At 42.6% G+C, this 222,118-nt stretch overlaps 3 protein-coding genes and 1 long non-coding RNA gene across 19 annotated transcripts; 2 read left to right on the top strand and 2 right to left on the bottom strand.

Moving 5' to 3' along the window:
• The first annotated feature begins 7,070 nt into the window (after positions 1–7,070).
• Positions 7,071–17,687, top strand: LOC109897262 (uncharacterized). Of its 2 annotated transcripts, XR_004211258.1 has the most exons (6): positions 7,071–7,241; positions 12,519–12,608; positions 14,544–14,664; positions 17,217–17,295; positions 17,378–17,412; positions 17,523–17,687. It is a non-coding gene; the product is annotated as an uncharacterized LOC109897262 (long non-coding RNA). The 2 variants fall into 2 exon arrangements; XR_004211259.1 differs by lacking the exon at positions 12,519–12,608.
• A 4,860-nt stretch (positions 17,688–22,547) lies between these two features.
• On the top strand, positions 22,548–66,718 carry LOC109898297 (microtubule-associated protein tau). Of its 10 annotated transcripts, XM_020493224.2 has the most exons (14): positions 22,548–22,829; positions 42,853–43,053; positions 44,327–44,413; positions 48,762–48,791; positions 50,201–51,472; positions 53,224–53,267; positions 53,718–53,897; positions 54,175–54,259; positions 54,670–54,905; positions 55,337–55,429; positions 58,461–58,542; positions 58,732–58,838; positions 63,157–63,324; positions 63,918–66,716. In XM_020493224.2, the coding sequence occupies exons 2-13, from the start codon at positions 42,870–42,872 to the stop codon at positions 63,313–63,315; spliced, it is 2,559 nt and encodes an 852-aa protein (XP_020348813.1). In that variant the 5' UTR covers positions 22,548–22,829; positions 42,853–42,869; the 3' UTR covers positions 63,316–63,324; positions 63,918–66,716. The 10 variants fall into 10 exon arrangements, with proteins under 10 accessions (XP_020348813.1, XP_031689723.1, XP_020348811.1 ...); XM_031833863.1 differs by lacking the exon at positions 55,337–55,429; XM_020493222.2 differs by lacking the exon at positions 63,157–63,324.
• Positions 66,719–66,891: 173 nt separating this feature from the next.
• On the bottom strand, positions 66,892–140,793 carry LOC109898296 (KAT8 regulatory NSL complex subunit 1). 5 transcript variants are annotated; one of them, XM_020493218.2, is made up of 16 exons: positions 140,681–140,793; positions 139,422–139,880; positions 110,600–111,971; positions 80,299–80,440; positions 79,646–79,738; positions 78,930–79,036; positions 77,826–78,024; positions 75,082–75,253; positions 73,572–73,763; positions 72,520–72,702; positions 72,014–72,174; positions 71,728–71,852; positions 71,324–71,381; positions 70,924–71,036; positions 69,911–70,208; positions 66,892–69,672 (listed from the first exon to the last, which is right to left on the bottom strand). In XM_020493218.2, the coding sequence occupies exons 3-16, from the start codon at positions 111,874–111,876 to the stop codon at positions 69,403–69,405; spliced, it is 3,390 nt and encodes a 1,129-aa protein (XP_020348807.1). In that variant the 5' UTR covers positions 111,877–111,971; positions 139,422–139,880; positions 140,681–140,793; the 3' UTR covers positions 66,892–69,402. The 5 variants fall into 5 exon arrangements, with proteins under 5 accessions (XP_020348807.1, XP_020348810.1, XP_020348808.1 ...); XM_020493221.2 differs by lacking the exon at positions 79,646–79,738; XM_020493219.2 differs by lacking the exons at positions 139,422–139,880; positions 140,681–140,793 and adding an exon at positions 137,150–139,081.
• A 1,005-nt stretch (positions 140,794–141,798) lies between these two features.
• Positions 141,799–164,317, bottom strand: LOC109898294 (cell division cycle protein 27 homolog). Of its 2 annotated transcripts, none has more exons than XM_020493214.2 (19): positions 164,071–164,317; positions 162,640–162,715; positions 161,950–162,097; positions 161,548–161,673; positions 160,573–160,670; positions 160,148–160,317; positions 156,609–156,826; positions 155,505–155,616; positions 155,153–155,271; positions 154,768–154,867; positions 154,029–154,233; positions 153,555–153,727; positions 151,493–151,645; positions 151,065–151,273; positions 144,882–144,999; positions 144,577–144,705; positions 144,359–144,433; positions 143,750–143,912; positions 141,799–143,387 (listed from the first exon to the last, which is right to left on the bottom strand). In XM_020493214.2, the coding sequence occupies exons 1-19, from the start codon at positions 164,095–164,097 to the stop codon at positions 143,299–143,301; spliced, it is 2,508 nt and encodes an 835-aa protein (XP_020348803.1). In that variant the 5' UTR covers positions 164,098–164,317; the 3' UTR covers positions 141,799–143,298. The 2 variants fall into 2 exon arrangements, with proteins under 2 accessions (XP_020348803.1, XP_020348804.1); XM_020493215.2 differs by having other exon boundaries at positions 141,799–143,384; positions 164,071–164,315.
• Positions 164,318–222,118: the final 57,801 nt, after the last annotated feature.

Genomic DNA, 222,118 nt, shown 5'->3' with positions numbered 1-222,118 from the left:
GAGAGCAGCTCTGTCCCAAACATCATGCAATGAGAGGAAACCATTTAAGAGTATTGACAGGATGGTAGTCATAGTTTGTAACGATCATGTGAGATATTTAGGAGCCACGAATGGAACAAATTCCATATTGAGTGTAGTATCCCTTACGGAAAAACCACATGAATTTCACGTGATCACGTGACAACATGTAAAAGCACATGTGAAAGTGCAAATTCGATTTTCACGTGATCGTTTTTCACAGAGGAAAATGCAATTCCACAGGAGAGTTAGGTTTTCACGTGAAAGTTCAATATTTAAATTCAATATTCCATGTGAGTCTGCAATTCATGTGAGGTGAAAACATGTTATTCTTCTCACATGAAAATTGTGGTGTTAACATGTGAACTCTAGATTGAATAGATGTGAACACGGTTTAACATGTGTAAAGATATAATGGCGCCAGAGGGGATGGCTGCCGATTTATGGGCTCTTAAACAACCGTGCTATTTTGTTTGTTTTTTCGCATTGTTTGTAACTTATTTTGTAGATAATGTTGCTGCTACCGTTTCTTATGACTGAAAACAGCTTCTGAACATCAGAACAGTGACTACTCACCTTGAATTGGAGGAATTTTGATTTAATGAGTCGGAAGAGAGGGATTTACTCCAGACACCCGACGAGGCCCTCATCCCCGGCATTCGCAGGAGAAAAATACGGAGATATCGCGGAAGGAGATCGGGGTGCCTTGTAAGGATCCGGCAACGAGTGGCTAATCTGCCTTCGATCATCAGTACTATTGCCCAACATACAATCGCTGGTTAATAAAGTGGACGAACTACAAGCACGTATATCCTACCAACGGGACATTAAAACGTTATCTTATGTTTCACCGAGTCGTGGCTAAACGACGACATGAATAACATACAGCTGGCGGGTTACACACTGTATCGGCAGGATATATCTAAGGAAGTCTCAAGGTTTTGCTCGCCTGAGGTAGAGTATCTCATGATAAACAGTACACCACACTAATCTACCAAGAGAGTTTTCATCTGCAGTTGAAGTCGGAAGTTTACATACACTTAGGTTGGAGTCATTAAAACTTGTTTTTCAACAACTCCACAAATGTCTTGTGAACAAACTATAGTTTTGGCAAGTCGGTTAGGACATCTACTTTGTGTATGACACAAGTCATTTTTCCAACATTGTTTACAGACAAAAGTCAGCACAGACCTCAGAAAAATAATTGTCGACCTCCATAGGTCTGGTTCATCCTTGGGAGCAATTTCAAAACACCTGAAGGTACCACGTTCATCTGTACACACAATAGTACGCAAGTATAAATACCATGGGACCACACAGCCGTCAATCAATCCCAGAACAACAGCAAAGGACCTTGTGAAGATGCTGGAGGAAACAGGTACTATATCGACATAACCTGAAAGGCCGCTCAGCAAGGAGGAAGCCACTGCTCCAAAACTGCCATAAAAAAGCCAGACTACGGTTTGCAACTGCACATGGGGACAAAGATCATACTTTTTGGACAAATGTCCTCTGGTCTGATGAAACAAAAATAGAACTGTTTGGCCATAATGACCATCGCTATGTTTGGAGGAAAAAGGGGGATGCTTGCAAGCCGAAGAACACCATCCCAACCGTGAAGCACGGGGTGGCAGCATCATGTTGTGGGGTTGCTTTGCTGCAGGAGGGACTGGTGCACTTCACAAAATAGACGGCATCATGAGGCAGGAAAATTATGTGGATATATTGAAGCAACATCTCAACACATCAGTTGTTAAAGTTAAAAGTGGTCGCAAATAGGTCTTCCAAATGGACAATGACTCCAAGCATACTTCCAAAGTTATGGCAAAATGGCTTAAGGACAACAAAGTCAGGGTATTGAATTGACCATCACAAAGCCCTGACCTCAATCCTATAGAAAATTTGTGGGCGGAACTGGAAAAGTGTGTGTGAGCAAGGAGGCCTACAAACCTGACTCAGTTACACCAGCTCTGTCAGGAGGAATGGGCCAAAATTCACCCAACTTATTGTGTGAAGCTTGTGGAAGGCTACCCAAAACATTTCACCCAAGTTAAACAATTTAAAGGCAATGCTACCAAATACTAATTGAGTGTATATAAAGTTTTGACCCACTGGGAATGTGATGAAAGAAATAAAAGCTGAAATAAATAATTCTCTCTACTATTATTCTGACTTTTCACATTCTTAAATAAAGTGGTGATTCTAACTGACGTAAGACAGGGATTTTTTACTAGGAAAACTACTAAATGTCAGGAATTGTGAAAACTGAGTTTAAATGTATTTGGCTAAGGTATATGTATACGTTATACGCTCAAGGTCCTAAACGATATCTTAACTGCCATCAATAAGAAACATTACTGTGCAGCCGTATTCATTGATCTGGCCAAGGCTTTCGACTCTGTCAATCACCACATCCTCATCGGCAGACTCGACAGCCTTGGTTTCTCAAATGATTGCCTCGCCTGGTTCACCAACTACTTCTCTGATAGAGTTCAGTGTGTCAAATCGGAGGGTCTGCTGTCCGGACCTCTGGCAGTCTCTATGGGGGTGCCACAGGGTTCAATTCTTGGACCGACTCTCTTCTCTGTATACATCAATGAGGTCGCTCTTGCTGCTGGTGAGTCTCTGATCCACCTCTACGCAGACGACACCATTCTGTATACTTCTGGCCCTTCTCTGGACACTGTGTTAACAACCCTCCAGGCAAGCTTCAATGTCATACAACTCTCCTTCCGTGGCCTCCAATTGCTCTTAAATACAAGTAAAACTAAAAGCATGCTCTTCAACCGATCGCTTCCTGCACCTGCCCGCCTGTCCAACATCACTACTCTGGACGGCTCTGACTTAGAATATGTGGACAACTACAAATACTTAGGTGTCTGGTTAGACTGTAAACTCTCCTTCCAGACCCATATCAAACATCTCCAATCCAAAGTTAAATCTAGAATTGGCTTCCTATTTCGCAACAAAGCATCCTTCACTCATGCTGCCAAACATACCCTTGTAAAACTGACCATCCTACCAATCCTCGACTTTGGCGATGTCATTTACAAAATAGCCTTCAATACCCTACTCAACAAATTGGATGCAGTCTATCACAGTGCAATCCGTTTTGTCACCAAAGCCCCATATACTACCCACTATTGCGACCTGTACGCTCTCGTTGGCTGGCTCTCGCTTCATATTCGTCGCCAAACCCACTGGCTCCATGTCATCTACAAGACCCTGCTAGGTAAAGTATCCCCTTATCTCAGCTCGCTGGTCACCATAGCATCTCCCACTTGTAGCACACGCTCCAGCAGGTACAGTGCCTTGCGAAAGTATTCGGCCCCCTTGAACTTTGTGACCTTTTGCCACATTTCAGGCTTCAACCATAAAGATATAAAACTGTATTTTTTTGTGAAGAATCAACAACAAGTGGGACACAATCATGAAGTGGAACAACATTTATTGGATATTTCAAACTTTTTTAACAAATCAAAAACTGAAAAATTGGGCGTGCAAAATTATTCAGCCCCCTTAAGTTAATACTTTGTAGCGCCACCTTTTGCTGCGATTACAGCTGTAAGTCGCTTGGGGTATGTCTATCAGTTTTGCACATCGAGAGACTGACATTTTTTCCCATTCCTCCTTGCAAAACAGCTCGAGCTCAGTGAGGTTGGATGGAGAGCATTTGTGAACAGCAGTTTTCAGTTCTTTCCACAGATTGGATTGGATTCAGGTCTGGACTTTGACTTGGCCATTCTAACACCTGGATATGTTTATTTTTGAACCATTCCATTGTAGATTTTGCTTTATGTTTTGGATCATTGTCTTGTTGGAAGACAAATCTCCGTCCCAGTCTCAGGTCTTTTGCAGACTCCATCAGGTTTTCTTCCAGAATGGTCCTGTATTTGGCTCCATCCATCTTCCCATCAATTTTAACCATCTTCCCTGTCCCTGCTGAAGAAAAGCAGGCCCAAACCATGATGCTGCCACCACCATGTTTGACAGTGGGGATGGTGTGTTCAGAGTGATGAGCTGTGTTGCTTTTACGCCAAACATAACGTTTAGCATTGTTGCCAAAAAGTTCAATTTGGGTTTCATCTGACCAGAGCACCTTCTTCCACATGTTTTGTGTGTCTCCCAGGTGGCAAGTGGCAAACTTTAAACTACACTTTTTATGGATATCTTTAAGAAATGGCTTTCTTCTTGCCACTCTTCCATAAAGGCCAGATTTGTGCAATATACGACTGATTGTTGTCCTATGGACAGAGTCTCCCACCTCAGCTGTAGATCTCTGCAGTTCATCCAGAGTGAGCATGGGCCTCTTGGCTGCATCTCTGATCAGTCTTCTCCTTGTATGAGCTGAAAGTTTAGAGGGACGGCCAGGTCTTGGTAGATTTGCAGTAGTCTGATACTCCTTCCATTTAAATATTATCGCTTGCACAGTGCTCCTTGGGATGTTTAAAGCTTGGGAAATCTTTTTGTATCCAAATCCGGCTTTAAACTTCTTCACAACAGTATCTCGGACCTGCCTGGTTTGTTCCTTGTTCTTCATGATGGTCTCTGCGCTTTTAACGGACCTCTGAGACTATCACAGTGCAGGTGCATTTATACGGAGACTTGATTACACACAGGTGGATTGTATTTATCATCATTAGTCATTTAGGTCAACATTGGATCATTCAGAGATCCTCACTGAACTTCTGGAGAGAGTTTGCTGCACTGAAAGTAAAGGGGCTGAATAATTTTGCACGCCCAATTTTTCAGTTTTTGATTTGTTAAAAAAGTTTGAAATATCCAATAAATGTCGTTCCACTTCATGATTGTGTCCCACTTGTTGTTGATTCTTCACCAAAAAATACAGTTTTATATCTTTATGTTTGAAGCCTGAAATGTGGCAAAAGGTCGCAAAGTTCAAGGGGGCCGAATACTTTCGCAAGGCACTGTAACACTGAAACATGCATGAGAGCATCAGCTGTTCCGGATGACTGTGTGATCACGCTCTCCGTAGCCAGTGTGAGTAAAACCTTTAAACAGGTCAGCATTCACAAGGCCACAAGGCTAGATGGATTACCAGGACGTGTACTCCGAGCATGCGCTGACCAACTGTCAAGTGTCTTCACTGACATTTTCAACCTCTTCCTGTCTGAGTCTGTAATACCAACATGTTTCAAGCAGACCACCATGTTACTTTTATTTATTTTGTTGTTGTATTTTTCTTAAAACTGCATTGTTGGTCAAGGGCTTGTAAGTAAGCATTTCCACTGTAACCTGTTGTATTCGGTGCGTGTGACAAATACAATTTGATTTGTGAATCTGCAAATTTCACATATTTTTATTGCAAGGGAAGTGATGTAATGGTATGTCCGTGTAAGGTAAGTGGTACGCTGTTCAGCTAAAATGTTTTTTTTTTTTAAGTGTGGAAATCTTTCATCAATATGATCCCTTAGTACTGACAATATGGCTGCATCTGGAATTTGAACTCACAACCTCTGGATTTTGATTACAGTGATATTACTGCTGCACCACAAAGTCTGTAGAATTCCCAGAAGTCCCTTGATAAAGATTTTTTTTTTAAAGAGTGACATGTGCACTGCTATTTTAGCCTTCAGTTTAATGAACTATTTTCTCATTATTGGTTAGATTGAGTTATCTCAGCCATTTGAGGGTTTTCTGTATACTTGTCTAATGTTGGTGGGGCATATTATTCTGTTTTAATGTTACTCCTGAATCACTATGATACACATAATAGTTTTTCTTGAGCGTATTTCTACAAAGATAAGATTTACTTTGAAGTCCAAAGTGTAGGAATACAGGTGAAACCAGTAATCGACACAGCCATGGTGGTGTAGCAGGAAGATCAGAATGCCCTGAACCAAGAGGTTATGAGTTCAAATCCCATATGAGAACATATTGAATAATTACTGTATAAATAAATGTGCATAATGTGAAATATGTAAGTGGACAACACTGTGGATGTTTTGTGACATTACGGGGACATCCTAACGACTTCTTGATTGCAGGGAATCATGTGACAATTTGTATCTACATGTGAAATGTTATGTGATTACGTGAAGTGTTCCCAAACCCAATTTTACATGACAGGTTGTGATCACGTGAAAATCCAAATGGTTTTGGAACACTTCACATGTGATGATATTTCATGTGTACAAAACATATGGACATTTCACATGTGAAATCATGTGATTTTCCACATGTGAAATCATGTGTTTTTTTTCTGTACGAGAGGGAATAGTTCCATAGGTGACAGGCCTTGCAAAACGAGCCATTGTTGTATTTCAACAAATACAACTGGTTTCAGTGATGTCCTGATAACAATGCAACAAAACCAGATTCAGTGATATTCAGGTTTATGCATGAATATTTGTTTCACCTGTTTTATTTTGTATTATTAAAATAATTATGTCACTTCAAGGGATCTAGTTAGTAAGCAGTCTAAAGACCAAGGTTACTCCAGATAGCTTTGCTCTATAACTGGGTAACACTGTTCCTCACAGATGCAGTGGTCTCCAAGGTGCTGGAAAATGCTTCTACCAGGCATCACTTTCCTTGAACCTTTACTCCAATTAACATCTCATACAAAATGAATGACAGAATGTTGAGTTTCTTATCGATCCTCACACAGCAGCCTCCCACCTAGAGGGCAGAAACAAAACATGAATCAATGTGAAATATTGGTCTACAGCACCCCCTTGTGATGAAAGATGTTCAGTCCAAAAACGAAAGCGCCAACATAAAGTGTCTTAGTTAGGGTGTTGGGCAACCACGAGCCTCCAGAACAGCTTCAATGTGCCTTGGCATATATTCTACTTAGTGTCTGTAACTATTGGAGGGATGCGACACCATTCTTCTATGAGAAATTCCATAAATGTTCAAATGGATTGAAATCTGGTGACAGACAGACAGACATTTTTATACATGGGCCTAATCATGATGGGATGTTAATTGTTTGTTTAATTAACTCATGAACCACACCTGTGTGGAAGCACCTGCTTGCAATATAATCTTTGTATCCCTCATTTACTCAAGTGTTTCCTTTATTTTGCCAGAACCTGTACGTTGTACTTGAAGATCTTCGAGTTGTACAAATACAGTGAGCTCCAAAAGTATTGGGACAGTGACAATTTGTTTTGTTTGTTTTGGCTCTATACTCCAGCTCTTTGGATGAAATGATAATGACTATGGAGGATAAAGTGCAGACTCAGCTTCATTTGAAGGTATTTTCCTCTATATCGGGTGAACCATTTAGAAATTACAGCACTTTTTGTACATCCTCCCCCCCCATTTTAGGGGACCAAAAGTATTGGACAAATTCACTTATATGTGTATTAAAGTAGTCAAAAGTTTAGTATTTGGTCCCATATTCCTAGCACGCAATTATTACATTAAGCTTGTGAATCGACAAAACCTGTTGGATGCATTTGCTGTTTGTTTTGGTTGTGTTTCAGGTTATTTTGTGCCCAATAGAAATGAATGTTAACTAACTTCATGTCAAATTAGAGTCCGTTTTATTGTAAATAAGAATAAAATATGTTTCTAAACATTCTATGTGAATGTGGATGCTACCATGATTAAGGGTTATGGATAGGGTAAGGGTAAGGGTAGGTGTGAACATTAGGGTTTAGGGTAGTGACTTCCCAAGGACCTGTATAACACTGACCCTAACACATGGGCTGACAGGAGTTTATAGTTACTATGAACACTCTACTGGTAGCATACTTTCTAGTTTCTATGCACTTCGTGAACTTAAGTGACTCAACTTAGAATCAGCTGTGTACAGCAAGACCACAGAACCTTTCTCAATCCTCTAAACATGAGCATACCACAGAGAAAACAGTAGGTATAAAAGTCAACTGTTCTCTCTCACCATAAAGGTTAGAGGTCAGATATCAGAGTGATGCTGTCCCCCTGTCCATCAAAGCTGCCACAAGAACACTGTATTGAGTAATGCCATTCTAGATAACAGACTAGTTATAATCTACAAACCTGATTGCTTGGACAGTGAATGGGGATTCCAAGACCTTCACATTCTCTCCAAAGGGGGAACTCAAAGCCTGTTGGATTTTCCACCAGATGGCAAGAACACAGCCTTTTGGGCAGGGGGCATGGGAGTGGGAGTGGAAACGATTTTTGTCTTTGAATTGTATTGTTTCAATAAAATAATCGTGTTAATAATAGAATCAACGCAGCCCTGAACAATGCATGGGTTTAGAGCTAAGAATCTAGGTGTCACGTCCTGACCTTCTTTTTATGTCTCTATTTTAGTTTGGTCAGGGCGTGAGTTGGGAGCGTTCGTAAATTCACTCTGGCTAACTACACCGATTTCAGGGCACTCTCTTCTGAGTGTGCCAGAGCGCAGAGTAACTGATGAATTTACCAACGCTCAACACGGGTTGAATATGGCCGGTGTCAGTAAATGTGGGCAAAAAAACGTAATTACATTGTTGCCATCAGCACGGTTTACAGTCACCAACGCTCTGGATAACATGATAACAACGTTTGTTTTGATATTTCGACCTGAGTGTCCTGATGGTGTCTGGTTTGGGTGGACAAAATCAACATGAGCGCAAGCGGTCTGGTCAGCATGTGTGAGGATCAACTGTCATAACAGGCTGCCTCTTACTGCCAAGTCTCGATCGCTAACGTTATAGCTAACGTACAACGGTCGTGAGAAGCCACTGGTTGGGGTATAGAGAGACGAGCTAATAGTTCGAATGGTAGGAGAATGCTAAATTTCTATCAACATTTAAAAAATATATATAGTTGAAGTCAGAAGTTTACATACACTAAGTTGACTGTGTCTTTAAACAGCTTGGAAAATTCCAGAAAATAATGTAATGGCTTTAGAAGCTTCTGATAGGTCATTGACATCATTTGAGTCAATTGGAGGTCTACCTGTGGATGTATTTCAAGGCCTACCTTCAAACTCAGTGCCTATTTGCTTGACATTATGGGAAAATCAAAAGAAATCAACCAAGACCTCAGAAGAAAAAAAACATTTTAGACTTCCACAAGTCTGGTTCATCCTTGGGAGCAATTTCCAAACACCTGAAGGCACCACATTCATCTGTACAAACAATAGTACGCAAGTATAAACAGCATGGGACCACGCAGCCGTCATACCGCTCAGGAAGGAGACACGTTCTGTCTCCTAGAGATGAACATACTTTGGTGCGGAAGGTGCAAATCAATCCCAGAGCAACAGCAAAGGACCTTGTGAAGATGCTGTAGGAAACAGGTACAGAAGTATCTATATCCACAGTAAAACAAGTCCTATATCGACATAACCTGAAAGGTCGCTCAGCAAGGAAGAAGCCACTGCTCCAAAACTGCCATAAAAAAGCCAGACTAAGGTTTGCAACTGCACATGGAGACAAATATCATACTTTTGGGGGAAATGTCCTCTTTTCTGATTAAACAAAAATAGAACAGTTTGGCCATAATGACCATTGTTATGTTTGGAGGAAAAAGGGGGAGGCTTGCAAGCCCGAAGAACACCATCCCAACCGTGAAGCACGGGGGTGGCAGCATCATGTTGTGGGGTTGCTTTGCTGCAAGGAGGGACTGGTGCACTTCACAAATAGATGGCATCATTAGGAAGGAAAATTCTGTGGATATATTGAAGCAACATCTCAAGACATCAGCCAGGACGTTAAAAGCTTGGTCGCAAATGGGTCTTCCAAATGGACAATGACCCCAAGCATACTTCCAAAGTTATGGCAAAATGGCTCAAGGACAACAAAGTCAAGGTATTCGATTGGCAATCACAAAGCCCTGACCTCAATCCTACATTTTGGGCGGAAATGAAAAAGCATGTGTGGGCAAGGGGGCCTACAAACCTGACTCGGTTACACCAGTTCTGTCAGGAGGAATGGGCCAAAATTCACTCAACTTATTGTGGGAAGCTTGTGGAAGGCTACCTGAAACGTTTGACCTAAGTTAAACAATTTAAAGGCAATGCTACCAAGTACTAATTGAGTGTATGTAAAGTTCTGACCCACTGGGAATGTGATGAAAGAAATAAAAGCTGAAATAAATCATTCTCTCTACTATTATTCTCATCATTGGTTAGACATTTCACATTATTAAAATGAAGTGGTGATCCTAAATGACCTAAGACAGTGAATTTTTACGAGGATTAAATGTCAGGAATTGTGAAAACTGAGTTTCAATGTATTTGGCTAAACTGTATGTAAACTTCCGACATCAACTGTAAGTAGTGAGTCACTAACAAAAGACGTGCTATGCAAATATAGAATGCAACTTTTAAATAAACTCAGTCTGTAAATATACCCATATAGTTTCACAAACACATGCCATGATCCAAAAGCAAAAGTGTCCTCATTAATAGATGTTACGTCTGGTTCCTTAGCATAAACATTACAATAAATGTGAATAATACTTTTTTAATATACATGCGCAAATACATTTTATAACGTCACTATTACTATTGTACATAGTCCCCCCCCCCCCCCCCCCCATTTTGTGTCATTTAAAGTTATGTAACTCTCTCACCAGTGTAAATAAATGTAAATATATATGACATTTAGTTAAGGATCCCTGATCACCGTAAGGACAGAGAGGAATTTGTTGCTTTGTTACTTTCTCGGACTGAGAGGATCAACTGTCATCAACCGGCTGCCCCTTTCTGCCAAGTCTCAACCGCTAAAGTTATAGCTACAACAGTCGTGAGTAGCTACAGTACTGCTTGTGGTAAAGAGAGAGGAGCTACTAGTTCAAATGGTATGCAGATAGATTTATATCAAAATGTTTAAAATATATAAGCAGTGAGTCAGAAACAAAGGTTTCACAAATACAGAACGCAACTTTTAAATAAAAATCACAGTCTGTAAATATGCCCATATAACAACTTTCACAAACATATGCCATGATCTAAAAGCGAAGGTGTCCTCAATCTCCCTAAGGGGGGGACTTTGAGAGGTTCTGGACCGGTTACACCTGACATTTTGGTGTACAAAACGTCTGTGAACGTCAAAGGGCACCTTATAGTGGCAGAAACCCCCATCTGTCTGCTCTCCGCTCCAACTCTCTCAGCAGAGCTGACTTGAAGTGTCAGGTTTCGGACCCTACATTTGCATGGGAGAGTCGTTTCAAATGTTCTGACCTAACCAGACAAAGGAATGATTTCCCGTGCCTGTAAAATGGAAGAGTCTAGAGGATGCAACAATAGTAGTTTCATCTCGCTGTGATTTTCATAGCCAGAATTTTCACAGCCAGCTAGAGCTCTCAACATAAAAAAAATACTTGATCATTTCGTAGAATTGAAACAAGAACACTTTATCTTGGTCACTGACAGACAGAATCACAATATGCTTAAAGCTCAAGCTGAAGTTGTAACAAGTTTGAATGGCATCTCTGCATCACTCAGCAATGTTAGGGAGAAAATTCTCTGTCATCAATTATATGAAATAGTGCCAATATTTCATGTTTATTTACAATTATAAGACAGGGGATATCTTATAGTAAGTTGTTTGAAGCTGAAGAAATTCAGCTTGGCCCCTAAGACCCTCACGAATGTCTACAGATGCACCATTGAGAGCATCCCATATAAGCCTACAGCGCACCAAGACCCATATAAGCTTACAGCGCATTTTATTATTCAAAGACATGACAAAACACTGTGTAACACAGTACGTTATGAGAGTCAAAATATTTACTGTGTATTTACAGTAACTGTAGAGTTTAAGATCATTCAAATGTTTATGCTTCGGTGCCTACCAGGCCAAGAGCTCAGTCAGTTCATTTCAGTTCACTGAGCACACCAACGGCCAGGCCATTCCTTCCCTCATCATCAGTGTCTCCCTCCTCTGTCCTTAGTCAGCTGTTCAGACTCTGCATCTGCCCTCCCACAATTCTTCCCCCTCTCCAACCCCAAACAGTCCCATCAGGCCTCTCCCCCCATCTCTCTCTCTCTCTCTCTCTCGCTCTCTCTTTCTCTCTATTGGGAGTTGTGGGCAACTAAGTTAAGAGAGGAAGATGGTTTAAACATCTTTAAAAAAGACCACTTCCTCCATACTCCCTTGAGTAATGTCTTGCTTCTCTAATTGTCGCTAAGCCACTGCCCCTCCATACCCGACAAACATACTGAGAGGGAAATAATACTTATTACCCAACAAAGTCCTTAACCAGACATGTCACAACTGATGTGCTAAATAGTTACGCGTTGACTGGGACCCGAGTACTGATAATATTGGCCATAATGAGAGAGGAAACCCTGTTGATGTCTTAGTAGCCATGTAGATGACTGCGAAGATGAATTCCATGCCACAGGTTCTTCAGGGAAGTCTTGTGAAGTTCTATCCTCAAGACTGTCTTTTTACCCTTCCATAAAATGCGACCCTGGCTCATGTGGGCTAAGCCCACCCTTCTGTCTCAGTGGGGACCCCCAAGCTGGGTATATAACTCTTCTAGAGATGGTGCTCTCTCAGCCTCCACCTCGACACACACTCTCGCTTACACACTCCCCCGTCCAGGACAATGGCCCCCAAGAAGCCCGAGCCGAAGAAGGAGGCGGCAAAAATGAACCCACCAGCTCTGGAGCCAGAGGCCCCAAAAGCATTGCGGTGAGTGTCCAACTCGTAGAAATAGAATGCATGTTGTAATTTCATGGTCTAACCTCTCTGTGAGTCTTTGGTGCCATCTCCTCTCATCCACCTGTGTTTGTAGTAGAACTTATGATGGTAACTATGAGAGAAGGGGATGCTATCCTTAGCTGACAAGTTAGTGCTGTGTTAGTTCGACAGGGATGTCTGTCAAAAGTTGAGGAATTTGCCTTGTGAAAAATCCCATTGTTGTATTAGTTGGCAAAGTTCTATTGGCAACATTTCTTGGCGTGGCTATCCTCTGAAAATAATTTCACATTTTCAGTGATGTATTAACATTTCAGGTTAGTTATGTTCAGATCATTAAACCGTCTCTGCTTTGTACAGCATTACATGGGCTTGCTCCTACCTATCGCTCCGATTTGGTCCTGCCGTACATAACTACACGTACGCTACGGTCACAAGACGCATGCCTCCTTACTGTCTCTAGAATTTCTAAGCAAACAGCTGGAGGCAGGGCTTTCTCCTACAGAGCTCCATTATTATGGAATGGTCTGCCTATCCATGTGAGAGACGTAGACTCGGTCTCCACCTTTAAGTCTTTATTGAAGACTCATCTCTTCCGTAGGTCCTATGATTGAATGTAGTCTGGCCCAGGGGTGTGAAGGTGAACAGAAAGGCATTGGATCGACGAACCGCCCTTGCTGTCTCTGCCTGGCCGGATCCCCTCTTTCCACTGGGATTCTCTGCCTCTAACCCTATTACGGGGGATGAGTCACTGGCTTACTGGTGTTCTTCCATCCCATCCCTAGGGATGACTCAACCCACTTGAGTGGGTTGAGTCACTGACGTGATCTTCCTGTCCAGGTTTGACACCCCCCCCCTCGTGTTTGTGCCATGGGGGAGTTACTCGTGGGCTATACTTGGCCTTGTCTCAGGGTAGTAAATTGGTGGTTGAAGATATCCTTCTAGTGGTGTGGGGGCTATGCTTTGGCAAAGTGGATAGGGTTATATCCTGCCTGGCTGGCAGACCTTCTTAAAGAAGGTCTGTGAGAGCCAGAAATCTTGCTTGTTTGTAGGTGACCAAATACTTATTTTCAAACCATAATTTGCAAATAAATTCATTAAAAATCCTACAATGTGATTTTCTGGATTTGTTTTCTCATTTTGTCTGTCATAGTTGAAGTGTACCTATGATGAAAATTACAGGCCTCTCTCATCTTTTTAAGTGGGAGAACTTGCACAATTGGTGGCTGACTAAATACTATTTTTCCGCACTGTATGTCTCCAACTTCAGAGATTTTTGTCATTTGTTCCAGTCATTGGCAGCAGAGAACTGGAAGGAAAGGTGGCCAAAGGAGGTGTTGGCTTTGGGATGTGGGTGTTGTTATGGTCACCAGTGAGCTGAGATAAGGCAGAGCTTTACCTAGCAAAGACTTATAAATGACCTGGAGCCAGTGGGTCTGTCGATGAACATGTAGCGAGGGCCAGCCGACGAGAGCATACAGGTCGCAGTGGTGTGTGGTATATGGGGCTTTGGTGGCAAAACGGATGGCACTGTGATAGACTGCATCCAGTTTGCTGAGTAGAGTGTTGGAGGCTATTTTGTAAATGACACCGCCAAAGTCGAGGATCGGTAGGATAGTCAGTTAACGAGGGTCTGTTTGGCGGGCATGTTTGGCGGCCACTTCTACACTGTATAGTAGAAGTGGTCACTGGTTACAAATCTGCCTTTGGACAATGACTCCAGCCGTTGAACATGTGCATGGCCACACCATTGCTTAAGACGCCATCTTTCCGTTATCTCTTTATTCACCTTGAACTCTGTAGAGGCTTGCATGTTGATGGGTTGGGTTGGTTTCATTGAAAGGAACTCCTTCCCTTGCTCACCGTGCCACTATAGAAATGAACACCAAGCTGATTGGCTTTGAGACATTCCTACCAATGTTCCAGCAGATCTTCAAGTCCAAAAACCGGGGTACCTTTGAGGAATTTGTAGAAGGACTGCTTGTCTTTGACAAGGAGAGCAACAGCACCGTCATGGGCGCCGAGTTGCATCACACACTCGCAACTCTTGGTTAGTACCCATGTTCTATGTAGCTATAATCTCATGTTTATGATGTGATTATAGATGTGTAATGTATGCTCTATGAAGGTAATGTGAAACCCCTAAGGGTTTCTGAAAGGAGGATTGGTTTGGGGTTTGTCTTCCCTTATGGAAAAACCACATGATTTCACATGTAACATTTTATTTCACATGTGAAATTTCACATCATCACATAATCTTTCACATGTGGATTTATATTTTCGCATGTGAATTATCTTAACATGAGATTTCACAAGGGATGCCCTGCAAACAAAAAACAGTCATTAGGATGTCCCGGGAAAGTCACACATTTTGACTTACATGTTTGTCACACTTTTGCATACATTATTATAATATTTATTTATAGAGTAATTATTATTCAACATGTCCTCACCTGGAATTTGAACTCTCAACCTCTTGGTTCACAGCATTCAGATCTTCTTGCTATGCTACCATTTCTGTGTTAATAACTGACTTCACCTGACTTCACCTTCACCTTCACACTTTGGACTTCAAAGTAAATCGTTAAAAATACACGTTAAAAATACACTCAAGAAAAACTATTATATTTATCATAGTGATAGAGGAGTAACATTAAAACAAAATAATATGTTGCACCAACATTACAGAAAACCCTCTAATTGCTGAAGTTCTGAGCAGGTTATAGACTTCGTGGTGAAAAAGATCAGCATAACCTAAATCCAGAGGTTCTGAGTTCAAATCCCAGATGGGGTCATAATGAAAAGTCAGTACAAAGTAATCATGTCAAATGGATTCATGTTGTCATTGGTTAAAAGAGACACATATAAGGTCAGTTATTCACTTGTATTAAATGTAGAGTTTACATGTTAACAACCCACTTTCACATTTGAAAAAGTTTTCATGTGAAAATCTAATTTGCAGTTTTACATGTAGTTTTAGTTTCATGGTATCACACGTTGAAATGTTGCATCCTCGTGTTGTCACATTTATTTTACGTGAGATCATGTTTTCACATGTGCTGAAATGTTTTCATGTGTAGTTTCACGTAATCACATGTTTCTTTTACATATTGTCACATTATCACATAAGTACACGTGATCACATGTCCTTATGTGAAATCACATGTGAAACATTCTCTCAACCAGCTTCATGAGGTAGTCACCTGGAATGCATTTCAATTAACAGGTGTGCCTTCTTAAAAGTTAATTTGTGGAATTGATTTCCTTCTTAATGCGTTTGAGACAATCAGTTGTGTTGTAACAAGGCAAGGGTGGTATACAGAAGATATCCTTATTATTTAAAAGACCAAGTCCATATTATGGCAAGAATAGCTCAAATAAGCAAAGAGAAATGACAGTCCATCATTGCTTTAAGACATGAAGGTCAGTCAATCTGGAAAATTTCAAGAATTTTGAAAGTTTCTTCAAGTGCAGTCGCAAAAACCATCAAGCGCTATGATGAAACTGGCTCTCATGAGGACCGCCACAGGAAACGAAGACCCAGAGTTACCTCTGCTGTAGAGGATAAGTTTATAGAGTTACCAGCCTCAGAAATTGCAGACCAAACAAATGCTTCACATTTTCAAGTAACACATCTCAACATCAACTGTTCAGAGGAGACTGTGTGAATCAGACCTTCGTGGTTGAATTGCTGCAAAGAAACCACTACTAAAGGACACCAAAAATAAGAAGAGACTTTCTTGGGCCAAGAAACATGAGCAATAGACATTAGCCTGGTGGAAATCTGTCTTTTGGCCTGATGAGTCCAAATTGGAGGTTTTTGGTTCCAACTGCTGTGCCTTTGTGAGACGCAGAGTAGATAAATGAATGATCTCCACATGTGTGGTTCCCACCGTGAATCATGGAGGAGGAGGTGTGATGGTGTGAAGATGCTTTGCTGGTGACACTGTCTGTGATTTAATAAGAATTCAAGGCACACTTAACCAGCATGGCTTCTACACCATCCCATGTGGTTTGAGCTTTGTGGGACTATCATTTGTTTTTCAACAGGACAATGACCCAACACACCTCCAGGCTGTGTAAGGGCTATTTGACCAAGAAGGAGAGTGGTGGAGTGCGGCATCAGATGACCTGGCCTCCACAATCACCCGACCTCAACCCAATTGAGATGGTTTGGGATGAGTTGGACAGTAGAGTGAAGGAAAAGCAGCCAACAAGTGCTCAGCATTTGTGGGAACTCCTTTAAGACGGTTTGAAAAGCATTCCAGGTGAAGCTGGTTGAGAGAATGCCAAACGTGTGCAAAGCTGTCAACAAGAAAAGGGTGGCTACTTTGAGGAATCTAAAATCTTTGTTTAACACTTTTTTGGTTACTACATGATTTCATATGTGTTATTTCATAGTGTTGATATCTTCACTATTATTCTACAATGTAGAAAATAGTAAAAATAAAGAAAAAACCTTCAAGGCACAGTAGTTGTGTCCAAACTTTTGACTGGTACCGTATGATCACTTGAAATTAGTGTGTTTTTTCCAAAAGGGATGTGTCTGAGGATTGTTTAACACCATTTGAAATGTCTCACACCCCTCTGTTACACCTACAGATAGAGAGGATGAAAGAGAAGGAGGTCGAGGTAGTGATGGAAGGACAAGAGGACGGCAATGGCTACATTAACTACGAAGGTGCGGAAAATAGACTACTTTATGCAGTGTGCTGTGGGCACCTATTGTTCATACATTTTCTGTTTCTATCGCTCTATTTCAGCCTTTGAAACACATCATGGCTGGGTGAATGATCAAGTGAGTACAGCGTTTTAACCCTAAAGTACATGACCTTTTTGCCTGCACCCTGAGTCCTGCATCAAAATGTTTGAACTGATGTTAATGACAGGCGTCTCTCTCTGTTGCAGAATTCAAGATGTCGCTGACCTGAATCTTTCTTTTGTTCCTCTCCCCTTTTGTTCAAATCTTTGTCCTCAATGTGTGTGACTCATTCTGTCTATGTGTGTGTGAGCGGATGTGTGTGTCACAACATTTTTAACAATGAAAATAAATGTTCAGGGTCAAACATCTAGGTCCAAAGCAATCTTAATCTTTTTTTCCATGGTGTGGTTGAGTGACTGTTGCAAAGTGACAATATTGAGAGATGGTAACTATGTCCTATATGGTGTGCACTTCCTCTGAAATAGGAGTGCGGTGTAATCCCTAAAGTGGGGGAGATCCTCTCCTTCTTTGGTGGTCCCATTGAAATCCATTACGTAATGGGTCTCTAGTGCATTCTTAGGTTTCACATGTCAAAAGCCTGCGTCTGTCACGTACGCATATTTAGACTAACTAATGGAGCGATGACGTGATGACATTCCTAACAGGTGAGTGACAACTGTGCTTCTGTTTGTTAACTCCATATCTGTGAGGGTTGAGGATTTAGAGGGCGGGAGGGTGTCACGGATTTCCTCCTCTTCTTCCGAAGAGGAGAGGCGAAAAGGATCAGAGGACCAATATGCGGCGTGGTAAGTGTCCATGGTTCTTTTAATACGTAAACATGAACAACTGATAACAAGAAACGTGTGAAACCCTAAACAGCCCTATCTGGTGCAAAACACAAAGACAGGAACAATCACCCACAAACACACAGTGAAACCCAGGCTACCTAAGTATGATTCTCAATCAGAGACAACTAATGACACCTGCCTCTGATTGAGAAACATACTAGGCCGAAACATAGAAATACCCAAATTATAGAAAAACAAACATAGACTGCCCACCCAACTCACGCCCTGACCATACTAAATAAATACAAAACAAAGGAAATAAAGGTCAGAACGTGACAGAGGGAGGGAGAACAGCCTATTATGTTGCTAAGTAACTGTTTTCTACTTGGTTGAACATTAAATAGAAACAATTACTTTGTATCTACGTAAATTCAGTCATATTAGTATGATATGTTATGAGACCTAATTTAAACTAAGCACAATTCATAACACTGAAACCATAAATGGTAATGCGAACTGGCACCAGAACAGTTGAAGGGTGTAGCTACTGTAAGTCAAAGTAAATTAACAATAATTGGAAAATCCCTAGCTTTGCTGGTGAAATGGACTTATTTGGAGGATTGAGAGGATCTGACCCTATACACAGAGGATGAGACAACTACTAAGAGCTCTCCCTATTCAGTGAGTGATGCCAGAGCCATTGGGTGCAGCTGCTGTTGACCTAAGCTGGAGCTTAGGGACTGTTGTACCGTCCGACTTAACACTCAAGTATAAGGATGCCCAGCCCTGCAGATGCAGAATCGTAAAAGCTGACACACACACGCACACACACACACACACACAAACACACACACACATTTTCCTTAAACAACAAATATGTTTTCATGATCTAACTTCTCATTAAACGTCCTGTCTGTCTGCCTCCCTCCACCCATCACCTGTTGGTCATGATGAGACACCCTTTTTGTCCTTTTTTCACATGACAGTAGCTAATCCACATCAGCTGTTGTTTTCTCTTTGTTACATGTAAGGTTAGATAATATGTCATAGTGTGTGAGTAAGATGTGCATACCGACATCTCTTGTCTTTACCCATTGCATAGAAGAGGAATCTGGAGAGGGAGGGGGAGGGGGGAGGAGGGGTCTGTGACAACACAAGTCTGGAGGGAGGGTAGGAGGGTAACCTTCCTGTATTCCAGTGTTTTACTTGCTATATTGTATTTACTTCGCCATCATGGCCTTTTTTTTGTTGCCTTTACCTCTCTGGAAAAGCACCTCATTTGCTCACATCGTATATAGACTTGTTTCTACTTTATTATTGACTGTATGTTTGTTTTACTCCATGTGTAACTCTGTGTTGTTGTATGTGTCGACCTGCTTTGCTTTATCTTGGCTAGGTCGCAATTGTAAATGAGAACTTATTCTCAACTTGCCTACCTGGTTAAATAAAGGTGAAATAAAAAAATACATTTAAAAAAAGTCTATCATTGGTTGCCAGATAATCTTCAGGGACAATAGCCTTGGCCGGTAAACAGTCCAACAGCCGCATCATCTGCCCACCCAAAATACACCCTTGACCTCTCCCTGAAGACTGGGCTAGGCTTGGGCCGGGAAAGGAGAAGATAGACATCTTCCAAGCATGGCTAGTCAGTTGGTGTTGCACTCTCCGATTTTTTTGTTTTATAGCAGAAAAGATGATGGGATGATGTGAAGAGTTTAAGTCACTGACCAGTAGGACTTCAACGCAATAATAATGCTAGTGCAAAGTATTGAGTGTCACTAATACACTATGGTTAGTATGCATCAATGCATGTAACTGTGGTAAACCACACAAAATACTATACAAATACTCTACAACTGTATGTTGTTTAGTACATTAATTTATCAATTATCAAAAGTTACAGTAAATGCATGATTATAATAATTAATCATTGATGACATTATCCCTTGATAGTACGCATATCATTTAAACACATTCCTCATCCTTACATAATGGACAGCCCCCCTCTGACACATTGCACAGAAAAATGGTTCAGGATAATGAAGATGTCCATCTCTCTTTTGTACACCACTTTGTACACCACTTGCAACGCCTTCCTTTACTACGACAAGGTTTGAACAGCCTCATAACCATTAGAGTCAGGTGCTGGGCCAAAGACAGGAAAAACCTTATTTAAGTCAGTTAAGAAAAGAGTCTTATTCTATATGACTGCCTAGGAACAGTGGGTTAACTGCCTGTTCAGGGGTAGAACGACAGATTTGTACCTTGTCAGCTCGGGGATTTGAACTTCCAACCTTTCAGTTACTAGTCCAATGCTCTAACCACTAGGCTAGCCTGCCGCCCCAAGATAGTCATGACAAGCATATCCTCCTAACTCCATATAGGCAGTTTGGGTTTCCAAAAGGACAGTGAAGTGGTCCTCCAAGAGCATTGCATGCTATCTGTATATTGTCCAGGAGCCCCAGGCACAGGGTTTACTATCACCGGTGGGTAGTAAAATACCTATCGCCATCTGTTTTACTGCAGTTCGAAGACACCGCAAAAAAAAAGTTTCCCATTGACACCAGTGGACCATTCTTGATAAACTGTTGAGCATGTGTAAACCGATGCGCCTGGCACCTACTACAGTACCCTGTTTCAATGGCACTTAAATCTGTTGTCTTGCCCATTCACCCTCTGAATGGCACACACACAACCCATGTCTCAATTGTCTCAAGGCTTAAACATCCTCCTTGGATTTAACAGGTGACATCAATAAGGGATTATGGCTTTCACCTGGATTAACCTGGTCAGTCGATGTCATTGAAAGAGCATACTGTTTTGTACGCATTGAGTAAGTCTGTACTGGGGGATGTTATCCAGAGAAAGAATGCCACCCTGTGGCAAAGAAAAATCAAGGAGCTTTTTCTCTGTTCCTACTTGACTGCCTTTAGTTGAAATCTAACATAAATCTGTCTCACGTGCCTAAAACCAAACTAGAACAGACTGACATATTCTGTCTTCTTACAGTATATTGACCCTGTGATAGACTAGTGTCTTGTCCAAGCTGCCTCACGCTATAGAAACAGCCAAGGCTAATGCAAGGCTACTTACTTACTTACACTAATATGGCAATTAAATATTGCAATTAAATGAACAGTGCCATAGCCTACACACTATTATGCAAAGCTATATGGCATAGACAGAACTATTTCAAACCACAGAACTGCAGATGGGATTTATCTTATTGTGTTTGGCTTTGAAAGACCTTAACCAGTAGTAAAATATTAAGATTTATTTCAAGGTATGTTAAGACCAATTGTTATATATCGTTTACAGTTTAAAATTAGGAACAATGTCAAATCACCTACAATAAAATGCAGACCAAACACACCATAGTAATTTCAGACGTGTACCATCTGCCTCTTTCTCCCCCTCTCCCTCCTTTGTCCCTAACTGCAGAATAAAATGCATGCTTTTTCTCAAGTGGTCTGGTTGCTAAGCAACTCCAGGGGCTAACCTCAACCCTGCCTCATGGTTAAGACTTTTTCTATAAAATGTATGACACAATGCAATGCTTTCTGGCAGCACTCTGTATGCAACATGTATTACACATGCAAACCCTTGCTTTGCAAAATATCAGTGTGTGTTTCTAGGAGGCTCTATCTCCTAATAAACATACCAGACCTAGGGTGAAATATGCCAAATATGTTCATATAATAAACTTGAGGTGTGCTTGATTTAGCTTGGGTTTTGCACTTTGGGGACTATTCCATTGGTTCCATAAGGAAACAAATTATATTCCATACACTGTACGTGTATGTGTAGTCGAGTTACACGTAATTACACCACTGTAACCAATTACTGCCCTCTATGGTTGGTTTAGTATGGAGGAGTGTTAGATCAGTCAGTCTGCCAGAGCAGTAAAGGCCTATAGATGTTTTAGAGGTCACTAACAGTGGCAAGCACAGTGCTTCCCTTGTTATACTCCAGCCACAGGTTTTATGGCAAGGGGGGTATTGCCACTCCAGATCCCTCTATGCAGATTTTACAGTAATTCTTATATAATCATTGGTAAATTGACACTAAGCCAGGCCTAGAGGAATGGAAATTCAAATATATTAGATTAGACGAGACATTGGTTTAATGTGAGAAAATAACAAAAGGTGGCCTATTGGTAAGAATTGTGTCTGTCACCTATTGCATAGGGCAGAAGGCTATTTAACAAGTTAGGTCTACCATTGTGTCATTCGGTTGGGTAAGCATTGTAGATCATCTCTGAAGACATGCAATTTGTTTATATCAGCTAAACTAGTTTTAATGTCATTATCTTCTAACACCATCTTATCAACAGATCAGACAGAGGGGGCTGGTGGGAGGAGCTATAGGAGGACGGGCTCATTGAAATGACTGGAGTTGAATAAATGGAAAAGGTATAAAACACATCAAACATACGGAAACCACATGTTTGACTCCGTTCCATGAATTCCATTCCAGCCATTACAATGAGCCCGTCCTCCTATAGCTCCTCCCACCAGCCTCCTCTGAGATCAGTGTCGGCCTACCTACACACAAACCTCTTTAATTCCAAGCATCAGTGCAGAACGCTCAGGAAGAATTTCAGAACAATCTCTGTCTGTACTCTGGCGCCCTCCTCCCCTTAAGGCCGCCTAGCGAACTACTCGTCTCTGTCGGGTGTCCACTGAGTGACTGCAGCTGGAGAGACAATAACTGTCTGCCACACAGGTAAGAGAGAAAGACGCTTTATCTATTTATAGCAAACCTAGTACATTCCGCAAGTCATTGCTCCTAGGTGTCTTCGAATGATGAAGAATTCGAGCAGTTGGCTTTTTTTTCCGGGGCAAAACAAAAGGGCTATTCATGCTTGTCATGTAGCCTTTGAGGCACCGAGCGTATCCTTTTTTTTCTTCCGTTGCCTACTGTAGGTCTGGGTGTGAGGAGAGGTCGGGCCTGGGTACTGTCTTGCCTTGGCAAGCAAATTCATCGCACCAGGCAGGAGCCCCAAACAAGCCATGTGGATAATTGGATCAGAAGTGGCTAAATGGATTTGTCCATGAACACGCACTTTGTAGTTTAATGTTCTATATTTTGACTTTTACATTCGTTATTAAAATATGACAGTTGTCATGATGCGTAAACTGAGGCTAAGCTAACTAATTGATGTAGCCAAGGGGTGTAACTTAGCTTGCAAGCTACAAATGATCTAGCTAGCTACCAAACCTATTAGCTGAGCGTTAGCTATCTAAACTCGCCAATTATTATGGCCACGGATTTTTAGCTATGATTTTAAGATAGTGGTGCCCTTCTGTTTTCCTTACTTGGGGCCTGTCTTTACTTTGGGAAAGAAGAAATCACACAGTGTTCCTTACAGGATAGTTTAAAAAAAAGCTTTTATATCGTATATATTTGATCCATGTACAGACGGTAGCAAACTTTCATAGCTACATCGACACTTGTGTGTCAGTTTGATTTTTGTGCTGAATCATAGGCAGTAGCATTGCCTCTGGAACCTATGAAATTGGATTTCCGCAGCTGTGCTTTCCGCTGTCAGTGGTGCTGATGTTGGCTTATCAGCTCACCACTTGCACCTTATCACCAGGCCACTTATTGTCAGTGGCTTGCCTGGCTGTAGTTACTTGCTGTCCCACTATATAAATCCCAAAAGTAGACTGTGAAATGTTATTTCACCTGCGTATTACCTCATTTGCTAACTAGCTAATTATTCATATTTCAGGAATGATTTGTAGCCGCACCTCCCTTTCCAGGCATGCATGCGATGTAAAGTATTGCTATTGCAACTTTGTAATCAAGTAGTAGGCCGGGTATTCTTTTTAAGCCACTTTGTTAGAAAAATGTAGGCCTCTATATCTGGGCTCAAAGTCCAATCAAATTTTTGAGGAGATGCATTCCGCATGCCCTTGTCATGTGGTGCTTTGTCTGAAACAAATCGATTCACTGTATCATCGATACACCTTTTTCCCGTACTATTTCGATATTATTCAGCACACTTGTACATTTCATATTGAGGTCTATTTTTGCCAAACTGAGCCATAACATGATGGCGTTTTTTTGTCGGTGTTTTCTATATTGCAGACACGCCTCATTCTCGCTCTGCTCTCCGCATTATTTCTTAGCTCTTGTCCTTTGAGTTGCAGTGAGAGATGAGCATGCATGATCTCACTCCGATTTCGCTACTTGCCGATAGGTCTGTACATTTGTTAGATGAATCAACACTCTCCATTATCCCTCGACTATTTTTGCTCGAGGCCGAAAATCATAGGCAGAGTCCATTTCAAAGGAATATCGAGGGACAAAGGCTTATCTCCATCTCTCTCCTATCCAATTCCTCCTCCACGCCCATCTTGTTAAATGTGTCCTGGAGAATGCTGTAAGAATTGTTCTTCCCTGATCTCATACGTTGGAAATATGTAGAAATGATTTTGTCCTGTTTGAGTAACACTTCGAGAACTAGACCTAATTTTCATTAACATTGTATTCTATGCTCATTAGTATTGGGATATAGCCTGACTTAAGAAAATAAGGTTTATTCCTAGCCATAATTTTATGTTTTTTTTAATACAAAAAAATGCTGACAAATGGGCCTCTGCTCTCTGACAAACCTTTTAGTTTTCAAATTTACATGTATAATTTGATTGGACCGCCCAATTAGGGAGCTCTGTAAAACATGTCTAAAGCCTAATTGGATGAGCTGGTCTGCAGGCTACATGCTACTGCAGTGTAGTATGATAGTCATACTACATACTATGATTAAATTATGCCCCTAATTTATGGCGGTGATTTGTTGTTCTGTGTTCTTGGCAGGGAATTTACATCTGCACTCATCCATTTTGACCTCACTGAATGGGATCAGCGGCAGGGACCATAATTCAGTTAGCCCTAGTTCTACAACGTATCCCCAGTAACAATGCTTTTAGGGTTCATTTTCAAGTTAAGATTAAAGACTAAACTAAATTGACAATCGCATAACTCTTTATAAACAATATGCACAAAACTAGAGTGCATCATTGTGATTGGATGACGAAAAATAGATCCTAGCCAACACTAATTGGCATTGGTCCAATATTTAGCCAAGGCACTCCTTACTTTCTGCACTTCTACACGTCAGGGTGCACTATGAATCAAAGAGTTGTCTCGGAGACCCATGCTGAGTGCGTTAGCATAGCCTGGCGTAAGCTGCTGCTGGACCCCAGCTGTAGAGAATAGGGTGCCATTTGGGACGCTGTCTGTCTGCCTGCCCTGCCACAAGCAGCTGTACACATGCCTTTGTGCAGTCATCAGCGGACCATGCCAGCAGATGCCTCTCACACTCAACCCCTGGCCAGATGAACAGGACATGACTCGTTAACGTAACGTGATCGCTCGCACCCGTGAAATAAACCTGAAATCTCAGACACGCCAGTCCATTATTCTTAAAAGGACTTTGGCTGTAGAGGAGACCAATGTTACCAAGTATGTCATGATTGACAACTCTTACGAGCTCTGTTGGTTGCCTTTGAAGGCATGATTAAGGGACTTGGTTAATGTCCTTGCTTTCTCTCTTGCACTCTGTTATAAGATGTACCTACGTATAGGATTAGTATCCCACGTTGCTGTTATTTTTCCTCGGGGACATTTGCAGTACAGGATATAGGTAAATGTCAGACATTCTTTGAGGGCGACTCTCACTGATTCCCTGCGCCATGAGCCTCTGACATCTTAGCATGTAAATACAGAATTACTTGCATGTGCTAGCTAGGGCTGGGCGATATGAAAAACGTCTATCGTTTTCACATTATGCTCTATCGTTTATTTCGTTGTGTCGCAAATCACACTCTTTACGGCGATATTTTTCGTCAATTGGACGTTGCTTTGCGTTCTTCCACACATGCCGTGTGGAAGGAAATTTGCAACACAAACAAACATGGAGGAGAGCGAACGTGACACAGAGCATGGAGATCGTACCTAAAAGAGGGGCTACTTCTGTCGCATGGACGTGGTTTGGGTATGAAAAGTCTGACAAGGCCGGTCCTGAACAACAGGCTCAAACCCCACTAACCTCTTTTACCACCTACGCAAGAATCTTGTGAAACAGTACGGAGAGAGTCTACGGATGAGAACCCAAAAAGTATAGTTGAGTGCTCAAAACAAACCCCTGACTCAGACGTTGCACGAGGCTTTTGCCCGCGGCACAGCATATGGCAAAGAATCCCGAAGATGGAAGGAGATAACAGCTGCCATTACAACTTAACATATGCAGAGACAATGCCCCATTTTACACGGTCCAGAAACGGGTGTTTTGTGAGTTGGTGCTAACACTTGACCCAAGGTACCAAATGCAAATTGATATGTGACACATATTATTGCCAAAATAACATGCAAAACAGGCAAGCCCCCCCCTCAAAAAATAAAAAAAAAATAAAAAAAATGTATATATAGATATTTTTCAGACTATATTTATTTTGTTTGCAACTAGAGTTGACATATTTTCTATTTAGCCTTTTTATATTTTGTGCAAATTTTCAACTAAGCATGTAACAAAGGTTCAAAATCAAAGGAGAAATAATAAAATATGAGTAAGTACCTTTTATTTGTTGTGTATAATTCAAAATGTTATAAGAAATAATCATTTAAAAAAATTACGTGGTAATTTTATCTGAACTATTTATTTATTGAATTTACAGAAAATTTGCTATATCGTTATCGGGATATGAAATGACTTGTATCGGGATATGAGATTTTGACCATATCGCCCAGCCGTAGTGCTAGCTATAAACAAACTGGAAAAGCAGGTCCACCCTTATTTATACAGTCTTTGGATTCACCTAACGTTTGAGAAAGAATAGGCGACATACATTTTTGCCTGCATTTAATGTGGAATACAAAAACCTAGCAATAATATTGACTCAAGTACTTGAGGATACCTTTAGCCTAATTAATGAACTTATGCCTCATGCAGGTAGGTGATCTCCAGAGCAGATGCTAGGTCTTGTCCTGACTCTCTGTCAGATCTCAAGGCCATGCATACTCTACTGTAGCACAGGAGGTTAGTGGCACCTTTAATTTGGGAGGACAAGCTCGTTGTAATGACTGCAGCGGATTAAGTGGAATGGTATCAAACACACAGCTTCCATGTGATTGATGCCATTCCATTCGCTCCATTCCAGCTCAGCAGCCTCCACTGTACTGTAGTGTGCTGTAGTGTAAGGGTGGTATAGGTAGCAAGGTCACTGAGCCACAGCACTGCAAAGAGAGAGAGCCCAGATGAGCTTCCTTTGGTTTGGCTGGCTCTCTACTAATCTGGGATGTCTTGGCCTTGTTGTCATGCTGATTCTTTGAGTTGTGGTTAAACTCTGCCTGCCGGGATGTTAGGCTGCCTAGCCTATTTCCTCTTAGTTTTTTTGAGTGAAAATACTGAACTAAGCCTAATGTTATTCGACGGTATTCATTCTCCATCACCACTCAGCCAGTTTGTGCATTGAGGAGATTAACATCTCCTAACGGTAGGATCAAACACACCCATGAGTAGAGGTCGACCGATTAATCGGAATGGCCGATTTAATTCGGGCCGATTTTCAAGTTTTCATAACAACCAGAAATCTGTATTTTTGGACACAGATTTGGCCACTTTTTATTTATTTATTTATTTAACTAGGCAAGTCAGTTAAGAACACATTCTTATTTTCAATGAAGGCCTAGGAGCGGTGGGTTAACTGCCTTGTTTAGAGGCAGAACGACAGATTTTTACCTTGTCAGCTTGGGGATTCGTTTTTGCAACCTCCCGGTTACTAGTCCAACACTCTAACCACCAGCCTTACATTGCACTCCACGAGGAGCCTGCGTGGCAGGCTGACTACCTGTTACGCGAGGGCAGCAAGAAGCCAAGGTAAGTTGCTAGCTAGCATTAAACTTATCTTATAAAAAACAATCAATCTTAACATAATCACTAGTTATCTACACATGGTTGATATTAGTTTATCTAGCATGTCCTGCGTTGCATATAATCGATGCAGTGCCTGTTAATTTCTCATTGAATCACAGCCTACTTCGCCAAACGGGTGATGATTTAGCACTGTCGTTGCACCAAACCTAACCATAAACATCAATGCCTTTCTTTAAAATCAATAGAGAAGTATATATTTTTAAACCTGCATATTTAGTTAATATTTCCTGCTAACATGAATTTCTTACAATTAGGGAAATTGTGTCACTTCTCTTGCGTTCCGTGCAAGCAGTCAGGGTATATGCAGCAGTTTGGGCCGCCTGGCTCATTGCGAACTGTGTGAAGTCCATTTATTCCTAACAAAGACTGTAATTAATTTGCCAGAATTGTACATCATTATGACATAACATTGAAGGTTGTACAATGTAACAGCAATATTTAGACTTAGGGATGCCACCCGTTAGATAAAATAATGAACGGTTCCGTATTTCACTGAAATAATTAAACGTTTTGTTTTCGAAATGATAGTTTCCGGATTTGACCATATCAATGACCAAAGGCTCGTATTTCTGTGTGTTGTTATGTTATAATTAAGTCTATTATTTGATATTTGTTAGAGCAGTCTGACTGAGCGATGGAAGGCAGCAGCAGGCTCGTAAGCATTCATTCAAACAGCACATTAGTGCGTTTGCCAGCAGCTCTTCGCAATGCTTCAAGCATTGAGCTGTTTTTGACTTCAAGCCTATCAACTCCCGAGATTAGGCTGGTGTAACCGATGTGAAATGGCTAGCTAGTTAGTGGGTGCGCGCTAATAGCGTTTCAATCGGTGACGTCACTCGCTCTGAGACTTGGAGTAGTTGTTTCCTTTGCTCGCTTTTGTGGAGCGATGGGTACGATGCTTTGAGGGTGGCTGTTGTCGATGTGTTCCTGGTTCGAGCCCAGGTAGGGTCGAGGAGAGGGACGGAAGCTATACTGTTACACTGGCAATACTAAAGTGCCTATAAGAACATCCAATAGTCTTAAGGTTAATGAAATACAAATGGTATAGAGGGAAATAGTCCTATAATTCCTATAATCACTATAACCTAAAACTTCTTACCTGGGAATATTGAAGACTCATGTTAAAAGGAACCAGCAGCTTTCATATGTTCTCATGTTCTGAGCAAGGAACTGAAACGTTAGCTTTCTTACATGGCACATATTGAACTGTTACTTTCTTCTCCAACACTTTGTTTTTGCATTATTTAAACCAAATTCAACATGTTTGATTATTTATTTGAGGCTAAATAGATTTTATTGATGTATTATATTAAGTTAAAATAAGTGTTCATTCAGTATTGTTGTAATTGTCATTATTACAAATACTTTTTTTATTTATTAAATCGGCCGATTAATCGGTATAGACTTCTTTTTTTTTGGTCCTCCAATAATCGGTATCGGCGTTGAAAAATCCTAATCGGTCGACCTCTAACCATGAGTCCTGATTCAGCACTGGGCTAACCCTGGGCGTCTGGGCAGGAACAAGGTCAATGTTTCTCATGTATTTTTGAACGTTGGGACTAGCTGGTTCTCTAGCTCTGAGGAGTGGTAGCCTAATGCTGCACGCATGAGCGGTTTGTATATCCATTTGCAGTGGCACTCGGAGAGCATCTCTGATATGTTTCTAGCAGATACTGATGTTTCCAGAGGAAGTCGGCAGCACCAGCTCTCTTTCTCGCTCTCTCTCTTTTACTTCCCCCCCCCTCCCTCTCTCTCTTCCTCATACTCTCTCTCATCATGCTGCACTGAGCAAAGAGCGCTGTGCTGCAGAGAGCTGCCTATAAATTGCCTGCTCTGCCCTGGTCTGGCCTCCGAGGCACCCAGTGCTTTCCTTGCTTCCAACGACACGTCTGTAGTATGAGACCAATGTTCATGGTCCACACGTATGCCGTTAGAGACAGAGAGGGGAAATAAAGGGAGAGAATGATAGAGACAGAGAGAGAAAAGGGAGAGAGAGTGTGGTGAAGTACTGCCTCTATCCAATCCATCCCTAATAGCAGGGACTGACTGTGGAAACTAGGTCAGATCCACTGACTGAGGCAGCCAACTGTGAGTGGAGCGGGCAGGCAGGACTCCTGGAGTGGGTGATCCTCTGTCTGTAAAGACGAGCACATACAGAACACACACACACACAGTCCCATAACCCACTAGCCAAAACCTCAACTATAAACATAAACGACTCTATGATCTTGTTTTTACCGTCATCTTTGCTCTTACAACATAATTGAGCTGATTCATGGTTACTCGCAGCCTTAAGTCGCATATATTGACGTCATGCAGCCTTACTCTGTTTGCAGACTCAGCACGGTAACAATGTTTCTTAACATGTCTCTGGGTCTTGGGCTGTTAACTGCGTAATGGAGAGTCTGCTTGTTCTATCTGTAGCAGACTCTACACCTGTCGCAGACTGGCCAATTAATTATGGTTAGCCTGGGCTTAAACGTGCTGACATGTCAAGGTGTGTTTATTGGTCAATATGCTGAGTAGAAGATTCAGACCCAGCGGGCAAAACTGGTTGCGATAATATCATTCCAATGACTTCATAATGACGCAGCTGCAACCAGCTTTGCCCGCTAGGGAGTAGTTAGTTTCTCTTACACTGTGAGGGTGTCCTAGACCTAACAGTAGAGTGTGTCCAGGCGTTTTGGCTAAATGGGTGCTGCTATATTTGAGAGGGGGGGGGGGGGGGGGGGGGGTGATGACTACCTTGAAATAGATGGTTCACTTTGAGTCCATGAATGTCAATGGACTCGCCGGAGCCGTCCGTTTATTTATGGTCGATACTCTGTCACGTCATGGTTGACTTGACTGCGCCCTAGTTATCCACCTCCTCGGGGATTGAATGATAGCTACACTTTTTTAGGAATCAGAATGAAGTTCAAAAAGGAAGGAACCCTTGTCAATTTGTGTGTTAGTAATGTTGCCTAATCCCAGGAAATTCAACCGATTGCATAAACCAGGCTGAATGGAAAGCAGCTGTCTTGATGACTTCTTCTCTGTCTGCGTCCTTAACAGATTCCTTTCATGTCCTAATCTACTGTCGACAGAGAGCACACAGGCCTGGGCCTTGTTTGAAACATGTAATATGTATGTTTGAGGTTAATATTGCTTATTGTAATACATTGCAATGTAATATATTGTAATACAGTGTGGTAATGATACTCAATATCACTCTCAATAGTATTCATGTTACATCAATTTCCCAGGTTTTCATTTCGGCATACCCAGAAAGTGACCAAAACAAGGTTAAACATAGAGCTGGGATGATAGACGGAAAATGACCGACATTGCCTTTATCTTCCCGAAACTTTTATCTTACGTCAGTAATTCTAAGTGATTTTGCTACACAACGTTCCTGTAGGTCAGGGGTACTCAAATACTATTTGAGAAGGTTCGGTCAAACACATTTTCTAGGTGGCAAAGGTCTGGATTGATAATACAATTTATTTCCTGCAATTCTACACGTTTTGCATGGGGACTTTTCGTTGTTGCGGTTTTAAGGGAAGTTCCTGCAATTCTACGCATTCGTCCATGTCTTATGTATGTTTATATAAAACCAGGGGTCGAAGCCCGACCGAGTTTGAAAATAAAATCCCAATATATATATATATATATATTTTGAGAGGGGGACCCGCGGTCTGTATTGACCCTGTTCTGTGTCTGTATCCGATTTGCGGTCAGCCATTGAGTATGGGAGCTGTAAGATTGTTCTAAATTATTTGGTCAACAGTAATAGCCTATGCATTATGTTGATTCCTGCTATGAAAATATCTTCCTGTTTCGCTGTCGGCTGTTGACTTACTCCCACTCCCCACTGTGCGCACTTTTTTTTATCCTTTGGCTTCCATCTCAGTTGCCTCACTTGAAAACATTTTGTCTACAGCCCTGTTGCTAATGTAAGGTCCTAACGCTAACTGTCGATTATTTTTTATTTTTTTAAACATTTGTTGTTATCAGGAATAATACTTAGATTTATCGCGATATGACTTTTGCCAATGAAACTTCTGCCTCTCAGCCTGTTCCTCCCCTTGCTTCCCAGAAGCCATCAGCTTAATAAACTGCACTATTTGGGGCCCTTCATCCATCACCCATCCCTGGTCTGAACTGAACACTGGGAAGAAGAGCACTGCTTTACCCTCACAACTTTGTTTTGCTTGTTCCTGGCGTCCGAGGGTGTTTGTAGAAGAGGTCAACCGATTATGAAAAAATCAGATACTTTTTTTGGTCCTGACAATTACAACAATACTGAATGAATCCTTATTTTAACTTAATATAATATATAAGTAAAATCAATTTAGTCTCAAGTAAATAATGAAACATGTTCAATTTGGTTTAAATAATGCACAAACACAGTATTGGAGAAGAAAGTAAAAGTGCAAAAAATGTAAAAAAGCTAAAGTTTCAGTTCCTTGCTCAGAACATGAGAACATATGAAAGCTGGTGGTTCCTTTTAACATGAGTCTTCAATATTCCCAAGTAAGACGTTTTAGGTTGTAGTTATTATTGGACTATTTCTCTCTTTACCATTTGTATTTCATATACATTTGACTATTGGATGTTCTTATAGGCACTATAGTATTGCCAGCCTAATCTCGGGAGTTGATAGGCTTGAAGTCATAAACAGTGCAATGCTTGAAGCACAGCGAAGAGCTGTTGGCAAACGCAGGAAAGTGCTGTTTGAATTAATGCTTATGAGCCTGCTGCTGCCTACCACCGCTCAGACTGCTCTATCAAATCAGACTTAATTATAATATACTAACACACAGAAATACGAGCCTTAGGTCATTAATATGGTCAAATCCAGAAACTATAATTTAGAAAACAAAACGTTTATTCTTTCAGTGAAATACGGAACCATTCCGTATTTTATCTAAGTCTAAATATTGCTGTTACATTGCACAACCTTCAATGTTATGTCATAATTATGTAAAATTCTGGCAAATTAATTATAGTCTTTTTTAGGAAGAAATGGTCTTCACACGGTTCGCAACGAGCCAGGTGGCCCAAACTGCTGCATATATCATGACTCTGCTTGCACAGAATGCAAGAGAAGTGACACAATTTCCCTAACTAAAATAAATTCATTTTAGCAGGTAATATTAACTAAATATGCAGGTTTAAAAAATATATACTTGTGTATTGATTTTTAAGAAAGGCATTGATGTTTATGGTTAGGTACACGTTGATGTTTATGGTTAGGTACACGTTGATGTTTATGGTTAGGTACACGTTGATGTTTATGGTTAGGTACACGTTGATGTTTATGGTTAGGTACACGTTGATGTTTATGGTTAGTACACGTTGTTGCAACAACAGTGCTTTTTTTTGCGAATGCTCTTGTTAAAATCATCACCCGTTTGGCGAAGTAGGCTGTGATTCGATGATAAATTAACAGGCACCACATTGATTATATCTAGCAGGACAAGCTAGATGAACTAGTAATATCATCAACCATGTGTAGTTAAGTAGTGATTATGTTAAGATTGTTTTTTTTATAAGATAAGTTTAATGCTAGCTAGCAACTTACCTTGGCCCCTTGCTGCACTCGCCTAACAGGTAGTCAGCCTGCCACGCAGTCTCCTCGTGGAGTGCAATGTAATCGGGCCATAATCGGCATCCAAAAATGACGATTACCGATGTTGTTATGAAAACTTGAAATCGTCCCGAATTAATCAGCTATGCCCGATTTAATTGGTCGACCTCTAGTTTGTAGTGTCAACGTTGGGGCCCGCATGCCCATGAACCTCTGGAGAGCTGAAGTGAAGGGGGGATGAGGGTGTGTCCTGGAGGACATCACCCACATCTGTGATGACTGACAACAATGTCTTCTCCCTGACCCCCTGACCTGAGGGAGTGTATAGAGCCAGGCCTAGTGACGGAGGAATGTTGAGAAGCATGTCGGTCAGTCAGCTGATGGGGGGCATGATCAGCATGGCTGGAATGTCCTCTCTCCTCGCAGCACAGCTCATAAAGTAGATACTTCCTTTGGCTTCTGTCACCACAGTGAAGAACACAAGAGCTCACAGATTAAGACCGTGCCCCTTGTAGAAGATACAAGACCTAGCCTACTTTTGGGTATGCGCGTCATCATCCACTCCTGAGTCACTGAAAATAATACTGTGACTAAGTTAGTATTGTGACGAATGATGGGCACTCTGTGTCGGGTCAGTAGGTCTGAGTTCATGGGGTATTTTTATGCCTCCGTCAGTGGCAGCAGGTCTGTTGCCCTAAATTAAAGGGGCAGTTCACCAGAAATTACATATTGGTTTCCTTACCCTGTAAGCAGTCTGTTGACAAGGTATGACAGCAATCCATGCTTTGGTTTAGCTTCCCTAGCACTGTTTCCAAATGCTACAGTTTTAGCATATGTGACACAAATCCCAGTCAAGTCAGGGTATCGATATTAGTATTTTTTGTGCGTCTACATAGACTGCTTACAGGGTTGTAGTGGGGTAATATTTGATATATGCATATTATACACTGCTCAAAAAAATAAAGGGAACACTTAAACAACACAATGTAACTCCAAGTCAATCACACTTCTGTGAAATCAAACTGTCCACTTAGGAAGCAACACTGATTGACAGTAAATTTCACATGCTGTTGTGCAAATGGAATAGACAACAGTTGGAAATGATAGGTAATTAGCAAGACACCCCCAATAAAGGAGTGGTTCTGCAGGTGGTGACCACAGACCACTTCTCAGTTCCTATGCTTCCTGGCTGATGTTTTGGTCACCTTTGAATGCTGGCGGTGCTTTCACTCTAGTGGTAGCATGAGACGGAGTCTACAACCCACACAAGTGGCTCAGGTAGTGCAGCTCATCCAGGATGGCACATCAATGCGAGCTGTGGCAAGAAGGTTTGCTGTGTCTGTCAGCGTAGTGTCCAGAGCATGGAGGCGCTACCAGGAGACAGGCCAGTACCTCAGGAGACGTGGAGGAGGCAGTAGGAGGGCAACAACCCAGCAGCAGGACCGCTACAAGGAGGAGCAGGAGGAGCACTACCAGAGCCCTGCAAAATTACCTCCAGCAGGTCACAAATGTGCATGTCTGCTCAAACGGTCAGAAACAGACTCCATGAGGGTGGTATGAGGGCCCGACGTCAACAGGTGTTGGTTGTGCTTACAGCCCAACACCGTGCAGGACGTTTGGCATTTGCCAGAGAACACCAAGATTGGCAAAATCGCCACTGGCGCCCTGTGCTCTTTACAGATGAAAGCAGGTTCACACTGAGCACATGTGACAGACATGACAGTCTGGAGACGCCGTGGAGAACGTTCTGCTGCCTGCAACATCCTCCAGCATGACCGGTTTGGCGGTGGGTCATTCATGATGTGGGGTGGCATTTCTTTGGGGGGCCGCACAGCCCTGCATGTGCTCGCCAGAGGTAGCCTGACTGCCATCGAGATGAGATCCTCAGACCCCTTGTGAGACCATATGCTGGTGCGGTTGGCCCAGGGTTCCTCCTAATGCAAGACAATGCTAGACCTCATGTGGCTGGAGTGTGTCAGCAGGTTCTGCAAGAGGAAGGCGTTAATGCTATGGACTGGCCTGCCCGTGCCCCAGACCTGAATCCAATTGAGCACATCTGGGACATCATGTCTCGCTCCATCCACCAACGCCACGTTGCACCACAGACTGTCCAGGAGTTGACGGATGCTTTAGCCCAGGTCTGGGAGGAGATCCCTCAGGAGACCATCCGCCACCTCATCAGGAGCATGCCCAGGCGTTGTAGGGAGGTCATACAGGCACGTGAAGGCCACACACACTACTGAGCCTCATTTTGGCTTGTTTTAAGGACATTACATCAAAGTTGGATCAGCCTGTAGTGTGGTTTTCCACTTTAATTTTGAGTGTGACTCCAAATCCAGACCTACATGGGTTGATAAATTTGATTTCCATTGATGATTTTTGTGTGATTTTGTTGTCAGCATATTCAACTATGTAAAGAAAGAAGTATTTAATAAGAATATTTAATTCATTCAGATCTAGGAGGTGTTATTGTAGTGTTCCCTTTATTTTTTTGAGCAGTGTATATACCTCACGAGGCTCGTAATAAGACGAAGCAATTAGCCTATTAAAATGTTTTTCTGAGTCCATAAAATATAGTTAAACCATGTGCAATCAAGTATTATGTGTTTAGCTGACTAAGATCAAGGAATGGTCATGAGGAGCAAATATCAACGCAAGTATTATTTAATAATGTTGTCAAACGATTGGACTCACATACAAGGCAGAAAGCTTAGGTACAAGGCAATACTAACATTAACAAAGCATCATTCTAGACATAAACACTTAGTGTACGAAACACTAAACATTTCCATGACATAGCTTTCACCTGGTCAGTCTATGATCCCTTATTGATGCCACTTGTTAAATCCACTTCAATCAGTGTAGACGAAGGGGAGGAGAAAGGTTAAAGATGGATTTTTCAGCCTTGAGACAATTGAGACATGGATTGTGTGTGTGCCATTCAGAGGGTGAATGGGCAAGACTAAACATTTAAGCGCCTTTGAATTGGGTATGGTAGTAGGTGCCACCATCCAATGGACATCCAGCTAACTTGACACAACTGTGGGAAGCATTGGAGTCAAAATGGACCAGCATCCCTCTGGAAGTCTTTCGACACCTTGTAGAGTCCATGCCCCGACGAATTGAGGCTGTTCAGTGGGCAAAATCCATGTCTCAATTGTCTCGAGGCTTAAAAAGCAATCTTTAACCTGTCTCTTCCCCTCATCTACACTGATTTGAAGTGGATTTAACAGGTGACATCAATAAGGGATCAAAGCTTTCACCATTACAGGCAGAAACGGATTGAGATTATGACATCATTTCAACCAGTTTTGCCCAGTATTTCCCCGCTGGGTCTCGGTTCATGACCCGCATTATCCCCAAACAATTCCGGCTCCTGATCGAGTCAGGATAATGCCTGCCTGAGTTGCACAAACGGCATCAACATTTTCATTCAGGCATCTGAAAATAGAGCCAACGTTAGGGGATTTTGTTTCCGATCACCAGAAACCTTGTTTTGAATTTAGCCTAATCTTCTCTGTAATTACAAGAAAGAAGGCCGTGGTTTCCTCTTTGGGGAGAAATCAATGCAAGGCTTTTGTGAACTAAATTGTGTAATACTGTGGGGTAATTTCAGAACAAACCTTTCTTCTGTTTTACATAAAACCGGTCTGCTTTCCCCTTAGCCTTGCAGCTTCACCCTCTCAACCCTCCCAAGAGGGCAGACGGCCCCGGGCGGAGCCAAACAGTGGCAATGACACTCAGAAGGAGGGCCCCAGAGAGGGCAAGGTGGATGCATTGCTGTAGCCTTTCTGTGCTCTTTTTTCTTCCTCTGGTATTTTCTGGGACAGTGAAAGCAGGAAACCCCCAGTACAGCACATTGGAAACATCCCACTGTTCCATATTGTAGCACCTTGTTTTCCTGTTTCTGCATTCCATCTCTGTCCCACGCGATGCTCTACCCATTCTCCTCCTGACTCTCCCCCTCTGTTTCTCAGAGTGAATCGGCTGAACCAGCTGTATTTGTCAAACGTTCCTTGTCATTCTATGCGTCCCAAATGGCACCATATTCACTATAGGCACTGCTTTGGGACCCTGGTCCAAAGTAGTGCGCTATATAGGGAATAGGGTCCCATTTGAGACGTTGTGTGGATCTGCATGGATGGGCAGCGAACACTCCGAGCCTCAAACTACAACCGTTCTCCCTCTCTCCTCTTTAAAATTCTGTCTGACTGTCCTGTGGTCCAGCTGCAGACCTCGAATGACACCTCGAACTCTACGGTTACACAACAGTCAGGTGGACTTCTCTTAGTCGGCACGTTCTGCTTTACTCTGTTGTCACACAGAGGAGAAAGTGAATGTCGAGGAAGTGGAAAGGACTCTGCATTCAACGCAGTCCGGCCTGGAGTCGCCTATTTCAAGACCAGTATTCACTAATCAGGTTCAACAATAGTCTTGCAAGAGTTTAGTTGGTTAGGGTTATGTAAAGGGAGGAGAAAACTGTTTGTTTTGAAAGGGTTTAGCTTTAATCAAACCCCAAATCATATCATTAAGATCATCTCATAAGGTTCACCCCCCCCCCCCCCCCCCAGAAATATTCTCATATACTCAAATCAAATGTTATGCTCAAATCGCCCACGTACTTGCCTCTAGCCTAATTCCACATGGATTTACATGGTATGCTGAAACCAATTCAAGTGAAAAACTGAAGGCTGCGTCTAGCCTAATCTGAGAGGAAAGCGTCTAGGCTATTCTGCCTAGAATGTTATTGGAAACGACACCAGAGGAGAAATGTCTCTATTTCATCTCTAAAATGTCTCTATTTCATCTCTAAAATGTCTCTCGTTCATCTCTAAAATGTTTCTCGTTCATCTCTAAAATGTCTCTCGTTCATCTCTAAGATGTCTCTATTTTATCACTGTATCTACCGTCTGACATTGGGGATGCAGGCTAGATTGAGAGCCAAGCATTAGAAGACTGAGGAGAGTTCCTCCATTTCTTCTCTTTTGGATTCTGCTGTATCATGCCGCTGCATTGGGCTGGGCGTGTGTCCCCCGGTCTGAGCATGCGCCAGCTTTCCTTCTGCAAGGACCAGAGGCTTTGCAGGCGCACCTTCCCTATCCCTCCCTCCCTTTCCCTCTCCGCTCACTCTTTCCCTCTCCCTCCCTTACTCCTTTTGCCTCTCCTCTCGCTCTCTTTCCCTCTTCCAGCAACAGTCTCATTCCCCTTGTCCCCTTCCTCTCTAACAGTCTCCTTCTCTCTCTACCTCCCTGTCAGTATCGATCTATGTCTTCTATTCTTTCACTCCCATTCCCTCCATCTTTTTTTCTCCCCCTCGCCCTTTACCGCCCCTCATCCCCCCCTTAGACACAGTCCCCCCCTGTCTCGTTCTCGTTGTGTCGTCTGCTTTCCTTCTCTCCCCGCTCATTCGTTCTCTCCTCTCCATCGTTGATAAACTGAAGGAACCTTTCAGGTTTCGTGCAAGACAAAGAACAAACAACAATATTATCAGAGAAAAGCTTTGAAAATGTTTTTTTATAGGTGAATTTATGAGGACTGCAGATGATATGATCTCTGCAGACTGCGCTCAAGGCTTTCAAATATCTCACATTGCTAAATCCCACGCTGCATACTTTGTCCTTGCAGTGTTCTATCTGCTGCTCTGATACATTCTCCCTTTAGCTTTAACATGCCTTTCTTACAGCAAGGCAGTGGGGTTAAGGGCTGGGTCGTCTCTGACGCGATCATGTTTAGAGTGGACCCCCCCCCCCCCCCCCCTCCTCCTCTCCCTCAGATTGCCCCTCTCTCTTTCCTTCTCTCTGCTTGCTGTAGCGACTGCTGATGAATGTTAAAGAGGAGCGAGAGAGAGAGAGAGAGCGAGAGAGGCTTCCTTTGGGCGCTGCCTGGCCATTCAGCAGGCTGGCAGCTCTCTCTGAATGCAGCGCTGTTCTAGCTCCGCCCACCACCCCCTTCCCTGTCTGCTGATGTATAGTTGTGTGTGTGTGTTAGAGAGAAGTCCTATTCAGCGAGTAGCTCTCCAGGCTGACAGAGCTCCAAATCATCTCAGCCATTGTATTCCTCCCGCTCTTTAAAACTGCAATATGTAACTTTTTGGGCAACTCGGACCAAATTCACAAATAAATGTGAGTTCTTGATCTGTCATTCTCATTGAAAGCAAGTCTAAGAAGCGGTGGATCTTTTCTTATGTGCCCTATTTCTAGCCTTCCCGTTCTTAAGTTTAGTTTTTGCACACTAGCTTCAAACGGCTGAAAATACAATATTTTAGGTTGTGAAAAAAAAAAATGCAGATTTATTATACAAACGGAGGAAAAAAACACTAAAAACACTTTATGTGACACTAAGCAAGAGCAGTGTGGGTGTTCCTTCTTCTTTCTCATCTTATTCAACTGTTACCAGGCACCTGCAAAGAAAACATAGCTCAGATGTGCGAGTGCCTTTTGAATTTTGTCACATAAACTGAAATTAGGGGAACTTTTAGAATTTTAGCAACCAGGACATGGCGTACCAACTTCTGCATATTGCACCTTTTTAAGTATTACAGAAAGACAATCCACAGAGGAGAAGACATGGGATGAGAGACTGGGGAGTTTTTAGGTGACAGTCTAACATGCTCTGAGATTTGACCACTTTCAGGCTATGTCCTGGACTAATAGAGACATTGGTTAACACGTCTTGTCCCGATGCTTGGGTGTAAAACAATAATCAGGACCAACAAATCAACAGTCACATAAACGGGGTGTAGGCTAGGCTCATCGTGTCAAACATGGAGAACATGTTTATCCAGGCCTAGTGCTTTGCCTTTGATGACATGTTCCTTGACTAAGGGTGTGAACGCTTACAACGTTTTAAACGAAATTGGGATGAATTCCTAAAGGAAAAACTATGTTTATTTTGTTGGGGTTTTCTTCTCCACAAAACTTCAATCACAGTGCAGCCTGGGTAGCTTGCTCTTTCTCTTCGCTAATGATGCGAGACGAGTGCGTTCAGTCTTCGGTCTGTTGTGTGTAGAATATCATAGCCTATTCATTGATGATTGGCCCTGCTTTACACAGTTGTGTGGGTGTTGGCCTGGCGTTGGAGGGTGCTCAGCTAAGTGCGGGACAGAGATTAGGTGTAAACGCCTGTGGGATGTTCAACAAAGAGGATTAACATGAGCATCCATCTGCCCCTCTGACATTTCAGATCCAAAATCATATCACCAATTTGGTCTCCTCTCTCCCTCCGGTTTTTGGGTAGTTGCCTCCTTTCTTTGTATCTCTCCAACTAGCTGAATGGAGGCATTCAGTTGTACAACTGACTAGGTATCCCCCTTTCCCTTAAATGGGACCCTGCTCCCTCCTCTTTAGTAACTGAGTGAGCCTATTTGCAGTTAGCCTACGTCTTTCCCTGCACCTCTTTGTTCGAGCCCGAAGGTAGCCTAATTACAGTAGATTGACAGTGCATAAGGAGGGCTGTGGTTCTGGTACACACCGGGCTGTGATGTGATGCTCTTTGTGACTGCTCTGTCTGTGTCTGTGTCTCTCTCACTCTCACTCTCTCTCACACACACACACACACACAGGTTTGGGGGCTTGCCCTGTACGCCCATCCCCCCCGGCTTCTGTCACTGGGAGAAATTCTATTCTGTCTAAAAAATCACTGTAGTCCAGTCGTTGTTTGTTAAATGCTGTGTGCCAGTTCAGTTTGCCTTCTCCTCCTGACTATGTTTTTCCTACTCTTCACCAATATCATCTTGTACTATTGATCCAGGACATAGGCTAGCTAACAGCTGCCAAGTGCTCCGATCTCACAGATCTCACAGTGGCCAGATCTCAACCTCCTTACTATTGGCCCATGCCTATTCCGAGTGAGGTGAGGTCATCTAGAAAAAAAACTCTAAGATCAAGTTAAGATGTGGTTAGCTTTATTTAGCCAGTACAGGGGTCTGAAGCAGGTCCGATGCAGGTCCGAAGCTGATTGCGTTTTGGTCAGAAAGCCATCCTCTGTGCGGCATCGCTAAATGACGCAGTTCTACAGTCTTGTAAAGGTAGACCAGAAAATGCGCACATGGAAGAAGCCCACGTCGTCAAGTGACCCCCAAGCATGACAGAACACAATCACCCTCTTAATAATAAACACAAAAACACGCCCCTCATAACCCCAACCACACCGCTGGACTTAAAGGAAACAGAAACAGGATACACCTGGCAGGCTGCCATGTGTATTTTGAGAGGAACTTCCCCTTCGAGAAGACAGGAGGAGGCTAGGTCAAGCGACGTTGAGACGTTAGGCCCACGTTGCTTTGGTACGTCCTTTGGTACCACATTAGACATGATGGAACTTTAGACCCTACCTAGCAAAAACCTGAAGAAACAAAAGACACCGAGCCTAGTCCATTCAAATCATGATCACTGAGAAAGGGCGCCAGACAAATGTTTTTGGAATTTCATCTTCCCCTAGCCGCCAGTTTGTTGTTGCATCACTGCCTGCGTTAAGCAAAGCCGACTGCCCTTTCAGCTCCTAAAGTCCTTTGATTACATAACACTTATATAAAGTGAGGGGGAGACAAAGAAAAAGTCCCGATTGTCCCTAATGAGGGGGCGACATAGAAATCGCAGTGTTGCAGCCCGTTGGTGTGACAATGGCAATAGGAGATCTGGGATCAACAAATCTGGGATCAGGCTAGGGCTGCCTGGGATGAGTGGACAAATCCGTTGCGGTTCTTGTATGAAGGGTCTGGGTTGGTGACTAAGACCTTTGGGCCGGAATACACTGCACAATAAAACTGTGGGAGAATTCAACAGTGCGCTGGTATCGGTCTGTCTTTAGCTCTGCAGCCATATCCCTCTCTGTGGGGAACAGCAGAGGCCCAACAATGCCGGGTGTCGATTTGGAATAGTTGTCAATGACTTCCCGTTCACCTTCACCCTTTACATTGTAGCCTATTACGGAGATCCCGCCAACTTTGGTTGGTTCTCTCAGACCTCTGCTCCTCTGACACACTTTTGAAGTAAGCCGACAACAACCGGAAGGTTTAGAATCCTCTCGGTTCAGTCCGTGTTCCGTGCAGTCTGAAAAATGAGGAGGCCCCCCCACCCATCTAATTTTTCAAGACATTATTGAAAACAGCAATGATCTGTCTCCACCTGCCAAAGTAGCTTGTGTGAATGACATGAAAACGAAGGTCTCCAAACTGAATGGAGCGTTAACTCGTTGTCTTTTTTCTTCTTCCCTCTGTCTCCTCTCTCTCCTCCCAGCCTGAACTCGCTTCGCCATGGATCAGCATCAGGACTTCAACTCGAGCATGGACGGCCACGCCGCCCTGCAATTCAACTCTGGGGAGACCACGGCCTCGGCTGCCCTGGCCAACATGACCCTGAAGGAACCCCTGGACCAGCGAGAGGTTAAGAAGGCTAACGGGATGCCAGACGCACACATGGGACCTGGGGACATGAAAGGTCAGTGATGGACTAGGTCACTAGGACTGTAGATTTTGACAGCGGGGGGGTTATGGAAAAGAGAGAGCATCAGATACACATTCTTGGAAAATAAGTTTCTTAGAATCTGGTCAATCTGTCTTAGCATTTCTTGTAGACCTTAATAGTAAAAAGCAGACTGTGGCGATCTGTTTCATCCAGACAGATAGAGGTAAAGGATGTTATTGTTGGCTGTTCTCTGCAGTACCCTTCCTGAAATTGCATGGTTAAATAACCCTACAAATATGTGTGTGTGTGTGTGTGTGTGTGTGTGTGTGTGTGTGTGTGTGTTAACAGTAATCCAGGCATTTGGGTCAGTCTCTCCTCAGACAGACATTCTATCCTGTATTATACAGACCCGACACTCTCTCCCAGAAAACAGGATTCAGATGGTGAAACAAATAATCCTGACAGGCCACAAAGAGCAGGGAGAGGGAAGCATATGTTGATAATATAAACACGTTTTGGTTTTTACTGTCATCGACAGAGGATCTTAAAGGGATACTTCGAGGTTCTGGCAATTAGTCGCTTTTCTACGTACCCAGTCAGATGAACTTGTGGATACCATTTGTATGTCTCTGCGTGCAGTATGATGGAAGTTAGAGGTAGTTTCAACCAGCCAATGCTAACTGTCGTTAGCGCAATGACTGGAAGTCTACAGGTACAGTAGCATACGCCCGAATTTCAGAGTGTCCCTCTAACGTACGGAGTTTTGCCCAGTTCTATTGGATGACATGCACCAGCTGTCCCAGCGTTTTAGGTTTTGGTTACTGTACTGTAGGCCGACAGTATGTCAGCGACCACATGAGGCTTAAATATTACAATGATGGAGTCTATCTATTCCTAGAAAAGAAAATAATGCATATTCCATCAAGGATGTTGCTTGAAGTTCTCCATTCGGGTATTTTTAGCCTCCGTATTTCGCTTCACGGAGAATACTTCCTCTTTAGGGCGCAGAAGGGCATTTCTACCGCTCGTATTATACAGCTTACACTACACCACTGAAGAACAAAAGGAACAACTTCGAAAGCAAGGCGTCTTGTGTTTTGAGTTGGAAATGTAGGGCAAACTGTTCTTAAAAAAAAAAATATTCCACTGTACATCTTAACTGCCTCACTGTATCCTCAATATGTTCACCTACCTCAAAAATATAGGCTAGCCCGCTCTTTTGTTCCAACTAACCTGATGTGATGCCCGCTCTCTCTCTCTCTCTCTCTCTCTCACTAACTAATAATCTTGCCTCTGTCTCACGTAGAAGATTTGCTGGAGCTGTCACCTGAACTGAAATCGCAGCCTCGAGCACCTGTGTCAGAGGTGTCTGTGTCTAAGAGCGACCTCTCGGGTATGCCGCTCCTCACATCCAAACCCCTTTTTTTTCTATTAGGGGCTGTGTGAGCTGCAGGGTTGGGCTCAATTCCATTTTGTTTAGTGTCCATTCACAATGTGTTTCAGGAATTGACTCATGAATCAGAAATACTTCATAAACGAATCATAAATTGATCATGAAGAGATTATTGTGAAATGGAATTGAGTACACTGCTGGTTGTGATTGTGCCTCTTGTTTGTGGCTTCAAAAGCAATTTGCTCATTTGGTTCCATTTGGCCTCTGCCTCTTCGCGAATCATCATCCAGCTTCTTGTCACAACCTCAACAATGCATTTGATCTAGCATCTTGCTTCTTCACAGCTGCCTGCTTCACTTTTCACAGATAACCCCGTAACACCTGGATTCTGAGTGCCTTTGTATCCCCCAAAATAATGTGCTGCTGACCTCTCTTTTCCTCTCTTCTCCCCTCTCTTTTCCTCTCTTCTCCCCTCTCTTTTCCTCTCTTCTCCTCCTCTCTTTTCCTGTTTCTTCCTCCAGTTTTCCTCCAGTTTTCAGTTTACGTAATCTGCGCCCAGTGCTTCTTTTTAATTATTTGCAGCGACCAATGCTTCTTTTGAATTAGTTTCCTCTCTGTCTGTAGGAATGAGAGAGAGTTCAGTTCTTCAGAGGGCGTCTGCCTTTCCTTCCTAATGCATTTTTAATGAAATCTCCTGTCGGGATATGAGGATGATTCCGCTGTTCCCCTGTTGCTGGCCTCGCAACAATCCATGATATTTCCTGCTTCTCTTCATAAATTGCATTATTTTGTATTTATTATTAATTATTAATATTATGCCATGCTTCTGAGTTCTGTTCTGAGTTCTGTGTGGGTGAACTATCTTGTTGTTTGTAGCTTTTCAGAGCACTTTTCATTCAGGTCACACTGATCGAAAAAGCCAACCCCACCCAGATCGTAGCATCGTGCATCAGGCCTGGAGTTGTGGCTCTCGTATTCACGATTGGGATGTCAGCATCCCGACTGTTAGCATGAAGTGTTAGGCTCTCGTCAGGACAAAGCCGGTGAACGTAAGCTTCCTGTATTTATAGACAATTGTCCCGTCGGCAGGTCAGTCAGTTCAGAACCGTTGTGGTTTTGAATCCTGAGAACGGCATTGCGTAAGTGGCACTCTGCAGTAACATGCTCTCTCAACAGTCACGGCCAACATGCCAACCTCAGAATAAGTGAAAGGGGGGGGGGGGGGTTCGGAGCTAATGGGTCAATATAGTCCCCACTTAACCGGTGCTGTGGCTTTGGTCAGCACGGTGGTGCCATGGTAACAGAAGGCTGAACCTCACGGTCCATATAGAGCCATAGCTAGTCACCCCCAGAGCATTTTAAACCTGGCTCGTAGGGTTGATGTCATGGACTTCATTCATCCTCGCACTCGGTTCATTTACCACAGGAAGTGATGGTCACGGGGCTCATAATGCTTCGTATAATCACGTCCTCGGCGTTATAACCCCTTTAGCTATTAGCACACTCAGTGACTCCAGGTCTCTCAACTGTCAGTGGGCCTTTATTCAACAGTGATTTATGGTATTGCCAGAAGGACAAAAGGCATGTTGGCGGTGGTGTTGTTATCTCAACAACAGCCCACAGCTAAAGATACCACAGTGCCAGCTTTGGCTCTAACCCCTGTCCACGAAAACATGAAAGATTTGAGCAATGTCCATGAATGGAACTATGTGCGTAGTGTAATTAGTTCCAAACCTTCCTTGAAACACTGGCATGAGCAATATACCGCAGGACACAACAAGAGAACACAAGGCTCGATCTCTCGATTCAGGCCTACATTGTAGGAACTCGTGTTCATTTCCCCTGTGCGTATTGTCGATATACTACCAGCAATAGTCCATAAGTTGCACTTGTCAATACAGGATAGCCAACCGTAATACAAGGGCCATGGCCATGATGCATGTGTCTGGTGCTTTAGTCCTTAACTGGGGTTCAGTGTCTATGACTGCCCTATTAGCTGTAGGCAAAAATCATTTATAGCCGACTTAGATGACGCTGAGCTCGCAGACGGAGAACTGTTAATGGTTGACATGGAGAAATCATCAAGCTGTCCTGAAATCGAAAATTGCTGATAAGCGTTCCTTATTAACACCTATGCTACCCCCCCCAACCCCAGAAAATGTTAGGTACAATGCCTTTGTGAAGTAATTAATACCACTTGATTTATTCCACATTGTGTTATGTAACAGCCTGAATTCATCCCTCTACACACAATAGCTCATAATGACAGTGAATTTCTTTTGTTGGATTTTTTGAGAACTGATTGAGAATGAAATACAAAAATATCTTATTTACATAAGTATAAGTCAGTCTCTAATAGCTTTCCACACCAGGATTGTGCAATATTTGCCTATTATTATTAAAAAAATTCTTCAAGCTCTGTCAAAGTGGTTGTTGATCATTGCTAGACAATGTCAAAACTGTAACTCTGCCACTCAGGAACATTCATTGTCTTCTTGGTAAGCAACTCCAGTGTAGATTTGGCATTGTGTTTTATGTTATTGTCCTGCTGAAATGTGAATTCATCTCCCAGTGTCTGGTGGAAAGCAGACTGAACCAGGTTTTCCTCTAGAATTTTGCCTGTGATCCATTCTGTTTATTTTTATCCTGAAAAACTCCCCAGTCCTTAAAGATTACAAGCATACCCATAACATGATGCAGCCACCACTATGCTTAAAATATTGAAAGTTGTACTCAGTAGTATGTTTGGGGCAAATCCAATAAAACACAATACTTTGTATTCAGGTAAAAAAAAAAAAATGCATTTGCCACATTTTATGCAGTATTAGGTCTACTTTAGTACCTTGTTGCAAACAGGATGAATGCTTTTGTAATATTTTTATTTTTTACAGACTTCCTTCTTTTCACTCTGTCAATTAGGTTAGTATTGTGGAGTAACTACAATGTTGTTGATCCATCCTCAGTTTTATCCTGTCACAGCCGTTAAACTCTGTAACTGTTTTAAAGTCACCATTGCATGGTGAAATCCCTGAGCGGTTTCCTTCCTCTTCGGCAACTGATTTAAGAAGGACGGTTGTATCTTTGTAGTGACTGATATTGATACACCATCCAAAGTGTAATGAATAACCTCACCATGCTCAAAGGGATATTCAGTGTCTGCTTTAAAAAAAAAAAAAGTTTTACATTTACCCATCTACCAATAGGTGCCCTTCTTTGCGAGGCATTGGAAAACCTGGTCTTTGTGGTTGAATATGTGTTTGAAATTCACTGCTCGACCAAAGGACCTTTACCTTACCTTGTGTGGGGTACAGAGATGAGCTTGTCATTCAAAAATCATGTTAGCTATTATTGCACACGGGGAGTTCATGCAATGTATTAAGTGACTTGTCATGCACATTTTTACTCCAGAACTTATTTAGGCTTGCTCCTGAACTTATTTAGGCTTGCTCCAGAACTTATTTAGGCTTGCTCCAGAACTTATTTAGGCTTGCTCCAGAACTTATTTAGGCTTGCTCCAGAACTTATTTAGGCTTGCTCCAGAACTTATTTAGGCTTGCTCCAGAACTTATTTAGGCTTGCTCCAGAACTTATTTAGGCTTGCTCCTGAACTTATTTAGGCTTGCTCCAGAACTTATTTAGGCTTGCTCCAGAACTTATTTAGGCTTGCTCCAGAACTTATTTAGGCTTGCTCCAGAACTTATTTAGGCTTGCTCCAGAACTTATTTAGGCTTGCTCCAGAACTTATTTAGGCTTGCTCCAGAACTTATTTAGGCTTGCTCCAGAACTTATTTAGGCTTGCTCCAGAACTTATTTAGGCTTGCTCCAGAACTTATTTAGGCTTGCTCCAGAACTTATTTAGGCTTGCCATAACAAAGTGGTTAAATACTTATTGACTTTTCAGCTTTGAATTTGATTGAATTTATAAACATTTTGAAAAAACATAATTCCACTTTGAGATTATGGGCTATTGTGTGTAGGCCAGTGACAAAACAATCTCAAATGAATCCATTTAAAAATTGAGGCTGTAAACGCGGGAAGAGTCAAGGGATGTGAATACTTTCTGAACACAATGTAGATCAACAGATAGACAGAGTGGGCAGTCGTGCCCCTTCATTGCCCACACTTGCGCACGACCGAGAGCAAGTTAGTGGTTTTAGCGAGCTTTAGACTAGAGGATTTATTTCAGCAGGCGGCGTGTGTGTGTGTGTGTGCTTGGTTAAGTTTGATCATAATTGTGTGAGTGCTCGCTGAATGTTGGGAGATCAGCTTACCGGTGTACCTGTAGAAAGTCTAATGAAGTCCTCCTTTTCTCCTCTTCCTCTCCCATCGAACCCTGGACCATGTGCAGCTACCGGAGGGACGACCGCTACAGGTCAAGGTATGACTACAATACCCATCTGACATCTCTCTTCCTCAGACTACACGTAGCCATGAGGAAGTAGAGTTTCTGAGACCAACTACCGTCCATGCATATCCATATCGAATCATCCTCAATGTCTCTATTTTCAACTATTCATCCCAGTTGCTCATATATACCTAGTGGAACCAAGGTTGGGTTTACCATTGAGTGTAATGGACAAACTTCTGCATTGATTTGAACCACAACTCATCTCAATCCCCATTATAGTAGTACCACGGCGTGTGCATTATAGAACAGAGGACACTGTCTGATTGTAATCTGTTTCACTATATAGATTCACAATTGTATATTGATCCCTTGAAATGTATTTATCTTAAGTGGGTAAATGGAGTTTGATTTCAAGAGCAAAGTTGATCCTTTTCAAGGATGTCAGAATTGATCTTACGCTGAATTGTTACCACACCATAACTCTAGTTATAACCATGTTTTGTTTACATGTCATTTGTTTAACGTTACAAACATTGGAGTTAAAACGAGCTTATTTTGGGTTCTGATGGGATATGACTGTCAAACTAGATCTCAAAGGCATCATTCATTTCTAAGTTATATTCTTCAGGAATCAATGGGTACATATCATTAATTTCGAAGTCCAGAAATGGACGTAGCAACTGCAGATTTCCCCTTTTTAAAAGGAAGAGAACCATGATGTACTCGTAAGTGAGGCTAGCAGCCAGAAAACCCACTGCAAAGCCCATTTGCAAATTGGACAGTGCGGCATTGATTCATCGCCATTGCAATTTCATTTATCACGTGGCTTTTCACAACAATCCACGAGAGAGAGAAATACAGCGCTGTTGCGTCATTGTGAGTACGGTGTTGAATGAGACCGTTTTCGGTATGGACGTGATACGGCTTGGCTTTGATTTCTGCTGTGAATTTGGTTGATGGCAGAAGTTGATGGTTTAGTGTTTGCGCTGTAAGGTGCTTTTTATGAACCCATATTTGCGTACATAGTTCATGGCTCTCATTGCATATAGTCTACCCATCTTTTCTGCTATAAACATGGAAGCAAAATGTTTGCAACTGCAAACTGAGCTTCTTATAAAAATACAAAAAACCTACAGCTCTCAACGTTTTAGGTACAAAAACGATCCAGATAATTGTAGTTTATGCATTTTGATGTTTCATTGTTGTTCCTGTTGATGCCAGCAAAAAAAAGGTTCCTTTGCCCTTTGTTTTGTGTATCTTCTCCTTCAGTGGTTCTTTTCTTTCCTTTCGATTCTTTCTTTTCCTTTATTTCTGTTCCTTTTGTTGGGTGTTGAATGTATGTCTCTGAGGAGGAGGTAAGTGTCTCTAACACCACAGTCCTGCTGTGGATCTATCCCTCTGTCCCTTATCGTTCTGCTTCCCGGTTCCCACCACACCAGAGGAGCTCACCGCTTCGCTCAGCCCCACGCCAGGAGGCCTCAGTCCTGCCACAGAGAGCGGCCGCAGCAGCAGGTCCGGCTTTGCCGACGGTGGGAGCGAAGATGGGGAGAGAGCTGGGTCGGTGAGCCCCCGGGCGTCTCCTTCAGCCCCTGAAGCCCCAATCGAAAGGGACACTCCAAGGCTCTTCTCCCCAGACTCGCTGGGGTCTGAGCTGAAGAGGAGCCCGTCTGACAAGGTCTCTGATGTCTCTGTGGGCCACAGCTTGAGCGGCTCTGGGTCTGAGGACGAGGATAAGAAGGACGTATGTGAGAGCAAGGAGGCTCCTACCTCGGCCTATGAAGACATGATCAGTCCTGAGAAGCCTCAGAGCCCTCTTTTCACAGAAAAGGAGGGGACGAAAGAGCAGGAGGATGAAGAAAAAGAGGAGGATAGCGACGAGGAAGAGGATGAAGAAGAGGAAGAGAGAACCGAGGTGTCAACAATCCGCAGGAGGCCACGGCGTGAAGCCAGCTCAGAAGAGGAAGAGCAGCAGAAAGATGAAGGTCGCGCCCCTGTCATTCCTGTTGCCATGACCCCGGAGGAAGCCAAGCAGCGCGTCCTATCCTTTGACTACACAGAGCCTGAGGGACACCCCCCTGGTCAGGGCATCCCTTCAGGGTGGCAGAACGGAGCAGACAAGAGCCCCCCAGGGAGCAAGAGTCCTGACTCCAACAGGGCCGACCCTGGATCTCCCTTCTCCCCTAGCACCGCAGCCGACCAGACCCAGGACGAGTCTCCTCTCATCGATCACCAGCCAGAAGCCCTCGACGAGGTGGAGCAGGTGACTGAGGATGAGGTGCAGGAGGAAGAAGAGGTGCAGGAGAAGGTAGCTAGTCCCCTGCCCATGATTGCTGTGCCCCAGATGGAGGTTGAGCCCGTCCAGATGGATGACGAGCCTGTGAAGACCTCAAAGGACACTCAAGGCCAATACCTGGAGTCTGCAGACGAGGCCGGCATCGCAGCGGTGACAACAGCTCAGTCGGTGACCAAAGCCAAACCTGCAGAAGCCAAACCTGCAGAAACTAAGCCTAAGGCTGGCAAGCCTGCTAGTGGCCTCAAAGGAGATGCCAAAGGAGGTGCTCCCACAGCAGCCAAAGGCCCGGTCAGGAAAGATAAGAAAGTGACCGCTACTGCTGTTGCCCCTCCCACCGCCGGTAAAGCTCAGAAAGCACCCCCAAAAGATGCCGCCCCACCGGGCAGAAAAGCAAATGTTCCAGGTGCCCAGCTCAAAGGTCTGTTTTCCGTTCTAGTTTATCAATCCCACCTCTCCACCACCTCCTTTCTTTTCTCTCACAGATACTTTTTTTCTTACTTGAGCAACACAATAAAGCAGCACCCTTTCTGAAAAACACGCACAAAACGCAAAACATGAACGTGTTCGGTTGATGAAACGGACTGCTTGTAGCCACCACCACCGGTTTCTTTCTTGTGTCTCTTCTTTGTTCACTTCGTTCTCTTTCGAGCTTTATCTTCTCTGTGTTTGTGGTCTGTGTTCTGTCTGTGTTTCCAGCCCCTGTTTATGTCACTAACCCTCCTGTGCCCAAATTATTTTTGCTGGCAATGTTTTCCACTGGTCAGCCCCTTTTGCATGTCACTTGCATGTTTGTTGGGTGTGCAACATCACATCATCGTGACTGTGTATTTATGGGTCACCTTCCCTTCCACCTCCCGTCTTCTGAAACACACACACACACACACATATATACACACACACACATATACACACACACACATATACACACACACACACACACATATATACACACACACACACATATATATACACACACACATATATACACACACACACACACACACACACACACACACACACACACACACACACACACACACACACACACATACACACACACACACACATATATACACACACACACACACATATACACACACACACACACCACACTCTGACTACTGTTTCCTATCTTTCTATCATATTACCAGAAAAGTGTAAGTCAGCACAGTTTGTCAGTGTACATGGATGCTTACATTAAACCGACCTCCCCCATCAGTAGTGGTATTTGTTACACACTACCACTACTAATCAATAGATGGTTCACTGGTTCTCTTTATGCTAATCAGGTTGCCTAAATTGCCAATTCCCATTTATCAATAATCATGTGCTGATCATATGATAACAAAATGATTCCCGTTTCAAATGGTGCATTTTCTGTAAAAGCTTTTTTAAAAAATGTATTACTGGACTCCCAAGAGTCTAAATAATGAATCAGTTGAATGGGAACCACCCACTCTATCAATACAGCCCTGTCACTCACTCAGGGTCCTAGTTGGACTAATGGGGTCGTCTATTGATAGGAGAGAAACATTATTGCCTGCCTAACTAACCATTTGCAAGCACCACAGTAACCACGGAGACCCAATTTCGTGCTTATCCAATAACACACAGGCTTGACGGTTTCTAAGCTGTTGTCTGTACCACATTCATTGGCCCTAAAACTAATTTAGTTCCCCCCCTCAAATGATTAGCTTAGTCCCAGACAGTGTATTATGTTCTCTGGGATTCTCTGAGTGGACTGATTAGTGGGATAGAAATCAGGCCAAGAGGCTTGAAGTCATTTTTGAGAGTCTAGTTTTTAATACAGACGACTTAATGTGCTAAAACCTCCCCATGCAGTGTAATGTCAATACACAGATTAATTGCGAATCTGGGGCAAGTTTCAAATTAAAGTTCAATAAGAGTTTATGACAAATTTACTTTCTGGCAATTCATTTCATGCTGTTGACAATTACTATGAAATCCAAAAGCAACTTTAAAGCATCCGTATACAGCAACTAGAGTAGTTAACAACACGCATTGTCTGTTAGCATTTTCATGTCTGGCATGAATAGGCAATTTAGCATCAGAGAGTTAGCCTAGCACAGCGAGGTATCAAAGTTGCTGATGAGACAGGACTATGATATTAGCACTGACTCAGTCCCGTTCTTTGACCCTCTCTTGCAGCCAAGGCCGGTGCAGGGGCTGGGAAAGAAGCAGCTGAGAAAAAGGTAGGTGATAACTGATGTGTGGACCAGAGGTCTGACCTCTGGAGTGACCTTGCGATACAGCAGGCATCAATATATCTCAGTGCTTTACTTTACAGCTGCAAAGGACGTTCCAAACATGTCGGCTCAAATTTTACATAAACTTTTGCATCAACCATCTGTCTTCAACTGAATGCCCTAAAAAACGGTTTTGCTCTGCAATTGCAGTACAGCACATCTGCATGTAAAGCCATTCACCAATCACAAACAGTATTTTACATTTGATTGATTTTAAGATTTTTACTGTTTACATTTTTTTGAAATTGCTTAAATTGGTTTTAATTGTTTAAGTCTATATCGCTTATAGCTTTTTGTTAAGTTCCACCATCGTAATGCATTTCTTTAAATGTTTGTTTTCACTTTTGTCTTTTCCTTTGTGTTTCATAACACTTTTTTACCACCTTTGGTCACAAGACACCCAACGCCACCACACCTGCCAAAGCATCCACCCCCAAACGACCCTCCTCAGTCCAAACCACCCCCAGCAAAAAGCCTTGGTCCTCTTCCTCTGCCCCAGCCTGCAACACTAGCAGGCCCAGCTCAATATTTAAACCCAGTCCAGGCAGTGCAGGATCCAGAGAACCCAGGCCAAGGGTAAGTGACACATGGACAGGCCTCAACTTTGATCACTATCCCAGACCCAGGCCAACTTATCCATAGGCTCATAATGGTCAATGGCATTATGACTCGAATACTTCAAAGTTCCATGGTGTTTGAGGATCTTATGCAATGCCTCTCCTAAACCCGAAACACTCAGTCAGTTCTTTCCCAAATGAGTCAGGAGTCTTTTGGTTCAACACAGGTTCATCGCTTGTTGTGTAGTTTCTAGTTTTTCCCCATTCTAGAAGTAACCGTGCTGTTTGGTTTCCAGACTGGAGATGGGAAGAGCACCAGGACACCAGGTGCTAAACCCCAGGGTGCTGGGACCAGGATGCAGACCAAGACCACTGCTGGAGGTCAGTCAGTACTCAGGGCATGTTCAACAGATGGTCAACTCTCAATGTGTTCCTTTATCTGAACTCGTACAGGAGCACCTACAACGCGAACAGATGCAATCACCATTAATCCATTGAGAGTTCCCCAATTCAAGAGAGGTTAACAAATGGAGTGTGAACAGAGATGAGAGAGCATGATAAGGATATGGTCAGACTCCATATCCCCATTGAAAAAGGTTCACCTACATTTGCCATCTCCAGCACGTGGTAGCTTGACTACATTTACATCCCCAGCACGTTAGATGGTGTTGATGTGATGGAGAGGAAAATGTCCCTAGAAGAGCAAAACACCTAGTTCAAATAATTGAACTTTTGCAGGTCTTGTTCCTGAAAACTTATACAATATATTATTGTTTCTCCTAACCTTGTAGTGGATTCCCCCAAGACACCCCAGAATCGTAGTGGCTACAGCAGCCCCAGCACACCCAAGTCCCCCGCCAGCCGGGAGGTGAAGAAGGTGGCGGTGGTGCGGACCCCTCCTAAATCCCCTGGGTCCATGAGGGGGCGCAGTCCGGTGCCCCTGGCCGCCCCCATGCCCGACCTGAAGAACATCCGGTCAAAGATTGGCTCCACGGAGAACATCAAGCACTCGCCTGGTGGAGGACGGGTAAGGGCTTGAAACCATTTTCTTTCGTTTTTATGATATGTAGGGTTGAAGAATTCCAGAAACCTTCCCAAAGTGTGCAGGTTTTTCAGAAACCCAGGTAAGAGGGGAGGGAATCTGCCAACAGAAAATCCTCCAACCAGGATTTCTGAAAAACCCAGGAACTTCTGAAAAGTGGCCTGAAATGTACAACCCTAGTGCTGTTTTTCTTAGCTATCTTTCCCCCAAGCTTAAGTTGTTTATCACAGGCCGGAATCCACGTACTACTCCTTAACTCCAGTAATTGGCCTTTCAAAGCTTTTGTTCGAGTTGTGATCACAAATGGCTTTACGGTATATGTTGAATATGTCCAGAACAATAAAAAAAATGGTTTGTTCTGTATTAGTTCCTTGGATGTTGTAAGGACAACGCTTTCTCCCTCCTGACTCTTTCAGGTGCAAATAGTTGAGAAGAAGATGGATTTAAGTAACGTTCAGTCAAAGTGTGACTCCAAAGCCAATCTCAAGTATACCCCAGGAGGTGGCAATGTGAGTAACGCAGACGGCATGGCGGTCAAGAGACTGCAGACAGAGACATTACCCATTTCAGGACTCCTACAGTACACAAACCACAAACTTCCATAAAGACTGGTCACTTGATCATTGATCTGTAACTATTTTGAGATCAGTGCATGTCAGATATCCCTGACCTGTAAAATAAGGACATTGCCTCACGCCTGTAACTTCTGAGTGTGAGAAATCTAGCTATTGAATTGGTACCTGCAGTGCAGACACCAACCATGAACTCTGAGGCTGTCTTGTAGATAATCTGGTCTAAGTAAATTTTAAAATAGTAGTCAGCAGCATGGTCCACATCGCAGCCTTGCAGCTGCTGCAGCAACCTGCCAGAATGATAATGTTATTTTCGCCTCTCCTCTACCTCTTCCAGATGCAAATTTGACATAAGAAGATCGAAGTCTCTAGTGTTCAGTCTAGATGTGGCTCCAAAGATAATCTCAAGCATGTCCCCGGAGGTGGTAACGTGAGTAACTTGGGGATGAACTCATGGCTTGGTCTTGAGTCTTCCTGCAATTAGGACCAGATCATGGCTTTGGCCAGGACATAAAGGCTATTCCTCCTCCACTCTCTGCTCCTCCTATACTTAAAGGAAATGAGGACTTCAGTAGTTTATAGCTAGATAAGTAACTATCATTCTGTAAACTAAGTTTGAGGAGTTTACAGGCTGATAGGTTAAGTTTGCGTTCTTCATTTTTGTTCAATTTACTCTCCAAAATAGAAGAGTAGCAGACTAGAGTAGCATCTGAGGCTAAATCTTACTTGCTTCAACTTTCTGTAGAGGGCAACAACAAAAAACACCCAGAAGGCCAAGATAAAGACCTAATCAATCTCTTTAAAAAAACGTTGATTTCATTAAACTGCAATGGGACACTGTTTTAAGGTTAGGACGTGGCAGGGACAGGTGCGTCGTACCTCGGCCCCTTTGAGTCCCTGAAAACGGATGCATGAGTAAGGCATTACAGGGGGCAGGGCATCCTTGCCTGGAGATGCCGTTGCCAAGTTTGTGTTTTTGGTCTGTCTGCCCTAGATCTGTCTCCTCAAATGTGTCTCCAATAACCCGTTTGATGCACCCCAATGGCTCTTGTAGTCTCAAACTCTCAAAATCCAATATATGGTTCAGCGTCTTGAGCTGAAAACCTCGACATCAGTGCTGTTGTTACCTTGCATGACATGGATGACTTGAATGCAGTAGTGATGTGACAAAGTAGAATGTTATTGTCGTCGGTGTGTCCGTCCATTGACTTATAATGGTGGCATGGTTCTCCAGGTTGGTGTATGACCGTGAGCATGCAGTCTCAGCGGGCAAAATTTGGGACGGTAAATCCAAATTACGTCATTCTCTGGTTCTAAAAATGTCTGATTACAGCCAGTTAAAATCATCTCGTTCATGACAATATCAAGATGTCTGGGAAAGAGGTCATATTTTGGTTATCTGGTCAGATAATCCGTTAAATGCATCTTTTAGCTAAAAAAAGATGTCTACACACAATATTATAATCAGAATACAACCTGACCATGATGTCACAAAAGACAGAATGACGTTGACCATTACAACCAGTTTTGCCCGTTGGGCTCAACCTGAATCCTGTCAATTGTGATATTAACCTCCAACTCATTGTCCCCTCCGCCACCACCCATCAACATCTGTCAATCAATACTGTCTGTACTATATAATCTACAAATCAAGACAGCATGGCATTAGGAAAACCACTGTATAACTATGATGTATTTGTTTATATAGACCATAACTAGTGAGCTCTGTAACACATTGCTGGTGCTGTCTAAGTAGATATGTAAGATTCAACTCTTACAACAGAAATGATGAGGCCAGTTTGTTTATAGTGGTACCGGTAAGTGGCTAGTGATTGGGCTGCACTGGGTTGGATGTGGCTGCAGCGTTGCAGTCCTGCTGTCGTTGTGTCTGCTTGGAGAAACAGGGCTGGGCTTCTGTTCAGTGTAGATAATAATGTGATGAAAGCCTGGCTCTCTATGCAGCAATGGCACCACCATGTGTCTGTACTGTGTAAGTACATGTTCAAACTGCATACCAGAAAATAGCTGCATGTTTGGATGTGTATATGTTTGGGTATGCAGACAAGTGGGGTATGGTTGAAAAAAAAAACTGAAATATTAATTAAAAAATATAGGCATATTGTTTATTTTATTCAAGAGTTTCTCTTTGGGGATTTGATTTTGTCTAGATTGTTGTGTAGACTTGTTTTAAATAATGGATGGGGTGATTTTATGAGAGCTCTGGTCATTTTAATTTCATATTCATGTATATTTCTTGTATTATTTAGCCATTTACTTCTATAAACATTGGCTCAAATTATAACATTGTTGTTTTCATGAATGCCATTCATTTTGTGATTACCTTCATCCTCCTGATAATCAGGTATCCTGCCTCATTTCTCAGGAAGAAATAAGTGGGGGAATGTGTAGTAGAGAATATTCCTGTGAAAAATCGAATGGAAAAAAAAAAAGGTGAAGGCCTGGTAATCCAATCACCTAATCAAATATTTATCCTTACTTACAAGACGTGGGTTAAACTGGGTTAGAAAACAGCATTGTAATCGTCATAGTTTCTAGGGATGTAACGAAACATCTCTGCAATGTACACAAGAGGGCCTTTGCATCCAAATTTGAGACCAAGTTGTCTCATTTAGATTCAAATTTCATCAATATGGTGGGATTTTTGATAAAGCTGACTGAATTCCCTGAAATATTCTAGCTATCTTTTCATTTTTAAGGAATTTCTCATGTGTGGGTGCAATCGAATAACCCCTCTTTCCCTTTTCCAACCAACATCTATTAAGGACAATGCTAGAAGCAAGTCTATTCAGGAAGCCATTCATGGCAGTGTCCTTGTCCTTGCATGTGACTGATGCTGACTCATTCTATTCTGTCTCCTCGCATCGCCCAACAATGACCACTCCTCTGGTCTAATTCTATCAGTGGTCTGATGATCTCCTTTGTTGTTTCTCCCCATTGCCATATCTAGGTTCAAATTACTCACAAAAAGATTGACCTAAGCAACGTACAGTCAAAGTGTGGATCGAAGGCCAACATTCACCACAAACCAGGTAACTTACGTACAAAATACAACCTTTAGTGACTGAAATGAAAAAACATGCAACAGATGGTCTATACTCAGCCATATCGACAAATATATAAAATAATTGTTTTATGTGCTCCCTGACGAATGTGAAATACAGGAAAATGTGTTGAAAAAACCCTTTGTCAATCTTTACCACTGCAATGGTCTTCATTAGGTGGAGGCAATGTGGAGATCAAATCTGAGAAGTTGGACTTCAAGGTTCAGTCTAAGATTGGATCAATGGACAACGTTGGTCATGTGGCTGGAGGTGGCGGGAGGAAGGTAAACAAACAGACTCACTATCTCTAATGTCCGAATTGACACACACTTATTTCAAAACAATACTTTCCTGTTTCAATCTTTAAAAAAACAACTGTACAAACCTATAACAATCAATTACTAATTTCTATTCTGAAATACTGAATTATTCTGCCGAATTCTGGAGTCCGCACTCTCTCTGTCTTCAAATCTCGGAAATCTAAACTAAATGATCAAACTCCTCTCGCTTGGCAAACTCTTCCTTAGCAAACTGAGCATGCTGTGAGACTTGCTTGTAAACATTTCTAAAATGTGATGCAAAAGAGTGATTAACACAGGGTCACATTGATTACTAAGTAGGCCTGTCTCTCTGCATTGCCAATAGGCATACTCCTAAGTTTGTCATTTACTTGTCATGTACTTACAAAAAGTTTATTTACATTTTTTTTTTTAAATCAATATTTAATATAAAGCATAACAATAGATCATAAATATATTTGATTGCAAATAGACTTCCCTCAAGGTAACTGATCCCTGTTAAAAAAAAAAAAACTCAACCTCACATAGTACATGAAGGCCAATTTTAAAGTCAATACAGTAAAAAGCTGAGGTAGTATTTTCCCTAATCTTGGTACCCAGAACCAAATGAGATGCTCAATATTTTAATTGTTAAGCCTATGACAAGAGATGATATTTTCCCAACTCTGGTGACCCATTCTCCTGCTCTCCTTCCTCTTCTCTTTGCCCAGCATGTTTGGGTGGCAGCAGCTCTTCTCATTTAGCCTGTGAACCAGTCTCTTTAGCTAATACACTCCATGTTATGTGCCAAAAGAGTGGCCTGTCTGCCATATTCAAATATGATCATTCTATCATTAATGAGCTCGAGGAAAACGGAGGATTTGATCCTGATTCGTTCACCCTTAGAGCTATCCTCCAATCACAACTATTGTGCAAATATTTGAACTTTTTTTTTCTCCACAGAACACGTGAGTAGGGTCTATCTGCAGACCGGGTACATGCCACGCCCACTACATGCTACGCCCACTACATGCTGCGCCCACAACGCCCCACTTACTACATGCCACGCCCACTGCCATTCAGGCGGTTGCTAGCTAGCTAGGAGACCGGCAGTTGAGAGGAACGCGCTTGTTAGAAATGGAAAAGCGTCCTGGTAGCTATTGATGAAGAAAAACATCAAGACAAAGTAGCTGCTTTACAAGTGGGATGCACTGTTGAGCACTACATCCCGAGGGGTTCGTGCTGATTGTACGGAGATTATGACAGCCGGTTAAATGGCGTCCCTTGACAAGGCAAGAACAAGATGTCAGGAGAAGTGCACTATTGTCATAAGGAGATACTTGGAATATGAAGGAGGAATGGAGGGAAAAAGAGAGGCAGAGGAGAGAGAGAGGGAGGAAGAGGGTGACCTTGAGTTGTTTAAAAATGGCGGGAAAAAGGTGATGGTTGGTTAAAGAAGAACGTTAGAAAGTGTAAGCAGAGTGAGTTGAAGACCGGATGAGAAATGGAAGTGAATGAGGGCAAAGTATCGGAGGTGGTAGGTGTGATTTAAGTTCTCAGAGCCCGAGGCTTGCACCGAGGGTCAGGATAAAGATGAGTCTGTGACAGTAGGAGTGAAGTATTTGTTATAATTTTTTATTTAATTTTATTTTTGAGAGAAAAATAAATTCAGCTGAGTATAAGGGAGTTTATACCCCAGTCTAGTAGGTGGCGTTAATGCAACATTTATTGGATGCCAACCAGCAGTTATTTTAACATTATGGCGAGGATAATCACTACCCGGTAGTGCTTGGCAAGTGGGGGAGAATGACACTGTACCAGTGTTCTAGTCAGCTAGCTAGCTACTTCCCTCACCATATCGTTAACAGAACTTGAGGAAAGCAGTGCTCGGCAGGCGGGGTCGAAGGACAGTGTACCGGCCCCCTTCTTTGGTGGGAGTTTCCGGCGGATGGCATCCAACATTGATGCATTACCGCCACCTACTGTGCTGAAGTGTGTGCCAGTGACAGCGTTAGCAGCCGCAATGGCAGTGGGTGTGGCATGTAGTAACCGCAGTCTGCAGATAGACATTATTGGAACACATTGGTATCCGGTTGTTTGTCCAGGCGAAACTAGTCAGTCAAAAGTTGCTAGCTCATGTCTAAATTCTCAAACTAAATACTGCAATTCCAACCACAAAATTGATTTTAATCTTCAAATTACAACAACTTGCCTAGCTAACAGCTAAATATTTGTTTTTGTTATTAAATTATATTTTTGAGGATCCCCATGTTCTCATGAAAATATTATTTCCAACAACTAATGAGCAACTCCGCCGTAAATCTAGCGCATATTTGAATGTTGAGATTGCCGAAAGGCGGGTCTCTTTGGCAATGAGAGTGCCAAGGAGTGGAATGTTAGCTGAAGAGACTGATACTCAGACTACCTCTCTCTCTCTGATTCCAAGTTGGCACTGCAGACCAATCTCTTGCTCAGCTCATTCAACTACAATTTTTCTTTTTAGTTTAAAGAACTTGCATGTCTTTTTTTTTTGTACAGACTCTTTCTTTCTCTCTCAATATATATATATATATATATATACAGTTGGAAGTCAGAGGTTTACTTACACCTTAGCCAAATACATTTAAACTCAGTTTCACAATTCCTGACATTTAATCCTCGTAAAAATTCCCTGTCTTAGGCCAGTTAGGATCATCACTTTATTTTAAGAATGTGAAATGTCAGAATAATAGCAGAGAGAATGATTTATTTCAGCTTTTATTTCTTTCATCACATTCCCAGTGGGTCAGAAGTTTACATATACTCAATTAGTACTTGGTAACATTGCCTTTAAATTGTTTAACTTGGGTCAAATGTTTCAGGTAGTCTTCCACAAACTTCCCACAATAAGTTGGGTGAATTCTGGCCCATTCCTCCTGACAAGAGTTGGTGTAATTGAGTCAGGTTTGTAAGGTCTCCTTGCTCGCACATGCTTTTTCAAATCTGCCCACAAATGTTCCATAGGATTGAGGTCAGGTCTTTGTGATGGCCACTCCAATACCTTGACTCTGTTGTCCTTAAGCCATTTTGCCACAACTTTGGAAGTATGCTTGGGGTCATTTGGAAGACCCATTTGCGACCAAGCTTTAACTTCCTGGCTGATGTTGAGATGTGGCTTCAATATATCCACAATTTTCCCTCCTCATGATGCCATCTATTTTGTGGGCAAATAAATCCCAGAACAGCAGCAAAGGACCTTGTGAAGATGCTGGAGGAAACAGGTACCAAAGTATCTATATCCACAGTAAAACAAGTCCAATATCGACATAACCTGAAAGGCCGCTCAGCAAGGAAGAAGCCACTGCTCCAAAACTGCCAGAAAAAAAGCCAGACTACGGTTTGCAACTGCACATGGGGACAAAGATTGTACTTTTTGGAGAAATGTCCTCTGGTCTGATGAAACAAAAATAGAACTGTTTGGCCATAATGACCATTGTTATGTTTGGAGGAAAATGGGGGAGGCTTGCAAGCCGAAGAACACCATCCCAACCGTGAAGCACGGGGGTGGCAGCATCATGTTGTGGGGGTGCTTTGCTGCAGGAAGGACTGGTGCACTTCACAAAATAGATGGCATCATGAGGAAGGAGAATTATGTGGATATATTGAAGCAACATCTCAAGACATCAGACAGGAAGTTAAAGCTTGGTCGCAAATGTGTCTTCCAAATGGACACTGACCCCAAGCATACTTCCAAAGTTGTGGCAAAATGGCTTAAGGACAACACAGTCAAGGTATTGGAGTGGCCATCACAAAGCCCTGACCTCATCCTATAGAAAATTTGTGGGCCGAACTGAAAAAGCGTGTGCGAGCAAAGAGGTCTACAAACCTGACTCAGTTACACCAGATTTGTCAGGAGGAATGGACCAAAATTCACCCAACCTATTGTGGGAAGCTTGTGAAAGGCTACCCAAAATGTTTGACCCAAGTTAAACAATTTAAAGGCAATGCTACCAAATAGTAATTGAGTGTATGTAAACTTCTGACCACATGGAATGTGATGAAAGAAATAAAAGCTGAAATAAATCATTCTTACTGCTATTATTCTGACATTTCACATTCTTAAAATAAAGTGGTGATCCTAACTGACCTAAAACAGGGAATTTCTACTAGTATTAAATGTCAGGAATTGTGAAAAACGGTTTAAATGTATTTCGCTAAGGTTTAAGTAAACTTCCGACTTCAACTGTATATACACATACATTTAATTTATTTTGTTTTATTATTTTATTTTGTTTAACCCCAACGCATGTTTTCCATCCAAACTGGATATGGTATCCACCCATAGAGAGAGAAGGGGAAGGAAGCTGAGGGGGTTTCTGGAGAAGGTGACACCTCCCTAAATGGGGAAGGTCCTAGCCCCAGCCCTACTGGCCTCTCCACTGAGCCCCCTCAATCGCCCCGTTCTGAACACAGCCCAATCGAGGGGGCATCCTGGCAAAGCTAGAAGTCTCCAGTAAGTACACAACGTCTTACTTCAGACCAAAGTCGCCAAAATTGTCCAAGCTATTGGATAGATGCAGCCACAACATAGATACTCATCCTTGAAATGAAGGTCTAAATTCCCCTTTAAAAACATGCATGCACCCACACATGCACCCAAATACACAGCATGTCCATAGGACTCCACACACTATCAAGAGGGAGATTTGTATATCTTTAACCAGAAGAGGGCATTAACACAAAGTCAAGAGCCTTTCAAACAACAGCATCACTGGTCCTGTGTTCAGTCATATGCACATCCTCTGTTCGCCATACTACATTATGATGTCATCACATAGAAAGTACAATACTGGATTTGTTCTGATTTGACTTCCACTCATCCCAGATGCAGATTAAGCCTAGTCCTTGACTATAATACATTTTTAATGGAAATTCTCCATTTAGAATACATTTTGTTCCATGACTAAGCTTAATTAACGGGAAACTTGGCCCTGAAGGTTTACACACATACAATCCATGAATGATGCATAATTACACATGGAAGATTTCGCTCATCACTCCAGGTGCCCATGATTGCCATTCACACCTAATGTATCACTCCTGCAGATTGAAAGCCACAAATTGAGTTTCCGTGAGACGGCGAAGGCCCGCACCGACCACGGAGCGGAGATTGTCCCCGTGGAGATCATCACAGGCGGCTCACCCGCCCATCTTCTCAGCAACGTGTCGTCCCCCGGAAGCCAGAACATGACAGAGACGCCGCCGCTATCCATGCTTGCCGACCAGGTCTCCGCCTCCCTCGCCAAGCAAGGCCTGTGATTCGACCACGTCCCTCCCTGAAAAAAAAGCATTGTAGGTTACCAAGGGAACCAACCGCCAGATAAAAAAAGAGAAACGAAGAGAAAAAGAAGCACCTCACTCAGTCTCTCCCTTCTTCCTTGAAATTCAAATTCGCTCGCAGGATTTTGCCGACATGGGATATCAGTCAGGGCAAAGTGCTCCGTTTAATGAACAGCTGTTTATGGTCTTGATAGTTAGGTAGACACAGGTCATGAAAACATATACGTGAAAGAAAAGCAACATTATTATTATTACTGCTCATTTTGAACGCAAAGGCTCGCATGAAAATATTGCGCATTGCCACCCTGTGGATGTTTGAATATGCTAATTTAGGCCTTCAAAATGTGAAGTAGCCAAAGACTCGACTCTTTTTCTCAACTAGAAAAGGTCAGCTAAATTAAAGTGACACCGTACTATACCATTCAAACGATGTCAAGTGCCAAAAAGACTGCAGCCCTTTCGTGCTTAAATCACTCTGATATTCCCCAGTTGAGAAATCCGCGAAGATTTATTTACGGCATTCTGAAATTCGAACGTTGTCGTAAACAGTTGCTGTGATGTTTAAAAAAAAGTGCCTAGCAATGGCTTATAAATTCACTGCTCATATCTAGTCAACAGAATAGTTAACGGTACATCCGTACATCCATAACGGAACATTCATAACAAATTGTGATTATAGTATTTAATGAATGCTTAAGAAATGCTTGCCTGGCTACCCAAACTCCTTGCTCCTGTCAAACGTCATGCCCATGGACATTAGTTTCTTCTCAGCAGTGAGTCTGTATTTGAGTAACTCCCCTCCGATTTCTAGAATGGAAATCCATTCTAGACCATCTAGAATGGATTTGGAAGAGTCAAAACACACCTGGGTATAGGGTTGTTTTGAAGATTCGTCATTGGCTTTGATACTCTGATTGGTTAGAGATGACCCAATCGCTGATGACTTTGTTTTGTACAACACCTCTGATTTTGTCACCACAAACGACTTGAATGATGGCTGTCTCCGACTGACGTATGTAGGAACGATAGAGCAGAGGAAGAATTCAGTTTGAGTGGTCAGGCAATAGAAATGCCACTGCATACCCACAACACACATGCCTAGACAATAGTCTTGATTTTCCCTGCATGAAATTCTAAAGCCGGACATAGGTTGCGCTCCAAACCTCTACCCTACTCCCGAAGTGTGCACTTGCACACTCCCTCTCTCTTGTCAGAGATGATCATCCCCTACCTACCCACAGCGCACCACTTACGTAGCGAATTTTAACTAAAGTAAATATTTCTTCGCAATGATCGAGCACCATTTTTTTTAGTAGATCAAAACTTATGTTGCGCACTTTCTTTCCTACTAGTAGCCCTATTATGTGGATGTAAGACATATTAAACTGATATTTACGAATGCTTGTAGATGCACCTGCTGACACCCCCTGTTATTCTTTTATTTTTATTTTTTACTCCAGACCCTCACGATGCATTCTTGTTTTTGCTAGGTAGTTTTTACACACTGAAGTTCTCAAGTTGACCACTACTACATGTGTGGCAATGATAACTGGATGGCTTTCCTCCTCATTCCTCATGGTCAACATGAACAATATGTACTGTGCTGAACACATGTAAAGTGTGTTAAGCGGATTATATTAATTGTTATGATTGAACAAATCTGTTCAAAGTAAGACATGTTTGCATATTAGCCCAAAAATACTCAAATCAAATGTTATTTGTCACATACTTCATAAACAGGTGTAGACTAACAGTGAAATGCTTACTTATGAGCCCTTCCCAGAAAAATAATAAGGAATAAACACACAATGAGTAACGATAACTTGACTATATACACAGGGTACCAGTACCGAGTTGATGTGCAGGGGTACAAGGAAATTGAGGTAGATTTGTACATGTAGGTAGGGATACTAAGACTGATATTCACGTTAGTCCACATATCCTTTTAGACGATTGTAGAAAAGGTACCATAAAACAACCCTATGCTCGTGTGTGGTGAATGATGTTACGCAAAAGTGTGAGGCTGTTTTTCCCCAAATGGGTCTTATTTCGAAGCTGAAATTTGAAATGTCATATCACTCTTCTAGTTTTTCCAAGTAACCGCAAGTGAATCTGAAGGAGTGGTTTACTCTCCTGAAAGGACGGCATAACCTCAAGTTTATAACTCATTAAACGTTTTCTTAAAAATGACTGACATTTTAAGCAAACTGATAATTGTACTGTAGTTAAATATGCCGTGACAAGAGGGGGAGAAAGTTGGTGCAAAGGGTGTTGTAGGCCTAGGACTTAATGTCATTTAACTTAAGGGAAAGGAAAGAACGTGGAAAAGACAGGGTAATTTGGGGCTTTTTCAGTGCAGTAAAAAAAGGGAGCAATGATACAAGTTATCTAGCTTCTCTCCATGATCCCATGTCCTGTTTTTGTTTCTCCTTCTCTGCTGAGTTTGCAGTTTTATCTTGACAGTCGTGATTGTCCTTATTGTGATGTGCATTTTATTAATATTTGGTTTACACTGATAACTTGTTGCTGTAAACGTTGGATTAGGAAATAAAGTCAGTATTGGAAGAGCAATGTTAAAAGGTTTCCTCTTTCCATTACATTTGTGAAGACACTAAGGAGTGATGGTGTTTCAAAGAATGACAGGGGTATTTCCTGTCAAACTGACCTCGTTTGTGAAATATGCGAGGGCTTTCCACATGTGGAATTTACAAGATCATAGGGAACACAAGGACACAGTTGATACAATATAATTCACTTTTATTTTGAGAAGCACAAACGCTGCCTGCCCGTCGGATTCATCAATCATACACTTTTTTTGTTTGTTGCCTCTGCATAAAGAAAAGTTCAATATTTTGTACTTGTCGTGTCTTCTCCCTATACAATCAGGACAGCTACAGCCTGAACGTCAAACAGTTAAGTTATTTACAAAATATACTTTTTGTACAAACTATTACATGCTAAAGGATATACCAGACTCACCCACCCCCACACACCACGTTGGAAAGTATGAAAATAGCCCAGACAATACAATATCTGTTTAACGCTAGTCAAACCTTCTTGTACATCGAAACAGTTTCTGGTGGGTCCTCTGATCCCCACTCGCAGACAAACCATAGTTGATCATGATTCATGACGGGGACTTCTGTGAGGAGAAATAAGGGATAGGGACAGGCATCGATGGTCCCTAGAAATTGAGTCAGGTTTGTCTTTTGGTCAGTCTGTCTGGACCGACCAAGAGTACAGACTCTTATGGGAGAATGATTCAAAGGATTCACCAGTGAAGACCTCATTACCTCCTCGCAATGACAGACAGCAGAATCAAGGAAGCAGGTGGAGACAATAAAGGCTCAAATGAAAAGTGATCTGAAGGATTTTCCCCCCCACACATTCTTATTTTTTTTCTTAGACTCAAACATGACATGATTAGCAGTAATTGGAACAAGAGCAGGGTATTGGTTGGGGCTAACATGTGGTTTTAACTTAAAGTGACCCAGTAGAAACGGCCAGGCGGCGGGAGGGTTGGTGAGATGGGCATGGTCAAAGTGACTCCACAACTGATAAATCCCCACATAGCCTTCTGTGTGTGTGATGGCCACAGCCTTCTGACTTAAAGTGACTCAAACATAAAAAGCCTTTTTAGATGGAGAGATTCGTCTAGAGGCTTTCTGTACAATGCTCCACTTCATCTGCTGGGAGGGACACAGCAGGGGGTGCTGGGAACTAGGGCAGCCGACTGGGCCGTGTTCAGTATGCACCAAACGGAATATAACGGGCAGGGACTATCTGGACTTAAAAAAAACAAACATTACACAACATTATCCATTTGTCTGCTCTAATGAACCACCCAAACTTGGAGTTTTCTTTTGCATTGTTACATGAAAAGCATTTGACATTTGAACTCCCCAAAAGATTTTAATCCAATTGTGGAACTGCATTGACAATCCAACATTGACATTATCTGCCTTGTGCAATTCCAAAAAACAGTGACACAGGAACGAGATTAATTAGGTACATTTACATATTTTTCCCTAATTTGTCTCACGTTCTCTTTTACTATACCAAGTGACATCCAAATTGCATGGCAATTATGCATTACAAGCTGGAAACATTGCATCGGATGTGAACTACGCCAACCCGTGTCAATAGCTAGGGTACAGAAATTTAAAATAGAGCAAATAATGAAGGGCCTTGAGTCAAGATAAAGCCAAAATACTACATTCAAAAACATAGGATCTTTCTTTGTAATTGGAACCTGACTGCACGCTTTAGTGATTTCTTGCACATTCTCCAAACCAATCAGAAAAGCGTGAAATAACCGCACGCACACCACAAAGAAAATGAAGACAGAAATTCAATATGCACACAGTTGAACACTCATATCAACTCCCTCCATTTCTATAGAATCATTCCTATGTAGGAGAGGTGATGCATTTTTTTTCCTGTCGATAAATTAGTTCACATGTCCCACATGATTATTTGTTTCACTTTGGTTTATTTGATTGAATGATTTATTCAAACTCGTGTAATATCATATTGAGGGTGGTGGTACTTGCCGTGCTAAAATTATTTTATACACCGCCCACAACCACTTGTTCAATCAGTCTATGTGACGGGGTTGAAAGGAAATATCTTATTAAACCTATATGTATAAAACAACTATACCAATGCAGACAAACAGATGAACGAAAAGCAGACAGACATCAAGGAAAATGGCAAACTCAGATTACTACAACAGCTCTGTGAAACAAGTGCTGAAAGGAACATTGCAGGTTCATGCCAATTCTCTGGGGAGGGACAAATATTAGGTTGATTCAAGGTGACACAACATAACAAGCTATGACAACAAGGCATTGCTGTTTTACTCCATTTTAAAACTGACACGGGGCGGGGAAAAGAAAGCTACAAAGGTACACACACTGCCTGAGTGGCTGCTTAGCCCTCAGCCCATTGGCCCAGAAACAGGAAGCAACTCTATATGCCCTGCTCATCACAAATTCAGCTTTCAGTTTAATTGCTCTCCTTTTTTCATTCACTTTTATATATATTTATTCATTTCAGTGAGCAAGAAAAGAACAAAACGGATTTCTGACGGGGGGGCTCGGTCTATGTTCACTAAAAACTGTGAAAGAATTTGACTGATGTTTGAATATCAAACAACAGGAGTCCATTATTCCATTGTTGATGTAGTTCTTGTTTTGAGTCTTGTGAAAGAAAAAAAGTGTTGAGTCCTTTATGCAGTGAGAGCCTTCGTTCATCGGTGGGAGGGTCTGGTGAGAGTGGTGGTGAGGGTGGTGGTGGAGGGGGCTTTCTGCTTGCTGCTGTCGTCAGGGGGAAGGAGCGGCGAGGGGGGACCCCCGGTGTCGGACTCGGACCTGGACGAGCCCGTCTTGCAACCGGAGATGTGGCGCATGGTTCTATAGGAGCGCTCCTCGGCGTTCCCTGGCTGCTCCTCGGGCTCCGGCGGCGGGTCGCTCTCCAGGGGGAAGCTCCTCCGGTCCCACGGGTGTACTGGGATGGGAACCTGGAGAGGGAGAGAGGAAACTTCCGTCAGAGACCACACCACTTAACACAGGGCTATCACCCACTTATCACAAAGATTAAATCGGTCTGTACATTTATCCCCAAAAGGCCAGGTGTCTTCTCATATATCCTCTACAATCTGCCACGGTATTCACAAAGACGGCATACACACTGATTAAACAGCTGAAGTGTGTGAACGCGTGTATAGTACGGAAGTGTTTGCGCTATTGGGAGCCTACCAGTTCTTCGTAAGTGCCTTCAGGTGTGGAGCAGCGTGTGTCTTCGTTGGAGAGCAGGCGGTGGGAGTCCCTGGAGCCTATAGGGGTGTAGGAGTACCCTCCCGCTGTGTAACACCCTGGGGTGTAAGGGTAGGATAGCAGGTCGGGGCTGGCCGGGGAGCAGGGGGAGGCGGCACTGCCGTAGTCCTGCAGGGCGTGGAAGTGGGCTGTGTCTGGGGAGGAGGGCTGCGGCGTGGAAGGGTTGGTGCTGCTCAGTAGGGGAGTAGTGCGACCATCCAACCGCCCACTGACATACGAACTGGAAGAGGTTTGGGGGGAGAGAGGGGAGTTAACTTGACATGGAGAACAGAAACAAAGTCTTCAGCTAGACCTCAATTGAACAGAAAGGAGAATAGCCTTAAGTAGAGAAACCTATCATCTAGATTCTAGAAGGCCAAAGGTCAAATGTACAAGTGGGTAACCTGTATGAGTGTATGAATTCGATTTTTTTAATGCATAGCCCAACTCCTCGAGACACCCTAGGAGAGTGGGGTCAAGGCCAGGGATCACGGCGACGCTCAAGGGCACATAGTCAGATGTTTCTCCTAATCCGCTCGGGGATCTGAGAACCAGCGACCTGGCCCAGCACTCTTAACCGCTAGGCTATTTGCCAAGGTGTTCCCTGTGCTGCACTGCAGTATAACGTGCTGGATCTGGCTATTCTAGGTAGAAACGACAGTGCAAAAATGTCAAGTTTCCGAGATAAGAGAATCACAATCAATATGCAGCTCAGAACCTCATCTCTGCTACAGATCACACCAAAAAGACTGGTTCGTGGATTAATAAACAAATGAGAAAAACCTCCACATACACTGCTTCTTGGAAAAACTATGGGGAGTGGGTGGATTGGGGCAGACCTTTGGGGGGGGGGGTCCTTGAATTGGGGCAGCCCATTTTGCAGAGTGTCTTCTTGCAACTTATAATGTGGGTAGGGTGTGTCTTGTTGTTGGGGGGGGTTGGTGTGTGTTACTGACCGGCTGCCTCTCCTCTTGGCGATGGCGCTGGCCGTCCAGCTCCAGCGGGAACGCTCCTGGTCCTCGCAGGGCTGGTGCAGCTGGGAGAACGCAGTGTCTGTCAGGTCCTCAATCTGGGAGGGAAGAAGGGAGAGAGAGATCAGCACTCCAAGTTAGTGCTGTGAACACTTGATGAATGCGGCTTGCGGTCAAACGTTGGTTTGGTTATTACCGTTAAATGTATTGCATCAGAGCTATACGGTGAAAAGGGAGCAGTTATTTGGGGGTTGGTGGCAGCTCTACCTAGATGTTTGACATCTTCGGACAACACTGTGCAACTCAATCATACTTCTGGTCTGCATCGGTAAACTACGCCAATTGAGATTCTGAAAAGGTCATACCAAGAGAAAATCTTTTTTACCTCCTCAATGTCAGCCTCCTCAGCGATAGGCTTAGCACAAATGTCAACCTCCTTCCAACTGCAAAATGGAAGCCAGATAATTAATACATCAGTAATTCACCACCCACGTGTGTGTGTGTGTGTGTGTTCAAGTGAGAGTACAGCTGATGTGCGTAGCTCTGGGCATTGTCTCTTAGGCACAGATTTCGGATCAGCTTACAGACCCCCAAATCATATCCTAACAATTGCTATTTGACCTTCTGGACATATCTAGGATCAGCATTACAGTCCCATATCCTAACCGTTATTAATCTATTAGATGGGGGAAATACCCAAACTATCTCTGGATTTGTGATTAGTTTCCTGACTCGAGGCAACTTCCTCATGCCGAGGTAGGCATGGCGGCCATTTTGTGTCTTGCGTACCTGGGGGTGAGGATCTCCTTGTACTGCAGCTTCTCCACGCGGGTGGTGGCAGCCACAGACATGGGGATGACGATGTTGTTGATGTCAAAGGAGCTCTCTCCCCTCCTCCTGCGGATGGGCTGATGCTGTATGGGGTAGAAGGGGAGCAGGGTCAGTCACCGTCAATCCAACTTCTAAAGGACTTCTACAGACTACTTCACCATTACTGTTCCAATCAATCACACAGTACACACATGCACGCACAGTTTTAAAACCAGATGTGTGTGTGTGTGTGTGTGTGTCGTACCGGGGCACTGTTGTCCCTCAGGCTGCTGTTGAAGGAGGTGAAGTGCACGGAGCAGGTCTCTGAGGAGGCTGACAGCTGTCGGAGCAGGGAGCTGTGGGCGGGGAGCCCAGCAGATAGAGACGGGCACAGACTGCCCCCATCCAGGTACAGCTTAGGGGTGTCTGAGAGAGAGAGAGTACGGGGGAAGAGAGCGAGAGAGAGTAGAGGAAATCCTATTAAATACACCTGGAATCCTCCAGATTGATTGATATACATCCATCTGTCAAGCATTCGAGCCTTAAAAATTCAGTAACTGACACGGGATAAAAAGGATAGGGAAAATAAAGATGGACCTTCTAAAAAGTTTAAGTGATATGGAAAGGGTCAAAGGTAGAGTGAAAAAACGATGGAAGCGGTGTGACAATTACCCCTCAGAACTCATTTGAGCTGCTCAAGCTATGAGACAGGTGCTGAAGGCGGAAGAGGGAAAGATAAAGAAGAAAATAAATAGACTGTAGGCAACTTACTGTCCATACTGTCCAGCGACAGCGAGTGTTCTCGGGGCCTCTTGCGTGCGTGGCTCTTGTCGTAGGGCCCGTGCCCCTGCTCCCCTCGGTAGTGGGGGCGGCCCTCCAGCTTGGTGGACCCCAGCAGGCTGTCCAGCTGCTGCCTGTGTAGCTTCTCTGAACGCACCTTGTGGTGGGACAGGCCTGGGGAGTGGGTAGAGCAACATGGGGGGTTAGGCAGTGTGTATCTTTTGCGCACACACACATATTTCTGATTTTGTCCAACAGTGTTAATTGGCTGTAAAAAAGATCCTCATAAAGTAGACCCCACCACGACACTAAAGCGGTCATATTTTTGGCAAGGTCTGTGAGCAAGTGGGTCTGCGTGAGAGTAAAAATGCCAACAAAACTGGCTTAGAGATGTACATTTTAACATTGTGCTGCAGAACTCTGGAGAGCACCGAGCATCAATTATGTAACGTCGTAATTAAATTATTATCGGTGTATCACGCTCCATCCATCCGTCTGTGCTCTCTGAATAGGGTCCATGCATTCGAAGCAGAAAACTACCTAGGCTTCTTTATCAATCACACTGAGAGGAAAGCGCTTTGTCATTTAGACAGCTGAGTCACTGTATTTACCAGGAAACGCTGGGCCACACACTCACACCTGAATACTACAGAGTACACCAAACAAAAGAAGCGCTTGTTAATGTAGGGCTGTGAAATTTCAGGCTGGTGGGGCCTCGTACGTTTGCGCGTTGTTACACGAGTATATGAACCGCCAATACTGATCATATCTCTAAGAGCTTTGCAAAACTAAGAGATCCTTCTTATACGTCACGTTACAGTGTACATTTGGGTCTGTTGCGTTACACAACATTTAAGGTGTAGAAAATGAGCATGCTTAGGAACAAATGGTTATACGAGCCTTCCCTACTGGGAGGCAATACCCCATTGCTTGGCTTAAAGTCTAAGGCTTTTAGAGGTGATGAGCCTTTATCTACGGACTGTGGAGAGGAGGGAGTTGGTCATCTTGTGTTTGTCTTTGGAGGTGAAGGAGGCTTTACTTACGGACTGTGGAGAGGAGGGAGTTGGTCATCTTGTGTTTGTCTTTGGAGGTGAAGGAGGCGGAGGGGTCGTGAGGGCGTCCCACGGAGAGCTTGTGTTTCAGGGCGAGCTTCTTCAGGGGTTTCATCTTCTCCAGGGGCCGGCTGTTCCAGTGGGACTTCAGGACGCGCTGCAGGTGCAGACTCATCGTCACGTCTGCATAAACACACGGGGGGGGGTTGTGGTTAGCAGCAGATAATAACGTTGTTTTTCCCTGAATCATCTTTATAAGCTATTTGCAAGAGCTCTCAAACTATGCTGTTTATGACTTATGCTTTGTTGATAATTCATTGTTCATATAGTTCGGCTGATCATTGTGTTTTATATTGTATGACATCAAATGTTATGTTTGTTTCTGCAAATGTACCAAGATGTTCAAATAAACCTACACCTAAACAGAGCACATTGGCCAGGCAAAATAGAAACAAAGCACCGGTCAGGTATCGAGAACTGTATAGGCATAGATTCTAGAGGGACTACAGATCAGATCAAACTTAGAAAAACGGCAAACCCCATCAACCGTGCACTATTAAAAAGGCCAACGCCATTGTGTGTTCCAGCTACAGCAGGTGGTGGCCCCTCGCTTCAGACAGACAGTAGCATCGCATGGTCATAGACTGACTGCATTGCCTTTTCAACCACCAACTATCCCCTCTCTCACCAGTTGACCTACTTGACTGCACCATCCATCTCCAGCCAGTCCTTTATACCTCATTACGCTGCAGACGTTTTAAGCTTTCACATCTCTCAGGCCTAGCTAGCTAGCTCCTCTCATGTGGAAAAGGCACATCTGGGACTGTGAGAGAGGGGGAGGGTGGATGCATTGAGCAGCAGTGCTTTGACAGAGCGTCAGAGTGGATTTCTCACTCAATCCACCAGGGGGAGGACTTCAGCAAGTCCAGAATGGAAGCTCTAGAAGCCCCTCCATCCCTGCTGACCCCCCTGAGGATTTGGCCTGCTTTCATCCTTCTTTCTACATCCTACTGACAGGCCCACATTACAGGCCCAGCCACAGGCCTTTACTAAAGCAGTAGAGAAGTGTGGGAGGGAGCCCACTGGTGGAAATCAGAGTCATAATGAAATACACGCTACATGATATGTATGGAATAATGACCCTTGATTGGATTGAAGCTGGTGGTGCTGCAAGTTGTTGATACGACAAAGCTACAGCTCAAATTCTGCCTAGAAAATAGTCTATATAATATTCCATACTGGATCTTTATCACTTATAAACCAACTATGCTGCTCCACTATCCAGCAAGCACAGGATGGCACAGCAACCCCTGTCCCTTGTTAGCCAACCCTTGACCCAGGGCATGACGAGGTAGGAGCTACTTACAACTGTGAGAGAAAAGATGTGGTGCACGTAGCTACTAGGCTTACCCTGTTTTAATGCAACGTTGTCTCCGGCTGGAGCGGGTGTGAACACTCAAATCAATTCAAATCAATCCATCAACCAACCAATCAATCTTACCGTCTGAGAGGGAGAGGATGGGGTGCACGCAGGGGTCGAACTGGGACAGCCTCTCCAGTAGAGGGCGCTCGTACTGGACGTCAGAGGAGGAGAGGGTGCGGCCGCCACACGTCATACACTGGGGGTTGACCTCGCAGCCGCAGCAAGGACCCTGTACGCACAGCCTCTGGCCCTGGAGAAGAGAGGGAGGGAGGGAGGGAGGGGGAAGGAGAGTGGGATGATTCTTTCAACATATTTAACCAGGTAGGCCTGAGTAATCGAGTCGGAGTACAAATTCTCAATGCAATAACAAGCGTGTAATATCCAGATACAAGGGGGAACATGTAAACAACAGAGGGAAACAGTCTCTGACGGAGCTCGGATAGAACTAGTCATCCTATTTCTGTTCCAACAACAACATACTGTTGCACAACAGCAACACTTGCTTCTAAAGTCTCCAAAAAATGAAACCGCCGCAAACATGGGTACTTTCTACAACACCTGCCTTCTTGTAAAGGGAAAATCAAAAATCGGACCAGGTTCAAATTGTTTCAGAAATAAAAACATGCATAGATAGCACCATTAGCTTAGCTATGACTGCCATAGCATAGGCGAAGCCTTTGAAACTGCGGCTGTGCTGGTTTAATAAGCTACGCCAGAGTTCCTGTTTAGTTTATGGCTTTAACAACGATCTGAAATACTAGGGGCTGAGAGGACAGCTTGTTCACAGCGGGTTCCCGTTATGGCCGCGTTTCCTGTTACTGAACAGAGTAGGAGTGTTGATCTAGGATAAGTCCGTCCCCACCCCGTCCCCGTCCAGCCAAACCTTTTTGAATTGTGGGTTTCTGTCAGCCAGCTCCTCCTAGTTGGGAAATATAACAACACGTCTGCTTTTAATAGAACACGTGGCAGCAGCACTCAGCCCTACCTGTGTTGTTGGAAACTAGCCACCTGTTCCGAGGCCACTTCGCATGAAGGAGTCGACCTCTTTGGAGAATGCAGAGGTAGAAGACATGTAGACGAAATACACACACCGAGGGTATGAGAGTTCTAATGCAGATCCTTAAAATGTACTGGTGTGGTAGGCTGGTGGTCACTCATCACAAACCCATATGCTGTAGTTTGTTAATGTACTAACACGTGCACTCCCCACATGTAATCACACTTACTGCTCGTACAAACACAGATGCTCGCGTGTCCTTTCACACTTGTAACTCAAGACACACACAGACCGGCATACATTCACAGTTTTTTTTTGTTGTTGCCACTTGTCCTTTGGACAAGTAAGACTGATTTTGTGCTTATCCGAAAGCTCAAGTCACTTGTCCCCAAAATAATGATGGTCTGTAACACCATGGGCCAAAAGGGTGACTTGATGCAACTTTACAAAATACAATTACCATTATTATTAACACACAGAGAATCACAAAAATGTAGGCTACCCTCTGCCAACAGGCTTATTTGCATATTCAAGCCTGTCTGAAAATAGAACACTGCCCCTTTAAGGCTCTCCTGGAGGATGGTTGGCCTTAAACATACTACAACTAAACACTTTGTCTGTATAACATACTTTACTAATTTAATGAATCAGGGATCAAACCGCTAAGGTTGGCTACCTCAAAGCAAGGTAACTAACAAATACATGTTTATCTGCATTGTAAGGCTAAAATATTCAGGTTTGAGTGGAGATCTATTGACAGCATTGGGAATAATTTGTCATTTGGGCTAGGTCAAATCATACAAATACTTTAACGCTGTCAGAATGACATGACCAATGCTTAATATAGCTTTTCAAATGTGTCAAGATTTATTTCTCAACTCCCAATGTCGAGTGCTTGAGAGGCGGTTTCACAACAGGAGTATTATACCCGTTCATTATTCACGACGAGTGCTGGTGGAAAGTTCTTTTTTTTTTTAGGACGTCGGACATGACAACGACATTAATAGATGTAGCTTTTAGATCAATATTTAACTGCTGAGATAACTAGCCCGGCAACACGATATGTTTTGAATTGGCTCTCTAGTTTAATTGGTTGTCTATCGTTATTTTATAGGCCTACCTGCTGCAATGTCTCCCCCTCTCTCTCCTCGGGCCCAATCAAACAGGCACAAAGCAGGTGATGCCCACGCCATGACTTTTCAAGGATTTTCATGACCATACGAACCCTGTTTGCGGACCAAAAATGAGCTATACCTGGGCAAATAACTCACTAACTAGCAAGGGATACGAAGAAATGCGCAAACGTGGCTACATGCGGCTCTGATCTCAAAAGTGATTGACATACCCCGCCGTTCAATGCAATATAATCATATTCTGATGTGCTCTGCATAAATTGGGAGAACAGTGCACAACAACGCATGTGGAGGATACTCTGGTCCAATTCTGATGTGAGTGAGTAATTGCTTGATACTGTGTTACTTGATATACTATACTCTGCTCGTCTCACATACCGGACAAACGTTAATGTCGAGCCGTGAACAAATATACACACACACACCAATCCACCACCTATGTGTAAAAGGACACGCATTGCAGATAGCATATCCATATAAACACACACATAATATATAGGCTATACACAGACAAAATCGGCCAACCACTCTGTAGTTCAAGGACACTGACAGTCATACTAGCAAACAATACACTACCCAATACACTACCCACTACCCAGTAAACAACAAAAAGAGCTGAAAACACACAGAATGACAATGTAGCAGTGAAAGCGTACCAACACAAAGACATTACAACACACGCACACACAAACCTTGCGGTTGAGGTTGGTGACGGTGCTCGGCCTGACGAGGCGTCGTCTCTTGCAGCTGAGGAGGGGGCGTGTGCGGGCCGCCACACACGTGTCGTCCTGAGGGGAGCACGGTAGCTGGGGCTGGGACGAGGGCAGGCTCTGCTGCTGCTTCCTCAGCTGCTTCTCCAGGTCAGAACACTCTGGAGAGCCAGGCCGCAGGCTGGATGGAGGGACAGTCACTCATCAATACTACACTACACGAAGATGCTCTCTATATCCCCTCACAATCGTGCATTCTTCTGCCTCTTCCCGAGCAGGCATAAAAGAAACCGAGACCGGACAAGTAGACGTACAATGGATTATGCTCATTGTAGTTAATTACCACGTTTTATGAGCTAAACTATGTAGAATATTGGCCTGTTGGAAACGACAACTCCCTACTACGTCGCACGGTTTAGGCTGGATCTGATTTATCTCTAGAGAAACACAGCTCTCTGAGCTCACAGAATAAAACTGAACAAAATGGAATTCAAATAATTGAACCGATGTCGGTCAACTCGTTTAAAAACCGAAAAATAACAGAAAATTTGGTTAGTCGCTCAGCACGAATGGACAATCTATGTCTATGACATAAGCTGGAGGGAAGATCGCTCATCAACACTGCAATACATGACTCTATATATTACTACTACTACGACTGATAATATTCATAATGATAATTCTGGATTTGTGTTTTGACTGTCCATTGATTGGCTTATTTGGTAGGTCTCAAAGTAACAGTATGGGGGAAAACTCCGATCCTATTTATAATGAGTGTGAATACGTATTACTCGGTGACAGAACGATTATTCCATTCACAGTTCTGCATTCCACTAGAGGAAAACAGAGGTTGCAGCATGAACACATGTATGTACAAGTTTGTACAGTGCTGCGTGTACAAACCCTGTAGTATGTTTGGGAAGAAGAGTGAGCAGCTGCAATTCCCACATGGAATTCCCACATTTTTGGTCCCCTCACACACACACACCCCTTTGTTCAGACGGAGTGGTTGGCATAGAGGCCGCCTTGCTGAAAGGACACACACCTACTGGACGGGTAAAGAGGGATCATTCCATTGCGTCGTACCTGTTGATGATCCCGTTGACCCGTCTCCCGGACGCGCAACCTTTCCTCTGGCCCGTTTCCACGGAGACCGTTCCTGGACCTTCGGCCCCACCGTCTGAGCCGCACTCCTGGAACCAAAGACAAGGTTGGCACGGCTAACCCCTTCAAAACTCTTCCAACCCACCCTCCTCAACTCCATTCCACTACAGCCTAGCCCAGAACAGTTGAATGACCTAGTGAATTCCTCGGGCCACAACTGAATGGATAGAAAGGTCAACACGACTTGGCATGACAAAACAAAGACCACCACTGTTTTGGGACCTCCCCCTCCTCACCCATTCTCTTCCCAAGATAGTAGTCCCTCCCTCTCCCCTCCCTCCCTCCCAAGTCCCGGGGGCTGGTTGGGGTTCTGTGGGCGAGTCTTGTTCCCTTCTCTCTATTTTGGGCACAATGCCAGGGTGCCATGTTGAGCGGTGTCTTCTCTCCCTCCCTCTTCTCTTTCTCCCCTGAACTGGTAGGGAGGCACCACACTAAGTGGAAAAGTCGCATTTGATTCTTTCTCTATGAAAACAGCACCACATACTACATGACTTAAGAGGATGTCAGCACTAATTGAATTGTGAACCTATTCATCTAAAATTAGGGCATGTTTAGGATACGCGAGTTGATGTCTAAGAAATGAAGACACCGGCTTGTTGAGGATCTGATTGGACAGTTACATCGTCAGACTCATTTACCTGTATTACCGGGCAACCAACAGGCTCCGCCTTCACCTCCCCGTCCTCAGGTGACACGTCAAAGGGGGAGGTCTCTGCCAGCATTATGGAACCCTACGAGAGCGCAGATATGCCAGGGTGAGCTCTTCAGTCCTTCTGATTCATAACACCAGAGGTAACAGTGGCTAGGCCCCAAAGTAACTGGCTTTGGTGTAGCCACAGACAGGGGTAAGGGGCACCATGAACAAGCTACACATTTTTACCAGGAGGGCTATGATATTCCACTGGGAAATGACCGTTGGATGGATGAAGTGAGAGAAAGAAAGAAATAAAAAAGTGGGAGAAGCAGAGGATAAGAGTGGGGAAGAAAATGAGGACTAAAAGCAGACAGACATGTCAGATGTATCGAGGCAACATACTCTTGATAAGAACAGAATAGAAAAGCGCTCCCACTCTTCCCATCCGTAGTTGAGGCATGAGCTAAGCTACCTTGAGCGTGGGGATCGAGCGGCACGTTAGGTCACGTGACCTGCTTCTACATCCCCATCGACCAATGACACGGCTTTCAACTTGTCCGCCCCTTCCCTTCCACTCTTGAACTTGTTGCCAGGGCCACCCAGGTGGCTGAGACTGAGGGTGCAGTGTTGTGTGTATGGTGTGGTGGCGGTGCTGACCTTGTTGGAGCGGAGTTGGCGGTAGATGTCCGTCTGCTGTCGGATGCGGTACTCCAGGTCAGACACGTGGGCCTGCAGCCAGTTCCAGTGGCTGACTATGGAGGCCCTATCCACCGCGTAGCGCCCCTCCGCACGTCTCCATCTGTCGGGCAGAGCGAGGAGGAGGAGGACAGGGTCAGAGCAGAGGCAGGCGAGAAGGGAGTGTGCGCGTCGGTGTGAGAGACCGATCGTGTGTGGGAAGTGTGACTGCTTGTTTGGAGGACGGTCCATGAGGGCTCCGAGGTCAGCAACAATGACTTTTGGAATGAAGTAAAAAAGGGGCGTCACACAAATAACACTAATGGGGGGGGGGGCTCAAAAACATCCACCCGCCTTCATTCACAACACAAGCCACAGAATTTTGTTATTACATCTAAGCCACCACACACACACACGGGATGGGTGTGGTTATTCGAACAGGCATTAGTATTTGGTTACTTACATGTTCATAAAAAAATATATGTAAAAGGCTTGGTCTAAAATCTGATTTAATTATCTGTGACATTGCTTCATTCTAGGACCGACCTTGCCACTCGAAATGTTTATGTAATAACAGTTCTGACACTTTGTACCAATACGCCCCATAAAAAAGACGCACCGGTAGCCTAGACACTTTTCACACGTCTAGTTCGCTATTGTCGGTCAATCAATCAGCGAAGCTTTACAGGCAGAGGCTCCATGTGTAGCAAGTGAATTAGGACATTTCTAACCGATGGAAAATCCCCCTCTCTCCAACAAGCAAAGAGTCAATGTGAGCAAGTTGCCATTGAAGTAAAAATATAAATATATATATATACTCATTATTTGAATAGTAAAATCAAATGCCCATGCTTAACACACACACTTCCAGTCCCCCAGTAACTGATGACCTTTAGACTAATCAAATCGACACTTTCTCTTGGCTCCGCGAGCTGCTCGACTTTGTTTGTGTTTCTTACTTTTCAATAGCAGTAGCAGCACAAAACTGTAGTTGCCACCTTTCCACTGAATCCCCTTTTCATGTGTTCTACACCTGGGCCTGCATGCCTAGTAGTTGCTTCCCCAACCCTGAATGAGCTGTGTTCAAGCCAAGACTTCGACATGATGGCTCTGTGAGCGAAGGACATTTTGGGTAGGAAGAGGTCTCTGTGAAATGACTCAAGATTACCCTCGATCACACTCTGTCCCAGAAAGAGGGGGGGGGAAAGAGAGAGAGAGAGCGAGAGAGAGAGAGAGAGAGAGAGAGAGAGAGAGAAAAACAAGGGTGGGAGGGACGACAGAGAAGACAGGGACAATGAGGGCAAGAAATCAGTGCAACGAGGGTAAAAGAGGGTAGGGAAAAGAGAGATGATCAGAAATGGAGAAAGTGAAGAGAGGGAGAGAGAAAAAGAGAGGGCTGCTATGTTCTTTCTGTAGAGCCAACATTACATAACCCACTTTCCTAGCAGTCTGGTGAGATGGCTGGAGACCAGTGAGGCCTCTGCTGCTTACAGGCCCTCCTCCTCCTTCCCCACCCCCTCATCTACTCTGACTGGAATTTAGAGGACAACCTCTCAACACACACTATGTGTGCGTCCCGCATGGCACACTATTCCCGATTTAGGGCACTCATTTTGGCCGTGACCCATAGGGCTCTGGTGAAAAGCAGTCGACTATATAGGGGATAGGGTATCATTTGGGACAGGACCGCCGGTTCAAGACTCGCCCAAACACCCATCCCCCTACGGCTCTCATTCTCACTCATTCTCTTTACAGCTATCAACAATAAGTACAGACCAACCGAACAAGGTCACTTTTGGCTTAGAAGGGGCCGTGTTCTCTCTTTCAGAATCTCTTAAACCGACAGAGACTAGTATAGCAAAACATGCTGTTTTCAGAACGTGGCAATGTAAAATAGAATGTCTTTCCAAGAGTCCGAGATTTTATGTCAGACATTCAGAAGAAGTTTCCAAAGTTGCGCCTGTCTACACGGGCACAAACACACACTGTTTCATGACGGCTGGATATAAATACACCCTTCTCTTCACAGTTCCCTTTCAGAAAAAGACATGATAAAATGGATGTGCACGAGAACATGCATGTATAATCCCTCTCTTTAGCACAATCACACACGCAGACTAATTAACAAACACACAAAACTGTAGGAAAAGGCAGCCTCCCATTTCCATTGGTAGTGTGATATAGGAAAAGGAGCGTGACGTGGCCAGTTCCATGAAGGTAGCCAGTGAGCAACAACATATGGGAGGACTTCAGAAGACTGAATAATCAGCTACTCAGAGATGGTGTATTTTATATTCTGATGAGTTAAAAAGGACACACGGACTTATAAAACAAGGCCGTGGTGGGGAGAGAAACAATTAACTCCTCATGTCTAACCAAACAAACAAACATCTGAACCAGGACCCTTGAATCCAGTTTTTCCTGTTCATTATAAATTAACGGTGCTGTTTTCTACCCCTAATATTCTTCTTTTTTTTCAATTAAAAAAAATTCCACATGGGATGTGGTGAGTGTGGGGGAGGGGCAGTACTGTAGTAGGCCGAGTACTGCAACACTACAGTCAACCATCGGGGGCAGTGGATGGGCAAGCGACTGAACCATGTGTTGTAGGGCTATGGCGAGGAGGGAGAATGCTGTGTGTAGGAGGGCTGTGGAGAGTGAGGGTGAGAGAGGAAGGGACAGAGGGAGGAGTTTTGGCTGCTGCTTGCTGCTGTAGCGACACAATGAGTCCCCCCCGCTCCTCTCTGTGATCCACACAGGAACAGGAAGCAGGCAAACAGGAAGTAGCCACAATCACAGACAGACAAGACACACAGACAGAGACAGACAGACACAGACAGACAAGACAGTCTTGAATGATGTAGAGGTCTTAGTGTCACACTCCACCAGATGGAAACAATTACACTAGAGCTACCATTAAAATAAAACACTGGCGACCTACTGGTGTAGGGGTTCGTCTCAGTGGAAAAGCACCAGTACAGGGAAAACCAATAACACTGACGTTCACAGAAACACCCAATCTAAAAAACAAATGCCAGGACAGGAGCTCCGACAAGAAGTCGCTCTCACACAAAACATGAAGTGCGTGTGTATAATAACAACACTCTCACAGAGGGCACGTGAAGTGCCCCTGTTGACTTTCAGAAATCCAGATGAGGTTCTTTAGAAATAACAAGACGACATTTAATACATTTTACATTTTAAATAAGTGCTCAGAGGGCGTTCGGCAAAAACAGGCCTCTTCCTTGACTTTCTGACAATACCATAATACAATTCTCTGTGGGAGTGTGACGGCCATCGGGAAAAACCACAGCCACTCTTCATCTCTGACTAGTGCAGTGTAGCTGATATTCACTAAACACACACCATGGATTTAATAGCTGCCAAACTGAGTCAGTCGCATTTCTCTTTCGACTTTTAGCTGACATTCTCAGTTGCGTGCACGCGGTCTCCAACTTGTCGGGGAGAGGTTAAGTGGCTATGTGCCATCCTCTCTGGCGAGGCTCCCTCATAGGGTGTGATGGATGGATCTATCTGCATTGACCCTTTTTGCTAACTTTTTTATTTTAATTTTTTTGACTCATCACTTACTCTGTTTCTACTGTTTATTATCTATCCTGTTGCCTAGTCACTTTATTCCTAGTTATGTGTACATATCTACCTCATACACCTACACATCGACTCGGTACTGGTACCCTGTGCATATAGCCAAGTTATCATTATGTGTCATACTCATTGTGTGTTTATTATTACGTGCTATTACTAGTCTATTATTTCTCTCTGCATTGTTGGGAAGGGCCCGTAAGTAAGCATTTCACAGTTAGTCTAGACCTGTTGTTTACAAATCATGTGAAGAATACAATTGGATTCCTGTGTCTCTGTGAGAGGACTGACTTCAGCGACACATAAAGAAGGGTCACCGAGCTCTTGAAACAAGCCCTGGTGGAAATATAGGGATACACTGCCTGGCATTGAGAAGAAATCCAGAGTAACGTAAGGAGTATTACTGGCTTTGTGGTAGGAAAGTGTGTGTGTGTGTGTGCATGTGACCTTGAAGCGTGGGGTCCTGTCCTCTCACCAGGGATGAGTCATTCACACCTGTCTCTACTCTGCTCTCACCTAGGAATGGGAGCTGTTTTGCAGGGCCGAGACGATACCATTATCAAGATAGTAGTTAGTATTGTTGCAAGGAAACAAAACACAACGTGGTTATCCATAGTGACTTTTATATATTTTACATACAGCAGGTTTTTAAAAATTAGATTTTTGGCATGGACATAATATTGCGCTACTGGTATCGTCACAGCCCTACTGTTTTGTAGTGTGTGTGTGTAGCTTAGACAGTAGTAATGTCCATAGTAAAGGAATACCAGACCACAAGATGATGGCTGGCTGGTAAACGACAGAGAGAAATAAAACGGAATCTTATGCTCAATATAGCACTGATAACATCAACCTAGCCCACCACTCCAACGTCAAACCACGTGCCTTATGATTTATGTAAAAATCTAACACTTTGATTAATATTCCAGATATTTTCAGAAGTCAGTCAGTAGTGTACACATACACACAAACGAGAAACCCGCCCAACCAGGAAATGAACGCTGCGAGCAGTGAGGCAAAACAAAAACACAGGATATAAAAGGCTGGGTGGTAATCGTCATGGTCGCTGAGGTAACAGGGACTGAACCATCAGAGGGAAATAACATCGGACTATTAAAAGGGGAAAGGAACGAGCGCAAGGGGAGAAAAATCATCCACCCTTCCATAAAATACATGAGCATATCTAAATGCCATTAGCAGTGTGGGATGAGCCAGGAGCCTCATGCTGCTTTTAGCAGCAACAAAAGAGCGAGGGAGGGTGGAAAGATAGGAAGAGAGAGTAGCTCCTCCAGTCAGCCCTTGTGTGTGTGTGTGTCTGTCTATGGGCGGGGTTTAGTGGAGAACAAAGGGTTTGATGTGCTGTGAGAGAGAAAAAAAATAACGATCCCACCCACCTCCCGTCACATGACTAGCCTTCATGGCGCAGCAAAGACGGCACGAGTGAGAAAGACGAGTGAGAAGGCGGGAGTGAAAGAGAGGCGAGAGGCAGAGGCGGAAACAATTGAAGGAGAGGAGTGAGGAGCCGAGAGAGAAGCTGGTGAAAGAGAAGAGGGTGAGGAATGGAGAAGTCTGGGAAGGGCATTTACAAACCCATTCCATTCCTGCTGGAAAAATACAGGGAGCTAATCGGGGCTCTTCTGAATGGTCTGACTCCAACACCATTATTGAGTTTGCAGATGACATGGCGGTGGTAGGCCTGATCACCGATGAGAGCCTACAGGGAGGTTGTCAGAGACCTGGCAGTGTTGTGCCCGGACAAAAACCTCTCCCTCAATGTCAGCAAGACAAAAGGAGCTGATCATAGACTACAGGAAACGAAAGGTAAGAGCACGCCCCCATCCACAGGGCTGTAGTGGAGCAGGTCCAGAGCTTCAAGTTCCTCGCTGTCCACATCACCAAGAAATGAATTATCATGGTCCACACACACCAACACAGTCGTGAAGAGGGCATTACAACGGCCTCTTCCCCCTCAGGAGGCTGTAAAAAATTTGTTATGGACCTTCAGATCCTCCAAAAGTTACACAGCTGCACCATTGAGAGTTATCTTGACTGGTTGCATCACCGCTTGGTATGGCAACTGCTTGGCATCGAGCCACAAGACGCTACATAGGGTAGTGCGTACGGCACAGTATATCAATGGGGCCGAGCTTCCTGCCATCCAGGATCTCTATACCAGACTAAAAATTGTCAAACTCCAGCAACCCAAGTCATAGACTGTTCTCTCTGGTACTGCACATCAAGCGGGAGTGATGCATCACATCTGGAACCAACAGGACCCTGAACAGCTTCTACCCCTAAGACATAAGACATACATTTTATTTGGCTGACCGACTGAGACCAACATGCCATAAGCACTGATAGGGAAACATGGTTTAAAGGGGCAATATGTGTTTTAAATTAATGATACAGGCCTACATCCATTAAAACAGTGGGGTGACCTGCATTGTTGTTTGAATCCCAGATTGCCACTTCAAAACATGTTTTATAATGACGCCAGATCAAGGGTGGGCCAATCCTCTATGATTCCCCTACCATAGTCCTTATGTAAAAATGTGTTTAGACCAAGTGATGGAGGACAGATATCAAAGGCCCTCGCTAAATGCTACTATTAAAGATGAAAGATTATGTCACCGGCCTACAATTCATTAAAATTGAAAAGCTGAAATGTCAGTAAGTATTCAACCCCTTTGTTTTGGCATGCCTAAATAAGATCAGGAAAATCAGCAAAAATGTGATAAACAACTCGCATAATAAGTTAATGTTGTAGTGTGCAATAGTAGTGTTTAACATGATTTTGGAATGACTACCTCATCTCTGTACCCCACATATAAAATCGGTACGGTCCCGCAGTCGAGCAGTGAATTTCAAACACAGATTCAACACCTCGCAAAGGGCACCCATTGGTAGATGGAGATGTGTGTGTGTGTGTGTGTGTGTGTGTGTGTACAGTGGGGCAAAAAGTATTTAGTCAGCCACCAATTGTGCAAGTTCTCCCACTTAAAAAGATGAGAGAGGCCTGTAATTTTCATCATAGGTACACTTCAACTATGACAGACAAAATGAGAAAAATCCAGAAAATCACATTGTAGGATTTTTTATGAATTTATTTGTAAAGAAAAAAGTATTTAATAAGAATATTTCATTCATTCAGATCTAGGATGTGTTATTTTAGTGTTCACTTTATAAAAAAATAAAGGGAACACTAAAATGGCCTGTCTCCTGGTAGCGCCTCCATGCTCTGGACACTACGCTGACAGACACAGCAAACCTTCTTGCCACAGCTCGCATTGATGTTCCATCCTGGATGAGCTGCACTACCTGAGCCACTTGTGTGGGTTGTATGTAGACTCCGTCTCATGCTACCACTAGAGTGAAAGCACCGCCAGCATTCAAGTGACCCAAACATCAGCCAGGAAGCATAGGAACTGAGAAGTAGTCTGTGGTCACCACCTGCAGAACCACTTTTATTGGGGGTGTCTTGCTAATTGCCTATAATTTCCACCTGTTGTCTATTCCATTTGCATAACAGCATGTGAAATTTATTGTCAATCAGTGTTGCTTCCTAAGTGGACAGTTTGATTTCACAGAAGTGTGATTGACTTGGAGTTACATTGTGTTGTTTAAGTGTTCCCTTTATTTTTTTGAGCAGTGTATATATATATATATATCTAAAAAGTTATATATGTAAACTATTTTTTACATTGATTATCCCTTTGACCATGGTGACGTTATTATAACACTTTGGATGGTGTATCAATACACCTAGTCACTACAAAGATACAGGAGTCCTTCCTAACTGCCAGAGGAAGGAAACCGCTCAAGGATTTAATCATGAGGCCAATGGCGACTTTAAAACAGTTAGAGTTGAATGGCTGTGATAGAAAACTGAGGATGGATCAACAATATTGTAGTTACTCCACAATACTAACCTAATTGACAGAGTGAAAAGAAAGCTTGTACAAAATAAAATATTCCAAAACATGCATCCTGTTTGCAACAGAGCACTAACGCAATACTGCAAGAAATGTGTAAAGCAATTAACTTTTTGTCCTGAACACTGGGTGTTATATTTCGGGCAAATCCAATACGACACATTACTGAGTACCACTCTCCATATTTGCAAGCATAGTGGTGGCTGTCGCAGTCACAAAAACCATCAAGCACTATGATTAAACTGGCTCTCATGAGGACTGCCACAGGAATGGAAGACCCAGAGTTACCTCTGCTACAGAGAAGTTCATTAGAGTTAACTGCACCTCAGATTGTGAAGCATTTATTTGGGCTGCAGAGTTAAAGTAACAGACATCTCAACAACTGTTCAGAGGAGACTACGTGAATCAAGCCTTCAGGGTCAAATTGCTGCAAAGAAACCTCTACTAAAAGGACACCATTAAGAAGAAGAGACTTGCTTGGGCCAAGAAACACATTAGACCCGGAGGAAATCTGTTCTTTGATCCAAATGTGCGATTTTTGGTTCCAACCACCACGTCTTTGTGATTCGCAGAGTAGGTGAACGGATGATCTCTGCATGTGTGGTTCGCACCATGAAGCATGGAGGTGGTGGTGTGTTGGTGCTTTGCTGGTGACACTGTCAGTGATTTATTTAGAATTCAAGGCACTTAACCAGCAAGGCTACCACAGCATTCTGCAGCGATACACCATCCCATCTGGTTTGCGCTTAGTGGGACTATCATTTGTTTTTCAACAAGACAATGCCCCAATACACTTCCAGGCTGTGTAAGGGCTATTTGTCAAGAAGGAGAGTGATGGAGTGCTGCATCAGATGACCTGGCCTCCACAATCACCAGACCTCAACCCAATTGAGATGGTTTATTATGAGTTGGACCGCAGATTGAAGGAAAAGCATCCAACAAGTTCTCAGCTTATGTGGGAACTCCTTCAAGACCGTCGGAAAAGCATTCCTCATGAAGCTGGTTGAGAGAATGCCAAGAATGTGCAAAGCTGTCATCAAGGCAAAGGGTGGCTACTCTGAAGAACCTAAAATATATTTTGATTTGTTTAACACTTTTTTGGTTACCACATGATTCCATATGTGTTATTTCATAGATTTGATGTCAATGTAGAAAATAGTAAAAATAAAGAAAATCTGTATAAACAATGTTTTGATGAAAATAAATAAATGACTTCTTATAACCCATACAAACACATTGAATAACAGAATCATGACATGGAACAACATATCGTCCCCAAAAAAAGCTTCTCTCAAATGTTGTGCACAAATTTGTTTACATCCCTGTTAGTGAGCATTTTTCCTTTGCAAAGATAATCCATCCACCAGTTTTCAGCTCATGAAACATGGGACCAACACTTTATATTTTAGTTCTGTGTAGTTTGTAGGCCAAACCGTTTTTGTGCGGATGCGGTGAATTGAGACACATCCAATTACAAAAAAAAGTGACTTGTATGAGGATTTCTTTTATTATGCCAATTAGACATCGATCTAAGGGCATTAATCCCACTTTGAAACAACAAAATGTGGGAAAAGTTCATACTTTCTGAAGGCACTGTGTGATTAAGACTGTCTGTGAATCAGAAGGGGTTTATGTGAGAACGGTAAACTCGTGTCCTGCATACTGCAGCTTCTTGTCATTTCAGCTTCTCTACAAGGACAATAATGTCCACAATCGAAATGCAATCAAACAGTGGCATTGTCTACATTTCAACAGAAATATGTCTACATTTCCCCCACACTTGATATTCCCCCCTCCCCATCCCTCCCCCATTCTACTCTATCCCCTCCCACCGTCCTCTATCCCCTTCCACAATACTTCTTTCCCCTAACCCAGCCCCACCCCCCACTTTTAGCCCAAATTACATACTTTTGACATTAATAGTAGTACACTATCGAGTGATAGGGTGGCATTTGAGATGCAACCCTGGCCCAGTACATTCCACAGGTTCTAAACATGGCCGGATGGGAGAGGAGGAGTGACTGGTGTCATTGACCTCGCTGCAATGAAGATCAATGTCTCGCAGAGAGGAGATGAGTCGGGAAGAATAGCAGAGTCCTGCATTTGGAAGTCTTGTAAACAATTGTGGATGTTTTAACTGGGGGCACAGACCCAGACAAAAACAACAAGGCATGGTTTTACAACCCTACCAAAAAGGTAGAACACATCTGGTTTACATATTTGCTAGGTTCATAACACATAATTCTTTGATTATTCAGACAATGGTTTTTGCATATGATTTCCTTTTTTTGCACACTGTTTGGGGGCTGACCTCCACTGGAAAATAACATCTTTGTTACAGAACTAGGTTGAGGATTCCTTCCTATCTGGGAAGGAGATACATCTAACCCCTGAAGGTCACCCCCCCCCCCCCTGTCTGTTCTGCTGTAACCAGGCAGCTGAGGAATGCTGGAACACAGATTTAAAACTCATGGTTCTGGAATATGTTGTCAGGATTCTGTAATATGGGGCAACAGGCAAAGGTCTTGTGTTTCCAGCGAGAGTTACTTTGGGAAAATTCTAGAAAGGAACAGGAAACTAAGATTGACAAGACATGATGTCGAAACCCAATTTTTCATGTTTGTGTTTATGTTTGTCTTTTAGCGCCTGGCTTCCTGGAAAGTATTTACCCTCGTTCTCTGCTAATAAAACACACATGGAAGCTTCAATCCATACAAAGAGAAGCACAGCTGCTTTCCAGGGGAAAAAAAAAATACCGATAACTCGATGCAATACCCTGGCAACACCCACAGCGTTCTTTGAAAGGGGTAGGACTATACTGCAATACATTTGGGCCACAGATGATTCAAAGCAAACGGTTCAATGGGTGCAGACCAGACGGGGATAAGACTGTAGGCCTGTATTCCCGGGGCCTTCTCTGTGCTCTGTGACATCCCCGGCCGGCGTCTGGTTTCTAGGTGAACGGAGACACAGAATGTGTGCTAATGGGACGCCAGACCAGACTGTGGCCTGGGCCCAAGGGGGTGTGGGGGGGGGGGGTCCTAAAGCCCTGCTGCTGAGACTTTAACAGGGTTAAGTGGGGCTGGAATGTTGGAGTCATTACATGAAGACAAAATAATGAGCTAGAGAGAAGGAGTAGGGGAGAGTGAAAGTAGAAGAAAGAGGAAGTAGTAATAGAGATATGAATTAGGGTGAGAGTTGAAGAGGGAGAACAGAGTGTGAATAAAGAGTGTGTGTTATGAAATTGTTGTGGGTTGGTATTGGGAAGGATACCCGGTTGGGAGGATGGGAAAGGGGAAAATGACGTGTTAGTAATAATATTGCGTGTCCGATTGCACAACCCACAGGGGTTAGGCAGGAACTCCGATACCGGTTTGAGGCTCCACTCCCCTGCATGTTCCAATTCCACACGTCCCTATTGGCTCAGGCTTGTCCAGAGAAACATCACCATGCTGTCCAGAGATGGCCGGATAAGAGATCACGAGGGGCATTTAAATCCAGTCCGGATGAAAATATTGAGCTAAATAATATATTCTGTTTACAAAAAAAAAGACCAGAATAATCAGGATCTATCCTTTTTTGACACTGGGTGTTAGGCCAGGGATGTTAGCCGCAGACGCACCAGGGTTGGGGCCAATTCCATTTCAATTCAGAAAGTAAACCAAATTCCATTTAATTCCACGTTCCTCATTTAATACCATTTTTATTGAGTTTTAATGTACTTCCTGAATTGACTAGATTTTATCTGGAATATCCCCTAACATTGCACACCACTCTTTTTTTGGCCTAATCCACAGCATATTCCTTCATGGGTTCCCACAGGGAGGCTGGGCAGCTGCATGTTATGATGAATCTTTCCTTAGCAATGCAACACCTTCGTAGAGTGGTGCCAGCCAGCAACAAAGGAAGACATCTTGCCTTTAGCTGGTGATAGGTGGACCAGGAAGAGTTTCAGGTTCGGCTCCACGTGAACGTATTTCAGTGCCAACGACTTCAAACTACTTGTCCTGACAGCACACTGCTCTCTCTCTGCACCGGCTTCGATAGGGCTGTGACAGCCTGGCACCTATAATTAGGCTGTTTTACCTTTAGTTCATCTTCAACCTATCACGTTGGAGCTACCATCGTTGTTTTCCTGTCATCTCCCGTCAACAGACTTCTCATTAATCAAACCATTTAAGTCTTACGTATTGTGACATTTCAGTTTTGTTGAATGCTGTAACATTTACAATCAAATAATTAAGAGAGAATTGATATACTGATGTATACTACTGTTGATGGGTGGTAAATCAAGTAGGCTGTCAATCTAAGTCGTGATGGGTGGAAAGGTGACCCTCTAGATTACTGCACAGGGGAGGTTTCAAGCCAGTGTTGCATGCTCTACCATTCACCTTTGGCCCATATAGGTCAATGAAAGCAAAAAAAAAGGACAATTTGAATATTCAAATCGAAAAGCTAGATTCATGAACTCTCAATACAACTACCACCGAAGGACAAATGCTCTCTGTTCCTTGGCAACCGGACGTATTAATACTTTAATCGCAATAGGAATTTGCTTGACAAAAACTCCCTCCTCCCAGGCACTGTTCATAGCAAGCACTCGACACTTGACAGCAGGGTCATATTCAACCTAGGTTACATGCTGCTTCATAAAAACATTATAGGTGTAATTGAGAGTAAGGCTTAGTATAGCCTATCTACCTGCATAGAATACAACCCAAACATTACTCAAAAAAGACTCAGACAGTACACAGGCCTTGAAAACCAGCCTTGGGCTACCTACAGTGTACCATACTCCCATTGTTCACCTCCTGCCTGTCTGTCTGTCTGTCAGAGAATATAACAACAACAAAAAACATGACCCAGACAGAGCTGAGCAGAGCAGGGTAGGGAGGACACCGTGCTCCGGTGAGGGGTAGTTGTGCGCTACTAGCTTAATTACCACAGTGACGCTGGTGACAAGATGGGGCCAGCGACAGGGACGGTGACGTCACCCAGCAGAGCGGCGACTCTGTTGAACGGGAGGGGGGAGGGGAAGGCTGTGCATATTACAACAACAGATGGGAGCAGCGATCAAAGCAAGCCACATCAAAGTAAGCCAAGGCTCCTAGTCTACGCTTAGACAACAAACGCCGTACACAACACAAAGTCTATACTGGCCATATAAGCAGACAGATGCAGGGACGTCGGCCCTATTCACATACAACCTTGAAATATAGATGTCAACACTAAGAAATACATAGGCCTAGATGGGTCAAAAAGAGGTGGTGTACGAATCAATCTTACCAGCCATTCTTTATTTGTTGTATGAAAAGGATGACAGAGCTTACAGAACTAAATCTGTTACGGACATTAAAATAGTGGCTCACACAATAATCCATTATAGATTTTCAGAAGGACAAAACAACCTTGCGGTGGAGTTAATATCAGAATCAGTAATACAAATTGCCTCCATAGGTTGTAAGCTATGACTCGGCTAGCCTACCCTTTGAACATCTTTCGCCACGCAAACCAAGCGCCTATTCCAGTTCGTGGAAGGCCTACACATGACATAAATGTCAATAGAAGCGGGAGCTGTGAGGGCTGGGCTGCTGTCTCACAGACGGGCGCTAGGCTCCACTCCTCCTCCAGACTACTGCACCATCTGACCGGCAGCAGCTCTCCTCTATGTATTATTGAGCAGGCCAGACAAGGCAGGCTGCTGGGCTGCAGCTAGCTCACCGCAAGGTCCGGGCTGGGCCCTCCCTCACTCTAGGCTTAGCACCAGCCCTGGAGGAGACCGGCTCAATGTACCAATCCTAGCCTAGCCTCCTCTCTGTGTCGTCTGGTTTTGTGTCTGATTTTGGCAAGGGAGATGACCAATTGTTTGTTGCCTGGGCTTGTATCAGTTGCCAATGTAAAAAAGTGTGGACAAAGACGAGCACATTACAATCACATAAAGGGAAAGAGTTGTGTACCGATGAAATAGAATGATCGAGAATAAAACATGTTTAAAAAAAATGTTTTAAGGCAATTCAGCTGCTGAAAGGACTGCAGTTGAAATAAGGATTGGGGATTAAATGTAAATTAAACTAACCCTATATCAGCAGCATTCCAAATGGCATCCCATTTCCTATATAGCGCATTACTTTAGCCGTGGACTTTTGCCATAAGACCAACATGGGAGGGAAAAACCCAAGATGACTCTTAGTGTTCCTAATGGCATCCCATTCACCACCGCAGACTCTGGTAAAAAGTAGTGCACTATATAGGGAATAGGGTGCCATTTGTTAAGTAGCCTTTGGCTGTTGCCTGGATATAACATCAGTCTGACTGCTGGAGAGTCTCAATCAGCTGGTTGGGTTAGTTAGCCTAGTGGACCATGTGAACTGCCAGTATTCTACTCGGCCAATCTGGTTGGCTGTTGATGCTGAAACAGGAAGAGGAAACAGAGCGGCCTGTGTGTGTGCGTGCGCGCGCGTGTTGAATGAGTCTCAGGCCTTGGTAGAAGACTAGGAGTGGGCATTGTGAATGAAAAAAAAAAAGAGTTTCTGTGTAACAATTGGAAAAAGTGTATGGGTGTCGATGTTCTCATGCCTTGTTTTGTGTGTGTGGGAAAGACTGGTACGTATCCATGCATTTTGATTTCGGCCTATGCATGCACCATGTCCAGTGCCCACGCTGACTAATATACTCATAACAAGTTGTCAGTAGTTCCAGTTGATTTTGCATGAGTAGACCTAGCCAATACCAAATGTGTGTGTCTTCTTATTCCACCTCTGAGCATCCAGTCCACTTTCTAGACTGTTGAATGAGAAGGGACAAGGGGGCTGAGGCGGGGGGAGGAAGGCTGAGGAGCCCGAGAGTCTGAGCTTCTGGCAGGGCCAAATCCTTACCACGGCAGCGTTAGGGCAGGAATCTTCTTTCCAAACAAACCCTGAGCAGAGCCCAGTAGACTGCTCTCTCTGCCCCGACTCCCAACATCTGTCCTGCCTGCCGGAAAATAAACTCAACAAGAACCCAGTGGCTTCCTCCATGGCACAGCCCACCGGTCCCGGAATGTGTATTGTTGTCCACAGACAATGTCAGAAAACAACAAGATTATCTCCAACGCATTAGTGCCTCCTTGAAATTAACACAAACACATACTCAGTGGAAAGTGTATTAGGTACACCACACCGTTCACGGAAATGGTTTGCTCCTACAGTCAAGTGGCCATGGCTTGCTATATATCTATTATAGCAGGCAGACAGGCATCAAGGCATTCAGTTACTGTTCGATTGAACGCTAGAATGGGCTAAACGAGTGACAAATAACTTTTGGGGCGGTATAATTGGCGGTTCCAGTATCTGCGAAAGGTCCGGCCTCCTGTGCTTTTCACATACGACAGTGTCTAGGGTTTACCAAGAATGGTGCAAACAAACAAAGAACATCCAGTCATTGGCAGTCCTGTGGGTGAAAACAGTTTGTTGATGAGATATCGAAGGAGAACGGCAAGAATTGTGCAAGCTAACAAGCAGGCCTCAAAACGGACAAATAACAGTTGTGTTCAGAAAGGCATCTCGGAACGCACAACTGGTCGATCCTTGTCACGGATGGGCTGTTGCAGCAGACGACCTCCCTGGGTTCCACTTCAATCAGCTACAAACAAGAAGCGGCTCCAGTGGGCACGTGGTCATCAACACTGGACAATTGAGGAATGGAAAAACATTGCCTGGTCCGACGAATCCCGGTTCCTGTTGCGTCATGCTGATGGCAGAGTCAGGATTTGGCGTAAACAGCATGAGTCCATGACCCCACCTTGCCTGGTGTCAACGGTACAGACTGGTGGCAGTGGTAATAATGGTGTACGGAACGTTTACCTGGCACACATTATTTTCCTTGATATCAATTGAGAAATGTTTCCATACCCCGAAGAGTTCAGGCTGTTCTGGAGGCATAGGGGGGTCCGCCACAATACTAGCTGGGTGTACCTAATAAACTGTGTGTACATATAGGCCTAAGCACGCGACAGGGGAAGGAGGCTCACGCAGGGAGCATCAGGGCTTGTAGCCTTTAAAGCGCTTTCAACAGGTTTAGGATTACATGAGAATCTTAAGTAAAGCCTAATTCACAGACAGATTGATACACTACCCCCGACCCCACTGAGAAAATATGCAAATATTGAGTTATCTGCGGCCCCATGACTGATGATGTCATGCTAATATGGTTAACATACATGGTTTCTGTTGACTTCCTTTTTCTCCGTAAAATGACATGCTATTTCAAATGTAGTCACGAGTTGTTGTTAAACATACAATGGTCTAAGAGAAACCACGTGAGGGTGTCAACTTGAGGAAAACATAGCGGCAAGACGTCTTAAAATCTGATGCCAAAATCCTGTCCACTTACACCCTTTGCTTTGCTTTTGTTTTCACATTTTCCACTTTCTCGCGTGTAACCTTTGAATTACACCATTTATAATGACATTTTAATAGTTGTATTGTGTAGCAGTGTGTAGGCCTTTAGTTTAGTGTATATTTTAGTGTGTCAAATCTGCCAACCTCCAAGTTTGGAGGGCACAGATGTCTAGCATGCAAAAATCAATTGGTTTACGGCCTGGTCTTAAAAAAAGAGGACTCAATAGCATCGTAATTCCTTGGTCACAGCGCCCGCCTGCCTCCATTTTGTAATAAACCTACTCCTAGCTGTGAGGTACAATTACGGGGGTAGTAGCCTACAGCAAATAAAAATCCACTGCAATATGAGGATGTTGTGTTTCTAGAGGATTCGAGCCTGGGGTGGTACAGTTTAGTGGAGTCCCCAGTGGTGCAGTCCCCAGTGGTCCTGAGGCAGCAGATAGCCTGAGCCCCAACCAGCCTGTCTTCTCCTCGCTCTCTGCCCTGTAATCTCATTTTCCATCCAGCAGACCTTTCTTCCACAGAGCAGCAGAAACAGGACTCATTTGGCCCAGGGATGAAGCATGCTCCTGGGGGACTGAGAACGCCCCCCCCTTAACTATAATAATACTTGAGACTAAGCGATATGGAGACCAAATTAATAGCATCGTCATCTCTTTTATTTTTAGATCATTGTAACAGTCAGTTCCTCAACCCCCACCATTTCCAACTGAAACAGAGAAAGTTATTACTAGTGTTTTCTAAAACAACAAAGGAGGGAACAAGTACATTAGACATTAAAATGAAATAGGCCAAGACCACCATGCGCAGCAGAAGACAATATATACACAAACCTTGCACACAAACCTTGCAAACTACACCCATTCACAAGCAATCAGAAAAGTGCCATATAGGCATGCGAGCACAAACACACTAAGCACATTAGCCTTATTCACACTGCCACCCACACACTGGAGCCCTTTCATTATGGGCCCGGCTCTGCGGGCGCTGCCAGTTACAGATGATGGGGTGTGAGAGAGAGAGAGAGAGAGAGGAGGGGGGGATAGATGGGACTATAGGAGGAGGGAGGGACTCTGCTGCAGGTACTGAGGCAGCACACAGAGACGGGATGAGAAGAGCTCTTCACACACACACCGAGCTCGGGCTATGCCTATTGGGATAGGGGGAGGAGAAGGAGGCGGGGCAGCAGCACTCTCTAAATGAAACCAAGGGTGTGTTGCAGCTACCAAGAACTGACCAGGAACTGATGAGCATACTAGCTCACACCTCCGCTGTGCCTCCAAGCACTTTATTACTAAGGTAGGCAACCGTAGCCGAAATGTTGACCGCATCCTACCCTATCCAGTACATCCATACAAACAAGCACGTGCTCCATTGAACCGTAGGCCGTCTCAAATAGGGCTCGCTACTCAACGTCTGGAATAAATTGTCGTAGAGCTTGTTCAGCAGAAGATCACTTTGACGAACGCCATGCAAAGGGTAGGGAGACAAAGCCCAAGGCTGCTAGGTTCTGAAAGACTGAAAAATGGCAACCTTGATATAGAGCATCCAAATGTCATATTCCATCAACCCTTTGTCTCGCAAAAGGTCAGAGGAGTTCTCGCCGATAAAGCGTTAATCAGACTGATGTCCCAAAGTAATTCTGTCATTCTGAGGAGGAAGGACCTGAAGAATCTGACAAGCAGAGCAAGAGAGGACATGCTGCTTGGCCTGAAATAGAAAATCCACATCCTTTTTTAAATGTATTTTTTTATAATAATAATAATAATAATAATAATATAGGTTGATTGACTAATAAAGGCTCCATTCTGTATTAGTTGGTAGCACTGTCCCTGGTTAGCTTATCTATGCTCGGTTTTTTTTGTATATTTTTTTTTTACCAAGGTGCATTGGGTAGTCCAATGGGTATACGCTGTGAGTCACATAGGCCTTTATTAGCCTGGGGTGAAGAAATATTATCATAGATGATCACGTTACTATAAAATGCTCCCACTGGACTAGTAAGGCCTAATAAAAACAGAATATCCAAACACAGAAAGAAACCAAGCGAGCGTAACATGGAGGAGAGAGGCAGAGGTCAACAAGAAATCTAACCCTATGGGTAATGATACACCACAGTTCACAATGGCGGCACTCCTTCCTTTTCTCAGCTCCCAAACACACAAACTGGTCTGTCAGCCACCTTAGCTCGACTGGAGTGTGATGCACAACAGGAAACACATCGCCACACACACGCATACCCACTTCCTGTATCTGTTAAAGAGCGGGAGGAGAAACTGAGAAGGCGATGCGACATCTGGTTTGTTGAACGAACAAAGCTCGCCTGGTCTCTGCGCCTCTGACTCAAAAACACACTGCCCACATGTCGCACAAAAACACACACGGCGACACAAACAAAGTGGCTCACATTGGCAGCTCCGGAGTAGTGCACAGAGGGAGCTGCCCTTTAAAACAAGTCACTCTCCTCTCTCTGCTGCAGGCAACAGGATACCTGAGCAGCCAATCTATTCTATTTACACTGAATACCACAGCTACTTCTCACACACAGGCTCTATTATGTACCGTGTATGAGGGAGGCTTCACTTTACTTGGTTAGAACTTTTCTTTCTCCATAACATGTTGCTACAGCGTCACACGTTAGCCAGTTCATCCAAACCAGACACTAAACACGCCTAACCTTTCATACACACAAAAGAGAATATGAGCTGTGGTTTTTGTGTTACAATAGAGCCGAGACCAGCTACGCTGTTATCTTGTTCCTGATACTGTGACAGATGTTTTACATGTGTGACCTGCTCCCCTCTAGCCGACCCCTCCTCTTGAGTACACACGCCATCTAAGGGTTCTTCAATTCCTTCTCGAGCAGCAGCGGAACTCGTTTCACAGTGACATGACCAGGTTTTATAACCACTAACCAGTTCCCCTGCAGCCCCCAGCATCTCTAACTGTAGACCTAGGAGCTCCTCTTAAAAGGGAGGTAGGGTAGTAACCACATGTTAATATAAGTAGGTGGGGAAACCATCCACAGTCCACACTTCCCTTTAAATTGTCCAGCAGAGGGACATTTGGCCAATCAAATGGCTTAGAGGTAATTTATATGCAGAATGCAGACTCAGGCAAGGTGTTCACCTGCAGCCACAATGAATAAAGCGCTCAACCATGAAGGAACACACACGTTTATTTTGAAAAGAAGCACTGTCCACTAGAAAGGCAATCCAGGTTATAACCTCTGAAGGGGAAAGAAACTGGCCAGGTTCGGATTACTTATTTCTAACACATGCAGGTGTGGATGAGACACTGGCACACACACACGCACGTAAGCACGCAGGCACAGAGTGCCTGCATGTGTCAAAATAACTAATCTTTCGACTCGTTTAGTTCATTTGAGTAAGTAATACCCAGAGCACGTGGGACCCCCCTACCGGTGAACGATGAACAGAAAACTCACAAACCTCTTGGTCACAATAAGGGGATTGTTCGAGCTGTAATATGAAACAGACTTGTAAATGCGTATGCTTAAACAATTAACATTTGTTGATTGCTAGGCATAAAAATAAGAGCATTTCTTGGTACATTTGAAACACGGTCTAATTATGGCCGCAACCAGACGAGTTTGTGAACAACTGTTGGCGGATGCATTGCTTGACTGCCGTGAGGGAGAACTGCGAACTGCAGCACCTCAGAGGTTGTTGAGCAGAGGTGGTGTATGTTTTCGTTCTACAAAGCTGTGTCCATCGTAACATTCAATAATCAATTAATTGAATTCATTCTTGCCAGGAATATAGTATATGCATATGATTAGTATGTGTGGATAGAAAACACTCTGACGTTTCTAAAACTGGTTAAATCATGGCTGTGACTATAACAGAGCGTGTGTTTCATCGAAAAGCGCAAGAAAATCTGGTCACTGAAAACTGAAAAAAGTATCAATGCGCCACTTGCATGTATTGTTGAATGGAAACTAAATTAAATGGGGCCGAGATTGCAATTCCTACAGCTTCCACACGATGTCGCCAGTCTCATCATTTGCGGTGCCTTTGTTTCTTGGTCAAACGTACTAGAGAGATCACTTTCCATCCGGTCTACGACAGGAAGTTTTGGAAGAGAGATTTTGGAGCTATTGAATACACATCGCCCCGTGATCAATTTGATAGATTATTAACGTTTACTGATACCTAAAGTTGGATTACAAAAGTATTTCGAAGTGTTCTGTGAAAGTTTATCGTCAACTTTTTTAATTTAAAAAAATGACGTAGCGTTTTCAAACTGTGTTTTTTTCTGAATCACACATTTTCCATAGATGGCTTTTTTGGGTATATATGGACCGATTTAATCGAAAAAAATACCCAATAGTGATGTTTATGGGACATATAGGAGTGCCAACAAAGAAGCTCGTCAAAGGTAATGAAAGTTTTATATTTTATTTCTGCTATTTGTGTAGCGCCGGCTACGCGAACTCTTTTGTTTACATCGCATTCAGGTATTTCGGGGTGTTGCATGCTATCAGATAATAGCTTCTCATGCTTTCGCCGAAAAGCATTTTAATTATCTGACTTGTTGGCTAGATTCACAACGAGTGTAGCTTTAATTCACTACTCTGCATGTGTGTTTTAATGAACATTTGAGTTTTAACGAGTGCTATTAGCATTTGGCGTAGCGCATTTGCTGATGGCTAGATGAGACGATTGCGTCTCGGGTCGATGTAAGAGGTTAACCCTTCCTCATGGTTGGTGTCTTGATGGATTTGTCCAGAATTGTGTGACATTAAACATAGCTGTTCTTTCCATCCATTTATGGCAGTGTAAGTTGTCGTTATATCATTTATTAAGCTGTTAGACATGGAACTTGCCCAAAATAATTTATGCGATTGGAAAATCAAATGCTTCCAACCAAAAGAGTCACCTTAAAATAGACACTAAAAACCTAAATAGATACGGTCATTAACGTTTCTCTTCAATAATTATGGATAATACTTGTTTGATCTGCATTTGGTGTCGAGCTGTTTAATTACGCCGTGATAATTTCATATACAGTGGGGCAAAAAAATATTTAGTCAGCCACCAATTGTGCAAGTTCTCCCACTTAAAAAGATGAGAGAGGCCTGTAATTTTCATAGGTACACTTCAACTATGACAGACAAAATGGAGAGGAAAAAAAATCCTGAAAATCACATTGTAGGATTTTTTATTAATTTATTTGCAAATTATAGTGGAAAATAAGAATTTGGTCAACTACAAACAAGCAAGATTTCTGGCTCTCACAGACCTGAAACTTCTGCTTTAAGAGGCTTGTTACCTGTATTAATGGCACTTGTTTGAACTTGTTATCAGATAGTCTAGCTAGCTACATTTTTAGATATTAAACATTTCAATTTAGACAGAAACTGGTTTATTTCAAGTGTGCTGTTAGCTAGCTATTGTTAGCTGGCTGGGTCGCTAGCTAAGGTTATTTGTATGATCTTCTTCTTCGTATCTCAGACACATTTACTTGACTAGTCATAGCCATAGAACCTGGTTAGTTTGCTACCTGCAGATTCATGCATGGTAATAACATCATGAGTTGTGATTATGGTCCATTGTTTAGCTAGCTAGCTACATGTCTTCTACATAACTTCTTATGGCTGCAGGGGCAGTATTGAGTAGCTTGGATGAAAGGTGCCCAGAATAAATGGCCTGCTCCTCAGTCTCAGTTGCAAATATATGCAAATAATTTTTTTTCTCCCAAAAAAGGTAGAAATGTCATGTTTTAGGTCATTAAAATGTACTGCGACTGTTGTTTCTCCTAATTGAACTTTTTTTCACTGATTCTCTGTTTGAGAGAACGGGAGGTTTTACCAACATAGCACAGCCCTCATGGACATTTAATAATATAGATAACATGGGTGGTGGTGCACATAATGTCATTAATTTGGAACTGTTTTCCTGTATGTGGGTGGCAGAAATATTCACACACACATCCTATTATTACACTGTGCACATCCTCTGCATTTATAGCTACCATTTGGAAGAGGGCGTAAAAGAGCCTGGCTGATTTTCTTTTGTGGCTGGACCAATTCCTTTTGGCATGAACCAATTTATCGCGTAAATAAAACATGCCAGTGTTTCTTGACAGCATCTCCCACTTTTCGTGAGTTCAAAGTGTATGTAGTTATGAACATTACAGTGTCCTTTAGCAGGTCTATTTTTTAGAAGTTCATCTCGTGTTTTCCCCAATGCCAAATTAAGAGCTTCATCCACACATTGTGGAGAATAGCCTATTGGGGAGGAAGGGGGGGGGGGGGGGGGGGGGGGTTTCACACACAGCTCAGAATTGTGACAATTCTTTAGTAAAGGTTGAATTGTCTATTGTTCAGCTAATAGCTCCTCCTGCTACGCTTGTGAAAAACTAATAATAATACTTTTCCCCCTTTCCACTTGTTAAAGATTCCAATTGATAGTGTTTTAGCCACAATCGGCCCCAACCCCAATTAATACATTTGGGCACAGTCGATAGCGTGCTGGACTTCGGGCTAGAAAGTTGAGGGTACAAAACCTGGAGGCCAGGTCATTTGATGCAGCACTCCCTCACTCTCCTTGGTCAAATAGCCCTTACACAGCCTGAAGGTGTGTTTGGGTCATTGTCCTGTTGAAAACAATTGATACTCCCCCACTAAGCACAAACCAGATGATGGGATGGCGTATCTCGGAAGAATGCTGTGGTAGCCATGCTGGTTCAGTGTGCCTTGAATTCTAAATAAATCACAGACCATGTCACCAGCAAAGCACCCCCACACCATCACACCTCCATGATTCACGGTGGGAACCACACATGCGGAGATCATCTGTTCACCTTCTCTGCGTCTCACAAAGACACAGCAGTTGGAACCAAAAATCTCCAATTTGGACTCAGACCAAAGGACAGACTTCCTACCCGTCTAATGTTCATTGCTCGTGTTTCTTGGCCCAAGCAAGTCTTCTTTTTATTGGTGTCCTTTATATGTTTTCTTTGCAGAAATTCGACCATGAAGGCCTGATTCACGTAGTTTCCTCTGAACAGTTGATGTTGAGATGTGTCTGTTACATGAACTCTGAAGCATTTATTTGGGCTGCAATTTTTGAGGCTGGTAACTCTAATGAACTTATCCTCTGCAGCAGAGGTAACTCTGGGACTTCCTTTCCTGTAGCAGTCCTTACGAGAGCCAGTTTCATCATAGCGCTTGATGGTATTTGCGACTGCACTTGAAGAACCGTTCTAAGTTCTTGACATTTTCCGGATTGACTGACCTTCACGTCTTAAAGTAATGATGGACTGCTCTTTCTCTTTGCTTATTTGAGCTGTTCTTGCCATAGTATGAACTTGGTATTTTACCATTATATTCTACCATCCATACCTTGTCACAACAACTGATTGGCTCAAACGTATTGAGGAATGAAATTCCACCAATTAACTTTTAACAAGGCACAGCTGTTAATTGAAATGCAATCCAGGTGACTACCTCATGAAGCTGGTCAGGCGAATGCCAGGCAAATGCCAAGAGTGTACAAAACTGTCACCAAGGCAAAGGGTGGCTACTTTGAAGAATCTCAAATATATTTTGATTGTGTGTCCAAACTTTTGACTGGTACTGTATGAGAATGCGAAGGAAATATATATATATATTTTTGGACACACGCAACTCAATATTAGGAAGGTGTTCCTAATGTTTGGTACACTCAGTGTATTTAACCCCATATTTTTGGGGTGCACAAAACTACCTCCATACGTTCATTCGTTTGTATGGGTTACCTTCAGACGAGGCCTCGGACACTTGTGGGGGCCGTAGAGCAAAACGGAGAACACCACCGTGTTTGTGAGTCACGCCCTTTCCATTGTCATTCATAGCTCAAACCATTCAGACGCCACACACACGTTTTTGTGAGAAGACTGATTTTCGGGATGTCTTGTGGTCTGAAACGCCGCTGTAGCTCTGCCACCTTCTCACAGAAGGTTTCAAAAGAGAGCACCAAATATAGGCCTACTCTGTCTTCTGCACAAACAACTCAATCTGACCAACAACAAAAAAAAGATGTACATGAAGAGGAGCCTCTTGTTGACATGTTTTCCAATCCCCCTGGATTGTAAATAAGACTGATGTCATATCATATAACATCATATAAACTGAGACTCCCCATTTCATTCATTTCAGAAGACAGTCTAAACCTAGTAGCCTACCATGCCCTGAAACCACACATGAACATGACCGTCTGTACCCCATCCATCTTTCAGGGGTATTCTTCCTAGGCTTTAAGTTATGCTGGTTTTCTAAGAGTGCCTCAATCATCTTTGGACGGGAGGCTCGGAGCCAGTTCGGTTCCCTTGACTCCATTGGTGAAAAGCAAACACAGCGGTGAGAGAGACAGATGGTGAACGAGAGAGTGAGTAAGAGGGTGAGGGAGAGAGAACGGCTATGCTTCAAATCATTGCAGTCACATCGCCACAGGCAGAGACGTGTGGTGGTTAACTAGTATTTGTATGGTATTTTCCTACTACCGCAGAGTGTGAATGACTCTGGACAGCACTACTGCATACACAGTGTCATCGTGACTGCAAACACACAGTACGGAGGACTTGACCCCCATACCAATTTGAACATTAATAGATTCATGCATTTTTAAAAAGGGACTACACTGCCAGGTAATATTAAAAAGCCTGGTTACCATCTACCATCCTGATGTGTGCCAAATCCCAAGGGCACATCCCAGGAGTATTCACGAGGCCAACTTTATAACAGACTCCCAAAGTGCACACTGGGAAACCCTTGTTTCAAATGTGACATAGAACAAAGAGATCCGAGGCCAACCTCCCCGGAGAGCAACAAAAATTACTTAATGCCATTGTCTGCCTATGCATTGCTTGCTCTTTGAAGTTTGAGGTTGGTATCTGTATAGCACTTTCTGACAACCGCAGATGTGAAAAGGGCTCTACACATACATGTGATTGCATTTGAGTAAGAATGAGTCTTACAACTACTTTATAATTTCACTCTGTAGCTATTTCTTTCCCATTGTCATTGTGTTGTGCAGCCATGCTGTGGGTGTGTTACATAGCAGGTTCCATTTTCAATGAATCATAGGAAACATTAACGAGCCAAGAACAAGACATTTCAATGCCACTTCAGGCGTGTCTTGTACTTGTGAAAGGACAAGGCCCACCGGCTTATTTAAACTAAACTATCTTTCTGGTGGTTGCCCTAGCGAACTATTCAGTCAATGTGCTTGGAATTGTTTTAGTAGAGCCCAATATAAATTCCCAAACCAGTTATATTGATCTATCTGGTAGCAAGGGAAGGCACTAGCATCTTGTCCCCTGGCCCTGGGATAGGCCTAAACTTGGTCAGATGCATTGGCACAGCCTTGCAGTAACATCAGTTGAACCATTCAGCTGGGTTGTGTCCATCAGGCACTAAATAGAAGAAGTGAAAGAGGAAGGGACTACCTGGACTTGTCCAATAAACACTCATGTTCATTTTCTGTTGCAAAACAACAACAAAAATTACGCTGTGCCCTAAATCAACACAACCCTGATGAGGATAACACTACCATCCAACCCCCACGGGGTTCATTGTGTGTGTGTGGGGGGGTGAACCATATCCAACTTCTACAATAAGCTACATAAAGCTTTCCCGAGAATGCAGGCGTGTTGTCGTTTCAATCCCAAAATTAATCTAGTGGTGGTGGTGGGTGTCTGCTAATCCAGCATGCTCGTAATCTCCAGACTGATTAAACAGACAGTCTAATGCACCATGTGCTACCCAACACTGCCTTCTTTTTATATCAAGATTTTTTTGTTGTTGGAAACCTTCTGGTTTGATAAGAATGATGAACAACAAGAATGATCTATAATGGAAAAAATTTGAAAAAAAACTATTTTGTAGTGTACCTTTGGTTTGGGGCGAGATAACATGGTCATTACAGATAGACCTGTAGTGTGTGAGAGGAACAGATGAGTGCCATTTGAGACGCCACATTACAGTTGAGCACTGAGCAGCTAGAGTCAGTCCGGGCGTTTTTTTCCCCCATTCACTGCCCAGGGGTGCAGCTGAACAACAGGACCCAGGATATGGCGACATGTGGTGCGGACTGCATGGAAACGTCTAGAAAAGGGCTAACGGAGCCTGGCGTGAGAGACTGATGAACAGACATACCAAGGTGAATGTATCAACACAAGCCAGGGAAAGAAGAGACAAAAGGAAGGCAGAAATAAGAGAGAACAAACGGGACGGACATAAAGACGAGAAGCACCCACGCAAAGAAATCCAAACCAACCCTCTTGATTCGAGGATCCTGCGAGCTAACTGGCTCGACTGGAAAGCCAACGGACAGGTCAGCAAGCACGGAGGAGCAAGGACGTAGTGGATCCATTTGTAAATGAGCAGCTCGGGTCCTTAAATCACACGAAGGACTCTTGGCACAGCACTGTGAAGCACACAGAATAATTGAAGGACAGGGCACATAAGACCAAGCCTGTTGTTCCATAGTTTGGCTAGAAGCAGCTTAGTTCCTCTCATGCTAACTAGCCTAATGTAGGCCTAGGCTACAGTTATGTGCCAAACGGCCATGCAATAAAGGAAGCTGAGCGAGCATGACAGGATAAACAAACTGCTACAATTATGGTAATAAAACAAGACAGACTGGGAACCAATCAGGACTAAGCTCTCAACACACCAGTAACAGAAGGAAGAGGTCGGTAAGTGCTTGAGGGCTTTACTTATTTAAAACCTTCACACACCTCAAAGTCATCTCTCCCAATTTCCTTGCCATTGTTTTGGTGCAGAAGAATATAAAATACAGTTTTGCACTTAAAGCAAATTGGGATGCCAAAAGTATTGATACAAACACATCTCACACTCAATTTGCATTAGGTCAACATTCACATGCCCCACCGTCACTCACTATATTTCACACCAAGTTTAACATCAGTTGGAGGAAGGATAAGGACCTATTTCTCCATATTGCATTTGAAGGGATTGAAGGAAGAAAGGTATTGCACCGAGACCATGTGAGAATGAGTTGCAACAGCGACACGACAGTACATTAATACATGAGGCTTTGTGGAGATTCTCCTTAAGATGAAGAGGAGCCTGTGAGAGGTGAGCAGACGAGGAAGAGAGCGAGAAAAAAATAAAACACTACAAAAAATATAAACATCCTGTTAGCAAAGGCAGTGGAGTGGGTATGCATAATGGATGCTTGGCTAGTCTCAGGCTTTGAGACAGACAGCTGCTACTTGGGCTGATAGGAGGCACTGGTCTCTGGAAGAGGCCCCAAAAAAATGGATCGGACAGTGAAATGCACCAGAATAGGCCTATCATTATCCTGAGTCAGTGCACTGCAGCACTAAAGCTGAAGGAGGAGAACATCAGAGCCCATTTCCACAAAGCGTATTAGAGTAGGGAGTGCTGATCAAGGATCAGTTTTGGCTTGTAGATCATAATGAATAAGATTATATGGACAGATCCTAGATAAGCACTGCTACTCAGACGCTTTGTGGATAGGGGCCCAGAGCCTACTGGGCCATGTTGATCGGACACTTACCTGCACAGGTGACCTGTCCTGCATTTCAAACATGCTCTCCAGGAGCAAGACAGGTTTGCCTGGGGGTGTTTTGACATGGGGAAGGGGTTCACGGGGAGAAGAAAGGTCACCAGAAAGCACATGATTCTCAAAGCAACAGTATTTCACAAACACATTGAGCCTATGAATGAGTAGATATGAATCTAAAAACAACTCCTGTTAGGTAGAATTGAAAGCAATAGAAAATGAACACCGGCCACCTGCCAAACAGGGGTATATTTTGGCACTGGCGGGTAAGAATGTCTAACTCAACAGCCATGTTGGCACGTGGTAACACTTTGGACTCCACAGTGTGAGTGCTACATAAAAACAGTCAAGTATGGGCATAAGTGCGAGTTGTGATTTTTGCAAAATAAATGCTGCAGTAGCAGTTTTCAAAGTATTTCTGTCGTTTGGTTTCATATCTGGTAACGCACAAAGAAATCTTAATCCTAACGTTATAGCTATCCCACCTCGCACAGCAACACTGCCTGTCTGGAGGGTTGTGAGCACTGAAAGATTTGTTTATAGAAGCAATGGGCACAGGCATAAAAGTTGGTCTAATTTACTTAAGTCTACCACTTTGTCCTTGTGTTTCTTGGCTATTTACATAGTTTTGTTCACAAGCTCGGTTGCTTTTCAATGTTTGAGTTTGCTCCCACAGCTAACAAAAAGAGACATCGTTGGCCTCTACTAGTGACATTGTCACAGGCACATGTGATGACTTGAGTGGCCCTGTTACCAAGTTACCCTTAAAGGGGCAGCTAAACATTTGTTAAAATAGTCCGGTCACAGAATATTAAATTGAGCAATATACCACATTACTTCTTACTTAAGTAATACATTACTTGTTTTAGAAACATTAAGCATGTTCATCTGTTTTTCTTTGTGTAATTATGGTAAAATGGTGGTTTGGTAAACCGCTACACCCCTAGTGTAATTACGTGTGGGTCAGGACAAACACCGCGTGCAGACAGACATACAAGACACATCACACAAATCAAACTCATCCTCGGGGGGTTGCTCAAAGCTAAAATGACCTTAGCGACATCAACTGGTCTGGAAAGAACAAGCTTTCCTTACACAAGACACAACAGACATTCAGACACACACACACGACATGGTGGTACCATCAACGAGCTTGCCAACCTAAACTATGAAAAGCAGGAATAGGTTTGTCTGTCTGGTGAGTTTAAGTGTTTGCAAACATGTTATATCTGTTCATCATATCCACGTCCATAACATTCTATGAGTCATGTACAAGAAAAAAGAAAAGAAAAACAAAGTCCCCCTCCCTCTCTGCAAGAGGAGTGCCCTGTCACTTCTTAAAGGTGCAGGCGCCCCTATTCTCTTCTCCCACACAAACAGCCAGACAAAGACTGTAAAAAACAGCAGCGGTGTCATCATGCTCCCTCGCTCGCTCGCTCGCTCTCTCTCTCTCTCTCTCTCTCTCTCTCACTATAATCTGCCTGGAAGTAAGCCTATTTGGTCTTACGCAATTCACCATGTGACCGACCAACTGCCTTCATCGTGTCTGAATGTAGGTTATCCCTCATGCCGTCAGTCCGTCTTTAGCTTTAGTTCACAACATTCAAACAAGGCCTCTGTGACTCTGACCCAGTCAGGCTCACGTGGAGTCCCAAATGGCTCCTTATCCTCTACATGGTGCACTACTTTTGATCCTAGCCCTACGGGCCCTGATCCAAAGTAGTGCACTATATAGATTGATGAGAATGCCCATGGGCCACGCACTACACTCAATAACCAGTGGGCCTTGTGGAGCTGGATTCAGAGGAAAGCTGCAGGGCTGACTATAAAAAGATCCAAACATAGTTGAATAACATGTGGGCACTGAGGATCATAAAGAAAAGGCCAATCCAACTGAATAGGAACATCTAGCATAACCAGCAAAAGCTAGCCAGCGCTATTCAAAAAGTTAACATAGGACCAATACTGAATACCTGAGGGTGAAATGTCAATCTACTCCTACATCATTGCATCTGCATGTAAAAAAAAAGAGATTGAAACACCATCTATAGGTTAAAATCTACTCTTGCGTTGATCACATTAAGTGACTCATCCAATGGAGTTAACAAGGCAACAGATCAGCAATATCGGACATAAGATAACAACCGCACTGGAATTAACCTAACCTGGGGCCATGCCAGCTTCTTCTGGATATCTCTGCCTTCACTTCTCTGAAAAAGGTGGTTTCTTTCTCTGGTAAATGCCTTAGATCCAGGCTTATCCCTGAAGACATAAAAAAAAGTGTGTTTGAAGCAGAGGGCAGCACTGCACTGCACCGCAGCATCAGAACACAACAGGGGTTTCATTCACTTTCATTACCCATCACTTCCATCAGGGTGACCTTCCACACAAAGGAGGGTGCAAGCCACATCCTCATGAACACAGGACCAGGAAGATGTAGCGCGCACACACGCGCTTGTATGTAACATGAATGGGCCTGGATTGGGCTTACTTTCAGCAGCAGAGAGTGGTAAACTGGAGATGAACCCTGAAACTGGCAGTGTGTTACTGCTAAAACAAGGCTACAGATCCCCAGTGGCTAACAAACCAAGCCTGGATGGAGTCCCTCCCTGTCACACACTCTAGCATCTTTGTATTTTCCACTACTTCAGTCGCTGACTCACTCTCTGCTTTCTCCCCATCCTAAATTCCAATTTAGTAAACATTCCCCCATTCAAAAAAGCCCATTCCACTCTGTCTTTATCCAATTCATTTTCTGTTGAGCTGGAAAAAAATACCTAATAAACATTTTGTCCAGGTATTAGGTACTTACAGAGAGATGTGTCGCTGCTCGATGTCCACCCTGGTGAGCTCGTCCTCCTCCACGTCAGTCTCTCCTCCGGAGCTGCTCTCTGTGGCGTCCGAGTCAAAGGCGCTCTCCATGGACCTCAGGTTGGTGGTTCCGCTGAGGGACAGGCGCTCCAGCTCCGCCGGTACAGAGCCGTCCTTCAGGAATCGCCCAAGCCCCTCCCTCTCCTGCAGGGTGAGAGGGGCGTCCTGGCCTCCTCGTCTCCTGCCAGTTCGGAGGGCATCCAGTGGCCCCAGTGTGCTCTCCAGGAGCCCCCCCAGCTGCTGTTGGACGTGGTGCTCCACCTGCTTGGCCTGAACCACCTGGAGGCGCTTCCTCAGGCGCCGTAGACGCCCCTCAATCTCGCCCTGCCGGCTCTTGCTCTGCTGAGACCGCTCCTTAACGTCCACTCCAAGGCTGCCCATGCCCAGGGAGGTCTGTCGGTCCGTTGGGGAAAGGGATGATGTGTCTGTGGCCAGCGATGGTGGCCGTTCGGAGGGTTTGCTGTCGGGGCAGTCCATGAGGGTGTTGGTGGAGGCTGCGGGGGGTGCTGGCTGTTCAGGGTTTCCGGCAGGGTTGTAGGACAGTCCTGTGGGCTGCTGGTGCTCCCCTGCCCCATTGAGAGGAGAGTTTCCTCTAGAGGCAGCCGTGTTGGGTTGGGGCACCGGGGAGTCCAGTCCATGTCCAGCAGGAGGCCTGTTATTACCTCCATTGACCGTTGTCATACTGTCCCGGTCCGGCCCGTTTTTGGCAAACTTCTTAGCCACGCCGTTGACTGGTGGCGGTGGGCTTGACAGGGCAGAGGGAACACCTCCTCTGCTGTTACTCATGATGCTCTTGAGCTGCTCCTCTGAGAGCTCCAGTGTCTTGTGTTTCCTGGGCAGGAAGCTGGGCAGAAGGCCGTGTTTCTGCAGCAGGACGCCTTGCAGCTTCAGTGACTCCTTGGTAGAGGGAACGGACGTCACGTCTGAGCACAGGTACGACGCCACCAGCGGCTGTAGTTTCCCAAGAGGTGTGGAAGAAGCCTCGTTGCTTCGCGTCAACTCCTCCTTCCCCTTACCTGTGATGGACCCCCCGTGGGGACTGCGCTCTTCAGAGGCCTTGCGCTTGACAGCGCCGTTGCTGGAGACGAGGATGTGACTGGTGCCGCCGTTGCTCTCCACGCCGCTCGGGGAGAGGTTGGAGGAGGGCGGAGCCAGTTTGAAGCGGATGCGGTGAGCTTCGGCCGGCGCGTCGGTTAGAGCGGGTGCCATCGCAGCCATGCAGCACAGGGGGGGAGGGGGGGCAGGCGAGGGGGCCTCTCCCGGTGCCGAGGCCAGCTGCACACCACCCACCTACTGCCTCGCCAGAGGACAGCCTAGGAGAGGGAGGAAGTCGGAGAGAGGGAGAAAGAGAAAGAGGGGTAGAGAGAGTTTGTGTCGGAGATTTACATTAACAGCACAACATCCGTGTGCCATTTCAAACGTTCAACCTTGACAAATCATCATTCACGGTCATCCAAACCAGTCTTACACCACACCACACCAAGATTATTCGGTGTGATGCCTCAAATTTGCATATAGTAGTCATAATGATCTGGCCCCAATACCACATTACTACTCTGCAAGAAAACCGGTTGCTGAAGCTTTGAATACATATGAACCCATCAGATATCACTGACATGTTTCTGGAGCATAGAGGAGCAGGTGCGTAGATGAAACCATAGCTGGAGGATAGAGAGTGAAGTGGGGGGGAGGGGGCATTTACCAGCAGAACTACATTGAGAGGAGCTATGCAGCTTAATTTATGTCTGCATGGGACACAAGAGGCAACAGCTGATCTCACCAAATGTAGGTCAGAGCCCTAGCTGGAGCGAAGGCCTACCGAAACGCATCCAGACAAGGGGGATTCCAGCAGCCAAGCAGTAGACTAACGGTGGGGGGGGGCACGTGTGATGGTAAAGTACCCTACCAGGGGTCACATCTGTATTTTCAAAGTATTCTCGTGGAGCTCAGAGGGGGCTTTTAAGACCCTGTAGCAACGCTAAGCTCACCGTTTCAATGTGCAATTTGGTTAAATGTTTGGCAGGCTGCCTGGCTAATGTAATTCAAGAACAAGGGAGGGTACAGACTGAGAAGGCAGGTAAATCCTAATGGTGGAAGGAAAAATATGTAGGTGGCTGGCTAGCTTCACAAGTGCAAATTCTTCTTACATAACTGCTCAATAGAAAAATAGAATATTGCTAAGAAATGTTCAGTCATGAATACAAACAGGCCAGGCTGACAAGACGCTACATGAAATCACTATTCATTTTCTGAGAAGTAAACTAAGAGTGAGCGAGAGAGAGCAGATTGGTGTGTTATTATGCTCTGAAAGGGTGCCGTGCTGTAAAACTGCAGATCCGAAGGGCGTGGTGATGGATGACACAGGTGTTGGGTTACATTGTGCAGCTGCATAATAGGATAGGCTACATGCTCCATCATTTCCTATTTGATTAGGGCTAGGCTTAAAAATCACAAAAAAGGCAGTGTTGTGTTCAACTTCATTACATTTGTCAACAAAGAATGCAATAACGTAAAGAAATGCAATAATGTAGAGAATCACGTAGGCTTGTCTTATGCAATCGTGTAGCCTACGTCTTCATTACAAGGCAAAAACAATGTCCCCATGTTTCATCTTCAAGCTAAATGCAAAGCATTTGCTGGGCTATCGACCCAGTACATCAAAAACCAGACATTCAAACTATTCCTACTTCCTAGATGTTAAATTCCTTTTTCCAATTTGACTCAAAACATATATGTTGCAATAGTGATCGTTTCTCAACGGGGGGGTTTCTTAACAGTCACAAGTAAATGAGGAAATATTGACCTATCGATGTGTCGCTGAGCAGCTGCAATATTTTAAGCAACAGCGCGAGCAAGCAGAAAGGCAAGAAGTTCCCAAAAAGAAACTGAAAATGCAAATGGCAACACCTTCAAAATAAGGCCAGCTGCTACGTGTCATATTCATCCTAATCTTGTGATAATGTTTTACTCAAAATGCCTTGCGTGTGACAGCCATGGATAGGCTGGGACAAGCTGGGATGAGGAGCTGCTGCAGTAGGGGGGTGGGGAAGCAAGTTCTTCCCCCTCTGGCCAACCACATTTTATTGACAGCAAAACACTGACAATCAAGCGAAGCTGAATGACAGTCAGTGCAACCAATCAGACAGCTCTGCACGATTGGTAGGTGGGGAATGTTGAACAGCAATGCAGATCAGGGCATATCTCCTCACAAAATTGGGGGAAAATGTAAGGGAGAGAAAGAGTAAAAGAGGGGGACGGGAAGGCCCGAGTCATTTGAGTTAATCGAAAGCCATTTCTGGAAGCACTTTCAGAAATGCTCTTTGGTGAGTTGTTTTCCTAAGGCTGTTCCCCCATGTTGCTGGTTGAGTGGGGAGACGGCTTAAGTAGTGAACAGATTCTAGAACATTCTGGAGGTGTATGTTTACCTGACATGCATGAGAGGTCAATTTAACCGTGCTAATCTGAACCCATCATCTGTGCTGCTGATACCATATGTTGAGGGTCAGGTGGGGATGGAAGGCCCCACTTTAACCTTTTTGGGATAGGGGGCAGCATTTTCACTTTTGGATGAATAGCGTGCCCAGAGTGAACGGCCTCCTACTCTGTCCCAGATGCTAATACAGGGGGGCAAAAAAGTATTTAGTCAGCCACCAATTGCGCAAGTTCTCCCACTTAAAAAGATGAGGCCTGTAATTTTCCTCATAGGTACACTATGACAGACAAAATGAGGGGGAAAAATCCAGAAAATCACATTGTAAATTTCTTTATGAATTTATTTGCAACTTGCACAATTGGTGGCTGACTAAATACTTTCCCGTCCACTGTATATGCACATTATTATTAGTATTGGATAGAAAACACTCTGACGTTTCTAAAACTGTTTGAATTATGTCTGAGTTCAACAGAACTCCTGAGAAAAATCCAACCAGGAAGTGGGAAATCTGATGTTTGTAGTTTTTCAACTCAGCCCCCATTGAAGATACAGTGGGATATTAGTTATGTTTCACTTCAAGGCTTACACTAGATGTCAACAGTATTTAGAACCTGTTTTGAGGATTCTACTCTAAAGGAGGGGCTCATAAGGGCTCTTTGAGTGAGTGGTCTGGCAGAGTGCCACAGCCTCGGTCTGGCGTGCTCACGTGAAAGGTAGCTACGTTCCACTTCATTTGTACAGACAAAGGAATTGTCCGGTTGGAAGATAAATGAAGTTTTATGTTATATACATCCTGAAGATTGATTCCATAGTTAGGTTGGCATGTTTCTACAGGCTGTAACGGAACTTTTAGTCCGACGTTCGGCGCGACCTGAATGCGCTTTTGGATTTGTTTACCAAACGCCCTAACAAAAGAAGATATTTGGACATAACTGATGAACATTATCGAACAAATCAAAACATTTATGGTGGAACTGGGATTCCTGGGAGCGCATTCTGATGAAGATCATCAAAGGTAAGTGAATATTTAAAATGGTATTTCTGAGTAATGTTGACTGCCCAATATGGCGGGTATCTTTTTGGCTGCTTTGTTGTCAAAAGGCTGTACTCAGATTATTGCATGGTTTGCTTTCTCCATAAAGTTTTTAAAAATAAATCTGACACAGCGGTTGCATTAAGGAGAGGTTTATCTAAAAGTTCCATGTATAATAGTCGTATCTTTATCAATGTTTATTATGAGTATTTCTGTACATTGATGTGGCTATCACCGCATGTTTTAGAACTACTGAACGTAACGCGCCAATGTAAACTCCGATTTTCTTTTTTTAAATATGAACTTTATCAAACAAAACATACATGTAGTGTGTAAAATGAAGTCCCATGAGTGTCATCTGACGAAGATCATCAAAGGTTAGTGATTCATTTTCTCTCTATTTCTGCTTTTTGTGAATGCTCTTTGGCTGGAAATGGCTGTGTTTTTCTGTGACTTGTTGGTGACCTAACATAATCGTTTGTGGTGCTTTAATCCTTTTTATATTCAAACACTGTGGCTGGATTAACGAGAATGGTATCTTTAAAATGGTGTAAAATACTTGTATGCTTGAGGAATTTTAATTATGAGTTGTTTTCAATATGGCGCCCTGCACTTTCACTGGCTGTTGCGGGGGGGTTCCGCTAGCTCGCAGAACGAGATTAAAAGGGGGGATGGAGTCACTCCAGTTGTGGACAGGGGCCCAGGTGTTTATTTTTGTATGGCCACCCACACACACACACTAGTGTTGCACGGGTCACCCGCACCAGCCAGCAATTGATAACCCATCCGCAAACCGCCCAATTATACGTGACAAGTGAAAATCTGAGGCCTGTGGACTAGTGGGGTGCAGGATTTAGATATGTTTCTGCTTATAATTTCCAACATTTTGGTAGGCCATGTTAGTCAGCTTGTCTATAATTAGATACTGTGTAATGACAGAAGAGAAACTACATGTATGTTGCCCTAGAATACTAAATAAACCATTGCTTACCAGAATATCATAAATCGATAGAGTGAATGCTTCAATCTAGTTGACATCGGTAAAGTTCTCTGTCATCTCTGATTCTTCCACGGAGCAAAACCTTTTAGGGACCAGGGAGAAAATTAATGTCCAAATGACATCAGTTTGACCGATTGTAAGGAAACAGAAAGCTGTGAAAACAACCCAACATGTTTCTGATAAGATTTCAGTTCCTTTTGGATTTTGTGGTTCAAATACTATCAGCTTTATGATGCTGATAAACATAGAGACCGTCTGTAAAGGTGCTAACAGCACATTTTCATTCTCTCAAGATGCTGAATGAAAGAAATCATATTTCTCCACTCCTGTTCCCAAGTCAAGATGTAGCCTACATTTGGTGTTTTATTTTACTGCAAGAAATGCCTTATTCTGCAGGAATTAATATTAAAGTCTATGTGAGAGGTTATAGAGCAACAGTTGGTGTGCATTTATCCCATCTGAACAGTAGGCTACAACTCCCTTGTTGAATTTGTATAGCACCTCACAATCACCACATACCCAAATCGTTCCCAGACATTACATTTCTGCCCCCCCATCTCTTATTTTCAACTCTCCATTTCACAGCTTCAATGTAGCCTATAGATATAAATTGCACAAGAATAATGCATTTATGGACTTATGGTATTGTTTTCTCTTTATTCAACCCGCCAGCCATCCACCTTGCCCTTCCTCCACACAACATTTCATGACCATAAACACGACCGAGCCACAGATGTAATAGCGGGGACTGCGGGTTATGAGTCAACCCAAGCATCTCTTTAAAGAGGAGTGTTACTGTAGCTTGGCATTTAGTCACGTCACACTAGAACCATGCAGCTGTGTCAAATATCAACTGAGACAATAGCCAGAGCCAATGAAATAGCAGCACCTAGCAAGAGCAGGGCAGACATTAGGTCTATTTAAAGGTGAAGGAAATGATAGAAGATGTTTAATACACGCATGATTACCAAACACACACACTCTCTCTTTCTCTCTCTGGGGATGGGCACGGCGAACGGACGGTTCGTATTCGAACAATTGAGAGTATTCCATTTTTGGAGATCATTTTTAGGCCTATTTTAACAATGAAAAAGCTTCATCTAAATGATATTGTCCATGTTACATTGTTACACACAAGGATGACATTTGAAATGCTTAATTGATTAAAACAAAACTTTATAATGTAGTGTTTACTTAAGGCTCTTTGAGCTACTGCTGCTTCAGACGCAACGTGGTGTTGACAGTCATTGTTTACAGTTGTGCACTGTAAATGTAGCCGACAGTTCTGAGGACTCACAAAGTAATTGCTTTATTTTCAAGCTCATTTTCACTCTTATGGGCTTATGGGTTGTATTTTACATGAAAAGGGATTTTTTATTATCATAGTGCATGAAGCCCTATGGTCAGCCCTGACAACGGTATGCTATTTTCCCAACTTCAAATAGCAATTAGCCTACAGGCACGCACACCAATGGTGAGTCCTCAAGACCTGCTGGCAGATCAATACAAAAAAATGTAATACAACAAAAAAAACGTGTCAGAATTTATTTATTTTATTTATGTTGCATGTAGAACATCCTAGCCTATTTAATGACGATTGGCCCTGTTTTACTAAAGTTACGAGGCAAGAAATTGCGAAATACAGCACACCATTGCGAGATACAACTTTGATTGCCGATAGATAGAAAACAGAACCCTGCACTATGCCTATCTAAACAGTGCCCCTCCCCTCTCTCACAGTCCCTTGCTAGTTCACTTGTGTTCGTTTGTGTTCTCGGAAGTACAAGTAATCAGTCTCCTCCATTCCAAAAATACAAAATCTTAGGAGTCAATTCCACTGAATGTCTTGGTAAGTCACTGTATTTAACTAACTTTGAGGTACTTTTTTTTTTTAGGAGAGAGCGGTCTGCACAGGCAGCTCAAAATGATTTGATTGACAGTTCTGGTTGTCTAGAGAGACACGAATTCCGCTTCAGAAGCGGCATTACTTTACAGACAAGTAAAATGCCCTTCGTGTCGGCATTTAAAAAGCTGTAGTGCAACCTTACAAACAAACATGCCGCAGAGCTATCAAGTGTATATGTATAAAAACCCGAGGTAGACATAATTTCATTGCCCGACCCTAGCGGTCATACATATGCAGTGCTTGACTTGGACTGGAATAGATGCCAGTACTGTTTATATTTAGGTACAGGAACGCCACAATACTCTTGAGATAATATTCTTTAAAAAGGTGCAGGAGCTCAAGCAGTAGAAAATGTGAAGTGCCGGTACTCGCCTCCAGTGAGCTCCTGCCCAACTCAAGCACTGTACATGCATAAGAGGACCATGGTGTGGAATTTTATGAATATTTCTTGAAATTTTAATGGAAAACTGGTCTAAAAAAAATAGCAGTTGAAACTTGAGGTCGACCGATTAATCGGAATGGCCGATTAATTAGGGCCGATTTCAAGTATTCAGAAAAATCGGAAATTGGTATTTTTGGGCGCAGATTTCTTTTTAAAAATAATAATTAATAACTGATCTGCCTAGTTAAATAAAGGTAAGAACACATTCTTATACTCAATGACGGCCTAGGAACGGTGGGTTAACTGCCTTGTTCAGGGGCAGAACGACAGATTTACACCATGTCAGCTCGGGGGATCCAATCTTGCAAACTTACAGTTAACTCGTCCAACGCAATAACGACCTGCCTCTCTCTCGTTGCACTCCACAAGGAGTGTTACGTGAATGCAGTTAGCCAAGGTAAGTTGCTAGCTAGCATTAAACTTATCTTACAAAAAACAATCAATCATAATCACTCGTTAACAACACATGGTTGATGATATTACTAGATATTATCTAGCGTGTACTGCGTTGCATATAATCTGACTGAGCATACAAGTATCTAACTGAGTGGTGGTAGGCAGAAGCAGGCGGGTAAACATGAATTCAAACAGCACTTTCATGCGTTTTGCCAGCAGCTCTTCGTTGTGCGTCAAGCATTGCGCTGTTTATGACTTCAAGCCTATCAACTCCCGAGATGAGGCTGGTGTAACCGAAGTGAAATGGCTGGCTAGTTAGCACGCGCTAATAGTGTTTCAAACATCACTCGCTCTGAGCCTTCTAGTAGTTGTTCCCCTAGCTCTGCATGGGTAACGCTGCTTCGATGGTGGCTGTTGTCGTTGTGTTGCTGGTTCGAGCCCAGGGAGGAGCGAGGAGAGGGACGGAAGCTATACTGTTACACTGGCAATACTAAAGTGCCTATAAGAACATCCAATAGTCAAAGGTTAATGAAATACAAATGGTATAGAGGGAAATAGTCCTATAATTCCAATAATAACTACAACCTAAAACTTCTTACCTGGGAGAAGTTTTAAATGTAAAAATAATAATAAATTGGTATCGGCTTTTTTGGTCCTCCAATAATCGGTATCGGGGTTGAAAAAAATCATAATCGGTCGACCTCTAGTTGAAACATTAAGCAAAATATTAAATTTGTCACATCTCTAGTCAGATCCTTGCTCTGTAAAGTGGTTCCTTCTAAATATGTCCAGGCACACAAACTCAAGAAACATTTACAGTGAAACTCAAAGGACATGCACTGACTGGCACCCTATTTCCTAATGGGTCCTGGTCAAAAGCAGTGCACTGTATAGGGAGTAGGGTACCATTTGGGACCCAGACACAGCCTGTCTGCCTAGAGAAGCTGTGTGTAGGGAGGAGCTAACCCAGCCTCCTGCTAGTAGCACATTACTAATACAGCAGCCAGGTTCAATCTCAGTTCACCAAACCTCAATCAAATAATCCACTATAGTAGAAAACAAGTAGGCTACGGTACAACCCCTCCCTGTTCAATGTATGTGTTCACAATTCCCTAGTAAACGGACGGACGGACGTGAATGACTTGTTTGATTCAAGTAGGGCTATATAAATTGAATGTACTTCGCAAAATTAAGATGCAAATATGGCCCGAGTTACATAGGACAAACCAGATTCATCTTAGCCTAAAACTGTGACAAGAACAGCTTGGTACGTAGTCTACCAGAGCTGCCAGTTACCTCTTGTATCAGCTACTGCAGCCCAGGGTTTCTTAATGGGTGCTTTCCCAAGTGTCTCTACATAGAAAAGCCTTTCATCAACTTAAGCCTTTGAGAGGCAGCAGGGAGGGACAGAAATTAGGGAGTTAGGCTGTCTGGGGAAGTCCCGTCCTACACTCTCCAAATGAGGTTATAGTTTGGATGTAATCATGATGGAAAGTGAACACCATTTTAAAATAATTGTATGTTGACCAACCTTGACACACACGCACGTGCTCGCTCGCACGCGCACGTACACTGAAACAACTTCGCTCAGCTATCGCTCAGCGTCACACTCATAATAACCCAGGAGAGTAAAGATCCAGTGAGGGTTTGGAATGTAAGGTGACCTCCCTTGGGCTGTTGTGTCAGAAAGTGAGATCAGACTGTGGCAATGACTCAGCACTACCTCACTCTACACAAGGCACCAAGTAGACTACAGAGAACATTCTGGAGGATGTTTGATGCAGCCAGGATCAAAAGTAATGCACTATGGCCTATACTACAGACACAGGGTTCCAGTTCAGACGTAGACCAGGGTTAGGGAGGAGGAACAGAGCAGTCATACACCACTGATTCCAGACACCTCTAGAATGTTTATTCACAAGGTTATGTCATAGAGCAGGAGAGAGAGAAACCACGAAACATTCATAGCACACATTTACTCGTGACTTAGGCTACTTCCTTTGCAAACTGTATAGCATGTTTTTAAACCTCTGGTCATTTCCATGTAAAAAAAAAAGGCCCCATGAGCACCAACATGTGAAGTTCATGTCAAATCTGGTGCCAAATGAAAGCTAGGAGTCTGCATTTTTGAGAAATGAAGGCATACATAACTTTAACCATTTTCCATCCTCAAAATTAGGAATAATCAAAGGCTTTGATTTCTGGTCAAACAGACGGAAAAGTCTTAAAATGCATTTGAAATATATCAAAACATAATAATGCAGAAGTAAAGACACTGCCAACTAATAGCAACACATATTTTGTTTAATTAACATTGGCCTGTGCCTTAATTTTGTTAACAAAATTCCAAATATCTTTAAGATATTTTCTAATTTCTCTCGCTATTGAGGGAGGATAATGAAAGTTCACAGAAGTAACCAGGTAGAAACCATATCTATTTGGTTTCTTAATTATTAAGTGATTAAAACATGAATTTAACCAAATTGGTAACAGAATTTCCTTAAACTCAGTAAAGGAATTACTGCAATTGAATTGGCTACAATGAGAAATCAGTAGTCACAAACCAGTCTTCCCTTCCATTGGTATATTATTATGTTTAAACGCTGGTGGTCAAAGCTGGCTCTCTCCCTCTCGCAAATACAATCAAAAGTGAACTAAACAATCAAAAATTAACAGTAAACTCAAAGGTTTCAAAGGAATAGACATTTCAAAATGTCATATGGCTATGTATAGTGTTATAACGGGCAAATAGTCCATGTATAAAAAAAGGGGAAATAAATAAGCACAAATATAGGTTGTATTTACAACTGTGTTTGTTCTTCACTGGTTGCCCTCTTCTTGTAGCAACAGGTGACAAAATCTTGCTGCTGTGATGGCACGCTGAGGTATTTCACCCAATATATATATAGAAGTTGATCAACATTTGATTTGTTTTCGAAATCTTTGTGGGTCTGTGTAATCAAGGGAAATATGTATCTCTTTCCTTAAATTTTGGGTCAGTCACAGTAGTCAGGTATTCTGCCACTGTGTACTCTCTTTCAGGGCCAAATATCATTCCAGTTTGGAAGGAATTTAACAGAAAACAGAGTAATGTGTCAAGTAATTATCTTTTTGTTTTCTCATGATTTGGTTGGGTCTAATTGTGTTGCTGTTCTGGGGCTCTTTTTGTGAACAGAGCCCCATGACCCACTTGCTTAGGGGATTCTTCTCGAGGGTAATCTCTCTGTAGGTGATGGCTTTGTTATGGAAGGCTTGGGAATCGCTTCCTTTCAAGTTGTTGTAGAATTTAAATGGCTCTTTTCTGGATTTTGATCATTATTGGGTATCGGCCTACTTCTGCTCTGCATGCATTATTTGCCGATGTACACACTTATTTTCCACCATAATTTGCAAATAAATTCATAAAAAATCCTACAATGTGATTTCCTGGATTTTTTCCTTCTCATTTTGAAGTGTACCTATGATGAAAATGACAGGCCTCTCTCATCTTTTTAAGTGGGAGAACTTGCACAATTGGTGGCTGACTAAATACTTTTTTGCCCCAATGTATTTTTAGACAGATCCTAATTGGGATGTCAAATTTACGTTCCTTTTGATGGCGTAGAAGGCCCTTCTTACCTTGTCTCAGATCGTTCACAGCTTTGGGAAAGTTGATGCTGATGTTTAGGCCTAGGTAGGTGTAGTTTGTGTGCTCAAGGACAACGGTGCCTAGACGGAATTGGTATTTGTGGTCCTGGCAACTGGACCTTATTTTTGGAACACCATTATTTTTTGTCTTACTGAGATTTACTGTCAGGGCCCAGGTCTGACAGAAGATCTAGGTGCTGCTGTAGGCACTCTTTGGTGTCTCGCTCACACACATACACAAGCCCCCTCTCTTTCCATTTATTGTAACCCGCATCTAAGCACCAACCAACACCGGACGTCAATGGAAGTTGAAAAGTGAATGAAATTTGGTCAGTCGGCCCTGGCCTTGATTTCAACGTCCAAAGAATACGTTTTTAGTTTTTACTAGTTTATTTTTGGTCCAGTCCGGCCTTGATTTGGCCCATACATAGACATCCATGATTGGTTCAAATCTAAACCAATCAATCATAGACGTTTATGTTTTACACGTGTTAAGAGCACCGTACAGTAAAGATCTTTTTTTTTTTTTTTTTAAGTTGAGTATAGTTCAGTACAGTCCTGTATGGTACAGTACTCTAGAGTTGAGTATACTATAATTTACTGCATTGTACTAATCCATTAACGGCAAGAAATTGGAATTCATTGCCCTTGACAATCAACCGTTCTCTGTCATGGATGATGTTGGCTTTCGCCAACTGGTCCAGCACCATGATCCCCAGTACACACAACCAAGTAGGGCGCTATTTTTTCAGATGTTGCCCTACCGGATGTTACACAGTATTGTTGAAAAGCATATCCATGAGCGTCACTGCTATTAGTTTAACATCTGACATTTGGGCCAGCCATGTCAGCCCCATGTGCATATGGAGTCTGACAGCACAGTGGGTTGACGAGGATTTTGTACTGCGGAAAGCTGTATAGAATGTGCTGGTTCTCATACCGCTGCTGCCATGTCAATGGCATTTGAGAACATGTTTGAAACATGAACACACTCCTAGCTCCATTCGAACAACTGACTCGAGAAATAAGCTCACCAGCTGTGTCTGCAGCAGACATCATACCCTCTGTCATGGCATTGAAACGCCTGCTAAACAAAACTGCCGACACAGACCGTCGGGTTAAAACTCACAAAAGTACTCTACTAGAGGCTCTGAACAAGCGAGCCGGTGGTATTCTCTCTGAGCATCTTTACTGTGTCGCCACCATGCTTGATGCTAGGTACAAGGACCGCTACTTCGACGCAGACAAGAAACAGGGTTTACGTGAAATGTTACAGACACAGATGGACAAGATGGAAACGGACACAGTTGGCACCGAGGAAGAGGACCCACGACAGAAGAGGCAACAGGCAGAGATGAAACTTCACTGCTTGGCATGTATGAGGAAATCCTGGGTGAAAATTAACTGACTGAACCATGAAACAGCACAGCAAGTGAAACAAAAATATTTTGGTCAGTGTGTGTGTTTCAACTATTTAACTGTACTATAATGCCACTCAAATTCTAAATATCAGTTATCAGTATCGTGTTTTTTGGCAAGGAAAATATTGGATATCGGCCAAAAATGTCATATAGGTGCATCCCTACTCCTCACCGTTGAATTTGACACATTTATTCCACCTATACAACCAGGCAAGCAAGAGTGGCTCTCTAACACACATGCGGTGATACAAACAAATCCACATTCTCATGGATGACCCTGAGCCATATTGCTCGCCAGGCATGGCGGTGTGGAGCCGAGCGTTGGAAACAGGACTCCTGTTACAGAGCCCTTTAAGACCAACCCTCCCAGTCTAACCAGTTGCAGGCATATAAGAAGCTCCACCCAGCCAGCGAAACCCTGTCCAACCAACCGCAGGCTCCGTTTAGGACATGCCCCGCGATGGCACGAATTTCACACAATCACCTTATTCCGATGAGGCCCCTCTCACCTAGTCATGATGCGTATTCTACGCCCATCACCCTATTATGCACAGAAGTAATTCAATTAGGTTAATCTTCGGTGGAGGCAGCCTTCGCAGAGGTAGCACCAGTAAAACCTGAAATGGATCAACCTCCAGTACAGAGGGAAAAATGTAGGCTGTGCTAAAAAAGGTTAAAATTAGAAAAACAGGCTAGTAATTTTGTCATAACACAATATACTGTACTTACCATTTATGATGGTTAAGCATAAAGACCTAGGCCTAATGTTGGTCAAAAACATGCTAAGTATGTCACAGGAAGGCCAAAAAGATCATCAAGGACATCAACCACCCGAGCCACTGCCTGTTCACCCCGCCATCATCCAGAAGATGAGGTCAGTACAGGTGCATCAAAGCTGGGGCCGAGAGACTGAAAAGCAGCTTCTATCTCAAGGCCATCAGACTGCTAAACAGCCATCACTAGCACATTAGAGGCTGCTGCCAAAAGGCATAGACTAGGAATCACTGGCAACTTTAAGGAATGGAACTCGTCACTTTAGTAATGTTTACATATCTTGCACTACTCATCTCATATGACTATACAGTATTCAAAAGTATTCTATGGTATCTTAGTCACTTAATGTTTATATATCTGGCATTACTCATGTCATGTGTATATACTGTTTTCTATACTATATCTTAATTCGTTCCGCTCTGACATCGCTCGTCCATATGTATATAGTCTTAATTAATTCCTACATAGATGTGTGAATATGTTGTGTAATTTCTTAGATATTAATTGTTAGATATTACTGCACTGTCGGAGCTAGAAGCCCACACATTTGGCTACACCCACAAAAACATCTGCTAATCACGTGTATGTGACTAATAAAATTTGATTTGAAATAGGGTCTATTGGTAAGAATTATATATACAGTTGAAGTCGGAAGCATACAGTAAAAATTCCCTGTCTTAGGTCAGTTTGGATCACCACTGTGAAATAATAGCAGAGAACATTTATTTAAGCTTTTATTTATTTCATCACATTCCCAGTGGGTCAGAAGTTAACATACACTCAATTAGTATTTGGTAGCATTGCCTTTAAATTGTTTAACTTGGGTTTAGGTAGCCTACCACAAGTGTCCCACAATAGGTTGGGTGAATTTTGGCCCATTCCTCCTTACAGAGCTGGTGTAACTGAGTCAGGTTTGTAGGCCGCCTTGCTCGCCCACGCTTTTTCAGTTCTGCCCACAAATTTTCCATAGGATTGAGGTCAGGGCTTTGTGATGGCCACTCCAATACCTTGACTGTGTTGTCCTTAAGCCATTTTGCCACAACTTTGGAAGTATGCTTGGGGTCATTGTCCGTTTGGAAGACCCATTTGCGACCAAGCTTTAATTTCCTGACTGATGTCTTGAGATGTTGCTTCAATATATAATTTTCCGTCCTCATGATGCCATCTATTTTGTGAAGTGCACCAGTCCCTCCTGCAGCAAAGAACCCCCACAACATGATGTTCAGCTGGTGTTCTTCGGCTTGCAAGCATCCCCCTTTTTCCTTTAAACACAACGATGGTCATTATGGCAAAACAGTTCTATTTTTGTGTCATCAGACCAGAGGACATTTCTCCAAAAAAGTATGATCTTCGTCCCCATGTGCAGTTGCAAACCATTGTCTGGCATTTTTATGGCGGTTTTGGAGCAGTGGCTTCTTCCTTGCTGAGCGACCTTTCAGTTTATGGCGATATAGGACTCATTTTACTGTGGATATAGATAATTTGTACTTGCTTCCTCCAGCATCTTCACAAGGTCCTTTGCTGCTGTTCTTGGATTGCGTTGCACTTTTCGCACCAAAGTACGTTCATCTCTAGGAGACAGCACGCATTTGAAGGTAGGCCTTGAAATACAGGTACACCTCCAATTAACTCAAATTATGTCACTTAGCCTATCAGAAGCTTCTAAAGCCATGACGTCGTTTTCTGGAATTCAGTTCAGTCACCTTAGTGTATGTACATTTCTGACCCACTGGAATTGTGATTACAGTGAATTATAAAATCAAATAATCTGTCTGTAAACAATTGTTGGAAAAAATACCTGTGTCATGCACAAAGTAGATGTCCTAACAGACTTGCCAAAACTATAGTTTGTTAACAAGAAATGTGTGGAGTGGTTGAAAATTTGTTAATGATTCCAACCTAAGTGTATGTAAACTTCCAACTTCAACTGTATATATATACACACATTTCATTTTTACAACAAAACAATATCCTACCTATTGACTGAGAAACATCAATGACTCTCCCTCACCTGGTCCAGTACCAGGTAAATCCATCAGACTCTGCAGCTACTCGGATTGCAGCTGAAGGTCATAACCTTTATCTATGCCATCCGTGGGAACCATCCACAGACTCACATTAAACCCAGCCCTTGAATGCGATAAGGATTTCTCCAGCATGCAGCAGTTAATGTGTCCGGATCAAAGTTCCCAGGCTACACTGATAATGACTGTGTGTGTGTGTGTGTGTGGAGCAGTTCAGCTGTTGGAAGCTCATGGAGCGATGCGCAATGCTAAAACCTGCTCTGTGGTCAAGAAAGAAAGTAAACTCCCGCTCCAAATCCACACCATTCATTAAAATCACAATTTAACCAACACCCATCTATTTTTGTGACTACCTGGGCCTACCAATTGGTTTAAATATTGAAACCAAACCATACGGATTTGAATGAAAAGTATTTCAATAAACCTGAAATGGTGAATGTAAGAAGCGAACATCATTTCAGATTAAACAGCATATAAAACACTAAATAGGTCAGGAACCAGACAGAGAGCCTAAGGAAGAACAAAAAGGAAGTATTTAAATCATTAGGCTGGACAAAGTTCAACTACTGTTTAACGGATGCCCAGCCTCACTTTTCTCCACACAGAGGGAAAAACATGAAATAAAACTGATGTTCTTTTTTGGCCAATATACACTACCAATGCACTGTCCGCTCTCCCTTGAGGCTTTCCCAAGTTGATGTCCAAGAGACCAATCAGATCACACGTTCAGATCATGTTCAAGCCTCGGATTGGACAGTGAAACACACACACGCTCGCACCGGCACGCAATGTGCAGTCATGGCTGAAGCCAGCGCAAATTCCTACTATTTATGTGTCCAGGTTAAACCGGGGACATCCCTCATCAAATTCATGGTATTGCATAATTTTCAGATCTATCAGAAGCGATGAATAGACAAAACAACAATGTAATTTATGAAGATGCACGAAATAAATCGGCAAACATATCGGAATCAGACGATATTAGCTAATAATGCCAACATTAGTATCGGCCGATGTCTAGATTAATGCCGATGTACAAAACCGATGTCCAAGCTTACGTGCATACCTATATACAGTGGGGCAAAAAAGTATTTAGTCAGCCACCAATTGTGCAAGTTCTCCCACTTAAAAAGATGAGAGAGGCCTGTAATTTTCATCATAGGTACACTTCAACTATGACAGACAAAATGAGAGAGAAAAAAAATGACGTAATGTAAAAATGTTGTGCTACAAGTGCTGCACAGCATTCCTAACCTAGCCCACAATGTCTGCTATGTGAATTTAGCAGTCAACTAGTTGAGCAGTCATTTGAAAGAGTAAGAAAATTTCAGCGAGACAATTCAAAGGAGAAATCCATCAAAGCCAAGATAATGGAATTCATTGCCCTTGACAATCAACTGTTCTCTGTCGTGGGTGATGTTGGCTTTCGCCAACTGGTCGAGCACCGGTACACATTACCAAGTGTGCTATTTTTCAGATGTTGCCCTGCCGGAGTTACACAGTAATAGCGTCACTGCTATTCACGACATACATACTATGGAACGCCGTTTGGGTCTTTGCGTGTCAATAAAGATACAGTAGCACTGTCAAAGCTGTACAAAAAAAGTCTGCAAACAAGCAAACAGCGGCCATGATCGATGTGTTTACAATATCGCAATGGTAATAACGCATAATTTGTTTGACCACAACTTCTGGGGTGGCTAGCTTTAGCTTGGTACATAGCTAGCACCAATACAACCAGCCTGGAAACAATGACCAGTAGAAACTGCAGTCATTTTCATTATTCTAGACAATGATTTAGGAATCCGTGTGAGTAAGTATTAGCTAGGTTGCCACTTGTTCGCCTATTGAAATTGAACTTTAGTTCATGAAAATAAATAGCTAGCCAGCTACTTAACCCTGTTGCCCAAAGCTAACGTTATAAGCAGCCAGCTAGCTTCATCTGGCTTGTGAAGCTCGACCGGACCGGGTTGTGTTGTGAAGCTAGCCACAATAAGGATCAGGCACTAGGGTTGCAGACTTGGAAACTTTCCGGTAAATTTTGGTAAATTTTCCATGGGAAGTTAAGCCAAGGGAATTTTGCTTAAATTCATTTAAAAAAGTTAGCTTATAACAGTGAACCTTTTTTGCGGGATACACAAGGCAATTCTAGGACATATTCTAGGCATATTTTGGTTAAACGATCCCCAATTCAATGGAATTGCAACCCTCTGCATGCACAGTGCATTTTCCCATCACATGTACAGCTGATTCTCAAGATCTTGCACACCAATGAGATGCTATTGAGCCCATACTACTACACTGTCTGAGCCAAGGACTACATGCTTTCTGGTAAGTTTTGATTACAATACTGGGTAGGGTGAATATATTTTATATGACATGCATGATTTTTTGTTAACTAGTAAATAGTAGCCTACAGCAAAGTGTGTTTAAATCATTTCTAACTTGTTCATTTCTGCTAGTTAGTTTTTGCTACCATGTGGGTTTTAGCTTGCTTGAGCCTGCTAACTGAGGAGTGTTAATTATGTTTCATTTTAAAACATTTATCTTACAAAGGAGTTGTTTAATCTAACTGCTTAACTATTTATCTGTACATGGAATTGTATATGTTTTGACTAAAATCTTTACAGGAAAATGCCACGGGCACTCTCTGATGTGTGGAGACATTTCACTGCAGCTAATGTAGAAGGAAAAGCTGTGCACATTTGCAAATACTGTGCCAAATCATATGTGAAGAATGCAACAAAGATGCAGAATCATCTGGCAAAGTGCATGAAGTTCCCTCAGCGCTCACAACAAGCAACCTCTGACAAAAAGTCCCTCTACCTCTATTCGAGGTGAAAATGATGAATCAGACACCTTATGCATACACAGACAGCTGTGTATGTAACTGGTTCACCTCTGATGCTCACAGGTAATGTGTATTGGAAGAGATTTCTGAATGTTCTTTGCCTAGCATACACCCCTCCAAACAGACATGCTTTATCTACTCATTTGCTGGATGCAGAGTTCAACAGAATTCAAGTGAAGGTCAAGCAAATCATAGAGAACGCAGACTGTATTGCAATCATCTCTGATGGGTGGTCGAATGTTGTTTGGCAAGGAACAATTAACTACATCATCTCCACCCAACCAATATTCTACAAGAGCACAAGGGACAACAGACACATCGCAGATGAGCTGAAGGCAGTCATCAATTACCTTGGACCGCAGAAGGTATTTGCACTGGTGACAGACAATGCTGCAAACATGAAGGCTGCTTGGTCTAAAGTGCAGGAGTCCTACCCTCACATCACACCCATTGGCTGTGCTGCTCGTGCCTTGAATCTGCTCCTCGAGGACAACCTGGCACTGAAAACAATGGATATACTCTACAAGAGAGCCAAGGAAATAGTTAAGTATGTGAAGGGTCATCAAATTTTAGCGGCAATCTACCTCACCAAGCAAAGCGAGAAGAATAAGAGCACCATATTGAAGCTGCCAAGCAACACCTGTTGGGGTGGTGTTGTCATCACGTTTGACAGTCTCCTGGAGGGGAAGGAGTCTCTGCAAGAAATGGCCATATCAGTCTGCTGATATGGACAGCCCCATCAAGAGGATCCTCCTGGAGGATGTATTTTGGGAGCGTGGTAAGCAGCCTGAAACCTATAGCAGTAACCATTGCACGGATTGAGGGAGACAATGCCATCCTGTCTGATGTTTAGATTCTGCTTACGGATGTAAGAGAAGAAATCCGTACTGCCCTTCCCACTTCACTGTTGCTCCAAGCAGAGGAAACTGCAGTTCTGAAATACATCAAAAAGCGTGAAGACTTCTGCCTGAAACCTATACTTTGTGGATCTGTGGCTCTTTCCCTGTTGCTTCCATCATCCTCCAAATCCCACCAACATCAACCGCCTCAGAGTGCAACTGGTCCATGTTTGGGAACACACACCAAAGCATGCAACAGGCTGACCAATACAATGGTTGAAAAATTGGTGGCCATCCAGGCAAATTTGATGGTTTTGGAGCCTGATAATGAGCCATCCTCAACAAGGTTGGAAAGTGACCGTGAATATTAGGCCTCAGAGTCTGATGTTCAAGAGGTGGACATTGAGGAGGTCCAGGGAGACGACATGGAAGCCTGAGAGGAGAGCTTTCGTTTAGACTATCATTTTACAAATGTATGTTGAAAACGTTTTTGGGAGATGCGATGGATCATTGAATATTCCCTTTCTTTTGTTGTTCAGTGAAATCATCCCATGTGAAGAGTCAACTCATTTATTCAAAAGTTAAATTCGTAACTAAATCGTTTTTAAAATTTATTTTGGGAGGATTTAATAATTTGCAATTATGTCTACTTATGATAAGGTAAAATGTTTATGTATCTGTCTCCATATGATAAGGTAAACATATCCAATGTAAAAAAACATCAACATTTAAAGGGTATTAATATTAATTTGCATATATTTCTGTTATTCCCACGGAAATTTCCACCTCTGAAATTCCCCAAAATGTGCAACCCTATTAGGCACAATAGTGGAATTTGCGTTCAAAATAAAAGTATGTCATGTCATTGACAATGATGCAAATTAATACAAATAGTAGCAGAATTATGCCATACTTTTATTTTGAAGGCTAACCGCAAAGTCCACTATTGTGGCTAATCCTTATTGTGGCTAGCTTCACATAGATGAGTCCAAACCACCATTAATCAATTAAGAACTGTCTTATAAATTAGGGTTATTTTAGATGACACCTAGATTGTCGTTTTGCTATGTTTTTGGGGAAAAACATTGTTTGCATTTGGCCTTTCTAGGGAGTTTTTCCTAGCCACCGTGCTTCTACACCTGCATTGCTTGCTGTTTGGGGTTTTAGGCTGGGTTTCTGTACAGCACTTTGAGATATCAGCTGATGTACGAAGGGCTATATAAATAAATTTGATTTGATTTTGATTTGATTTGCATCCATGAGCTAGCTAGCTTTTTTTATGACCAGCCCTGTAGGTGCGCGAGACAACTTTACCAGCATCACAGCACACATATGACATATGAAAAACGAGTGATAGTGTAATAACTACGTAAAACAATGTATGAACGCATAAAATTATTATGTGACGTGCAATCATATTCAGGTCCTGGTTGGCCAACAAGCTTATTTGATACGTCAAAGTGTTATTTATATATTTTTTGACATGCAATGACCCAAACGGCATTCCATAGCAAAGACCCAAAAGGCGTTCCCGATAAATCCTGGTTGAGACTGAACAAATGAACAAAGAAACAGCACAGCAAGTAAGTGAAAGAAATAGGTTTTGATTATGATTTACTGGTAATGGGGACATAAGCAAATGCCAACAAAATAACTTTTTGGTCAGTATGGTGTGTGTGTAACACTTATTTCACTAGGCAAGTCGGCTAAGAACAAATGACAGCCTACCCCGGCCAAACCCGGACGAAGCGGAGCCAATTGTGTGCCGCCCTATGGGAATCACAATCACGGCCGGATGTGATACAGCCTGGATTCGAACCAGGGACTTTCGTGGCGCCTCTTGCACTGAGATGCAGTGCCTTAGACCGCTGCGTCCGTGTGTGTGTTAACTATTTAACTGCAATATAATGCTTAAAAGGCCATAAAAAAACATTGATAATCGGTATCAGGTTTTTTGGCAAGGAAAATATCAGATATCGGTGCATCACTAGTAATTTAACCAAGTGACTGGCTAGAAATCAGGGCATCGGCAAAGACACAGTGCAAGCTGACAGTACTTTGGACAACCAAATTTAACTCAAAATGATTGATGAAATCACATTCTGCCAGCTGTATGGTGATTTGTGATTCCTAACTTACATTTTACCGGTACTACCAGTAGTAGTAGGCCAATCGATAACACCACGACGGAATGCGTTTGAAGTGATGATGCGCCGCCGAGAACAGCTAGCATGTCCAGCAAAGTACATTGCCAGTGGCACGCACACACTTCGTGCCGATCAGCAGGTGGGGGCTTTTAATTGAACAGTACAAACAATCAGAATGGAGAAAGACCCATTAAAATCACTTAAAATGTATGTGTTGCTACCCTTGGGCCACACAATACTCATAAAGCATATTTAGAACTTGTATTATTCAAAAACATACAATACTATCAAAAACCCAACACTTTTTTAAATACCATGGCCATGTCGCCCAACCCTACTTCTACCATGGGCAAATACCTAGACCTAGATACATTTTTGTTCAAATCAAAAGGGGTGAAGTCAAAAAAGTGATTGAAATCACATGGAATGACCCAGAGATGAAGGGAAGCATGTAGTTTTGTGCAGTTTTAATTGGGCCATTAGGCCATCAGGGAGCACAGGCCACAGCACACTGAACTTTAGACTATAGGTCGGGTTCAACCCATGGGTATACTCACTCCTCTCCTCATACACAGTACAGCGCACCTGGTTTTGTAAACACTGTGCCAGTGGTTTCTGCCTTTGAAGTCTCTTAATCGTTCAGGTTCCTCCACGACAAGGGAAAAAAGCTACAGAAATACACAACAGAAAATGGGAAAAACACAATTGGGTTTGAAAAGAATTCAGAGTTTCCTCTGTTCCTCTAATCTCAAACGTTGAGATTTCAACCAGCTGTCTGAGGTACTACCAAGCTGGGGCAATTAGTTGACAGTAGGGATGTTGTTTTTTTAAACACAAAAATAAAAGCCAGTGTCTGAATAGGCTAACTGGCATAGAGAGAAGTAAAACTCTGAGGAACCAGCAAACCAGTGGTGTGTTTCTGTGTTCCACAATTCACCCAATGATATATGATGCATATGGTTCCACTTCCAGACTGGTTTGGTGGCTTCAGCATAGGAGCGAATGGGGCCCGTGTGTCAGTCGAGCCACTCCCTGCTGAGACTGCCAGTGGTCAGGCTTCCTCTCGACCCTGTCCTGACCTCTAGGATCTGGGCAACTCGCTTGTCTGAAGTTAGGCCTGGAGGGGTGAAACACTTTGCCCTTTAACATCCTACTGAGGAGCCATGACAAGTTCAGGCAGGAGTCTGGTAAATTAGCCCATTGCCCTTGTCCTTAGCCCATCTCCCCCCCCTCCCTTTTTAATCAAAGTTTATTTGGAGATTTGTAAGTCATTTTCTCCTCTGGATTCTCTTCAGGCCATGTACATTGTTGAATGGGGTCGATTTTTCCAGCTTATCCAATGTGGCTGGCTGGTCCATGTTTATCTTATGTGAGGGGGTGGGGTAAAAAAAAAACATTCAGGAATGGAGCATTCTGGGAGGAAAGTGAACAAAGGTATTGTTTCAGGTGTGTTCCAAGCGAGGTTAAGTTCAGAGGGAGGCACTGCCCCTTGGTTTGAGATGGGGGAGAGACGGATTGAGGTGGAGGGAGGGGATGCTGGCTTGAGGGCATGAAACGGGAGGGTGTGTGCATCTGAGTGTATTTGGCCTTGGCAGACTAGGCTTACACTATCAAAACAGCCAGCAACGGTGTTGTTTTAGTCAGCCAAATGTCACCCTTCAGCTCTTCCTCCAGTCAGGATTCCAGGAAAGAGACTAGTGTGTGTGTGTCCACATAAGCGACAGCTCAAGTATATGCCAAACCAAGATGTACAATACCTGCAACCCGAAAACATGAAAACCTACAGAAAACCACAATAGCAGATCATTTAGATGTATGAATAAAGCTGTGATTGCTCAGACAGATGTCAAGTGTCTGACTGGAACAGATTATTCATCATGAGCTGAAGTCTTCAGAGAAGCCAGACATTAACCGCCTGAGGGGGTCTGAACAATACAAAGTAATAACATCAGTAATACCAACAGGTTCTGCTTCCATCTCGCCAACTGAATAGTCTGACAGGATAAATCCCAAACCCAGTGCGCCTATGAAAACACTGCAGATCCGTACATATAGATTTGCATAATCATCAGAAATATGCCTACATTTAGGCCTAACCAGAGAAACGGATGTAGCTTTATGCACATTATGGTCTGTAGCCTACAGCAGTAACCAGCCATACCTCTATTGGTTGTTTCCTGTTTTCCTGGCAACTTGGCCTCTATATTGATTGGTTAGATGCAAAATTAGGACATAGAAGGATCTAGAATATAGGCGGAGAAAATTGCCATATGCTCCAAGTGGCTAGGTGCTAGGACAGCCTAAATCAAGGCCAAAAATGTATACACATACCTTGGTAATAACTTACAGCAGGACTATTTCTTAGTCCACAATATGGTCTTACATAATGCAACATTTCCTACTTAAAATGCAACCAGCAAACCATAATCATGTCATACTTTCAGTTGGCACTGGCAGTATCTAACATTTGCAACAATGAGACAATTTTCTTGGAGTGGAATGCCCTGGAAAACTGATTAAAGTGGGGCACCGTGCCCCTAAAATAAGGTTATCATTGCTGGGAAGGACAAACATCTGAGTGGGTGGCTTTTATCCATTCATGTTATTGAGTACCCTCCTCTGGGTAAACCTCCAAATTCATAAACTAGATAATTGTTGTGTTAGCCTCCTTCTAGGGTTGCGCCAATACCACACACATATGTCTGGAAGGGGGCTGATAGGATTCCACAAAGATCTAAAGGGTCAATGGGGGGAGGGGAGGTCTTGCTTTGTCAATTGTGCAGCATATCAAAACAAATAGGAGTGAAAACAGTCAGTGAGAGGACTCACACTTTCAGTAGCACATTCTCCCAGTCCTACACCATATCATACAGGCTAGAGAGAGGCCATGTACTCTGAGTGAACAGCTCTCCATTAAATTGGGTATAACATGGACCCGGGCCTGAGCTCGCCGAGCCATCGGTCCAACTCAGCAGCAGACGGGGCGCTCATCACCCTCTATTCATAAAATGTCTCTCTGACTCCAACATGTGGGCTGCAATGGGGACAGGGGCGTGGGGGACCCAGTTGGGCCAATATGTGCAATCAGTAGGCTTTTTTCTCTCTACGCTCCACAGTCAGGGCTAGTCCCGCTCGTGTGTATTTAACCTCCTGAAACCATTTCCCAAAAAGCATGTCACCCAGACCTGGAACTCTCTTGAAATTCAGTCAATGGATTTGCAATATGCAGAGGCCCCAGTACAGCAGCAGAGCACAACAGTCAAGGCCTCACTAGCTCAGCTACACCAAGAGTGTACTGTGTAGAGTACCCACCCATAATGACAGCAAACAATCATCAGGAAGATAAACTCCCCCTCACCACAAGACAAACACTGGTGAGATTATTTGATCTTGGAGCAAGTTCACACATCAGAAAATGACAGCATTGAAGTGCTGAGATCACATATGATGCAAGGATATGCAATTTAACACAATACATAATGGAAACCTACAGATCTTGTAACACACTAACCGGGGATTGAGCAGGTTAGTGTGCAATTAAAGGGATTCACATGAACACAGTTCCTTGTTGACAAATGGGATAAAATTACAGTATCTGCACTGACGTTAGACAGTGTACAAGCACATAGGAGACGGTTGAGATCATGGCATGGCAAAACCTTGATGTGTTGATAATGAATACAATGATTATATTGTTCATTGTTTTTTTTCTGGCGGCCTTGTGTATATCGCTAAATCACAATTTAGGCGAAATTAAAATAGTACAATTATTTAGGAAACTAGCTTGGTTGGTTTATGCTAAGGAAAGTACATTATTTTGATGAAACAATTAGTAGAAAACGTCGCGCCTGCAACTGCCTGCGCCATTATGAAAACCTCGCCATAAATGACTAAATTGGAAATGTATCAAAAATGATTACAATGTCATCTATGCGACAACGCATTTTCTTGGTTAACGTTGAAGGATTGCGAAAATGGTTCCCCTCTCACACGATTGCGATCATTCGATAGAATTGCCTGGGTGTGTACATTATGCACGATTAAGTTTAGAATGGGGTGGCGCAGAGATGCATTATATAGTAGGCAATACAGCAAGCTTGCAAACAACGTTTTTAGACGGCCTATGCCAGTAGACTGACTAGGGGTAATTTGGATACTCAATCAAGAGCTTCGGTGAATAAGGCTTGACATTGACACAATTCTATCTGGTACAGTTAAATGCTATTACCAATGTTTTATGATTTTCCCTCGCACTCTCCCATAATTTACGAATATCATGGCTCATCATGACTGGCTAGTTGTAGATTACTATAATGGTGTACTTGGCAGCAGAACATTCAGCTAATGCAGTGAAAGAGTAGCAAACCTAACGTTACCAACACTGTAACTGACGTTGGAACTTGGATTTGAAATTAAGGTAGACCCGGCTATGGAACATAAAATATAAAAAAAATCACAAAAAAATGTTGTGCATTACCACGAATGCGAGATAACTGATGTGTAGGTTACCTAACAAGTTAAACGTTAAATGTTACACGATTTCAAAGTTATTTTTTACTACGGAGTTAAAAGTAACAAAGAAAAAAGGAGGAACCTACCACGTGATGAGGAGCCGAGTCCGGGTAATTTTTTTTTTTTTTAGAAACAAATCCCGCACTTTGATAGTAATTTCATCAAGGAAACAAAATATGTGGGAAAACAAATAATTCGAGAATGCCCCTTCACAAAATCCGTCTCGTGCGTTCAAATTGGGTAACCCCGTGTTGCTCCCGGAATCACGAAATGGGCGAAACAACGAGTAGTTGAGAAACGGAGTCAGCTTGCTCTCTTCTCTTTGCAATTATTAATGCTCAATCTAGTTTATTTCAAAGGCTGTTTTATTCAAATCGAATTGGTATTGTCATATTTCCCAACGCCATTTATCGACGACCTGTTATGTATTTTCCCCGATAATCCGTTTTTATTGTTGCCGTTTTAGGGAGAGCGTCACACAGAAAATGGCGGCTCGCTCCTCTCCCTCGGATTTCAAGTCTGACAAAACAGAACCCGAGAGCAAAGCCGCGGCGGGAGACATTCCTCACACTCGCCACTAGTGGAACGTCAGCATGTCTCCGCTAGAGGGAGCCAAAGTCAAGCGTTCCATTTTCTACATGTCTGAAACTGGGTTGCTGTGTCTTCCATCATGGCTCAATTAAATCGTGACTTGCAGTTATTACATTTCACGCAAGAGCCGGAATGGATACAGTTTCATTATAACTCCGAATCAAAACATGTGATTCTGGAGGATTGGAGAAAGTGAATGGTTATGGGATCATAACCAGGACAAGGACACACGGTTAGTTATAAATATCTATGATACTACCCTGCAATATGATAGGGGAATGCTTTGACATGCTATGGGAAACACTCTTTTCACACCAATTCGATACCAAAGTGACTTTTTCATAGCAGGTTAGGAGAACTTACACAGCAGGTTAGGATAATTAATGTAGCAGGTTAAGGTTAGGAAAATAGTTTGAGAAAATGGATTCGAAAATCACCTTGTATCTAAGTGTCATTAAAAGAGTGTGTACCATTCCCCCCATAGAGGAAATATATGGGAGTTGTATAGAATTATAATGTAATAATGCCAGGGGGAACCGAAGAACACAACACCATTTCTGCAATGCAACAGAAATTGTTTGCTCCAAACGAAAACTAGAGTTTCTTCTGGAAAAAAATCAGGTAGGTCTCTCCCCGTTTGGTTCGGTTTGGTTCTTAAACAGTAAACAATTTCTGTTGCAAGACAATGAATACACCCCTGCCTTCTCAACAAACCCCAATATGGAACAAAAAAAACCTTCCCCTGGTCCCGTACCATTTTTGTGTGCAGATGGAAAGGTAACAGATTGGTCACAGTTACACGGGTGGCCTATAAGAGAGCAATAGTTATGGCATCACTTTGTAGGCACTAACTCTGCCATGGTTCATTGGACAAAATCTTTTGTTTTGTAGGGTTTTTGGATAAACCCAGAAAATTAGATCTGTGGTAGGCTTAGGAGAGCTTATACATTTTGTTCTATGAGAATCTATATAAGCTAACGTCACTTTTTGTGAATTTTGAAGAATTTACGATAATACATTTTAAAAAGCATAAAAAAGGCTTCATAATTCATAATGGTCATGTTAACTGACTGATATCTCATATAACAAAGATCTCCTAAAGCCCGTGTTAACCTCAGACCTTATTTTCAGTGTTTATCCCAAAGCCTTATTCTTTACCCCATAAGAATGGCTGAATGAACCAGAGGTAAATCATTCCCGGTTTTTAGGACTACAAGCTGGCGATCTCTATATAAGCAAAGGATGGTCCTGTGACCTCTAGGAAAATCTAATTTACAATCCTTCACTATATTACTTACAAATTCCGTTCCTTTCATTTGGCAAATGCAAAACTACTTACGGTTTCAGACAACAATCAACATCTATATAAGGATGTCATATCCCCTGCCTTATGATCACCGCCATTGATATTCCACCTGTTCTGCAACTGTTCACTCTACTAATGTGCTATTCTGCCATCTAGTGGTCTTTAGTAGAGTTAACACCCCCTGTATTGGATAAATCACCCCTCCACCTGTGTCAGCATCTGACTCCAGCACCATATTTCTGTAGCAGTCTTTAGGTTGCTATGCCAGACAGTGACACAATATTATAGTGATACATCATTTCAGATTATAGTGAAATGTCAACATAGTCATTTATGGAACAATGCACATTTGGCTATCTGTCCAAAGTTATTAAACCAAGCTCTATGCATGAAATAGCTCTATGCGTGATGATGACACATAATCAATACTGTATCATGAAACACATGTTGTGTATACATACCTTGCAATAGCAAAGTTCACCTCCCACCAAATCCATCCTTAGGGGAAAAATATCCACTGTGTATTCCAGGTACAGTGCATTCAGAAAGTATTCAAACCCCTTCACTTTTTCCACATTTTGTTGCATTACAGCCTTATTCTAAAATGTATTAAAATCGTCCCCACCCCCTGTCTACACACAATACTACATAATGACAAAGCAAAAAAATGTTTTTAGAAACTCTATTTTTTGTATGTTTATTTGTATTTTTATACATTTGCAAACATTTCTAAAAAACCTGTTTTCACTTTGTCATTATGGGGTATTGGGTGTAGGTTGAGGGGGGGAAATGATTTAATACATTTTACAACAAGGCGTAACAAACGTAACAAAATGCGGAAAAAGTGAAGGGGTTTGAATACTTTTCAAACGCACTGTAACTTCCACAAGGTAATCCCTCCAGTTCTTTGTCCAAGGGACCTGTACACACAGACAAATTGCATTATAAATCAATAATATATAATAATATACCTAAAATCATTTGACTGACACAGGCCTACTTGGTATGGCACTACAAAGAATGTCTAAAAACACTATTTGTACAGAACATTGATTTATTTTTGTTCTGAGTCTATATGACAATCATATTATATTTATAGAATGACCTGGCATTGTGCCATATTCTAAAATTATTCTGCAAATTATTTTATTAAATTTTGGTGAACATTTACGTGCAGCTACAGTAACACTAGACTAGGGCACAATCTCCCACAGTCTTTTAAATTAAGAATAAACTGTATTGATTTCAGACTCAATACTCTTGTTAGCTTGACTGATTTTATTGTGGAAACGGGCTGTAGCCCATAATCAACTATGTTGGCTAGCTAATAGCTAGCGAACTGGCTAACAAACTCCACGGCCCTTGTTCTAAGTAACTTAGCTAGCGCGGCTAGCATAACTTGCTAGCAATCCTTGCGCTAAAATCTATTACTACTTTATAAACGTAGCAAACCATACACAATATCACGCACTGACTTACTGTGCGAAATTATAATGTAAATGTTTCACAATGTTATCACAATTATTATTTACTATATAGTGTATATAATCTTGCAAGTGTGTGTGCCTACTGTACGACACCCGAAGTACGATAGCTAGCTAACGTTAGCTAGATACACTATTTGGCCTGTTGACTGCAACCCCACAGTAACGTTCGCAGTTTTACCTTTGCATTTCAAACTGGATCATTAAATAAATCAATAACATACAAGATAACACACCTCAATCCCATCTCTATTCATTTTATCTTCTAATATAATCCGTTTTGTAAAATTGCCTAAAATAAACTGAGTTTTAACATGACAGAGTCAAGACTTCATGTTCACTTACCTGCACAACTCAACCAGTCTTGAACCGGAATTACCCGCCTGCCTAGCCCTGTGATTCGTCAATTTGGTTATGCAGCGATGGCGATTGGTTTATTTATCTTCTAGTCTGCACGGATGGACGTCCTGTTGAAAGTAAATAAATGGAAGTTTACCAGTTGTTGTCATTAATATACAAGCTCAATAACTGCAATACTTTAAAATAAAATTATTTGGTTAGACTAAATAGTTAGCCAGTTACTCTTCAACGTCAACTTGACCAAATGATCCCGGTCTCCACCAAATCATTTGCCACAAATTACTTTGTATTTAGTCTCCAAATTTCAACCCATCAATTGGCTAAACGGAGCATAATTTGTGCCTAGTAATAGCCACTGAGAAGTCGAAGCTTTTTAAGCAACCTAATACGGTGTTAGATGTGTTGACAAGCCGATGCTGGGTCACAACCGAATCACTGTCGTTTGAAGGGGCTTTTCTTCAGGCTGCTGTAGTGTAATATTACATTGCTGGACTAAAATGGCATTATCCAGAGATAATGGTGCTATCCTATGTGGTTGTATGACTAGCCCCACTCGCAGAGGTCTTTCTGTCCTTCTACATGATAAGACTAACCTTCCTAACCTACATACACTGGTTCCACAGCAGATGCTCATCCCAGTTCTTCTCTGTTCCAGGTCCTCAATTGTGACAATATCATCCCACTGCCGTCAGAACCACTGAGTTATCTTGCTTCATCTCCTGTCCGGAAACAATCTAGGTTTCCCCCACTTATAAATCATTAACTAATCATTAGTGTTCAATGCAATTCATTATGAGACTTGTGATATAAATCCATACTTCACATTTTAACTAGGCTATAAACTGTTGTTCAGTCCCCCAATCATTAGCCAATCTGATCAGCATCTACTAAGATACATTGTCTTTTCAGGTCTTTGTAAAGGCAGATGCAGCCAATAAGTCTTATATTTACTGACATTCACATTTTGGGGGAGTACAAGGCAGTCAAATAGAGCACATGTTTAAAGTAGTTTATTCTATCATTTGAAATATCCTTAAAATGAATAGCACATATATACATGAAGACATTATCCCCAAAGACAGTACACATTTTAAATTAAGACCAACGCACTTGCAAAATGAGAACATAATATTTTGACCTGGCTGTGCAGAGGACACATTTTAAGTTACACGTATCCATACACTATGCCTTAGAAAAAATGATCAGAACTTTAGGAAAGGCATTTCAACTCCTTGATATGGGGCAATATTTTCTGAATGTGGCATTGAGATTTTTGCCTTTCCCAACTGTACGTTAAGAAGCACATCAAGAAACATTGTATACATACACACAGAAATCAATGTGAAATTCCCCAAACACACGTTTGGATATTTGTGTGATTAATTCTAGGGGATCACATGCATCCAAATATTGAAACTGGGCATCATCATACCTTGTATTAATGTGGTCAGTGAGAACCAACCTGTGTTAGCCTTGTCCCAGATCAGTTTGTGCTCTTTCCAACTCCATTACGGTCATTGTCAAGCCAAACATGTTTGGCACGATGAATGACAAGTAGTTGGCATGATGGCACAAACAGACTGGCACCTGTGGATGATTATCATATTTTAGCACATTTGTTTCTAGAAGTATTTGATGATGAATCACATCAAAAGAACTGCACATTGAATCTTGTTGACAGGTTGGATGAACCACTGGCTTTTCACATCGTTGTCAATGAGAGGCACTTCTAAAACAAACATGGTTAAATATGTCTCTTATATTTATTTATCTGTGATCGAGACATCGGTCATTGCTAGATCAATGAAACTCGCCGGGCCATAGCCATGGTTGGAACACCTTGGACGTCCCAATGCCTCAGAGAAAAAGGGAGAAATGTGCTTGTCCTCAAGCCTCTCCCATACATTTACTCACGGACCAATCAGCAGAGAGGAACCAAAGAGTTATAGGCTATAACACAAGTGTTTATTCAGGGTAAAGCTGATTTAAAAAAAAAACATTTAAAAAACTAAACATTAAGACATGAACGTCCATGAACGTTTGTTGTTTATTTTCTTCCGTGGGCATGAACGCAGTGCTCCAAACCTAAGAGAAAATTATGTCTTTCAATGATGAGGGGCAGGACATTCAAAATCAGCACTGATGGGGCGATGTGGTGCTGATGTGGTATTCTAGGAAAAACAAACCAAAAAATAAAAAAAACATCCACACATGGCTGCATGGGACCTGACGATAATGATAAGCCAGTGAGGACTAAGGCATGACAGGAGAAGGACGAGGATGGTGGGAGTTGGGGGTAGAAGAAAACAAAACCAAGAAATAGCAGATGAAAATTTTTTTTTTAAACAATCGGAGGTACTGTATTAGCAGCAGTTTGTTTTCCTTTTTTTCCTCTTCCTCTTTAACACTGGAGTCCAGAGGTTGGCTCCAGGTTGGCATGGTTTTTAAGTCCAAAGGAGGGGTCTGTGTGAAGGGGTAGGGTCTGGGGGGGGGGTTACAGGACCTCATCGCTCTCAGCGGTGTGGAGCTGCGTGTCATCTGCGTCGGTCATACTGCTCTCCTGCGACTCCTCCACCTCAGCTGCTGGGGACAAGGTGGAGGTCAGAGGTCAAAGCATGGCTCCTGACAGTGACTTTTCAGCTTCCTTCTTGAAGTAACAGACAGAAGCCTGACCATATTTGCATTCTCGCCCTAAAATATGAACTTTAGTGGTAGGCCACACCTTTCTGGAGTGTTTCACATATACTATTCAAATTCGGAAGAATATTAACTCAAAATGACTTAATACTAGTACTCAATGTTTAATTTTAAGGCTGTCAAATACTTTGCATTCATAAATGATCATGTAGCGCATAACAAATGTACAGGTAATTTGCTGTCATTAAAAGGGAACTAAATGGTCATAGCTATGCGTCAGTCTGTTATGGCAGTCACAGTGGTTGTACCTGAGTCATAGGGGTAGTCCTCAGTGACAGGCTCCTCATCATCAGGGAGGTACCTCTTGTCTATGGCCTCTTTGATCTGATTGTTGGCTCCTTTGGGATCCAGGTCCATGGCCCAGGAGAAGTTCATCAATGCCAAGTGTGTCTGGCCCAGCTTCTTATACACCTGAGGGGAGCAATAGGGAGGAAAGCATATGATTAGAGCAGGACACACCATCCATATGAATACATTCGTAAACTGTCTCAACTTACCCATACACATAGACTCGGTACCGGTACCCCTTGTATATAGCCTCGTTATTGTGTTACCATCTCTCCTTTAACACATTTCTTACTTTTTTTAAAACCCTGCATTGTTTGGTTAAGGGCTTGCAAGTAAGCATTTCACAGTAATACCTGTTGTATTCGGCACAAGTGACATTACATTTGATGTCAAAAACATCTCATAGCTATTTAGTGCATTGCACAAAGTCAGACGTATGATATTTGAGAGGTGAGTGTAAAGTGGTCTATTATTGAGTATGAATATCAAAGTGACAGTAAATTCTTCACTTATAGTCGACTCCTTTCCTTGTAATCCCCACAAAGAAAATAAAGTTTACGTTTGCTTACCTTTCCTATTAAAAAGTAAACAAGGGACTCTTTGGGCACTATTTGTTTCAGCTCTTCAAGCTCTTGTAGAGCCGCCTGAAAAGGGAACACACAAAAACCTTTTCTTGGACTTAACCAGTAGAAAATGCAGTGAATAATGATATTAATATGGAAGAAGAGGAATTGTGCTGAAAAGTAGGTTAGTCAGTGTTCGCTTGTGAAATGCCATATGGACCTACCTTGTACTTTTCATTAGCGAAGAGGATGGAGGCCCTGTGGAATTTGCATAGAGGGTTCTTGGGGTCTATGTTGATCGCTCTATTCAGGGTTTCCAAAGCATGGTCAGACTTCTTCAGTGCATGCTGAACCTGTGTGGAAACAGGCAACATGGAGCAAGATAGTGTGCCATAAAGAACATCGGAAATATGACTCAAGTATCAAATGTAAAACACTACAGGCTTTGAAAATAGTAACAATAATAATACATATGATTTTGTATTATTTGTATTAAGTGAGCTGAAAGAGAGTGTAGCGGGCCACTCACCACTCCGATGTGGCAGAGGAGCACAGAGCTCTGAGGGTTGATGCTAAGTGCCTTCTTGAAGTGAATCTCTGCCAGGTTGAATTTCTCCTGCTTATAGTAGATCATCCCCAAGCCATACCTGGAGATGGAGGGACGAAGAGAAAACAAAATAAAAAGGTGAGGTAAGTGTCTCCCATAATCATAAATGATTCAATATCATCAAAATATGAGGTTTTAGCTTTAATTCCTTCGAGACCTAAGATTAAGGTAATACAGTGTTGTGTTCAGGAATACCTAAAGCGCGACCAATTCAAGACCGGATCGAGTCCGAGTCAAGACCAGAGGGGGTCCGAGACAGAGTCAAGACCAGAAAAAAATGTGAGTCTAATTCAAGACCATGATTGTAATTGTCAAATCATCACCATTAAGAGGTCAAAATGTCCCGTATTTTGGGGTACATATTTCAGAACATATGGATTCTTTAGACATTCAGAATAGTGAAAAAATGCATGCTGAGGAAAAATTGAGCCACTACAAATTATTACTAACACAAACACAGTGGGGGACAACGGGCCTTCTACACCTTCAGAGAAGGCTAAGGATTTATAAAATAATTATAATAATATTTTCAATGGTGTTCTGATTTAAATCGCTTCAGTTTTTGTTGTAAAGAAAAGGGTTAACACTGCCGAGAAAAAAAAAGATCCAACCAGGATTTCTCTTTGCTGGTCTCTGAGGAGATAAATGTAGCTAACTTAGTCAGCTATTGGCTAGGCCATCAGAAGCTAGATAAATGCATCTGCCATTCAACTGTAATAGGGCAAAATTTGGAGTGACAGTAAAATCAACCAATCACATTGACTTAATGAGGTGGGCCCGTTTTTACAAAAACATATAGAAACTGCCATTTTTTTAAAGGCCAACAGCAATAGCAAGCAGTAGATTTCCCACGGTCTAGCTAGCTAGCTTTTGTTGTCTAGTTTGCAGCGGCTGCAGCAGGTGTTATATAAGAGGATGTTGTTGTTAATTTGTTAGCTTCTCCCTTTTCAAGAATAACTTAAAACAAGTTACGTTTCAAATAATCATTCTCTGGTGAGTGGAACCGTTTATTGCAGCGCACTTGCTGTTAGCCAACTCTTTGAAAATAACTTGTTTTTTTATTTACTTATTTACAACTGCGACCTGGCCAAGATAAAGCAAAGCAGTGCGACAAACAAGAATTACACATGGAATAAACAAACATACAGTCAATAACACAATAGAAAAAAAGTCTATGTACAGTGTGTGCAAGGGAGGCAAGGCAACAAATAGGCTATAGTGGCAAAATAATTATAATTTAGCAATTAAACACAAGAGTGATGTGTGTGCAGAAGATGAATTTGCAAGTAGAGATACTGGGGTGCAAAGGAGCAAAATAATAAAATAAGTAACCGTATGGGGATGGGCTATTTAGAAATGGGCTATGTACAGGTGCAGTGATCTGTGAGCTGCTCTGACAGCTGGTGCTTAAAGTTAGAGAAGGAGATAGCTGGAGTCTCCAGCTAAGTGATTTTTGCAATTCGTTCCAGTCATTGGCAGCAGAGAACTGTAAGGAGAGGCGGCCAAAGGCGGAATTGGCATTGGGGGTGACCAGTGAAATATACCTGCTGGAGCGCGTGCTATGGGTGGATGCTGCTATGGTGACCAGCAGTGAGCTGAGATAAGGCGGGGCTTTACCTAGCAAAGATTTATAGATGACTTGGAGCCAGTGGGTTTGGCGACGAATATGTAGCGAGGGCCAGCCAACGAGAGCATACAGGTCACAGTGGTGTGTAGTATATGGGGCTTTGGTGACAAAACGGATGGCACTGTGATAGACTGCATCCAATTTGCTGAGTAGAGTGTTGGAGGCCATTTTGTAAATGACATCGCCAAAGACAAGGATCGGCAGGATAGTCAGTTTTACGAGGGTAAGGATGCTTTGTTGCGAAAAAGGAAGCCAATTCTAGATTTAATTTTGGATTGGAGATGCTTAATGTGAGTCTGGAAGGAGAGTTTATAGTCTAACCAGACACCTAGGCATTTGTAGTTGTCCACATATTCTAAGTCAGAACCGTCCAGAGTAGTGATGCTGGATGGGCGGGCAGGTGCGGGCAGCAATCGGTTGACGAGCATGCATTTAGTTCTACTTGCATTTAAGAGCAGTTGGAGGCCACGGAAGGAGAGCGTGTGAAACAGTGTTGCATTTAAAGTGGAACTTACAGCATTTTAGCAATATGAAATCTTATACAAATCTGTTCATATACACACCAGGAAGAATGACACTTAAAAAAAACTATTCTGACAATAAATTATTAGAATGTTTGGGAATTACGCATACTAAAGGCATTTGTGAAAATTATATAGCAATATAAAGTGGGAAAGCGGCCGTGCATTTAGACAGACCGGTGCGCTATAGCCAAATCAGAACTACAGTAGACCTTTATACAAACAAGCCATTTGCCACATGGGCCTGCAATCCTTCACTTTGAACTGGACTGTGTTTACAGGCAGTTGTAACAGAGCAATTTTAGATCATTAGAACACATTCGCCAAAAGCCACAAAATACACCTGAATGGATTTCTGCAAATATGTAAAACATCACGGTCATAACGTGGCATTTGGGAACTTTACATTTTTATTGATCAAACAACCTGAAAAGGTAGGCTCTCTCTACCTCAGTTATGCACATCAACAAGAACAACTACTGCTAGCCAGAGCAAGATAAAAATCTAACGACGGAACATTAGATAAACACTCTCAAACTTTTTCAGCTAAACAATGGGGAATTGTGCCCTCGTCCTTCTGCACCTTGCCTGCCAATGCATGCCAATGCATGCTTGTACCAACCAAGCACCTAAGCACACCTCACTGACCATTTGACTCGACGTAGCAGAGCTGATTACGTGTTATCTAGAGTGTTCTTGACTAACTATTAGAGGTCGACCGATTATGATTTTTCAACGCCGATACCGATTATTGGAGGACCAAAAATGCCGATACCGATTAATCGGCCGGTTAAAATAAAATGTATTTGTAATAATAACAATTACAACAATACTGAATTAACACTTATTTTAACTTAATATCAATAAAATCTATTTAGCCTCAAGTAGATAATGAAACATGTTCAATTTGGTTTAAATAATGCAAAAACAAAGTGTTGGAGAAGAACGTAAAAGTGCAATATGTGCCATGTAAGAAAGCTAACGTTTCAGTTCCTTGCTCAGAACATGTGAAAGCTGGTGGTTCCTTTTAACGTGAGTCTTCAACATTCCCAGGTAAGAAGTTTTAGGTTGTAGTTATTATTGGAATTATAGGACTATTTCCCTCTATACCATTTGTATTTCATTAACCTTTGACTATTGGATGTTCTTATAGTCACTTTAGTATTGCCAGTGTAACAGTATAGCTTCCGTCCCTCTCCTCGCTCCTCCCTGGGCTCGAACCAGCAACACAACAACAACAGCCACCACATCGAAGCAGCTTTACCCATGCAGAGCAAGGGAAACAACCACCCCAAGGCTCAGAGCGAGTGAAGTTTGAAACGTTATTAGCGCTAACTAGCCAGCCATTTCACTTCGGTCACACCAGCCTCATCTCGGGAGTTGATAGGTTTGAAGTCATAAACAGCGCAATGTTTGACGCACAACGAAGGGCTGCTGGCAAAACTCACGAAAGTGCTGTTTGAATTAATGTTTACGCGCCTGCTTCAGTCTACCACCGCTCAGTCAGATACTTAGATACTTGTATGCTCAGTCAGATTATATGCAACACAGGACACGCTAGATAATATCTAGTAATATCATCAACCATGTGTAGTTAACTAGTGATTATGATTGATTGTTTTTTGTAAGATAAGTTTAATGCTAGCTAGCAACTTACCTTGGCTTACTGCATTTGCGTAACAGGCAGTCTCCTTGTGGAGTGCAACGAGAGAGAGGCAGGTCGTTATTGCGTTGGACTAGTTAACTGTAAGGTTGCAAGATTGTATCCCCCGAGCTGACAAGGTGAAAATCTGTCTTTCTGCCCCTGAACGAGGCAGTTAACCCACCGTTCCTAGGCCGTCATTTAAAATAAGAATGTGTTCTTAACTGACTTGCCTAGTTAAATAAAGATGAAATAAAAAGGTGTAATTTTTATTAATTTGTAATATCTGCGCCCAAAAATACAGATTGTTATGAAAACTTGAAATCGGCCCTAATTAATCGGCCATTCCGATTAATCGGTCGACCTCTACTAACTATGACCTTGTTTTGCCTACGTTTACTGACACCGTTCATATTCATCAGGTGTTGTGCGTTCGTAAATTCAGTTCCGCGCTCTGGCACACTCAGACGAGAGTGCTCTGAAATCGGAGTAGAAAGCTAGGGTGAATTTGAAAATGCAAGAGATATGCTAAGTCGTTCAAGTTCTTGCTAGCTAACCAAAAGACACCTGCATCTCTAGCTTTGTATAGCCACAAAAAAACGATAGGAGGGAAAAAAAATGTCACTCAACCCTCCGATGGCATGACATCCTGCTAGCTAGCTAACTAGTTAGCTAGTGTTCGGCTCCATGTTTTTAGCTTGCTACATAAATAGATACGCTAGCCTATTAGCCACGTTATGAGTGACTTGTGATCCTTGCTGGTTTGATTATATTGACATTCCCAACCTTAGTTACATTCATCCGTTTTCATATTGATTCATTGAAACAATGCATCCCAAATGGAGGAGGCAACCAATGTACCAGGCCAGCTGTGATTTACAGCCTGATAAATATTTTTGGGATTATCAAGAATTGCATTGGTGAATTATATGAATCATGCATTGAACTGTATCCAACTATTCTGCCAACAATGCCTTATTTGACTTGACGTAAACTATAAAAAAATGTAAAACCTCTTATACAGTTGGTTTTGAAGCATAAACTGGGAATTTGATATTTTTGACTGATATGATTGTTTCATATCTGCAATGTAGTTAAAACATGAAATGTTTTTTTGCAATGGGAAGTAGTTGTACATTCTGATTGAGAAATGCTTAATGGTTGTGTTTTTGTATTCTTATGATTGGGATCTACTGGCTTATTATGTCCACGGTTATAGACTGCGTATCCTTTAACATCATGCTGTGTGACTGCTGTCTTTCCATCGGCCCTATGCAGTGTTGTAGTGGTGCCTGGAGAAGTCAGTATACTCCAATTTTGACAAAACGTTCCCAAATGGCCCACCCGGTGAAGGAAAGGCTCCCTGTGTGAATAATCCTGTTTTCCTATAATAGGCCTCTGACAACCCAGGCTCATCCATGTCTACGCCCCCGATGCAAACAATTGTGCATCACAAATAGTCAACTAACAAACACTTCAGACTAAAATGTTCAATACCTGGTTTGCATACCCATTGTTGCCTTAGCATTTACTACAATAGAGAAATCATGCAAAAAGTAGCCTACACAATCGCAAAGCACGTGAAATATATTCACAGGTGCGCCGCACACCAAATTTCAGAGGAATATCATCTGCAGGCAGCAAGAGTGTGAAGCTGTCAACTGCTTTTGGCATGGAGTAGCTCACAGAAGAATGATATTGGTAGCCGGTAGTGTAGGACAGACGTTTCAACATATCTACTGTACTTATATTACCACTACACTACTTTGATACCCATCAGTAGGGATTAAGTAGTGAGTATAAGCAATTCCCACTTAAAAACAACTGGGTATAGGGTTTAAACCTGCCTATACCTTCCACTACACCACTGGCCCTTTGTGTGTACAAAAAGTGCTATAATAATACAGTTGCTGTCCTTTCAGAATCACGAACCTGTCACACACTGAAGGCCTATAGGTTCGCCACTGCTCAAACATGTCTATAATAGATATAAAGGCTGTTAAGATATTAATGTTGGCCTGGCGAAGCGGTTTTATGCGCTGGCTGAACGGAAGCTGATAATTATGAGTGTTTTACTCTGCTGGTCTTTGGAAGAAATTACAGGTCCTCACTGTCCGAGACAAGATCAAGTACAAATGTATCGGACACAAGAACTCAACATGTGGTCTCGAGACCAGACTGGAGTACTACGACATGGAGGGAATAAAATAACATAGTATGGTAATATAATAAACATAAGGGAATTTTCATCTATTACGATTGTAATTCAGATTTTGTCACATCCACTATCACTCCAAGGTTGTCCACTAACTCACCAGGCATTGTAGTGGCGTGTGTTAACTCTGATGGCGTTACGGAAGCAGGCCAGAGCCTTCTCCAGCTCCTCTGTGAGGACAAACTCATGGCCTAGCAGCGTGTAGGCGTAGGCAAAGCCCGGGTTCACCTGGATGGCACGCTGGAAGAACTTAATGGCTATGTCATGCTCCCTCTGCAGACTGAAACAGTTACCAGCCACGCACCATGCCTAAGACAAAAAGAGAGTGTTGGGGAGGAGGGAGGGAATATAAGGAGAGAAAAGGGTATGAGTAATGATAGAAATAGGAGCAAAAGGAACAAAATTAGAATCACTTGTTAGCATTTCCCAATGGAAAAGTCTCAATTGAACATACTTTTTAGTCCAGGACTAGACATGTGGATACGGTACATGCAACGGTTTTTCCCAGTGTGTTAGTTAACTATGTACCTCTGGTGAATTCTTGTCCATGTCGGTGAGGTCTTTGGACAACGCCGACAGGGCCACGTCCTTCTGCAAGTGCCACAGGGTGGTGGAGTAAATCTCCATGCCCTCCACCCGGTAGCTCTCGATGCGCCGCACCTCCGAGAAGATCCTCTCCGCCTGCAGGAAGGGGAAAGGAGGCAAAGAGTGAGAAGTTTCTAATTGAGCCATTGAGAAGTGGCAAAAGCCACCATACACAGCCATCGACCACTCTTTGCATCCAATTGACAATCTTAACCCTGTGAAATTGTATTAAGGACAGGAGGACATCTAGCTTCAGATGCCCACAATCCGTTTTAGGTATAATAAGAATGGCGCCGAAGGAGATGGCTGCCGTTTTACGATCCCGTAGCCAATTGTGCATGTTTTGTTTTGCGTCATTTGTAACTTATTTTGTACATAATGTTTTTGCCACCGTGTCTTATGACCGAAAAGAGATTCTAGATATCAGGACAGCGATTACTCACCCCGTACTGGAGGAATATTTTTTCTTCAACGAGTTGGACGGGAAGGATTTACTTCAGACGCCCGACAAAGCCCTCGTCCCAGTCATTTGCAGGAGAAAGAGACGGAGGTATCAAGGACGAAGGTCCGGGTGCCTTGTAAGGATCCGTCGCCGAGAGGGTAATCTACCTTTACCATCAGTCCTATTAGCCAACGTACAATCAATCGATAATAAAATAGACGAACTACAATCACGTATATCCTACCAACGGGACATTAAAAACTAATATCTTATGTTTCACCGAGTAGTGGCTGAACAATGACATAAATAACATACAGCGGGTGGGTTTTAAGCTTTTTCGGCAGGATAGAACAGCGGCCTCTGGTAAAATAGGGGTGGCAGTCTGTCTATTTGTAAACAGCTGGTGCACGAAATCTAAGGAAGTCTCGAGGTTTTGCTCGCCTGAGGTAGAGCATCTCATAAGCTGTAGACCACACTATTTACCAAGAGAGTTTTCATCTGTATTTTTCGTAGCTGTCTATATACCACCACAAACCAATGCTGGCACTAAAACCACACTCAATGAGCTGTATCCAGCCATAAGCAAACAGGAAAATGTTCATCCAGAGACGGCGCTCCTAGTGGCCGGAGACTTTAATGCAGGGAAACTTAAATCCGTTTTGCCTCATTTCTACCAGCATGTTAAAATGTGCAACCAGAGGGGATTTATTTTTATAACTCTACACCACCTTTACTCCACCCACAGAGACACGTACAAAGCTCTCCCTTGCCCCCCACTTGACAAATCTGCCCATAATTCTATCCTGATTCCTGCTTACAAGCAAAAACTAAAGCAGGAAGCACCAGTGACTTGGGCAATAAGAAAGTGGTCAGATGAAGCAGATGCTAAGCTACAGAACTGTTTTGCTAGCACAAACTGGAATATGTTCTGGGATTTTCCGATGGCATTGAAGAGTACACCACATCAGTCAATGCATCGATGACATCGTCCTCACAGAAACTGTACCCTACCAAAATGCCATGGATTAAAGTGAAACATCCACACTGAGCTAACGGGTAGAGCTTCCGCTTTGGGACGCTAACCCGGAAGCTTATAAGAAATCCCGCTATGCCCTACAACGAAACATCAAAGAGGCAAAGCGTCAATACAGGACTAAGAAAGGCTTCTTGACAGCTTCTACCCCCAAGCCATAAGACTCCTGAACAGCTAATCAAAGGGCTACCCAGACCCCTCTTTTATGCTGCTGCTGCTCTCTGTTATTATCTATGCATAGTCACTAACTCTACCTACATGTACATATTACCTCGACTAACTGGTGCCCCCACACATTGACTCTGTACCGGTACCCGCTGAATATAGCCTCGCTATTGTTATTTTACTGCTGCTGTTTAATTATTTGTTACATATATTTTTTTTTTTTAATTTAAAATTTTTATTTAACACTTTTTCTTAACTTGCATGTAAGCATTTCACTGTAAAGGTTGTTGTAATCGGCGCACGTGACAAATAAAATGTGGTTTGATTTGAAAAGGTGAACCTAGCAAAAGAGGGTCCTCCCTTACCTGCATGTATTCGGCCAGCTCAAAGTGGGCCCTGCCGATCTGTCCCAGGACCCACCCTGTGTTGTAGTGATGGGAGGGTAGCTGGCTCAGGATGCTGATGGCCTCTTTACAGTTGTAAGAGGAGAGGGCCAGGTACCCCCGGCCGATGTCTCGCATCAGCGACATCAGGCCATCTGGAACAGAGTGGAAAGAGGGGTTGGAGATGGACTTGTGATGGCATCTTTGTAAGGACATTGTTCCATTGTGTTTGTGTTAGTCTTAGCTAAAGTATGACAAGGTGGCTAAGACTATAGAAATGTATTACAATTATAACAAACTCAAAAAGTCAAAACTACTGCATTACTTTCACATAATTTGTTTAATGGCAGTGTATCCCTACGTCTCAGCTCAACATCTTGATATGGTCAGGTAAAGACGAATCATTGAATTGAAAGTCAATGTCTGAGAATTCATCCTAACAGTGTCCCAACTCACCTGCAGCAGCCTTCTGCAGACTGAAGGCCTGGAACTGAGGAGTGCCCATACTGACTTTCCCCTCTGTCATGGACGAGTCCAGCTTGAGGATCTCAATGCTCTCGTTCAGGTTGGATGGGGTGATGCCTCCCTTGCCCGTTTTTGACTTGGTCTTCCGGTTGGGGATTTTGGTGGGGAACTTCATTTTCAGCTTCTTGCTGTTCTCCTGTTGAGGAATGCATGTTTGTTTGTGTTTAGCATCTCAAAGACCTCTGCAAACGTCAAATACATGTCTGCCCCCCTCGCTTTTGACATTTAGTACTAACAGAGTACAAGGAAAAAATTACATCTTTGTCAAGTATCTCACCAGCACAGCGCCAGTCTGTTTTGTGCCAAACTCTATTCTATATAGAACAAAATAATACATAACTGCAATCTCTGTTCATAAATATCATTACACTACTTAAATGCTAGACCTGAAAGCGAACTGATGTTTTTGTTTTCCTGGTTAAAAAGATGCACCACAAATCCTACTGTTCTTCTCAATCCCAGTATTTGGTTATTTGTTTAAAGGAAAAATCCACTCAAACTATATTTTGGTATTTGTTTCATTAGTCCACTGTTGATAATACCATAATGTTTTGAATATCAGCAGTCAAGTTTTCAAGATATTGGAAAGTGCCACTTGTCAGATCATCATGATGCATTTTGAAATGTAAAAAAAAAAGGCAAATTCCCAAAGGAGTCTTTGCTACTTTACCTTGGCAGTAGAGCTGGCACTGGTGAAGAGTCTGGAGCTCCGTCTGGGCTGCACGTTGGGGGGAGCAGCGATGGTGGGGCTCAGCACTTGAGGCGTAGTACTACAGTAGGCACAGAAAAACAGCAGAACAATGGTCATCAGGTCTTCATACTTAGACAACCATAAGCACAGAGAACACTAACGCCATGAGTGACATTTCACGTTTAAAGCACATGACTTAAAACAAGTATGGATCACAATTTCATAACATTTACACAATTTCACCTTGCATGAATTCTCACTGAAAATGAACCAGTATTGTGAGTACAGCAGTCCTTTTTGGCAACATCTCTGCATTTCCATCCTGTAAAAATGGGTCCATATGGGCCTTGTAATGAGCACATACCTGGTCTGTGGGGGGGCAGTGGTCTGAGTCTGGTTGAAGGGGATAGGGATGACCTCCCTGCTGTTACCACTCTGTGCAAACACTGACTTCGTCCCCACCTGACTGATTCTCGCTACAGACTGGAGAGAGAAGTGGGAACAAACTGTTCAGAAAATGTGCAACAAAACATCTGACCGCCTTCATTGTTCAATCCATCACTGAAATTAAAAGGAATCTCCTCTGAAGTTGATATGTTTTCTATTCAGATTGCATAGATCCATTTTTATACACAGTAGGTTGCTCTTCGATCAACACTCCAAATAGGAGAGCCACATAAGTTGTTGTCTTCATTACAGCGATGACGAGTGCATACCTTCTTTGGTGGGACTCCGGGAGGGGGCGGCTCCATCCCCGAGCCACTGTGAGAGTAGTTCTGAAGATACAAGGGTTCCCCTGGGCTGGGCTCCAGGGGCAAGATTCCAAAACTGGGAATAAGATCAAATGGATTCTCAGTATAAAAATATACATTGTTGACTTATTCAGCTCTGTATAATTTAGCCCATCATCCACAAGTCCCCATGGACGCCATTTACATCCAGTTACAGTACCAGAGAAGCCTGTAACAGGTAGAAAAGACCACACAGAACAAAGCCGTCGTAGAGGACAAAGGCTGGAAAGCAGTAATCAAGAAGTCCTCTGAAGCCAGTTATCATTACAGTCTCCCTAATTACAGACTAGTGGACAATGGAGCTGGATGATGAGTAAATGAGAGACCAGTATGTACTGCAGCCAGGTGCACAATGTCAAATTATAGCCTAGACAATGTTACTTGACTACAATTTTCAAAGCCATGGACAAATTACTAGCTGTGTCTGGTCAAAATATGCATTTTTAATCGATGGGTAAAATAACATTAATTGGGCATGTACTCATCTAAGAAAACTAATGCTGCAAAACGCACGTCTCTATCATAATCCATTCCAAAAAGTTATTGGCATTTTCACCCTTGTAGGTTGGCCAAAATTAAGGTGACTAAATCAATGGAGGCCAGATAAGTGGTTAAAATACAAGAAAATAGCATTGCGTCAGCTAGGCTGGATGCTGTGAGAATGAAGGCAAACTGAAAGACACCACTGAAAGACTTAGAACATTAATAATCATATTTGTCTTGGTAAAATGTATTTTATATCATAAGTGAAATTTCATCAAAGCGCCTTTCCCCCCCACTCTGAGCAGAGTGGGTGGACACCCTACATAATGACACTGTAAACGTAGTCGAAGAAGGAAACGCGTGGGAGTGCCTCAACACAAAGGGAATACACGTCACTCAAAATACTGTGCCACACGACACGTATGAGCAGATTGACACAGGCATGCGTCATCTATCCACTTATGATAAAAACAGCCCAACGCAAGTAATAGAGCCTCTACTGAGAAACATCTCATATGTGAGTGTACAGGGTGAGACCACAGGTACCTGGGTGTGAGGGGGCTGAGTGCTGCCGGTCCTCCTAGTAGACTGCGCCCACTCTTGGGTTTGTTATGCACTTGTTTGGATAGCAGGGAGCCGCCTGTCCCCAGAGTCCCTACGGTGTCCGGGGAGATGACGGACGAGTCGATGTAGGACATGGCGGAGTCTGTGTTCAGAGACGAGTACTTGGAGTTGGAAGACTCCAGGTTCAGTCTGTTTAATTCCTACAGGGGAGGGAAAGGGAACGAGACAAGGGTTGTCAGTTCTTCTGTGCATATTTGGTGAGACAGGTTATTGGAGGGGGATTTAATTGGCTCATCGCGCTCTCGCGATTCCTTGTGGCAGGCCGGGCGCCTGCTGGCTGTCCTCGGTCCTCAGGTGAGCGGTGCTTCCTCCGACACATTGGTGTGGCTGGCTTCCGGGTTAAGTGGGCGGAAGACACATGACTCGACCTTTGCCTCCCGAGCCCGTTGGGGAGTTGCAGCGACAAGACAAGATCGAAATTGGAGAGAAACACACACACTACATACAAATAAGAATTGGAGGTCCACAACAATGCTTAAACATCAGGAGACATTGTAGAATAATAATAAAAACATCAAAACCATGAAATAACACATATTGAATCATGTAGTAACCAAAAACATGTTCAACAAATCAAAATACACTGCTCAAAAAAATAAAGGGAACACTAAAATAACACATACTAGATCTGAATGAATGAAATATTCTTATTAAATACTTTTTTCTTTACATAGTTGAATGTGCTGACAACAAAATCACACAAATTATCAATGGAAATCAAATGTATCAACCCATGGAGGTCTGGATTTGGAGTCACACTCAAAATTAAAGTGGAAAACCACACTACAGGCTGATCCAACTTTGATGTAATGTCCTTAAAACAAGTCAAAATGAGGCTCAGTAGTGTGTGTGGCTTCCACGTGGCTGTATGACCTCCCTACAACGCCTGGGCATGCTCCTGATGAGGTGGCGGATGGTCTCCTGAGGGATGTTCTCCCAGACCTGGACTAAAGCATCCACCAACTCCTGGACAGTCTGTGGTGCAACGTGGCGTTGGTGGATGGAGCGAGACATGATGTCCCAGATGTGCTCAATTGGAGTCAGGTCTGGGGAACGGGCGGGCAAGTCCATAGCATCAATGCCTTCCTCTTGCAGGAACTGCTGACACACTCCAGCCACATGTCTAGCATTGTCTTGCATTAGGAGGAACCCAAGGCCAACCGCACCAGCATATGGTCTCACAAGGGGTCTGAGGATCTCATCTCGGTACCTAATGGCAGTCAGGCTACCTCTGGCGAGCACATGGAGGGCTGTGCGGCCCCCAAAGAAATGCCACCCCACACCATGACTGACCCACCGCCAAACCGGTCATGCTGGAGGATGTTGCAGGCAGCAGTACGTTCTCCACGGCGTCTCCAGACTCTGTCACGTCTGTCACGTGCTCAGTGTGAACCTGCTTTCATCTGTGAAGAGCACAGGGCACCAGTGGAGAATTTGCCAATCTTGGTGTTCTCTGGCAAATGCCAAACGTCCTGCACAGTGTTGGGCTGTAAGCACAACCCCCACCTGTAGATGTCGGGCCCTCATACCACCCTCATGGAGTCTGTTTCTGACCGTTTGAGCAGACACATGCAAATTTGTGGCCTGCTGGAGGTCATTTTGCAGGGCTCTGGCAGTGCTCCTCCTTGCACAAAGGCGGAAGTAGCGGTCCTGCTGCTGGGTTGTTGCCCTCCTACGGCCTCCTCCACGTCTCTTGATGTACTGGCCTGTCTCCTGGTAGCGCCTCCATGCTCTGGACACTACTCTGACAGACACAGCAAACCTTCTTGCCACAGCTCGCAGTGATGTGCAATCCTGGATGAGCTGCACTACCTGAGCCACTTGTGTGGGTTGTAGACTCCGTCTCATGCTACCACTAGAGTGAAAGCACCACCAGCATTCAAAAGTGACCAAAACATCAGCCAGGAAGCATAGGAACTGAGAAGTGGTCTGTGGATACCCCCTGCAGAACCACTCCTTTATTGGGGGTGTCTTGCTACTTGCCTATAATTTCCACCTGTTGTCTTTCCCATTTGCATAACAGCATGTGCAATTTATTGTCAATCAGTGTTGCTTCCTAAGTGGACAGTTTGATTTCACAGAAGTGTGATTGACTTGGAATTACATTGTGTTGTTTAAGTGTTCCCTTTATTTTTTTGAGCAGTGTATATTTTAGATTCTTCAAACTAGTCACCCTTTGCCTTGTTGACAGCTTTGCACACTCGACATTCTCTCAACCAGCTTCGACTGGAATGCTCTTGGAGTTCCCACATATGCTGAGCACTTGTTGGCTGCTTTTCCTTTACTGTGCAGTCCAACTCATCCCAATTGGGTTGAGGTCAGGTGATTATGGGGGCCAGGTCATCTGATGCAGCACTCCATCACTCTCCTTCTTGGTCAAATTGCCCTTACACAGCCTGATGGTGTGTTTTGAGTCATTGTCCTGTTGAAATGAAATGATAGTCCCACTATGCGTATCGCTGCAGAATGCTGTGGTTGCCATGCTGGTTAAGTGTGCCTTGAATTCTAAAATCACTGAGTGTCATCAGCAAAGCACCCCCACACCTCCTTTTCCATGCTTCACGGTGGGAACCACACAAGCGGAGATCATCCATTCACCTACTCTGCGTCTCACAAAAACATGGCGGTTGGAACCAAAAATCTCAAATTTTGACTCATCAGACCAAAAGGACAGATTTCCACCGGTCTAATGTCCATTGCTCGTGTTTCTTGGTCCAAGCAAGTCTCTTCTTTTTATTGGTGTCCTTTAGTAGTGGTTTCTTTGCAGCAATTCGACCATGAAGGCCTGATTCACGCAGTTTCCTCTGAACAGTTGATGTTGAGATGTGTTACTTGAAAATGTGAAGCATTTGTTTGAGCTGCAATTTATGAGGCTGGTAACTCTAATGAACTTCTCCTCTGCAGAAGAGGTAACTCAGGGTCTTCCTTTCCTGTGGTGGTCCTCATGAGTCAGTTTCATCATAGAGCTTGATGGTTTTTGCAAATGCACCTGAGAAACTTTTAACGTTCATAATTTTCTGGATTGACTTACAACTGAAATGCATTCCAGGTGACTACCTCATGAAGCTGGCTGAGAGAATGCCAAAAGTGTGCAATGCTGTCAAGGCAAAGGGTGGAAGAATCTCAAAATCTATTTTGATTTGTTGAACAATTTTTTGGTTACTACATGTCTTCACTATTATTCTACAATGTTGAAAATAGTACAAATAAAAGAAAAACCCTTGAATGAGTAGGTGTCCAAATTTGACAGGTCCCCATAAGAATAGGTTTACCGTTACACCCAGAGTGTTCACAGATCACATTCTTCCACAGTCCCAACCCCTGACCAAACACCAGATCAAACACTCATCTTGGTACCATGCCATCATTGTAAAGAGAGCTAAACCTGGCTGTAGAAAAATATTGATGACAGGAATACTGGGTTTAAATGGACTGAGGGAGGGAGAGTCGAAGGGACGTACTAAGGTGTCCTGGGGCGTCTCCATGAGCACCGTGTCCACCTGGCGGTGGGGAATGTTGTGGCTTGGCGTGTGGGCGGGGCTGATGGGGAGCAGGGAAGGGGCTCCACTCCCACCGCTGAAGCACTGCAGGGACGTCAGTCTGAAGATCTGCTCCGGGTCCGGACGATCGCCTGACAACAAAGATACAGGTTAATATAATCAGCAGGGGAAGGGAATAGAGAGTGGATTTGAGCCTGAGCACTGGTCAGGGAATTAGATTTGGTTCTGCCATCATGCATGGGATTAGGACCCATGTAAATGTCCCTTTTTTGTCTTACTATGACAAATGAATCAAACTCTATCGTTCATGCAAATACATATTCTATCATCTTCACATGCATTATATAACTAACTACCTCCCCACCCTAGCAGATTGACTGACTCACCGATCTGACAGAGGGACTCAAAGGGAGACCACAGGAAAGGATTCATACTCAGGCTCTTCTGATAACATTCTGAACCTTTGGCCAGACGATCCGTTTTGCTGCACAGACAGGAGAAAAATGATTCTCGATATTGACTGATGCATATGGGTGACAGGCACGCACGTGCAATCACACAACAAAACACATTGCACCTGGTCACGTTAATCTAAATTAGAACATTCCAGCTAAAATCTTTGCCAGAATTAGATTAGAATTGAGGTACAGAAACAATGTATAAGAGGACGCAACCACCCACTGGGCATTTATGGTTCTATTACAGTTTCACATGTTAGATACCAGACCAATTACTTTTGCTTAACTGCTACATTGGTTTTCTTGACATCACACAGTAATAATGCAACAGCACTGTGAAATATACCAGAATACCACATTGTTGTTTAGAGTCTGATTTCTGAGATGGTTACACTTTAGAAATTGAGACAACAGCATTTTGATTGTGATTCATGCATGTCTAAATTGTAACATGATGTTCATGACTAAGTGATAAATGCTCAGACATTCTAGCCCACTGGCTGAGCTTACATCATGTTCTAAATACGGCTCTGTAGAAAGGGACACATCCTCTGCTTAGGAGGCTGCTGCAGCCCCTTGCTGCATTCAAATAGTCCATTTGAATTGGCCACGGTAACATCCAAATATCATTAACAGACATGCCTCCTCTCCAATTCATTAGCAACACCATGGGAAGCTGAATAAACAAAGTTTTCTTTGGGATACAATAAACGTGTCCATCTCAACAAACAAACAAGGCACTGCTACGCCCAACCCTCTTCACTAGGGTACAACGTCTATCACTCAGTTGCATAGTAAAACATTAGGTATTGCTATGTGATTGCTAGCACACAACAACTCTCAACATTCTCAGGCAATTCTTTAGATTATTAACCAATGAAGCAATGAACATGGTTATCCTACCAATAGATTTGCCCCAACAGGGATAATGTGAAACAGGCAGAGTCTCCAAACTCTGTGACGATGTCCTCCTGGCTCTTTTGTTTGTTCAGGACCCCCCCTGTCAGGATCTGCTCTCCTTCTGCAAGCCTGGGAAAAGAGGACCGGAACACTGATGTGAGCATACTGGGGTCAAAGAGGAGGGGAGCTATCCAGGCCTCTTGTCCTCGGACTGGCCCTCTTTAATCCTTGTTTGAGGAAATATTGTAGTCAATTCTTGCATGACAGAAGAGCAAGACCCTAAATCCATTTGGCTGCAGTATGCAGCATGGCCAAGAAAATAATATGTTGGCACACTGGATTCAAAGCATGCACAATATCATAGCTATGAGGTCTAAAACGTCAGAAACAAAATAACATCCTTACTTGCTCAGTTCTACACAGCACTTGGCGAGGAGGTATTTGCATTGTGGCGTTGTGCAGCTGTGCCCCTTGAGAAGGCGGTATGCTTTGTAGGCCTTTCCCGAACGATAGTAGCATGTGGCTAACAGAAAGAGGGCCTCCTCCGAATGCACTGTGAGGAGGATAAGAGATGCATCCAAATAACGCATAATTTAACATACATACAGATACATACCCTGACACACACAATCTCATTCCCAGATGACTAGGAGTTATACATATAAATGCTATTCATTTGGCTTTGACATTTTCAGACATGCACTGACAGCATTAGATTCCTTTTGGCATGTGTGACAGCATTAGATTCCTTTTGGCATGTGACGAATGTTCATACTTGATGTGTTATTTTGATCGACTCACATCTACGCCATAGCCTAATAGTCCACTGCAGTGTTGTGCGTTCCACATTAAAGCAACAGCAGTCGACAGGCTATTCTATAAGAAATGACAATGTCTTTGAAAACCTGTTTTGCATGTGTCAGTCAGGCCCCACAAGCCACCATCATGTCAAAACCTTTTAGGAGTATCTGTATGGATTAAAGAATTCAGATGGAACTGTACAGTTGTCAGCACAGTAAGCTGGAACTTGAGGTGCTCAAGTGTGCTGCCGCATGGACAGGATCTTCTCAAGACAAGATGGATAGATTTCATTACCTTCAGCATAGAGTCTCTCAGCCAGGAACACGGCATCTCGGTAGGCATAGTGGTTTAGTGCATGCCAAACAGCAGCCTAGACACGGGGAGACAAACAAACACATAATGCCATGTCTCCCATTTCCCCTATCTGCATCTCTACATATTGTCACATAGCCTACTGTGATTGTCTGATCTGGTGGTGGCCTAATCAGTCAATAAGCACATGCGTTGATAACATTCGTTGAATACAAAGCTTGCAGCTTATTATAGCAGACTATTCCATATTATGGCTGGCTGTTAGCTAGATGGCTATGAAATGTTGACACGGCAAACAACCATATGCTAGCTACATTCGACTGGCAGGCAATGCTAGTGGGGGGAAAAAATGTCTAGTTCTGGCGATATCCAGTTTTTCGTGGCAAGTGTCAAACATTTAGCTAACGTTATTTCATCGTTCGAAATCAATACCAACATTGTGGCCATAGGATAACTTAGCAATGTAACTAACTATGTTAGTTGCGGTAACGTTACTTGGCTAGGTCAGATCTGATTATTTAAGGTTACGTTAGCTGGCAAGTGGCTAACGTTAGCTGCATCAAATGTCCAACAAACGCTATGTCAATGCAGGCAGCAGTTATCCATGTAGCTAGCTAGCATTGAGTAGTTAGCGAACTAACGTTAGCCAGTGGTTTTCAATATTTTCAATTCAGCTGTCAAATGACCATTTACTATACAACCTGAAATAACTGTTACACCTTGGATGACATGTTAGCGAACTTACTAGTATCTAACTTGGCTTAACGACTTTAGCGTTAGCTAAGTTATGCTGCAGAGAAAGAACGACATTGGAATAATGTTAAACATCAATCTGATCAGCTGTAACGTTTATCTCACTAACTTATTTCATTTAGATAACGTTATCTGGAAAAACTCACTTTACTGTCATAGTTTAAGTTAGTAATTAGCTAACGTTAGCAAGTTATGTTAGTCTAACCATCTAATAGAGTTTGCCAGTAGCTAACTAGTTTGCAAAAAATTAACAAGATAATTCAAAACAAATCTTGCATAACTAACGTTAACTCACTAACGTTAACGTAGATAGTTAGCTAAATATGGCTAATGACTGAGCACCTACTTCAGTTAAGTTACCTGGCATCTACCGCCCTCTAATTTCGGATACCTGGCTGACAGTGGCAGTTCGAAAGAGTACCCCCTGTGTAGTATCGTTATATATTGAATAACAGGCACTAGTTTTTGACAACGAACCGATTTTGACAACGAAGCAACGATTCGGGGAATGCTAGCTGGCTAGGCCAAACATTTGTTTTCAGGCCTCGGTGTAGCAGTAGTGGATCTTTCTGGTAGGGAGGGAACAGTGCAAGCCACAATACATCCCTCTTGTCCTGCATGTGACAGTTTTCTTCTTGGTATAGCAAACTGCTTCGTTACCTGAACAGGTTCCTGCAGCACCGTCATTCCGTTGTCAGGCTCCTTCTCTCGTCCACTGTTTTGTGTTTCCCTCTTTCTTCAGTTCCTTTCTTAGTTCAGTATCCAGGCCAGAAGTAGTTCTGAAGATTTGAACACAACGACCGTTACCGAGCATGCCGAAAGCTCCCGAAAATACCCGAAACAGATGCGAAAGTATCAGCTTACGAATAGAATCGAAAACAAGCGTACATAACCGAAACAGTCGTTAGCCGAAATAGAAACTCATTTTTATAGCTGTGCCATTGCAACCTTGTGTCAGATCATTTCGTATTATTCTGTAAGTAAAACCGAGACACTACTTCTAGTATGATATGTTACGTTTCATATGGTATGTATTAATTTGTGATGTCCATCATCCATTTTGTATGTTATGTTAAGAAATGAAAATCCTGCAATATGTCACAAATTGTACATTTGTAAATGTATGATATGTTATGCATTCCAATTTGTTGTTGCTAACGTTAGCTAGCCTAGGGGTTGGAGTTAAGAGTTAGCTAAAAATGTTAGCTAACATGCTAAGTAGTTGCAAAGTAGCTAAAAAGTAATTGTGAAGTTGCTAAAATTATAAAGTTGTCCATGATGAGATTCGGTCACACAACCTCAAATCAAATGTTATTTGTCACATACACGTGTTTAGCAGATGTTAATGTGGGTGTAGCGAAATGCTTGTACCTTTTGGGTTGCTAGACATTCACGTTACCAAACACACTCCTTTCATTTTTGCCTTAACAGGGCTTGACATGAACTTTTTTTAGCCACTTGTATGTAGGACAGATTTTTTACTTGTCTGAATGATCAATTCAAAAAAGTTCTGGCCAAAAAGGTAACTGAAAATTGTGTTGTATGATGCAAGGGACCACTTCACAAAATAACCTTCATTGTTATCACTGGTATTGATAATGGAAGGCTTCTGGTCTATGATACTATGTATTATATGTTCTGCTTGAGCAAGGCATCGAAATCAATACCAACAGTAGAGAATTATTTATTTCAGCTTTTATTTCTTTCATCACATTCCCAGTCAGAAGTTCACATACACTCAATTAGTATTTGCTAGCATTGCCTTTAAATTGTTTAACTTGGGTCAAACGTTTCAGGTAGCCTTCCACAAGCTTCTCACAATAAATTGGGTGAATTTTGGCCCATTCCTCCTGACAGAGCTGGTGTAACTGAGTTAGGTTTGTAGGCCTCCTTGCTCTCACACGCTTTTTCAGTTATGCCCATAAACTTTCTATAGGATTGAGGTCAGGGCTTTGTGATTGCCACTCCAATACCTTGCCTATGTTTTCCTTAATCTATTTTGCCACAACTTTGGAAGTATGCTTGGGGTCATTGTCCATTTGGAAGACCCATTTGTGACCAAGCTTTAACTTCCTGACTGATGTCTTGAGATGTTGCTTCAATATATCCATATAATGTTCCTTTCTCATGTTGCCATCTATTTTGTGAAGTGCACCAGTCTCTCCTGCAGCAAAGCACTCCCACAACATGATGCTGCCACCCCCGTGCTTCATGGTTGGGATGGTATTCTTCGGCTTGCAAGCCTCACCCTTTTTCCTCCAAACATAAAGATGGTCATTATGGCCAAACAGTAATATTTGTTTCATCAGACCAGAGGACATTTCTCCAAAAATGATCTTTGTCCCCATGTGCAGTTACAAACCGTAGTCTGCCATTTTTATGGCGGTTTTGGAGCAGTGGCTTCTTCCTTGCTGAGAGGCCTTTCAGGTTATGTCGATATAGGACTTGTTTTACTGTAGATATAGATACTTTTGTACTGGTTTCCTCCAGCATCTCCTTTCTGAGCGGTATGACGGCTGCGTGGTCCCATGGTGTTTAAACATGCGTAATATTGTTTGTACAGATGAACGTGGTACCTTCAGGTGTTTGGAAATTGCTCCCAAGGATGAACCAGACTCTACAATTTTTTTCTGAGGTCTTGGCTGATTTCTTTTGATGTTTCCATGATGTCAAGCGAAGAGGCACTCAGTTTGAAGATAGGCCTTGAAATACATTGTCACAACTTCCACCGAAGTTGGCTCCCCTGCCTGTTCGGGCGGTGCTCGACGGTCGTCGTCACCGGCCTACTAGCCACCACCGATCCCTTTTTCGTTGTCCGTTTGTTTTGTCTTATTAGTTGCACCTGTGTCCTTTTGTGTGTGCTTGATGGGCTTCCTTATTTAAAGTACGTTTACCCGCCATTGTTTTTTGCGGGATTAATTTTGTGTTACGTGTGTGCGTTAGTTAGGTGTGTTTGTGTTCTGGACCTGGCACCCTGTGTTTTGGGTGGTCCATATATTTCCGCGCCCTGTGTTGTGGGCTTGTTTGTTTGTGCCGGATTAAAGTGCACTTTTTCCCTGTGGAACTCTCTGCTTCTGATTCCTTCCTCACACTACTAGTCCCGCGTGACATACATCCACAGGTACACCTCCAATTGACTCAAATGATGTCAATTAGCCTATCAGAAGCTTCTAAAGCCATGACATCATTTTCTGCAATTTTCCAATCTGTTTAAAGGCACGGTCAATTTAGTGTGTAAACTTCTGACACAGTGTGTTAAGTTAAATAATCTGTCTATAAACCATTTTTGATAAACTTTCTTGTGTCACGCACAAAGTAGATGTCCTAACTGACTTGCCAAAACTATAGTTTGTTAACAAGAAATTTGTGGAGTGGTTGAAAAACAATTTTTAATGATTTTAATGATTCCAAAAAGTGTAAACTTCTGACTTCAACTGTGTATAATATATATATATATATTAGAGGTCGACCGATTAATCGGAATGGCCGATTAATTAGGGGCTATTTCAAGTTTTCATAACAATCGGAAATCGGTATTTTTGGACACCGATTTGAACGTTTTTTTTTTAGGCAAGTCAGTAAAGAACACATTCTTATTTTCAATGATGGCCTAGGAACGGATTTTTACCTTGTCAGCTCGGGGGATTCAATCTTGCAACCTTACAGTTAACTAGTCCAACGCTCTAACCACCTGATTACATTGCACTCCACGAGGAGCCTGCCTGTTACGCGAATGCAGTAAGCCAAGGTAAGTTGCTAGCTAGCATTAAACGTATCTTATAAAAAACAATCAATCATAATCACAAGATAACTACACATGGTTCATGATATTACTAGTTCATCTAGCGTGTCCTGTGTTGCATATAATCGATGCGGTGCGTATCGTTGCTCCAATGTGTACCTAACCATAAACCTCAATGCCTTTCTTAAACTCAATACACAGAAGTATGTATTTTTAAACCTGCAGATTTAGCTAAAAGAAATCCAGGTTAGCAGGCAATATTAACCAGGTGAAATTGTGTCACTTCTCTTGCGTTCATTGCACGCAGAGTCAGGGTATATGCAACAGTTTGGGCCGCCTAATTTGCCAGAATTTTACGTAATTATGACATAACATTGAAGGTTGTGCAATGTAACAGGAATATTTAAACTTATTAGATAAAATAGAGAACGGTTCCGTATTTCACTGAAAGAATAAACGTCTTGTTTTCGAGATGATAGTTTCCGGATTCAACAATATTAATGACCTAAGGCTCGTATTTCTGTGTGTTATTATGTTATAACTAAGTCTATGGTTTGATAGAGCAGTCTGACTGAGTGATGGTAGGCACCAGCAGGCTCGTAAGCATTCATTCAAAGAGCACTTTCGTACGTTTTGCCAGCAGCTCGTCGCTGTGCTTCAAGCATTGCGCTGTTTATGACTTCAAGCCTATCAACACCCGAGATTAGGCTGGTGTAACCGATGTGAAATGGCTAGCTAGTTAGCGGGGTGCGCGCTAATAGCGTTTCAAACATCACTCGATCTGAGACTTGGAGTGGTTGTTCCACTTGCTCAGCAAGGGCCATGGATTTTGTGGAGCGATGGGTAACGCTGCTTCGAGGGTGGCTGTTGTGTTCCTGGTTCGAGCCCAGGTAGGAGCGAGGAGAGGGACAGAAGCTATACTATACGGAAGCTATACTGTTACACTGGCAATACTAAAGTGCCTATAAGAAGATCCAATAGGTTAATAAAATACAAATGGTATAGAGAGAAATAGTCCTAGAATTCCTATAATAGCTACAACCTAAAACTTCTTACCTGGGAATATTGAAGACTCATGTTAAAAGGAACCACAAGCTTTCATATGTTCTGAGCAAGGAACTTAAACGTTAGCTTTCTTACATGGCACATATTGCACTTTTTTCTTCTCCAACACTTTTTTTGCATTATTTAAACCAAATTGAACATGTTTGATTATTTATTTGATGCTAAATTGATTTTATTGATGTATTATATTAAGTTAAAATAAGTGTTCATTCAGTATTGTTGTAATTGTCATTATTAAAAATAAAATACAACATTTTGGTCCTCCAATAATCGGTATCGGCGTTGAAAAATCATAATCGGTTGACCTCTCTCTCTCTCTCTATATATATATATATATATATATATATATATATATATATATATATATATACACACACACATATACGCTATGGTGTTCTTTGGATGCAACTCTGCATTCTTTGTCCTCCAAACATGACGAGTTGAGTTTTTACCAAAAAGTTATATTTTGGTTTCATCTGACCATATGACATTCTCCCAATCTTCTTCTGGATCATCCAAATGCTCTCTAGCAAACCTCAGACGGGCCTGGACATGTACTGGCTTAAGCAGGGGGACACGTCTGGCACTGCAGGATTTGAGTCCCTGGCAGCGGTGTGTTACTGATGGTAGGCTTTTTTTTTTCTTTGGTCCCAGCTCTCTGCATGTCATTCACTAGGTCCCCCCATGTGGTTCTGGGATTTTTTTTATATGTATATATATGTATGTGTATATATATATATGAGAACACGTGAAAGCAGGTGGTTCAATATTCTCAGTTAAGAAGTTTTAAATTGTAGTTATTATAGGAATTATGACGATTTGACTTTCTCTCTATACCATTTGTATTTAATATGCCTTTGACTATTGGATGTTCTTATAGGCACTTTAGCATTGCCAGCCTAATCTCGGGAGTTGATAGGCTTGATGTCATAAACAGCGCTGTGCTTCAAGCATTGCTTAAGAGCTGCTGGCAAAATGCAGTAAAGTTCTGTTTGAATGAATGCTCACGACCCTGCAGATGCCTACCAGCGCTCAGTCAGACTGCTCTATCAAATCATAGACTTTGTAACTGACAGTTAAAATGTAAGTCTATGTCGTTGTTTTTTGTTTGAATTGTTTACGTGTTCGCTATGCGGGGGAAATGATAAGACAAGCGAAACTACGTAGGTAATAACTGTTGTAACGGGGATCATTATTGTACCAACACACCTTTGGAGGGAAGGCAATCCCGCGCTGTGTTAGCTAAATTTACATGTCATCGGGTGTAGTTCGTAAAGGTTGAAGTGTGTATGTTAGGATGGAAACATTATAATAATTAAGGATGAAGTGTGAATAAATGCCAGGAATACTAAGTGTGAAGTTTGATTCAATGTTTTCTATACAGCTGTCAACATTCTACAAGGAAAGAGCCACCTAATCAATTATATAATCATTAACTAGATTACTAGTGCAAATAGCCCCGGATACCAGACGTAGAATGTAGTCATTGAGGAGAATTAATCTAAAAATCTATTGACTTCAGAATTTACTTTGTTTAGACATCCAGCCTTTATTGTAGTTTCATCACCAGAGACAAGTCTTCAAATGCACAGTATTTATTTATTCGGGGTGGTACATGCATTCACAGTCTTGATTTATAGGATCGTGCCCACTATATGGTTGATATCTCAAGTGATAAAATCCCAAATGATCAATTACAAGTTTATTGAAAAACTGCACTTGTCCTCATGTGAAAATTACAAATCAAAGTTTATATTTATATAGCACATTTCTTACAACAAATGCATTTCAAGGTGTTCAAAGTCATGCATTGAAAGGCATGTGGCACTTAACATCATTCCTCTTGACAAGTCTCAATAGGTAACCAGGGGATTCTCTCTACCACATGTGAATGCCCTCCATGCAGCTGCATTGGCTATTTTTGCAGTTCACAATGCCCAACAAGGTGCGGTCATTGGAGGACCTGTACCCAGCCAAAGACTACAACCCTTTGTCCCGAGAGACCACAGGGGAGGCTCTTCAGTGGCAAAGGAACCGTCTCTGGAGCAGGTTCAATGGAATTGCATGGCTCCTCCTGTCGGTACCGGACATTTATAAAAAATATTTTTAAAACAAGGGCATGCAGGCACTCTGGCTGGCATGGCGCTGTCTGTTTTACAGCAGGAGGCTATACGTCAGGCAACAGTTGGGTGAATCTTTCCTTGAAGTACTATACACCACTTAATGTTTGGGCACCCCATCTAATATCAATGAATACATCCCAAAGAGCATCTCTACCAAATTGTCTATCTACTGTGTAACGGTTTCATCACTTTTTGATGCTAAGGCCCTGGATAGATGGTTAGCTAAAAGAGTTAAGGTTAGAGGAAGGATTAGCTAACATGCTAAGTAGCTAAAAAGTAGTAAGTACTTCAAGTTGCTATTTAGCTAAAAAGCTAAAGTTGTCCGTGATGTGATTCAAACCTTTGGGTTGCTAGACGTTCGCGTTATACATCCACCCTGACCAACCACCCTTTTTTCCCTGAAAGGTTATGACCCTTTTTTTTCTATTTTTGCCTAAAATGACATACGCAAATCTAACTGCCTGTAGCTCAGGACCTGAAGCAAGGATATGCATATTCTTGATACCATTAAAAAGGAAACACTTTTTGTGGAAATGTGAAATTAATGTAGGAGAATAACACATCTGGTAAAATATAATAAAGAAAAAGTGTTAAATATATATATATATTTGTCCCATCTTTGAAATGGAAGAGAAAGGCCATAATGTACTATTCCAGGTTAGGCGCAATTTAGGTTTTGGCAGCAGTGTATGTGCAAAGTTTTAGACTGATTCAATTAACCATTATATTTCTGTTCAGGGTGGGGGGGGGGGGACCGATAGAGGTTCATTTTTAAATTATCACCACTTCTGGGATGTTTTCATATAACCTGAGGAGTGTTTGTACCAAATTTAATGTTTTTATCCTCTTTGTAACGTTTTTTTTTTCTCACGAAGGGCCCGGACTTATCAATACATGTATTTATGGTTGATGACCATTGACCAAAATTATTGATAAAGTAAAGCATGGACTATTTATAAACATTTTGTATGGCACTGATTAATGTAAACATCTAAACAATGTAAGCATAGAAAGACAGGATGTACAGTTGAAGAAATGTATAAAGATGCAGCACAATGGCATTAATTTCCTCCACGAGGCAGTGTATCAGTCATGAAACACTAGATGGCGCCAAAAGACTGTCGAGATTAGAACAATGACGACTACTACTACTACTGTATCTCTCTCCACTCAACATATGCAGCTTGTATTTCCATGTTGCATTCCTATAGACCTGATTTGGCCCCCTGCTGCTATACACTTTTTTCATATCCAGATAACCACACCCTTGCTCTTCACGTACAAACATAATATCCACATACAGCAACATACATATTATTCTTGAAGTCGTAACTTCTAAATGTGCTTATGACATTCAAAGTACATGAGTGATCAGGCCAGAAGAGCAGGGTCCATTGTTCTCTCTTAGCCATCTTGCAGTTATCCCCCAGAGATAACACAACACAAAGGTCACGACATCAGGCCCATCATATCCTGGCAACATATACTTTCTTCACAGCTGCTGGAGAATAATGCTATAGGGGAATGAGGAATGTTTTTAAATAATTGTCCAGTGTCACAGAGTGAAAAGGGTAGCCGAATAATAATCACACTAAGCGTGAGAGGCACATACCGTACTGCTGGACATATATTCTAATGTATGTCCTCTAGATGGTAGAGGAGAGCTATTGCTGTTCAGTTTGAAAACCCATGTCTGAAATTTTTCATGCGTGTTTGACGAAATGAAGAGTCACAAATTACATGATTGTTTCCTCATATTAATGTAATCAATCCATTTTATGTCACATTGTAGGGAAAACACAGCACTAAACTAGGATGATTAACATGCCCCAGGTTCATGTTTATTCTGCCAAGAGACATTTCAACAACAATACTTACATCTATGAGTTATGACTAGATTGACCAGATGTCAACATTTTTTTTTTAAAGCACACGAACCTGTAATCAAATCCTGTCAAATGAAATCTCCAGAATAGATTCAAATGTCCTAGCTTACACCACATCTTTAAAAAAAAAAAAAGTGTTGTTCCCCAACTAAAAACTGGGTCATTGTGTGTGCATGCTTCTGGATATTTTTGTTACCAGTAATGCGAGCTTGTCTTTTAATCACAAATCCATTTGCTGTTAGCACAGGGCAGGCTATTTCTGAGGTTTATAAAACTATCCTCAGTTTTCTCACGGTGTGGCTAAAGCACTATAATACCAGCACCAGCAGAGCCACATGGCCTAAGCCAAAGGCACATTAGCCTCGGTTCCTCTCAGACCAGTTAAGGTTCCACATTGTGACATAACCTTCTGGCCCATTGAGGGAGTATTGTTGAATAAGTGAAATGTTGCAGCAAGTGAAGACTGACGGATGATACAGTGTCATGACACAGGCCGCCTCAGTATGTTAGACAATGTACAGTATCTGATGCTGTCTGGACCAAAAGAGTATGGTCATACTATTTCTGGCCAGAACAGCAGATACATGGGTGACATATAGAGGGGGCGGCAGGTAGCCTAGTGGCTAAAGCGTTGGACAAGTAACCGCAAGGTTGCAAGATCGAATCTCCGAGCTGACAAGGTAAAAACCTGTCATTTTGCCCCTGAACAAGGCAGTTAACCCACTATTCCTAGGCCATCATTGAAAATAATAATTTGTTCTTAACTGACTTGCCTAGTTAATAAAAGGTCAAAAATAAATATAGAAGGACGCTGTTTCGCTCGCTCGGGTTCTATCTCTGGTGATATATTTTCTGTAGAGAGGAAGAGGCAAAGCGAGAGGCCAACATCTGTCCAGTATAAGCCCAATGGGTTCCTTGGGAATAATATGCTTGTCACTTGCTTTCGGGACAAAGACTCCTATTGTTTGGGTGGAGACATGAGCATCTCGTCATTATTTACATTTCTCTGGTTTCAGCCTCTTGGGAATTGGAAAGGAAAGTTGGCAGGTGCACAGCGCACTGTAAGGATGTTGGATTTCCCGAAATTAAATTGAAGTTTCGCCAAAATGATATAGTTACTGCCGTCTAAATAAAACCATTCAAAATACTTCACCAGGGAGCTTGACTTAGCCACAGAGGATCATTTTTTTGCTGTGAATTGTTTCAAATCACAAGTGTGTTTGGGAAGCCCGCAATTTGGGTAGCGCATTTAGAAATGTTATTTTTATTTAACTAGGCAAGTTAGTTCCACAAATTCTTACTTACAATGATGGCCTACCAAAAGGCAAAACGCCTCCTGCTGGGATTATTTAAAAAAACAATATAGTACAAAAACACACATCACAACACTACATAAAGAGAGACCTAAGACAACAACATAGCATTGCAGCAACACATAACACAGCATGGTAGCAACACCACATGACAATATGGTAGCAACACAACATGGCAGCAGGGATCTCAGATAGGGGGGAGCGAGGCCTACGAGTTTTTTTTTTAAAGCATCAACCAGTGGGTCTTGCAACAGGTATACAGAGATGACCAGTTTACAGAGGAGTATAGAGTGCAGTGGTGTGTCCTATAAGGAGCATTGGTGGCAAATCTGATGGCCGAATGGTAAAGAACATCTAGCCACGAGCGCACACTTATCTGCCAATCTATAAATTATGTCTCCTTAATATAGCATGGGTATGATGGTCAGCTGAATCAGGGTTAGTTTGGCTACTGGGGTGAAAGAGGAGTCATTACAGAGGAAACCAAGTATAGATTTAACCTTAGCCTGCAGCTTTGATATGTGCTGCGAGAAGGACAGTGTACCATCTAGCCATACTCCCACGTACTTGTATGTGGTGACTACCTCAAGCTCTAATCCCTCAGAGGTAGTAATCACACCTGTGGGGAGATAGGCATTCTTCTTACCAAACCACATGACCTTTGTTTTGGATGTGTTCAGAACAAGGTTAAGGGCAGAGAAAGCTTGTTGGAAACTAAGAATGGTTTATTGTAGAGTGTTAAACACAAAACCAGGAGAGCTGAGAATAAGACTGTATCATCTGCATATAAATGGATGAGAGAGCTTCCTACTGCCTGAGCTATGTTGTTGATGTAAATTGAGAAGAGTGTGGCCTAGGATCGAGCATTGGGGTTCTCCCTTGGTGACAGGCAGTGGCTGAGACAGCAGATGTTCTGACTTTATACACTCTTTGAAAGAGGTAGTTAGCAAACCAGGCCAAAAGACCCCTCAGAGACATCAATACTCCTTAGCTGGCTCACAATAATGGATTGGTCTATCGAATCAAAAGCTTTGGCCAAGTCAATAAAAATAGCCACATTGCTTAGAATCAAGGGCAATGATGACATCATTTAGGACCTATAAGGTTGCAGTGACACATCCATAAGCTGAGCAGAAACCAGATTGCATACCAGAGAAAATACTATAGACATCAAGAAAACCAGTCAGTTGATTATTGGCTAATTATTTTCCAACAGTTTTGATAAACTTGGCCAAATCGAAATTGGTCTTGATCTCCCCCTTTGAATAGTGTGGTTGCCTTCCAAGCAATGGAAACCTCCCCAGAGAGGAGAGACAGGTTAAAAAAGGTCAGAGATAGGCTTGGCGATGATAGGATCTAAGACATCTGGTCAAGTTTAAGGAGCTCCTTTAGCACCTCAGACTCAGTGACGGCCTGCAGGGAGAAACTTTGTATTGGTACAGAGGGAAGAGGGAGGAGCATCGGCCTTATCACGTTAGAAGGGGTGGGATATGAGGAGCTGTTGGACAGGCAATGAGGCATGGCTGAGTCAAATAGAAATCCTGACTTAATGAAGTGGTGATTAAAGAGCTCAGCCATTTGCTCCTTGTCAGTAGCAACCACATCATCAACATTAAGGGACATGGGAAGCTGGGTTTATTCTCCAGGTCTTTTACCATTTTCCAGAAATTCTTGGGGTTAGACCCATAGAGAGAACTGCTCCTTAAAAACCTCTTTAGTGGGATCATTTTGGTCAACATCCGCTGAATTGCAGAGCGCCAAAATTCAAATTAAATTACTAAAAATATTATAATTTTCATGAAATCACAAGTGCAATATTCCAAAACACAGCGTAGCTTGTTGTTAATCCACCTGGCATGTCAGATTTAAAAAAAACTTTACATCGAAAGCTATCCAAGCGTTTGTTAGGACAGCTCTCTCAGCAGACAAAACATTACAAACAGCTAGCAGCAAAGTAGATTGGTCACGAAAGTCAGAAAATAAATCAAATTAATCGCTTACCTTTGATGATCTTCGGATGTTTGCACTCACGAGACTCCCAGTTACACAATAAATGTTAGTTTTGTTCTATAAAGATAATTTTTATATCCAAAAACCTCCATTTGGTTGGCGCGTTTTGTTCAGTAATCCACAGGCTTGTGCAGGTCACGACAGGCAGACGAAAATTCCAAATAGTATCCGTAAAGTTTGTAGAAACATGTAAAACGGTTTTTTATAATCAATCCTCAGGTTGTTTTTACAATAAACAATCGATAATATTTCAACCGGACGATAGCCTTTTCAATAGGAGGGAGAGAGAAAAGGTCTGCTCGAAGCTGCTCGCGCATGCAAAAATCTAAGGACACCCAGCTATCCACTGACGCGATGTGATCATTCTCACTCATTTTTCAGAATAAAAGCCTGAAACTATGTCTAAAGACTGTTCACACCATGTGGAAGCCATAGGGGAAGGAATCTGGTTGATGTCCCTTTAAATGGAAGGATGGCATGCAATGGAACAGAGGTTTTAGAAAAACAGCTGGTTGGATTTTCCTCAGGTTTTTGCCTGCAATATCAGTTCTGTAATACTCACAGACAATATTTTGACAGTTTTGGAAACTTTAAAGTGTTTTCTATCCTAATCTGCCAATTAAATGCATATTCTAGCTTCTGGGCCTCAGATATAGGCAGTTTCATTTGGGTGCGTTGTTCATCCAAACATCAAAATACTGCCCCCTAGTCTCAAGAAGTTTTAACTCAGCACGTACACAACACATTTATTCTTTGCCTCACACAAGTCAACAAAGTCTGCTTTTGTAACATCCATTGTGAATTAAAAAATTGTGATTGTAACATTGTGAATGTGACATCCATTGCCTATTTGAAAAATCCTTCCAACACTCCCAGCCTCGATAATCAACTAGCCTTGGTGTGAAAGAGCAAAATATCATGATCTGATGATCCCATATATCCAGTGGAAACGTCCAGTGGAAACGTCCCACCTGGACGAGCCTGATGGGCCAGCCGAGGCACAGGCCGTGGACAAGTCGGTTGGGCGTAACTTCCTGACAAACCGGCAGAAGCATGGGAGCCTGGTGATCTGTCGGAGGCATGAAAGCCTGTCGGTCCCGTTGAGGCGTGGGAGCCCGATGAACCGGCTGAGGCGTAGACACCTGACGAGCTGGCTGAGGCGTAAAACCCTGACATTCCGGCTGACGTGGCATGGGCGCCTGCCGAGTCCTACCCGGGGTATGGAAACCTCTCAAGCCAGCTAGTGCGTGGAAGCCCGACGAGTCAGCTGAAGCACCCCCTGGTTCCATCGGCGGTGGCGCCCGGCATCAGAACAAGGGGAAACAGAACAACATGACGACAATAAATGCAGAATAAGGGAACAGAGCTGGGAAACATACAGATATAGGGAGGTAATAACACAGGTGATTGAGTCCAATGATTTGCTGATGCGCGTGACGAGGGAAGCAGGAGTGTGTAATGCTGGGCAGTCAAGCGTCCTCGAGCGCCAGGGAGGGAGAGCGGGAGCAGGTGTGACATGGCTGGACCCTGTGATATTTTGATACAATGTTGAACTTCACTAGCAATAGCTCAAGTCAAGACAGATGGAAAGGGAGGGAGACAGGCGGAGAAGAGAGATGAATGTGATTGAAAGAACCAGAATATATCAGGATATTTTCTACTGTTTTTATTTGTCGGCTTTAGGCCTATGTATTTTACTTAGTTGTTGATGGAAGGTATAGGCCTACTGCTTTATTGGTCTATAGGGTATCTCTGAGTTCTATATGCTCATTTCTTTAGCCGCCAATGGACCAAAGTGTATTAAATGTGGCCATGTGGCAGTGGCTAGTGCTCTCGCCATAGTTTAATTTTCAGCCACAAATACAAACATACACTTTGGCCTGATTCCAGATTTTTTGGTGCAGTCTGTCAACAACCAGTGGAATTGTCTGACTGCACAAACAAATAGGACAAGGCTTACTTTCATCTTCCAAATTCAATGTTGTGTAAGGTAAAGGGGATACCTGAACAACTAACTACATTCAACTGAAATGTGTCTTTTGCAGTTAACACAACCCCTCTGAATCTGAGATGTGTGTGTGTGTGTGGCTGGGGGTAATCGACATCATCAGCGCCCAAGGGCAGTTGTTGGGTGTTAACTGCCTTGCTCAAGGGCAGAACAGCAGATCTTTCCACCTTGCCAGTTCGGGGATTCGAACCGGCAAACTTTTGGTTAACCTACCTGCCGCTCTATTCTAGATGGCTGACCAATAAATGTGTCACTACACACTCACACAAGTTTCACAATGACACTCATTGTTTTCCTGTCAACCTTTGTGTAAGCAAGGACACTTCTATTCAATGTCTCACTTCACCTTATGTTAGCTACAGCAGGACATGTTCAAGTGTTTTTTCTGTTATCTCCCCCACAGCTAGTAATCTCATTCAGCACTGTGCATGACATTGGGATCTTGTTGAATATGGTTGAAGTGATTGAGATGAGTGAGATGTAGGACTGAGTGGGTACCCTCTAGCCTGGGTACATTGTCCTTCGAATGTCAACACTGTGTCACTCGAGGAGAGAGAGAGCTTCAGTTCTCTTTGTCATGCATACACACTCAAATTCAACTCAACTCAGACCACACCCCAGGGCTCACTTCAGTGCCCCCTTATGTTTTTGTATTGGAGGTCAGAGATACCAGCTACCCCTTGTCTGCAGAGCAGGGGCCAGCCTGCCAGACAGGAGTGTCTGGTGTGTCAATGGCTGTAGGTCTTTTCACCCCCACACAAACAACCCAGATAGAAAAATACCTCAGGCATGTTAGAGTTGTTTTGACGATGCTATGGTCACTATGCTTATTAGTACAATACGGGTGGTGGCAGGAGAGGTTTCCTTATGTAAGACACTAAATGGATCATCTCCCTCTCCCTCCATATTTTCCCAATTTGTTGAAGTTATCTTCCTATCTTTCTTTCTCTACATGTTTTTTGTTCTTAGTTCTCTTTAGGGGAAAGGGGAAATACTCACTGAAAGCACCACAGCATAATGGCTGATGATGTTTTACCACAAATCATTCATAATACACTGAACAAAAATATAAACACAACCTGTAAAGTGCTGGTCCCATGATTCATGAGCTGAAATGCATTTCTCTTTTGCCAAGATAATCCATCCACCTGACAGGTGTGACATATCAAGAAGCTGATTAAACGGCATGATCATTACACAGGTGCAACTTGTGCTGGGGACAATAAAAGGCCACTTTAAAATGTGCAGTTTTGTTGCACAACACAATGACACAGATGTGCCAAGTTGAGGGATCGTGCAAATGGCATGCGGACTGCAGGAATGTCCACCAGAGCTGTTGCCAGAGAATTTTATGTTAATTTCTCTACCATAAGCAGCCTCCAACGTCGTTTCAGAGAATTTGTCAGTACGTCCAACCGGACTCACAACCGCAGACCACGTGTAACCACATCAGCCCAGGACCTCCACATCCGGCTTCTTCCCTTGTGGGATCGTCTGAGGGGATGCTGAGGAGTGTTTCTGTCTGTAATAATGCCATTTTGTGGGGAAAAACTCATTCTGGTTGGCAGTATGTGGGCCTATGCCCTCCCAGGCCCACCTATGGCTGCACCCCTGTCCAGTCATGCGAAATCCATAGATTAGGGCCTAGTGAATTTATTTGAATCGACTGATTTCCAATTTATGAACTGTAACACAGTAAAATATTTCACATTTTTGGATGTTACATTTATATTTTTGTTCAATATAGAATCAAATGCCTGTAGCGGCTCAGGGTTGTATATTACTGTGTAATTCTCTATACAGTACTATACAATACTGACAATTACTACTCAGTATGTCTTCCTACAGGATAGAACAGCAGCCTCTGGTAAGACACGGGGCGGGGGCCTATGCATATGTACAGCTTTGCACAATATCTAAGGAAGTTTCTAAAACCACGCTCAATGAGCTGTATCCAGCCATAAGCAAACAGGAAAATGCTCATCCAGATGCGGCGATCCTAGTGGCTGGGGACTTTAATGCAGGGACATTTAAATCAGTTTGATCTCATTTCTATCAGCATGTTAAATGTGCAACCAGTGGGCAAAACATTCTAGACCACCTTTTCATGTGCGCCAAATGCGCACGTGACAAATAAACTTTGATTTGGTGTTGGAGTCGTGCCTGGCCGTGCAGTCATGAGTGAACAGGGAATACAGGAGGGGACTGAGCACGTACACCTGAAGGGCCCCCGTGTTGAGGATCAGTGTGGCAGATGTGTTGTTACCTACACTTACCACCTGGGGCCGGCCCGGACCTTACAGTGAAATGCTTACTTACAGGCTCTAACCAGTAGTGCAAAAAAGGTGTTAGATGAACAATAGGTAAGTAGTAGGTAAGTCAACTTTATAGAGTTGACTCTTGTAAAGTCTTTGTAACATAGAGAGTCTGGTAACATCGAAAGGTGGGAAACGGAACCATATTTCGATAATCCAACCAGTTGAAAATATGCATTGGTACTTAATGAATATGATCTCAGATCAGTTGTTGTCTGAGACATTACTACTAATTACAGGATGACAAACTGTATCTTGGAAAGTCGACACATTCTGATTCACATGGAATTGTTGTGCAATTTAAATGTTTAAATATGAAACTATTTGTGAAATGATTAAATGTAATTTTAGCTTCTTAAATGAGAGAACGGTTTGTCATAGAGAAACTTTGCTCACTCATAGGCCCCTCCCAAGTGAACAGACTTTGGTTGTAAACTATGAAACACACCCTTCTTTCATCACTATATAAACCCGTTGACGAAAATTCAACTTTCTGTTCCGAGAACGTGAGGATGATGGTCCTACATTAAAACCTGATGCGGATAGGGCTGATTGCTGCCCCCTTTGGGGTGATTGCGTGTCCATGCTAAACAGAAAAAAAATCTGTCAAAAATTGCCAATATATGCTATTAAAAATTATTATTGAATAGAAAACACTCTAAAGCTTCTAAAACCGTTTAAATTCTGTCTGTAAGTAAAGCAGAACTCTCAGGGCACTCATTCTCCCAAACTCTCTCTTGTCATCCAAAAAGTTGGCCCAACTTTGACGTCATCGCCCCCACCCTTCCCAAGCACCTACAGTCCTGGGAACAGTTCCTATGCCTTCAGCGCGGTGTCCGCTTCCAATGGGGTTTCTCATTGTGTGAATCGCGCGCTCACGAGAGTAATGACGGGCCGAAACCTTTCGGTCGCGCGAGAAAACAGGTTACTCTCATGCGCATTCTGCTCCTGTGGTGTCTTTCTTCCAAGATTGATTAAACGATGCCTGTGTTTCTCTTCATCCTGAGAATTGCTGTGAAGCTATATAACATGCTAACGCTGTGTTCTGAACCAAGTTTGACAAGTTTAGTCGACATATAATATGTAATTTCGACGTTTTGGTGCGCACTAACTTTACTTTTTGGCTGCATTTCAACCGAAATATGTCGTGTTTGATAACCGAAAGACACAGACTTCAAAACTAAAGCTGTTTTTGGTAAGTATAAACCCTTCCAGGTCTTCTGATGGAAGAACAGCAAAGGTAAGGGAACATTTATGTGTTAAATTTGGGTTTCTGTGGACTCCAAGATAGAGGAGCCAAAATGCTAATTCCTGAGCGCCGACTCACATTATAGCCTAGTGAACGAAATCTGTAAAGTTAAAAATAAATGTAACACAGCGATTGCATTTAGAAGAAGTGTATCTTTCTATATATATGTAGAACATGCATATTTAGTCAAAGTTTATGTTGTGTATTCCATGTTAGCTGACGGCGTGTGCAGAAGCCATCGTCATTTCTCCGGACATTTGAGTAGCATTTTTTTAACAATGCGTCATTGTAAACAGAGATTTATGGATATTTATAGCATATTATTGAAAAAAACATAAATGTACTGTGTAACATGTTATATTACTGTCATCTGATGAAGATTTCAAAAGGTTAGTGAAATTATTTTTCTTTTAATCCTGCGTTTGGTGATATTTTGTTCAATTTGGCTATGGAAATTAGCTGTGTCTTCGGTGTGTATTCGGTGGTGGTTTGACATAAATATGTGCTATGTTTTCGCCGTAAAACATTTTAGAAATCTGACTTGCTGGCTAGATAAACAAGTTGTTTATCTTTCATTTGAGCTATTGGACTTGTTAATGTGTGGAGGTTAAATATTTCTAAGAATATTTTTGCATTCCGTGCGCCACCGTTCCAGCTGACGGTGGGGGGGCTGGTCCCCAATTGGGAACCAACATCTTTGTCAGGTTAAAAGGGCTCAGATAATAACCTAACGAAATTAGCTGTATTTACGATAGCATAGCTTCCTACGGCCCGGTAGAGACACAACATATTTTTGTTCCTCAGTCTTCACGCTCTTTCATTCAAAACCCAACGGCCTTTCTTTGTGTAACCAGCCGTCATATCAGTTCCGTCCACTATGGACGTTTTCCTTTATGACATCATTTGTAATCAATGTATGATCCATTCTGTGTAGATGTAATTATGTGTGATTATTTAGGTGTTTAGTAAATAAATAATTAAACCAAATTTTGTATTGCTGATTCAACTTGTTAGCCAGGGTTCGTGAAGATAACCAAGAATTTTATAACTTTCAGATGAGACTGAATAAAGTGACGATTAAATATTGACTGCTACAGATGTCAAAGATTACTAGGTCTTAAGATTTCATTCGGAAGATGACAGCTCTATAAACATTATTTCGTGGTGCCCCGACTTTCTAGTTAATTACATTTACCTGATTAGCTTAATCAGGTAATATTAATTACAGAGAAATTATTTTAGAGAATAGCATGTCATATCACTTAATTCGGCATAGCCAAAGACACGACAATGCATAGACGATGAACAGAGAGTAGCAGTAGCGTAAAAGAGGGGTTGGCGGGTTGTGGGTGGCGGGTGGCGGGACACAATGCAGATAGACCGGTTAGCCAATGTGCGGGAGCACTGGTTGGTCAGCCCATTTGAGGTAGTATGTACATTAATGTATAGTTAAAGTGACTATGCATATATGATAAACAGAGAGTAACAGCAGCGTAAAAAGAGGGGTTAGGGGGGGCACACAATGCAAATTGTCCGGGTAGCCATTTGATTACCCGTTCAGGAGTCTTATGGCTTGGGGGTAAAAGCTGTTGAGAAGCCATTTTGTCCTAGACTTGGCACTCCGGTACCGCTTGCCATGCGGTAGGAGAGAGAACAGTCTATGACTGGGGTGGGTGGGGTCTTTGACAATTTTTAGGGCCTTCCTCTGATACCGCCTGGTGTAGAGGTCCTGGATGGCAGGCAGCTTAGCTCCAGTGATGTACTGGACCGTACGCACTAGCCTCTGTAGTGCCTTGCGGTCAGAGGCCGAGCAATTGCCGTACCAGGCAGTGATGCAACCCGCCAGGATGCTCTCGATGTTACAGCTGTAGAACCTTTTGAGAATCTCAGATAAATTAATAAAATTCACTGCATTTGACCCCTCCAGAGTGACAGGAATTTAAAGAATAGGAGGATCTTTGTCAACCCCAATAGATTAGTCTGGGAAACAACCTACTTGTACTGACCCGATTTTACTTCCCTTTTATTTTCTGTTTGTAAAGTCAAGTTTCTTCTGGTCTCTATCCAATAACTCAAAAAACAAATGCTTCATATGCATACTTTTAAAGCAAAATGAAGAAATTTTCTATCACTATCATTCCAGATTTTAAAGAATTATATAAAGACAGTCAGAATAACAGAGCTTTTTAGTGCTTTCGGGCTCTTTCCCTCCCCCAGCTAGTAGTGGGTGTTTTTCTTTTGGATTTGGAAGAAGATTCCTGTTTTTTTAGAGGTCCTTTTTGACAAAATCAGGCTGCTTATGTGTTTTGCCATTTATTTTCCATTTTCTCTTCATCCTTTGTTATTTGAACAGCAATTTGTCATGCCACCTGCTGCGTCTGACAACATCTATACACTATTTGAAATTGATAATGAACCTTTGACAGAGAAAAGTTTAGAATAGGTTTCCATGCGCTGATGAAACATAGTCATTACCTTTTTGAGAGTTTCTAGTATGCTCTTCTACTAGTGCAAGTCTAATACAATTATTATGGATGGCAGGGAATGGGTACACCAAGAGATGTAACTGAATATGAAAGTTGTCATAACACAGCAAAAGGATACAACACTGAAAAATGGGGCCACATCTTTGCGAATCGCTCCAATTTACACTGGTTTTAAAAATCCTGTCTTTTACTTTTTGAACCTGGCCTGTTGTCACAATAGACTAGCATCCATCTCTTCTACTTGATTATTACTATACATTATACACCAATCAATTGTGATACTGCAAGTGGATGAGTTTACCTCATATTACCTATTTTAATGGCTTCCAATCCACACAGAAACAAATTGTTCCAAAAGGGTTCTTTGGCTGTCCCCATAGGAAAACCCTTTTTGGCTCCAGGTAGGACCCTTTTGGGAAAGGGAAAGGGAAAAGGAGAAGGAAAGTGTGTGGAAAGGGAAAAGGTGGAAAGGATTCTAAAAATGGTTCTTCAAAGGGTTCTGCTGTGGGGACAGCTGAAAAGTTTTTTTAGATTGTATATATAGCAACATAGCACAGTATTTGCAAAATGGGTTTAGATTTAAATTGTCGCCCCATGGCCCCGACTCCCAGCTCTCTTATCCTTAACAAATTGCAGTACCTCATAACCAAGGCCATGCAGACTACAAGGGGTTTCGTAATGCAGAGATCGCTCCCAAGTGCGAAAATGGAGATCACTCCCATATTCACCTCAGTACCACAAGGCGGCACTCAATCTCTCTTTCCATCCCGTTCGGGCGGAGAAAAAGCTTGGGAGAGCAGGATGTTTTTACACCATAACCAATCCCACAGCCCCCTGGCCTGCCTACCATCCTCCAACACTAATGCTGTTTATATTAGAATTTCTTCTGAAAAAAAGCTACTAAATGGAGGCAGTTTGCTGAACCTCGAGAGCGCCCGAAAGATGCAACAACCAAACCACTTTGACTAGCATTGTTGCATCTTTGTGGCATGGGCTCGAATCTTAGGCCCACCTTGAATTATTTATACATTGGCTTTTACTTGTGGGTAAGGGGTGAGGTTGGGACAGGGTATTATTGGAGCATCATAAGATGGGTCTAGCAATAAAGTACAGATGTAAGATCTTACATTTGACCAGTATTGTTGTAACAAAACAATCCTGCAGCAACAGGATTTTAATGTTTAGTCCATAATGTGGCTTGATCGGTGGTTAGGCTATTAGCTGGACAAAAGTATGGCTACATGAAAAGTGCAATACTGTTAATATAACCATGTTTTAGTATAGGTTTTCAATAATTTATGTAAATCATGAAGCTCAGCTGCATTTCCTGTGGTGTAGAAAGATTCTCAGCAACAAGAGAGCAACAAGAGAGCAACAAGAGAGTGATCAAATTAAATGTTTGGTTGATAGTATTGTTTTATGTATGAGTTTGCTACTATGTGAGAAGATTCTAATCAACTCGTCTAAAAGGGACATCTTTTGTCTTTGAAGAACAGATGTTTAAAAGGAGTAGAGTTTTTGGAAAGTGTCTTGTGTTAATACCTGTGGGCTGAGGAAAGGGTTGAAGTCAACTGTGTCCTCACAAGCACCACCAGAACAACACGCCACAAAGACCTTGAAGGAGGCAACAATTGGCGCGTTATGAAAGGATAATTGAACAAGGGGCCAGTGGTATTTTTGCAGAGCCTTTGGGTAGAGATCTTCAGGCAATGTGGCATTAATGGGAGTGATTCTAAACACTTCCTATTCCCGTTCTGCCCACAGGGAGAGTAGAACTATTCCGTGTTTGTTTCCAGGCTTGCTGAAATTCCACCCTAGTTAAAAGATTCTGACATGTGGATTAAAGGGGTACCTCAACAAGACTAGTGTGCTAGTGCCGCAGGCTGAATTAGTCTTAAAACAATGAGGAGGCTGCTCCCGAAACAAACCAGCAACAACATAGAGATTAACACATCCCTATTCATGGGGAGGAAAGTAGACAATAGATGAATGTGTGTGCGCTCTTAGAAAACAAGAAAATGCAAGTCTGACAAGTCCGTAGACTTATGTCAGACTAGTCTCGCAAGATTCAGATTACATAAAACAGAAGTTCATCTCATTGATTCTAGTCTGATTCTAGTCTGCTTTCATCAGACTGGAAAAAAAATTAAATAATTGGTTGTGTTTTAAGCATTCTAATTTTGCTGTGGGGTATATAAAAGAAGTTCAGCTCTATCCCTTTCACAATACTTCAACCTGCAGTGTGTGTGTGTGTGTGTATGTACAGATGTGTGTGTGAATTGGGAACCCTTTACTTTTGGACAGGAGAGATGGAGTAGAGGGCCATGACCATTGATTTCCTGATGATTGGCTAAGGCCAAGAACTTTCTCTCACATCTTTTAATCTTGGTAAACAGACAGGACTAGACTAACCACTGGAACCAAACACCATCAGAAAGCTATAGTGGTTTAGACTGAAGGAGCCATTATAGGCTGGTTTAAAGTCTGTTGTTCATGTTGAGTGATAATGGTTTAGGATTAGTGGTATGCTGTATGAGCACTTCTGTGGTTATGTCTCTCAACGTGCAGAAGTAGCTCACCTTGCTCATCCAATTATGTATCTAAGTGGTTTCCAAGGGCAAGGTAGCTAGTTTTTTTCTGACAAGGATTTGACCTTATGTTCAACTTTTCAAAACAACACTCAAGTGTTCTTATTTTAGGGCATGTAAGTTTGCTTGAAAGTGAATCCCCAAATAGGAAGTTGAACTTTGGGAAAGTGTTGTGTTGTGTATGCGTTCCAAAGAAATGGACCCAGTTTCTGGCCATGTTCATACAAATTGACAGTTTTTTCGCTTATTTCCCTCAACTTCCCCTGTGTTACATGAACCCGAGATTGTATCAGATGCAAATAGAACACTCTTAGAAAAAAAGGATTTTAAAAGGGTTTCGCTATCCCTATAGGAAAACCCTTTTTGGTTCCATGTAGAACCCTCTGTGGAAAAGGTCCTACATGGAACCCAAAAGGGTTCTACTTGTAACCAAAAGGGTTATACCTGGAACCAAAAAGGGTTCTTCAAAGGGTTCTCCTTTGGGGATGGGGACAGCCAAATAACCCTTTTAGGTTCTAGATAGCTCCTTTTTTTCAAAAATTGTATAAGCACGGATCATCAATTCCCAACCTTTCGCTGATGTTGCTCAGCACATTCATTTATTTATTGGCCAATAGTAGAGGTTGGGAAATATCGTCACATCTGAAATTACAATTATATAGACCCTGTGTATGTGTAGAAACTGTTAAGCCAAACCTGTGAATAAGATGTTTTTGCGGCTCTTCCTCACAGAGTAATCATTGAACGACTTGAGGTTTAGATGGTGTGTGAGTGTCAGACAGATATTGTGTAGGAGGAAAACATCAGCGCTAGCTCACACACTAGTGGGCACTTAGTGGATCACTGCTCTGACACACCTGGGTCTTCTCACGGCCTGTTAGAGTCCATGGACAGCACTGACAATGCTGCCTTCATTCCTCAGATGTTCAGGGAGAGAGAGGGAGAGCAAGAGACAGAATGAGGTAGGGAGAGAGAGGGAGAGAGAGAGAGCTATCGAGAGTCACAAAGCATGAAGAGGATGGGCAGTGGTTTGGCCACTCTAGGAATTTCTCTCAGTTCATTTGATCTCAGTTCATTTGTTTAGTTGTTTATGGCGCTGCTGGGAGTCAGTGAGAGGGAATTGACAGAACGTTGTTTATGTTTATTCTGACTTGTCCTGCCTCAGCCAAAAAGAAGAACTGGTCCATTGCCTCTTAGTGAGTGTGTGTTTGTGTGAGTGTGTGTGTATCTGTGTGTGTGTGTGTCTGTGTGCATGTGTGTCTGTGTGCCTGCATGCGCATGAGTGAGAGAACAAGAATAAGATAATAAAGAAAATGCAGCAAATGTTTCCAAACAATGAAGGCCTTTATCCTCTTTGGGCTAGGGGGCAGTATTTGGAAGTTCGGATGACTGACGTCCCCAAAGTAAACTACCTGTTACTCAGGACCAGAAGCTAGGACATGCATATACAGTGGGGCAAAAAAGTATTTAGTCAGCCACCAATTGTGCAAGTTCTCCCACTTAAAAAGATGAGAGGCCTGTAATTTTCATCATAGGCACACTTCAACTATGACAGACAAAATGAGATTTTTTTTCTCCAGAAAATCACATTGTAGGATTTTTAATGAATTTATTTGCAAATTATGGTGGAAAAGAAGTATTTGGTCACCTACAAACAAGCAAGATTTCTGGCTCTCACAGACCTGTAACTTCTTCTTTAAGAGGCTCCTCTGTCCTCCACTCGTTACCTGTATTAATGGCACCTGTTTGAACTTGTTATCAGTATAAAAGACACCTGTCCACAACCTCAAACAGTCACACTCCAAACTCCACTATGGCCAAGACCAAAGAGCTGTCAAAGGACACCAGAAACAAAATTGTAGACCTGCACCAGGCTGGGAAGACAATCTGCAATAGGTAAGCAGCTTGGTTTGAAGAAATCAACTGTGGGAGCAATTATTAGGAAATGGAAGACATACAAGACCACTGATAATCTCCCTCGATCTGGGGCTTCACGCAAGATCTCACCCCGTGGGGTCAAAATGATCACAAGAACGGTGAGCAAAAATCCCAGAACCACATGGGGGGACCTAGTGAATGACCTGCAGAGAGCTGGGACCAAAGTAACAAAGCCTACCATCAGTAACACACTACGCCGCCAGGGACTCAAATCCTGCAGTGCCAGACGTGTCCCCTTGCTTAAGACAGTACATGTCCAGGCCCGTCTGAAGTTTGCATTTGGAGCATTTGGATGATCCAGAAGAAGATTTGGAGAATGTCATATGGTCAGATGAAACCAAAATATAACTTTTTGGTAAAAACTCAACTCGTCGTGTTTGGAGCACAAAGAATGCTGAGTTGCATCCAAAGAACACCATACCTACTGTGAAGCAGTTGTCAACGTATTCTAAGTCAGAGCCGTCCAAAGTAGTGATGCTGGATGGGTGAGTAGGTGCAGGCAGTGATCGATTGAATAGCATGCATTTAGTTTTACTTGCATTTAAGAGCAGTTGGAGGCCCTGGAAGGAGAGTTGTATGGCATTGAAGCTCGTCTGGAGGTTAGTTAATAGTGTCCAAAGAGGGGCCAGAAGTATACAGAATGGTGTCGTCTGCGTAGAGGTGGATCAGAGAATCACCAGCAGCAAGAGCATCATCATTGATGTGTACAAGGAAGAGAGTCGGCCTGAGAATTGAACCCTGTGGCACACCCATAGAGACTGCCAGAGGTCCGGACAACAGGCCCTCCGATTTGACACACTGAACTCTATCAGAGAAGTAGTTGGTAAACCAGGCAAGGCAATCATTTGAGAAACCAAGGCTGTCGAGTCTGCCAATTAGAATGTGGTGACTGACAGAGTCGAAAGTCTTGGCCAGGTCGATGAATACGGCTGCACAGTAATGTCTCTTATCGATGGCGGTTATGATGTTGTTTAGGAACTTGAGCGTGACTGAGGTGCACCCATGACCAGCTCTGAAACCAGATTGCATTGAAGAACAAAATGGTCGGTAATCTGTTTGTTAATTTGGCTTTCGAAGACCTTAGAAAGACAGGGTAGGATAGATATAGGTCTCTAGCAGTTTGGGTCTAGAGTGTCACCCCCTTTGAAGAGGGGGATGACCGTGGCAGCTTTCCAATCTTTAGGAATCTCAGACGATACAAAAGCAATACTTGCTCCCTGTCAAAAGCCCTCAAAGCAATTATTGTACCTTGCCGGCATTGTCAAAATAGAACCATAGCCAATTTGGAGCTTCTTTTGGGAACCAGTGGGAACCATTCCTTCATTTACCGAGCTTGAATTGTCGATCTCAATTACATTTCCTTTCAAATGGTTATTCAATTTATGCGGACAAGGAATTACTTTGTTCTTTCTGTGTTCCATCTCTCTGTCAGTGATTTCCTCTTGTATTACAGATAAGGAGTCTGGTGGATAAAACAATACAATACCTTTAATCAGATGTTTTGTAGATTGATTTCATGTTTAACTTCATATTATTTTAAGATGGGTTTAATAACTTAGTAGGTAGGACTAACAATTCCATTCTGAAAAACACGACCTAAAATAATATTCACTATTCTTCAACTGATTTACGCAGTTTACAGTGCCTTCGGAGTATTCAGACCCCTTGACGTTTTCCACATTTTGTTACGTTACAGCCTTATTTATAAAATGTATTCAATAAATAAATCCTCAGCAATACCCCATAATGATGAAGCAAAAACAGTTTAAGACATGTTTGGAAATATGTACTTATTTACATAAGTATTCAGTCCCTTTGCTATGAGATGCAAAATTGAGCTCAGATGCATCCTGTTTCCATGGATCATCCATGAGATGTTTCTACTGCTTGATTTGAGTTCACCTGTCCTCTGGTCTGATGAAACAAAAATTGATCTGTTTGGCCATCGTTGACCATCGTTATGTTTGGAGGAAAAAGCTTGTAAGCCAAAGAACACAATCTCAACGGTGAAGCACAGGGGTGGCAACATCATGTTGTGGGGGTGCTTTTCTGCAGGAGGGACTGGTGACTTCACAAAACAGATGGCATTATGAGAAAGGAACATTATGTGGATATATTGAAGCAACATCTCAAGACATCAGTCAGGAAGTTAAAGCTTGGTTGCAAATGGGTCTTCTAAATGGACAACGACCCCAAGCATACTTCCAAAGTTGTGGCAAAATGGCTTAAGGACAACAAAGTCAAGGTACTGGAGTGGCCATCACAAAGCCCTGACCTCAATCCTATGGAAAATTTGTGGGCAGAACTGAAAAAGAGGCCTACAAACCTGATTCAGTTACACCAGATCTGTAAGGAGGAATGGGCCAAAATTCACCCAACTTATTGTGGGAAGCTTGTGGAAGGCTACTCAAAATGTTTGACCCAAGTTAAAAAATTTTAAGGTAATGCTACCAAATAATAATTGAGTGTATGTAAACTTTTGACCCACTGGGAATGTAAGGAAAGACAAAAAAGCTGAAATAAATTATTCTCTCTACTATTATTCTGACATGTCACATTCTCAAAATAAAGTGGTGATCCTAACTGACCTAAGACAGGGAATTTTTACTATGATTAAATGTCAGGAATTGTGAAAAACTGAGTTTAGCTAAAGTGTATGTAAACTTCCAACTTCAACTGTATACAGTGCCTTGCGAAAGTATTCGGCCCCCTTGAACTTTGCGACCTTTTGCCACATTTCAGGCTGCAAACATAAAGATATAAAACTGTATTTTTTTGTGAAGAATCAACAACAAGTGGGACACAATCATGAAGTGGAACAACATTTATTGGTTATTTCAAACTTTTTTAACAAATCAAAAACTGAAAAATTGGACGTGCAAAATTATTCAGCCCCCTTAAGTTAATACTATGTAGCGCCACCTTTTGCTGCGATTACAGCTGTAAGTCGCTTGGGGTATGTCTCTATCAGTTTTGCACATCGAGATACATTTTTTCCCATTCCTCCTTGCAAAACAGCTCGAGCTCAGTGAGGTTGGATGGAGAGCATTTGTGAACAGCAGTTTTCAGTTCTTTCCACAGATTCTCGATGGGATTCGTCTACTTTGTTAACTAGGGACCGGACATTAGCGAGTAATATACTCGGAAGCGGTTTGTGGTGTGCGCGCATCCGAAGCCTCACTAGAAGACCGCTCAGGCACAATGCACTGTAACTCAGTAAAATCTTTGAAATTGTTGCGTTTATATTTTTGCTCAGTATATTTGAAGTGAAGGGGAAAATCGATGGAATAGCATCACTTTTCAACGTTCGACAACATAGGAACCCCATCAATTGAGACTTCAGTTTCCTGAAAGTGCTGGCTACAAACAGACATTTTGATATCTCTCACATACACCTCCACGGGGCGGTCCACCACATCCTGAAATCTATGAATTCTGGATATTGTGACTTGCTTATAACCAGGAAATGTAGCTGACCTGTTTCTACCGATGAGATCAGCAAAGCAGAAACTCTTGTATTTGCACATAGTGAGGAAATTCAGCATTTTCATTACACTCATTAATGGGCATATATTGTGAAATAGAGCAGCGCTGAAATGTCCCTGTAAGTGGTTGACACTTTATTCAGGAATCATCAGTCATCCTATTGCATGTCAGGAATGATTTAGTTCCGGGCTAAATTGCTCAAATTCTACAGATGAAAGGAAAGATGACTGTCTATCCTCGTTCTACCTCAAAATTTTTCCAGTTTCCAACGGAATTCTCAGGTTTAACCAAGTGTAAAAACCTTGGGCTCTGTATCTGTGGGCATCTTTGTTTGTATGTCAACCTTGATAGATCATCAATCGTCTAGCCTTCAGGAGGCTTGTCCCAACCTAATATCACAGGTTATTGTGAAATAGGCACCAATTGCTTATTTTTTCACGCGCAGTACACAATTTTGTATACAGTGAATTTCAATCACAGATGAAGACAGTAGGTTACTTAATAACGAAATGATAGAAGGGAGGTTGGTCGGGTAGGCTCATAATGCAAACATCTAGCAACTCTAAGGTTGTGTGTTCGAATCTAATCATGGACACCATTAGCAACTTTTCAAATACATACTACTTTTTAGCGCTGTTGCAACTACTTAGCATGTTAGCTGACCCTTCATGTAACCTTAACCATTTAACCCTAATTCCTAACCTTAATCCTTTCACTAGTTAGCTAGCATGTCACCTAACCTTAACCTCTAACCCTAACCTTAACTCCCCCCATCTGAGATATCTACTGCAGCCCTCATCCTCCACATTCAACACCCGTTCTGCCAGTCACATTCTGTTCAAGGTCCCCAAAGATCATATATCCCTGGGTCGCTCGTCTTGTCAGTTCCCTGCAGCTAGTGTCTGGAATGAGCTGCAATAAACAGTCCAACTGGACAGTTTTATCTCCATCTCTTCATTCAAAGACTCAATCATGGACAATTTTACTGACATTTGTGGCTACTTCGCGTGATCTATTGTTGTCTCTACCTTCTTGCCCTTTGTGCTATTATCTGTGCCCAATAATGTTTGCACCATGTTTTGTGCTGCTACCATGTTTGGCTGCTGCCATGTTGTGTTGCTACCATGTTGTTGTCATATTGTGTTGCTACCATGCTATGATGTTGTCTTTAGGTCTCTCTTTATGTGGTGTTGTCTCTCTTGTCGTGATGTGTGTTTTGTCATATTTGTTTATATATATATATATATATATATATATATATATATATATATATATATATATATATATATATATATATATATATATGTATGTATATTTATATACAGTGCCTTGCGAAAGTATTCGGCCCCCTTGAACTTTGCGACCTTTTGCCACATTTCAGGCTTCAAACATAAAGATATAAAACTGTATTTTTTTGTGAAGAATCAACAACAAGTGGGACACAATCATGAAGTGGAACGACATTTATTGGATATTTCAAACCTTTTTAACAAACCAAAAACTGAAAAATTGGGCGTGCAAAATTATTCAGCCCCCTTAAGTTAATACTTTGTAGCGCCACCTTATGCTGCGATTACAGCTGTAAGTCGCTTGGGGTATGTCTCTATCAGTTTTGCACATTGAGAGACTGAAATTTTTTCCCATTCCTCCTTGCAAAACAGCTCGAGCTCGGTGAGGTTGGATGGAGAGCATTTGTGAACAGCAGTTTTCAGTTCTTTCCACAGATTCTCGATTGGATTCAGGTCTGGACTTTGACTTGGCCATTCTAACACCTGGATATGTTTATTTTTGAACCATTCCATTGTAGATTTTGCTTTATGTTTTGGATCATTGTCTTGTTGGAAGACAAATCTCCGTCCCAGTCTCAGGTCTTTTGCAGACTCCATCAGGTTTTCTTCCAGAATGGTCCTGTATTTGTCTCCATCCATCTTCCCATCAATTTTAACCATCTTCCCTGTCCCTGCTGAAGAAAAGCAGGCCCAAACCATGATGCTGCCACCACCATGTTTGACAGTGGGGATAGTGTGTTCAGGGTGATGAGCTGTATTGCTTTTACGCCAAACATAACGTTTTGCATTGTTGCCAAAAAGTTCAATTTTGGTTTCATCTGACCAGAGCACCTTCTTCCACATGTTTGGTGTGTCTCCCAGGTGGCTTGTGGCAAACTTTAAACGACACTTTTTATGGATATCTTTAAGAAATGGCTTTCTTTCTTGCCACTCTTCCATAAAGGCCAGATTTGTGCAATATACGACTGAATGTTGTCCTATGGACAGAGTCCATATATAAATGCACCTGCACTGTGATAGTCTCAGAGGTCCGTTAAAAGCGCAGAGAGCATCATGAAGAACAAGGAACACACCAGGCAGGTCCGAGATACTGTTATGAAGAAGTTTAAAGCCAGATTTGGATACAAAAAGATCTCCCAAGCTTTAAACATCCCAAGGAGCACTGTGCAAGCGATAATATTGAAATGGAAGGAGTATCAGACCACTGCAAATCTACCAAGACCTGGCCGTCCCTCTAAACTTTCAGCTCATACAAGGAGAAGCCTGATCAGAGATGCAGCCAAGAGGCCCATGATCACTCTGGATGAAAGTGAAAGTGTTTTTTTTATTAGACTCAACCAGCTGTTTTTCTGAAGGCAGTTCCCCAACAGGTGTTGTTTTGTCACTACCGTAGCGAGGAATGTCCTGTATTGTGTTTGTGGTGATAGGGATGTTATTTGTATAGTTTAAGTGCCTCCACAGTTGAATGTACTGAAGGTGTCAGCTCAGCATTGTGCGTAGCACAGAGCATCCAAGCTGGCTTTCCAAATTCCAACATATCATGCTGTTGCTGCAATTATCGAATTGTTCACACAGTGTTGTTGGATGGTGCTCAAATAAAGAGTGAATAATTGGTTTGATGAGGCAACTATAAGTGTGAATACAATTATATATTTGTGCACCTGTCTAATGCCCAGCATGCATTTCAAAGAAACAGCAATTGAACAAACAGTTTCACTGCTTAAATTTGAACTTGCAGAAGATGTGATTCTTATGGATGGCTCATATAGGTTTATGCCTATGTATAATCTCTAATATAAGTATGGGTGTTTTGAATTAATCATCACCTTGGAAAGCTCTGTCCATTTCGTTGTGTTTAGCTTTGAAACACTATCCACAGTGACCATGTTTTCCACTCAGTTTCAACCATTTCTTCAAAATGATCGATCACAGTGATACAAGTGTTTTGATGTGATTTTCAATTTAATTTGCATTGATGTTGGAGTGGTTAGAGAGACAATAGAATGCTGAGCATAAGGCCATTAGTGACTTGACTAGGTGACCCAGATACAGACACAGGAGGCGGATAGTATAGTTCTCAGATGATTTGCTGTAAACACGGGGCAGGCAAAGGGCTGGTCGAGGACAGGCAGAGGTTCGTAATTAGGTCAGTCAGGCAGGTACAGGACGGCAGGCAGAATAGTCAGAACTAGGAAGACGGGAAAACACGCTGGTAAGACCTGACAAGACAAACTGGCAACAGACAAATCGACACAGGTATAACTACACAGGGGATAATAGGAAGATGGGCGACACCTGGAGGGGGTGGAGACAAGCACAAAGACAGGTGAAACAGATCAGGATGTGACACTGAGTTGGGTACTACCAACGCATGTCCAGAGTGCATTTTGACCCCACAGGGTGAGATCTTGCGTGGAGCCCCAGATCGAGGGAGATTATCAGTGGTCTTGTATGTCTTCCATTTCCTAATAATTGCTCCCACAGTTGATTTCTTCAAACCATGCTGCTTACCTATTGCAGATTCAGTCTTCCCAGCCTGGTGCAGGTCTACAATTTAGTTTCTGGTGTCCTTTTGACAGCTCTTTGGTCTTGGCCATAGTGGAGTTTGGAGTGTGACTGTTTGAGGTTGTGGATATGTGTCTTTTATACTGATAACAAGTTCAAACAGGTGCCATTAATACAGGTAATGAGTGGAGGACAGAGGAGCCTCTTAAAGAAGAAGTTACAGGTCTGTGAGAGCCAGAAATCTTGCTTGTTTGTAGGTGACCAAATACTTATTTTCCATCATAATTTGCAAATAAATTCATAAAAAATCCTACAATGTGATTTTCAGGATTTCTTTTCTCATTTTGTCTGTCATAGTTGAAGGGTACCTATGATGAGAATTACAGGCCTCTCATCTTTTTAAGTGGGAGAACTTGCACAATTGGTGGCTGACTAAATACTTTTTTGCCCCACTGTATATCTCACTGGTCACCCCCAAAGCCAATTCCTCCTTTGGTCGTCTTTCCTTCCAGTTCCTGCTGCCAATGACTGGAACGAACTGCAAAAATCTCTGAAGCTGGAGACTCACATCTCCCTTACTAGCTTTAAGCACCAGCTGTCAGAGCAGCTCACAGATCACTGCACCTGTACATAGCCCATCTGTAAACAGCCCATCTATCTACCTACCTCATCCCCATACTGTATTTATTTATTTATCTTGCTCCTTTGCACCCCAGTATCTCTACTTGCACATTCATCTTCTGCACATCTACCATTCCAGTGTTTAATTGCTATTTTGTAATTACTTCGCCACCATGGCCTATTTATTGCCTTAACTTACCTAATTTGCACTCGCTGTATATAGACTTTTTGTTTTCTTTTGTTCTACTGTATTATTGACTGTTTGTTTAGTTTATTCCATGTGTAACTCTGTTGTTGTATGTGTCGAATTGCTACGCTTTATCTTGGCCAGGTCGCAGTTGCAAATGAGAACATGTTCTCAACTAGCCTACCTGGTTAAATAAAGGTCAAATAAAGGTCAAATTGGCTATTGATAGGAGGGTCATGATCAGTGAAATAGATAAATATATTCAATAAAACATTGCCTTGTGTGTGTGTGTGTGTGTGTATGGGTGCATAATTTTTGAATAAATTCTACACCGTAAGAAAAGAGTAGGCAACCCCCCCCCTCCCCATAAAGTAACACTGTGTTGGTTCAGTCATTACTGGAGTGAGTTTGGACTGTTGATGCTTAAATTGAGATGGAGGCCTGTCTGGTGTTTTGAATATACTGCCAATCTTACTTACAGACGGAATCCCACGGCTTTGTAGCAGACAGACAGTAGCTCATTACTCACTGATACACCAGAGGAGGAGCTCATTGGCAAACACTGGGGGCTTGTAAGCCCTGAGCATGCAGGCTAAGTAGCAGCAGAGGGTGTTTAGAGAGTGACTGTTTTCCAGACATATCGATTGGTCCTATTGACCCTTTCTTCCCAGTGTGCATCCCTTTCGACCCTCCACATCCACCCTTCCCTTGCCGCCTCTGTCCCTTCCGCATCCACTCAATAGCCCGCCTACGACTCGATTCAAGTGAGCTAGGAGGACAGAACTCTGGAGAGCTGCACAGCGCTCTCACAAGAGACACTGAAAGTGGAAACACATTGGCGTTTCATAGCAATCTTCTCCCAGACTCGATTTATAGTGACCAAAAGAGCCTTGGCTCGGAAAGGACTGCCGATTAAATTGCTGAGCTTGAATGGAGGCCGTTTAAATTGAATACCCTCTGTTAATGAAAGAGTCGGAGACACTGTAATCTAGCCCTAAAACATTAAGGTAGTACAGGACTAGTGAACATGTGTGAAAGCCATCTCATCTAAGAAAAAGGGGATTATAAAACACTTAAAATGGGGAGTGAAAGTCATTGAATCAATTCCTGAACAATGCTTTAGCGTTTTATGCTCGGGACTCGGGGAGCAATGCCTGCAATCTTGCTGGTCGTTTAAGTGAAAGAATCTAATGGGCTTGTGGTAATGCCATATGAAAACGATAACTTTTTTGAAAGCCTACCACCTTTGCGCGACAAATCAGACTAAAAGCAGCAGGGTCCCTCAGGGAGGATTTCAATAGATAACCTCTGCCTGCACAGCTACACTAGGCTACAGCCTCTTAGGTTACATAACACTGTCATGCTAGCATCTGTGATACACATCACTAATTTGTATTGCATAACACCTTAATGCTGTTGCTCTTCTGTGATAAAGCACATCAACAACAAGGAGATGCTGACATGGTATAGATTTTTTGAATGATAAAGAGACAGAGAGAGTAGATTAGAACTGCTGAGGTGCATTATCATATATCAGGAAGTGCACAGTAGACAACTTTTGTTATTTGAATAGAGGAAAATGTAAGTGTAGTGGCTGATCTTGATTTGAGTCAATAGACTGTTCAACACTTCCGATTTTGTTAACTTGCTACAGTGTTTGCAGTATGTATATGCGTCCAGTCTAGACAGAATGAATTTCACACTTTCAAAAGTATTAAAATGTTAACATTAGACAGTGTTTCTGTAACCCTATACAGAGTCAAATGAACACTGGCTGTGTGAAACTCACAATAGACTGGAGTGAACTAATTTGTATTTCACTCTACAGTGGATATAATATAATGTAATGGTATAAAGCCTATTATGCATATTTCCCGGGGGCTATTTTCTTTGAGTGAATTATAGAGTTTACCACCCATGACTGTATTTGTTAGTGACACAGACATGGTTGTTGAATTATTTCCTTTAAAAGGCCTGTGGCATTCACTAGGTGAGTTCCTAGGCGAATGTTATTATTAAAATGAAACTATGACTATATACATTACATATATCAGAAGGCCTTACTTTGATGGCATAGTTTTATCCTAACTTAGTTGATTAAAACACTGTTTTGCAATGAAGGTCTACAGTAGCAACAACACTCTGTAGGTTGGCACCATGGTGTAGCCGGAGGACAGCTAGCTTCCCTCCTCCTCTTGGTACATTGACTTCAATACAAAACATAGGAGGCTCTTGGTTCTCACCCCCTTCCATAGACTTACACAGTAATTATGACAACTTCCAGAGGACGTCCTCCAACCTATCAGAGCTCTTGCAGCATGAACTGAGATGTTGTCCACCCAATCAAAGGTTCAGAGAAGTAATCTAGTACTGAAAGCATAAGCTACAGCTAGCTAGCAGTACATAAAATTAGGTGAGTAGTTGACTCAAAGAGAAAGACAATGATTGAACAGGTTTCAACAAATTAATTTCTTTTAAAAATTAAAGGGAAGCAAGAGAGAGTGATTGTATTTTTTCCAATTTCAGTTTCACTTACCTAGCTAGCAAAAGCAGCTGACTAGTTTAGTTACTCAAACACCCGGCTCAAACAGAGGGATGCTACTTTAGCCAGCTGGCTATGACTATCAAACACAACACTGGAACTCTTCCAAGTCAAGGTAAGCATTTGGTTTTATTGCCACCTGGGCCAACCAGTGTAACTGCTTACTGACTATACACTGTAACGTTACTGCATGATTGTAGCAGGTTTACTAATGCATTCATTCTATTAGCTATGTTGACTTGGATGTTACTTTAGCTAATATGGGGACAGCGATGTAGGCTGTGTGTAGCGGTTTTGGTATGGTTTGTTCTGGATTTTTTCCCCACCTTGTCACATACAGGTGGTGTTAAATTAAGTCCACAAACAAAGAGGAAAGGTGAGAGGAAAAGAGTGCATAGAGGCTAGAATGAATACAACATGGCTGTTATGAAAGTGAACTGTGTTTATGCGTGAATAGGGCTGTATTCATTCCGACAATTCTGTTGAAAAAAGTTTCTTAAACGAAAGCAAACGAAACAGGGATAAAAATACCTGAATTTGTCCAATAGAAACTCTCATTTGCAACTGTTGGACTAATGATTACACCCTAGATAAGCTAGATGCAGGCAAGCGTGTGCAAGGTGGTTTTAAATGTGTCACTGTGTAAGGTTTCTCGTCCTCCTCTTCTGAGGAGGAGTAGCGAGAAGGATTGGAGGACCAATGCCCAGCGTGGTAAGTGTCCATAATGTTTTTTAATAAAGACAATAGAACACTCGAACAAAACAACAAACGATGACTTGAATATACAAAACCGAAAACAGTACCGTATGGACCAACACTCACACGGAAAACAAACACCCACAACCCAAAAGTGAAACCCAGCCTACCTAAGTATGATTCTCAATCAAGGACAACAATTAACAGCTGCCTGATTGAGAACCATACTAGGCCGAACTCAAAAACCAACATAGAAAAACAAAGACTGCCCACCCAACTCACGCCCTGACCATACTAAAACAAAGATATAATAACAGAACTAAGGTCAGAACGTTACACACTGTCATCTAAAAATGTCCTCTCAACTATATTGTAAACTTTCGTTCATAGGCTACGTTGTAGCAACATCATGATGTGTATAAGGAAAATTTTAGTATCACGAAGTAGACCAAACCTATTGATGTTAGATTGAACTGGGTGAATGGAATATGAATGACAGTCATCCAACATGCTGTGATAGAAATAAGACCATGTTCATGAACAACAACGAAAATCAATGTCCCTCATCACAGCACTGAAGTCACATCATGCTGGTGTGCATAGTGAAGAGTAAATCCTATTGGAATCCAGACAGAGTTAAGATATCCAACAGTTGGAATTTCTACTTACCCACAAACCGCATTCAGAATGGTTATCAGGATAACAGAAATTGATAAAGGAGACTACCTAAACATTTAAACTGGAACAAACATTTCAGTAACGGGTGCAATAAATCTAACTACCTAACTGATCGGATTAGTTTAGAAAAATATGTTATTTATCTTTGTTTAGCATAAGAGTAATCAATTATTTTTTTATTAAACAATCCCCAACTACCTGCAGTAGAGCATGCTGGAAAATATGATAATGATGGGCGTGGTTTTGTTGGGACCGTTTTACTCTTAGTCAAAAATGTATGATTAGTTTTAGGTGTTAGGCCAATGCCAGAGTGACAAGCAACAGTACTGCAGAACCCCAGGGTCAGGACTTGCAGCCCAGAAGCTAGGGATGACCTAAATAGGTATCTCCCCTGACGTGGGCATGTTTTTAATACAGACTCATTTTCTCATACAGTATTCCATGTAAGGCATTCAGACCTTGTGAAAGTTACACTGTATACCTTTAATCTTGCAATAAATTAAATCTAGTGATATATAACTTGACATTTCTTCCACCTTCCATTGTGGGAGTATAACCTTCCAATTAATGGCAATGCGTTTCTTAGCTGCTATAAATTCTAGTTTTTACATTTTCAGTCTCCAGTATCAACATTTCCAAGCAAACAAAAACAGGGAGAAGAGAGACTCTGTAGACATGCTGAGACAAACAAACGTTCTCTTTGCCAGAATTCAGCCAGCCTTCACAAACAGTATGTCCCCTTTTGTGTTTTACACCTCCAGCAGAATAAATACATTTCTGTGTGCATGATATTCAGTTTCACCAGCATATAGCACGTTCTATGGATGGTCTTAACCTGCAGTAATTTGTCTTGAGATTATGTGAACATGACTGGGTATTTATCATCAATAGCATATCCCATGTCTTCCTCACATTTATGTTTTAAATGGTTTGTGTCATCGGGGAAAGCCTCTTTGAACCCTTGATACACTGTTTCAGTATTTGAAGCTTCTTGCTTGTCCAGTGATTGCAGCACAGAGAAAATAAAGTGTATCTGCAAAAGTTCCTCTGCGCTGTCACAGATTGGTTTTCCCTGGCTGCCTGACCCTGATGAGACCAGGATCACCATCTGATCCTGCTAAGACATGATGAGCATAGTGTTATGTGCTGACTGAGCATCATCACAGTGAAGCCTGTAGAGCTGTTTGTATCATGTCCGTGTGAAAAGCAGAGAATTAGTGTCACGTCTACTCCCGCTCCTAGTTTATGTCCCCCTCACCCCCAGTGAAAGTTGCACCTCTGTGTGATATACACATAGACAGGCAACCTAGGATTATGTTTTCATGTTCTAAAAAGTGGAGGTATTATAGTGGTAGAACACTTTGCATCAGTAATCACTTTCTATCACACAATATGCCAGGGTTCTTAAACCACACTTACACACACAATTGTGAACTCATCATCGGATTTCAGTTTAACCACCTCTTTTGCTCTTTATTCATAACCTACCTGCTCAGCAGATTTTCACCTAAAATCACATACCCAAATCTCACTGCCTGTAACTCAGGCCCTGAAGCAAGGATATGCATAATATGCATATTCTTGGTTCAATTCGAAAGGAAACACTTTTGAAGTTTGTAGGAATGTGAAAGTAATTTAGGTGTCACGCCCTGGCCTTAGTATTTTGTGTTTTCTTTATTATTTTGGTCAGGCCAGGGTGTGACATGGGTATTTATGTGATGTGTTTTGTCTATGTTTTTTTTGTAGGTAATGGGATTGTGGTTTAGTGAAATAGTCTAGGTAAGTCTATGGTTGCCTAGAGTGGTTCTCAATCAGAGGCAGGTGTTTATCGGTGTCTCTGATTGGGAACCATATTTATGTTTGTGGGTGATTGTTCCTGTCTCTGTGTTTGTTGCACCAGATAGGGCTGTTTTGGTTTTTCACATTTGTTTTTGTATATTGTTCGTATTTTCATCTGTTTTAAAGATGTTTATAAATAACCATGCTGCATTTAGGTCCTCCTCTCCTTCAACAGAAGAAAACCTTAACAGTAGGAAAATATAACACAATATATCTGGTAAAAGATAATACAAGGAAGAAAACAACTGTTCTTTTGTATTTTTTTTGTACCGTCGTCTTTGAAAGGCCATAATGTATTATTCCAGCCCAGATGCAATTTAGATTTTGGCCACTAGATGGCAGCAGTATATGTGCACATTTTTAGACTGATCCAATGCACCATTGCATTGCTGTTCAAAATGTTGTATCAAGACTGCCCAAATGTTCCTAATTTGTTTATTAATAACTTTTCATGTTCAAAATTGTGCATGGTATTCTTTCACTGTAATAGCTACAGTAAATTGGACAGTGCAGTTAGATTAACAATAATTTAATATTTCTGCCAATATCAGATATGTCTACATGTCCTGGGAAATATTCTTGTTACTTACAACCTCATGCTAATCACATTATCCTACGGTAGCTCAACCGTCCCGCGGAAGGGACACCGATCCCAAAGAAGCTTGTAAGTAAGCAAGCACTGTAAAACTTGATTTGACTTGAAATGAATGTTCAACTTGACTGCTTAAACATCTGACTGAGCACCCTATCCTCCTCTGCCTGCCATGACTCTTCCAGAGTTAACACCCTTTTCTAATTTACAATGTACTTTGGTATTCAATAACAATTATTATTTCATAATTAAATCATCACTCGATTTGCACGCGATAAAAAGGAATGATGCGGATGTGCCAAAGATGAAGTGTACACCAGTATTAATTATTATTATTCGTTTTTACTGATGTAGACAGATGTAAAAAATAACTCAAACAGACATATTAAAAGTACATGAATCAAAGCATAGGGTTTAATAAGCCTATTTGGAAAGTCTTTAGGGGGCTGTCTTTTAGTATAATGGTCGTTGATATCGTGGAGTATTCGTTGACTTTGAACTTCCAAAAGGATGTTCTTATTACAGATTTGTTCCTGTTACAGGCTTTGGTTTTTCCATTTATATTTTGAGTTTGGACATCAGCACGTGGGGTGCACCGATTGGTGTCTCCTCGTTAGTCAGTATGTGTTACACCTGTGCTGGTTTGTCATCTTGTTAGTGGGACGGTGTTTCACCTGTGATGGCTCAGTTGATATTTAAGAGTAGCTGGCCCAGTGTTCCATTGGTCTTCAGAGAGGTGGAGGGTTAACGCCTTTAGTTGGTGCTTCTTGGTATGCTTCCTGTCTTTAAATTTGACATGGGTTTTTCTGTTTGACTCATAGTGGGCAAATTTAGTTTGCGCTCATGGTGGGTGTCTTTTTAGGACCCAGTTGTTGTGAAGCCGGCTCTACGTATCTGGTCTCCGGTGCGTCTCCTTGGGCCGGCTTACATGGCACCAGCCTTGCGCACGGTGTCCCAGGTTCGCCTGCATAGCCCAGTGCAGGCTATTTCACCTCGCCGCACTGGCAGGGTGACCGGGAGCATTCAACCAGGTAAGGTTGGGGAGGCTCGGTGCTCAAGAGCTCCAGTGCACCTGCACGGTCCGGTCTATCCAGTACCACCTCCACGCACCAGCTCTCCGGTGGCAGCTCCCCGCACCAGGCTTCCTGTGCGTGTCCTGAGCCTTCCTCCTCGTCAGCGCTGCCGGAGTCTCCCTCCTCGTCAGCGCTGCCGGAGTCTCCCGCCTGTCATGAGCCGCCGGAGTCTCCCGCCTGTCATGAGCCGCCGGAGTCTCCCGCCTGTCATGAGCCGCCGGAGTCTCCCGCCTGTCATGAGCCGCCGGAGTCTCCCGCCTGTCATGAGCCGCCGGAGTCTTCCGTCTGTCATGAGCCGCCGGAGTCTTCCGTCTGTCATGAGCCGGTTGGAATTTTTATTATTATTATTTTTTTTGTATATATTTTTTTCACCTTTATTTAACCAGGTAGGCTAGTTGAGAACAAGTTCTCATTTACAACTGCGACCTGGCCAAGATAAAGCATAGCAGTGTGAACAGACAACAACACAGAGTTACACATGGAGTAAACAATTAACAAATCAATAACACAGTAGTAAAAAAAGAGTCTATCTACATTGTGTGCAAAAGGCATGAGGAGGTAGGCGAATACTTACAATTTTGCAGATTAACACTGGAGTGATAAATGATCAGATGGTCATGTACAGGTAGAGATACTGGTGTGCAAAAGAGCAGAAAAGTAAATAAATATAAACAGTATGGGGATGAGGTAGGTAAATTGGGTGTGCTATTTACCAATAGTCTATGTACAGTGATCGGTTAGCTGCTCAGATAGCAGAATAAATGTGAACAGTTCACATGTAGTGGTTAGCATTATTGGGCACATTAAAATTGTCTCTTACAAGGCCAGAGCAACGAGCTAATCAATACTTCAGGAGGGTTCTCGCTAGATTGGTAATAGACATGGATTTGTACGCAAAAGCAGTGTCAGGGTCAAACATTTCTGTTGTGCACTCAAACACTCTCTTGCACACAGTTCCTTGAAAACTTAATGAAACCATGAATGATGGAACCATGAATGAAGAATCCACTCCCCATAGCCCAGTGACTGGTTCAATGGAGTGCATCGAGCCTCTGACAGATCTGATAACAGAAGATGGGACCTGGACTGGGTTCACAGTTTGATAATAATTGTTTATGTGTAATTCACACCATGTTAAGGTAAGAATTGGAGTATAATGCTTGTATGGATGTCAACCCCAACACGATGTTCATGTCACCAATCAACTGCATCACAGTTTCTGTATGTTTGATATGTTTAACCAAATTATAACTTATGAACGGGAGTTAGCATTTAGCAGTCACTTCTTCTAAACCTGAAAAGGGATACCTTCTAAATGTTATGCAGCGGGAAAAAAAATCTAAATAAATTCTAATCGGACTTAAGCAACCACATATTGGCCAGAATTTCAGAATCACGGTTGTAATATCAGTTAGCTACTAGGTCGCCTACATGTGCATACACACTGACTGGCAAAGATTTTCAGCTGGCAGGCGGGCAGTCATTGGAATAAGTTTGAGTGACTAGGGCTGTTGCGTTGACTGTATTACCGCCACACCGGCGATCGTGAGTCATGAAAGGCAGTCAAATTTCATGTGACTTGTTTAGACACTGTAATTAGGCTTCTCCAAGCCCTGATGCTGCTTATGGTCATTAGTAGCCTAATAAACGTGCTAACTGCCTGGTACTAAGCACTCCATTGTCCCTCTAATCACTTTGAAATCAATAAAAATGTAATCGAAAATATAATCAAACACTTAATGAGAACCCATGAGCTCATGTTGCTCAACATTTTTATAGGTTATGAAACTGCGCAAGAAAACAGAGTGATGGCCTTTATTAAAAAGAGGATCCCATCAGCTTTCTATAGGCTAGGCCTACTAGATTTATTTCTTAACTTTCCTAATATTAAAAACATTGCTTATCTTTACAACAGGAGTATAGCCTACCTGGCTGGCATGAAAATGAACCACAGGAAAAGCGTCCTCCATTCGCTATTTAAGTGCACTGCCCCTGTTTCGAGACAGGTGCATGACAATGATCCATTCTAAATCAAAACGAATTTCACACGTATATATGTAAAGACAAGATTAAATCAAGAATAGTCTGATGGGTGACGATATTAGCCTATCACATGTGAATTATATATTATCACTTTTGAATGATGCCCAGCTAAAGACAAGAAACAATGCCTTTTTTGTGACTTTTTCAACTCAGTCAGTCTCACACCTAATTTAGCCTAGCACATAAGGTTTGTATTAGAGGTTGCCCGATTATGATTTTTCCACCCCGATACCGATTATTGGAGGACCAAAAAAATCAGATGCCGATTTTTATACATATATTTGTAATAAGGACAATTACAACAATACTGAATGAACACTTTTATTTTAACTTAATATAATACATAAATAAAATCAATTAAGTCTCAAATAAATAATGAATCTGTCACGCCTTGGTCTTAGTATTTTGTGTTTTCTTTAATTATTTGTTCAGGCCAGGGTGTGACATGGGATATTGTGTTGTCGTATAGTTTTTTTTTGTAGGCATTGGGATTGTGGTTGATTAGGGGTGTGTCGAGTGTAGGCTTGGCTGCCTGAGGCGGTTCTCGATCAGAGTCAGGTGATTCTTGTTTTCTCTGATGGGGAACCGTATTTAGGTAGCCTGAGTTTCACTTTGTATTTCGTGGGTGATTGTTCCTGTCTCTGTGTAGTTTCACCAGATAGGCTGTAATTAGGTTTCACGTTCCGTTTGTTGTTTTCGTATTTATTAGTTATTTCATGTATCGTTACTTTTTCTTCATTAAAGACATGAGTAACCACCACGCTGCATTTCGGTCCGACTCTCTTTCGACAAACGAAGAACGCCGTTACAGAATCACCCACCACACACGGACCGAGCAGCGTGGTAACAGACAGCGACAGCAGGAGCAGCGAAAGGAGGACGTTATGGACAGCAATGGCATGGAGTATACGACGTGGGAAGAAATCGACAGGTGGGCGGCCGACCCAGAGAGAGTGACTAAGCCCGCATGGGATTCGCTAGAGCAGTGCGAAGAAGGCTATAGGCGAATGGAGTTGGAGAAACAGACACGGCGGCTCAGAGCGAAACCCGAGAGTCACCCCAAAAAATCTATTGGGGGGGGGCTCAGAGGGAGAGTGGCTGAGTCAGGAGATGGACCTGAGCCAACTCTCCTTGTTTATCGTGAGGAGCCAAGGAGGAGACCAGAACCAGAGCCGGTGTTAGAGGTGAGCGAAGCAGAGACTGTGAAGGAGTTAATGGGGAAAGTGGAGTGGAGAGTAATGAGGGAGTTGCTAGCTTGGTGCTATAGATACCATATTCGTCCGACGGATCGTGTCGGGGATTTTAATGGCACCTGAGTTAGCGCTCCATACTCGTCCTGAGGTGCGTGTTAGTCGGCTGGTGAAGTTGGTGCCAGCCTCACGCACCAGGCCTCCTGTGCACATCCCTAGCCTTGCACATCCTGTGCCACCTCCACACTCCAGTCCTCCGGTAGCAGCTCCCAGGCACCAGGCTTCCTGTGCGTGTCCTCGCTCCAGTATCACCAGTGCCAGCACCACGCATCAGGCCTACAGTGCGCCTCGCCTCTCCTGCGCTGTCGGAGTCTCCCGCGTGTTTAGTGCAGCCAGAGCCTTTCTCCTCTCCTGCGCTGCTGGAGTCTCCCGCCTGTTTTGCGCTTTCGGAGTCTCCCGCCTGTTCAGCGCTTCCAGAGCCTTCCTCCTCTACAGCGCTGCCGGAGCCTCCTGCCTGCATGAAGCAGCCTGAGCTGTCAGTCTGCAAGGAGCTGTCAGCCTGCATGGAGCAGTCAGAGCTGCTAGTTTGCAAGGAGCTGTTAGTTTGCAAGGAGCTGCCAGTCTGCAAGGTGCTGTCAGTCTGCAAGGAGCTGTCAGCCTGCATGGAGCAGTCAGAGCTGTCAGTCTGCAAGGAGCTGCCAGTCTGCAGGGAGCTGTCAGTCTGCAAGGAGCTGCCAGTCTGCAGGGTGCTGTCAGTCTGCAAGGAGCTGTCAGTCTGCAAGGAGCTGTCAGTCTGCAAGGAGCTGCCAGTCTGCAGGGTGCTGTCAGCCTGCATGGAGCAGTCAGAGCTGTCAGTCTGCATGAAGCAGCCGGAGGTGCCAGTCTGCAAGGAGCTGTCAGCCTGCATGGAGCAGTCAGAGCTGTCAGTCTGCAAGGAGCTGCCAGTCTGCAGGGAGCTGTCAGTCTGCAAGGAGCTGTCAGTCTGCAAGGAGCTGCCAGTCTGCCAGTCTGCAAAGAGCTGCCAGTCTGCAAGGAGCTGTCAGCCTGCATGGAGCAGTCAGAGCTGTCAGTCTGCATAGAGCAGCTAGATCCGCCAGTCAACCAGAATCTTCCAGATCTGCTAGTCAACCAGAATCTTCCAGATCTGCTAGTCAACCAGAATCGTCCAGATCTGCTAGTCAACCAGAATCTTCCAGATCTGCTAGTCAACCTGAATCTTCCAGATCCGCCAGCCAGCCAGGATCTACCTGAGCCTACTACCTACCTGAGCTTCATCTCAGTACTGGGCTTCCTCTCAGTACTGGGCTTCCTCTCAGTACTGGGCTTCCTCTCAGTACTGGGCTTCCCCTCAGTTCCGGGCTGCCCCTCAGTTCCGGGCTGCCCCTCAGTTCCGGGCTGCCCCTCAGTCCCGGGCTGCCCCTCAGTCCCGAGCTGCCCCTCAGTCCCGGGCTGCCCCTCAGTCCCGAGCTGCCCCTCAGTCCCGAGCTGCCCCTCAGCCCCGAGCTGCCCCTCAGTCCCAAGCTGTCCCTCAGTCCTGAGATGCCCCTCAATCACGAGCTGCTCCTCAGTTCTGTGGGGTTCTGGGTCAGGACTATTAGGCCATGGTCGGCGGCGAGGGTGGATTATCCCAGGACGCGAAGGGGAGGAACTATGACATTTATGGAGTGGGGTCCACGCCCCGAGCCGGAGCCGCCACCATGGACAGACGCCCACCCGGACCCTCCCTATGGTTTTGAGGTGCGTCCGGGAGTCCGCACCTTGGGGGGGGGGGGGGGGTTCTGTCACGCCTTGGTCTTAGTATTTTGTGTTTTCTTTAATTATTTGTTCAGGCCAGGGTGTGACATGGGTTATTGTGTTGTCGTATTGTTTTTTTTGTAGGCATTGGGATTGTGGTTGATTAGGGGTGTGTCGAGTGTAGGCTTGGCTGCCTGAGGCGGTTCTCGATCAGAGTCAGGTGATTCTTGTTTTCTCTGATGGGGAACCGTATTTAGGTAGCCTGGGTTTCACTTTGTATTTCGTGGGTGATTGTTCCTGTCTCTGTGTAGTTTCACCAGATAGGCTGTAATTAGGTTTCACGTTCCGTTTGTTGTTTTCGTATTTATTAGTTATTTCATGTACCGTCACTTTTTCTTCATTAAAGACATGAGTAACCACCACGCTGCATTTCGGTCCGACTCTCTTTCAACAAACGAAGAACGCCGTTACAGAAACATGTTCAATTTGGTTTAAATAATGCAAAAACACAGTGTTGGAGAAGAAAGTAAAAGTGTAATATGTGCCATGTAAAAAGCTAACATTTAAATTATTTTCTCAGAACATGAAGAAAATAACATTTTAACATGAGTCTTCAATATTCCCAGTTAAGATGTTTTTGGTTGTAGTTATTATAGGACAATTTCTCTCTATACCATTTGTATTTCATTAACCTTTGACTACTGGATGTTCTTATAGGCACTATACTATTACCAGCCTAATTGATAGGCTTGAAGTCATAAACAGCGCTGTGCTTCAAGCATTGCGAAAAGCTGCTGGCAAACGGAGGAAAGTGCGGTTTGAATGAATGTTTACGAGCCTGCTGCTGTCTACCACCGCTCAATCAGACTGCTCTATCAAATATCAAATCATAGACCTTAATTATAGTATAATAAACACACAGAAATACAAGCTTTAGGTCATTAATATGTTAATATGGTCAAATCCAGAAACTATCATTTCGAAAACAAAACCCTTCCATATAGTGGGTGTCGTGGCAGAATCAGAATCCTTTAGGTAACATTTATAAATAAGATGTTTTATTAATTTTCATAAGCATGCTTATGTGAGAAAATTACTTGGGCCCAGAGAGGGGAGAGGTCGGGTTAGTCTTATCTGTGAATGTGTCTAACTATTCCTAAACCATGTGAAGGGATGGTGTGATTAATGGGGAACCAGTTAGGTTGGCTCCACAATGTCTGTGTGCCAGTCAAGTCTCTCTGTAAGCTTATCCAGGAGGGGGTGTATTTGATATGCCATTGGATGAGGTAATGTTTTGGGTCCTAAGTGGTACCAAGAACGAGATAGGAGCTTCGGTTTAGTAGACCAAACTGAACGATAATTTATAGCTAATGCTATAAATTATGGAATACTCTTTTTTTCTGGTAAAAAGGTTCTTTGTATAATGTTCCTATGATCTGTTATTTGTCATGTGAGTTTTGATGGGTGTGCCTTGGCTATAAATGATACTAAGGACTGTTTTGTAAGCACTCTCAGAGAATTCATTTATAGACACAATTGATCTGAGAGTCACAGGGCTACCACATTTATTATATGCAACACAAGACAAGCTAATTAACTAGTGATTATGTTAAGATTGATTGTTTTTTTACAAGATAAGTTTCATGCTAGCTAGAAACTTTACCATGGCTCCTTGCTGCCTTCACTTGCGTAACAGGTGGTCAGCCTGCCACGCAGTCTCCCCGTGGATTGCAACACAGTCGGAGTCCAAAAATGCAGATTAGCGATTGTTTTAAAAACTTGAAAACTGCCCTAATTAATCGGCCATTCCGATTAATCAGTCGACGTCAAGTTTGTATCAAAACTAAAGTGGGCAAATTACATCTTAAAATTAACCTCTTAGGGCAAGGTGAGACGTCTGCGTCTCACATAGCCTACAGGAAATGGAAATGCACAATGCCAAATGCTAATAGTACTCGCTAAAACTCAAACTTTCATTAAAGCACACATGCAGGGTCCTCAATTAAAGCTACACTCGTTGTGAATCTAGCCAACATGTCAGATTTTTAAAATGCTTGTCGGCGAAAGCATGAGAAGCTATTATCTGATAGCATGCACCCCCCCCCCCCCCAACAATACCGGAAAAAGACGTAAACAAAGGAATTAGCGTAGCCGGCGCTACACAAAACGCAGGAATAAAATATAAAACATTCATTACCTTTGACGAGCTTCTTTGTTGGCACTCCTATATGTCCCATAAACATCACAATTGGGTCTTTTTTTCGATTAAATCCGTCCATGTATACCCAAAATGTCCATTTAAGAAGCGAGTCTGATCCAGGAAAAAGTAGCTTTACAAAACGCTACGTCATATTTTTTAATTAAAAAAGTAAACTTTGACAAAACACTTCAAACTACTTTTGTAAGCCAACTTTAGGTATTAGTACACATTAATAATCGATCAAATTGATCACGGGGTGATCTGTATTCAATAGGCAGCAGTTCTTGAAATGAAGCTCCGTTTTCTCTCTCTCAAAAGTTCAAGATGTGTACTTGATGACAGGAAGTGCCTATTTCTCATCTGACCAAGGATTAACTTCAAAGCAAATGACAGTACTGGCGATATCGTGTGGAAGCTGTAGTCATTGTAACCTCCTCGCTATCTATTTTCCCTTGCCATTGACAATACAGGCAACTGGCGGAAGGATATCCTTTTTTTGTGAACAGTTTTCCTTGGGCTTTTGCTTGCTCCTCACGCACTGTTATAGTCACAGACATGATTTAACTAGTTTTAAAAACTTCAGAGTGTTTTCTATCCACACATACTAATCATATGCATGTACTATATTCCTGGCATGAGTAGCAGGATGTTGAAATTTTGCGCGATTTTTAACAAAATGTTGAAAAAAAAGTCCCGAGCTTTAAAGAGGGCACATCAATCCGCTTTACAAGTGGTGTAGAGCCTAACTGGCATACATAAGCATTGTGTGAGTTCAAGACTGGGGAAGATAATTTCACCATATAAATGCACCTTTATAATGAAATAATTACATGCATAATTGCAGTTGTGGTCACTTTTGATAATGGTGTTTTCCCGCAAATGGAACATTCGTGCTTATCGCCTACTGCTGTGTGCACATTGCTGCACTTATAATGTGAAGAAATAGCCTAATAGTTTATAAACAATTTAAGCTAAACATTCTGTTCTGTTTCGTCAGCCTCATTGCATAAAAAAGTTTGTTTGATTCTAGTAGTTGTATTATTTTGGGATCTATCTCATCCCAGACTATTTTTGGAATACACATTTCTAGCACTGTAAAGTATAGGTCAACTTTTGTACAATTACCAGCCTAATATAAATTATGGAATTTTCTTTCTAGATAAAAGAGAGGGAAGCTCGGGGCAGTGTTGTCCAAACTGTACATTGGCGTTTGGCTACTTCTTCGATCTCACTTGTTTGCTAGTGTTGCTGTTATTATCAGGGGTTGGAACCGGTTCAGAGAATAATAATAACATATTTACATAAGTATTCAGACCCCTTTGCTATGATACTTGAAATTGAGCTCAGGTGCATCCTGTTGCCATTGATCATCGTTGAGATGTTTCTACAACTTCATTGGAGTCCACCTGTGGTCAATTAAATTGGACATGGTTTGGAAAGGCACACACCTGTCTATATAAGGTCCCACAGTTGACAGTACATGTCAGACAAAAACCAAGCCATGAGGTCAAAAGAAGTGTCCATAGAGTTCCGAGACAGGATTGTGTCAAGGCACAGATCCAGGGAAGGGTACCAAAAAATGTCTGCAGCATTGAAGGTCCCCAAGAACACAGTGGCCTCCATAATTCTTACATGGAAGAAGTTTGTAACCACCAAGACTCTTCCGAGAGCTCTTCCGAGAGCTATCATGGACGGCCATATTGAGCAATCGGGGGAGAAGGTCCTTGGTCAGGGAGGTGACCAAGAACCCAATGGTCACTCTGACAGAGCTGTAGATTTCCTCTGTTGATGGGAGATGGGAGAACCTTCCAGAAGGACAACCATCTCTGCAGCACTTCACCAATCAGGTCTTTATGGTAGAGTGGCCAGACGGAAGCCACTCCTCAGTAAAAGGCACATGACAGCCCACTTGGAGTTTGCCAAAAAGCACCTAAAGACTCTCTGGTCTGCTGAAACAAAGATTGAACTTATTTGGCCTGAATGCCAAGCGTCACGCCTGGAGGAAACTCGACACCATCCCTACGGTGAAGCATGGTGGTGGCAGCATCATGCTGTGGGGATATTTGTTAGCAGCAGGGACTGGGAGACTTGTCAGGATCGAGGCAAAGATGAACTGAGCAAAGTACAGAGAGATCTTTGTTAAAATCCTGCTCCAGAGCACTAAGGACCTCAGACTGGGGCGAAGGTTCACCTTCCAACAGGACAACAACCCTAAGCACACAGCCAAGACCATGCAGGTCTAGCTTCAGGACAAGTCTCTGAATGTCCTTCAGTGGCCCAGCCAGAACCCGGACATGGACCCGATCGAACATCAACGTTCCCCATCCAACCTGACAGAGCTTGAGAGGATCTGCAGAGAGGAATGGGAGAAACTCCACAAATACAGGTGTGCCAAGCTTGTAGCGTCATACCCAAGAAGACTCAAGGCTGTAATCGCTGCCAAAGGTGCTTCAACAAAGTACTGAGTAAAGGGTTTGATGTATTTGGCACCATTCCACTCATTCCACCCATTGCCACGAGCTAGTCCTCCCCAATTAAGGTGCCACCAACCTCCTGTGATGTTTTTTTTTAATCATCATACACTCCAATTCCTATCCAAAAGACCCCTAACTTAAAGTGAATGGTATAATATTGACCAATCAACAGAATTTCCACTATGTGGCACATAAATTGTGTAATGGAATTGCGATGTGGTCTACTGATTTAAATGGGCAGATGGTGAAGTCGATGTGCTTGGTTCACATATCCCATAAAACTTGAGCTATCTTGCAACTATGAACTTTTATTTATTTATTTTACCCCTTTTTCTCCCCAATTTCGTGGTATCCAATTGGTAGTTACAGTCTTGTCTCATCGCTGCAACTCCCGTATGGACTCGGGAAAGGTGAAGGTCGAGAACAGTACATCCTCCGAAACACAACCCAAACAAGGTGCTGCAGATGACAGTCCCCCCAGTTCTTGTAGCCTTTAGCCGTACCCTTATCCTACTCCTCCTCTGTTCCTCTGGTGATGTAGAGGTTAATCCAGGCCCTTCAGTGCCAAGCTCCACTCCCATTCCCCATGCGCTCTCATTTGTTGACTTCTGTAACCGTAAAAGCCTTGGTTTCATGCATGTTATTAACATTAAAAGCCTCCTCCCTAAGTTCGTATTATTAAATGCTTTAGCACACTCTGCCAACCCTGATGTCCTAGTCATGTCTAAATCCTGGAATGGCCAGAAATCTTGCTTGTTTGTAGGTGACCAAATACTTATTTTCCACCATAATTTGCAAATAAATTCATAAAAAATCCTACAATGTGATTTTCTGGATTTTTTTCCCTCATTTTGTCTGTCAAAGTTGAAGTGTACCTATGATGAAAATTACAGGCCTCATCTTTTTAAGTGGGAGAACTTGCACAATTGGTGGCTGACTAAATACTTTTTTGCCCCACTGTATTTATTTAGCCCCTTTGCACATACATCTTCTGCACGTCTATCACTCCAGTGTTTAATTGCTACGTATAATCAAATTATTTCTCCACTTTGGCCTATTTATTGCCTTACCTCCTTTATATCCTACCTCATTTGCACACACTGTAAATATACTTTTTCTATTGTATTATTGTTATTGTTTGTTTATTCCATGTGTAACTCTTATTGTTTCCCTTCAATAAAATGCATTAAACTACTTTCTGCACATTTCTGCTACACTTTCTTCAGCTATACAAGTGCTCTCTCTTGCAATTTTTTTTTGTTTACACCTATGCAGTATCTTTAGCAATAAAAATAAACCTCTACTTTAGTAAAGAAAATAATTTTGACAGGTGTGTTGTAATAAAAACAAGTGGTGTCCACTGATTAAATGCAGTCTTTCTGCATTGTGAAGAGGGGAAACCCAGATATTTACAAAGTTTGTGATGAATGACAGGTTGTTTATTCATGCAAAATAGATTTGGGGTTTAAAATTCAATCAAGCAGCTTTTTTTAGGGGTTTAGTGAAGGTGAGTAATTTTTTTTACCCTTAAGGACAAGGGGAGTTTACAGAATGTTAAGACTACACAAGGGTTAAGTTAGCTCACCTGCTGTTTTGGCACTGCTAAACACACATGAACACACAGCAACCCCTCGAGAGTCTGTGTAATAAAGTCTAATTGCAAACTCTGGCTTGACTAATCTCCCTGTACCCACTCCACTCCACCCTCTCTGCTAATTGTTATTAGTGTACCAGGCCCGAGGCAGAATCGAACTCTCTCCTTTTATCTAAGATGTTTTTCATCTTAAACCAAACAGAGCGCAATCAGAGGTGAGGAGATGATCTGGGTGGGATGCCAATGACTACCTGAGAGGCTTTTTCCATTCCTATTGGAACGGAAGGAATTAGATCTATGGATTTGGCAGCACAAACACCCTCCTGCGTAGCTCTTAACAGAACTGTTTGTACGTTTCTCGGAAGTTGTGGTGAGGAAAAGTCGGGATATCAGTGAGGGTCTGCCATCTCTTTAAGTCACAATTATTGACTTCCTCCATTGATTTGTTGTTTTCTTCTCACTCCTACTATACTAAGTAGTCAAGGTTTAAACAAGGAGATTTGAGAGCTGCGCTCTACTAGCATCACCATGACAACTTAGCATAATTAGTAAGTAAATCATGTAATTTGTGTAGCTTTACACATTTTGAAAAAGCTTCCTCTACTCAAGTTGCTTTCTTTCGTTTGCTTGAATACACAATACTGTGTTGTTCTGACTCCCCAGGCAATTAAAATACACTGCACAAAAAATAAAGGGAACACTTAAACAACACAATGTAACTCCAAGTCTGTGAAATCAAACTGTCCACTTAGGAAGCAACACTGATTGACAATAAATTTCACATGCTGTTGTGCAAATGGAATAGACAACAGGTGGAAAGCATAGGCAATTAGCAAGACACCCCCAATAAAGGAGTGGTTCTGCAGGTGGTGACCACAGACCACTTCTCAGTTCCTATGCTTCCTGGCTGATGTTTTGGTCACTTTTGAATGCTGGCGGTGCTTTCACTCTAGTGGTAGCATGAGACGGAGTCTGCAACCCACACAAGTGGCTCAGGTAGTGCAGCTCATGCAGGATGGCACATCAATGCGAGCTGTGGCAAGAAGGTTTGCTGTGTCTGTCAGCGTAGTGTCCAGAGCATGGAGGCGCTACTAGGAGACAGGCCAGTACATCAGGAGACGTGGAGGAGGCTGTAGGAGGGCAACAACCCAGCAGCAGGACCGCTACCTCCGCCTTTGTGCAAGGAGGAGCAGGAGGAGCACTGCCAGAGCCCTGCAAAATGACCTCCAGCAGGCCACAAATGTGCATGTGTCTGCTCAAACGGTCAGAAACAGACTCCATGAGGGTGGTATGAGGGCCCGACGTCCACAGGTGCTTACAGCCCAACACCGTGCAGGACGTTTGGCATTTGCCAGAGAACACCAAGATTGGCAAATTCGCCACTGGCGCCCTGTGCTCTTCACAGATGAAAGCAGGTTCACACTGAGCATGTGACAGACGTGACAGAGTCTGGAGACGCTGTGGAGAACATTCTGCTGCCTGCAACATCCTCCAGCATGACCGGTTTGGCGGTGGGTCAGTCATGGTGTGGGGTGGCATTTCTTTGGGGGGCCGCACAGCCCTCCATGCGCTCGCCAGAGGTAGCCTGACTGGCATTAGGTACTGAGATGAGATCCTCAGACCCCTTTTGAGACCATATGCTGGTGCGTTGGCCTTGGGTTCCTCCTAATGCAAGACAATGCTAGACCTCATGTGGCTGGAGTGTGTCAGCAGTTCCTGCAAGAGGAAGGCATTGATGCTATGGACTGGCCCGCCCGTGCCCCAGACCTGAATCCAATTGAGCACATCTTGGACATCATGTCTCGCTCCATCCACCAACGCCAGGTTGCACCACAGACTGTCCAGGAGTTGGCAGATGCTTTTGTCCAGGTCTGGGAGGAGATCCCTCAGGAGACCATCCGCCACCTCATCAGGAGCATGCCCAGGCATTGTAGGGAGGTCATACAGGCACGTGGAGGCCACACACACTACTGAGCCTCATTTTGGCTTGTTTTAAGGACATTACATCAAAGTTGGATCAGCCTGTAGTGTGGTTTTCCACTTTAATTTTGAGTGTGACTCTAAATCCAGACCTCCATGGGTTGATAAATTTGATTTCCATTGATACATTTTGCGTGATTCTGTTGTCAGCACATTCAACTATATAAAGAAAAAAGTATTTAATAAGAATATTTCATTCATTCAGATCTAGGATGTGTTATTTTAGTGTTCCCTTTATTTTTTTGAGCAGTGTATATGTTTTTGACAAGATTATGATACATTAAAAAGTAAGAAATGTCTGGCAACCTGCTCTCTGTGCGAGATCCATCATAGGATGATGCTGTACAGTGTTGTTCGCATCAATTCACCCTTTCAGAAAAATCAGTGTGAGTCAAAATTGCTTTGCAACCAATTATACGTTTCTGAAAGAGGTTCAGAAAGGTTGATAATGGCCAACAAGCATACACAGTATTTCCATTTCTTGGAAATATATTACATTGAAAATGAATAATTCATGGTAGAGGGGAGGAGCGGATGATATAGAAAGACTGACACCAGCTTTAGATTCCCATTTAACATCATTGATCTTACGCTCTGCTTCAATCATCCAACTGACCTTGCGCAATTCAGCCTCGAGATAATGGTATACAGTATCTTCTGACAGTGTGCTTGAGCTTGAGACAGTCGTATATGACTGATATGAGTGCTGTCGCCAGATGATGTAAGTGCCGTCTCAGCTGTCGGTACTTTTTGTTTTGTTACTTGGCCAGTTGACAACCAAGATTTAGCATTCACAGTGACTTTTCCGTTTTATGCATGACATTGTTTGATATCCAAAACGGATGATGACTGCTTCCCTCCACAGTGAATAGAGTGGCTCATGTCGGGAAAACAAGAGGCGTCGGCCCATTCAACATTATGTAGGGGAAAGGTTTTCTCCAATTGTAAAATGATTGGTGAAAACAGTGTTGGAAATGTTCTGGGGTGAGATTCCCAAAAGCTATGTTGCACTTAATCTCTCTCAACATTGCAGCCACAAGAGAGTAGCAAAAATGGCAAGACAATCGTCAATGAACAAAATTATTCAAATGGAGCACTGGTCTGGGTCTTTGAGAGAAACAAAGTACCACATTAGCAAGAAAGATTTTGGGAAACTCAAACTAGTTTTGACCAGTTCCACCATATGATTGGTTGGGGGTAAATGGGTGTAAATGGTGTGTATATACAATTATCTGCCAAAATAAAGCCAACATTTGAGTAAATGAGGGTTCTGGCGGCTCTGTTTTGGTGTGGGTTGCATTTTCCTGGCATAGCTTAGGTCCACTCAACCCCTTAGAGGGTAAGGTAGACACCAATAAATACACAGCCATTCTGAGTGATCGCCTTCAAGCTATGGTGAATAATTTCTATCCAGATGGGAGTGGTCTCTTCCAGGATGACAATGCCCCCATCCACAGGGCACGAGTGGTCACTGAATGGTTTGGTGGGCCTGAAAACGATGTAACAATGTTTCCTTTATTTTTGCAGATACCTGTATGTCAAATGTGATTATATTTCTTAACAAACTGACCATTTCAATCACTTTATAAATAGGCTCTCTGAATACCCTACAAAACTCTCACTTATTTGTCTTCTGATATGAAAGAATCATTGGAATAATGTATAAATATAATATTTTGATCTCATCCAGGCCCTAAGGCTAGGAGGCAGATGAGGACATATGCAATGAAGCTTCTATAGAGAGTTGACCAGGCCCATGTCCGCAGGAAGATGATTTGGGGTGGGGCTGCTGTCGACGGGGGGATCATTTTTGTTGGGGGGTTCGCATGTGTGCAGTTTTCAGGGCTGTCAACTTTTGAAGAAATCTTGGAGTAAGATTTTCTTTGTGAATTTCCATTGCTCCCTGGCACAACCCTTAGACGGGGGGGAAATGTTACTATTTAAAAGCGAATTTCCTGCTATTCTATGTATTTTGACATAGCTTAGGCCTATGACCAGGGTGGACATTTTTACAGGTAAGGTGTATTCAGGATTCTTTGAACAATACATGAACACTCAAAACTCAACTTTGTTACTTTGAGATTTTGGGGGAATGACCGGACACGCGCGAGCATTGCAAAATAAATGTAGAAATCCATGTTATTCAATTATTGCACCAACACTGCTCGCGAGCGTCTGCAATGCCAAGGGCTAAAATATAACTCCTTTCTATTTCTGATGCAGATTGCCCTGAAAGTTCTGCCTATCCCATCTCCTCATTGGTTTATAGAAGCAGGTACCCACGTGCCATCTCCTCATTGGTTATACCCACATGGGTGATTGAAAGACAAACTGTTTTGCCGGTCATCGTGGTAATACTATGAAAGTTTAGATGCCGATCACCATACAAGTTCAAAGATGAAAAAGCCTGGAAGGAGGAGAGATTGTCGGAGTAGAGGACCTTGTGCATTTCAGGTAAAATAACAACTCAATGTTTATATCCCAGGACAAGTTAGCTAGCAACAGCAAGCTAGCTAAATAGGACAGATTAGCTGGCAAGTGCAAGCTAAATTGCCAAAAAGCTAAATTGCCATACATGTTTAATGCTTTTCGACCTGTCCAAATTAATGTCTTTGGTTTTTGATATTTTAAGTTGCATGTCGTGATCGCGTTTGGTGTAAGGGGACAAAATAAATGTATGTACGATAGCGCATGATGGTGCATGTGCGCCGCTGGTTTGGGTTCCGTGTAGTGTTTTTTGAAACATATTTTTAGGTGGTTTGACACTATTCAAACAGTAACTAAATGAGATAGATAGGCAAATTCTATAAGACAGTGGAAAGGTTGGAAGCAGGGATTGATTCCTATTCTCAGGTGGAAAGTCGTATGCGACACATGCCAGGGAGTGTTACCAATACTCCAAAATTCTGCACAGGACATTTTTAAATGAAAGGTTGATCACAGTGAGTAACCAAATCATAGATTGCAGTCTCATTGTCCATAGTGTTACGGTTTTCTTCCATCGAAGGAGAGGCGGACCAAAATGCAGCGTGTTTATCTTTATACATCTTTAATAAAGACAAACATTGAACAATATACAAAACACAAGAACCGTGAAAAACCAAAACAGCCCGATCTGGTGCTACAGAGACAGGAACAATCACCCACAAAATACCCAAAGAATATAGCTGCCTAAATATGGTTCCCAATCAGAGACAACGATAAACACCTGCCTCTGATTGAGAACCACTCTAGGCAACCATAGACTTACCTAGACTACTTCACTAACCACAATCCCATAATGTACAAAAAAAAACCTAGACAAAACACACCACATGTCACACCCTGGCCTGACCAAAATAATAAAGAAAACACAAAATACTAAGGCCAGGGCGTGACACAGACTGATTTCAAGGTAAGGACACAAACATGTTGTAATTTGAGTGAACTCTTTCGTTAAAATAGGGCTACAAGAAAATACTGTTGGCTCTCCAGGAGGGTTTGCCACCCCTGATATATATTTCCCATGTGTTGGGTGTTTGAAAATGTTCTTATTATAACAATAATTTCTCAATCACCCAAGCTTTATGAAAATACAAATATTCAAGTGTTTTATGCCTACTAAGGAGATAGATTGGGGGTAAGGCCCTGCGATAGACTGGTGTCCTGTCCATGGGGTGTACTTGTCCATCAAGCTACAGAAACAGGAGATAGGCATAAGTAGTATATAAGTAGCCTTGCAGGAGCCGATTAGTTGAAGATCCTTGCCATCATCTTACTTACATAGACACAATGTGTTTATGTGTTGTGAATCCCCTTACCATCTCTGCCTAGCTTGGGCACAATATTAAAATGTCAAAAATGATATTTGATTCCTGGAGCATTTAATTTCCAATGCTTATTGGTTCTGACTTAATGAAAACTGTCTATGAATGACGGGAAGTAATACATATGGTTAGAGTCATTAAAAATCGTTTTTCAACCACTCCACAAATTTCCTGTTAACAAACTATATTTTTGGCAAGTCAGTTAGGACATCTACTTTGTGCATGACACAAGTATTTTTTCCAACAATTGTTTACAGACAGATTATTTCACTGTATCTCAATCCCAGTGGGTCATACACTAAGTTGACTGTGCCTTTGAACAGCTTGGAAAATTCCAGCTTTCAGGAGTGAACTATGCTCAACTCAGTGGCCCCGCCCAGGTGAACAGACATCGGTTGTAAACTATGAAACACGGCCCTCTCTCCCAACCCTATATAAGCCCCTTTACGAAAATTTTACTTTCTGTTTCGAGGACGTGAGGACTTGCGGTCCCCGCATTAAAAAGGACAAGGTCACCTACATAACTAAGCCAACCTCAGCGTGAGCTCTGGTTGAACGACAAGAACCTAATGAAATTATCATCGAATTTCAATGTGAAGATGACGATCCACACGCCGAAAGAATGAATTTCGACTATACCAGCCAGAATATAGCATGAGCTTAAAGTATGGCAACTTGGTATGAACTTTGAACTCTTATTCACTAAAGAAGTGATACCTTCTAGCCGTTGCGTGAGCGCAGCTACTGTAGACGTGGGCTTGGAGAGGACGGACAGAGTATCCATTCTACCATGCTGCAGAGATCCATGCTGGACCACCCCGCCTTCTATCTACGACCTATCTATCTATTTATTGCATTTTCCTTTTTCAAATGGGCGGTTGTTTAGACTGCATAAGATACTGTATTTACGATGGCATAGCTGCCTACGGCGCGATAGAGACAAAACCTTTTTGCTCCTCAGTCTTCCCGCTCTTTCACTAAATGTATGATACATTGTGTGTAGATGTAATTCTGTGTTATTATTTAGGTATTTAGTAAATAAATAATTAATCAAAATTTCAGATGGCTGATTCAACTTGTTAGCCAGGGATCATGAAGAATTTACAACTTTCAGATGAGACTGAATAAAGTGACGATTAAATATTGACTGCTACATATGTAAAAGATTACTAGGTCTTTAAGAGTTTATTCGGAAGATAACAGCTCTATAAACATTCTTTCGTGGTGCCCCGACTTTCTAGTTATTTACATTTACATGATTAGCTTAATCAGGTAATATTAATTACAGAGAAATTATTTTATAGAATAGCATGGATCCGGCATAGCCAAAGTACGACACTGTGTAAACATTCACAGTGCAGTGTGGAAAAAGTAAGTGACTCCTTGGATTTAATAACTGGTTGACCCTCCTTTGGCAGCAATAACCTCAACCAAACATTTTCTGTAGTTGCAGAGC

This window comes from Oncorhynchus kisutch, linkage group LG10 (genome assembly GCF_002021735.2).
Source record: "Oncorhynchus kisutch isolate 150728-3 linkage group LG10, Okis_V2, whole genome shotgun sequence".
Classification (NCBI taxonomy): Eukaryota; Metazoa; Chordata; class Actinopteri; order Salmoniformes; family Salmonidae; genus Oncorhynchus; species Oncorhynchus kisutch.
The sequence above is the reverse complement of the archived record's forward strand: the minus strand, read 5'-3'. Positions and strand labels throughout refer to the sequence as shown.

What these genes read in the sequence shown, in the direction of transcription:
- LOC109898297 (XM_020493222.2), top strand. Translation starts at nt 42,870, where the DNA reads ATGGATCAGCATCAGGACTTCAACTCGAGCATGGACGGCCACGCCGCC. An exon ending in GACGACCGCTACAGGTCAAG is followed by an intron (nt 48,792 to 50,200) that starts GTATGACTACAA and finishes CCACCACACCAG; the next exon opens with AGGAGCTCACCGCTTCGCTC. An exon ending in CTGGAGGTGGCGGGAGGAAG is followed by an intron (nt 58,839 to 63,917) that starts GTAAACAAACAG and finishes TCACTCCTGCAG; the next exon opens with ATTGAAAGCCACAAATTGAG.
- LOC109898296 (XM_020493218.2), bottom strand. Translation starts at nt 111,876, where the DNA reads ATGGCTGCGATGGCACCCGCTCTAACCGACGCGCCGGCCGAAGCTCAC. An exon ending in GTCAACGGGATCATCAACAG is followed by an intron (nt 78,025 to 78,929) that starts GTACGACGCAAT and finishes CCCTCCATCCAG; the next exon opens with CCTGCGGCCTGGCTCTCCAG. An exon ending in TGAGGGACAACAGTGCCCCG is followed by an intron (nt 71,853 to 72,013) that starts GTACGACACACA and finishes TACCCCATACAG; the next exon opens with CATCAGCCCATCCGCAGGAG.
- LOC109898294 (XM_020493214.2), bottom strand. Translation starts at nt 164,097, where the DNA reads ATGACGGTGCTGCAGGAACCTGTTCAG. An exon ending in AGCTGGCCGAATACATGCAG is followed by an intron (nt 151,646 to 153,554) that starts GTAAGGGAGGAC and finishes CCCTTCCTGCAG; the next exon opens with GCGGAGAGGATCTTCTCGGA. An exon ending in TCGCTAATGAAAAGTACAAG is followed by an intron (nt 144,434 to 144,576) that starts GTAGGTCCATAT and finishes TTCCCTTTTCAG; the next exon opens with GCGGCTCTACAAGAGCTTGA.